General features: G+C 47.0%; 4 protein-coding genes across 5 annotated transcripts in view; 3 read left to right on the plus strand and 1 right to left on the minus strand.

Annotated features, from left to right (window-relative positions):
* Positions 1–12,222, plus strand: part of ACCSL (1-aminocyclopropane-1-carboxylate synthase homolog (inactive) like) — a 13,569-nt gene extending 1,347 nt beyond the window's left edge. The window contains exons 2-14 of the mRNA XM_049780705.1: positions 764–823; positions 1,267–1,337; positions 1,846–1,915; positions 2,153–2,219; positions 3,470–3,567; positions 4,196–4,273; positions 4,558–4,658; positions 6,561–6,650; positions 8,305–8,350; positions 8,449–8,590; positions 11,087–11,229; positions 11,318–11,471; positions 12,140–12,222. Of these exons, the coding sequence (XP_049636662.1) occupies positions 764–823; positions 1,267–1,337; positions 1,846–1,915; positions 2,153–2,219; positions 3,470–3,567; positions 4,196–4,273; positions 4,558–4,658; positions 6,561–6,650; positions 8,305–8,350; positions 8,449–8,590; positions 11,087–11,229; positions 11,318–11,471; positions 12,140–12,222 (1,203 nt within the window). The remainder of the gene's footprint in view (positions 1–763; positions 824–1,266; positions 1,338–1,845; positions 1,916–2,152; positions 2,220–3,469; positions 3,568–4,195; positions 4,274–4,557; positions 4,659–6,560; positions 6,651–8,304; positions 8,351–8,448; positions 8,591–11,086; positions 11,230–11,317; positions 11,472–12,139) is intronic.
* A 12,920-nt stretch (positions 12,223–25,142) lies between these two features.
* Positions 25,143–64,639, plus strand: ACCS (1-aminocyclopropane-1-carboxylate synthase homolog (inactive)). The gene is made up of 18 exons (XM_049780707.1): positions 25,143–25,340; positions 28,573–28,632; positions 29,885–29,955; positions 31,379–31,448; positions 32,808–32,874; positions 33,595–33,692; positions 34,007–34,084; positions 36,037–36,137; positions 36,931–37,020; positions 39,133–39,178; positions 39,275–39,416; positions 40,808–40,950; positions 41,068–41,221; positions 41,733–41,825; positions 42,072–42,132; positions 42,793–42,844; positions 62,190–62,374; positions 64,507–64,639. The coding sequence occupies exons 1-18, from the start codon at positions 25,143–25,145 to the stop codon at positions 64,637–64,639; spliced, it is 1,842 nt and encodes a 613-aa protein (XP_049636664.1).
* On the plus strand, positions 62,155–182,086 carry EXT2 (exostosin glycosyltransferase 2). 2 transcript variants are annotated; one of them, XM_049779614.1, is made up of 15 exons: positions 62,155–62,303; positions 64,599–64,712; positions 68,606–69,171; positions 72,596–72,685; positions 73,414–73,530; positions 78,624–78,819; positions 81,388–81,527; positions 83,920–84,013; positions 112,088–112,219; positions 134,317–134,506; positions 142,926–143,092; positions 168,119–168,262; positions 171,471–171,599; positions 174,220–174,302; positions 181,409–182,086. In XM_049779614.1, exons 2-15 carry the CDS (start codon positions 64,710–64,712, stop codon positions 181,545–181,547), a joined length of 2,190 nt encoding a protein of 729 aa, XP_049635571.1. In that variant the 5' UTR covers positions 62,155–62,303; positions 64,599–64,709; the 3' UTR covers positions 181,548–182,086. The 2 variants fall into 2 exon arrangements, with proteins under 2 accessions (XP_049635571.1, XP_049635572.1); XM_049779615.1 differs by lacking the exon at positions 64,599–64,712.
* A 19,539-nt stretch (positions 182,087–201,625) lies between these two features.
* Positions 201,626–246,636, minus strand: ALX4 (ALX homeobox 4). The gene is made up of 4 exons (XM_049779714.1): positions 246,117–246,636; positions 212,863–213,173; positions 203,781–203,909; positions 201,626–201,955 (listed from the first exon to the last, which is right to left on the minus strand). Exons 1-4 carry the CDS (start codon positions 246,634–246,636, stop codon positions 201,626–201,628), a joined length of 1,290 nt encoding a protein of 429 aa, XP_049635671.1.
* Positions 246,637–286,226: the final 39,590 nt, after the last annotated feature.

Here is a 286,226-nt window from a genome sequence, read left to right on the forward strand (position 1 = left end):
AGGCTGCCTCCAGTCATACCTAAGCCTAAGTGTGTGTGAACACAACAAAATGATATGTGACAACAAAACAATGTGGCCACACCACAGTCAGGTGTATGACTCTTCAGCAAGTACATGTATGATAACTCAACTATTGAGTACAAGTTTGGTAAGTGGGCACACCAGTGCCACAGTTGAAGGAGTGCAGAACTTCTGCCAAACAGTGTGGCCAAGGGGACATCCCTAGCACCACAGCTAAATGCACTAGCAGTATGCCCAGCCATTGGCCATTGCAGGATCCAGAGAGGGAAGGGAGGGGGCATGAGAAATGCATCTGGGCATGAGGCAGGACCTATGTGGGTTAAACTGAGGTTCTGGGTCAAGCAAGGGATGTTCTGCCCATGACTTCCTGTTCTGCTCAGGAAGGTCTCAGAGTTCACAGGCTATTCCAACTTTTATAATTTTGCTTCTTTCCACTAGGGTTCATTATGGAATTTGTTTTATTGGGGGTTGAGAAAATCAGGGCAAATCGAATGTAAGAGCTGATATAGTGTCTGGGGTATATGTACTCTGTGACTTAGCTGGCATGTAATTTAAGTAGCTTTTGAGGGGGACACTTGCAGGCTTTATCTATATGAAGGTTTGTTGGAGGTTTCTGATTCCGGGATGTCAAATTGATTGCCTTGGGGAACTGAGCATCTGCTTTTTTGACTCTTGTTAACATGACATGCCCATATTGAAGGATTTAGCTGGAGGATTAACCTTGTATCCTTTTTATTTCCAGGGTTTTATTAACCTGGGAATCAGTGAGAACACGCTCTGCTCTCATCTGGTGACTGAAAGAGTAAGCCAAACTCTGAACTAGGTTGCCTCCTGTGCTGGCCCAAGTCCTCCCTGGAATATTCTTTAGCTTGCGGTAGAGCTAGGAGTGGGCTGCTGGAAGTCTGGGGAAAGAAATGAGAAAGCAGCTTCTCTATGTCCAGAATCACCTCTGGACCAGGAATTGGCTGGTAGGTGGCCACAAGAATCTCTGGCCCACAAAAGGGCTGAGGAGGTTATTTGACATTGCCAGTGAGTTCTGGAATCTAGACAGCCCATGAAATGAAGCCTAGGGCCATCATTCCTGAAGAGGGACCCTCCAATGGAGAAATTACTCATGGAAAGTCACATAGATACCCAGTCCCCTTCTAGAAGATGCTGTATTGGAGAGAAAACACTGCAAATGTGTACCCTCAGAGCAGAAAGGGACCCCCAAATGGCTGTCTCACTCATGTTCTTTGTCAACAGATGAGCCAGAAAGGCATTACTGGTACTGAGGATGTTTTGATGGAAAACTCTGACCAGAGAAAGATCCTGCCGTGAGTACTCATCCCTATGGTCTCCTGGACTTCATGCTCCTGGCTTCATCTAGGCATTAGACCCAAGCACCAAATTGTTAGCTGCCTTCTTATTTCTGATTAGAGTTTTTTATATGATGGGAGCTTGGATCACATCTACTGTGATCATGGGTAACTTAGTGCAGTCTTGGGAGGTGGGCGGGGAGAACCATATGTGGTCCTGGGATCAAAAATGGGTTGATCATATGCTTGGCATTTGCCTTGCCCATTGTACTCTCCAACTCTAGCTCTTCCCTATTTGACTTACAACTTCTAGAAATCCCCCAGAACAAACTATCCTCAGGATGTAGCCTGGCATAGCATAAATGGTGCTGCCCATCATTTAAATGCTCATCAGGGCATAGTGAGCCATAGTCTTGTGACTTGGAGTTAGAAGACTTGTGTCCTCCAGAGCAGATCTGAGAGTCTAGATCCTGCTTGGGGAAAGGGCAATCTGCCAGGGATTCACTTTTTCTGGTTCTGTTTACAGGCTGAGGGAAGCGATAGCCCAGTTCTTGACTCACTATTGCAAGGCTCCTACCGAGCTGGACCAGAAAAATGTGAGTCCCAGGTCATCTTAGTGAAGGGCTGCCTTCCAGAGGGATGGGAAGACACTATTTTCTAAAACATCCAGGAGATACCCAGAGCCAGGCCAGGGTAGAGGCCACTGGGCTTCAGCTGAAGAGTTCCAGTCTATGTCTCCCATTCTAGGTGGGGAGGGATGTGGATATACTCCAGCCTCACCCACTGTATCCAGGGTCATGGGATTTTAACTTCCGCCTCTGTGTGATCTGCAGGTGGTGGTTCTGAATGGCTGCTGTGCTGTCTTCTCTGCGCTGGCCATGGTTCTCTGTGACCCAGGCGGTGAGTCCAAGGGTCTGGGGAGCTTGGAGGCAGGGGAGGCCTGGGCAGGGGAGAAAAAGCTTTTCCATGCCAGGACTGTCTACAAGAGTCCAGATTCCCATACACACAAGGATGTTCTTCACCTATTGCTGTTGGGAGATGGGATCTAAATCTACCTTTGAACAAGGACAAAATCGTATGACAGGCACCAATAGGTGATGTAGGTGATGATGGCAGCTAAGTGGTTATTATTTGGGCTTTAGGATTCTACCCCAGAAAACTGGTTTCCCCCTGTTTCTCAACTGGGAGGTCATACAATTACTCCCACATATTCCAAAGGGCCATAGATGAAAACTTCCTAAGTGGAGGGCACAGCATGAGACTATGGGGGTCCTGATGGAATGGAACACGAGAAGGAAATAAGTTTCAAAGACGGAAGAGATGGAAGAGATACTGATGGGGGTGCTATAAATTACTATATCCCACTTCATCTTCCCAAAAGTGAATTAGTTCTAGACCACATAAGGCTGAGACATCAGTTCTCAGTCTCCTATTTTGGTGGGCATCTTTCATAGGGTGCTCAGGAGTTCTGGAAAGGCATCAGGAATTCGGGGCCCTCAGATCACATAAGGACTCAAAAATGCAGTGCCAGGGATTGTCAGAGTCACCCCTGCCATGTTGGTGGCCTCTAAGGCTGCATACAGCTATGTTCAAGGGGATCTGTGTTGTGGGATGGAACTCAGATCTGGTGCTTTCAATCATGTACCATACATAAGTGCTGTCCTGTCTCCCAGCCTCTCAGTCTCACCTTCACCTGCATCCACATAAGTGTCTCAGAGCAAGTGGTGATTCAGAGCTCTGGTTGGGGGAAACGGTGATTATTGGGGTTGCTTGTCTAAGGTATGGGGTTTTGGTCAACCTACTTGAATTGCAAGGACATCAAGGAGTTCATGAACACCTCAGGATATTGGGGCCCAGTAAAACAATAACCCTCTCTGTGACCTTAAGGGGGTGCTCTGCCAGCTAACAAGTCAGATGTGATACATATCTTAGATTTCAGACCTCACCATAGCCTTCTTCCTAGTGTATCCCCCCAAAATCCCATGCATAATGGGTATTTTCTAGAATGTCTGAGCCCAAAAACATCCTTACTCTTTGAAGTAGGAGAGAATGGGGTTATTTAGCTCTGCTGCTAGAGAGGGGTTGGGGGAGGCTGGCAGGTTATGTCTCAACACCCTGCACTGATGATTTTTATCTTCTGGCCCCTCCAGATGCCATTCTGATCCCCACACCTTCCTATGGCGCTTTCACCTTGGCGGCCAAACTGTATACCCGAATAGAGTTGATCTTTGTTCACCTGAGCAGTGAGGTTAGTATGGGGCTATCCTGCTCAGCCCATTGGGGCAAAAGAATGTTTTTTGGTGGGACCCTTGCTCTTGCCTCTCTGCATGATGGTAGGATAAGGATGGGGAGAACAGGCTAGGAGGACTTGGTGTCCTGGGGTGTGAAAAGGGCTGTTCAGGGCTTATGCGAATGAGGAATTGAAGCTTTATAATGTTGGGTGGGAGCCAGAGAGATAGCACAGCAGTAGGGCTTTTGCCTTGCATGCAGCTTACTTGGGACAGACCCAGGTTCAGTTCCTGGCATCCTATATAGTCCCCCGAGCCTGCCAGGAGTTATTTCTGAGTGCAAAGCCAGGAGTAACCCCTGAGCACTACTAGGTGTGACCAAAATGATGATGATGATGGTGATGATGATGGTGATGATGATGATGATGATGATGATAATAATAATAATTTGGGTGAATTTTTTCTTTTTCTTTTTTGGTTTTTGGAATTGCTAAGGGATTACTCTTCATTTTGCACTCTGGAATTATTACTGGAGGTGCTCAGAGATGCCAGAGATAGAACCTGGATCAACCACATGTGCAAGGCAAGCACCCTTCCTGCTGTGCTCCAGTCCCTAGCAAGGTGATTTTCACAGTATTTGTCTTGCAGGTCAGCGAAGAGAACCCAGTTCCATTCCAGCTTACTGTGAACAAGCTGGAAGAAGCCCTGCTTGAAGCTCGGCTGAAGGTAAGGAGGGGCCCAGTCTTCAGGAAGGGTGAGGTGCACACAGGCCCACCAGACCCCACAGATTGCTTGAGCAAAGGCAGTGACTATGCGCGTGATAGTGGCTATTGAGCCCTATGCTCCAGCCTCTATACCAATCAGTTCCTTCCTTTAGCTCAGGCAGTTGCTTTGCTCTTTCTCTTGGCCTTGAGTTCTGTTTTCTACTGGGGTTCACTCCCAAAATGAACTCAACAGCATTTGAAATGGAAGTGATTTGTGTACATTCTGTAATGTCGGATTCTTTTTAGGGGAAAAAGGTCAAAGGCTTTGTGCTTATCAACCCCCAATACCCGCTGGGTAATGTCTACTCCCAAGAGTCAATGGAGGCATACCTGGAATTTGCTAAGAGGTAAGATTTCTTTCCCCAGAGACTGTCATCCCTTAAAAAGTGTGAGGGAGAGAGAGAAAGGGAGGGAGAGAAAGGAAGTGAGAAGGTTGGGAGGATTTCCATGTCCTGTAGTCATTGGGTCAGGATCAGAAATTACTGACCTAAAATAATCTTACTCATCTGATGTTCCACAGGGTTAGGTAGAGGAGTACAGGAGTTAGGTAGAGGTTATGTACAGGAGTAGAAATGTGTCCACTTCAGTCTTTCCTGTCCTTTTCTTCCTCTATTACCCCAAAACACCCTATTCCAAATACCCTATTGTGACTTATTACAGTTTTATTAGTTTTAAAGGTGTCTGGGTGTTCAGGTCTTACTTCTGACTCTGTACTTGGGAGACCATATGGGCTACCAGAGAGCAAACCCAGGTCAGCCACATGCAAGGCCAGTACCCTACCCATCATACTATCACTCCAGTGCTGAAAGTTATGCAAGATTTCCTTAATTAGCACAAGCACCTCCATCCTGTAGCCTTGGCCTAGAGTGTTGAGGGAGACAGACTCTCAAGGTTTGTAGGGTGAAGATGTCCCCGTGAACTTTCATGTCCTAGTTGTATGAACACATCAGCATATTATTTCTGTATTCCTAGATCAGTGGTCTTAGGGTAAACAAGCTTCTCGATCCTAAAAGAAACAAGCTTCAGAAGTAATGCAGTCTGATGAATGGCAAAGCATGAGAAGAAGAGAGAATGTTGGGAGTTGTGGGCCAACATTGGTCCAACCCAATTTCAACTCCCAGCAGTAGAACCTGCTAATATAGGGAATTCACTTTCTATATCTCAGCTGGGGGCCAACCCTGAGTGAAGCAGGGGCACCATGAAGATGAAAAAAAAAAAAAAAAGACAGATATAAGAGAAAAAGCATGGAGTTGGGGGCGTTCACAGCCTCTTGGAATGAGAGTCCTGACTGTCCATCACATATATTTATTGTTTGGAAACAGTAAACACAGATATAAAGGCAAGCAAAAGACTATCTATGCTAATCTAACTTGGGTAGGTCTTTACATATCAAAGGGGCTTAGAGCAGGGAAAGCAAAGTTTCTGGATTGTCTTTTGGGAGAGGGGCCAAATTAGAGTAAATACAGGACCTCTACGAAGAGGGCATTCCCTAAGGGTGCTGACATTCTGGTTACTAGTAATAAAGGGTCCTTAAATCACCTTTTCAGCCCCTCTGCTCAGACTATCATCTTTCTAGCAAAGCATAGTTATTTTCTGGATATCCAACATATCTCAAATTTAGTGTCTTTCTCTGCAAAACAGGGATAAGAGCATACAATTTCAGGGATCAGAGAGATAGTACAGTGGGTAAAAAGGAATTATGACTTACATACAGCTGATCCTGGATTTCATCCCATGCACTACATGTGGTCCTCAGAGTCTTGCCAGAAGTAATCCCTGAGCACCCAGCCCCAGTAAGCCCCAAGCACAACAGAGGGTGGACCCCTTCTGACACCAACACACACATACAAAGTATTTCAGAGGCTGTTGGAATAGTAAAACAAATGTGTAGAAATTCTCAGTTCACTAAACCCACTATAGATTGAGACTGTGGGTGAATAAGAGCACCTTATATACCAGACCAAAACTCTGGAATGCTCCATTCCTTCTACCATTGGCCTACTCTTGCTAGTGGAGGAGTTAGGTAAGAGATTGTCACTTGTTCTTTGTGATTCCATTCCTTCCTAATTTATATCCACCCCCAAGTCAGGTCTCTGGGTGTATTCAGTTTGTCAGCCCCTTCTAGCTTTCCTTGCCCATGGAAGGAATGGATGAATTCCGGGGACAGTAGTAGTGTTTGATGTCTATTCAGAAGACCATGGACCTTAATGGTGGGGGAGGACCTGGCTGTTCTTTTGCTCCACCTGCAGGAACAAGCTCCATGTGATAGTGGATGAGCGTAACATGCTGTCTGTGTTCGATAAGTCCATTAAATTCCACAGTATTCTGAGCTTCAGACGGTGAGTAGGCTCCTTGTGGAGGGAAATGGGTGCCATGTGGTCACAGCCTCTGCAGGCCTTGTTTGGGTGATTCAATTCTAACTGGCTAAAAACAGAGCTGATGTACCAGCATGGGTGTAATGACTAGCCCAAGCATGGTCTTTCCTTCCTAGAGACTTTTCCCTAGACTTTTTCCTAGTGCCCTTGTGAATGGGAGAGAACTAAAGGGCACAGTAGGACATGCACCTTCAGATATCAAGATAATGGCCTGCTCAAAATCAGGATCAGAAATATTTTGTGTGGGGATGGGTTTTTTTGCCTCCTTTTTTTTTTTTTTTTTTTTGCCACACCCAGTGGTGCTCAGGGACTATTCTTTTTTGTTTGTTTGTTTGTTTGTTTTTGGGCCACACCCAGTGGTCCTTAGAGGTTACTCCTGGCTGTCTGCTCAGAAATAGCTCCTGGCAGGCACGGGGGAACATAAGAGACACCGTGATTCGAACCAACCACCTTTGGTCCTGGATCGGCTGCTTGCAAGGCAAACGCCTCTGTGCTATCTCTCGGGGCCCTCAGGGACTATTCTTAGCTCTCTACATAGGGATTCAATCCTGTGTAGTACTCCAGGGGTCATGTAGAGTGGTGAGGTTCAAACCTGGGTCAGCCATATACAAGGCAAATACTCTACCCATCTCTGAAACCCAGGTGTTTTGTTTTTGAATTCCCAATAGGTGTTTGTGTGTGTGTGTGTGTGTGTGTGTGTGTGTGTGTGTGTGTGTGTGTGTGTGTGTGTGTGTGTGTGTGTTTTGGGCCACATTTAGCAGGGCTCAGGGGAGCCATGTGGGATACTGGGTATCACTCATGCTGTCCATATGCTAGGCAAGTGACAATCTCTCTAGCCCCTTTTCCAATAACTTTTTCTTTCCTGAGATATTGTGCTTTACAATACTGTGAGTGATAATTTCATGCATATGTCATTTTGTGGGATCAGAATTTCTTAATCAAAGGATTAAGAAATGTTTCCCTGGACAGGGAAACATTAGGGAAGAACTTTAAATGCTTGGTCCTGGATCACAATCTCAGGCACCTATTGGAAAGGCTTTCTGGGAAAAGAGCCATGGCAGCAATGATAAGGTATTAAAAAGTTGATAACTGTGTTTAGAAAGTGGGAAGCCTGTTTTGCAAAAAGCCAACAGCCAAGAAAGGTGTATTTGGACCTGCTGTCACAGAACTCACAAGCCACTCCACTAATTCCAGGCCCCTTGGACAGGATAGGTTTCCAGAGCAGTAGATGTACTTGGGGCTGTCCAGGAAGACCATGAAAACAGGGCAAGAGCAGGTAGAATGCTTGCTTTGCATGTGGGTGATTTGACTTTGGTCTCTGACACCCCCTGAGCACCTCCAAGAGTGGTCCCTGAGCACTGCCAGAGACTAGCTGTTCTCTTAACTCAGGCAATGTCCTCTGCCTTCCCTGAGTGGGCCACTGGGTGCTGCCCCATCTGCTGCTTCAAGGAGGTGCCCCATGTTGAGGACTTCTCTTAACTGGGCCCAAGATTCCTTGAGCATTAGAGGCTTTGTAGGTTCTTGGGAAGGATCTCAAATCTTCTTTCTCCTCCAAAAACTTGAGATTCCATCCTTCATATATTTCTCCCTAATCTTGATGGAACTGTTTCTTCTCCAGCTTACCTGACCCCTCAAGGACCCATGTGATCTGGAGCACTAGTAAGGTGGGTCCTCAGTCTTGATTCTTGGAGAGAAGAAATGATGCGGGGGTTGGAGTAGAAGAGAGACATAGCAGTCGGTCCCTCTTTGATTTCTCTGCTAGGAATTTGGCATCCCTGATTTATGCTTTGGAGCGCTATACACCCACAATCAGGACGTGGCTGCTGCTGTGGGCTCCTTGGCTTTCCTCCATGGCATCTCGAGCATTACCCAGAACAAACTGAGCCAACTGCTAATGGATAAAGGTACTGAGCACATCTCTTGGCTAGACTTTGGGGTCCTGGGGGAAGATCCTGACTTGCTTTGAACCTCTCATGTGTCTTTGCTTCAGTGAATCTTTCCAGGGCAGGAGGAATGAAGGGGACCATAGCTCAGATGTTGCAGTAAAGGGCATGGATAAAAAAAATAGAAGCATCTATTTATGTTATGCACCAGTATCTGCAGTGCATGATTGACGAGTTTCTGTGCTGCTTCTGGGAAGAGGACAGTCGATGGTGCTCTAAGGTCTGAAAGTGGGGACTTAGGAAAATCTATCCTTTGGGTAAAGATCTGTTTCCCCCCCCCCCAAAAAAAAAAAAACTCTACTAGCTCTGCTTGCTGCAGGCTAAGATTACAAAGAAATGCCCTAACTTGGGGTCAAAGGGATAGCACATTGGCAGGGCATTTGGCTTCCATGCAATGAACCCAGGTTGGACCTGGGTTTGATCTTTGGCATCCCATATGTTCCTCGAGCCTGCCAGGAGTGGTTTTTGAGTGCAGAGCCAGGAGTAACCCATGAGCAGTGCCAGGTGTGGCCCAAAAACAAAAACAAAAACCGAAATGCTCTAACTTCTCAAGTGAGACTTAAAGGTGACTTTCTTAAAATTGGGGCCAAAGGAGAGCTGTCCAATGTGGGCAAATTGGTGTGGCTGGGTCAGTGCCTGGCTTCGCTCAATTACTTGGTTTTTGATTGAACAAACACCAACTTCAGAGGCAAATAACTCCTTCCCTATGATGCCATGGCTCCAAATGTACATAAGACTCCTTAAATTTGCTCCAATAAAGCAGAAGCCAGGATAGAGGACTTGTTTCTGTTTTTATTTATGAGGGAGTTTTGGGGTTACATTGGCTGGGTACAGGACTTAATCTTGGCTCTGCTCAGGAGCAAATGACCACTGGCTATGCTTGAGGGGACCTTAGGTAGTTCTGGGAATCAAACCAGGGTTGGCTGCATGCAAGGCAAATGCTTTCCAGTGGTCCTCAAACTATGGCCTGTGGGCCACATATTGTATTTGTATCTGTTTTGTTTCTTCATTGCAAAATAAGATATATGCAGTGTGCATAAGAATTCGTTCATAGGGCCCAGAGAGATAGCACAGCGGTGTTTGCCTTGCAAGCAGCCGATCCAGGACCAAAGGTGGTTGGTTCGAATCCCGGTGTCCCATATGGTCCCCCCGCCCCCCGTGCCTGCCAGGAGCTATTTCTGAGCAGACAGTCAGGAGTAACCCCTGAGCACCGCCGGGTTTGGCCCAAAAACCAAAAAAAAAAAAAAGGAATTCGTTCATAATTTTTGTTTTTACTATAGTCAGACCCTCCAATGGTCTGAGGGACAGTGAACTGGCCCCCTGTTTAAAAAGTTTGAGGACCCCTGCTTTAGACCTTGTCCTATTTCTCCAGCCCAGGCTGGGAGAGTTAATAGAATGCTGGTGTGAAACAAAATGACTAATTAGATCCTCTAGTTCAGAAAACCAATTGTTTTTGGCTTTGGGTGGGGTTTTCTGAACTAGAGGATCTTTAATGGGCCCATAGGATGTTTGCTTCCTCAGTGCCAAGTTCTTTGATATCTGGCAAAAATCAGATGCTCAGATCCTCAACACTAGTTCTCAGCCTTAGATGTGCATGGCCATGATCTGGGGAGCTTAAACACTCAAATGTATGGACCACCCTTAAAGATTCTGACCGGCTGTTTGCACACAGAGCCTCCCTGCACACCCTGCCCAGGTGACTCTAAGGTACTGCAGAGAGACCCTTAGGGGTGACTCTTTGGCCAGATATTTAAATTGTACAGCTCCAGTGAGAAGCCAAGAAATGCTTATGTACCTGATTCATGTTCAGTTGACAACAACAGCAGAAGCCCCTCATTTAGGGGCTACCCAACTCCAGATGGAAATAATGGGTTGTTGAAGACCTTTTTATCTCTGTTTCATAGTTTTAGGGTAAGAAATGCATGTGTTGATTGGGGCCAGAGTGATAGCACAGTGAGTAGGGCATTTGCCTGGCATGCAGCCAACCTGGGCTCTATCCCCAGCATTTCATATGGTCCTCCAAGCTTGCCAAGAATAATCTGAATTCAGGAGTAAGCTCTGAGCACTGCTTAGTGTGGCTTCCTTAAAAAAAATCCCCCTTCCAAAAAAAATTTTAAAAAAAAGAGGAAAATGCATGTGTCGGGTTAATGCTTTCCACTCAAACTCATCATATATAGCTGGCACAATGCTTATATGTGGCACATTTGGTTAAGAACCAAATGGAAAGGTCAGAGAAAGTAGAGGTTAAGGTGTTTGCCTTGCATGTGGCTGAACCTGCTTTGACTCTCTGGCAGTGTATATGCCCCCGCCCCTCCAAACACTGCCAGGGGTCATTTCTGAACAGAGTTAGGAATAGCTCCTGAGCACTGGCACATGTGATCCCCAAATTTTCCAAAAGATAACCCCCTGGAAGATTTCCATGCCCAGACCCATGATACTTTTTACTTATCACTCCAGAATGGATCACCCAGGTGTACCTGCCCACCAGTCATGCCCAGTTGCAGACAGCTTACAAATACGCAATCACCACGCTCCGGAAACGAAATATCCCCTTCCTCTACTGTGGCTCTGGCTTCTCCATCTGGATCAACTTACAAAAGGCGAGCTCTGAAAATGATGATTGGGGCTCCAGGGTATGCCAGTTGGTTGGGTCCAGGGCTCACCATTGTCCCTCTATCTCCTACCCAGTACCTGGACCCATGCACGTTTAATCAAGAGCAGTGTCTCCATAACCGCTTCCTGGACCACAAAGTGCTGTTGTCCCAGGGCAAGGCCTGCCTGTCACCAAAGCCAGGCTGGTTCTGCCTCGTTTTTGCCAAGGAGCGACTTGAGCTCGAATTGGGTGAGTCAGGCTGACCTCCCATTCATGACTGCCTTCAGAGCTGCCTGTCAAATGTGTGTAGCCTCAGCCCTAGGGCTTCCAGTGTGGGCCTTTTTTAGCCTCTTTCTCCACCTGGACTTAATCCTTTGTTGTTATTTTCATATCTGGAGTGAGGCTGTTTTGTAAAAAGGAACTTATAAAATCCTTGAGACCCATTATCTCTTTGTGGGTATCTATTGGTTGGAACAGGCACTGGGGGCTTTGGGCTGATAGGAAGCGGTGATAGCTATCTAGTGGGAGATAGGCTGAGGAGTATGGGAATGCCTGAATGTTCCGTTTAGCATTCACATTCTCCTCTGAAAGTGCTGGAGAACACCATACTCCTTGCCATCTATTCTAGTGGAGCTGTGATTGCTTTTCACTGTACTGCAGAAATAGCTTTGGGGCATATGTGGAGGCTGAAGCAACAGGAGAGGCAGAGAGAGAAGATAAATGAGGCCATGGTCCTCTAGGCTGTAGGATTTGATAGACAGCAGGCAGACAGACACTTAGAACCCAACTTGCAGATAGATGTCATTGGAGAGGCAGGGAAATCCATCCCCATGGCGGCTGAAGCTCAGCATCTGGCCTGTATTAGGGCACCTACAAACTTGCTAAGTCTGTTCTCTATCCCTGTCTTGGACCCATAGGCCTGGATCGATTCATCAAGGCGCTAAACATACAACAGTATGAAAACATCAAGAGGCAGCTGGAGGATGCCATGATAGAGTGAACTCTGCTCTTCTTCCAGCTGACCAGGGAAGCCCTGACCCCAGTCTCCTTAGAGTCCAGACTGTCCATAAGGCTGGGACAAAGGTTTTCTGCCTAGGCAAGCTAGTAGTGGCAGCTCCTTCTGTCCCATCCTCTTCCACAGGCAGTGCCTGGTATTTTATAGAAATGTGACATTTTTCAGCCTTTACTCGTGTGTGTGTGTGTGAGTGAGTGAGTGAGTGAGTGAGTGAGTGAGTGAGTGAGTGAGTGAGTGAGTGAGTGAGAGAGAGAGAGAGAAATTTTTGTAGGGTTCAGGAAGGGAATGCCTAGAGCAATAATGGATGTGCTCTGTTTTTTTAGATGGGTTTATATTTTTATTTGCTTGTTAATAAAGTCTGTATTCTCTTAAATGCTTGGCCTGTCTTGTTTTAATTTTTGAGTCACACCCAGTACTTGGGTTACTCCTGAATCTATGTTCAGGAATTAGTCCTGGTGGGCTAAGGAGACCAAATGTGATGCCAGGAATAAAACCTAGGCCAGTCATGTGCAAGGCAAATGCCCTACCCACTATGTTATTATTCTGGCCCACCTGTTTTATTTCTTATTCCTACTTTTTATTATTTTGGGGAACTGGATGGTTTGGGGAGGTTTTTTTTTTTATATTTTGTGCAAGTTCTAATAGACAATTTTTTTGGTTTGTTTTTGGGCCACATCTGGTGATGCTCAGGGATTACTCCTGGCTATGTGCTCAGAAATCACTTCTGGCTTGGGGGACCATAGGGGACTCCGGGGGAATCAAACCACAGTCCTAGGTCAGCCGGGTGTAAGGCAAAGACTCTACCGCTGTGCCACTGCTCCGGTCCCTCTTTTTTTCCCAAGAGACATATCTCAACTATCCTGAATAGCAAACAGATCTGTCTTTGCACTGCCAGAAGTCACTAACACTCTCATCCAAGACTGTCTGCTAGAACTAAGGTCTGCTGCATCTTTGAAGACAGTGTGGAATAAGATAGGAACATGAGGGAGCTGGAGTCTCATATTCTAACAGTATCTTCTGAATAGAGACAACATGCACTTAAATGCTTTTCCTTTTTAATAGTTCTCATTTCTCTGTACTACCTGCATTGCTTAGAATCTCCAATGTATTCATGAATAAAGGGGGTAGAGAGGAGTTTACAGCCTTGTGCTCAACTTAGCAGGGTTGAGTTCAATCTATGTGTTGTTCTACTTTTCTCACTGTCCTTTACTAGGTCAAAATGTCTTCTTGAATGCTAGCTGGGTGCTGATCTTGAATGTGGGGTCCAATTGAGTTGTTTTTAATCCCAAACACATATGCTTCATCTTTTATATGGTAGATTACATGTTTTATAAAACACGGAAGCAACTGCATAGATGAGCAGCATGTCTCAGGTAGTTAGACTGCCGCATCATTTCAGGTATTATTGGTTTAATTCTATATTTTACTGAAAGTTTGCCTCTGATTTCAAGAAAGGTATTTTTAAAGAAAATGTTGTTTTGGCAACAGTTAGTAGTACTGGCATAGTTTATATCAAAAATATTTTTTTTGTTTGTTTTTGGGCCACATCTAGCTATGCTCACTCCTGTTGGACTTGGAGGCCATATATGGTGCCCAGGATCAAAACCTGGGTTAGTAATACAAACACTCTGCCCAGTAATATCTCTCTAGCCCCTCAAAAATAATTTTTTATCTTTATTTAAAATTTTGTTTTGGGGGCCACACCTGGTGACCCTCAGGGATTACTTCGAGTTTTGTGCTCAAGGGTTACTCCTGGCTCTGTGCTCAGAAAATTATTCCTGGAAGGCTTGGAGGAATATCTGGGATACCGGAGATAGAGTTGGAGATCGAATCTGGATCTGTCCTACCTCAGCTGTGTGCAAGGCAAATGCCCTACCGCTGTGCTATTGCTCTGGCCCTGATTTTTTGTTTGTTTTGGGTCACACTCGAAGGTGCTCAGGGGTTACTCCTGGCTCTGCACTCAGAAGTCACCCCTGGCAGGCTCAGGAGACCATAGGGGATGCCAGGATTCGAACCATCGTCCATCCGGGATCAGCAGCATGTAAGGAAAAATGCCCTACCACTGTGCTATCTCTCTGCCCCCCCTCCAGCTCTGATTTTTTAATCTTTAAATGTTTGGTAAAATTCATCTCAGTTTCTTGCCAACATCTATTTTCTCATTTTTATAATATATTAGCTAGTCTTTTAGTGTTTGAATATCTTTTCCAATTTTATTTTTAACTGTTTATGCTTTTATTGAAAGTGTCTCTTGGAAACATCATGTATTTGAATCATGCTGTTTTACCCAGCCTGAGAATTTTTTAATTGGCCCTACTCATTATATTTAACGTGGTTGTTATGATTGGGTCGAAGTCATCTCTCTTGCTATTTATTTGAGCCATATGTTCCTTGTTCATTTGTTTCCTTCTTTCTATCAGATGAATCAAGCATTAGTATCTTGTCTTAATTGCCTTTCTGAGTCTTAATTCTACCTCTTGATTAATTATACCCCTTGATTATTCCTCCTTTCTTATATATATTCAATGTTAAGGCTATAGCTCTTTAGCAATATCAGATATTTGTATATAAATTGTACCTCTAGCTTTTCTTACCCCCCCCCCCCCCGTGTTCCAGTGGTATCTCATTTGTTATAATGTTCCACACTGACTCTATCCTTCTAGATTGGCATCAACATTCCATTCTGCTCCCAACTCTCACCTTCATCATGAGCCCATAACTAGGACTCATCCTTTAGAACTCACCTGCCACTTCCTGAGTGTGGATGGCTTTCTTAATATTATGGAAGCTAGTGTAGTGGATTGGGAAGGAGGTATAACCTCATTGCCTGCTTCTGTTCTCAGCAGAGTGTGTCCCTGGGGAGATCAGGACTAAAAAGTCTGCAAGAAATTCTGCATTTCTGTGGACATTAAAATCCTGCCCTTCTCCCTATGGCAGATTGATCAAGTTGTACCTAAATCCCACTTGATTTATGTGGTGTAGGAACCAGGCCCTACTACCCAGAGTTTTATTTTTATTTACTTTTATTTTGGGGGGGGGTCTCACCCAGTGGCACTCAAGTTACTCCTGGCTCTGTGCTCAGAAATTGCTCCTGGCAGGCTCAGGGGAACCATATAGGATACCAAGAATTGAACCGGGATACTTCCTGGGTTGGCCTAGTGAAAGGCAAATGCCCTACCACTGTGCTTTCAATCCGGCCCCTACTTAGAGTTTTAGAAAAACCATGGTTCTTAGACTGAGGTGAGATGATGCTCTTCACCAGAAAACAAAAGTCATTGCCAGCCTCTACTGGGTTCCAGGTTTCTTGTCTTTTGTCGCAGAAAATAATTCTAGAAGACAAGGAAGCAAAATAGTTGAAATGGATAATAGTAATTCTTAGAAAAAAATGGAGTCCCCTCCAGAGAGGAGAATCCCAAAAGAAAAGGAAAGTTTTCACTCTTCAAGGCATAGCAAGCCCAGAACAGACAGACAACTAAAAGGGAGAAATTATACATCTTCAGTGTGAGGTGAACCCTGGATGCATGCCCTGAGCTGCCTTTTTTTGGGGGGTGTGATTTGTTTATTTGCTTGTTTTGAGGTCACACCTGGTGGTACTCAAGGCTAACTCCTGGCTTTGTGCTTACAAATCAGTCCTGGAGGGATTCAGGAGACCATATATGGTACTGAGGTTCAAAAAAGGTGAGCCACATGCAAGGCAAATGCCCTCTGCACTATATTTTTTTTGGCCCCTCTGAGCTGCTGTTGGAAGCTGATTAAATGTGTTTTTCTTCCAGACGGTCAAAGGTCTTAGCAAGATTTATCAAGGAAAAGGAATATTTGCTCTGGTGAGATTTTCCTTCTCTATCTTTCATAAGGTTGTAAAGTGGTTGGGTTATACCCAGCTGAACTTTCCTGGCCATGTGCTCAGGAGTAACCTCAGGCCATGTTCGGGGACCATAAATAGAGCCAGGAATGGAACCAGAAACTGACTGCTTACAAGGCAAGTGCTTTAACCCTTGTGTTATGGCTCTTGTTCAATTTCTCAGTCTTATTTGGACATCATTCCTCTTGTGACGGGCCTGACTGTTCCAAGATGGCCTCCGGATGGCTCCTTTTCAGGATATATATTACCTTTCCAAACAATTCTTGGAGAACCATTTAAGCATTTTATCTCTCTAAGCATTTCTTGATATTACTATTTTCTGAAATGAAGTCCAAAGGACTGCCTTCCCGATTGCCTTCCTCACTTCTCTGGTGCCCAGTGAACCTTCTAGTGGGATTTAGGCATCTGCCTCTCCTTTCAGACCACAGGCTGCTGTTGGCTCTGTCCATTTCTTCACCCCACCCCTTTGCAAGGCTAAACAGGCATTAAATCAGGTAGATGCCTGATCTTCATAAAATTAATAGACTGAGATGGAGAGAAATGGCTTGCCTTACAGATGAAGTGCTGAGGTCTACAACATTCATGAGAGCTGAGTAAAGCCCTCCATATTTGTTCATGGCAAGTCAAACAGGAGTATAGTCATGTCTTAGCAGTCATGCATGAGTTGAAGTAGCCTGCTTGTTTTGTGATCCAGAAGACTCAGAGTTGAAAAGAAGGAACTTATTAATATTATTATTTTTTTTGGATTTGGGGCCATATCCAGCTGTACTTGGGGTCACTCTGAGCAGTGCTGCTGGGCATTTTGAACCCAGGCTTCCAGCATGTAAATATGCATTTAATCTGCATTAAGTTCTATCCAGCTCCCCACACCCAAAAAGGGTTTGAGCCAAATGTAGTGGTACTTTGGGCTTATTCCTGATTTTATGCATAGGGATCACTCCTGACAGGGTTTGTGGAACTATATATGGTACCAGGGATTGAATCCAGGCTGGCTGTGTACAAAGCAAGCACTGTATCTCCTGTAATCTCTCTCTAGTCTCCAAAAGTGGATTTTTAAAGAAAAGCTAAAAAAATAGCTAAGCAACATAATTTAGAGCACAAACTTCAAAAATAGTAAGTTGGAGAATGTCCATTCTTCTGAGGCCTGTGCCAGGTCATAATGTCAATGTTCAGGGTGTAAGGTCCCATTGCACTACAAGATTTGTGTGTTCCTATCTCTATTAGACAAGAACTTATTTGTATGTATAGTATTTTCCATTTTAATGTGCCTGTGCAAACAAGGAATAATGCCACGTGGTGTTATCAGTGCATATGAGGGCCGCAAGAACAAGTCCAACAATCCCCGTGACTTGGTTCAAACATAATCATTAAACTGAGGGACTATTTCACCAAAATTCCTTATTGAACAGTTCACAAAGAGAAGAAAAGATAAAAAGTGGGGAAAATAAACAATCTAACTTAAGACAGTGGACACAATTGTCACCGTTTAAGGGGATATTCAATAATAGCTATAGCGGTTGAGAGAATATATCTACAATATTCAAAGGAGATATACATGTCTCTTCTGTCATTAGAAATAGTCAGGAGGAAGGAGCTAAATCCTGGACACCACTTTGGTCTGTGATTTAGCCTTCTGGAGTCTGCAAAATGACTCCCTGCAGCTCCACATAGGGAAATGCATTTGAGCGGGAACTAATCAGAAACCTAGTATGGTAGCAACCACAGTTACACAATGAAAGAAGGAAGAAGCCAAGAGGCCGCTGGAGTAAACAAGTAGGAAAAGAGTACTGGTCTCTTCCCAGCCTGAGAATCCACCCTCTCATTTTTATTTTGAATATATATGGTACGAGTGGGGGCATGTGTGCATGGAAATGTAAAATCTACTATGCCTTCAAGTTTAAGGAGTTACATACATAAATTTTATGGCTTTAGATTGCTTTGTGTACCGCTAAGAAATGTTATAATGTACTACAATCTGGGGTCTTGAGGGACAAAGTAATTGTACATGGGTTCTGTTTTATTTTTCTTAATGTTCTTTGTAATTTCAAAATTAAGGTGTTAGCAGGGGGATTTCTTCTGAGAACTCTGTTTTTAGGTGATTATCCTTCCACTGTAACTACCTTGTCCTCTTTCTTTGCATTATTGTTCACATAATTAAAAATAAAAAATAGAAATTGAAAAAAAAATCAGTTTTTTTTCACAAAATGGAGATTTTACTATTAAAAGGTATCTGCTTGCTGCTATTCCTTTCCATAATTTATTTTTGTCAAAATGTTGCTGAATTAAAATTAATTTTTTGGTCATACTTAGATACTTCCAAACCACCTAATAAATTCTGTGACGGTAAAGATTAAAAAAAAAAAGGTAAGTGGGGTCTTATTTTAGGTTGAGTCAATAGTGAGGCAATCATGTATGCATATTTAGGATTTTTTCATGAAAAATGTGAGCGGGGAGTGGTGGGTTAGCACAGGCAAGGAAGAGACAATGAACAAACACCTAAGGGAAAATGAAAATATATGGACATGGACACAAATGGACAGAAAAGAGCAGGATATAAATAAAGTGAGTGTGTTTTAGGAAGGTGATGGAGAGCAAGGAGGTGCTACAGGGAGAATCCTCACATAGTCCTCACTCACCCACACTGGCCTGCCAGGACTTCCCAGGTTCTTAGGATGACCCTATGCTAGGCTCTGTTTTAGACATAGAAATAGACTCTAACAATGCCTATATATGTTTCAAGGGGGCTTTGCCTATCCTCCAAAACTGCAAATATCAAAGTTTTATTCTTTTTGAGGAATGAATGATATATTTTTCTCACTTAATAAAAAGTGTTGGCACCATGTTTTACAAATGTAGCCACATAATAATTCCAAGTATACAAGATTCCAACACCAATTCTACTACCAAGGTCAACTTCCCTCTACCAATGTTCCCAGGCTTCTTCCCAAGCCTGCCTCTATATCAGACACATATTTTTCCTTTCTCTCTCTTTATTTCTTCTTTCTTCTTTCTTTCTTTCTTTCTCTCTTTTGTCTTTTTTCTTTCTTTCTTCTTTCTTTCTCTTTCTTTCTTTTCTTTCTTTCCTTCTTTCCTTCCTTCCTTCCTTCCTTCCTTCCTTCCTTCCTTCCTTCCTTCCTTCCTTCCTTCCTTCCTTCCTTCCTTCCTTCCTTCCTTCCTTCCTTCCTTCCTTTCCTCTTTCTTCTTTCTATAAAGAAATACCCTGAAAACTCCTGGTTTTGCATTCAAGAACCAATACTGGCAGGCTCAGAGGTCTATATGGGATATCAGGGATTAAACCCAAGTCAGCAGTATCCAAGGTAAATGCCCTACCCACTATACTATTGCCCCACTCCCTGTCAGACACATTTAAAAAAAAATCGGGACCAGAGAGATAGCATGGAGGTAAGGTGCTTGCCTTGCACCCAGAAGGTCGGTGGTCAAATCCCGGCATCTCGTATGGTCCCCCAAGCCTGTCAGGGGCAATTTCTGAGCATAGAGCCAGGAGTGACCCCTGAGCACTGCCGGGTGTGACCCCCCCCCAAAAATAAAAAAATCAAATCACTATGATTTATAACGTTATTCCTGATTAAGATTCAAGTGTACAATGTTCCAATAATAACCCCATCACCAGTGTCCACTTGCCCTTAACCAATGTCCCCAGTTCCTCTCTTGCCACCCAGCTTGCCTTTATGGCAGTTACTTTTTTTTTTTTTACTTCTTCTTGGTATTGTAGTTTATCATAGAATTCTATATTGATAGGATATGACATATATCATTTTTCCTCCTTTTAGTACTCAGTCCTCTCCAGAGTGGCTACTTCCCTCTGTCATTGTCGTAGTGTGGTCCTTTCCCTAACTGATCCCCAATCTTCATCCCCAGTGGCAAGCTTCCTACTAAGGACCAATCCACAGGCACAATTTTTTTGGTTTTTGAATCACATCCGGCAGTGCTCAGGGATTACTCCTAGCTCTGCATTTAGAAATTGCTCCTGGCAGGCATGGGGGACCATATTGGATGCTGGGATGGGAACCACAATCCGTTCTGAATCGGCTGCATGCAAGAAAATGACTTACTGCTGTGGTATCTCTCGGGCCCTCACAGGCATATATTTAAGCTTAATGATTATGGTTTGATTCCTAAACTGAAAGAACAATGGCTCTGTAGTTTAGTGTCCTAAACCCCTGCTCCTGACCCCCATTAGCTCCCATATTACCTGTCTTTCCTTTTTTCTTCTTCTCTGCCTTTCATTTCTATAGTCCAGGGCCAAGGGTTTGCCCAGCTTTGGTACTTTGCAGTCTCTTGTCATTTTGTTTTCCAGATCACAGATAAATGAGCCCATTCTGTATTTGTCCTTTGGCTGACTTACTTTTTCTTTTTTCTTCATTTTTGTTTTTGTTTTTGGGACATGCCTGGTGGTGGCACTCAGGGTTTACTCCTGGTTATCTGCTCAGAAATCGCTTCTGGCAGGCATGGGGGATCATATGGAACACAGAAATTCGAACTGCCTTTGGTCCTGGGTCAGCTGCTTGCAAAGCAAACGCCCTACTGCTGTGCTATCTCTCCAGCCCCATGACTTACTTTTCTTAACATTCTCCAGTTTCCTCCAATTTGTGGATTACATGATTTCATCAGTCCTCAGGGCCACACATATTCCACTTCACACTATGAATGTTGTATATACCACACCTTCTTTACTTATCTGCCATTGGACACTTGGGTTGAATCCATATTCTGGATGTTGGACCAAGTGCTGTCAGGAACAGTGGTGTGCATATGTCCTTTTAAATCAATGTTTATGTATCTTGGAGGGAAGATACCAGAAAGTAGAAATGTAGTTTTGCCTTTTTTTTTTTTAAAGGTTTTAGTTTGGGGCCATACCTGGTGATGCTCAGGGATATTGGGGATCAAACCTCTTGCAAGACAAGTGTCCTACCCACTGTACGCACTGTGTCCTCTTCAGCCTCCTGCGTGTTTTTCTTTCTTTTTTGTTTTTGGGCCACTCTGGGGAATGCTCAGAACTTACTCCTGGCCTGCATTCAGGAATTACTCCTGGAAAACTCAGGGGAACAGATGGGATGCTGGGGATCAAAACTCGATCCACCATGTGCAAGCAAATAAATGCCTTACCACTCTAATAAATGTGGTACCACTCTCCTGTTTTTCCTTTCTTTACACAAGAGAATTTATCTCAGTTTCCTTTCTTTGTGAACAGGGCCAGTGCATACATCTTGATTACTTGCTGACACTTTTCAGAGGAAAGGAGACATTTCTTACCTAAGGTGCCTCATCAGAGTCTAAGAATTGAGGGTAGTTCTGGAGCCAGCCTGGTCCAAGTCCTAGATTGCAAACTAGGAGTGAAATTCCACATACAAAAATGCTGGAGGAGGTGGTGGTGAAAACTTTGCAAATAAAATATTTGTATCACGTGAGAGCCCCCAAATCAATTCAGAATCAACGAGAATCTGCGATGCTTCTGGTAGCGCCCCTCTCATCACCCTTCCCCTCCAGCACTGTGTTACAGGGTGCCTGATACGCAGAAATTGTACCTGTGTAAAGTGAGAGCAAAATTCTACAGGAATGTGCAGAGGATGAACCAGGGCAAAGTGGAGAAAATGAAACACCCCACTTGATATGTTAAAGCCCTTTTTGTGGGATGTAGCCTGGACATGCAATTTGCCAAGATACCTGGGGGTGGGGTGGGGTCTGAAACTCAAAAAAGAAAAGAAAAGCAAGGAGACCAAGGAGGTGCCCGAGGAACCAGAAAGCAGACCTGGATTGCTCAGGCTCCTTAGAGGGAGGAGGTCTAGGCCAGGATTTTTCCCTCCTCCAACTCCCGGACCCATCATGGGCTACCAACGGGGATCACCCTACCTGGCCCCTTTCCCAGGCCCCATCAAGGGGTTCACCTGCCGCATGGGATGAGCCGGGTCTCCGCCAGCAGCGGGAAGGGGGCGTGTCCTGCAAAGGAAACTGACACGTCCACTGAGCGTCACGTCCGCGCCTGTCATTCGCCCTAGCTCTGCAGAGTGGGTGTGACCTCGGCTTTGCAAACTTGAGCGCTCTCAGGCCTTCGGAGTTGTTGGTGCATTTCCAGCCCTTGAATCTTGAGGGCTTTGGAGCCCAGGACACGTTTTTCAGGGGCGCCTCTGTTTCGATTTCTCACCCGCTGTAGCAGCAGCGCCGCCTGCGGGATTCCCGGGCCTGGCTGGGCGCGGGTGTCCCGGAGCAGGCCTCCCTCCAGCACAGCCTCCGGGGGACCGTTCTGCTCGGATCCCCGTACCCCAACCTCTGCTTTCATTGCTCATCCACTAGCCCCAGGCTGTCGGGAACACTGAGGTGAGAGCGTGCAGGAGATCCCTACTCTTTGAGGGAGGGAAAACTTCAGATAAGATTTCTTGGAGTGAGATTGATTGCTGGGGTTGTGGGTGCCTGGGGGTCAGGGCTGCCTGCTGCCCCACCCCCCCATCATCTGGTGTCTGGGTTTTATACCTGGGGATTTAGTAAACAAAAATCCACAGGTATTTAGTGCTAATCGAGTGCTAGGAGCAGTCTCAGGGCTACAGCTTCAAGGTTCCTGGGCCTTACCTAGTGGCTATAGGCATCACAGGAACTGGCTTACAAAGCAGGAGATTGAGGCCGAGTGAGGGGGAGAAATGGGGCAACCCCTAAAAATCTTTTATTTATTTATTTATTTATTTATTTATTTATTTATTTATTTAGGAAAACCCAGCTACAGACATGTTTATAATCACAGTGCTTAAAGAAAAGAAATTAAAAATAAATCTTCAGTCCATTTTCCTTCTTTTCTTCTTTCTCATATTCTTTCCCTCCTCTTCTTCCTCTTTTTCTTTTTCCTCCTCTTCTAATTCTTTTTTATTTCTCCTCTTCATTTTCTCCTTCCTCTTTTTCTTCCCTTCTTTTCCTTCCTCTTTTTCCTCTTCTTCCGCTTTTTATTCTTTCTCTTCTGCTTCTTCTCCTCCTCTTCTTTTTTCCTTTTCTCTTCTTCCTTTTTTCTTTTTTTATTATTCTTCCCCTTCTCCTTCTTCCTCCTCTTCCTCTTCTCACACTTTCTCCAACTCTTCTTAATATTCTTTTCCTGAGTTTCTGGGACTCCAATAATTCCTATGTTTTTTCTGTTGAGTTTACCAAAGATTTCTATTTTCCTCTGTTCACATTTTTGAGTAGTTTATTCATTGTCTGATCATTTGCTTTAAGGCTCTTTTCTAATCTCTTCTGCTGTATGGAGTTCTGCATCTCATTCTCTGGCTCACTGACCCCGTCCTCAACTGCTGTTACTTCCTTGGAAAGGCTTTCCATTGAGGTTTTCATTTTATCTACTGAGTTTTTTAGACCTGTTGTTTCAGTTTGGAGTTTTCTGAGTTCTATCATTGTGATCTGTTCATCTGGATCTATGCTTGCTTTGAGTTCTTTGAGCATCCTCCATATTAATACTCTAAACTCCTTATCTGAGAGGCTTTTCAGGTCATCCTCATTCTCTATGCGTGGTATTGTCATGCATTGTTTTCCCCATTGCAACACTTGTATAGTAGTTTTTACTATGTGCTGTGCTGGGGTTCGTGCGTCTGGCTCCACCTTATTGGGTAGGGCCCTTACCGGGTTTGGGGCCTGGAGATTGTGTTCGGTGACATCTTCTTGGCTGTCTTGTGCAGAAAAGCAGCCCCCCTAAGAATCTTATCCTACCTTTGACCACTAATTATTTATATCACCCCGTATCACCATCTATTCCTTTCTCCAAACTCCAGGATCTTTCTAGAGTTTTTTCTTCTTGTTTTTTTGTTTGTTTAATTTGGTTTGGTTTGGGTCATACTTTGTGATGCTCAGAGGTTACTCAAGGCTCTGTACTCAGAAATCGCTTCTGGCAGGCTCAGGGGACCATATGGGATGCCAGGGATAGAACCTGGCTCTGTCCAGGAATCGGCTGCATGCAAGGCAAACGCCCTATTGTTGTGTTATTGCTCTATCCCTCAGGATTCCTCTGTTTTAAGTGAGATTAAAAAAATAAAAAGGATTGGGGCCAGAGTGATAGCATAATGATAAGGCTTTTGTCTTGCACATAGCCGATTCAGAATGGACAGTGGTTTGAATCCTGGTGTCCCATATGATCCCCCAAGCCATGCTCAGCAATTTTGGAGCACAGAGCCAGGAGTAAAGCCTGAGCATCACCAGGTGTGGCCCAAAAACAAAAGAAAAAAGAGATTAAGGATCAGAGAGATAATACATGGGATAGGGCTATTACCTTGCACATGGCTAACTTGGGTTTAATGTCTGATATCCCATATGATCCCAGTGTCTGCCAGGAGTGAGTGCAGAGCCAGGAAGTAAGATCTGAGCACCACAGGGTGTGATTCTCCACAAACAAATACAATAAGGTAAAAAAAAAATTAAAGTTGACTTCAGTAAGAATGTAAAAAGAGAGCCAGAGGTTAAGGTCTTTGTCATGTCTACCCCATCTGTACTGGTTCCAGTCCCCTGCGCCACACATGGTTCTCCCAAGCACCACCAGGGTCCCTCCGAAGCCCAGAGCCAGGAATAATCCCTGAGCACTCAAGGCAAAATAAAAAAAAAAAAAAAAAAAAAAGAATAGAAAGATCGTTGGTGATCTTTTAGACTGCAGAAGGGAAACTTTTCCTCAAAGTAAAAGCAGCTAAAATGGCTTTTTTTGTTAGTCACATATATCAGTAAGAGGCAGAGAGGAGGCTAGAAAGAGCTTCAGCAGAAAGAACTTGTAAGAGCCAGAGCGATAGCACAGCAGGTAGGGCTTTTGCCTTGCATATGGCTGACCCGGGTTTGATCCCAGCATCCCATATGATCCCCCGAGCCAGAGCCCTGCCAGGAATAACCCCTGAGCACCGCTGGTGTGCCCCCCACAAAGAAATAACTTTTAGATACAATTTCCACATATTAGGACCCACAAGGGATGCAACATTTTTTTTTTCCACAGGTGTTTGCCCTCCACCAAAAAGAATCCGGGTTTCCTGCTTCTTGTGCAGGTACCCAGACCCTGGACAGTGAAGGCTGTAAGGGTATGGACAAAACACAATTTGAAAGACCAGTGGAGCCACTGCTGGAGCTGTGCAGACAGCATGGTCCCCCCACCACAGCCTCGGCCCAGGACTCCCCACTGTCCTCCCGAGGAAGGACCATTAAGTGGTTTTGGGACTCTGCCGAGGAGGGCTACAAGACCTACCACATGGATGAGTATGATGAAGAGAAGAATCCTGGGGTGAGCAGCACTTTTCTTCTTCGGCTGAGACCCAAGAGGAAACTGGGGTGGGGGGAGGTGCCTTCCTTGTACCAGGCAGACCACCCCCACATTACACTCGCCAAGTTAGCCAAGGGGCCTCTGAAGGTCCCAGTTTTTTCTTGGATGGGAAAATGGCCTATTTATGATGAAAGGGTACAGTGAAGGGGAACCCAAGACCATGGGATGCTCTTCTAGTTGTCCTGGCCTAGCACCCTTTTACTCTCTGTTATGGAGTTGGGGCATGGACATTATTCAGCCCCTCATCACCTGGGCTTCTTCACACCCATGTCAGGATATGGTAGCTGGTTTTGCCCAAGACAAGTGATCCAAGAGCTTTTGGGAGAGAACAGGGGTCAAGATGGAAGCCAGAGGCTCTGGGTAACTTGACCTTGGAAGTGATACCCTTTCTGCACCATTTGTTAGGAGCAATTTGCTTGATTTAGCCCCTCCAGAGGAAAGGCTAACTCAGGGTGTGTGACCACCAGGAATCACCCGAGAGAGTCCTCATCATAGACTGTCTGATGATATTAAGGGAACAGCAAAGTGAATAAATAGCCAATGCTGGGAGGGGGGTGATAAAAAAATAGTCAAAGATAAAGTCTTAGACGTGCTCAGTGATCTCAAGGTATAGCAGAGAGGCCTCCAGTGCTGGAGTGGAGCAAAAACAGGCAGGAGATGTAGTCAGAAAGGTCATGTCATGGAACATGGAAGACCTCATGGGCCATGTCCGCTTGAGTTTGGTTTTAGACCAAGTAGAACTGAAAGAGTTCAAAAGAGGAGAAATATCATCTGATTTGTTTTAAGATGATTTTGGAGGGGTGTTGAAGAGATAGTACAAAGGTTTAGTTTCTTTTTTGTTGTTGTTTTTTGTTTTTGTTTTTGTTTTTTGTTGTTGTTTTTTTTGTTTTTGGGTCACACCCGGTGGTGCTCAGGGGTTACTCCTGGCTGTCTGCTCAGAAATAGCTCCTGGCAGGCACGGGGGACCATATGGGACACCGGGATTCGAACCAACCACCTTAGGTCCTGGATTGGCTGCTTGCAAGGCAAACGCCGCTGTGCTATCTCTCCGGGCTCAAAGGTTTAGTTTTTTACCTTAAACAGTTAGCTCTATTTTAATCCCCGGTCACCTGTATGGATTTTTGAGCATCACCATGAAGTGATCTCTGAGCATAGAGCCAGGAACAAACTCCTTGCACAGCCAGGTGAAGCTACCAAATTGAACAACAGCAATAAATGACTGAGTGTGGCTGTCTGGAGATCAGAGCTGGGGTGTTTGGGAATGGGCAAGGAAGGAAGGAAGGGGGAAAGCTATTGCAAGGACGTAGGCAGATTATCGAAGCTTCCACCAAGTCTTAGTAGTGGGGCTATAGACGTGTGTGGACTCTGCACGTATTTTGAAGGTAGAAGTGACAGTGCTTGCAGATGGGTGGGCTGTGGGTGGAGGAGCCTCACCTTTCATTTACCATAGTCTCAGCATCTCCAAGCTCTTCTAATTTTTCTACCTGCCTCCTCATCCCTGCAGTGTTTAAGGTTATCCTGCATGAGTCCTCTTCCAAGAACTTTAGAGAAGAGGCTGGACCCCTGTGCCTCTTTTTTTTTTTTTTTTGGTTTTGGGGTCACACCTGGTGGCACTCAGGGGTTACTCCTGGCTATGTGCTCAGAAATTGCTTCTGGCAGGCACGGGGGACCATATGGGATGCCGGGTTTCAAATCATCATTCATCCTGAATTGGCTGCCTGCAAAGCAAATGCCCTACAACTGTGTTATCTTTCTAGCCCAGCTGTGCCTCTTCTTGATGTGAATGATTTCTGTGGTGTGGAATAAAATGATACTTTGGTCTCCTGAGGGAGCATTTGCACCAATCACTTTTGAGGGTTGTGTGTGTGTGTGTGTGTGTGTGTGTGTGTGTGTGTGTGTGTGTGTGTTTGAATCACACCTAGCAGCGCTCAGGGGTTACTCCTGGCTCTATATTCAGAAATCACTCCTGGCAGGCTCGGGAGACTATATGAGATGCAGGGATTCGAACCTCCTTCCTTCTGCATGCAAGGCCTTACCTCCATGCCATCTCTCCAGCCCCTTGAGTTGATTCTTATTCTGTCCTTGCCTGAGACCTGATTTACCTTGTTTGTTTTTTTGTTTTTGTTTTTGTTTTTGGGCCACACCCGGTAACACTCAGGGGTTACTCCTGGCTATGTGCTCAGAAGTTGCTCCTGGCTTGGGGGATCGAACCACGGTCCGTCCAAGGCTAGCGCAGGCAAGGCAGGCACCTTACCTTTAGCGCCACCGCCCGGCCCGAGACCTGATTTACCTTGTATCCATTTTTTCTTTGTTTGGTTTGGGTTCTGCTCATGGCTTCCTATTTGCTCTGTACTCAGGGATCACTCCTAGTGAGGCTCAGATACCATATGGAGTGTTAGGTTGGTTGCCTGCAAGGCAAGTGCCCTGCCTGCTGTCTTATCGTGTCAGCCTTCTGTGTTTCCTTTCATCCTGCAAACATGGATTATCTTATTGAGTTCCTTGCAAGGTACAAGTGGAGTCTCAGGCAGCAGTGGATCTTCAACAGGGAGAGAAATTGCATAGTATGGGGGCAGTATGACAGGGGTCTAAAAGGAGATAGACACAGAGCTTCAAAAGAAGGAAAAAAAAACCCTTCTGACTGGAGTTTTAGGGAAGCCTTCTTGGAAGAGGGGGCATTTGGATAGAGGTTTAGAAATATGGAAGACAGGGGCCGGAGAGATAGCATGGAGGTAAGGCGTTCGCCTTTCATGCAGAAGGTCCTTGGTTCAAATCCCGGCATCCCATATGGTCCCCCAAGCCTGCCAGGAGCGATTTCTGAGTGTGGAACCAGAAGTAACCCCTGAGTGCTGCCGGGTGTGACCCCCCCCCAAAAAAAAAGAAATATGGAAGATAGGATCTGTGCTCTGAGTTGAGGGAGGGACAGGGTTACTATGAGCTCCTGCTTGGCTCATGGTGCTCTCCAGCATTTCTGTTTTAAAAATGTACTTATTTTTTGAGTCACATCCAGTGATACTTAATGGTTACTGCTAGCGCTGCATTCAAAAATCACTCCTGGTAGGCTTGATGGACTATATGGGAACCTGGGAGTGTGCAAAGCAAGTGCCCTATTCACTGCCCTATCCCTTTAGCTCTGCCCCCAACATCTCTTTAGTCCCCTCTGCCAGACTCACCTGCCTGTAACTCTTGTCTCCAGGGCATCATTAACTTGGGTACCAGTGAGAACAAACTCTGCTTTGACCTCTTATCCAGACGGGTGAGTCCTGGGGAACCTCTGGCTTGGGGGGGCATCTTTAGCTCAAAGGGGTGAGTTTCTCTTGGTCTTGCCCCACCACAAAAGCTGCCTGCTCATCTCAGCTACCCAGACCTGAGAGTCAGGAAATGCCAGTTGCAGAGTTGCCATGGAGACCAATTTTGGGGGCAGGTCACTGCTCTAACCTGCTCCTTCATCTCCCACATTTCCTCTTTCCCAGTCCCTCCTACTTCTGTTTTGTTGTTGTTGTTGTTCTGATGGTCAGAACAGTGGTGGATGGTCAGTATATCACAATGTCATAGCCTGTGGCCCACCAGGGACCCCGACCAGCGGGTAAAGCTGGGGACCACGTCAGTAATTCGCAGTTCTCGAAGAAGAATCCGGCCTGAAATAGAAGAGGGACTGGGAAGTAAAGAGACTCAGGGGTTCCAATCAGGAGTCCATTTAATAAAGGAAAAAATAGACCTTTTATAGACAATGCAAAACAAAGAGAGTAGGGGCAAGGAGCAATAGGAGTGGCTGTAACTTTCCACGGGAACATCTTGATTTTCCAAGGTTAATAAGATTATCATCAGTCAAGAGATTCACATTATCTTTGAGCAACAAAATACAAAATCTAATCTCAGCTTGGGCCTTTTGACCCCTGTCTTTACAAGGACATCTTGGAGCCTAGTGACTCCCTAGCTCTAGGCTATTTCTATTTCTTTGGGTCCAAGGACAAAAAGGCCACATCTAAGCACTTTGGCTCAGACTTTCAGAGACTCCATTTTGATTAGTGAGAGGGCTTTTTAATTATTCCAAACAGTCCCCAACAATAGCCTTTCCCAAGACAATAACTTCTGACTTCCTTAGTGCAAATACTCCCACCACAGTTGATTTCATACTTGTGAGGTGGCATTCTAGTCCTTAGCTCAGGAGCACAGCTGTGGAGTAACTACTCAGAAATGATAATAAACATAAGTGATTGTTGTGTGGGGACACTGGATTTAGAGTCCATAGCACCCGATTTGTTCTTGACTCTGGGGTTTTTTCAGAATCCCCTCCCATGGGAAGAGCCTCAGATTCATGATCTGCAAAATGGGCTTGAGAATGCCACCCCATGCTGCCTGTCTCTCCATTTCTGAGGAGCAGTCCAGGCCAGATCTTAGAGACCCTGATGCTGTAGCAGTTGTAAGGAGCGGGGAAAAACTTCCCGCTGTCCCCATCACTGTGGGTATGCAGATGGCCTCAGCCCAGCTTCCCTTTCTATCCCCAGATGAGTCAGAGTGATATGCATCGAGTAGAGCCATCACTGCTGCAGTATCCAGACTGGCGAGGGCATCTCTTGTAAGTAGCTGCCACAGGCCAGTTCTCAACCCAGAACATTTGGGTTGTCTTAGAGGCAGAAGGAGGGGATGGTAGTTAACAGGTGGAGATGGGGGTGTACCTAAAAAGCTCATGGTACCTGGGAGAGCCTCCCTGTCACCATCACAAAGCAGGATCAGACCTAGATATGAATAGTGGCTGGAGGTGGACCTGGGGATCCTGCACTGCAGGATCTGGTGAGTGTGGGGTCTCCTGGGGCATATGCAGAAACTGCAAGTCCACTCTCTGCTGGGAGGCTGGGAGCTTTTAGATGAGGGGTAACTTTTTTGGGGGGTCACACCCAGTGATGCTCAGGGGTTACTCCAGGCTCTGCACTCAGAAATCACTCCTGGCTTGGGGGACAATACGGGACGCCTGGGGATCGAACTGTGGTTCGTCCTAGGTTAGCGCATGCAAGGCAAATGCCCTACCTCTTGAGCCACCACTCTGGCCTTGATGAGGGTTAACTAGAGAGGAGCTGGATGCAATTGGTATGGCTACTCTCCTGGAAGTGGGGAAGATGGGAGGTGATGAATGAGAGGAAGGAGAGTGTGAACTCACCAACCATTCACTGGGTCCTGATACTGCTCTCAAGCTGAGAGTCGCTGGGTTCCCAAACACTTCCTGTGAGTACTGAGTACAGCAGATCCTTGGGCAAGATCTCTGGGCTTAAGGGTATTCACTAGCATTTTTATTTTCGTACCACACCCAGAGAAGTTCAGCTCTTTTTTTGGCTCTGCACTCAGGAATTACTCTTGGTGGTGCTCAGGGAACATACGGAATGTCAGGAAGTGAACCCAGATTGGCTGTGTGCTAGGCAAGCACCCGACCTGCTGTACTATCTCTCTGGCTCCTTAGCAAGTTCTTATAGCCTCCCTCCATGCCTCAGTTTCTTGCTCTGTAAGAGTATCTGCAGCAGTGGCACCACAGCACTGTGTGAGAAATGGAGTGAGGAGATTCTCACCAGTACCTGTGTGATATCTGTGCACAATAAACATCAGCTCAACAATATTTGATAGACATACCTCCCAAAGGCTGGAGTATAATATTCACTTAAAGGAACTATTTTCTAAGGGGCAGAATGGTAGCACAGCCAGTTGGGCACAATGGTCAGCACTGTGGTAAAGACCACAGCTCATCTTTCTGGAACCTATGACCTATGATGTTGGTTTCTGATGTGATTCAGGGCAAGTGTTCTGGAGGTATGAGGGTGAAGGTTTGGATGGGTGGAGGTGTTGGTGTCTTGGGGTGTTGGTCCAGCTGAGAAACATCTCTCTACATCCCTCAAGTGAGGACACGTACTGGGATGGTGGTGGGCTGAAATATTCCCAGAGAATACTGGGTAGGCTGTAGGTCGAGGCACCCCTGACCAGCACTGTCTGTCTGTCTGTCTATCTGTCTGTAGCCTCCGGGAGGAAGTGGCCAGTTTCTTGTCTTTCTACTGCAAGAGTCCAAATCCTCTTAAAGCAGAGAACGTGAGTAGCACCCCTTCTACTCCGCCCACTCTTGCTTGTGCCTGAGTTGTGGTGGGCAACTTTCCAGGATTTTTTAATCTGTTTCAAAGTCAAATGGGGACCATCCCCTCCGTGCATCCTTTTTACTCTAGTTATTGAGAGTTGGGGGTTATTCCCACCCTCTTTTCTTTTCTTTCCCTTTCTACCTCCCTCCCTCCCTTCTCCCCTCCCTTCCTTCCTTCTTTCCTTCTTTCTCCCTCCCTTACTCCCTCTTTCCCTTCCTTCATTCTCCCTCCCTCACTCCCTCTTTCCCTCCCTCCCTCCTTCCTTTCCTTCCTTCCTTTCCTTCCTTCCTTCCCTCCTTCCTTCCTTCCTTCCCTCCCTCTTTCCCTCCCTCCCTCTTTCCCTCCCTCCCTCCTTCTCTCCCTCCCTTCTTTCTTCCCTCCTTCCTTCTTTCCTCCTTCCCTCCCTCCTTCCTTCCTTCCTTCCCCCTTCCCTCCTTCCTTCCCTCCTTCCCTCCTTCCTTCCCTCCTTCTCTCCCTCCCTCCTTTTCTCCCTCCCTCTTTCCCTTCCTCCCTCCTTCTCTCCCTCCCTTCTTTCTTCCCCCCTTCCTTCTTTCCTCCTTCCCTCCCTCCTTCCTTCCTTCCCCCTTCCCTCCTTCCTTCCCTCCTTCCCTCCTTCCTTCCCTCCTTCTCTCCCTCCCTCCTTTTCTCCCTCCCTCTTTCCCTTCCTCCCTCCTTCTCTCCCTCCCTTCTTTCTTCCCCCCTTCCTTCTTTCCTCCTTCCCTCCCTCCTTTCTTCCTTCCTTTCTTCCTTCCTTCCTTTCTTCCCCCATTCCTCCCCTCCCTCCTCCCTCCCTCCCTCCCCTCCCTCCCTCCCCTCCCTCCTTCCTCCCTCCCTCCCCTCCCTCCCTCCCCTCCCTCCTTCCCTTCTTCCCTCCCTCCCTCCCTCCCTCCCTCCTTCCTTCCTTCCTTCCTTCCTTCCTTCCTTCCTTCCTTCCTTCCTTCCTTCCTTCCTTCCTTCCTTCCTTCTTCTTCCTTCCTTCCTTGCCATACCCTGCAGTACTCAAGTCTAAGGCATTATCCCTAGTGGGCTTGAGGTAATTGGAATCAAACCCGAGTTGGTCATGTGTAAGCCAAACACCTTACACACTGTACTATCACTTTGGTCCACCTGCCCCTCTGTTCCATGGCCCCTCTCTGCCTCCTCACATTCTGGCAGATTCTCTGAGTGAGAATCAGAATAGGGGTCCCACACAGGAGCTTGTAGTGGGAGGCTTCTGCCCATATAATGCAGTGAGTGGGCCAGAGAGAAGCCACACTAGATATAGAAGCTCTCTTGGGACTAGTTCATCTGTGTCCCCTGAATGTGTCACTCTCAGGTGGTGGTTCTGAACGGCTGTGCATCTCTCTTCTCTGCTCTGGCCACGGTACTGTGTGAGGTTGGGGGTAAGTATAGGAGGGGGGACAGGGAGGGTGCTTATAGCCTCTAAAACCCTGAAAATGGCTCTGAACTTCTGAACTACAGGGAATGACCTTGAAGACACTTCTGTACTTTTGCTTGGGCCTCACTTGGGTTAATCCAGTGATGCTGGGACCTCCAGGGCCTCACCCCACAGTGACCAGGAGACTGTGTGGTACCTGGACTCTGACCTGAACTTCTGGACTGTCTCTCAGTCCCTCCAGCATCTCTGAATTCTGCTTTAGTGATCTAGATGCAAATAACTCCAGGATGTGTGCAAGCAGTGTTGCTTGTTAAAGTGGTAGTGGTTGATCCCAGATCATCATGCCCCTCTCCTCAATTTGTCTCTCTCGATCTGTGTCCTCAGAGTCACCCTATGTGTGGAGGATATCAGAGGGGCTCTCGGGAAAGTTAGGGTGATGGTGGTTCCTGCTTCCAGTGTGATGCTAAGGGTCAGAGGAGGGAAAGACAGATGGAATGTTGAGTATTATTCCCAGAAATGACAGCACTCAATAAAGTGAGTTGTTAGCAAGGAGAATGGAGCTGGTTATCTAAGTCTGAGCAAGATTCCGGGGTTCTAGGTGGGAGTGCGTGCCCTACATGTGTCCTCTAGGATATTGATTCCCTAGACCTGTTGTGGACCAGTGGGCAGGGATCTGAGCCTTCCAGAAGGAGGGAGACAGGCTGTGTCCCCCTTGTGTCTCTAGAAGCCTTCCTTATCCCAGCCCCTTACTATGGGGCCATCACACAGCATGTCTCTCTCTATGGCAATGTCCGGCTGGTTTGTGTCTACCTGCACTGTGAGGTAAGATGATGTCCCTTTCTGTGTTTGAATGTGACTGGGGGACATGCCAAGAGCAGCCCCAGGGAGACTTTGAACTAGCTGGGTGAGGGTGGGGCAGATGGATCTCCATACTAAGACCTCTGGGCCTCTTCCCGAAATCAGGGGCTGGTGGGGTTCACTGTGTGATGGACCAGGGGTCACTATGGGATATGATAGGAGAGGGGTTTGGGTCTGTTTTCAGGCACAGAATATAACAATGGGTAGGCCTTGCAAAGGTGGGTTTGGGGTATCCTTCAACTTGGCTGTGGGGATGAGTTGTTGGGATTGTTTTTTAGGTTACCGGGCTGGACTCTCACCCCTTCCAGCTCACCGTGGAGAAGCTAGAAAAGGCCCTGCAAGAAGCTGTCTCTGAGGTCTGGGGTTTGGGGCACACTTGAAGCTGGGAGGGTCTGTGCAGTGAGGCACCCTTCTCCTATGTCTGGTCTCTTCTCAACCCCAGGAAGTATGGGCATGGGCATGAAGTGGTGGTGGGGATAAAGTGGTCTTAGAGGAATTTCTAGAGTAAGTGAAGAGATGAGATACCCAAACTTAGCCTCTGGGGGTCTTGTTGGAGAGATCTCAGCATCCACAGGATCACTTGGAACTTGATTAAAAATTTCAACATGGGGGCCCGGAGAGATAGCACAGCGGCGTTTGCCTTGCAAGCAGCCGATCCAGGACCAAAGGTGGTTGGTTCGAATCCCAGTGTCCCATATGGTCCCTGTGCCTGCCAGGAGCTATTTCTGAGCAGACAGCCAGGAGTAACTAACCCCTGAGCACCGCCGGGTGTGACCCAAAATCAAAAAAAAAAAAAAAATTTCAACATGGGGACCAGAGTAATAGTATATCAATAAGGTGTTTGCCTTGCACAAAGTTGGTCCAGGTTCAATCTCTGGCATCCCATATGGTCCCTGAGCATATCCAGGGGTGATTGCTGAGTGCAGAGCTAGGACTAACCCCTGAGCACTACTGGGTATGGTCTCAAAAGAAAAAAATACTCCAACATGGGTTCCTGGGAGATAAAATAGAGGTTTAAATACTGGTTCAATTGCCGGCACTACATATGGTCCCTGAATACTGCCAGGAGTGAGCCCTGATCACAACTGGGTGTGATGTCCCCTTCCCACCCCCCAAAGAAAAATACCAAACCCTTGGGTCCAGGGAAATTATAAAGGAATTGAGCACCGGTTTTATTCCTGGCAACTAAACTTGGCCCCCTGAACACCCTCAGGTGTTCTACCCCTACCTAAAAATACTAAAATACCTGGGCCCAGGTCACAGTGGTGGTGCTAAAGGTAAGGCATCTGCCTTGCAAGTGTTAGCCTAGGACAGACTGTGGTTAGATTCCCCCAGCTTCCCATATAGTCCCTCCAAGTCAGGAGTGATTTCTGGGTGCATAGCCAGGAGTAGCCCCTGAGTGTCAAATGGGTGTGGCCCCCCAAAACAAAACAAAATAAAATAAATACTTGGGCCAGGGAGAGAGCCTAGGGGTGAAGGCATTGGCCTTGCCTGAGCTAACCTCAGTTTAATCAGAACCACAGGCACTGACAAGTACAACCCCTGTTGGTCCTCAGGATATACCAAGATACCCAGAATATACCACATCCTTGCTCTGAACCACTAGAATTGGCCTCTGGATATCTCTGAGCATTGCCTGGAGCCCCCCTCCCTTCTTTCAGCAAAAATAGCCTGCTGTTTTTACTGTTTTACTGTTTTACTCCTGGCCTGCTTCTCATTCAGATTTTATACAGGTAACTTTGAGGCCTGTGATCAGATTGGGAATCTTCCTGGAAGTCTGTGGAGCTGGTCCTACCTCAATTTAGTCAGAGGGAGGGACTCAGGCCTCCTAAAGGATGAGACCAAGAGTGAGAGTAGAAGGATGTTTGCCTTGCATGCACCTGGCCTGGAATAAATCCTTGGTATCCCCTTTGCTCCCCGAGGACTTTCAGAAGTGATTCCTGAGCACAATGCCAGGAGTGGACCGTGAGGTCTGCTGGGTATGATATCACCACCCCTCAAAAAATATAAGACCAGTGGTTCTCCAGTCTAGTGAACTGGGTGGTTCACTGCTAGGGCTCCCCATGGTGAGAATTGAGAGTGAACCCCTCATCCACAACTCTGCTGACAAAGGCAGGCTCTGCAAGCCACTGGCATCTGCGACTTCTGGAGTTGACACTCCACTGCTGTGATGTAATTCTCTGCACTGCGGGTAGCATGTTGAGTTGTAAGGGGTCCTCATTCCTATCTTCTGGGAGCCCCACCTAGGGGCCTGTCCATCTTCTCCTTCAGGAAGAACTGAGAATGTCCTGTTCTCTGCTGGTTTCAGGGTGTGAGGGTCAGAGGCCTCATCCTCATCCACCCCCAGAACCCCTTGGGTGATGTCTATACCCCTGAAGAGCTGTACAAGTTCCTGGAGTTTGCCAAGAGGTGAGCTTGGCAAAATGCTGGGATGGATCCAGTAGGTGTAATGTTCTTCCCCCCAACTCTAGATTCTGGGTTCTCAGATGTGGCCTCTCTGTGCAATGTGTCACTGGCTGGTAGGGATGCGAGAGGGTGTGTACCCTTCTAGGCCCTGTCCCACTGTACAGTGCTCCATCATTGGACAGGCTTCCAGTAATCCTCTTGGACCAGATCCTGTCCTTCTCCTCAGTTCCCCCAAATCCTCAGGGTGTGGGAAAAAAAGTCCTTACACACTGTATTTCCAACTCTGGGTGAATGAGTCTGAAACCAGATAGCACAGGAATTAATAAACCAAGCCAGTTGGGAGAGAATCCTGGAGTTAGATTGGCTTCTTGCCTAGTGGTCTCACTTCGGGCACCAAACCAAACTCGGCACCACTCTTTGTTCTACCAGTACAAATTCGACCTGGAAGGGGAAAGGTCAAGTGAGAGACAAAAGCACATATTCAGGTGGATCTTACAAGTCAAAGGGCTTGGTGAAAAGAAAAAGGAAGTTGGGGGACTGCCTTTGCTTGATCTAAAAGGCTGGGCTCAAGCTCATACCTGGGTCTGCTGGACTGAGCTCTGGCAGTGCCTCAGGCCCCTCAGTTGCTTCCAAAGCCCTGGTGTCTGTGTCCAATGTGCCGCTTCCTGTTTTCTTGGAAAAATAGACCAAAGAAGGATATTTTTGCAAAGTTTAGTAATCTGGGATTTCTGATCCCTCTGCTACTCTCTGAGGTTGCAGTTGCACAGCCCAGCTTCCCTCCCCCTACCTCCCCCAGGCATGAGCTGCACGTGATGGTGGATGAGGTCTACATGCTGTCTGTGTTCCAGGATCCGAGGAATTACTGCAGTGTGCTGGGCCTAGAGAGGTGAGGCCGCCCCGTCCCCTGCACAGACCCTGGGGCTTCAGGGTGTATGTAGCCTGGCTCAGTCCCATTGTCCTCAGAATTCTTCTCCAGAGGATGGCAGAACTGTTGCTTTCACACTGTTCCGGAGAGTCTGAACATTCCCAAGGAGGTCCTAGGCATTCTGGGAGGGAGAGCAGGATGGGAAACAGGAAATGGTCTCCCATGCTGGTTGCTTCATCTATTGCTTAGCCCAGGTTTTATTCACTCATTCACCCAGTCATTCAATCACAGATTCACTCAGTAAGTCATTCACTCATTCACTCAGTCGGTCATTCACTCAGTAGGTCATTCATTCACTTAATAACTCACTCATGCAGCCATTTATTCATTCATTCACTCATTCATTTACTCAGTCATTCATTCACTCATTATTTACTCAGTTATTTACAAAATTGCCCATTCACATACTCAATATTAATTTAATAATCGTTGATTTACTTATTTACTATTCGCTTTTTTATTCCCTCCCTTACTCATTACTGACTCACATTCATTCACTCTTATTCACCCACTCATTCACCCATTTGTGCACTCATTTATGCTTTCAGCAAGTTTTATGGAACCCCTTGCCTTAGCTCAGCACCCTAGTGATTTCAATAATGGTTGCTCTCCATGCTTTTAGTTTAAATTAAAGATCTGTGGCCAAAATATCCTTAGGAAACACTTGGGCCAAGCTCCTCTGTCTAGTCTGTAGGTGCAATATTCAAGGAGCCAGCTAGTTCTTGCATTGGCTCAGACTCCCCAAAGCCCTTCTTCTCACTCCTTTCCCTGCTCCCTTCTGCTTGTCCCCATCTAGCCAAGTCAGAGAGATGAAATGTGGGTGGTTGTTGCCCGCCCTTTGTGGCGTGGGGAGTGCAGCACTGAGGAAGCCATGATTCGGGCCTGCCCTGTGCCTCAGAGCTCTATGCGGGGTGTGTGGCAAGGAATGGGTTTCAGCTCTTTATTGGAAAAGAGGCATTTTTAGGGGGAATAACAGTCAGCAGCTTATAGCACAGATAGATGGTAGACTGGCATTTCAGCTGAGAAATGTGTGGGCAGGGCAGGATATGACAGGGGACCCAACTCTCCATTTCCTGGGTGTGGCAGGAAGTTCATTGAGGAAAGGACACATGAGCACTATCACTTTAGAGAAGGTGTTGTGGACAGTAGGCAAGCAAGAGGGGCACTGTGTTACCCAGAAACTTCATTAGAGAAGCAGGGGCTCCGACAGTGGTTCCTTGGCTTAAAGCATTTGCCCAGCAGGCACCAGGCCATGAGTTCAAACCCTTTCCAGCAAGAAAGGCCCCCAAAGGGAGTCCTGACTGGAACCTGTAGGATGGAAGAAATTAAAAACAAACAAATAAATGAAAGATGGGGCCAGAGAGATTGTAGATCTGATAAGGTGCTTTGCTTGCATGTGGTGGACACAAGTTCAATCCTTGACACTGTCAGATCCAATCTGCCGAAGATTGGCCCATGCTGCTGGAATCCATAAGGCCTGCAGGCAAGACTCTGACAAATATTTATTAATATTAGTCTTATTTATTAGAGAAACCCAGGGACCTATGACAAACTCCTAGGCCAGAAGAGAGATAAAGAGGGAGAGAGAGCTGAGTTTGGGACCATCCAACTGTCTCTTCCAACTACCAACAAACCCTCTTCTTATTCCTCCAACTCTCTCTTCCAACTGCCAGTGGACTCTCTCTACTGTCTCTCCCAACTGCCAACCCTGGGGAAGGTTTTATTATAGACTCAGCAGCTGATTACAAATAGGGTTTTATTTAAAGGGGCAGAACCCTCTTATGGCTGGCTGGCTCTAAACTGTATGACTAGACGGAACTTCTAGGGTTCTCTATGCATGCCAGGACTAAGCCCTGAGCACTGCTGGGTGTGCCTCCAAAATAAACAAAAGACAGAATTTCTAAGCAGGCAGGCCAGCTCAGCTTGCAGAAGATGGTTCCAGAGAATATGAAGGCACCTATGCATTAAATAGCAGTAACTTTTCTAGACTCATCTGCTTATCTCCTCTATTCAATCCTTGATGCATTCCGGTGGCACAGAGTCACCTTGGTTCCCACACTATGCCCTCCACAGGCTGCCTGACCCTCAGAGGACACATGTGATGTGGGCAGCCAGCAAGGTGGGTTGCTGGTTGACCTCAAGGGTGTGTGGGAGGTGAGTCAAGGAGGTGAGTGGAACTGGCTCACCCACTATGGGGGTTGCTTCCCTCCCACAGGATTTTGGGATGTCTGGGCTCCGCTTTGGCACGTTGTACACGGAAAACCGAGACGTGGCCACAGCCGTGGCTTCCCTTTGTCGCTACCACGGCCTCAGCGGCCTGCTCCAGTACCAGATGGCTCAGCTGCTCCACGACCGTGGTGACTGTCTGGGTACCTGTGAAAGGGTGGGAAAGACGGGTGTCTTTCTGTCCATTCAGGCAGGGCCTGGCTCGAGTGGGCTTCTTTCAGAAATGGAAGGGACAGATCCTGGCCCAGACTGGAGGTCCTCTTTGGTCCTTTCCTTGCTGGGACACAGGCTCTGCCTCTTTGAGCCTGGTCTCCTTGTTGGTAAAATATGAATTGTCAGAGCATCTGTCTGGGAGAGTTTAAGTGTGACTCAGTGTTTGGTTAGAATCATTCTTGGTTAGGGGCTGGAGAGAAAGTACAGTGGGTAGGCTTGCATACAGCTAAACCAGATTTGATCCCTAACATCCCATATGGTCCCCTGAATCCTGTCAGAAGTGAACCCTGACTACTAAGCCAGGAGTAAGCCTTGAGATAGCTTGTATGACCTCAAAACCAAAAAATAAATAAATAGGAATAATAAGATAATAATAAAATAAGAATAATAAATAAGAATTTTCAGCACAATAGAGGCTTTTGATAAAGGTGAGGTCATAGGTTATAGGTCATGCTGGGTAGCCATGACCCCTGGATAGGAGGGAGCAAAGGCATATGGGGAGATGTCCAGGATGGAAGCTACTCTGAGCACTATTCCCAGCATCCAAGAGTGACCTATGTGTACCTGCAGGGATACCAGATCTCCTTTGATCCCTGGATCCTAGCAGACAGGTTCTCTGGTCTCTTTGATATTTGACTAAAGAAAGGAAGGAAGGAAAGGAAAACCAGACACCGCACATTTACTCTAACAGCTGTAGTCAGGAAAAAGTGTCCAATGGTGGCAAGGATATGGAGTGGCTTGAAGTCACTGCCTCCACTACTGAGAGCATGGAGGGTTTAGCAGAAGCTCAGGAGGTCAGACATGGCAGACATAGTCACACCAAATACCCAGTAACCCCATTCCTGAATCCCTTCCAGTACTGCTGTGGCCTCTCGTCTCCATATGTGGACTAGAAGGACCAGATGATGTGTGAGGGTGTGTGTGTGAGAGAATCAGTATGTATAAGAGTGTGAGAAAGTATGTAAGAGAATGATTGTGTGAGAATGTGTGCGTGTGGACAAGTGTATATGAGAATGGGTGAAAGCCTGAATGTGAAGTAGGGTTTGTGTGATTGTAAGTTTCTGTATGCGACTGTGTGAGAGGGTGAGTGGGTGAGAGCTTGTGTGACTGTGATAGTGTGTGTTACCAAGTGTGTGTCTGTGTGAGTGTGAGAGAGTGTGGGTAATACTATGCGAGACTGTAACTGTGAGAGTGTGTGACTATGTAGGGGTGTGCGTATGAGCGTGTGACACTGTGTGAGTTTGCAATAGTGTGTCTGTATGTTTGTGTTGCTGGCTGTGTGATTCTTGGGTCTCTTTTCCCCTCCCAGATTGGATTGACCAAGTGTATCTGCCAGAAAACCACGCCCGCCTCAAGGCTGCCCACGCCTTTGTCTCGGCAGAGCTGAGGGCTCTGGGGGTCCCCTTCCTGAAGCGAGGAGCTGGCTTCTTCATCTGGGTTGATTTGAGGAAGGTGAGTCAGGCTGGGGATACAGCATCGGGCCTGCCTTCAAGCGAGCAAGGCCCAGGGAGTGGTCTTGGGTGCCCCTGATCCCTTCCACATGCCTTGATAACCACCCCCCCACTCCAGTACCTGTCTGAGGGCACCTTTGAGGAGGAAGCACAGCTTTGGCGTCACTTCTTGGAACACAAGGTCCTACTGTCTCCCGGCAAGACCTTTGAGTGCCTGGAGCCTGGCTGGTTTCGTGTGATCTTCTCAGACCAGGCCCACCGACTTCGCTTGGGTGAGCAGTACCCTCTGCACTACCTCCTTCATTCCTTCATTCTGCTCCTTCCTCTAAGTCCCAGAATCCTCAGCTGGTCAATGCTCCTGCCTCACCCCCATCTGTGCTCATGTTAGGGAAGGTCCAATTAATGAGATGTAGCCCACAGTGGGGGGCAGAGAAAGGCATATTGGCGGGGACAGAGAGTTCAGGTAGCCCTGCTGACCTCAGCCCTGAACAAAGGGCCCACTCCATTATTTTGGTGTCCAAATGCACAAGTAAGCAAATGGTTTTAACACAAGCTAAATTGCAGTTAAGGCTGATGTGATTTTAAAGAACATTGCACAGAACTAACTAGCAGTTGGTTTTTCTTCAGTTTCTATACACTGATGATTCAGACCTTTCTTGTGTTAGAAATTCTTTCCCACCTTCCTTTACTCCCCTTACACCATAAAACCCTCCCAGGTTCCCTCATATTTTTAGATTGCCATCACTTTCCCTCACACACAGGGGCCCTCTTTCTACTTCATAGGCATGCAGCGATTTCGGCGGGTACTGGAGGACATAGCTCTAAGGCAGAAGGATCTGCCTGCCTGCCAGGCCCTGGAGTTGAGTGGTCAGCATGGTGAGCCAGTCACTGCCTGCCCAGGTCCTGTTGGAGCTGTGAAGACTGACTCTGGGTGATCCATGTGCCAGGAAGATGCCTGATCTAACTTGACCCTGGGAAGATCCTGGCCAGCCTCTCTGAAGGCAGTTTCTGAAAGCAGGGGTTCCTTTCCTTCCTTCTGGTCAAGAAAACCATGAGAGGCCCGTGGGAGAAACTTCCCGAACAGGTCATGGGCATCTACCTGCTCCTCAGTGTGCCCCTCAGTGCCTCCGAAGATGGGGGCAGGAAGCCTGGACCTTCATTGTGATGCCCACCTTCTGCTTCTGTAAGGCCAGGGAGACAGGTTAAGGCCTGTCAGGAAAATAAAAGCAGCCATTGTTTTCTTTCTTTCTTCCCTTCCCTTCCCTTCCCTCCCCTTCCCTTCCCTTCCCCTTTCTTTCTTTCTTTCTTTCTTTCTTTCTTTCTTTCTTTCTTCTTTCTTTCTTTCTTTCTTTCTTTCTTTCTTTCTTTCTTTCTTTCTTTCTTTCTTTCTTCCTTCCTTCCTTCCTTCCTTCCTTCCTTCCTTCCTTCCTTCCTTCCTTCCTTCCTTTCCTTCCTTCCTTCCTTCCTTCCTTCCTTCCTTCCTTCCTTCCTTCCTTCCTTCCTTCCTTCCTTTCTTTCTTTTCTTTTCTTTCTTTCTTTTTTTTTTTGGTTTTTGGGCCACATCCAGTGGTGCTCAGGGCTTACTCCTGGCAGTCTGCTCAGAAATAGCTCCTGGCAGGCACGGGGGACCATATGGGACACCGAGATTCAAACCAACCACCTTATCCTGGATAGGCTGCTTGCAAGGCAAACACCGCTGTGCTGTCTCTCTGGGCCGCAGCCATTGTTTTCAACTGAAAGGAGAGAGGAGTTCATTCCTGGGGCCTGGTGGAGGCTGCCCTGGATTATGGGTCAGTGAGTAGGGCCTGGAGGTGGGTGCCTGAGGGACTCTTCTGCCTCTCAGGAAAGCCCAGGCTCCATTGCTGGGCCCAAGCTACTGGTTGGCCATCGCTGAAGTAGGTGATGAGTGCTATTGTATATGAAAATATTTCCATAAGATTATTCTTTGCCTGCTGTCCCACCTTGACCTTCCAGATGGAGGCACTGTTGAGAGCCAAATAAATAGTTTGGGAGTGAGGTGTTGGGGGTCTTTTACCAGAGTTTGCGGGCTGGCTCAAGGTGTGTTTTGGAGCTAGCAGCAGGCTGACAAAGGACTCTCTTCATCCAACCTTTTACCCCTTAACCCTCCTGTCTGTGTGGATTATTTGCTGCAGATAAATATTACCAAGATCTCCCCCCCAAAAGGGGACAAAGGGATGGGAATCAATTTCTCATTCTGGGAGCTCTTTGAGGATACACAAACAACCAACAAAGGAGTAAATGGGACCCCACAAATGGGGCAACAAGTGCCTGTACCTGAGCAGTGACTGTTGTACTGTTGTTCTGTAGACCTAGGCTGACTCTCTACCACAAACATATGAAGGATCTTGCCTCCATTTTCAGGGCTCTTAACTTTCAAACCCAGCATTTTCTGAGATAACTCAGCTCTGTTTGCTGAGGGTCCTTTCCTGTTTTTGTTTGTTTGTTTGTTTTTGCTACGTCTTTCTAAGCGTGGTGATGAAATCAGGGTTTCCTTGCCAATGACCATGCTGATTGGTCCAGGTCTGCTTTTCCTTTCCTTTCCTTTCCTTTTTCCTTTCCTTTCCTTTTTCCTTTCCTTTCCTTTTTCCTTTCCTTTCCTTTTTCCTTCCCTTCCCTTCCCTCCCCTCCCCCCTCCTTCCTTCCTTCCTCCCTTCCTCCTTCCCTCCCTCCCTCCCTTCCTTCCTTCTTCCCTCCTTCCTTCCCCTGTTATTTATCCATTCTTCCCGTCTTTTCTTCAACACCTTTGAGGAGATGTTGAATGAGTTCATTTCCATGTGTGGTTGAGCATCCTGGCTCATCCCTGGCAAGTGGACATTATTACTCTGCCCTGCCATTGAAAATGGGCAAACTTAGTTTTAATTTACTCAAATGAAGGCTTCAAAGCCAGAGGGCTAGAAAAGTTCAGAGACTGTTGTGTGGGTTCAGTAATCAATGCTCTTCTGGAGAGATGGGCCAGGGATTAAAACACTTGCCTATGATTGACCCTGTAAAGGAAAAGTTTCCCCTGGGTTTGCTAACTGCCCTGATCACCTACCCCCCTTCACAATTCTGGGAACTTAAGTTTCCCCTGAGTTTCCTAACTGCCCTAATCACTCACTCCCCTTCACAATTGTGGGAACTTGTAGACCCAGTTATAGTTTAACTTTCTTTCTGTTCCTACATGGTTTTAACCTGGTCATGTTAACCCTGTAAGCTTGCACCTGCACCTTGCAAAAATGTGATTGAGCAAATGCCAGATGTCATGTACTTCCTAAAGCAAATCAATCTACTGTGCCTTTCTATTGTTTGAAATACTATATACAGCTTGTAAGCTCATGGCTCAGGGCTGGCAGTTTCTGGCTAATGCTGGATTCTAGCGCAGCCCCTGCATGCTTGTAAGAAAATAAACCCCCTGTTTTTGCATGAGACTGTGGTCTTGGTGTCTTTGAACGGCGCATCATCCTCCTGGACTTAACATTGGAGGCCCCAGCGAGATATTCACGCCTGTTCAGGGACATCAACGCTTCACCTCGGGGTTTTGAGAACATCGGCGCCTAGGAGGTAAAATGTGCACTTGGTGTGGACAGTGTGACTGCCGTACGAGCCCGTGAGGGTTCTCGGTGGCGGCTGACAGACGTGTCTAGAGGGCCGCAGGTCACAGATCTGAGGGATGCCTCAGTGAGGTTTGGGGATCCCGAGGACGCTCGGGAGCCCTTCTGTATGTATGACCCTTAGTGGGGTATACATTGGTAAACTGCCCAAGTATCGGGACCTAGGTCAGATTCTGTTTGTCTGTCTACTGTTTTGTGTGAGTTGTTTCTCCTTGTCTTGTGTGACTTGTTTTATTAAGGAGCCCTAGGGAGAAGTGGCCAGAGAGGCCCTTCTCATCAGGGAGGAGGTCGGGCGAGGCCTCCTCAGCAGGGAACAGAAATCTTGGCTCCAAACGTAGGAGACTCCACGGAGCTCCAAGGATCAGTGCAAGTCCGGGCCGGGCTTTCCAAATTGGGCATGAGCCCTTCGCAGATCCTTCAGGTTGGTTTGATTTCATTTTGATCTCATTTTTTAGTTTTGGTTTTATTTTTTGGCTTTCCACTTCTCTGGTTCATTTTCTCCTGTCTCTCTCTTCAAAAACTGGAAGTTACTCAGTGAGGGAAAAATCCCTCCCAGTCCTGGAGAGGTGTGGAGTTATTGGGCATGGCCCAGAGAGCAAAAGAAATTTGTAAAAGTTTAAAGTGAGAGTGAAGACCGGTCAGTGTGAGTGGTGAAGTGCTTGGCAGAATGTGTGGGGAATTTGTGTGATAACTGATTTCTTGACTGTTATTATCTATTGCCTTTTCTCAGTCAACCATGAAGCAGGCTCAGACTGCTCAGTCCAAGGTCTCTTGCTGGCGAACTTCCCAGAGGTGCAAAAATTGGTGTTAAGTGGCAATTTCTATACTTCCTTGTTATTTTCTGTTTCGTTGTGTTTTTGTATTTCAAGACAGGCTCTGTTAGGGACAGGGCAAGGTGGTGGTCGCAAACTCTGCCTCTTTGCTGGCCAGCAGGACTTAAATTTGTCCTGAGGGGCTGGACTTTGTGACTAAACACCTCAGCCAAAAAGGTAAAAATCAGAAAAATCTTGAGAGCTGCCGTCTTGTTGCTTCTGGCTGGGAAGCTAAAAAAATTAGTCAGTTAAAAAAATTCTTTACTGGAGCTTATCCAAGAAAGGAAAACTTACCAAACTCCCTCCCCCCCCCCTGGTTTACATATCGAAGAAGAAATTGGGAGTGGCTGGGAGTCCAGAAGAAAAAAAAAATTGGGTCTTTAAAATCTCTTTGAAAAATTCCTCTGACTTAAAGGTTTCTTAGAATAAATAATTTGGTGGGAAATGTTGCAAATTATTGTAATTAACTTTTCTGATGAAACTGAGTTCTAATACAGACTGGAAAATGCCACCTGCCATAAGGAATTTCACCCACTCTAAGAAATTATCAATCGGTTCAGAAACAGGTTCCAACAGCATTGTAATGTGGAAATAATACAAATTTTTATATTTCTATTTCTGTTAAAAATAATATTAATTTTAAGAGGCCAAAACTGTGTAAAAAATGTTGTGGTTAGCATTTTGATAATATTGTTAATCTTGTGAACGCTTAAATATTGTTGAAATAACTAAATCTAGATAACAATATAAAATTTAATGTGGTTTTAAGGTCTTAATGTAAAAATGCCTAGATTGTCTTTACTAAGTGTAACAAAAAAAACTTGGTCCTGTCAGATAAAAGTAATTCTAGCAATTTGTTTTCTAATTGGGAAAAATAAAAGAAATAAAAGTTTTAGGTATTTGTATAAAGTGCAGACCTTTTAAAATTGAAGTAAAATTAGTCATTTTTAATATCTCTAAGGTTTTTATAACTTAAGTTATACTGTAGTGCTTGGATGGTTACAATACCTACCTCTCATTTGCTGAAGTTGCATATTGTAAAGCCTAAGTAACTTGGTAACTGAAATTTAAGAGATAATATGTTCTGGACACTGTCATAAATTTGGCATTCTAATCAATAAACAAGGTATATTTGCAGTAAACTCATTTGGACCTATGATAAGTTATAAAGCAGTAAGAAATTGTAAAATAAATTTTTAGAAACTGCAAAATGCTATGTTTGAAATAGTTAAAGACAAAGGACCATTTTGGATAATGTACTAAGTTGTTCAGAAAAGTAAAGTAATTAAAATTGAGTAAAAAAAAAAAATCAAACTTTAAGAACTATAACTCCTCTAGATTGTAAATTTGAAATACTTTTAAAAAAAATTTATGTTTTGCTTTGGTCTAAAAATTTTGTCAAATCTGGTATATAGGAATTTTAACATGAAATACATATGAAAGCATAGCTTTTAAAAATTTGTTTAATGTTTTAATTAAAAGTCTTATCAAATATTATTTATGTAGGAAAATATGTGGTTATGCAAAATAAAAAGATATAAATTTAATACTGAAAAAAAAATAAAACTCTAAAAAAGAGCAGCCAGTTGGTAAAACTAAAGGAAATTTGTAAAGTGAATTTAGAAAGAAAAAAAATTTAAAAATGTGTAAAAGAAACTAAGAAGGTGTACTAAAAAAGAAACTATCAGATTAAGTCGGATTATTATTATTATTATTATTATTATTATTATTATTATTATTATTAAAATGCCTCTAACTCAGGAATTAGCCAATGTTTTGTGCAAAAAATTTTGAATGTTTTAAACCATGTTATAGTGTTCATATGTTGTTGGGTAAAAATGAAATAATAATGAAGTATTATAAACACCTAAAATATATATATATATAAAGGATTTAAAAGGAAATAATCAAGAATTTAAAATATTGAAGTTCAGTTTAAAGGTGTTTAAAAAATAGTAATTGTTAATTGTAAATTTTTTTAAAAGTCTAAAGTCTGCCAGAAAATTTTGTAAAATATAAATTGCTGGTGTCTAATATGTTTTCTGCTTTAAGCTAAGTCCAGAAGAATAAGCAAACTTCTACTCTCTGTATGTCAATTTATTTTCTGCCAAGAATATTAATAAGTGTATCACAAGGAACTTTGTGAATATGAACATGGTTTAAAGAATTAAAAATATGGAAAATCTTATTGTAAAAGCCTCTAGACAATAATCAGGTTTAGAATTTTCTGTGCAAAATTAAGTAACATTTGTTTTTTTTCTCTCCTCCTTAGCACTTTTAGTTCCATATTTATGTCATGACATCAGTTTGCTTTGCATAAAATACAAACAAATAAATTTCCTCTCTGCATGAGGAGTAATCCCCATGCAAACAGGGAATCTTAAAATCAGTAAGGGGACCCCAAAGCCCTCTTTTGGGAAAATAATCAGGCTTGAGGTGGTGTGACGAGCAGGCACCTTTAGGCATCTGGCTAACAAAACCAGAAAGACATCAAGATGAATGGCCTGAAAAAGGAAATGGAAGATTTCTGAACCTGCACTAACTGGCCACAGCCACTCTCACCCTCACCCTCAGTCTCAAGAAAGGACTTGAGGTCAGAGTCTCTTCCAAGCCTGAAGAGGAGTGGAACAGGCTACCTCTAGGAAAATCCTGCAGTGGGTGAGAAGACAACAGCCATCCTCGAACCAACTCGTTCTTACATCAGCCTAGCCTATGTAATTGTGACGTGACAAACCTGCTGTGTCCCCACCCTATCCTCAAAAATTCTCTGTGAGTATTGGGGGTGCCCCAAATGGATATTTCTCCAGTAGTATTGTATTTATGCAAAGGAAAGAGCCAAAATTTTTTCAAATATCTGGTAAGGTGCAGGGTGGAGGTGGAGAGAAAAATAATTTTTATAATTAAAGTAAAGTAACCTATGTGTAAAAGCATTCTCATTAATTGTACTGAAACAAATCATAAATCATAAATGCAAGCATAAGTCTAACTAAAAATAATTTAAAGCTGTTTGTTAATAATGCTATAATGCCTTTAATTTCTGTTGTTTAACTTGTGTTATCATTAATTGTTACACGTCAGGTGTAAAAGACAGTTCTCTTAGATACAGAACAAGTGAGAAACCTCCGGGAACCTCTTCATAAGTCTTTTTCAGATACTTCTCAGAAGCCCACAGCTTGGGTGGTCAGTGGCCTGGACAGACTATCTGGTAACCTCAAAGGACCCCCCCTGCATATCCATCTGACTCAACTTCCTGGACCGGGGCAAAATGAAGATCACCTACTGTACCAGATAACAGCATGGGACTGTGAAACCACTGATCAGGCATACTGGAAGCTCCCTTCCAGTTGGGACTGGATCGTGATAACCAGATTTGTAGTGAATCACACTTTTTGAAGAGCAGCTGGGGAAAGGGGCATCAAAAGAAATGCCTTGCATTGCCCTTGAAGTTTTTAATCTGGCTTCCCATTATTGTGTGCTAATTCAGAAACTGCCCAAAGTGCTATATTATAATTCTGATTTCTTTAAGGCAAGGTTTAGTAGCTGCTCTACCCTCGAAAACTGGTTTCCCTCACCCTGGCAGTCATCCTAGGGATGGGGTTAGCTGCTGAAATTAAAACAGGAACAACTGTGCTCTTAAGGGGGGCTGATCAAATCAGTAAGCTTGAAACAGCCGTCAGGCAAGACCTAAGAAAAAAAAAAAAGCCTCAGTTCAAGCTTTCAAAGACTTGCTAACTTCCCTGTCAGAAGTTGTGCTCCAGAATAAAAGGGGGTTAAATCTCCTCTTTGAACAGGAAAGTGGGCTATGCATGGCCCTCAAAAACACTGGGGTCGTACAGGCATCTATGGACAGACTTAAAAAGAGGCTAGACGAAAGAAAACAAAAATCCCGGGTTCAAAACAATTGGTTTCAGTCCTGGTTCAAGCAGTCCCCCTGGCTAACAACTCTAATATCTGCCATTACAGGCCCACTTGTGCTCCTGCTGCTATTACTGACTATTGGGCCTTGCATCATTAATCATCTAGTTACTTTCATTCAAGAACAAGTGGGGGCGGTAAAATTAATAATTATTAGGCAGCAGTATGAGGCAATCAATCAAACAACCCAAGATCTCTAGGATTAGAGATCAAACAAAAGAAAAGGGGGGGATGTAAAGGAAAAGTTTCCCCTGGGTTTGCTAACTGCCCTGATCACCTACCCCCCTTCACAATTGTGGGAACTTAAGTTTCCCCTGAGTTTCCTGACTGCCCTGATCACTCACTCCCCTTCACAATTGTGGGAAATTGTAGACCCAGTTATAGTTTAACTTTCTTTCTGTTCCTACATGGTTTTAACCTGGTCATGTTAACCCTGTAAGCTTGCACCTGCACCTTGCAAAAATGTGATTGAGCAAATGCCAGATGTCATGTACTTCCTAAAGCAAATCAATCTACTGTGCCTTTCTATTGTTTGAAATACTATATACAGCTTGTAAGCTCATGGCTCAGGGCTGGCAGTTTCTGGCTAATGCTGGATTCTAGCGCAGCCCCTGCATGCTTGTAAGAAAATAAACCCCCTGTTTTTGCATGAGACTGTGGTCTTGGTGTCTTTGAACGGCGCATCATCCTCCTGGACTTAACAACCCGGGTTCAATTCCTGGTACCACATATGGTACCTAAAACCCACTAGGAGTGCTCCCTAAACACTGCTGGGAGTGACCCTTCCTCCATAGACTTTTGCTTACAAATTATGTTAAATAGGTAATTTAAGATTAAGATAAGTATGGGGCCAGAGAGATAGTACAGCGGTGTTTGCCTTGCAAGCAGGGGATCCAGGACCTAAGGTGCTTGGTTCGAATCCAGTGTCCCATATGGTCCCTCCATATGGTCCCACGTGCCTGCCAGGAGCTATTTTTGAGCAGATAGCCAGGAATAACCCCTGAACACCGCTGGGTGTGGCCCAAAAACCAAAGGGGGAAAAAAAGATTAAGATAAGTACCAGCCCCCAAAGTGAGAGTGGGCTGTAGGGCTATGGAAGGATTTTGCAAAACAATACTCTTAGAGGAGGAAGGTGTTTTCATGGGTAAACATAATGTGCTCTGGTTCTGTGCTCTTTTTTCTTGTTTCCTCTCTTAGCTCTATTTTCTGACACACTCCATGGTGGTGGTGAGTTACTCATGCAAGTGCAAGTCCCATCTGTGATCCTGCAGGAAGAAGGAAGGATGCATGGTCTTCAGCATCCTTTTCTCTTGTCCCATTGCAAGTTAGCTTCCTTTACTCCAGCCCTCACCTCTGAATAGGAATCTGATGAGGGTTTCTCCTGTTACTTGTAACAAGATGGCTCCAATTTCATATGATTTGGTAGGTTGCTGTCTCCAATTTGCAGGAAAAAGGACTGAGTTTTCTCAGGAAATGCTGGCCCACCAACCCAATAGTTTACCCAATCATAGCAAATTAAAAAGTTTTACTTTTGTATAATGGGGAAAACTTGTGGTTGAAACTCAAGTCCATCATCTGTCTACTCCAGTGGTTCTCAAACTATGGCCCGTGAGTCACATGCGGCCCTCTAAGATATTTATCTAGCCCACCTGGTGTTTTGTTTTGTTGTTTTTTTTTTGTTTGTTTTTTGCCATTGCTGCCTGTCCTGCTTAGTAACCAACTTGTCCCCGGCCTGCAGTGCATATGTGTGGGATGTCTTCAATCTCTGACTCCCCTTGTTCTTTCTGTCTCTCAACTTCTCCTCAGTCTCTGGCAGGGATCCTCAAACAATGTCCCCCCAAAAGTGGGGCCCATCGTTTCCATTAAAATACTGGTAAATTTGTTGATTTGTTTTTGTTTTTTGTTTGTTTTTGGGCCACACCCAGTGGAGCTCAGGGGTTACTCCTGGCTATGTGCTCAGAAATGGCTTCTGGCTTTGGGGGACCATATGGGATGCTAGGCATCAAAACCAGGTCCTTCCTGGGTCAGCCACATACAAGGCAAATGCCCTACTATTCTGCTATTGCTCTGACCACTTGTTCTTCATCTTAAATATTGTATTCATTCCCTTTTTTTTTGTTTTTGTTTTTGGGTCATACCCGGCAGCACTCAGGGGTGACTCCTGGCTCTATGCTCAGAAGTTGCCCCTGGCAGGCATAGGGGATCATATGGAATGCTGGGATTCGAACCACCATCCTTCTGCATGAAAGGCAAACACCTTACCCCCATGCTATTTCTCCGGCCCCAATTCCCATTTTTTTTTAAATTTCAAAATAAGGCGTGTGCAGTGTGCATAGGAACTTGTTCATAGTTTTATTTTAAACTATAGTCCAGCCCAAAGGTCTGAGGGACAGCGAACTTGCCCCCTGTTTGAAAGGTTTGAGGACCCCCGGCTACTTTTTCAGATTAAAGTATTGACCGTTTCCCTCACAAGAATTTTTTCTCGTGATCTCAGTATGGCTACAAAGGTGTCAGATATCACCTTCTTGCCAACAAACCTCCAGAGTCAGAAAAGAGAATGTTGCCTTTTTTCCCCTTAATGCTGCCTTTTAATTTAATTTCACTCATGTATCCACTTACTCATTTAGCAAATATTTGTTAAACTTATTGTCAGGGTCTAGTCTAAATATTTTTTTGCTTATTTGTTTGTGGCTAACACAAGTGGTGCCCAAGACTTACTACTGACTCTGTGCTCAGGAATCATGCCTGGCAGAACTCAGGGGACCCTATAGGATACTGGGGGTCAAATCAGGATTGGCCTATGACCAGAGCAACAGCACAGTGATAGGGTGTTGTCTTGCATGTGACCAACTCCCACGGACCTCAGATTCCTGTCAACCCATATGGTCTCCCGAGTTTGCCGGCAGATTTCTGAGCACAGAGCCAGGAACCCCTGAGCTCCACTGGGTACAGACAAGTACAGACAAAATGAACAGAAACCTTGCCTCTAAGGGGCATTCTGCTGAGGGGGTTATACAGAGGACTCAGAGATGGAGGCTGAGCCACTGGAACTTGGAATGCATCATTGTTCAGTGCTTCTGCCCAGTAGGAGATGGGGCTGATGTGATAGCACAGCTGGGAAGTCTTTTGCATTTCACACAGCTGACCCAGTCTGATCCTCAGCATCCCATATGGTCCCTCAAGCACTGCCAGGAGTGATTCCTGAGTGAAGAGCCAGAAATAATCCCAAGCACTGCCAGGGGTGACCCCCAATAAAACAAACAAAAAAAAAAAGAGGAATGGTTTCAGGGTGGTTGGTTAATTGGATTTAGTGTGGAGTCAGATGAGAGACAAGACATCTTTGAAGGGCATGAGTAAGGAAATTTACACAATTGTGGACAAAACTGGGAAACAAAAGCCTGGATGATGGTGGTTGAAGTTGCAGAGATCAGTGAGCTGTGATGATGTTGGGAAAGGGCTAATGAAGGCTCTAGAAGCCTGTTGCCTCTGTGTCCAGGGTCCAGACAGAACCCTTCTGAGGCTTGTGCTCACCAGAATATCATTCCTAACCCCTCACTTAGGCACTGAGTGTTTAGTCTATTAAATTTTTTAAAATATAAATTAGTGCCCCAGGCTAGCTTTTGGGTCTGGTTGTATTAGAAAACTTCTCTGAGTTCCCTCGAGGAGAGTGGGTGACATGAACGGTGAAATATGAAGAAAATGAGAGACCACAAAAATTTATGTTGAAGAAATAGTGTTCTAAACTTTAACAGTTTATATGAGGTAAATTTAAATTTAAATTTTAAATATGAGGTAAAATTTTAATCACAGATATGTGAAGAATATTTACAACAAAGCACAGATTAACAGTAAAACAATTCACCTGGCTAGGGGAATATGCAGACTTGATGATAAGATCTATATTAAGTAAGAGTCTTGAGTTACAAAGGAGGAGATTAATTTTAACATCTCAAAGCAGTTCCTGGAAGGCTAGCCTCAGTTGTAAAATAGGGGATCAGTAAGGAGCGGAGTTTCTCTATCAAGTTCCTATTTCTAAAGGGAGAGGTTTCATTGTTTAAAGGTCAAAATGAAGGAGGCAAGCTATATCTAAAAATGATGTAATTTTTTCCTGGTAAATGTTAAACAGTTCAAATCTACATTCTGGCCAAACCCTTTTGATGTAAATTCTGAGGTGACAGAAAAAAATTGTTTCTATGTGTCTTTAATTTGGTGCTGAAGTATTTCAGGTAAAGGGAAATTTAATCAAGGCTATATTTGCCCATAATACACAGCAGAAATGAGAAAGACCAATAAGATGTTAGTTGTGAAGGAAGCATAATGTCAATACCCTAACATGGATTTCAAAAATATTTACTTTTTTTTTTGTTTGTTTTTTGGGTCACACCCGGTGGTGCTCAGGGGTTACTCCTGGCTATCTGCTCAGAAATAGCTCCTGGCAGGCACAGGGGACCATATGGGATGCTGGGATTCGAACCAACCACCTTAGGTCCTGGATCAGCTGCTTGCAAGGCAAACACCACTGTGCTATCTCTCCAGCCCCTTAAAAACATTTCTTAAGAAATTGTCTAGTCATCCAACCAGTGAGGAGGCTTCCCAGAAGGCCTTCTGGTGAAATATTCCTTGGGAGTAATGAAAACAGCAATCTGCACTAAAAATATGGTATCTTAGCAGGCCTTGTCACTTTTCCTCTAGAAATATAGAAATTTCTATTTATGGCATGACAAATTTCTTTATTTATGGACCATGTAATACATAGTTGATCCTAATACATTTGTTTCCAGGCAAGTGGGAGTAAAATTAATAAAAAAAAAAGTAGAGTCCAGCAATTAGAAAATTTGTGAAAATTATCATATCTAGCGATGAGGTCATGAGGTCAATGAGGTCGTTGTCAGAAGGTTTACCAAACTCTTGTTATTAGTTGATCATTCTATTACTGCTTTTGTTTCTGAACACTGGGTGATTTTAGATATACACTGAGGTCTAAATTGTACCTGTGGGGTTACAATAGTAAGAAATTGGAGTTGTTGGGGGGGGAGGCACATTTGCAGCCACATGGTCCAGAAATTCTAAGCACTCTTTCTGATACAATGGCTTTTGTGTGGCATTTTTTGGCTTTCAAGGCTTCTGGAAGTATAAGAAGGCAATGGTAGGTTGCCTGCACTCACTCATAGAAGTCCTGTAGATGTGAGTTCAAATACTGGTGTACAAGTTTTGTTAATATTAGTATCTTTCAATACAAAAATGCCTTCTGCATATTTATATTCATTTCAGTGCTATTTACAATATCTAGAATCTGGAAACAGACAAGATGCCCGATAACAAATGAGTAGCTAAACAAACTGTGGTATGTATACACAATGAATACTATGAAGGACGGGCTCATGATATGAAGCTTACCAGAGTGGCAAGTGTAGTTAGAGAAATAACTACACTAGCAATTATCATGACAATGGTAATGAGTGAGAGAAATAAAATGCCTTTCTCAAAGACCGGCAGGGGTTTTGGGAGGAGGGAAATGGGGGGCATTGGTGGTGGGAATGTTGCATTGGTGAAGGGGGTGTTCTTTTTTTTATAACTGAAACCCAATTACAAACATGTTTATAATCATGGTGCTTAAATTAAGATATTATTTTAAAAATTAGTGTCTTTGCAGAGAAACATTGATAAGTGGCTAAGCAGGGCTATTAGGGAACTGGTAATTGTAGGTGATGAGTATAGTTGGCATGACTTTAGCAGGACAGGGACTTACCCCACCCTCTCCTCCTGAGATTGCCAGCTTTCACTGCTTAGCCAGTTTACCCAGAATTTTTTTTACAGCTTTGTTTACATCTTTTTTAGGTAGAGAGTGAATCTATGGAGCCAGCTGAATGAGACATATTCTATTTTATTTTATTTGGGGGGGGCTCACACCCAGCAGTGTTCAAGGATAACTCCTGGCTCTGTTCAGGAATTACTCCTTGCAGGTTCAGGGAACCTTATGAGATGTTGGAGATTGAACCCAGGTTGGCCACATGCAAAGCAAGCACCCTACCTGCTGTATTATTGCTCTGGTCTGCACTTTTTTTTTTTTTTTTTTTTTTTTTTGGTTTTTGGGCCACACCCTGTGACGCTCAGGGGTTACTCCTGGCTATGCGCTCAGAAGTTGCTCCTGGCTTCTTGGGGGACCATATGGGACGCCGGGGGATCGAACCGCGGTCCGTCCTAGGCTAGCGCAGGCAAGGCAGGCACCTTACCTCCAGCGCCACCGCCCGGCCCCTGGTCTGCACTTTTTAAATTTTATTTTATCTTAAAAAATTTGGGGTCACATCTGCCAGTGCTCAGGGTTATTCCTAGCTCTGTGCTCAGAAATCAATCCTGGAGAATCTGGAGACTATACAATGTGCCCGGGATTAAACCCGGGTTGGTCATGTGCAAAGCAAACGATTTACCTACAGTATTACTGCTCTGGCCCAGGCACTGAGTATTTAATTTTGAAATTTATTTTAAAAGTTAGCATGTTCTGTTTGTTTTTGGATCACCAGTGGTTTCTCAGGAGTTGCTCCTGACTCTGCACCAAGAATTGCTCCTGGCAATGCTTGGAGGGCCATATGGGATGCCCCAGATTAAACCCAGGTCAGCCAGGTACTAGGCAAGTACTTTACTCCCTATACCATTGCTCCAGCCCCTAGCATATGTTTTTTTATCTGTCTGGTCTTTTCTTTTTGATTTTGGGGTCACACCTAATCTGCATTCAGGAATTACTCCTGGCAGGCTTGAAGGAATATATGGGATGCTGGAGATGGAACCCAGGTCAGCCATGTGCAAGGCAAATGACCAACCCACTGTACTATCTCTCAGGCCCCATTTGAAAAAGGATTTTTATTTCTTTCTTAGATTTTTAGTTCCATATTAGTCTGTAAGCATCAAAAATAGACTTACCCATTTCTCAAAATTCAGTTCTTGGGATGCTACCTTTATGTATAGTTTCTGTTAAGTGGTTAATTTACCACAAGCTTTTCCCTTTTGTTCTATTTTGTTTTAGGCAGTACAGCTGTCTGGGCTCAGTCTACTCTCAGCCTGGTGCTAGGGGTCTGGTGTTCACTCTCTGGTTATCAAAGGCCCTGAGTTCTGGGACACAGCTATCTGTTTGAGCTCTCTCTCTCTCTCTCTCTCTCTCTCTCTCTCTCTCTCTCTCTCTCTCTCTCTCTCTCTCTCTCTCTCTCTTTCTCTCTCTCATCTTTCCCATGTGCTTTGTAATTGTGGACTGTGGATCTACATCTACCAGCATTTTATCTATCACAAGCCTGTATACCAAGTGGTTATGATATTTTACCACTTAGTTTCATTTTTTTTTTTATTTTGGGGCTATGCCAGCCTGTGCTCAGACCTACTCCTATGAGACTCGTGCGCACCATCTGGAGTGGTGGGGATTGAAATTGGGTTGGGTACATGTAAGGCAAATACCCTGTCCTCTATAATCTCCAATCCAAGTTTTACTTTTTTTTTTTTGGTTGGTGGTTTTTTGGGGAGTGGGGGTGGAGGTGGGGAGCTATACCCTGCAGTGTTCCTACTTCTGTACTCATGTATCACTCTTGGCAGGCTCAGGGGGAACATACAGGGTTTTGGGGATAGAACCTGGGTTGGTGCTTGCAAGGTAAGCATCCTACTAGCTGTAGAATTACTCCAACCTCTACTTTGGTCCTTGTCTTCCCTTCTTTTCCAATTGAGTTTAGATATCAATTTGATGTGTCTTAAGTGTATTTCAGCTCTTTGACACACATTTCTATCCTATCAGGCACTATCATGGTTGTTTACAGCTGAGGTTCAACTCTGCTGATACCTTCAACTCACAGGAAGCAAAAGTAACTCATAGGTCTTTTTCTTGAGAGCCCTGTCCTTTGGAAATCCAATGTTCCTTCTCCTAAGTCTGGGTCTGCTGGTACCATATTTCACCATGTAACCAAGAACCATAGGTTATATGATATTTATTTTTTGGCAACAAAGTGGGTGTGACCACTATATGATTAAAAAATACATCTGGGAGCCAAAGATAGCACAGGGGTTAAAGGGCATGTGATGCACTCAGCCCATTTTGTTCTGACCCTGGTACTACTTATGGTTCCCCAAGTACCTCCAGGAATTAGAGGTGATCCCAGAATGCAGAGCAAGAATAGACACCTGAATACAGACCTAAATATAGCCTCACCCCCCAATTTTGTTGGTATTACTTAAAAATCACTTTTTTACTGAATTGTCTTTGATGCCAATCAGGATGCACAGAATACTAGTCAATACATATTAAAATGGAATTATGTGGTATTTGAGCACTAGTATTGCAGGTAGGGTGCATGCCTTGCACACATCAGACCTGGATTCTATCCTCAGTAACCCATATAGACCTCCAAATTTTACTAGGAGTGAACTGGGAGTTGAGCTCTGAACTGGGAGTAATCCCTGTGTACCCCCAAGGCATGACCCCCAAGCAAACCCCCAAATTAAACAATTAAAATCAATGTGTATCATTTTCTTTGAAATTGTTTAGGGAATATTTTTGGATTCTAAAGTTTTTTTTTATCTTCTGAGGGCCCAAGATATGCACTTGCTTTGCATGCAACAGTTATGGCTTTGATCCTTCACACCACATATGGTTCTCTGAACACAGAACCAGGATTGAGTCCTGAGCACAATTAGAGTTGTTCTCCTCCCCAACCCCAAAATCTAACTTGTGTATGAAGACTATGCATCTCTGCCATTGGTTTTATCTCAGAGGTACTGTCCTCAGCATCTTTTGCATAAGATGTGTTGCTCTGACACAGTAAATTACCTTCAAGTCCAATGGAAGTCCCCATTTTCTTGACTTTTATTTTTGTGGGGAAGGAGTGGTACCAGTGCAGGGCTGATTTATAGTACAAATCAAGACTTTATAATTTTTTTTTTGGTTTTTGGGTCACACTGGGCAGCGCTCAGGGGTTACTACTGGCTATGCACTCAGAAATCACCCCTGGCAGGCTCGGGGGACCATTTGGGATGCGGGATTCGAACCACCATTTGTCTGCATGCAAGTCAAATGCCCTTCCGCTGTGCTATCTCTCCAGTCCCAAGACTTCATAATTTTTTTATCACTAAGTAGTATCCCTCATGAACATGATTTACTCCACAATTATTCAAATAAGCATCTCTATGTGCCAAATATTTTTTAAAAGGCAAAGTCCTTCAATGTTGTGCTCAGATGAGTCTTTTTTTGGGGGGGGGGTTTCGGGCCACACCCGTTTGATGCTCAGAGGTTATTCCTGGCTACGCGCTCAGAAATTGCCCCTGGCTTGGGGGGACCATATGGAACGCCGGGGGATCGAACCATGGTCCTTTCCTTGGCTAGCGCTTGCAAGGCAAACACCTTACCTTTACCGCCACCTCGCCAGCCTCTCAGATGAGTCTTTAACATAGAAAGTTTTCACTTAATGAGAGACTAGATGATTCACTGTAAACACCTTTAGGGAGGTGGGGAGAAGATAGCAGTTAGGGTACATGCTACGCATGAGCCAACCTAGGTTCAACCTTCTGAATCACATGGTCCTTGGAGCAATCCTGGATGCAGCTCTGGAGGTTACTTTGCATTGCAGGGTGGTCTAGGTAATAGAGCTGGGATAGCAGGGGTCAAGAAGGACCACATCTTGTGACCCCATTGAGCTGGTTGGTTGAGAATCTCCAAGTGGAGCCCCTGAGCACCACTTGGAAGATCTCAACAACCCAACCCTCCACAAACTAAACCAAGTCCAACCAAACAAACCTCACTTTTTCATTACAGGGTAAAGAGGGAAGCGAGAGTCCATCAACCCCATTTTTAAATGGGGTCTTAAATTAGGAGATGCAGTTTTGGAAGGCGAAAAAACATCTAGAAAATGTGAAAGCAGGGGCTCGAGATACAGTACAGCGGGTAGGGCACTTGCCTTGCATGTGACGGACCCAGGTTTGACCCTCAGTATTCCATAAGATCCCCTGAGCCAGGCAGGAATGATTCCTGAGAACAAAGCCAGAAAGAAGTTCTGATCATCACTAGGTGTTCCCTCCCCTCCAAAAAGATGATATAAAATAAAATGGTGAAGCAGAATGTGGATTCTCATCTCCGACATGCTCTAGTTTCAATATCCTCAAATCTATGGCTAGCTGGCATTGAGTCCAAGGATTATTTCCGGTTTATGAGGATACAGGAAGTCTCTGAGTAGTTGAGCTGTAAGCGAGTACTTCCACCAGATGGAGCTAGAGCTTAGCTGGGAACAGAATGGATTTGGTTTTAGGAGTGTTTTTTCCCCTTTCTTTTCTTTTCTTTTCTTTTCTTTTCTTTTCTTTTCTTTTCTTTTCTTTTCTTTTCTTTTCTTTTCTTTTCTTTTCTTTTCTTTTCTTTTCTTTTCCTTTCCATTTCTTTCTTTTCTTTTCTCTCTTCCTTCTTTCTTTCTTTCTTTCTTTCTTTCTTTCTTTCTTTCTTTCTTTCTTTCTTTCTTTCTTTCTTTCTTTCTTTCTTTCTTTCTTTCTTCTTTCTTCCTTCTTTCTTTTTCTTTAAAAATAATTTTTATTATAACACTGTGATTTACCAAGTTGTTCATAATACAGTTGTCTCAGGCACTAACTGTTCCAACACCAATCCCACCACTACTATGAACTTTCTTCCACCCAACACCCCAACCTGACCCCATGCAGGCACAAACAAATTTACTCCATATTGTTTGTTATAACACAAAGTCAAATGGAATTATCAAAACTGGGATAAATAAAAGTCAATTTGTAATCACAGTTATTATATCTCACAATGGTGTTACTAAAGTCATTGTCTGAGGATTTACCAGGCTGGTTGGTACCTGTTGAGCGTTTGTGCTATAATTTAGGCTCATTGAATCTGGTGTTCTACACAACTTTCCCATCAGATTTGCTGTGATCTTCTGGGGCTGACATACTAAAATTTAGAGATGCTGCATATGTGACTGTATGATCCAAGAGCCACGAAGCTGGAAGATTTGGTGGTTTGGTAGTTTGATGAGGTTCAGTTGTGGAGTTAACTTTGTGTTTTCATATCAGAGTGTATCGGGTGTGTCTTTGGGGTGTTGTGCCTTTAGGAAAAATTTCCCACCTCTATTCTAGAAGACTCCAGAGTTATCAGCCTGGACCAGTCTACCTGGAAGGATTCAGTGGCATCATGCTCTTTTTGAGAATACTTCAAGCAGAGTCATTTCATGAGACTTCAAAGAATATCATTCTGAATTCTGAAAATGCTAGGTTCCATTGACTGTCATCTGAAAGGGGTTCTATTAGGCATTAGAACGTTAGATCGTGTAAATAATATAGAAACAAAATGAAAATCAATCTTCCTCCTCTTATCTTCCTTCTTAATTATTCTCCCCTCAAACTATAAATTGTTGCTTAAATTCCTTTTATAAAAAAGATACATGCATGGGGGCCGGAGAGATAGCATGGAGGTAAGGCGTTTGCCTTTCATGCAGGAGGTCATCGGTTCGAATCCCGGCGTCCCATATGGTTCCCCGTGCCTGCCAGGAGCAATTTCTGAGCCTGGAGCCAGGAATAACCCCTGAGCACTGCCGGGTGTGACCCAAAAAACCAAAAAAAAAAAAAAAAAAAAAAAAAAAAAGATACATGCTTGACTATAAGCATCTAAGTTACGTATGTCATCTCTCTTCTCTAGTTGCATATATTTTAGTTTACATAAAAGTAATCGCTCTTGCTTCATGGTTTTATTTATTTATTTGTTTGTTCAGTGCTGAGGACTGAACCCAATACCCACTTAAGCACTTAAGCTTAGAGTCTCTCCCTAATAACATGTTCACATAAACCCATTTAGGCAATAAGTCCATACACTGTTCCTATACTAACAATTTATTCGGTTGGTCTCCAAGTTTTCCAGTTTTATTAGAAGCAATACTATTCCATGCCATGCAAAAATCCACCCCTCTGTACTGCTGTGCCAGCCCCTCTCCTTTGTCCCTTCTCCCTAGCACCCCCTCATCGATATGTCTATTCTTCACCTATTCTTCCCATTCCCCTCATCCCTTCTCTCCTTTTCCATCCCCTCTTCCCCTGCCCTCTATATGCCATTTCTCTCACCCTGTTCCCTTGGCCCTACATCTATCTCCCCATGTTCCATCTCCGTGATCCCTGTGAACCTCCACTTGGTCAGCCCTAGCTGTTTTCTCCTCTGAAAAAAGAAAAAAGAAAAAAAAAAGACGCAATACTGTTATGAATACTTTTGACAACCATTGTTTAAAACCCATCAGATGTCTCTCTCTCTCTCTCTCTCTCTCTCTCTCTCTCTCTCTCTCTCTCTCTCTCTCTCTCTCTCTCTCTCTTTTTCTCTTGTTTTTGGGCCACATAGGACCGTGCTCAGGAGTTACTCCTAACTCTGTGCTCAGAAGTTGCTCCTGGCATGCTCCGGGGACCATATGGGTTGCTGGGAATCAAACCCAGGTTTTCTGGGATCGGTTGCGTGCAAGGCAAAGACACTGCTGCTCTGCGCTTTCTCTCTGGCCCTTCTCCTCTCTTTTTTTCCTCTCTCTTAAAAATAAAATAAAATAAAATAAAATAAAATAAAATAAAATAAAATAAAATAAAATAAAATAAAATAAAAACCCATCAGATGAAACCTCTCACGCCCAAAACTCTTGGGCCAAGAGTGATAGCGTCAGATTGCTCCGCAGGAGTCTTGCACGCCTAGCCCAAAGATTGTCCACACCTTCCACATGTCCACGTGTTGTGGGGGGCTCATTCTAAAAGTCACATTTTGGGGTCCATTCTAAAAAGGGTTTGAGCGTCTCTGGAATTTCTGGGAGAAGGAAGAGGCGCCCTGACTCCTCCTGTCCAGCAGGGGCCGCGCGTCCCCCTGTCACGCAGTGCGACGGGTGTCAGACGGCCGAGCCTAGGAGCCGACCCGGATCCCTCAAGTTTGCTCGCCCGCCCGGGCGGCGGCGACCCATGTCCCGCGGCATGAGCCGGTGATCGCACGCGGGGCCGAGCGGGAGGCAGCCGTGGCCGAGGTAAGCATTTACCGAGCCGGCTTCGGGGTGCGGACCTGGGGCCTCCTCGCCGAGGCCGAATCCAGGCCGGGGTGGCCTGGAGGCCCGAGAGCTGCAAGAGGGGAGTTTTTTGGGGGGAGCCACTTTCTGCTTTTGGACTCCTGGATTTCTGCACCCTCTGGGCCGCCCTGCACCTTGCAGCCCACCTGCAACTTAGCCTTCCCCTGGCTCCTTGGCATACAAGCTTTCCTTCCCACCCTATCTCCCCGAACTCCAGTTTCTTTCCTGCCCAACCCCTTGGGTCTCCACCCCTGTACCTCCAGAGTACACGCTCATGATGCTTCCATGCACGGGTTACCTGCGATCCTGGACCCCGAGCTGCCCCAGGCTGAATTTGTTCCTCCTGCAAGACAGGACTAGGGGCAGTCGATTAGTGGCATTTGGCTCCTGGCGGTGGGAACCAGCCAAACCTCTGCACGCAGTTTTGAGACACTCCCCCTCCACCCCCCAAACAATTGCTGGGTGTATTTGGGTGTGTGGACATAGTCATTCCAGGACCCTCGAATTGATTCGAGGTCTTGATCCAAGCCTGCACCTTGGCATCGCCTTGAGTCGGTGCTGAGGGTGCACTGGGCTTGGTCTGTGCCTTCCTGCCTGCCAAGGCTGTCCCTTTGCTGTCCTTGCTCACATCCGCTGTGGATTTCAGCCTCCTGCTTTGCTTCCACACCTAAGGGCTGGTGTGACCCTGATAGGTTCCTTTTCTCAGCCGCAGGCTTTGCTCATTGGAGAGTGAAAGGAAACTCTCCAATCCGGTTTCAAGGTAACCTGGGAGAAAGCTGTTTTCCAGATGCCTGCCTCTGTCTACCCAGGGCATGTTTCTGCCTGTGTGGCTGAAGAGGGAAAATATCTAAGCCTGGCTGATGGATTTTCTCCTCCATTCTAAAAATTCTGTCATGTGACAGGTTGGGAAAGTTGTTGGGAAGGGAGACAGTACCATAGACATATCAGCCTAGATTCTATCTTGGAAAATTAGCACACAGGAAATCCTGGGTAAATCTAGTTACTGACTACTTGGTGATATATATTGTATTCATTACTGTGTCGTTCTTCCAGCCAAGGGGACACTGTTACTTTAAAGTTGGAAACCCGGGGACGGGCGGTGGCGCTAGAGGTAAGGTGCCTGCCTTGCCTGCGCTAGCCTTGGATGGACCTCGGTTCGATCCCCCGGTGTCCCATATGGTCCCCCAAGCCAGGAGCGACTTCTGAGCGCATAGCCAGGAGTAACCCCTGAGCATCACCGGGTGTGGCCCAAAAACAAACAAAAAAAAAAAGTTGGAAACCCATTTTTTAGGGGGTGGTTAGCTATCCTTAACTAATCATAAAGAATCTTAACCTGGTAAGGGAATGAACAAGTGACAAGATTTCCCTGTCCTGGTTAATATTGTGTTCTCAGGCACAATTGGGTTAACTACCAGTGTGGGTGGCCCCATGTGCTTAGTGGCACACACATCATTTTTATTTTTGACCACACCCATGAGAGCTCAGGTTCTACTCCTGGCTCTGTGCTCAGGGATCACTCCTCACAGTGCATTGGGAATTGAACCAGGTTGACCATACACAAGGCAAGTATCTTACCTGCTGTCCTCTCTCTGGCTGTGACTCAAAGCTTAGCACCTAATGGACTGACCTGAGAAGGTTATGCTGAAAGTCAGAGGAATCAGTCATTGCAGATTTAAGAGTTGCTTTGTCTCAGACAGGGGTGATGATCTCAGAGGTTCTCCCAGTGACTCAGTGGGTGCATTCCTGAATTTCACAGCCACAGGCCGACATGTTTGCAGGGAAGATGAAAGTTGGAGGGTTCAGCTGGGCTGGCAACTTTGCAATTCACTGCTGCTCATAGCATTCTACTTGCCTTGGTGGCAAATGACCCTTAGCTTCCTCTACAAGGATACGAGTGTGATAGAGGCATCTTTGCCAATGGAGGGACTGTAGTTTGCTTCCTGGATTGCCAGCTCTGCTCACTTACCTTCTCTCTGGGCAGTGTGCACAAATTTTGAGTTCCTAGTTTTGGGAATAGACTTAGGAGCCATAAGACCGGAGCTTCAGAGGGATTCTCCTGAGCTGCTTTCCTCAGACAGATTCTCTGACAGGTTCCTGAGCCCCCTGGCCTGGATCACGAGGGTCACCAGCTCACTTACGCAGCCCTGTGGCTTCCTGTCTCTAGCTGCCTCCTCTCTCTTCCTCCCCCACACTCCCCTCACTACGTGTTTTCTCCCGAGTTTGGCAGAATAGAAAACGAGGCCTCGGTGTTTGCAGGGTCCCTAGAGGCCAGCCCAGCTCGGGGAATAGTGGTGTGAGACCGGACGCACCCACCCTCCTATGTAACATGGACCTTTGCTGGCGCAGCTGAGCTGTGGCTGGACCCCAATGGTAAGCCTCTCTTGGGGGGACGGGTGGGATGAGAGCGATGCTCTAGATGGGGAAGCCGCAGCTGTAGCTCTGGCCTTCATAAGTGTACCATATAGTGAACTGGCCAGCTCAGGAGACTTTCCTTTCATGGCCTTAGTAGAGTCTGTATCTCAGGACACACTGTTGGGACTCAAGCCCAGAACAGAATTATGATTGTGGCAGATACTGCCCAGAGGGTCAAATGCACTGCCTTGATTTGGTGGCCTTGGTTTAAGTCAGGGCACTGATAGGAGGTAACTGGCCCTTCTGGTCAGGGTTGAAGATATTAGGGTGGGGGATGTCCTCAGAACTTTGACCCCACTTCCTTAGCTCTATCCAAGGCCAGTGGTGGTCCCTTCCTTTCTTCCAGATGCTGACAAGACTCCTGGAGGTTGTATCCCGGCAGCTTGGGACTTGTCCTCCAGCACTGCCTTGTCCCCATCGCTTCCAGCACAGTGTTGGGAAGAATTGACTCTGTGCCGAGTGGGGGACATGGTCGAGGGGTCTTGTAGAGCTGACATGTCAGAGGTGACATGTCAGGCTGGAAGTGATGCTGTCATGGGCACCTTCCCCCAAATGCTTCCTCCTGGCTTCCTAGCTGAACCAGTCCATGGACATGCCCATGACCAGTCTGGCTGTGTGGAGGCAACAGGACCCAGCTCAGTGGCTCAGTGTGAGGGAGTGTTTGGCCATATCTGGGCATAGCTTGAGTTGTTCCAACTGGGGTAGGTTCCCTGGATATCTCTTGAGCTGAATCCAGGGAAGCTGCTGAGCTCTGGACACTGCCCCACCAAGCTGCACACCAACAGGATAGCCAGGGTAGCCAGGCCTTGGATGGCAGTAGGGTGGTGTGGGAGGAAACTCCGGCCTGCCTGGTGGGGGGTGCTCAGGATGAATCTGAAGGCTCAGGTGGGATGTGGGGATATATTTCTAGGGAACTGATGTAGCTCAGCCTTCTATGAGTACTTTTGGCCTGAGGATTTGCAGCCACAGGTCTGGGGTCCACGTGTCAGAGAGGTCGAGAGGATTCAGAAAGGGCAGGTTTGGTGATGATGCTGCCCTGGAGAGGTGGGCAGACATTGGTGCCCATAGGACCTGAGTGTGGGAGATCACAAGAGCGGGGCAGATAGCAGGCAGTGGCCAATCAAGTCCCTGCATGGCTCTAGTGACCAGAAACTACCACAGCAAGGACTGGGAGAACAGCAGCTTGGGGCAGTTACTGTCGCCATGTCTGCTCAGAACCTGTGGCTGGAGGGGAGGTGCCATCTCTGATTTTTCTGAGCTAGAATAGACCCTATGTGCTAATGGGAAGATCATGTGGAGGGCTGAGCCAATAGCATCACCTGCCTGCAATTTTCTGCAGGTGCTGCAGATAATCCACAGCCCCAGGAGCCCAAATGGCCCAAGGCAGTGAGGGGTGGCATTGTACTCCCCTGCCACCCTTGCTGCCAATTCAGCCTTCCTTTGCTTGTTTGTTTTTGGGCCCACACCCAACTGTGATGGTGCTCAGGGATTACTCCTGGCTCTGCATTCAGAAATCACTCATGGCAGGCTCAGGGGACCATATGGGATAGCCGCATACAAGGGAAATGCCCTACCCTCTGTGCTGTCACTCTGGCCCCCAATTCAGCCTTCTGAGATCAGTTCCCGGGGATGCCAGCAACCCAAAGCTTTGTCCTCTCTCCGCTCCTTTTTTTTCAGGGTGGGAACCTCAAACTGTGATGGGTAGGAGGCATAGGGTACAAAGCCAGCCTTACTATCACTTGGAGCCTGGATTGCAACATGATATGGAGAACCTGCAGCTCCTGGGATTGCCAGCAGGGGGCGACGTGGCTCCCCTTCCCCAAGCTGTTGCCTATTCTAATCTCTACTCTCAACTCCTCAAATGTTTATTATATTCTTGGTTTCCTCTGTTTTTCTTTTTCTTTTCTTTTTTCTCTTTTTTGACTAGTTTTTGTTCGTTTTGGAGGGGGTATGTGTGTATTAGTCTGGTTCCCCCCCCTTATTCTGTTGGGGTTCTTGGCCATTGACTGTTCCTCCAGTGCTGTTTCAAGCTTCTTTTGGTTTTTGTGTCTTGCCAGGAGTTAAGTATTCTTCCAGGGTCACAAATGACATTATTTTAGAGTTTGAACTTTCTCTGGTCTCTCTGCTGAAGGTCATTCTCCATCATGCCCACAATCTTTTCATAGTTCTATGTTACATGCCATCATGTAACTGTGCTCTGGCACAGCAAACTGGCTGACTTTCGAGACCTCCAGGGCAGCAGCCACAGGGCGGTCTGTTTGTCTGTCTGTCTTCTGGATTCACACTTTAGCCTTTGCTCTTGGGCTATGCAAACAGATGGTACTTACATGCACATGTTTTCAGCGAGGTGCTTCCTAAGCTTGCACATTATATTAGGATACTCAGTGTAGTTTTCATTCATTGAATTGTGGTGCCTATCCATGTGCTTGCTGGGTGTGTGTGTGTGCGTGTTGCTGGCCATACAAGTTATGGTCATGCTCACTGGGACAGAGTTGCAGACTCTCCCTGTGCCCATGCTATTTTTTTTTTTTCTATTTTGGCTTGTTTTTGTAGCCACATCCAATGGTGCTGAGTGTTAATTCCTGGCTCTGTGCTCAGGAGCCACTCCTAATGGACTCTGGAGACCATATGGGATGCCAGAATTAAACCCAGGCCTTTCATGTGCAAGGCAAGCTCATACCCTCTGTACTTTCTCTAACTTCCCTGCTATTTTTCTGAGTCTAGAACTTCTCTTAAGGGTTCAGCTCAAAGAGCTGCAGGATTTCCCCTTTGCCACTTTCTCTTGGTCAAAGTAGCAGATCATAAAGGGGGACTTAGACTCAGAGAAATAGAAAGAAACTTTTGGCTTTGGAGAATGAGTATACCTGTTCTTCACAGCCTTGTCAGGGTCATGGTCTAATGGAATGGGTCCATCTGGTTGGGTCCATCTGTGGGTGCTTCTGGTCCCTCCTTCTACCTGACAGTGCCTGCCTCCCCCTTCTTGTGAAACACTTTCCTTTAAAAGACTGGGGTGTGGGTAGTCTCTGGTAGCCCTAGGCACTATCTTCTCCTTCCCAGCAGCCTCACCCTTAGGTTTTGCAACTAGTTACAGTTCCTGTCATCTTTCCTCACAAGTATATGTATTTCCTGAGGGCAGGGTGGGTCTACTTTCCATTTTTGTTTCCTCCCCAACTCTGTTAGAGACTCTCTCTCTGGACCAGATAGGCAAGGCACCGGTTTCAAAGGAATGAAAAGAGAAGAGATTTTTCTGGAAAGCTCTAGAAGGATGAGCCCTTGGAAAGACAACTACAGTCTTGGGCTCTTCCATCTTCCTTCTCCCTTTCTTTCTTGATGGCCCCCTACACTTTTTTATTCTGGCCCCTAGTCTTTGTTTCCAGTGATTAGATATTCTTAGATAATGCAGTTGTTTTCCCAGAAAATAGGTCTTGTTTCATTTTGTTTTGGGTCACATCCAGAGGCACCCAGGGATTACTCCTGGCTCTGCACTCAGAAATCACTACTGGTTTGGAGGACCATATGGGATACTCGGGATCAAACCCTCATCCTTACTGGGTCAGCCGTGTACAAGGCAAACACCGTACCACTGTGCTGCTGCTCTGGCCCCTAAATATGTCATTTTTGAATGGACGGGGTGGTGGTGGTGATGGTGGTGGTGGTGGTGGAGGAGAGATAGCTTTCCAATTATGCTACCAAGAGCCATCATATGCCCCCTCTCACCTCCTTACTGATCAGAGCATTGTCTGGGGAGCAGCGTGTCTTTGCTCTAATTTTCAATTAATAACGTGACAACTCTCTCTCTCTCTCTCTCCCACCCTCTCTCCTCTTCCCCTCCACATCCATCCCGATGCCAGGAGTGGCAGGAGGAGGTCGTATGTGCCACTATGTGTGCCTCGGTCAAGTCCGGCATTCGGGGTCCCGCCCTCATCCCCAGGATGAAGACCAAGCACCGTGTCTACTACATCACGCTCTTCTCCGTGGTGCTGCTGGGCCTCATCGCCACGGGCATGTTCCAGTTCTGGCCCCATTCCATCGAGTCGGCGGCCGACTGGGGCACCGACAAGCGCAGCGTGCGGGACGTGCCCTTGGTGCGGCTGCCAGCCGACAGCCCTGTTCCGGAGCGTGGTGACCTGAGCTGCAGGATGCACACCTGCTTCGACGTGTACCGCTGCGGCTTCAGCCCCAAGCACAAGATCAAGGTTTACATCTATGCTCTCAGGAAGTACGTGGATGCGGCAGGGGAGCCTGTGAGCCACACCATCTCCCGTGAGTACAACGAGCTGCTGGCTGCCATCGCCGACAGCGACTACTACACCGATGACATCGGCCGCGCCTGCCTCTTTGTGCCCTCCATCGACGTGCTCAACCAAGGCACCCTCCACATCCGAGAGACGGCACAGGCTCTGGCCCAGCTCGCCAGGTAGGTCAGGGTGCAGCTTCACCTGCACCGGAGGTCCCCCACTGGATGTGCCCTGGACTTCCCTGACAAAGGTGGTGGTAGTGGTGGTGATCATGGGACTGGGGGACCCACTGGTCACCCCAGTATTGGGACCATGCTGATGAAAAGCAGTTGGTCCTTCTCTGTACTGTTCTGGGTCTCCTCCTCCTCCTCCTCCTCCTCCTCCTCCTCCTCCTCCTCCTCCTCCTCCTCCTCCTCCTCCTCCTCCTCTTCTTCTTCTTCTTCTTCTTCTTCTTCTTCTTCTTCTTCTTCTTCTTCTTCTTCTCCTTCTCCTTCTCCTTCTCCTTCTTTATCCTCCTCCTCCTCCTTCACTTCCTCCTTCTCTTTTTCTTTTTTCTTTTTAGTTTTTCAGCCATACCCGGTCAGGGGTTACTTCTGGTGAGACGGCACAGGCTGGCCTAGCTTGCCAGGTCAGGGTGCAACTTGGCCCCTGGAGGTCCCCTATTGGATGTGTCCTTCTGGACTTCCCCGACAAAGGTGGTGGTGGTGATGGGACTGGGGGGAACCCACTGGTCACCCCAGTGTTGGGAACTGTGCTGATGAAAAGCAGTTGGCCCTTTTCTGTAGTGTTCTGGGTCTCCTCCTTTTCTTCCCCCTCTTTTCCTTCTCTTCCTCTTCCTCCTCTTTTTCTTTGTTTTCTTTTATTTATTTATTTATTTATTTATTTATTTATTTATTTATTTATTTATTGGCATACCTGCTGGTGCTCAGGGGTTACTCCTGGCTCTGTACTCAGAAATAACTCCTGGCAGGCTCAGGGGACCATATGGGATGCTGGAGTCCAAACCCCTCTTTATCTCTGGTCTGCTCATGCAGGCAAACACCCTATTGCTGTGCTATCACTCCAGCTTCTTCTTTTTCTTTTTTTTCTTCTTCTGCTCTTCCTCCTCCTCTTCTTCCTTCTCTTCTTTCTTCTCTCCTCCTTTCTCTCTTTTGGTGTTTGGGCCATACCTGGCAGTGCTCAGCAGTTACTGCCTACTTCTGGCAGGCTCCAGGGACCATATGGAATGTTGAGGATTGAACACAGACCAACTGTGTGCAAAGCAAATGCCCTACCCACTGTGCTATCACTCTGCCCACCCCTTCCTCCCATCTCTTTCTTCCTCTCTCAAATATTTGCTGTGCCTTTTAGGCAGTCTGTGGTACAATTTCACTCCAAGGTCACTTAATTTTTTTTTTTTTTTAAATGAAGGCACTAGGATTTACAGTTATTTGTAGTTGAATTTCTGCCAGATCCCTCCCAGCAGCTCAGATGACATTATGTGGTGCTGGGGATCAAACCCATGTTGGTCGTGTGCCCAGTGCTATTATCTATCTGGCCCTATCTTTGCTTATTTAATTGATTTGGGAGCCCATGCCTTGTTGGGCCTTAGAACCTTCTCTGGCTTGAGGCTGGAGATCCCAGGGGTTCAGCTGGACTCTAGCATGCAGAGCATATACTCCAGCCCCTGGGGCTATCTCCATATTCTCTTCCTTCCCTTTTACATGTAAGTCCCCCTCCCCAAACTTTTTGTTTCTTCATTTCGCCCTGTTCATTACTATAACAAGTATGAAAATAGAGGTCAGCAAAGGATGGTTGGAAGGTCAATCCCAGCCCTTTCAGGGGTGTGGGAGATGCTCCATATGTCAGAAGTTTGGGTTCACTGCCCTGGGTCACCACACAGCCCTCTGAGCACCATAAGGCATGACCCTGGAAGCCCTTGAGCATCACTGGGGTGACCAGGCATTTTTTCCCATCTTACTTCCCATCACACCTCTGCCCCGGTGGCTCTGTGTCACCAGGCCTGAACATTGAACTGTACATCTGGATTGGCAGAGTGTTGGTGAGAAAAGTCCCTGAGCACCCCTCCAGCCCCAATTATGTCTTTTAGACATGATCACTTTTTTTTTTTTTTTTTAATTTTTTATTTGTAATTATGAGAACAAGGATGCAAAGAAAGAGGACAAGGTAAAGTTACAGTGGAAGGACAATACATAACATAATTCTCAGAAGTCCCCTTGCTGATATCCCAACTTTGAAATTTCATCCAAAGAACATTAAGATTGTAACACACTATAATATTTCTTAACAGCACACAAGGCAATCTAAAGCCATAAAACTTACATAACTCCTTAAACATTACAGGCATAGCATTTTTTTTTACATTTCCATATTCATGCATATTAGCTTAAGTTGACCTCAAATCTTAACTGGGTTCTTTTTAAGGATTAGAGTCAAGGGAGCACAGCAAAAATGGTGTTAGAGTGGCAATTGTTGTTTGCATAGGCCCACCAAAATATGAGGGACATGGAAAGAAATAATCTTGGCCTAAATACAAAAAGACCCGACCCCTGAAGGTTCCTGGCACAAGACCAACTCTAGGCTCCAGGCAAGCTAGATCGTCCAATCCAAGACATTGTCTGTAGTGCCAACACACTTATATTTTTCACACAGTCTCTGTTGTTGGTATCAAGCTTCTGTATTTAAGATCCTGGAATCTGTATATCCAACATTGAAGTCAGGATGTGGAGCATCCTCTGGTTTCACCTTACAATCAAAGGGCAATGCAGGGAGCCCTGTCCTGTAAGCAAATCGTTGTTGTTGTTAAGTCTTCTCAGTGTTAATGGAAGTCTCTTTTGAGCTGGACAATGTCTGAGCAGTGTAGAGTCTTCCTTGGTAGAGGATTGCTTCCAGGTGATGCTATAGACCAGCCTGGATGTTTTGTGGATGGCTTCCCTGGTTCAGGGGAATGCCCTTTCTTCTGAGGTCTGTGCCAGGTCGTTATAGACATGATCACTTTTAATATTTTGATGTTATTTTTTAACTTTTACTTTGTTTGTTTGTCCTGGGGTCACTCCTGGCAGTGTTCAGGACTTACTCCTGGCTCTGCACTCAGGGATCACTCCTGGTAGGGTAGGGTTTGGGGAACCAGATGGGATGCCAAAGCTCAAACTTGGATTGGCTTTTGTGCAAGGCAAGCACCTTCCTGCTGTACTATATTTTAGATTCCTCACCTTTTTCCTTTTATGAATAAATTTCCCCAATCCATGTATACCATGTCATTCCAAGAGTTCCACACAGTTTTTTTTTGTTTTTGTTTTTGTTTTGCCTTGCAAACACAAGATAATACAAATGTAATCATCACTGGCCTTTTCTGTTTGATTTCTCTTTTGCTTCTTTAACCTCATGGTGGGCGCCCAGGTCATTTCCAGGTTTTTGGAGCCATCAGTGGTTTTGGATGAAAGATGTTTACCATCTTCCCCAATCAGGTTCCCTCTTTGCTGGTATGTTACTGGGCTTTCAAGTACTCTGTCCACCTGTGCGAGACAAGACCCAGCTCTGGGTTGTGGATACTCGCTGCCTGCCTGGCATATGACCTCTTGTTCCTGCTTCATTTCTCTGTAGGTGGGACCGGGGTACCAATCACCTGCTGTTCAACATGCTGCCCGGTGGCCCACCAGATTATAACACGGCTTTGGACGTCCCAAGAGATAGGTAAGTGTATGGGGTTACACCTGGGCTGAGTTTATGAGGATGGACTGAAGTCCAGTTAGTTTTACTTCTGTGAGCTCTGGGTTCCCCAGTCCACTGGGCCCCACTTTGTGAGAAATGTTCTGATGCAAACTAGCCTCAGTCTTTTCCGCCCTCAGATACAAATGCATGATGAGACCTGCTCAGATCTGTGGGGGACAAAGCTCCCTTTCTGTCTGGTGTCTTCTCATCTGTTTCTGGGGTTCTACCTAAGCTACTCTCTGGGGCCCCAGCCAATCTCTGACCTTCTTGGCCAACCAGCAGCCATTGAGGGAGTCCCTGGCAGAATCTGGGGGTGTGCAGGGCATGCATGAGGTGTGACTCTTGGCAGTTCCAGTGGTTTTTCTGAGTCTGTGAGCTCCAGAGAGTCTAGTCAGGGCCAGGTAAGGGATCTCCCCAATACCAGCCTGTTAGCACCCCTGTTCCCAGGGATTCCCTGCTCCTGAGAGTAGCACACGGAGACAGGGCAGAGCCAAGACTGCAGACAGGCTAGAAAGATGTCTACAGACCAGTCAGGGTTAGGACCCTGACCAGGCAGGGAGGTGGAGTGGGACGTTGTGGAGCAGTTTCTGGAGCAGAGATGCTGCGCATGGAGGGAGGGTGGGGTGCCCTTCCCACCATGCCCCTGCTTTGACCCCTAGCTGCTCAAATCTATCCAGTCTATCACTGCCTTCACTATTCTCTGCTCTCAGGGCCCTGTTGGCTGGTGGCGGCTTTTCCACATGGACTTACCGGCAAGGCTATGATGTCAGCATTCCAGTCTACAGCCCACTGTCCGCTGAGGTGCAGCTTCCAGAGAAAGGACCCGGGTAAGCGTGTGGGGGGGCGGGGGCTCAGGGGTAGTGCTGCGCATGTGTCCTATCACCCTTAGTGCTCTGGATGCCTTTTCAGGTCTCTGCTCCACTGCGACTCCCCATACCAGGCACCCATCAGTTCTCCCCAAGACCACCTAGTTGCTAGTTTTTTGTATCTGCACCCAAACCTTCTGTATCCTGGCTGCCTACATACCTCCATCCCATGTTAGTGCCACACAGTCTGTAGGGGGAGGCCCCCTTCTGTCTCCTTCCTCAATTGTCTCTCCCTCATAGGTCTTAGAAAAAACTTCACGCGATATCCTCCTGGGCTATAAACTCTTGTTGCCTGGAAATCTCTTCCCTTGAACCCGACTCTTTAGTGACCTGATGGTCCTTCCAGGTTCAAGTTGCTTGCCACCGGCTCAAAGAGGCTCTTTCTTGGAGTCTAAAATAAGTCCTCTTGCAGCACTGCCAGAAACACTCCTCATCCCTCAGCCCCGCACTCCCTCATCCCTTGCTCAGTCCCACCATGTGCATGCTCAGAGTCAGTCACTCTACTCGACATATAAGTGTCGTGCCACCCTGTGGAATGCCATGACCATGCCTGGGTCAGGTTCCTGTGGGCTCCCTGGAATTTATGGTCAGGGCTGGCAGCTGTGGCATGCAGGGCATCTTTTTCTCCCTTCTCCTTTCATCATCTGCTGACAGTGGTGCTATGACACTGATGATGAGGAGGATGAAATTCTTGTGTGGCCTTTGCTCACTGGTGAGGGCAACTGGTGTGTGTGTGTGTGTGTGTGTGTGTGTGTGTGGTCCCATGAGAAATGCTGCAGTAGGTGAGGTTTTAAAAAAGTCCAAAGAAACCTCCCACAAAAAAACCAAACAAAATCCACACATGGCATCTGGTCAGTGGCGTCTGGGAGTGTCCAGGAATCAGTTTGGTTCCGGAACATCTGAGCTGCCCAGACATCTAAGCTGTCCCGACTTCCCCATGGAGTCCTCCTGGGTTCTCTGGGCCAGAAGACTTTTTCCAAAGACAAAAGCATCATAATTCTGTGTCTGTTTTCTAGCCTGTCGCACTCTGAAAGGTCCTAAATGCAGCACATTTTGTTATGTGGATCATGTATAAAGCCTATCAAGCAGCTCTGAATATTGTTGTAACATTTTTTTATAACATTTATTATTTAGAATGTTGTTTGTCAGTTTGGGGGCTACACCTGATGGTGCTCAGGTCTTCCTCCTGGCTCTGTGTTTAAGGGTCATTCCTGGCATGTGTCAGGAGTACTGTGTTCTGCCATGTGCACAGCAGGTGCCTTACCTCTGTGTAGTCTCTCAGGCCTCTTATATGTGCCTTTTTCTTTCACTTGGCTTCACATCATTAAGACCATTCTGTTTTTTGTAGCCATGTCCAATCTTTGTTTCTTTTCTGGCTGAATGATATTTTATCATGTAGGTAGATCATATATGGTTTTTGGTTCACCCTTTCACTTGATGGACATTGCAGTTATCTTTTCTTTTCCTTTTTCTCTTTTAGCTATTGTGAATAATATTGCTATGGATGTTCATAGGTAGGTTTTTTTTTTTTGTCGAAATCTGCAGTTTCCCATTCTTGCTAAGATGTATGTAGAAGTGGAATTTCTGGCTCATGCCTGGCCTTTTGGGGAACTGCTGGACTGTTTTTCTTTTCTTTTGCTGGACTTTATTTTTTATTTTTTTTAAGTAACTGCCCCTGTTTTTCATTTCTGCTCAGTGTGTGAGGATTGGAGTTGCATCTTTAGAGAAATGACAGATTTGTTGCTCTCTGGGTGTTTCTTCCTTCCTTTCTTTTTCTTTTAGGATTTTGGCCATATAGGGAGTATACATTTCATCATGGTTTTCAAATTCATTCATTGTGAATGAATAATAATGCTGAATATCTTACCATAAGCATATTGTTAGTTATTGATAGAGCCTTGGGCTCTTTGAAGAAACATCTGTTATTTTATTTATTTATTTATTTATTTATTGGACCACACCCAGCAGTGCTCAGGTTTTACTCCTGGCTCTACACTCGGGAGTTTGGGGACAATCTGAAATTCTAGGCAATACAAGGCAAGAACTCTACTTTCTGTGTTATTGCTCCAGCACCTAATTTGTCTTTTTTTTTTTTTTTAAAAAGATGTTAGAAAAGTTTAATGAAAGGTAAAGGAGAGAGTAAAGGAACTACCCAGTATGTAACTCAGTATAGGACTAAGTTTTCATTTGTCCATTTTTCAGTTAGCTCATGTTTCTACTATTGAGTGGTGGTATAATGAGACTGAATGTAACACCTTTCACAGGCTCATGGACTTTCTATTTGCTGTAAAACTTTATAGACAAAGGTCCCTGGCAGGACACAGTAGGAGTGTGCTGTGGCCTGAACTGAGCCCTGCCCTCTGCTGGCCAGCGAAGGAATTTCCCCCACTCCTTGAACCTGGCTGGCTGAAAGTTCAGTTTGAATCCAACATGCGAACTCCTACCCTGTAAGAAAAAAGAAAGATCATCGCTCCCCTCACCCCCACATAAAAACAGATCCAATCTCCAGCCTCCTCCCCTCACCCTTTCTGCACTTGGAGAAAGCAAGACAGTGACCAGAAACTGGTGAGAGCCTCTGTTTCCGGGACTCCCCTGAGAAAGCACTTGGCCCTTGTTTCTGAATCTTTGGCTTCCTGGGAAGCCAAGATTATTGCTGATGACAATTCCTGCAGCTGTGTGTGCGGGCCTGGGCCACTGCCTAGTGCTTGTCATTTTTCTGTCTGGAACTAAGTCAGTTGTTTGCAGCTGGAGGAGAGAGCCTGCAGAGACTCTGTGGGACCGACTCTAGCTTCCCTGTCAGCTATAGCTGCTGTAGAGACATGTGGCAAGGGGCCCGGGCTTAATTTTTGCTCTGAAAAGAAAAACAAACTCATCACCAGTAGTCGTTGGTGGGGAAGCCCACCAAGTGGTGACTGCCAGGGTGGACGGCCCTGGGAGGGCATTTCTAGACTCAGGGTTACACATATATTTGTGCTAAATGGGGAGTGGTAGTGAAGTGGGGAGATGCCTAGGGTCCTGGTACAGTGGGGAGGGCTCTTGCTTTGCATTGTAGCTGACCTAGGTTCTATGCCTGGCATCCCAAATGGTTCCCTAAACTCCACTAGATGTGATCCCTGAATACAGAACCAGGAGCAGGCGCTGAGTAATACCAGGTTTGGACCCAAACCAAAAACAACAAAAATGACATTATTTGACAGAAATTTCTTCCAAGCGGCTCAAGGTTCTATCAATAACCAGCAATATGCCTGTGGAGATACTATTACAGCATTACTATACAGCATACTCTACAGTATTACTATTATTATTTGTTCACAATTGAAATCCATGATGAGATATATACTCCCTAGTCGCTAGATTGGCCAGATTTCAAAAGAACAAAACAAACAAAAACCAAAAGAGCAATAAATCCTTTATTTCTTAGGTGATAGAACTCAAATAATCAGCGAGTACTGTGCTCAGGGCCAAAGCTGTCATTGACAGAGCTGGCATTTTTGGGGGGTAGAGACCATACCCACTGTGCTCAGGGCTTACTCCTGGCTCTGCATTCAAGGTTCACTCCTGTGGGGTCTGGGGGCAATATACAGGATGCCAAGGATCCAACTTGGGTCAGCTGTGTGGAAGGTAGCACCTTCCTACTGTACATCGCTACAGTCCCTGGGCCTTGATTTTTTCTCTTCCCCCTGAGACAGGAACTGTTGGTCTGTGTAGGTTGGAGACCCTGTGTCCACATGGAGATTTTTGCCTTTCTGACTGGTCATCCCCCTTCTCTCCTCAGCCCAATGTCTTCCCTGCTGTGACTCAGGGTCTCCAGCTGCCACTCATCCAGGCCTCCTGCGCAGCTTCCCTCTCCGCCCCCATATCATGCTCCCGCCTCTGTCTTTCCCTCTCCCTTCATCTTCCCCTGCATACATGCCCTCCTTGGGATCCAGTGACACTGGTGCTGTGACTGTCCCGCAGAGACCCACACACACACCCTCCCAACTCACCTGCTGGATGTTTATCCTCCTCCCCCCATGCAACTTGGGCAGGAACCTCCATACATACATTGATAGGGGGGCTCTTGGACCCTGTCACTCCTGGCTTCACAAGGTTCCAACAGTCGATGTTGCCTTGCTCCTCTCTGTCCTCACCTGCCCAGATCTGTTTGTTCCTCATCAACAGAGCAGTGGTTTACACTACCACTCCTTGAATAGGTGCCTATCCATGGTGTGGAAAATAAGGTTGCAACTGAGAGTGGCTGATTGTGTGCTAGCAGTTCTGCTTAAACTGGATGGCTACAGGAATGTCAGGCAAAAGCACCATGTTTATCATGGAACTAGTGATGAGATATTTGAGAAACCTGTCAGGAATTGAGCCCTAACCTCTTGCAGGACTGGCTCCTTGTCATTTCTCCCCCATATCGCCCTTCTGCCCCTGGCATGAAAAGAAGACTTCATGCTCCCTGGGAAATGCCAGCGGATATGCCCAAATCATTTAAAACCCATTTGTAAATAAGTACAGATAGCTTTTTTTTCCCCTTCGGTATTTTTAGGACACACCCGGTGACACTCAGGGGTTACTCCTGGCTATACGCTCAGAAATCACTCCTGGCTTGGGGGACCTTATGGGATGCCGGGGGGGATCTAACTGTGATCACCAGTCTTTGGAATCCCTTTGTCACTTCATTTCCCTTCCCGTCCTGTTTGGGGCTTTAGAGAGCTTCTCCCCTTGTCTCCTCGGTGACTGAGTAGCTTTGGAGTAGAGGGTGGAGGGAACTTACTGGATCTTCTTTGAGTACCAGGATGTCTGTTATATAGCCGGAAGAGTCCCCTTTGCCTGTCACACACCCTCTTGTGTCCTCTGAGATTCCTCTGTCCCTAGTGAGCCTAGGGGGCTCAGATGCTGCTGTTCCCACAATGTGTGCTGGTGTACGGCACACTGTCTTCTGTACTCTGTGTGTAAGACTCTCCCTTGGAATGCTGGGAGCTTGTCTCCAGAGGTTTCTTGAAGCACTGCGATTTAACATGCCTGTGTTTATGCATGCATGTGTTTGATACCTGCTCTCTCCTCTTCAGCCCAAGGCAGTACTTCCTCCTGTCCTCCCAGACCGGCTTGCACTCCGAGTACAGGGATGAGCTGGAGGCGCTGCAGGCCAAGTATGGGGAGTCAGTCCTGGTGCTGGGAAAATGCACTAACCTCTCGGAGGGTGCCGTTGAGTCCCGAAAGCGCTGTCACAAGCACCAGGTCTTCGATTACCCGCAAGTGCTGCAGGTGAGTGCAGGGCTCAGGACTTCCCCAGGGCCTCTTCCCCACACCAGCATCCCCACAATAGCACAGGCATTGGAGAAGCACCCAAGGCCCCTCTGTGAACATGAAGCCTCTTGAAGTCTTTTCCATCCTGTTTATTAGGTCTCTGCAAGGTTGCCTGTGTGCCAGGCAGTTACTCTCTTCTGCATTAATCAGACCTGAAAGATGCAATTCTGGGGTTTTTTTCAAGGGGCCTCGTAGACAAAGCAGGTTGAAAGGATTTTGCTTTTTGTTTGGGGGCCATGCCCAGTGATCCTCATGGGTTATTCCTGGCTCTGTCCTCAGATCACTCCTAGTGGTGCTATAGAGGACCATAGAACAAGGTCTTCAAATGTTTTAAACAGAGGCCAGTTCACTATCCCTCAGACCACTGGAGGGCCATTTTTTTAAACATAAACAAAAAAAGATATGTATACTGCACATGTCTTATTTTAAAGTAAAAAAAGCAAAACGGTAGCAAATATAATATTTAAGATGAAGAACAAGTAAAGTTATATCAACAAACTTACCAGTATTTCACTGGGGACTATGAGCCTGCTTTTGGCAGGACATAGTTTGAGAACCCCTGCCCAAGACAGAGAGTGGGTGTCAAGAGACAAAGAGAAGGAGTTAAGTCAGAGAGTGCAGTACACATCCACACATACACACTGCAGGCTTGGGACAAGTCAGCTGCTAAGCAGGACAGGCAGCGGTGGCAAAACACCTGATGGACTACATAAATGTCCTTGATGGGCCACATGTGGCCTGCAGGCTGTTTGGGGACCCCCGCCAGAGAGGGTGCCAGAGATCAAACCCAGGTTGGCCTCATTCAAGGCAAGTGCCTCACTATCTTTCCAGCCCCCTTTCCCCTTTTTCTTAGTCTCCAAAGTGATCTGGCCCATACTCTCAATCAGTGCCACATCTCCCTCTAGAATGCCTGACTGATAATGCGTGGTGTGAGCAGGAATATTTATAGCAACCTTTGTCTAGACAGGAAGAGCCGTTATCAGCACCTATGGCCAAGTCAGGGGCTTGTCTATCCACCTGCTGCTCTGGGCGCCAGGCCGGCTGCCTCTCCTCATCTCCTCAGCTGCTTCTTGTTGGCCCCCAGTGCCTTTTGGTATATTGGGTTTCTCCTAAATTTCTCTTTTCTCCAGATTTGATGAATAATGCTTTCACATCTCTCTCTCTCTTCCCCCATTTTTGGGTCACACCTGGCAGTACTCAGGGTCTTTTCTCTCTCTCTCTCTCTCTCTCTCTCTCTCTCTCCCTCTCTCTCTCTCTCTCTCTCCATCTTTCTCTCTTTTTCTCCCTCCCTCACCCTTTGACACACCTGGCAGTGCTCAGGGCTTACTTCTGGCTCTGCACCCAGGAGTTATTCCTGGAGGAATAAGTATTCATGTTGGCCATGTGCAAGGCAAACACCCTACTCACTGTACTCACTGCACTGTACTGGACTCACTGTACTCACTGCAACCTCATTTTTTTGTCTTGAAGAGGCAAAAAACTGCAAAACCCATGTTTAGAACTGGGTCATTTTACATTTTGGGTTATTTATCACAGGCATTTGTTGTTGTTGTTGTTGTTGCCATCCCCAGCAGTTCTCAGAGGTCAATCCTGGCTCTGACTTAGAAATCATTCCTGTCAGGGCTTGAAATGACTGTATGGGATGCCGGAGATAGAACTTGGGTTGGCCATGTGCAAGGCAAGTGCCTTACCTGCTGTGCTATCTTCCTGGTCCTTACAGGCATTTTTTTTACCCTCTTGCCTGTTTCCCCTCTACCAACAAACACCACCTTGAGTGGGGTTGACAGAGTGAATGGGGAAAGAAATGTCTTGAAGTTTTTGCTTTTTGTCTGATGGATTGTTTGTAATCAGAAGCCTATTTGCTGAATACAGTGGAGAGTTGAAGATGAAGTAAGATTTAGTATTTCCTCTTTTTTAGTATTTAGTATTTCCTCTTTTTTATTTCAGGGAGAGTTGTGGGGCTACCTGTGTGAGACCACATTCACCAGAGCTCAGGGTTTATGCCTCTTCACTCTGGAATTACTCTTGGCAGTGCTTTGGGTGCCCATAGGTTGCTGAGGATCAAACCTGGGTTGGCTGCATGCAAGGGAAATGCCCTACCCATTGTACATTGTACCATCTCTCTGGGCCAGTGCTCTCCCTTTGGGGGTCTCTAGTAAGCCCTGTGTGTCCATTCTGTTCCTAGGGAGGCTGAGGTCTGTTCTCCAGATGCTGCTCGGCCATGGTGCCATGGTTTGTAGAGACACTGTGGACTGATGAAAGTCTGTTAATAGGGTGTAACTCTGCTGAGTGTATAGAGGAAGCTGGGGTCCTGGTTTTGAACAATTTCAGAGCACCCATTATGGAAGTACCCACATAGAAGTGGGAATCTAAATCTGAAGCCTCTGCAGTCTTCTCTGTGGTGCCAGGAGGCCTTGTCATTGCTCGTCATCTGCCTGGGAAGAAAAGGACATTTCTTTCCCCAGGAAGGGTGCTGGGTCAGGATGACAGGTTGGCAACCCTCTCCTCTGCTTGTGTCCCCCACAGGAGGCCACTTTCTGCGTGGTCCTTCGTGGAGCTCGGCTGGGCCAGGCGGTGCTGAGTGACGTGCTTCGAGCTGGCTGTGTCCCGGTCATCATGGCAGATTCCTACGTTCTGCCTTTCTCGGAGGTTCTCGACTGGAAGAGGTGGGTGTTGCCTTCCCATCCTGCTTGGCAATGAGGGTTTCTGCACACTTTCCTGTGACTGTCTTTGCAATGCGATACCCAGGTCAGTTGGGGAACCTCACACCTTGTGGCCCACTCAGGCCTGTTTTCCCATTAGGAGAGTTTGATGGCGCATAGCCATGGCTGGGAAACTGGAGGTATGGAGGGCTTGGAGGTTGAGATGGAGGTCAGGCCGGGAAGGTGGCGCTAGAGGTAAGGTGTCTGCCTTGCAAGCGCTAGCCAAGGAAGGACCCTGGTTCGATCCCCTGGTGTCCCATATGGTCCTCCCAAACCAAGGGCGATTTCTGAGCGCATAGCCAGGAGTAACCCCTGAGCATCAAATGGGTGTGGCCCAAAAACCAAAAAAAAAAAAATTCCAGAGATGGAGGTCAAATAAGGCAGGCTTAAGGATTTTATAAATAAAGATTTTGTTTGTTTGTTTGGCTTTTTTGGGTCAAAGTTTTTTTTGGAAGCCGGTTACTCCTGGCTCTGCACTCAGAAGTCGCTCCTGGCAGGCTCAGGGGACCGTATGGGATGCTGGGATTCGAACCTGGGTTCGTTCTGTGTTGTTACCGCTGTGCTATCACTCCAGCCCCCTGCTTGTTTGTTTTTGTCTTTGGCCTCACCCATTGGTGCTCAGGGATTACTCCTGGCTCTGTGCTCAGAACTTGCTCCTGTAGGCTCAGGGGACCATATGGGATGCTCGGGATTGAACCGGGTTGGCCACATGCAAGGCAAATTCCCTACCTGTTGTGCTATTTCTCTGGCCCCTGAATAAAGTTTTACTGAGGCAATCTCAGCTTCTCCTGTATACCATTGTCTGCCGCTGATCCTGTGCTGCTAACAGCAGAGTTAAGTAGTTGATGCAGAGTGTCTAGGCTCCATTGGTGCTCAACATATGGTCTGGCTCTCTGCAGAAACTCTTTACTACCTGTGGCCTTGAGCACTGGCTCTCGACTTTGCAGAGTAGACTCACCTAGAGAGTTTTATCTCTGGGGCCTAATCCTTTGGAAGGCTGACCTTTGCCTCCACAGGCTGTTATGGTTTGCAGCCACAATTGAGAACCACTGGCTCTGCTTCTGTGAAGTTTTCATTGAGTGGGGTAGAGGAGCCTCTTCTGGGACCTAAGGCCCAGGAACATTCTGAAGGAGAGAAGGATCCTGGAGTTTGACCGGCTATAGTGGTGGAATCAGTAGCTGCCAGAGTAGCTGTCTGGCCTGTGGCATGTCTGGCAAGATGGTGTAGTGAGAAGCTGGTTCTCCACAGGGACTAGTATGGGTGGTTGAGTTAACATTGGAGGGCCCTGGGCTGGGAATGATGAAGAATGGCTAGGAGTAGTGTAGTCCCTTTCTTCACAGGGATTTGTGGGGTGCTGACCATGCAGGGGTCAGAGTCTGGTGTGTTTTCTTCTTTGAGGTTCCAGCCTGATTGGGGGTGCCATGCCTTGATGAATGAACTCAAATTTCACTTCATCTATAGAGGGTCACCAGCCTCGAGCCCTCCTGGTCTCACCCGCTGGATCTGATCAGTACATACATTCTACCAGGCTCACTCCCCTTCAGGTCCCAGCTCTGGTGATATCTCCCCACACTGACCCTGCATCTGCCTGGTGTGCCCTAGCTCTACAGTGGGACTGTTCTGCTGGTACCCAGTGGCATTGCATGCTCTGCTTTGCTTGGCACCTCATGCCCCTGTGTCTCTGAGTAGAAGCCAGGGCCTTCTCAGGACCAACTGGGCCATGGCCCCCTGCTTTCTCTCTGTGAGCTAGGTTGGCTTTACCAGGTTCTAGCCCCACCAGTCCCTGGGCATGCTGGCAGGGGCTTCCTCAAGGCCCTTTGCCTGTTTGTCCTTTATGATACTGGTCTCTTCTCCGGTCTACTGGGGTCCACTCTGAGGAAGGAATGTGTGTGGACCTAAAGGAGTCAAGGGTTGATTCATGCTGCTCAGGGTGGGTTCTTCACAGAGACTTAGTGGGGCAGCTTAGTGCTCCCCTAAGGGAGCAGAGGAGAATGAGGTAGGGAGGAGGACGGGTAAGTTAGGCTGGTCCTGGGGGCAGAAAGGAGGTGGCAGGAAGGAATATGGTGGATGGCAGAAGAGTCACAGGGCTGACTGGACCCCCCCGGTCTGGGCATTGGGGGGAAGCATGGTGTAAGGTGTTTCTCATGTGTGAAGGTGGGGTGGGGAAGAGCACTGTGGGAGGGGCGCAAGAGGCTGCTTTGTGTGTGTATAGAGGAGCATTGTGTGAAGGAGCATCCCATGTCTATTTGTGTGTGTGTGTGTGTGTTGAAGAAGTGTTGTGTAACAGATGCCCCTTGTGTGTGTGTAGAGTAGCCCTGTGTGAGGATACTCTAATGTCTGCCTGCTCCTGCCCTAGAGCGTCGGTGGTGGTGCCCGAGGAGAAGATGTCGGAGGTATATAGCATCCTGCAGAGCATCCCCCAAAGACAGATTGAAGAGATGCAGAGACAGGTGAGCTCAGCACCCCAGGAATGGTGCCCCTGGGTCTCTGTCTTCTCACCCGCCAGCCCAGCTTCAGCCAGAGCCATGGTGCAGGGGTGGGTGACTGTCAGTATGCTGTCAGAGGGGACACCTTCTGTAAGTCAGGCAGACTTTGAGGGGAGCCCACCAGGATCATGCTGGGTATGGTTCAAAAACAAAATACGAAAAACTCTCTGTTGGGCCTGAGCCATTTGCCTTGCATGCAGACTACCCAGATTTGATCTGCAGATCCCCATATGGTTTCCTGAGCACACCAGGAGTAATTCCTGAGTGCAGAGCCAGGAGTAACCCCTGATCACCATTGGGTATGTCCCTCCCCACCAAAAAAGGAAGGTGATTTGCAGTGGGGGGTACTGAATGATTCTCTTTTCTAAAAAGGGGACAGTAGCCCAGGTACCCTGTTGGGAATCTCTGAGTTAGAAGGAACCTCAGAGGGAGTGGAGCAAAGGTCTGATTATGAATAGCTGAAAAGGCTGCAAGGGACAGTCGGTGCCAGCAGAGGGCCCCATTGACTTGGAAGTGACTCTTCACAAGTGTTGTGGCACTGGGTTCTTCAAGCTCAACTGTTTAGTGCTGCTGGAGGCATCCCTTGCCACGAGAAAGCAGCAGCTCAATCTGGGCTTTGGTACAGAGCCAGGAATTGGGAACCGGGCCTTGGAGATGTATGGTTGCAGGGTTTTTTTTGCCACTTTGCATTGTGCAGGTACCAAAAAGCTCTGATCTGTCAGATGGCTGCAGGAGGCAGTCCTGAGTATAACTCGGGAACAAGGACAGAGACCTATGTGGAGACACTTCCCTGAGCCAAGGGCAAGTGTTTCCCCTCTCCTGATCTGAGAGACCATGAACTACCGCACAGAGGGCTGGTGCCTAGAGTGAACTCAGCAGGAATGAGAGGCTCCCAGAATATTCCAACCGGAATATCCCTCTGAAGGCCAGCCAGCCTTGCACGGTATAGGTGGGTGAGTGGACATAGCCTCAGACAAGCACAGATTGTTTTGCGATGCTTTTGTGCACAAGGCAGCGTACAACGTATTCACTTAAGAGGACACTAGGTGACAGTGTCAGAACATTTTAGCAAGTGGCCTCTTACCGCTCTAGGAGCCCAACCAACTGGTTCATTGAAGGAACCTTAATTAGCTACCTTTTTCTTTCCTCTTCTTTTGATGGTGGGACATGAAACCTGTTCTCTCTCTCACTAGCCCCGGCAAGGCTCTTAGTACTGCCTTGAGAGCACAAGAAAACTCAGGAGGAAGAAAACTCAGGAGGTAGAGCAGAATTTTCAAGTTTTCCAAAACCCTCTGAGGGGGCCTGAGGGTCTGAAATGGAAGAAAATCTCTAGGGAAGTATTTTTCCATAGTCTAGTGGAACATTTAATACCCTCAACCACACACACACATGCAAGCATGAACACACACGCCCTGCTCTGTTTCCCTGGAGCCACAGTCCGAGCAAAGCAATCCAGGACGTCAGAGAGCTGGAGAGAGCCCAGACAGGATGGTTGGGAATGTTTGTGTGGATAGGGGGGAAGATGTAAATGGATCCCCAGTTTATCTGTTCTGCAGAGTCTCCAAACATTCTTTTAGTGCTCAGTGGCTCCACCAGCCATGACCCCTCGCCCCGGCCACACTAGGAGGTGGAAGTTAGGAGCCTGCCTCGCCTTTGAACTCCCCCTTTGTGTTCGCTGACTCCGGGCCTTTGAGGCGGGCAGCATCTCGCATCTTCTTTCTGCCAGTGCCTGCTCGTTAAGAGGGTCCCATCCCTGGTGTCTCTTAATGCTAGCACTACTATGGGCCTGCGTTTCCCCCTTAAAGCTCTCCGAAGGAATGTGCAGAGGAGGAAGAAGAGACACAAGGGGTAATGGACTGATAGGGCGAAAATACATCACTTGTATTTTGTTGTTGTTGTTGTTATTTTGGGGCTACACACTGCAGTGTTATGGGGTCAGTCCTGACTCTGCTCAAGAATCACTCTTGGCTATGCTTGGAGGAACCATATGGTTTGCTGGGGGTCGAACTCAGGTTGGCTCTTTGCAAGGCAAGTGTCCTACCCTCTGTGCCATCTCTTGGGCTCTATGACAGAAACTTGTGTTTTGAACAGCAGAGCACCAGGAGTATCCTGACTTATCATGACCTCCAGACCGTGCCTGTGTATGTACAGAGCAGCACACGTGCTCCTGGTTCATAAATGAACCCTGTTATGGAGGCGCCTGCTGGAGCTTGTCCACAGCTTAGGCCAGTCCAGTGATGGAGGGATGCAGGTGGTGCATGTGGGGGGCCCCTGAGTGAGCACAGTTGTTAGGCTGGCAGGTGGAGAGGAGGTAGAGGAGCCCTTTGGAAGCCAAGACTCTTAGGGCCAGGGAGAAAGCATAGGTGTTGGAGTCTGGTTCTATCCGCAGCACTGCATGGCCCTCTCCTCTACCATTCCCAGCACTGCCGGGTGCAGCCCTGGAGGCCCTTGAGCACCCCTGGATGTGGTCCTGATTCTCCACAGGATGCTGGAGGCATCCCTTGCCACGAGAAAGCAGCAGCTCAATCTGGGCTTTGGTACAGAGCCAGGAATTGGGAACCGGGCCTTGGAGATGTATGGTTGCAGTTTATTTTTGCCACTTTGCATCGTGCAGGTACCAAAAAGTTCTGATCTGTCAGATGGCTGCAGGAGGCAGTCCTGAGTATAACTCGGGAACAAGGACAGAGACCTATGTGGAGACACTTCCCTGAGCCTGGGGAATTCCCAACATCGAAGGGCCCAAACAGCATCGCCTTGGACCCTGAGTCTTGCACTATCCGGCATGGTTAGTTAGGAGTCCTCAGTAGTGACCCCAGGGTCCCGCCTTTGCCCCACTCTCCCTCAAAATGGTGTATCTCTCTTAGCATCAAGATTCTTAGCAGACCAGAGCAGGAGAATTCCCTGGCAGTACTCCCTGGTATAGGAGTGTACAAGGGCAGCCTCAGCCAGGCAGGGCAGGGCAGGACATAGGGGCTTGTTTCTCTGTGTTGGATGCTGACAGCTGAGTGCAGCTCAGCATCGCCCACTCAGAGCATGGATTGGACTTTCTGATACTTTACACTCACCAAGTTGTTATGGGGACCTATCTGCTAGAATGGAGGAAAAGACAGATTTTGTTCTTGGTGATATCAAAATTCCATTTTGTTTAGCTGTTTTATATATATATATATATATATATATATATATATATACATATATGTGTATATATATAATAGATATGTGACCATTTCATTTAGCAGATACATAGTTTCAAATGTTGGCTCTTGCATAGTTTATTTTTTGTTAAGAATTAAAACTATATTTTATTTTGTAAAGATTTCTGTTTAAAGTGTTTCTTCCTTCCTTCCTTCCTTCCTTCCTTCCTTCCTTCCTTCCTTCCTTCCTTCCTTCCTTCCTTCCTTCCTTCCTTCCTTCCTTCCTTCCTTCCTTCCTTCCATCCTTCCTTTCTTCCTTCCTGTTTTTGAGCCACATCTGTGGTACTCAGGCATTACTGCTGATGGGGTTCAGAGGATCATAGACAGTGCTGGGGATCTAACGGAGGCTGGTTATGTGTAAGGTACCATTTATGCTGTAGGGCCAGTCCTTTAGTTCTTATTTACATAAAGTAATTTATGATTTGCTGGAGAGTGAAGCCCCCTTGGTGGGTACCTGCTGTGTCCATGGCAGTTAGAGAGTGGCATGGGTCCATCATGCTCTAACACCCCCATCCCAAGTTTACAGCATATTAGCTGTAATACATACAGCAATTTTACAGCATAGTTGTTTGTTTTTTTTTGCAGCATATTAGTGAGATCGATAGTAAGAAGTTTAAGTTGGGGCCGGGCGGTGGCGCTAAAGGTAAGGTGCCTGCCTTGCCTGTGCTAGCCTTGGATGGACCGCGGTTCGATCCCCCGGTGTCCCATATGGTCCCCCAAGCCAGGAGCAACTTCTGAGCACATAGCCAGGAGTAACCCCTGAGCATTACCGGGTGTGGCCCAAAAAAAAATTAAAAAAAAAAAAAAAGAAGTTTAAGTTATTCCAGAAAAATTATCTGATATTCTTTGAGGGGAGGGCCACACCTCCTGACTCTCTACTCAGAGATCACTCCTAGTAGGCTCTGGGATCACATAGGATGTTAAGGATCAGACTTGAGTTGGCCTCCTGCAAGACAAACACCCTACCTGCTGTAGTATCCTGCCCCTGCTTTATTTTGGCTGGGCCACACCCAGCAGTGCTCAGGGGTTACTCCTGGCTCTGCACTCAGAAATCACTCCTGGCAGTCTCAGGGGACCATATAGGATGCCAGGGATTGAACCTGGGTCAATCCCAGGTCATCTGCGTGCAAGGCAAATGCCCTACTGCTGTGCTATCACTCTGGCCCCCTGCCTTTTTTTTTTTTTTTTTTTAATAAAACAAGATAATTTAGGATAAAGTAATCTATCCAGGATAGTATGGTGGGATGTGTGTGGGGGTGGGTAGTTCTCTTTTTTTTGCTGCCTGGATTTTTGTTTGTGTATTTGAAACCCACAGAGCCTGGAGTGAGTCTGAAGCTCTGGGTAAATCTCCTGGTAGTTGCAGCTACATGCTTATTGGATTGTTGTCCTGGAAAAAAGGGGGATTTGCATGAAACCCTTAAAACAGGCCTCATCCCTGGAAATCTGGCCTAAGGAATGTGGAACAGGCTTTACTTCTAATTTCCAGGATTCATTCTGGCAAGTCTGTCATCCTTACCTCCTCCAAAATAAGGAACATTATTATACCTAAAAACTGAACTTGTAGGGATTAAAAAAAATGTCAACCACTAGGGGCTGGAGTTATAATGTAGAGGGTAGAGCATTTGCCTTGGGTTTGATCCCTTGCACTGCATATGGTTTCCTTGAACCCTGCTAGGAGTGATCCCTGAGCACAGAGCTAAGTGTAAACCCTGAGCACCTCTGGGTGTGGCTCCTCAAACAAACAAGAACAAATTTAAAAAACTGACTACTCTGTTTTCCCCTACTCTCAGTCTCCAAATGCCACTGCTTTCCTACTTTTTTGTTTGTTTGTTTTGTTTTTTGTTTTTGGATCATAGCTGGCAGCGCTCAGGGGTTACTCCTGGTTCTATGCTCAGAAATTGCTCCTGGCAGGCTAGGGGGGCCACGTGGGATGCCGGGATTCGAACCACTGACCTTCTGCATGCAAGGCAAATGCCTTATCTCCCTGCTATCTCTCCGGCCCCTGCTTTCCTACTTGTCATAAAAAATTTCCCCATCATGAATCCCTGAACAGAACCATACCTGGTCCCTGGAGTTCTGCCCATGACACAAGCAGCCATGCTCTGGACAGCCAGACTTATTGGCCGGGGAGAGTCTTAGGATGGCGTAAAGTACTCTGTAGGCCACTTTAAATGTTATGATGCTTCCTTAGTTCAATAGTGCCGAACCCTCCCTGGACTGGACTATTTCTAAATGGATCCTTCTGTTGTGTGAAGATCTGTTCAACTCCGAGTCAGTGTCATACAAGATAAAATAAGGGCCAAGGCGGTTCACTTTTTTTTTTCTTCCTATTTTCAACGTTAGTATTAAGAACCTTATTGGAAAAAAAAAAATAAAGGACTTTTTTGGACCTAGTATCTGATGGTAAGCCAAGAAAAGCATTTTAATAGAACTGTCCCAGATTTATAGTCCACTAGGGCCCGCAGATAAATTTCCCCGTCTCTCAGATTGGGGCTGATTTGCAGTTCTTCTGGATGGCTTCTGAGATTTAAATCCTTCCAGTCCAGATGGAGGGACCATAAAGTTGCTTTCCTTGGCAGCCTGGCTGTACCTGGCCGCGGGCAGAGGTGAGTCCATGGTGGGTGCAGCGTAGTCAGAGAGCACTTGCTCTATCACGATGCCAGGCTCTGTTGGTTTGAGGACTTTTCCGAGAACAGTCCACCTAAATATTCTCCACCTCGAGGAGAATTGGAATCTTTCCTTGCCTTGCACAGTACAAACTGGTCACGTAAATCTGGGTGTGCCCCTGTGCTGTTGCTGGAACTGAATGGGCGTGTGGAGGGAGGGCTTATAAGGGGTCAGGGCGGAACTTTTCAGTTTGTTTGCAAGTCCTTCTGCTGTCTGTCAGGACAGGGCTCACAGTTGTGTCCAAGTTAATGTTGATGCCAATGTGGCTCACGCTGAACTGTGGATTAGTGGACAGCAACTGTAGTTCTGGTGTCATGGTGTTACAAGGACAGAAGGTCTAGGCTCCAGAGAATGTGGGACAGGAGGTACACCAGCTGGCTGGCAAGAGAGGCTGCTTGGTGAGGGGCTTGGCTGTAACACAGGGCATGCTGGGGTAAGGCAGGCTTGGAAGGCATTGCACAGTCCCCTTGGCCACCTTAGAAAGGGGCCTTAGAAATCCTCTAGCTACTTCCTCCTGTCTCCTGGCCATAGTTCAACCCAGGCAGTCATTGACCTTTGGGATGAGAGGTTTGAGGGTGAATGGGTTTGGGCGGGGCTGCAACCCAGCTCTCCTGTCATCTTCCAGCCTTTTTCCTGGCTTCACCTTCTGTCTTATTTTCCAAACTGAAGGTCATTTTCCAAATTTTGGATCACTACGTCACAGCTGTGTATTTAACTAGTTTTATTTATTCATTCATTTATTTATTTATTTATTTATTTTTAAATGAAGTTGAGTAGATAGAACAAAATACCCTCTGCCTTGCCTCAGGGGTGTGTGAAGTGCATTGCTGTGTAGAAGTATCACTGTATTTACTCAGGGGTGGGGGTTGGTCTATGTCCCATAGCTTGAGAAAGGGAAGCAGTTTTGAAGCTCCTGGGCTGGGTTTAGACCTGAAGCCCTGCTGTCTGCCCATTCATCTGTCATTCCTTCCATCCATGCATCTGTCTGTTCATCCATCTGTCCATCCATATGCCTGTCCATTTATCTGCTTGTCCATCCATCCCTCCATCTATTTGTCCATCTATCCATCTGTTCATTCATTCATCTATTCATTCAACTATCTTTCCATTCATTGACTCTGTGACCATGGACCAGTTTGGCTTTCTCACCTCAGTCAGTCCTGGCCTATGGTACTATGGGGTACTATGGGGTACTATGGGCGAGAGAGCTGAGTAGTCAGCTGAAGCCTTGGAGTTCCATCTGTTTGTCTCCGCTGATGGCTGTCTGGCCTACCTGGGCACTGGGCTGCAATATTGGGGGAAGCCTCCAGCTAAGGAGCTCTGTCTAAAGGAACCACGGGGAGTGACCAATGCAGATGCAGTATTATGCATTTATTCCTGGGCTTGGAAACTGGAAGCAGACTTTAATCCTGTGGCTTTCACTTTTGTTTTACTCTGTGGAGCAGACAGACTCGTTTCTTTCAGCGGTTCTCTGGCATAAAGGTCTATCCCCTCATTTAAAAAAACCTCTATTTTATGCTGTCTTTCCCCCTCTTCTAATGTGTTCTCTGCCTAATCATACTTTTAGTTATTTATTTATATTCTGCATTGAGAAAGCAAAATCAACTCAGAAGAGTTAAAATCAGTTGACTTTGGAGTGGCAAACAGTTGAACATCTAGAGTTTCTTGGATATGAGCTAGAAATAAAGGCATGCATTTTAAAAGTCACTTTAAAATTTAAAACTTGGGGGAAAAAACAGTTATTTAGTTTTGTTTTTGAGGGCCTACCCCTAGCACTACTGACGCTCAAGGGCCACTGCTAATGATGCTGGGCCTGCTGGTGCTCAGGACCACCTGGGATCACTGGAATAGTGCTCAGAGGTCTACACTTACTGTTACCTTGGGTAGTATCGGAATGGAACCTGTAGCCATGTACACAGCTATTTTCTGCTGCCTGAGCTATCTCCCAGCTCTGAAAGGTATTTTTGTTGGGATTTTGTTTTTTTTTTTTTTTTTTTGGCCATACCCAGTGGGTACTCAGGGTTTATTCCTGGCTCTATGCTCAGGAATCACTCCTAGTGGGCTCCCGAGACCAAATGGGATGCCAGGGATTGAACCTGGGTCAGCTGCATGTAAGGCAAATGTCATCCCTGCTGTATTATCTCTCTGGCCCCAAGAGAGGCACTTTTCATGTGAATTTAAGAGGATTATCCTCAGCCTTTCAGTATTTTTTTTTTCAGTTGTTGTGAGCCGTGGCTGTGTATAGCTCTGTGGTAGCACACTTACCTGCCTACCACGTGGGCGGCTATAGATTCTGACCCCCTGCATCACTTCAGAAAGGATTAGCTATTGTTTGAATCCTTTTGAGAGACCATGCCATTTATTGAGAGGTGCTCCCTGCTTTTTCCCTCTGCCTCTTCTGCAGCTCCCATTCCTTCTTTGCCAGCTCTATCCCAGATTTAAATCCCTTAGGAGAGGAAAGAGCAGAGACAGCCAGTCCCCCATATCATCCGTGTCCCCTCCCCCCAACTCCTGCCCCCAGTGGTCTGGGCCAGGGGCAAAAGCGCCACCATAAATCTGTAGCTTGTTGTGGTGCCATGTTAAGAACCAAGGCTGGGCTGCTGGCCGTGGCCCCTGCCCTCTCACTTTATGGTCGGCTTTGGCTCTTCTTCATAAAGAGGCCCCGAGGAGTCGTTGGAAAGTTCTTATCAGTGTGCTGACAGCTATATGGGCCTCTCCGCCCTGTCCCTAGATGCAGGCAGGCGTGTGAAATGGGATCTGGACACTGACTAAGGAGAAATGCTGAGCGGAAGGGGTGGGGTGGGCTGGAGTGGTGGAGCTGCCATGGGGAGGCAAAGGGCCGACTAGACCGAGAGCATGAGTTTTTGCCCCAAGATTCTACTCTCAGGGGATTTATCAGGGGTGGCTGTGACAGGTCACCAGGAGAGGCTTTCCCTAGGGCTGTTTATTCCCAGAGTCAAAATGCCCTGTCCTGGCAACTTGGCTTTCATAATCTGAGCTTGGCCCCTCAGCAGGGTTAGGGGAGCCCCATTCTCTGTCCTTTCCCATAAACACATCATGTGCTGTCTCTGTGTTGGAGCAGTCCCAGTGACTGAGCATCAGGCTGTCTGGATCCTGCCCTGACTGCCGGCCTCATATACCCAGCGTGTGCAACTGGCCTTCCCCAGGTTCCTTAACCTGCCCTGTTCCCCAAAGTGGCCCAGAAGAAACTGCAATTGCTGGAAGCCGCCCCTCTGCCCTTCTTCCACTCCTGCTGCTGAAAAACAGAGGCTGCAGACAGCTGAGGGGAAGGAAAAACCATTTAGCTGGAGGCAGGCCAGCAGCCTGACGGGAGCTCAGCCATCTCTGGCATCTCCGGACGGAATGTTTTTCCAGGCATTTGCAAAAGCGCATCTTTGCGCCCTGTGCTCAGTTTGCCAGGGGTGCTGCCGGGGTGGGGGTGGCGGATGGTCTGCCAGGGGCACTGGGGACTTGGCTTTGCCCTCAGAGCACATACCGTACCTGCCCACCCCTCTCCTCCACATCAGAGCTGCCTCAGAAGGACACTGAGCAGGAGAGAGCTGAGGCTAGTGGCGAGCCCATGGGAGCCAGCTGCACCCTTTGGACTCAAGCAAGTGATTTCTCCTTTGCCATCTCAACTAGTTTTGGGCTCAAGAAAGTCTTTTTTTTTTTTTTTTGGCAGGAGAGAGAGGGCTGGTGGTGGGGGACCAAACTTAGGGCCTCACACACGCAAGGCTAGTGCTCTGCTGTTGAGTCATAACCCCAGCATAGGCCTGTTGGGTTTTAAATAGACATTTAATTTGAGGCAAAGAATTTTTGTAGTGATTTAGCCAAATTATACAGCTGGTATTCTAGGACTGATGATTTTCACTAAGCCAACAATAAAAAAAAAATAATTCTGGTTTGTTTTATTACTTGTGTAGTTCCTGTTGGGGGAGAAATTGAGTATAAAAATTAAATGAGAGGCTGGAGTGAAGGATGGCAGGTAGGGTGTTGGCCTTGTATGCAGTCATCCTGAGATCCATCCCTAGTGTCTCAGATAGTTTCTTGAGCCCTCTAAGTGTGATTCCTGAGTGCATAATCAGGATCATTGCTAAGTGTGACCCCAAAATAAAACAACAACAAAAAATGAGCAAGAAAACAAAATAAGGGGCCAGAGTGATAGTGCAGTTGTAGGGTGTTTGCCTTGCATGTGGCTGACCCAGGACAGACTGTGATTCGACTCCTCCAGCGTCCCATATCGTCCCCCAAGCCAGAAGTGATTTCTGAGTGCATAGCCAGCAGTAACCCTTGAGTGTGACTGAGTGTGACCCAAAAAAACAAAAACAAAATAAACAAAATAAACCAAAATAAAATTCCCACAAATGCCAAAGTGATATTCTCTCTCTCTCTCTCTCTTTCTCTCTCTCTCTCTCTCTCTCTCTCTCTCTCTCTCTCTCTCTCTCTCTCTCTCTCTCTCTCTCTCTCTCTCTCTCCCCCCCCCATTTCCCTATTCCTATAACTGGTCAAGTTTAAGGAATTAGATGCTATTACTTACAGTTCAGTTTTTGGTTTTGGTTTTGGTTTTTGAGTTACACCCGGCAGTGCTCAGGGGTTACTCCTAGCTCTATGCTCAGAAATCGCTCCTGGGATTCGAACCACCGACCTACTGCATACAAGGTAAACACCTTACCTCTATGCTATCTCTCCGGCCCCCAGTTTTTAACAAATGATTTCATTCTTTTGGACTGAGAATCTATAATTGTTTCTCATTTGGATCTGGGGGTCATACCTGGTGGCTGGCATTCAAGTACTGGTACTTGGGAGTATCATATCACTCCCTGCTGTATTAGAGACCAGACAGTTCCCTGGATGAACTCCAGACAAGGCTTACTGTACACAACACAGGCTCTCAACCTCTGGAGCCTTGTCCTAGGCCCTGGTAAATATCCAGTTGGGAACCATATTTGTTGCATGGCCTAGTCTGAGAGTTTCCTGGAGCTGGTAGGGTTATGGGCAATGGGAGAAACCAGACAAGGGTGTTGTTTCCCCATGGCGTTGTTGGGAGGACTCTCTAAAGTTAACGTGAGTCACCCTGCTGTGCGTCCCTGTTCCCAAGGACATTGTTTCAGAGTATGGCTTGCTCCCACAGTGTTGAGTTTTTCTCTGTATCTGGTGTTTGGAAACTTTTTGTGAGGAACTTCCAAGCCATTGTTACCCATGGCAGTAAGCACTGGAGTTCTGAGCCTATGATTTCCCTGTGAACTCTCCCAACATTACCTAAGTACAGAGCGGTTGGGCCAACACATGCTAGGAGTCGTGTCTCTTAATTCTTGAGAATTTAGACGCGGTCACCTGGATTTCTTTTCTGTGTTCTCACTCACAGACTTTTAGCACCAAGTCAGACCAGGTCTGATAAGACTGTTCTGTGCTGGAGCCCGGAGCTATAGTATAGTGGGTAGTGTATTTGCCTTGCATGAAACAGACCTGAGTTTGATCCCCGGCATACCATATGGTCTCCTGAGCCTACCCGAAGTGATTCCTGAACACAGAGCCATGAGTAACCCCTGAGTGCTGCTGGGTGCTGCCCTAAACAAACAAAAAGACCATTCAGTGTAAACAGTTCATGCAAGGCAGTTGGCACTGTCTCCAGTTGTGCAAAGAGTAATTTCTTTTATTCTTTTATTTTTTGGATCACACTAGGGCCTAGACAATACTCAGGGCTTCCTCCTGGCTTTGTACTTGGTATCACTCCTGGGGAGGTACAGGCCCATATTGTGGCATGGGAATCAAACTGGGTCTAGGTTCATGCTATACAAGTGACTACCCTGTGCTATCTCTCCACCTCTTAATTAAAAATTTTAAAAAAAATCTGGTTTAGGTAATTTGATGACAATTGTGTGTTTCACTTCCTCTTTTCCTGGTGGTGGAAAAAACTGCCCTGTGGCCTGATTATGTGCAGAGTTAGAATCCATGTCCTCCCATAGCTAGCCTGCTCAAAAGAATTTCCATGGCCTTCTCTGGAAGTGTTCCTATCGGGTAGAGAGTACAGAGGTGAACCCGTTCACCCAAACATGGCCTGGCATGGCCTTTGGGGCCCATACCTGGGGCCATCTTCAAGGAAGAGGGTTGTCAGGGGGGCCATATTGGGGTGAGGCTCATCTTCCATCTACCTTCTCTAGTAGGATGGATGTGGTGGGCCTGGCCACTACAGACTCCCCATCCCATGGGGATTTCTTTCCAATGAGTAGACCCTTCTTTTTATTGGGGCCACTCCTGGTGATGCTCAGGTGTTACTCCTGGCTATGCGCTGAGAAATCACTCCTGGCTTGGGGGACCATATGGGATGCCGGAATCGAACAGCTGTCCGTCCTAGGCTAGCACGGGCAAGGCAGATGCCTTACCGTTTGTGCCACCACTCCAGCCTCAAATAGCTTCTTCAAGCTGTGCTCTTATTTGTTTCTGATGACAGGGCTAGAAGAATCTATTTCCAGTGCCCTTTTCAGCTCTGCCCTGGGCCCAGCCAAAAGCTCGTCACTTAGACAGCCCCCCTTTTTGCCCCGACCCCCTTTGGGAATTCGAGGCCAGGATCACCCAGAGGACGGGACAGAAGCAGAAAGGAATCTCTGGTCTCTGTGCCAAGCAGGTTTGGCTAAACATGGTTTTATTGGTCAGTGGCTCCTGCTTGAGTAACCTCTCACCTTTCCAACCTTCGGAGGTGCTGGCCGCCGGCCGGCCTTGCCTTTGAACTCCTCATGGCTCCATCCACCTCAAAGGCTCCCCAGTACAGCTGTCTGTTTTCCTTGGGATGGCTCCTCACAGTGGGGTGGCCACGCTGGGGAAAGTTGATCCCCCCTGAGCACACTGACATATTTGAAGGTGAAGCCCCCGAGACTCCCAGCCTATGGCTTTCTATTTCAAGAGCTGTCTGTCAGCTGTCAGATGTGACTCGGGGCCGCCCCGCACCCCTCTCTCCAGCCCTCCCCACATCCCAGACGGCAGGAGATCATTAGCTGGGGCATTCCCTGCCTAGAGCCACCCCGTCCTGCTTTGCCCCCAGCACACCTATTCTCCTCAAGGAATATCTATTTTGAGGACTTCCACCAAAGTAAGTCCCTCTGACCAGAAAGTTTTCTTTTTTTTTTTCTTTTTTTTTGTGGTTTTTTGGGTCCACCCGGCAGTGCTCAGGGGTTATTCCTGGCTCCATGCTCAGAAATTGCTCCTGGCAGGCACAGGGGACCATATGGGACGCCGGGATTCGAACCGATGACCTTCTGCATGAAAGGCAAATGCCTTACCTCCATGCTATCTCTCCGGCCCCCAGAAAGTTTTCTTATTTTTTTTTTTAAATTATTATAGGGGCCGGAGAGATAGCACAGCGGTGTTTACCTTGCAAGCAGCCAATCCAGGACCTAAGGTGGTTGGTTCGAATCCTGGCGTCCCATATGGTCCCCCGTGCCAGGGGCTATTTCTGAGCAGATAGCCAGGAGTAACCCCTAAGCACAGCTGGTGTGGCTCCCCCAAAAAATTATTATAGTTTAGATCGGCAATAGGGTTAAAGTAGTGTTAACATCCTTCAGGGTGGAGTTTCTCCAGGAAGGATCTATAAGGATCTATATGTGGAGGGGGGGATTCCTGCCCATACCTACCTAGATCCCTGCCTGAGGGACAGGAGCAAGTGCTTTGATTTCTAAAGTCCAATCTATGGGCCCGTGAATATTTCAAACACTCCTTTTGTTGGAGACAAGAAGTCAGCTTTCTCCTACCAGGACTCTTCCAGGATTTTCTTCTTCCAGAGTTCAATTAACCTTTTTTTCACTCCTCCTGCCATAGCTTGAGAAAAGGGCAGATGCTTCTATCTCTCCTCATGGGTTCTTAGCTCCCCTCAGGCTTTAGGAGAATGTTGGGGGGCCCTGGAAGTGGTCAGAGGTGCTGGCAGGGTCTCATTTGAAGTAAAGGAGTTTTTGGCAAGTGTCCCGGGGTCAACCTTGCCAGGCCTTATCAAGTGACCATGAGTCCACTCCTGACACTTGACATGGGCTTATGTTTCCCAGTGGGGATGAGAAGGGTAGTGAGAGAGCTAATATGGACAGGAACCCGGTATGGGGTCCTGGGTCTGCTTTCTCAGGAAGCCTCGTGAAGTAGTTGCCTATCTCCCTCATCTGAGCAGAAAGCCAGGAGTAATCCCTGAGCACTGCCAGGTGTGACCTAAAAACCAAAACCAAAAAAACAAACAAAAAAACCCCACACATACACATACCATAAAACTTAATTTTAGAACAGGTTTTGTTGTTTTGTTTTGTTTTGTTTTGTTTTGGGGCCACATCTAGTGGCATTCAGGGGATACTTCTGACTGTGCACTCAAACTGGCTCGGACTACCATATGGGATGCTAGGGATCTAACCTGGGTTCATCCTGGGTAGGCTGCATGCAAGGCAAACGCCCTACAGCTCTGGACTCAAGAACAGTTTTAAATTTACAAAAAGATTGAACCAAAAGTAGGATGGGCGTCCCTGTTTCTGTTTCCATTTTGACTTTAGTCTGCATTGCTGCCACTATTCTGCACCAAAGTGGTATCTTTGTTATACTTGAATCAAGACTGACATAGCATTATACCATTGTGCCTCAGAACCAATATTTCATACTTATTTTGGTGATGGTGGTAAGGGGCTTACCACTTATGATAAGCTGATGATGCTTGCTGAGACCATGTGGTGCCTGAAATTGAATCCCAGATGCCAGTGTGCAAAACCTGTGCTCCAGTCTTTAGGCATCTTCATGGCCTGATTCCCTTTTGATACCGTATGTCCAATGGGTTTGGATGAATGTGCAGTGCACATAAGCCTCTGTTATACTATTAGAAAGGCAGAACCATTGCACCACCCTAAAAATAATGATGTTCTGGGCCCGGAGAGATAGCACAGCAGCGTTTGCCTTGCAAGCAGCCAATCCAGGACCAAAGGTGGTTGGTTTGAATCCCAGTGTCCCATATGGTCCCCCGTGCCTGCCAGGAGCTATTTCTGAGCAGACAGCCAGCTATTTCTGAGCAACGCTGGGTGTGGCCCAAAAAAACCAAAAAAAAAAAAAAAAAAAAAAAAAAAAAAAAAAGATGTTCTGCCTGCTTCTCTCCCTCTTCCTCTAGTCTCCAGCAACTTTGGTTTGATCTATTCATAGTTTTCATAGTTTTTCCTTTTTTCATTCATATCATAGAATTATGTCCTTTTCTTCTAATTAAACATTGTAATTGAGGTATTGTTGACTTTTGGCATAATGTCAGTGTCATGCATACAGCATAACGATTTTGTATGCATGGATGCTTTGAGTGGGTCGCCACCATAAGCCTGGTGAACCCGTCACCACACAGAGGTACAAATGATTCTGGTGATGAGTTGAATATGTGGCATTTTCAGTGGTCTTTTCAGATGTACTTTTGCCACTTGGTAGTAAGTATTCCAGACTGTTCCATGTCCTTTCTGTGGCTTGACAGAACCTTACTTGTTACTGGTGAGTAATAAATATCTCTTGGTTTGAGGGTGTGACCTGAACGGCATCTATGGATGCGTCAAGTTCCAGCAGTCCCCAGTTTGACTGTGCATAACTGTGTCCACTTCTTGTGTAGACGTAATTTTTTTATCTCCCTTGGATAAATATCAAGGAATGCCATTGCTGGAAGGCTTGTTCAGAGTTTATGTATTTAATTTTGTAGGAAACAGACAAACTGTCTTCAAAAGGTAGCTGCCCCACTTTGCATCCCCACCAGTCATGACTGACTGGCCCAAAGTTTTGCCAGCATGTGGGGTTGTTAATGTTTGGGTCAGTGTTTAATGAGTGTGTGAAGTACCCAGGTTTTTTGTTTGTTTGTTTGTTTGTTTGTTTTTTGTTTTTGGGTCACACCCGGCAGTGCTCAGGGGAAACTCCTGGCTCCATGCTCAGAAATTGCTCCTGGCAGGCACGGGGGACCATATGAGAAGCCGGATTCGAACTGATGACCTTCTGCATGAAAGGCAAATGCCTTACCTCCATGCTATCTCTCCAGCCCCAGGGGTTTTAACTGGCACTTCCCTAGTGGTACATGATGAACCTCTTTTCATGGACTGACTTGACATCTGTGTGTTTCTCAGGGACAGTTCTTCTATTCAGATCCCTCACTACAACCATAGACATACTTTCTTTTAAAAAATATCAAGTTCTGGGGCTGGAGTTCAGTACAGTGGGTCCAGGCATCCAATATGGTCCCCTGAGCATCACCAGAAGTAACTCCTGAATGCAGAGTAAGTAACAACCCCTGAGTACCACTGAGTCCAGCAACACAACATGAAAACACAAAACAAGATCCAAAAATAAAATCAAGGGTTTTTGGGTTTTGTTGTTGTTGTTTGGTTTTTGGATCACACCTGGCAACGGTTACTCCTGGCTCTATGCTCAGAAATTGCTTCTGGCAGGCTTGGGGGATGCCGGGATTTGAACCACTATCCTTCTGCATGCAAGGCAAATACTCTAACTCCATGCTATCTCTCCGGCCCCCTTTCTTACTTTGGGGGGGTGTTATGAGTTCTTTATCAGATGTATCTCTTGCAGATATTAACTCTGTTTCTTCTCATTTTCTTGACATTGTTTATTGCAGAATAGAATTTTTTTCCGGGTGGATCCCACCTGGGGGCTACTCCCAGTTCTCTTCTTAGGGGTCTGTTCTTAGGTGTTGGCAATGTTCTGGGAATGTGGTACTTGGGGGATTACAGGCTGCATGCAAGTGTTGTAATCTCATGTTATCGCTCTAGGCCAGGGGTCTCAAACTCAATTTACTTGGGGGCCGCAGGAGGCAAAGTCGGGGTGATCCTTGAGTGCAAAGTCAGTAGTAAACCTTGAGCATTGGGGGGTGACCCATACAACTAAAACAAAACAAAACAAAACAAAAAAAGATTCCTCTAGGGCAGGGCCACAAAATGTTGTAAGGAGGGCCACAAACGACCCGCAGGCCACGAGTTTGAGACCCCTGCAGTCTAGGCTCAGAATAGAATTTTTTGGATTTTGGTGAAGTCCAGTTTATCTGTGATCACTTTCTTAGTTCTCACTTCTGGGATTATGCCTGAGGAGTGATCCCTGTATCCAACTCCACTGAGGTTTCTCCCTGTGCTGGCTCCTAGAAAGTTTTAGTTTTGTCTTATGCATTTAGTTCTATAATTCATGTTTAGAAAATTCTTGTTAATGTATAAGATCTATGTGCAAATTTTTAATACTTTTACTATTGTATTTTTTAATACTTATATAAAAAACAGTTTACTGAACTTAAAAACAAATAACTGTAGAATGCCTGTCTCGAATACAGGTAGGGGATGGGAAGGGGGGAGATTGGGAGGGGGGCAATGTTACTCTGGTGAATTGGGATATTCTGTTTGTGACTGTAACCCAACTATAATCATGTTTATAATCGTGGTGCTTAAAAAATAAATAAAAATAAATAAATTTAAAAATAGTATCTTTATTTAAACACCGTGATTATAGACATGATTGTAGTTAGGTGTGTGCAGATTTTTTTTAAGTTGTTGCATGGATTGTCTGTTTTTCAGCACCATTTTTAAAAGACTCTGTTCTGGTTTAGTCCAATGATGCCTCCTCTTTCATTTCTGATATTCATCATTGTGTCTCCTCTTCTCTCTATTCCTTCCTTCCTTCCTTCCTTCCTTCCTTCCTTCCTTCCTTCCTTCCTTCCTTCCTTCCTTCCTTCCTTCCTTCCTTCCTTCCTTCCTTCCTTCCTTCCTTCCTTCCTTCCTTTCTTCCTTCCTTCCTTCTTTTGGTTTTGTTGGTTTTTATCTGTTAATAGCCTGTTAAAAATTCTATTGATTTTTATTTGTTTCTGTGCTCTGCACTTACTACTAGTTTTGCACTCAGGAATCACTCCTGGCATGGCTCAGGGACCATAGTGGATCTCCATGGGTGCTGGAGATCAAACCAGAATCAACTACATGCAAGTTAAGAGCCTCACATGCTATACTCTCTTTCCAGCCCCAAATTTTATTGATTTTTGGCCCTACTTTTTGTTATTTGTTTTCTTCTTTTTACTCTGGATTAAATTTGCTCTTTTCCTAGGTATGAATTTAATTATTTTTTTTCCTCCAGGCAGTAGGTGGTTTAAAAAATAAAACACCATAAACTTAAGAATTAGACAAAATGGTTTTGGATTAAACAAAAGGTTGGCTCTAGCATTTATAAAGTTGGTGACCATGGTAACCTTTGCTTTCTTTCTTATATGTAGATAAGATATAGGCAATGCACAAGGACCAAATGCCAAAGTAGGACTACATTTGATAGATTCTATGACCCACAGTATCTCAGCTTAAAATCTCTGCTGGCAGAATTCTGTTACAACTGCTAACATTTTAGCATTGTGCCATACCTTAATGGGAAACTTTTCTGTCTTATCATTACGTAGAATAATGATCTATTGGATAATTGTGCTGTCAGGCAGCTACCTCACATGAGTAAGATGCACGGAGCTTTAAAGATCATGATCATGTAAACCGAATCCAGCAGTAACTAAAAAGGGATAATATATCATGACTAAGTAGATTAGGAATGCCAAGTTGTTTTAAGGCTAAAAAAAAAAAATCTAATCAGTGAAAGTCACCACATTCATGAAATGGAAAGAGAAAACCCACCTGGCTATTTTAATAAATGTAGAAAATCGTTTTTTATAAAATTCAGCAGCCATTCTTAAAAAATGAGCCACAGTGAGTTGAGGGATAGAAAGGAGCCTGGCAATTTAATAAAAGGGCATTTGTGAAAAACCTGAGACTAATATTCTTAGTGGTTAAATATTGAATACTTTCCCATAAGATTGAGGTTCACTCTCAGCACTTGTATTTAATATTATACGGGAAATACTAAGCAGTGCAGAGCAAAAGGAAAAGACATGAAAGTCAAAAAAACTGGGAAAGAAAAGAAAAGCGATTTTCCATTGGAGATGACAGTGCGGTATATTCCGAAGAGCCAAAGGAAGCTGCAGACTCCTGAGCTCAGATATGAATCGAGCAAAATTGCAGGGTACAAATTGTTGGGCCTCTACAGATTATAAACTTTGCCCAGTGTTTTCTTGGCTTAAAAAATGTGGTGGTCTCGAGTGACCTTCTTAAGATCTTCTGCTCCAGTTGGAACTACACTGCTGTTTGGTTTGCTTGTTTTTATGGAGTTTTCTACCTCCTGGGAAACTGCCATTAGATGTTATGTGCGTCTCTTTAAGCTGATTCTCTGGAATCCTCCCATTACAAACTCTTGTCATTTGTTAGGGATGTTTTGGTGTTTTCAATGAAGATTATGTTATATAATGTCTTTGTATGAGAGGCGGTATTGTTAGGGTCCAAGCGGACCACCCAAGTCAGTGCTGAGAGTCAGAGACCACCTCCATTAATGCAAGATGCAAAAGGGAGTTTATTCGACTATTCGAGGTCCAAGTCTCATCCAACCAAGGGAGTCTTAACATGGACCCCAAGTTAAATCTTCAAGTAGTATATATAGAGCTTTCCAGGCTTCAACAACTCAAGCATTTCATGGGTTGCTACAATAATACAAGCATTTCATCCACTTGAACAGAAATCACATCAAAAATCACATCATGCTTAGGGTGGATGTCCCAAGTTATTGGTGAGTCAACTTTGTGTCAGGGGTTCCTTGTCTGGTGGAATATGTCCTTGTCTGGTGGAACATGTCCTTGTCTGGTGGAATATTTGGACCCACCTAGTTCTTCTATTTTAGCTGAACAAGAAGGGTCTTGCTCTTTCCAGAGTACATTTGGCAGGGTTTTGTTTTGTTTTGTTTTGCTTTATTGGTTTTTTTTTTTTTTTTAGGGGGACACATCCAGCAGTGCTAAGGAGTTACTTCTGGCTCTGTGCTCAGAAATTGGCCCTGGCAGGCTCAGGGACCATATGGGATGGGATGTCAGGATTTGAATCACGGTCCGCCATAGATCAGCTGAATGCAAGGCAATTGCCCTACTGCTGTGCTATCTCTCCGGCCCCACATTTTGCAGTTTTATCTTTAGCCTAACACACTCTGCCTGTAGGGAAATTATAGAGTGGAAAAATATTTTACAGTGGCTTTACTGGGGGCCTAGGACCACTGTAAAATATTTGGTTTTTACAGTATTTGAATTTGAATGCAAAATAATGCTCCATTAATTGGTATTGAAAGAAAAGGGTTCCTTGACTCCATGCAAAGAAATCCAGAAGTGGTGACCCAGGCAATAGTGACTCAGTGATGCTCTTGGAAAGGAAGATTTTCTTCATCTTTTCTGCCTGAGCCCCTCCAGCTTATTGGGGTTTTCTCTTTCACTTAATTCACCTCTAGACAGCTATTCCTGCCATCCAGGTCAGCAGAAGGGAAAAGAACAAGTAATGAACCAGAAATTTTTCTTGTGAAACTCACAAACCTAGGTGCTCCCCTTTGGCCAGTGCCCTTTAATGGGCTGTGATCAAGACTGGGAAAGGTCATGCTTTAACGTTACTTCTCTGGTCAAGATAAAGACAGGAGTGGCAGATGCCAGGAGACATGTTACATACCATCCGCTCTAAGGACTGAGAATGTTCGAGGCTGTGAGGAGTGATGCTCAGGGAGGGGCAAGCTTCATGCCAGGAATCCTGAGAGTGTGTCTTTGTGCCTGTGTGAATATGGAAAAGCTTACCTTGCTTTGCTGAAATTAGAGTTTTATTCATTGAGCTGCCATCTTATTTCTGATGGGATATTTTGTTGTTGCCCTTGTAGGGTTTTTCTTATTTTTTTTTAAATTATTTAATAGTTTACCTCACCCATTCCTTTGATTATTTTTGTTGTAAGTTTTGGGGGGGAGTCACAGTGCTTCCAGAGGTTGTGCCAGAGGTTGAACTTATTAAAGCTCTATAGAGCCCCTTGCAGTGCTGCATCTCATTGCAGGAGAAACTGGGCATCCATCTACCCACCCTCCAGACTTATGGGGGACCCCTGGGTCCCATTCCTGGATCCTTGCAGTGGGAAGAATCAACGTTGTGAGGCATATATGTGCCACTGAGCCACATCCCTGATTCCTCCCTTTAAGCCTTTCATCTTTTTTGTTTGTTTGTTTGGTTTTGGGCCACCCCTAGCAGTGCTTGGGGATGGTGCCCCCAGCTGTGCTCAGGGACCACCCAGTACCATGAATGGGAACTTTCACCTCACACACAGAAGTTCCAGCCCTTGTAGCATTGATTAATGAGGAAAAGAACAACAAAAAAGTTTTTCTATTCTATTTTATTTTCAGCCAACCTAAAGTCCTATAAGTTTAAGGCTTTTTTTAATAGATTGAAAATTGAGGCAAGAATATGATAATACTCTGGATATAGTTCTGTAAGTTTTTTAAAAAATATATATTGCAGCATCTACTAAGAATAGCGTGCTGAGTTCTTGGGCCCTCCTCCCTGCAGGAGGTGGGTCAGAAATGACTATGATAACCAAATGATAAACAATATAATATAGCTGGGCCAGGGGTTACCTGAAAGACATTGGCCTAGCTGTTTTTCCTGGAGTAATTAGGGGCCACCTCCTGGTAACATGCGTGGGAGAGGGCTCATCTCTGAGGGTACCCCCCCTAAATTCACAGCCTCAATCTAATCATGAGTAGTAACACATCAGTACAATCTAAGGACACTCTACAAAGCTTCTGATCCGTACTGACACGATTCAGTCAGTCTAGAAAGATGAGGAGGAGACCTAGAAACAGTCTTAGCTTGGAGAAGGCCCCAGAGACTGTCTTCAGAGAGCAGGCAGCATGCTATGAGCCCCAGGTCAGAGGAAGGGCCTTACCATGAAACAAGAGTCCATGTAGGAAGGCAGGAGTTGAGGAGGGAAGAACCAGAAAACACCCAACAGCTGGAAAATGGTGGGGGAGGTAAATTGTGGGAGGAGGTGATAGGGGGCTTTGAGGTTCAGGGGGGCTCTGGGAGGTCACCACAGAGCAGCACAGGGAGAAGATGAGCCTCTGATAACACATGCTTGGAAAGTCCCGAGAGTCTCCTTAGAAGTTTTCAGATTCATCTTCAAGCACAGCTTTGAAAAATTAATCCATGAGGCGTAGAAATGTTTTCCAGCCCTTCACCTGAAACGGATGATGGTGCCGTAGGCATTGGTGTGTTGGGAGAAAATTTCCTGTAGCTCAGATCTCTCCCTGCCTGCCTCCCCTGCAGCTGTTGGTTCCCTTACTTTCTTGCAAGGCAAGGTGAACGCTTTCATCTCGCCTGCTCCCTAGAGCCTGCTCCTGGCTGACACTCATTCATTTGGGCAAATTCGTAGCCATTGTTTCTTTGACTACATCTGCTCACCTGCCTCCTCATTTCCTTCCTGCAAACTCTGCTCTGCCCTTTGGGATTCCAACTTCCCTGGGATGCTTGATAGAACCTTCCACAGCATCCTTTCATTCTTATGTGCTCTGATCTCTTTTTCTCTCACTTTTTTCTTCCCCTTGTGTTTCAGTTGGGAGAATTTCTCCTGCCCTCTCTTCAGGTTCACTATTTCTTTCTTCTGCTCTACCTAGTGGATGAATAAGCCCCTCTGAGGAAAAATAAAGCTTCATATGATTTATAACATTTTTTCACTAGCCTTTCCTTTGGACTGTCTTTGTCATTTTCACTTCTCTATTGAAAGTGCTTGTAGGTCTGTACCACTTGCCCACCTGTTTTTTAGGCTTCTAGAATATATGAGTGAATGGAGGTTTTCTAAATGGCTCTTGCATCCCCAGTCACTTTGAGAATCAACTGCTTTCCACAGCATCTTGCTCCCAGCTTCTCTATGGCTCTCTGTGTGTGGTGAGCTTTGTGGGAGGATGGTGGGTCCTATATGAGGAATCAAAAAGATGGAGGTAAGTGGTGTGGGGGCCTAGCTTGAGGCTGTGAACCATAGTGTGGGGGTGCTGAAAAGTAGGAGGAGACTCACCCTCAGGATGCAAGGACTGCTATGTGATCTAAGCCTTGGGCGCAGCATTTTTGGATATCTCTGAAACTCTTGCTCCCCCTTTCTGTTCTCAGAAGGTTCTGTCACCCAGACACTCCATTTCCAGATTCTTGTCCTCTCCTTGGATGATTGTCATCAGGATTTGACTCTTCTGGCCCCAGGGCAAGCCTACTTTTTGGAACCCAAGAAGAGGCACTTTCAGGGCCGGAGTGGTGGTGCAAGTGGTAGGGTGTTTGCCTTGCAGACACTAACCTAGGATGGATCTCAGTTTGATCCCACACCATCCCATATGGTCCCTCAAGCCAGGAGTGATTTATGAGCACATAGCCAGGAGTAACCCCTGAGGGTCATCGGGTGTGGCCCAAAAAGCCAAAAGAAAGGAAAAGAAAAGAAGTGGCATTTTTCAGGCTTTTCTGTCCTGTCCTCTTTCTAACTTATATGGGATAGGAAAAAAAGGGGGGGGCATTTCCTGTCCCTTCTTAGAGGTGGCCAACCTCAGCCTTGTATGAAGGCATCTTCCTCACAGAGCTTTTCAGGGACATGGTTTCAAGCTGCTGCCAACCTGTATGGCATCTTTGTCCAGGATGGCAGCCACAGGGATGTCACTCCCTACTCTTAGCCATGAATAGCTCTGCCTGGTGTCCATTTGCCTGCAGAGCTTAGGGTTCCCCTCTTTGCTGGTTCATACCTGCCCCTGGGACATGGGCATGGCACTTGCTTCTTCCCATCTGTCCTGGCTTCTGAAACAAAAATAGGTCGATGGTAGAAGTATTAGAGGATGCTGAGAAAGAGTACAGTAGGGAGGGTGCTTGTCTTGCACCCAGCTGACCTGGGTTTGAACTTAGCTGCACATATGGCCCCCTCAGCCTTGCAAGGAGTGGTAATCCTTGAGCACAGAGCCAGGAGTAAGCTCTGAGAACAGAGCTTACCCTGCCACCCCCCCCCCCCCCGCAAAGCAAACTGGCTTTGGTCCCTGTGTATGGGTGTGCTCAGCCAAAGGGGCTCAGGAGGGAGCCCATGGGTCCATTCAGACTCACCCCCTGACACCGTCCTGTCATGCAGAAACTCAGGGTCTCAGGAGGTTGGGGTCTGGAACTTGCTTCTCTCTCCTCTCTGTGGTGAGACTGCACCCACCTCTGTCCACCTGCCATGCTCTCCCTGGTGGGGACCACCACTGCAGCTCTAAATTCCTTTGAAAGGGGTTCCTCCTAGCTCCTGTCTGAGCCCAGCACCGGTACTGTGGGCTCCCAGCTCAGCACAGTGGAAAAATGCAGCGGATATGTTCTCAGGGTGCTGATAGGTTCCAGAATTGTGTGGCTTTTCTGTATCCTGGAAAGCCAGTGGACCATTTGGGGCAAGGGACTCAGTATTCCCTATTGGGGTGGGGGGCTGACCATGTGCCCCTGATTTTGGCAGGAGCTTGGACAAGAGCAGAGCAAACCCAACCATTATTCTGAGAGCTGAGAAATAGCACAGCGGTAGGGCATTAACCTTGCACACAGCTGATTTAGGAACAACCGTGGTTTGTATCCTGGAATCCCATATAATCCCCCATGCCTGCCAGGAGTGATTTCTGAGTGTAGAGCAAGGAGTGACCTCTGAGCCCCTCTTGGTGTGACCCCCCCCCCCCAAAATCCCAACAGTTATTCTGTTTCATTTCTTGGATTCATTAGGCCTTTAACATGTGGTCATCTGGGGTCCTCAAACTTTTTAAACAGGGGGCCAGTTCACTGTCCCTCAGACCACTGGAGGGTCTGACTATAGTAAAAACAAAACTTATGAACGAATTCTTATGCACACTGCATATATCTTATTTTGCAATGAAGAAACAAAAACAGATACAAATACAATATGTGGCCCGCGGGCCATAGTTTGAGGACCACTGTAAGATGAATCTGCCAATTGGTTGGTTGGTCAGAAGACCTTGAGTGCAGCCAGCACTGCACTAGAGGGGAAATTGCCCCAGGACTTGCTTGGGGGGTCGTGGGGTTCCCACTACTAGATATGGATTTATTCTGCACGATTTTTATACACTCCAGGACAGAAGGAGGAGCCTATAATCTCACAGTACCTCTCCTTTCCCCCACTTCCCAACTCTCACCCAGAACATTCTTCATAAATCCTAAAGGCAGTGCCCAGGCCCACAGGTGATGGCCTAGGAAAGGGCAGTCACCTGCTGCTTGTTGGACCAAGGAGGGTGACTCCATGTAGTCTCCATGGTTCCCTTCCTCAGCGGGCACAGATTCCCAAAACTCAGAGAGCTTCAGAACCTTCGCCCTGCTGTGCACCGGCTGCCTTTCAACTTGCCCTGCAGCTAATCCTGCTGGCTTTTGGTGCCTGGAAATCAAAGGAATGGATCACGTTTAATGGAAGCAGAAACGGCAAACAATCGTTTCAAGTTGAAGTGCCCGCTCACTTGTGCTCAGTTTCAGTTGGTCCAACCCTTGCCCTGTCGGAGCTTTTAGAATTCTCTAATCTGAAAGTGTTTGGAGGCACTTTGGCATTTTTATGCTTCGGAAACTCCATGTTTTATGGACCCGGTGGCCTCTGTCTAATGGGAGAGATAGCCAGTGCTTTTGTTCCAGGTTTCAGGATATAAACAGTTCTTGACTTTATCCTTTAACTACGCTGCGTCTGTGGGTTGAAGTCGGGTGGGGAGGGGGTTCCTCCAGAACTTTTCTGTGCTGCATGCACAGATGGATAGGGAGATGGATAGGGAGAAATGTGTCTGGGTGGGGGACATAAGCAGATGTCACCCACACTTGCGTTTGCTCTTGAAAACAGTGTGTCTCCGTGTCTGGTGTCTCCATGTCTGGCCGGCATAGCTGGAAAGCCCTGTGCTCTCTACTAACGGGCGCCTGACACTTGGTGCTGCTGGGCCATAAATCATCTAAATTATCTGCCGTCTGGACGCTCCACAGTGGCAGGGGGTCCTACAGAAGCAGTTAAGCCCCTGGTGAAGTTCACAGCTCTCCAAGCTCTCTGGGCCTCTCGAACCATGCTGACTGGCCAAGCATGCACTGCAGTCTGGTACACAGGCAACGATAGCATGAGGTAGCTGTAAGGAGTTGCTCTGTTTGACAGTGTCTGGCATTCGGGCTGAGCATTCTCCCTGCCATCATTTCCCGTGAACCCTGAAAGCACTTCTCTCTCTGCTGTTGTGTTGGGAATGCTCAGGGTAGAGGCTGGTTCCATCGATGGCCGCCTACGGGGAGAAAGGGAGGTCTGTGTGCAGGGTATATGAGTTCCTGTCTGAGTTCGAGGCTTCTCAGGGAAGGCAAGGATGAATCAAAGTTGCCCTGGAGTAGGAAGAAAGGATAGAAAAATAAAGCAGAAAGTAGAGGGGAATAAAAGATTTTAAAAAAAAATCAACAAAATCTAAAGTTATTTAAATGAATAAAATTGTTGAAGTTCTTGTAATGCTATCAAGTTCAAAGAGAAACACACGTTATCAGTATCGGGAATGAAAAGAGGCAAACTGCTGCAGACATTTAGCAGATGTTAACATCCACTTTGCTTCTTTAAAAATAAATTAAATTGTTGTGAGTTAGAGTTCAAAGTTGTTGATGGTTGAGTTTCAGTCATACAATGTTCCAACACCCAGCCCTTCACCGCCATTAATTTCCCCAGTTACTCTTCTGTCATCCCACCTACCTCCTCAGCTGCCTCTAGGACAGACTCTCTCTCTCTCTCTCTCTCTCTCTCTCTCTCTCTCTCTCAGGCACTATAGTTTGCATTATTGTTACTGAAGGTGTATCATATATATCACTTTACCTCCTTTCAGCACCCAGTTCTTGTCCAGAGTGATCATTTCCAACTATCCTTGTCACAGTGGCCCCTTCTCTGTCCTAACTGCATTTCCCCACCCCCATCATTTCTATTGTTTTTGGGTGTTATTTTGCATACTAAGTATTTTTCTTTATATCCTACAAATAACATATACTTTCTATCCAATACACTTAATAATTTAGATGAAGCAGACATATTCTATGAAAAAAAAAAAAACTATTAACAAAACTGGTAAGAAACTTGGACCCGGAGAGATAGCACAGAGGCGTTTGCCTTGCAAGCAGCCGATCCAGGACCAAAGGTGGTTGGTTCGAATCCCGGTGTCCCATACGGTCCCCCGTGCCTGCCAGGAGCTATTTCTGAGCAGACAGCCAGGAGAAACCCCTGAGCACCGCCGGGTGTGACCCAAAAACCAAAAAAAAAAAAAAAAAAAAAAAAAAACCAAACAAAAAAACTATGCAAAGGCCTATGACTGATAGAAAGTGAATATATAATTTAAAATCTGTAACCTCCACATACCCCCATGTTTTTTCCCCAATCCCCAAAATGCAACAGTCAAATACCTAGACCAGATGTTTGTTTTTAAAAAATGAATTTTTCTACACCTTTCAAGAGATAAATAAGGCCAGTCTTGCTTACAATTTCTCAAGGTACTAATAAAGATGGGTGGGACACTTAGAATATTCTTGGTGAAGCCACCATAGCCTTGATACAAAAACTCCCAATTTATGAATCTTTACAAGTGTTGAACAAAAGAGCCAAAGAAGTTGAACCCAAAAGAGTAAAAATCTGGGGCCAGAGAGATAGCATGGAAGTAGGGTGTTCGCCTTAACATCCAGAAGGACGGTGATTCAAATCCTGGTATCCCATATGGTCCCCTGTGCCTGCCAGGGGCGATTTCTGAGTGCAGAGCCAGGAGTAACTACTGAACACTGCCAGAAATGACCCCCCCCAAAAAAAAGAGTAAAAATCTTGCTGTTTGATTTCACTTGTGTGAGATGCAGTGGCAGACGTGAAAGGATGAAAGGGGAGTGGTACCGACTCAGCGGCTCACTCAGTGGGGCATCTGGAATGTTCTATGTCTCTATCTAGCTCAGTATATGAGTCTGTACATACGTGAGAATTCATTGCGCTCTGTGGCAGAAGATTTGTGCCCCATTCATCGCGTGTTCAAAGACGGCAGCTGTCTCTGGTAGTGCAGTTAGTTGGCATGTTGATCTTTTCATCATACCCTAGTGTCTCTTGTATCTAAATTGAATCCAACGTTCACTTGCCTTGCTCCCACTCTGGCTTGACTTCATGTGATAAATGCATCCTTCTGGCAGGGCAGGCTGGCTAGAGTAGGAGGGAGCCGTGATGCCTTGCTCTTTCGGAATCCAGGCATTACCCAGACCCAGAGCATCTGACTTTTCCAAGCTCTTCTTCCTTTCACACATAACACTGGTTGCTTTTTTTCCAGGCACGATGGTTCTGGGAAGCATACTTTCAGTCCATCAAAGCCATCGCCCTGGCCACTCTGCAGATTATCAATGACCGGATCTACCCATATGCCGCCCTCTCCTATGAAGAATGGAATGATCCTCCCGCTGTGGTGAGTGAATTTCAGGGGTTGGTTATGTCTTGTGTAGTCCAGCTATTAGGCTGTTGGGGAGAGAGTGGTTCCCAAGTTGCTAAGGTTATTGAAATTCTAGCTTGCTTTCTCTCCCTCCCTCCCTCCCTCCCTTTCTTCCTTCCTCCTTTTTTCCCCTTTCATTCTTTTTCTCTATCATTCTCTTTTTTTTTTGCATTTTTTTTGTGGGGGGCACACCCTGTGATGCTCAGGAGTTACTCCTGGCTGTGCACTCAGAAATTGCTCCTGGCTCCGGTGACCATGTGGGATGCTGGGGATCAGACCAAGATCTGTCCTGGATTCGCCACATGCAAGGCAAATGCTCTACTGCTTCGCTATCACTCTGGCCCCTTATTCTCTCTTTTGCTTTTCTTTCTTTTTTTTTTCTTTCTTGCTCTTTCTTTCTATACTTGGCACCCATTTCACCACCACTTTTTTCCTCAATAAAGCCTGTTTAATTCTGAAATGATGACAAAAGTGAGAGCTTCAGGAGCAGCCGTTTGTTTTAAACGTGCTTGGGAAGACAGCGTGTTTATTTATTGCAGAGATAAATGGGGGAGGCCTGGGCCTTGTTGGAAATCAAAGACTTCCTGATGACTTTTGCAGTGCTTAGAGCTTAGAGCTCTTGAAAAGTTGCTGTGAACCACTGAATAATCAGAAATAGCATATATTTGGAGCACTTTCTCTTGTCTGAGACCTAGCCAAAGGCTTTACATTGATTGTTTCAATGAACAGCTCCAAGCCTGAAGAACAGAATTAGGCAAAGTAATCTTGAAACAGACACTTGCTCTAGGCCAGTGTTCTCAAATAGTGGGGCTAGTGCCCCACAGGGGCCACGAGGCTCCGTAAAGGAGGGAACGTTTGACCTCAGCAAACACTGTCATAACAAGCTAAGCCCCGTGTTTATGTCTCTGTATGTCTCTGGAACTGAGAGTTGCTGTGTCCTGCTTCCAACCCGCTTCGAAAAGCTATGCATTGCAAAACGTGCTCATTGTAGCTATTAATCCAGCCATCACCTCTGATTAAAAAATTAGCTCAAATTATTTTATATATTTTTGTTTTGCAGGTGAAAGTTTTTTTTAATAAATATACTATTTACAGTCGCATGGGGGGCGCAAAAATGTTTTCTTCTTCTTAGGGGGGCATGACAGAAAATAATTGAGAAGCACTGCTTTAGGCTGTGGCCTCTTTCTGGCTTCATTTGGAACCATCCAAATGACAGGGGGCAGGAATGTGTCTGTGGAAGAAGCTAATACTGTTTTAACCTGTTTAGGTGGAGCTTCCAATATTGATGGAGATTTAGATTGCTTTATTTTTTTCTCCCCTCCCTGTTTTCAAACAGTAACACAAAGGACACACTTTCTACATGTTTGCTCATAAGTGTGTGAGTTACTATATTTAGGATTCTAGATATATCTAAGAAATTGTTCAGAATGAATGCTGATGGGTTTGAACAAGTTGCTCTTTTATTTTATTTTTTTTATCTTTTATTTTTTTGGGGTTTGGGGGCTACATTCACTGATGCTCAGGGCTTACTCTTGACTGTGTGCTCAGAAATCGCCCCTGCCTTGGGGGACCATATGGGTTGTCGGAGGATTGAACTGCGGTTCGTCCTAGGTTAGCGCATGCAAGGCAAACGCCCTACCACCTGTGCCACCGATCTGGCTCCTAAAGTTTCTCTTTTAAAACACTGTACCCATTTCTAGTTTCACTAAAACATGTTAGGCATTTACTTCCCCATATGTCTCCTCAACCCTGAACCTGTAACATCTTCCTCATCAGCTAGATGATAAACGGTGTCCCACATATGACTCTTTCACATGGAAGATGGATGTTTCTGGCAGGTTCCCCTAAACACACCCTCTGCACGCTCTGTGCTCTCTCTTCTGTGTGTCTTGGCAATTCTGGGGCCCTTTCCCAGACTTTCCTCTATGCACCCTGGCCTCTAGCTGTCCACTTTCTGGCCCAGTTTCAGTGGCAGCTCATAGATTTTGTTTTGCCTTCATAAGGCTTTTCTCTGCCCACATCCCTAGCCCTAGCCATCATCTTTCCTTGTAATGCTTGTAACCAGAGCATATATGTCTGGCCCTTTCCTGTCCTTTATCATGTGTACAAGTATGATTTCCCTGTAAAATTGTAAGCATTTTATTGAAGGGAATATGCATTTTCTTGGTATCCTGCATACCAAGATTCAGGACAGCTTATCTTGGATGGAGGTCCTTGATCTATAAAGGAAGGTGGGAGGTGGGAGGCCAGGGCTGGAGCCTTCAGGCTCCCCTCATGACCTTTCCATCCTTCTTTTTCCTATTGGTTGAGGGGTACAGAGAGGTTTCTTCTCAATTTTTGAGACTTACCGTGTCTCATGATTGGTCTGGCTCCATGACAGGCATGCTGGGTACACCCATGCTAGGTACATGCAAGAATCACATGACCAAATGTAGACCATTGTGAAAAATTATAAAATATAAAATTATAAAATAGGTCTTGGGTCCAGAGCTGTGGCACAAGTGGTAAGGTGTCTGCCTTGCTCACTCTAGCCTAGGACAGACCAAGGTTCAATCCCCCGATGCCCCATATGCCCCCCCCCCAAGCCAGGAGCGATTTCTGAGTGTATAGCCAGGAGTAACCTTTGAGCATCACCAGGTGTGGCCCAAAAATCAAAAAGAAAAAAAATAGGTCTGTGACAGATTTCTCTGAATTATTATCAGCAAGTATTTGATTTTTTTTTCCCTGTTTGACCTGTATCTCCTGAGAGTGGCGTGAAAACTGTTCAGGTGAAAAGGGGTCATGAGTGGGGACAATTTAAGAAGCCCTGATGTAAATAAGCATGAAACTCAGGTCTTTTACCTACACATGACTTGACTTGTAGTGAAATAAGAAGAACCATTGAGCCATCACTGAGTTGATATCAGCATTTCAGAGCATAGGTACCAGGGGTTGGAGCAATAGGACAGCTGGTAGGGTGCTTGCCCTGGACACAGTCAACCTGGGTTTGATCCCGGGCATCACATAATGACTCCTGAGTGTAAGGAATAACTCTTGAGTGCAGAGTCAGAAGGCTGAGCACTGCCCAGTGTGGCCCCCAAATGAAAACAGACCATATGGTGCCACCTTGAGACCTTCCTGTTGGTTCCTCTGTGGAACTGTGGTGCTCATAGCAGGACTAGATTCTATACTTTCATCTTTGAGCTTGAAGAAAAGTTTAATTAGAATAATTAGTTAGCATTTTGATTCTGTTTTACGAAGATATAGCCTAGGAGAAGTTAGTACTAGGAGAGGTACTAGGTAGAAAGAGAAAGGTTTTAATTTTGGACAAAATGGCCAAAGTGTCAGCTCTTGTCAATTTGGGAAAGAGCATGAGTGTAACAAGAAAAAAATTGAGATGTAACTGAAAAATATATCTTGCATGTTGATTTTTTTTTGGGGAGGGGGGGCACACCCAGTGACCAGGGGTTACTCCTGGCTATATGCTCAGAAATTGCTCCTGGCTTAGGGGACCATATGGGACGCTGGGGGATCAAACCTCGGTCCTTCTTGGGTCAGCCTCATACAAGGCAAATGCCCTACCGTTGTACCATTGCTCCAGCCCCATGTTGTTTATGCTTTTCTGAGAGCTTATGTAACCAGATCCCCAATGGAAGGAAAGCTGCAGGGTGTGCGTTCCTGCCTCTGCTCCCCTGCACCAGACGCAGCCTGCAGGGCACTGATTGATTTACATTCAGCCCATCTCCCGTCAGAAACACTCCCCGCACACTCGGCCATCCTCATGCCAACCTGCAGGGGAGTCTCCCTTCTAGATTCCATCATTTTGACAGTATCAGATAGGAGGAGGGTTGGATCTGGTCCGTAAATCATGGGGTACTACTTTGCTTTCAGAGTCTCCAACTGTGCCCTGAGCTTGGGGAGGAAGGGTTGAGAAAAAATGTTCTGTTGGGGCCAGGAAAAATGTGTGTGTGTTCATGTGATATGTGTAGTGTATGCAATATATGCTAATGCATGTAATGTGCTCTGTAGTACCCATACATGTAGTACAGGTGTAGGTTTGTGCATGTTTGTGTATGCATCTATGTGATGTGATACCTGATGTGTGATATTTGTGAGTTCATGTACATACAATGTGTTTATGTTGTGGCAGCAGTGAAGAGTGGATTTGACCTTCAGAGAACCCCTTGCACACACACACATAGACACCTGTGTCATAAAGCTTTGCACCCCCTTCTAGCCTTTCCCCCATTTCTTGCCCAACTTTATTTTTCACAATATTTTGTGGTAGGAACTAGGTATGTGGCTCAGTAGTAGAACATTTACCTTGCATGTATAAGCCACCTGACTCCATCTCTGGCACCACAAATAAGCACACATGTGCCTATAATATTTTCCCCCTTCTTGTGTGCCCCTGTTGTTGTTTGAAGACTGACCTGGCTGGGTACAGTATATACCTTTGCAGGTTCCATGAAAATACAAATGTGATCCATTTACAACACTATCCATTGTTGTCACTGCTCCTATTACTCTCAGCAGGCCTCTACTGGTTCTGCCTCCCCTCCCTCATTCTCCTGCCTTGCCCAGCCACAGCTCCAGGGGTGAGCAAGGAGTGGGGGGTGATGGGGTAGGTGAGGGATGAGTTTATGGCCTGGCAGTGACACCCAAACCTTATCCTTCCAGGGAGGGCTTTGGTGGGGAGATGTCATTCTCTGGAGCAGGAGTCCTCAAACTTTTTAAACAGGGGGCCAGTTCACTGTCCTTCAGATTGTTGGAGGGCCAGATTATAGTAAAAACAAAAATTATGAACAAATTTTTTTTTTTTTTTGGTTTTTGGGCCACACCCGGCGGTGCTCAGGGGTTACTCCTGGCTGTCTGCTCAGAAATAGCTCCTGGCAGGCACGGGGGACCATATGGGACACCGGGATTCGAACCAACCACCTTTGGTCCTGGATCGGCTGCTTGCAAGGCAAACGCCGCTGTGCTATCTCTCCGGGCCCTTATGAACAAATTTCTATACACACCATATATCTTATTTAGAAGTGAAGAAACAAAATGGGAATAAATACAATATGTGGCCTGCGGGCCGTAGTTTGAGGACCATTGCTAGAGGGAGGCCCCCGAGCAGTAGTTTGCCCCTTTACTCCTCTCCTTTCCAGCACGTTCTGATTTAGGGCAGGCACCATATTTTTTTCCCTTTGGAATGAACTTATATCAACTGAGCTCATACCCCCAGAGATGTCTCTTTAGTGCCCTAGAACAGATAAAAAGATGTCTGTGGCCACTGACCAGAGTTGGTGAAATAAATGGGGAGGTGACATCACCTGGGCTCTACTATGCAACATGAGAATGAGTTTGAGGGGCCCGAGAGACAACACCAGGGTTAAGCAGCTTGCTTTCCATTCTGCTGACTCCTGTTTGAATCCCTGGTGCTGTGTATCATCCCCCTGAGCACTGCCAAGCAATAATCTATGAATGCAGAGCTAGGTAGATGCAAGACTTAAGCACTGCTGGACATGGCCCAAACATGCTCACCTCTAAATGAAGAATGAGATCGAAAAAAGAGCCAGGTCCCTAGAGGTTAGAGTGGCACATTAACTGCTATTAAGCTCAGATGTGAATTGTAAGCACCTTGGTCTGACTGTGAGAACAGACCCTCAGCCAAGGCTGCCTTGGAAACTAGAAACAGAAAAGGGACAGAGGAGCTCTGGGTGGGCACCGATTGCCCCTGGGAAGGTGGGGCCAGAGTGGTTGGGGAAATGTGGACAAGTGGCTGTTTCTACCAACTGCTTAGGGAAGCGGCATTCATGTCTCCTGGAAGACCTGTTGGTACACAGCTTACACACCCATCTTAGATCATATGGGTATGTGTGGGAAGTATGGAGTACTGAAAACTTGCATTTGTAGCCAGCCCATTGGGTGCAGGCGCCTCTGGGCTGGGAGCTCGTGGGATGTGGGGCTGATTCTCACTTTGCTCATGAGCTGCTGAGATATCGTCCCTCTCCCCATATTCTTTCTCCTCTTGATCCCTGGGGCTTGGGTCAGGCCACATGTGTTGCAGGGCCTTGGGACTGGGTGTCCAGAACAATAACCCTCACCCCCAAAGTCTACAGATGTCCCCACATAGTCACGCACTGCTGACCAGACCCTGGGCTGGAACAGTGCCAGGCCCGCTGCCTTCATTCCTCCCCTTATACCCTTCACCTTAGCCTGTGGAATGTTCCTCTGGAATTTCAGAGTCCACCCGGCCCCCCAGGAGGCCTTCTTGGCTTCTGCACCCCTTCTTCCTCTCACCGCCTAGATAGGACTGAAGTATGTATGGAATTCGGACATTTCAGCATGAATTGGAAGGTCCAGCTTTCTGAAGTCTTGTTTTCAGAGGCCACACGTGGCCAGGCTCACCCCATCTGCCAGCCCAACCTTTCCCCATTTGGCCCTTTTTGCCGACTCATGGAGCATCTGTGGCAGTACATGTATATTTTCATATGTACTTGCATGGTTATATTTCCATGGGGTTTTTCTTTCAGAGCCACTTAGAAATTGCAGATAGGATGCACAGAGCACTTCTTAATATTGAATCAGCTTTTCAAAATCATATGAATAACCACTGATATGATATTATTAGCTTAGTCTCATATTTAACTTATCTACATTGGGAAATCTCTAAGAGTTTCCCCCATTATTCTAATAATGGTAGATTATTATGATAGCGAAAGGAAATTTCTGACTGTGCATGTCATGCCGTCCTCCTTATCTCTTTGGCCTCCATTATCTAGAACAGTCTTAGTGTCTTTCTGGCAGTGGTACTTTGAAGTGAACAGATGCTTTTTTCTGTTTATTCTGTCAGATGCCCCTTGATTTGGATGTATCTAACACTTCAGCATCTGTGTTTGCACCCTGTTGTATTAATTATTAATTATAGAGTCCTAGAGGTGCATGGAGTCGACCTGGCACCTGTAGCCCCTACAGCCTGTTGGGTCTGTAGGTATCAGGATAAAGGTGAGGAAATGACTCACAGCAGTCATGAAGTTTTAGGAGTGATTCAGTTTTATTATAAGATAACCGCCATGTGCATATCTCACTTGGCTTCTTAACTAAGCAACCTCTCTGCACCCAACCTGTCTCTCTTATCTGTTCCGTCTCTGTTGTATCTGCCTCTCTCACCCCTAAGGCAACTCCTGTTACCTACGGACCACAGACCTCACCCAGAAGTGGAAGGGTCTCACTATCCAGGTAAAATAGGCAGGAAGTTGGGGGACGAGTAATAGCATCCAATTTCCTGTGGCTGGCATCCCAATAATGTGTCTGTGACAGCAGTATCTCTTTGGACGATGCCTGTCTGTCATTCACATGAATCCCATAAGTGGCAAGTTCTCAGTGGGTCATTCTGACAGTCCTCAGCCCTATTTCCTTCAGGAGATGAACTTAAGTCACTGGTTTCCACTGGATTCCTCCCTGTCAAGTTACTATTCCTTCCTTTAATGTGTCTTATGAGGAGATACTTGACGATTACATCGATATCCTGTTAGTTCTCATGCTTCTGTTTACTGGTTCTTGGCGACCTCCAATGATTTCTTGCCTGAATCAGTTGTTACAGTGGATGCCAAGTGGTGATTGTTTGTTTTTTTTTTTCCTGTCTAATATCTGTTTTTTTTTGTTTTTTTCCTGTCTAATATCTATTTTTTTTCTTTTTTTTGTTTTGTTTTGTTTTGTTTTTCGGCCACATCCATTTAATGCTCAGGGGTTACTCCTGGCTAAGGGCTTAGAAATTGCCCCTGGCTTGGGGGGACCATATGGGACACCGGAGGATCCAACCATGGTCCTTTCTTGGCTAACGCTTGCAAGGCAGACACCTCACCTCTAGCACCACCTCACCGGCCCCTAATATATATTTTTTCTCTCCTTTAGAAAATGATTTTTCTGGGGGCCAGAGAGATAGCACAGCTGTAGGGCATTTGCCTTACACTCAGCCCGATCCAGGATGGATGGTGGTTTGAACCCCCGCATCCCATATGATCACCCATGCCTGCCAAGAGTGATTTCTGAGCTCAGAGCCAGGAGTACCCCTGAGTACTGCTGGGTATGACCAAACCCCTCCCCCAAAAGACTTTTCTTCTCTAACCTGAGGGTTCATACCTTCATACCGTTAATTCATTAGAAGAATCCTCATCAGTTTTTTATTTTTCTCTCTTTCTCAGTGTGCCATTTCTTTTACAAGAGTCTTACCTTTTTAGAATTCTGGTTGTTCTGTGAGAATCCCATCTTGGATCTATATGTCAGACCTCTTTTTTCTGTTCTTGTGTCTCTACTTTGTTTCTTGTTCACGTTGTCCCTATTTAATTTCTGTTCTGCATGCTGGACAATTCCTCTTGTCTGATGGTTCCAGCTTCTAAGGATTCTGGCATGATGGAGCCCTCACTTCCAATGCTCAAGGCCATGTCTCTGCTTCAGTCTGGCTGTTCTGAGTGGAAGTAGAAAACAGAAGCATCGGTGCATCAAATACCAGTTCTTCCCTTCTATGGACACCAGGGCCAGCTTGGTGGCTTTTATGCTCTTTGTTTCCCTTTGCCCTTTTCTATTCAGATTAGTTCCTTGGGAGCTTCCCTCTTTACTACCTGTTGACATTTGGTCAGAGTCTATCCCTTCAGATACTGTACCTTGCAGTAAGAAGGTCTGGAAAGGGTAGACTATTTCACCTCTCAGAGATAGGTTAGAGTGTGTGTGTGTGTGTGTGTGTGTGTGTGTGTGTGTGTGTGTGTGTGTGTATCCCTTCAGATACTGTACCTTGCAGTAAGAAGGTCTGGAAAAGGTAGACAATTTCACCTCTCAGAGATAGGTTAGATTGTGTGTGTGTGTGTGTGTGTGTGTGTGTGAAGGGATGGTTTGCTCATACCTGTCAACACTTGTGTTTACTCCTGGCTTTGTGCTTAGGGATCATTCCTGGTGGGGCTTGGGGGACTGTGCATGGTGCTGAGGATTAAGCCATGCTGGCTAGATGTGTGCAAAGCAAGTGCTTATCTTACCTGCTGTACTCTCACTCTGGCCCAATGTTTTTAATTATCCACTGCTCTCCTTTCTTGCCTCTTATTTTTTGACAGTTCAAACCGAGCCCCACTTTTTTTTTTTTTTTGACTTTAGTAAAAAGAAGAGATAAAACAATTTACTATTGGGGCTGGAGAGATAGCACAGTGGTAGGGCATTTTCCTTACATGCAGCTGATTCAGGATGGATGGTGGTTTGAATTCTGGCATCCCAATGATTCCCTGTGCCTGCCAGAGGTGATTTCTGAGCACAAAGCCAGGAGTAACCCCTTGAGCACCACCAGGTGTGACCCAAAACCCCAAAACAAAACAAAATAAAATTGACCAAGCATAGCTTCTTATTGAAATTGTAGAAAAAAAATTTAAATTTGAAAGACAAGTCTCTACAATAGCAGTAGCTTTTTTTTTCCCTCTAAATCACCTTGATAGTGGGGAGGGTGTGTAGGAATTAAGCACCCATCAACTAGCATGGAGTATTGGTCATGATATTGTGGGAGCTTGGAGTTTGCATGCCAATCATTCCTAAGAGTTTGCTCCTTGGGGGTCTCTTGATATGTGACTCCCCACCCCTCCCCATCACCAACAGCCTCACCCAAGGTCGAACCTTTCCTGCCAGATGCTGGGGGAGGCAGGCTGTAAAATGGTGGATTTGTTTGATTTTTTGTTTTGTTTTGTTTTTGGGTCACCCCTGGCAGCACTCAGGGGTTACTCCTGGCTCTACACTCAGAAATCGCTCCTGGCAGGCTCGGAAGACTATCTGGGTTGCTGGGATTTAAACCACTGTCTTTCTGCATGCAAGGCAAACACCTTATCTCCATTCTATCTCTCCAGTCCCGTTTTATGAGACTTTTTAAGTCACCATTTATTAACAATCTGAAATGCTTTGTCTTTTGCATTCTAGATCAGCTTTCTATGTGTGGATTAACCGGGTTCCACCCTATTCAGTATATGCTTGTTATTCATTGGTGGCAAGCACCTTTGGTTGAAGGACCCTTTGGATTGGTGTCTTAGACCACGAGTTCTCCACTCCAGGGTGTGGACCCTAGGTCTCAGGAAAAAGCCTCTTTACAGCAGTGGTTTTCTGCCACTGAGCTATCTGCTTCTTAGGAGCAGAAGGCTTGCGTGTGGCATTCCTGAATCAGTTTTATCCCTTTAACCGTGTGTGGATTATTTCCTGCTTCGGTGTTTGCTTCTAGACCCGCATATCTCCAATGCTCCGGACTTGGGGCATGAAGCTTCCGCTTCATATGGGAACCCAAGTTAACAGATTTTTTTTCTTGAATCATTTCTTTTCATTTTTAGTAGTGTATTTAATAAGGAACAAATCTGGTGGCTAAAGATGCATTTGCAAACCAGATTCTAAGAATTCGCCAACTCTTTTGCTGCCCTCAACTGAGCAGTTTGTTTTTTTAACGTATCAGATTATGAGCCCATAAAATGAGTAGTGTGTGGGTTTGGCCCCTAGTTTATCATACGCGCCCATTTAATTGATTAGACAGTATGAAAGCCAGCTTGCCATCCATCTTTTCCGTGCGATTTATTACTTGCAGGCTGATATATATAACTCATGAATTATTTAAAGCACCAGTGTATGGGGCCTGCTCTTCCTTCATTCCAAATTCTTTTAATACAGCCTGCGTCGAGCCATTTAGCTGGCTCCTGTCCATCCCACGAGTGGAAGCTGCAGCCAGACAAGGCCTCTTTTCAATGATTGGCTTCCCCTCCAAGCAAGAGGAGGATGAAATGTCAACTTTTTCCTTTACTACCTGAAAAGCAATCAGTGGCAACCCCTCCTGTTCTTCTTGACAGTCGTTTGGCTTGGCTTTAGCCAAGAAGGGTGGGCAGGGAGCCAGATGGGAATTTCTATGCTAAATACAGAATTTAAGTAGCAAGAGCTCAGATAATAGCTGGAATTTGCCGAGAGGTGGTCAGATGGGTTTAACCTGTGAGTTTTCAGTTTAGAAAAGACGGTAGCTTCAAAATGCCTGCATTTACACCATTTCCATCCTTCTTTTCCTGGAGACGATCTGAGTGATTTATCAGATTCGTTTGTTCAACAATTTGCACATCCAATAAATAGTGTAACACTTAGTGACTAGTTACCAGTTACTACTATTCGGTCACTGAGCAGAACAATTTGGAAGGAAATCTAAGTACTGGACCATTTCAGAATTCAAACTTTATCTCTGAAATTTGATCCTATCTCCCAAATGGGAATGATACTTATTTCACAGGATTGTTATGATTTTAAAGACAGCATAGGTTTTGGGAACAATTGGTAAGTATTAGAGCATTATGATAAACTGTTGACAATAAAGGTCTAGTGTGAAGCTCTTAGCATATGGAATCATACAGTTTTGAACTGGATGGCACTCTGTCAATTTAATTCTGTACTATTATATCTTTCTATTAAATATAATTAAATTGACATTATAAATACTGAGAAACAGGGCTGGAGAGATAGCACAGTGGCAGGGTGTTTGCCTTAGATGCAGAAGGACGGTGGTTTGAATTCCGGCATCCCATACGGTCCCCTGAGACTGCCAAGAGCGATTTCTGAGCGTAGAGCCAGGAGTAACCCCTGAGCGCTGCCAGGTGTGATCCAAAAACCAAAATAAAAAAAAAATACTGAGAAACTTCTAACTCTTTAGCAGCTATGGAAAATCATTTTCCTAAGTGAACAATTAAACTACCAAAGGAAATTCTTTTTCCGAAGACTACTTTTTAATTATAGTTTAGGTAACATAGTTACGATAGCACTAATATGTTTAGTTCTGATGTTTTAAGTCACTGCATCCACCAAAGTGAGTACTGCTCAGCTAGTGTTCAGGGCTTATTTTTGGATCTGTGCTCAGGGATCACTCCTGAGGGGACTTGGGGGACCATATTAGGTGCCAGGGATTGACCCCAGTTCAAATGTGTATAAGACAAGAGCCTTGCCTACTGTCCATTTCTCTGGCTGACTGATTAAAGGCACTTTTTTGTTTAATTGTTTGTTTTGGAGCCACACCCAGCAATACGCAGGGGTTACTCCTTCTTTGCGCTCAGGAATTATTCCTGGTGGTGCTTGGGCTAGGGAATCTATGGGATATCAGGAATCTAACCTGGGCCTGCTGTGTGTAACGCAAATGCCCTACCTGCTGTGTTATTGCTCCAGCCCCAGTTTAACTCACTCTTTTTTTTTTTTTTTTTTTTTTTTTGCTTTTTGGGCCACACCTGGTGGTACTCAGGGGTTACTCTTGGTTATGTGCTGAGAAATTGCTCCTGGCTTGGGGGACCATATGGGATTCTGGGGGATCGAACCATGGTTTGTCCTAGGACCTAGGTTAACGCTTGCAAGGCAAACGCTCTATTGCTTATGCCATTGCTCCAGGCCCAGTTTAACTCATTTTTAATAGAAAAGGTTTCTGGGATGTAGCCCTGCATTCATGGTCACTAGCAAAAATGAGACACATAACTTTTCCCCTGAGAACTTTCCCCTCCATTCAAGCTTCTCATATAAATTTTACCAACTAAGTATCTTAAGGTTATGATAACTCATCATCCAAACCCCCAAACTGCAAGAAATTAAATAGTATCTTGAGTGACAACCAGCAGAAGCCATGACTCCAGTAGAGGAGGCAAGATTATTGCGTTCAATTAAGTTGTTGAGAATGGCAGTCTGAGGAGGAGAGAAGCACCAGGAACAAGGTGTGGAGTCACAGTTTTCTGAAAGAGAAGAGAATTTAGGATGGAGCACACCTGAACAGATGGTCATAGAACTTTCTAGAAGTGAGGCCAACATGTCTCAGCACCGAGAAGAGGAGGAGGCATACTGCAGGCAGGATCATCCTGATGGAATGGCCTTGTTTCACAGGAAAGAAGCAGGGCAGGGTGAGAGGAAGCTTTGGGTCTGCTGCTTTGACCCTGTCTTGGTTTCCATCTCTCAGTTTGTCTAGATCTCTGAGTCCTTGTGTCCACTTCCCAACTGTGATTAAACAGATTTCAACTCCACTTTACGAAAATCTGATGTATGTGCCAGTGACTGTAAATCATTTGTTGGAATCCTAAGCGGATGGTTGTTATCTTCTTAGTTGAGTCTGCACCACTCAAGAGATTTCTAGTCTTTGATTCTCCTCATCTCTCATGGACTGCATGGTGAGATTTGGCCACTAGCATTATTCTTGTGTTTGCTTTTTTGGTTTGAGTGTTGTCCTTGTTTATGTTTGTTTGTACTTTTGTTTGTTTTCAGAACAACCTTTATCTTTTGCAGGTGAATTAAAGACATAAAGCAGCTTCAGATTTTCCTTCAAATCTTTCCTTTGCATGGAAAGAAATTCCAGAAGGACCCCACCTCTGTATTTCTCCAGAGTGGGATGGGGTGGAGGTGGGGTGGGCTCCAAGTCTGAGCATGTCCAGTACAGTGCTTTCGGGATAGAGTTGGGATTGTCAGCACTTAATGGTTAAGGCAACATGGGCCACATTACTGATTGCCCCCTTTCAAATCTCTCAGTAACCATTAACATAAATATCATCTCACCCATTCAGGGCAGGGGACACCACCCTAGTAACCTGAGGCTAATGCTTAACCCTTTCGTTGCCAGAAGCCTCACCCCTGCGTACCCCAGGAGGGCAGCCTGTCCAGGCAGAAGGGCAGTGAATGGGTTAACTCTTCTCGAGTTTTGCCCTTTGACCACTTCAGGATGAGAGGCATGATGAAATACTTTTCAAAGTCTTCCGTGGAAACACATCATGCATAATTGGAGCAAAAAAGAATAAATCAAAGCTTTAAACTCCCCCCCACCCCCCATTTTTTTTTAAGTCTGGTAATTCGTAATTGAAACCACATTGAGGTAAGGGTTGATAACTTCAAAAACAACCAAAAAAAAAAAAAAAAAAAAAAAAAAAAACCTTGCCTTTCCTATCTAGGTAGAAATAGGTAGGCCCCTCCACCCCCACCGCCATTACCAGGCACAGAGGTCCAGCGCTTCCCTCTTCCTGCCTTCTTGGACTTCTCGCTTTTCTGCTTTTCTTCACGGACATCAAATCTGGGTCGACTCAAATATCTGCTTCGTTCGCCTCTTGTCACATGAAGTTACACAGAGTGACATTAAAAACAAAACAATGCAAAAATCAACCTCGGATCTGGTGGGCTGTAGGAATTATTGCCCGGCCTTGAGCTTGGTTTCTGGTGTCTGGAAAATCCTATTGGTTGAGGTTGAAAGAATCCTTTAGTCAGTGACAGAAATGTGGTTCATGATCCTTGTGTCGTGCCAGCCAGAACACTTCCGGGGTCATTAGGCAACTGTGGCTAACTTGGCTTCCATGAGGCTCTAGGAATATCATGAATTTCCCGCTGAAATTAAGAGAACAGTGTGACCAGAAGGGCTTCGAGGGCCTCATCTGTGTGGGTGTGACCCAAGATACCCCTGTGGCTCCATATCTGACTTTCCTCTTGTTGAAGCCCAGGACCTGAAGCTTAGCCTCCCCAGGCCTTTCTCAGGGCATCCTGGAATCTGAACCCCCAACAATTGCCCCTGCAGAGTCTGTCTGTGTGTCTGTGTGTGTGTGTGTCTCTCTGTCTCTCTCTCTGTCTCTCTCTCTGTCTCTCTCTGTCTCTCTGTCTCTGTCTCTCTCTGTCTCTCTCTGTCTCTCTCTCTCTGTCTCTCTGTCTCTCTGTCTCTCTCTGTCTCTCTCTCTCTCTCTGTCTCTCTCTCTCTCTCTCTCTCTCTCTCTCTCTCTCTCTCTCTCTCTCTCTCTCTCTCATCTTTTGGGCTCCTATCACCTCATAGACAAGGGTCTCTCCCCACAGCCATCACTGATTCCTTTCATGCCCTGCCTTTGAACTCTGCCGCTCTCTTCGGAAGCTTCCAGAATGAGTGAGTATCTGTCGTGGGAGTTGAGGGAAAGAGGTGAATGGATGGGCAGGAGGTGATGAGATCCTGTGCTTTGCCAGAATGATGGGCCATGCTCATATTTGGAGGTCGGTGGTGGGGGAGACCCCAGACTCTGCCTTCACAGCCTAGGCTGGTGCCGAGTGTCAGGCACTGTCCCGCCATGCCAGGGAGCAGCTTGAGCTGTAGCTAATTGTCCGCTCGACTTTGCTGTTCCCCCCGGCAGCACTCAGCTCTCGAGTAAATTATGGCGGTTGAAATTTGCTTGATTTCCTGCAGAAAGTGGGGTCAAGAGGTCCCAGACTGTAGACACTCTCTTTGGCCCGCTGGCAGGGGGTCGGTTCTGCACCGTATTTGCAGAGGTGCCTGAAGGCTGGGTTTGAAACGCCTTTTGACACTGGGGCTCAGTCTGCTGACCTTGACCTGGTGGTGGGCACGCCGAGCTCTTTTGAGGCCCAATTAAAGCTGCCTTTCTCCCCTGCTGTTTTCGTCTTGGTCACTGTGTTCTGAAAGGACTGGTGTTGCCCTTCAGAGCAGGGGGAAGGTGCTTGGCATTTCAGCCTCAGGCAGCCCAGTGTGTGGACTCAAAAGAGAACAGTGCCACTTTGCTAGGAAATAAAGTTTCCTGAGCCAGCCCTGCCCGTGGCTGTAGCTTGGCCCAGGTCCATGTGGCTCTGTGCTGGGGGTTGGAAAGGTTCCCTGACTCTGCTCACCTAGAGGTGCAATGTCAGTGGTCTTGGCCTTAAGTACTTAGCCATATCTGAGTCACTGGGACCTTTTTTTCTTACCAAATAATAAGTATTTTAGCCAGAAAGGCTTCTGTTGTCCTCGGCATCTTTAAGACTTACTCTTCTAGGTTCACCCTTTCTATATTGTTCAGGAGTTGCTGACACAAGGGGGTCCCGGGAACCACTTGCAGAGAAATGATGGGTGGCAGGGAAGATGCAGATTGGGGAGGACCAGCAGCCTTGGTATTTGAAATGGCTCTGGAGATCCTCCTCTTGGTGCTCATGGGCATGATCCCACTAAGATGACACTTTCCTTCCTCATTGGGGTTGGGACCTTTCCTGGGCCCTGTTTTATTGATGAGGAAAACAGATACATTACGAGGGTAGCACAAGGCAGGACCCAGATTTGCAGCTCCTAACTCAGCGGTCGTCAATCACCCATCTATGCAATGGTGCCATTTGGCAGGGGTAAAAGGTTGAAAACCACTGGTTCAAAGAAATATGGTAAGAAAAGAACAGTTCCCCAAAGGCAACAGAAATTGAGCACTGGAGGCTGGAGCCATAGTACAGCAGGTAAGGCATTGCCCTTATACACAGCTGACCCAGGTTTCAAGCCCAGAATCCCATATGGTTCCCTGAGAACCCCCCCGGGGTAATTCCTGAGTGTTAAGATAAACTAACCTCAGGGGGCCGGGCGGTGGCACTAAAGGTAAAGTGCCTGCCTTGCCTGCGCTAGCCTTGGACGGACCTCGGTTCCCAAGCCAGGAGCAACTTCTGAGCACATAGCCAGGAGTAACCCCTGAGCGTTACCGGGTGTGGCCCAAAAACCAAAAAAAAAAAAAAAAAAAAAAAAGATAGGACTAACCTCTGAGCACTGCTGGGTTTGTACCCCTACCTTCTTAGGGGGAAACATGAAAAAAAAAAAAAAAAAAGAACTGGCCTTTTTTTTTTTTTTTTTGGTTTTTGGCCACACCTGGCAGCGCTCAGGGGTTACTCCTGGCTCTACACTCAGAAATCACTCCTGGCCGGCTTGGGGGACCATATGGGATGCTGGGATTCGAACCACCGTCCTTCTGCATGAAAGGCAAACACCTTACCTCCATGCTATCTCTCCGGCCCCAGAACTGGCCTTTATGAGGAAGCATATCTTGTAGGGGAGAGGGAGGGATGGTCATAGGACATTGGGACAGTAGTGGGTAGTGTGATGTTGGGGTTTTTGATGTTTTTTGGTTTGTTTTTGTTTTTGTTTTTTTGGTTTTTTTTTTTTTGGTTTTTGGGTCACACCCGGCAGCACTCAGGGATCACTCCTGGCTCCATGTTGAGAAATCACTCCTGGCAGGCTCCGGGGACCATAAGGGATGCCAGGATTTGAACCACCATCCTGCTGCATGCAAGGCAAACACCCCACCTCCATACTATCTCTCCGGCACAAGGATTTTTGATGTTTGAAATTACCATTACCAATAGGGAAAATCATGGTGCATATGATGCATGAAATCATTTTTCTTTCCCAAGAAACCCACTGTTCTATGGCCTTGGTGATAATGTCGATCTGCGGGGTAGTGCATAAAGGGAGACCTTGACTGGCCTTTCAATCTGGTAGAGAGGAAGAAAAGTTCCATGGAGAATTTATGCTACTGGAAGATAGCTCTTGGTGGCGTGGTGGACTTCTTGCACCCCACTCTTGAGACATTTAGGCTTCTCTGGGCCCACAGCTCCACTCAGCTGGTCCGAGTCGGTGCCTGACACCTGTTCCCCATTGACTTTCATTACCCCTGAGGTGGCCAGGAAATCATGATTAAGAAATGGTCATGAGTAAGTCATCATGACATTCAAGTTCCGCGACCTAGAAACACAGTGTTATTAACACAGTTTTCTGGCTCTGAAAACGGAAGCGCGGCAGAGGTTAAGTGCTTTGCCCAGGCCACACGGGCAAAGAAACACGCAGAAGGGAACATGGACCTTGAGTGAACTGCTCCCAGATCTGCCTTGAAGCAGGCTGGGGCTGTCCTATGAAGCCAGCCATGCTTGCCCCATCTATTGGCTGCAGCTACCCTGACCTGCTCAGCCCTGCCTGGTGCTGTGTGGGGTGGTAGTTACCAGATTTGAATTCCTGCTTCTCTCCTCCAGCCTTCTCTGTGTCTATTGTTCAATCCTTACTTGTTTTATTTGTGTGTGTGTGTGTGTGTGTGTGTGTGTGTGTGTGTGTGTGTGTGTGATTTGAGTCACACCTAGCAATGCTCAGTGGTTATTCCTGGATCCACACTCAGGGAATGAATCACTCCTGGCAGTGTTTAGGGGAGTATATGACCCCATATACTCCCAGGAATCTAACCTCCTGAGTCTGCCACCCTCCAGCCCTGCCACATGCAAAGCAAGTTTTATGCTTCTTTATAATTGCTCCAGTCCCCAAAGCCCTTTTTGGAATGCAAGGGAGCTGGGTGGAAAAAGTGATCTCCAGAGAAGTGCCTATCTCCCACCCCTTCCCTGGCTGTCCACTTTCCACAGAGAGTTGGCAGCTCATTGGGGCCAGATCCATGGTCTTGCTAAGGGTGTTGCTTTCTTGTCCCTGTCTTGGAATCAGAGTCATGATACTTTTCAGGATGGTGACTCAGTCTGGGTTCCAAGGGTTCTGTTTTCTGAAACCGAGTCTTGTGTCTCTCAAGGAATTTTTCTCTTTTTTTTTGATGTCACAAAGGCAATTTAAGTATGTTGGCATTTCCCATTCTCCCCAAGAACAGAGCTGTCTTGTCATTTAAATTGTTATTCCTTCTATGTTAGATGTGTATTTACCTTAAAAATTTCTTACATGCTTGTTAGTGTCAGTGTTTCATAATGTCAGCGTTGCATATTTGAGGGCATACTTATAACTTATCCTCTGAAATTGTTCAGTTTGCTTCATGGACCAGATTTGATAGTCAGGAATAAGGAACTTGTAGCTTTTTTTTCCTTTTTTTCTTAGAAAAGATCCAAACGTAATGAATTCCAGAATGTCCCAAAGTGCCACAGTTCAAACTCTGTGTTCCAATATTGCTTTCCCTGGACTAGGAGGAGGAAGAGGGCCTGGGCACAGGCTGGGAACCACCACCATCCACTGTTTGGATGCTCTTGCCCAGATTATAGAATCTTGAACTCACTCTCTTTTTATTTTTATTTATTTATTTATTTTTTATTATTATTTCATTTGTTTTCTCCCTCTCTCTCCCTCCCTCCCTCCCTCCCTCCTTCCCTCCCTCCTTCCCCCTCCTTCCTTCCTTCCTTCCCCCTCCTTCCTTCCTTCCTTCCTTCTTTCCTTCCTTCCTTCCTTCCTTCCCTCCCTCCCTCCCTCCCTCCCTCCCTCCCTCCCTCCCTCCCTCCCTCCTCCTTCCTTCCTTCCTTCCTTCCTTCCTTCCTTCCTTCCTTCCCTCCCTCCCTCCCTCCCTCCCTCCCTCCCTCCCTCCCTCCCTCCCTCCCTCCTTCCTTCCTTCCTTCCTTCCTTCCTTCCTTCCTTCCTTCCTTCCTTCCTTCCTTCCTTCCTTCCTTCCTTCCTTCCTTCCATCCTTCTTTCCTTCTTTCCTTTCTTTCCACACTTTTACTCACTCTTTCTTTTTTTATTTGGTGTGTGTGGGTGTTGGGCCACACCTGATGTGGCTTGGGACTTCTAGCTTTGTGTTCAGGAGTCACTCCTGGCAGTGCTCAGAGATTGAACTAGAGTCAGCCATGAAATTGCTTTAATCCCTCTCTCTCTTTCTGTCTCTCTTTCTCTCTCTCCCTCTCTCTCATGCTCTCTTTCTGTTTCTAGTCATCTTCACCCCTGTAGCAATAATTGCCATTTTTCTTTGTTTATTTGCTTGCTTGGTGTTTTGGCCACAACAGTACTCAGGGGTTAATCCTGGCTTTGTACTAAGGAACCACTTCTATCTGTGTTCGAGGGACCACATGGTGCTGGGGAGCCAAATCCAGGATTTTGCATGCAAGGCAAGCATCTTACCTTTTGTACTATCTCCCTCAGCATCTCAATTACCTTTTCTTTTTTTTTTGTTTGTTTGTTTGTTTGTTTTGCTTTATTTTGGGGCCACACCTGGCAGAGCTCTGGGGTTACTCCTGGCTCTGCACTCAGAAATTACTCCTGACAGGCTCGGGAAACTATATGGGATGGCAGGGATTGAACCCGGGTCCATCCTGGGTAGGCCACTTACAAGACAAATGTCCTACTATTATGCCATTGCTCTGGCCCCCTCAATCACCGTTTCTAATCTTACAATTTCATTATTGATGAAATAAGAAGGGTTCTGTCTAGGGTCTTGGTAGTGTAAGATTTGTAATCAATCTGGACTTTCAAAATCATACTTTATTTTTTTATTATTTTTCCCTTAGGAAAATGGTAATATGATTTTTAAATAGAAAATTAAATAGAAATTACATAAAATCAAACAGAAATTACCTTATTTAAAAACCACCTATTACATAGTTACTCATTATGCATTTGTTTCAAGATCATATTTAGATCTTCTCAGATTCCTATCTCTTAAGATTTTATTGTCTGTTAAAAGGTGTCTTACAGGGTTGGAGCAATGGTACAGTGGGTAGGACATTTGCCTTGCACTCAGCCAAACTGGGTTTGAATTCTGGCATTCTATATCATCCCCTGAACTTGCCAGGACAAATTGCTGAAAACAGAGTCAGGAGTAGCCCCTGATCACTAAGTATGCCACCACCACTCCCCAAGTAAAAACCCCAAAAATAAAAGTATATTTCAGGCATTAGATTGTGCTGTATTGGGATTAGCTAGATGAGGGGACTGGAATGGTGACTGCAGAAAAAGTGAAAAGCTTGGGGGTTTGGGGAACCTAATAATGCAATTCCTTATTGCCACCAGTGTCCATAAGTCAGAAAGATGCCAAGACCAGGATTGGGGACACAAAACTCAAACCAGATGGATTTCTAAGTAGTCAGATCAGCATGGAACTCGAAGCACCTCCTAAGACTGTAGTGCCACATCCAGTGTCAGCTGTTGGCATGAGGGCCATGTCTTTCTTGGTGTCTAATTCTTCCTGTTGTGGACACACTGGCCTTAATATCCTGGTTCCCTTCCCAGGGACCCCATTCAGCTTCCATGAGTTCATTCCCACGTGTACTCCATGTGTTTGTGTACATTTCCTGTCCTACATGGTTACATCTGGCTAACAGCTGCTGTCCCCTACATGGTGGTGGGTGTCCATCAGTGATGGGATTGACGTTGAGGAGACTTGGGAGAGACACTTGGGAATCCCAAAAAGGGAAGAACTCTGGGGAAACATAAGGAAGACTATAAATGCCATTTCCTGGTCAGCCACCTCTGTGGGTACTGGCATTAGGCCTCAAACTTTGGACATTTTTTAACCATGTGAACATGGATGTTATTAGGGCCCCTGAGTTGTATGCTTGATGACAGGCCATATGGCATGTTTCACATTCAATAGGTGATGCCACTGTTTTCACAGTTTAATAGTACAAATACTCAAACCTTTTTATTCTTCAGATGAAAGATTGTATATCAGGGTTGGAAAAAATATAAAACAGGGCTCTTTGCAGCATGTAGACTGAAATCAAAGTGACCCAAAGATGGGTAGGATGCCAGTGCACTATAAACACACAACTTCATGACAGGCTCACTCAAAGCCGATGCCAGCTGAGTCTTGCCTGGCATCAGCACAGTATTTTTTGTTCACATTGCTGCTTTTAAAAGGTCTTCATGGAGCAAGGTACCTGGATTTCCTTCGTTACTTCCTAAACTTCATTTTGGAAGACCAGGTCCACCTTATACATATTTCTGGCTAGTTCTCTTGTTTCCAACTCTGTCCATCTCTCTCACCTCACATGGTACCCTCTAAACTGGGTTCTGGAGCACTCTTTCCTGGCTCCCCCTCTGTGGGTCTCCAACATCAAACTGCTCATACTTCTTTAGCCCCTCTCAGATCTTTCAGAAGCATATTAGGGGCCAGGGTGATGACTCAGGTTAGGAAGTATGTGTTGGGTTTGATTCAAACCTTGGCATTGCTGACCCCAAGCAGCACTACATTCTGGGCCTGAGCATTGCACATCTGACCCACTGGCTGAATAGACCCGAGACCCCTTGAGCACTGTTCTGGAGGCCCCCAATCTAAATTAAACCAACTCTTTCATATCATACTAGCCTGAACCAAACCAGCCAACCCAAACCAAACCAACCCAGACCAACCCAAGCCAAACCAACCCAACCCTATCCAAACCAACCTAACTCAAACCAACCCAAACCAACTTCTTGACTATAAAATGTCTTTATACCTTTCCTGTGGGAAGTTAGTGCCGAGGAGGGGAAAGCTTCAACCACTCTGGAGTTGGCCCTGGTCAAAGCCACCCAGGTCTCTCAGATGGGCTTATTAATGGACAGTGAACATGCAGGTGGCCCTGCAGTGACTCAATTCCTCTTTGACCACATCATCTGTTTCTTGCAGAAGTGGGCCAGCGTGAGCAACCCCCTCTTCCTTCCTCTGATCCCACCACAGTCTCAGGGCTTCACGGCCATCGTCCTCACCTACGATCGTGTGGAGAGCCTCTTCCGGGTGATCACAGAAGTATCCAAGGTGCCCAGTCTTTCCAAGCTGCTGGTCGTGTGGAACAACCAGAATAAAAACCCCCCTGAAGGTGAGGTGTAGGTGGTGTGTGTGTGTGTCTGTGTGTCTGTGTCTGTGTCTGTGTGTGTTTGTCTGTTTAGTGGTGGTGGTGGTGGTGGTGGTGGTGGTGGTGGTCCAGGACAGTCTTGGCGGGATGTGCCCCATTCAGCCAGCATGTTCTGGCTAAATGACTTGCATCCTTTGCATGTGGACAAGTCCAGTGCCCTAGACAAGTTCAATGGATTTCTTGCTTTGTCAACGTGAGTGCATTTTGGAGGCAGACAGACCCCCCCTCCTTATTTTTCTTAATAATCCCACCCTTGTTCTAGGGTAGCTCCTTTAACTGCAAAGCTCATGGCCTGTTCTGTAGCCACAATGGATGAGGGTTTAGGACTAGAGAGGATCAAAGGCTGACAACCTTGGGAAAACGGATCCTGGCTCCCTGCTATCCTCTCCTTTGACTTGTTTACATGGGAGCTCCCTTTAAGAGGCATTAGTTTTGTCCCTCTTATCTTGGCCCAGGATGCCCTGTGCGCCTTCAGAGAGGACAGTCTGGCTACTCTTGCCCCAGCTCAAGGCACCCAGCTCCCCATTAACTGCTCCTTCATCACTATGTGCCTCGCCCCAGCTGCCCCCTAACCTGCTGGGCCGGCAGCTTAGGTGGAGGACTATTTGATTAATTGGATTTGTTTTTAATTCAGGACCCACAGAGCATATTCCACCTGCATTGAGTTTCTCGTTGGGTCCTTCGATTAACTGATCTTAATCCGGGCACTTCAAAGGCCCCTGCCCTTTATAGGCTATTAAAGGCAGGAAGTTTCTGATGGATTAGAGCAAGGAATGAGTTTGAAGTTTGTAATGCGCACCACTATCACCGATAAGGCTGAGTTTATTGCCTGACAGTAGTATCTATGCTTGGCCTTTTCTTTTTTATGGCTATTCCCTCTTAATTGGTCATCCTGAAGTCAGGATGGGCAGCACTGGAAGCCGCCTGTGCTAGCTCCACAGCATGGGCCAGAGGAAGACCGTATTTCTGTCTGGTAGACAAGTCAGAAAAGTGCCTCAAGAAAACCCTTCTGTGTCGTTAAAAATCTTTCACTTAGAGGGATTTTTGTTCTCTGAAGGAATCATGGACTTCCTTTGTAGATTTATGGAGCCACCTCTGGGCCTCCCAGACAGCTCTTTAAAGTGAAGGTCCGACCTTATGAGCCCTGAAGTTCATGAGCCGCTTTTGGGGGATGGCCTGTCTTTCCTGGAGCTCTCTGTCAGGCCTGGATTTTCTCCACAAGGGAGAAATAAAGGGGTAAAAGGTAGAAGGTAGAGGAAGGTGTTGACCACTACTAAGAAGGAGGGAGAAAGTGATATGCGTAGACCAGGAAGGAAAGGTAGAGAGAGCAGAGAGTGAGCCTCATTGGCAGGAACTGGGGATCCTCCAGCCATTGCTGCTGCTCTCCAGAATGTAACCATGACAAAAGGGTTCATCCCTCTCTCTGGCACAAAGGACTGTCCAGAAAGTAGGTCTTGTGTACCATATGAAATCTGGGATTTGAGGTTGCCCATCAAGTCTCTCTGTATTCTTGCACTCACACATCCCCTGGCCCCTGTACAACAGGCCACAAAGCTCTGGGAGAACCACTCAGCTCCCCATCCAAATGGGCTGAGTTACTAAGGTTAGGAGTGGAGTCTCCTGTGAAGCCGGGCTTAGCTAGGCTCTTCAGGGTTCAGTGAAATGAGTTCCCTCTGGCAAAGTTGATTCTCCTTTTTTTGAGGCCACTGTTTCAGTAGGCTGTAAGAAGGGGACAGTCCTCATCTTGCCTCTTTGGCCCATGTCCCTCTGAGGACACAGCTCTGAGCTGGTGTAAACCTAGCGTTAGCTTGTTTGTTTGTGTTTTTTTTTTTTTTCTTCATCAGACCCACCTGAAATATAGTACTGACTGGCAGAACCAAGGTTTCACTTTGTACTTGAGATTTTTGGGCTTCTGGGAGGAACCAGGGGCCCTCAGTTTATTCCAACCTGTGTCAAGACCAGATCAGCTTTTCTCTGATGATACTTCCCAGGCCTGCGGATCTGGCACTGGCCTTGTTAGGGGAGCACATGAGCCATATTTCATCCCATGTGGGGTGTCTGTTCCCATGGTAAGAGGGGCTGTCAGCTCTGGTCCTCCTGCCAACATAATCGTCAGGGTTTGGGGTTTTTTCTCTTTTAGTCATTGCTCTCCATGTATGACATTAGTAACATATATATATTTTTTGAAAATATCAACTTCAAGACTTTGAAACATAAGAGGCCAGAGTGATGTTTTTCACTTTCTCTGCATTTACTAAAATAAATATTGCGGTGAGCGTGTCGGCGGCTCTGAGAATTAGTGTAGGCGCGAACCACAGTCCCCTTCCCCAACCCCCGCCTTTATTTTCACTTTCCAGCCCAACCAAATCCTCTTTTTTTTTTTTTTCGGTTCCATTGAAGTCTAAATTGCCGGGTTGGAAATTTAAGCAAATACTCCAAACAGGCAGTAGAAATTTCCAGCAAGCTTTCGTCACGTTGGTTTTGTGCTCTGTGGGAGAAATGGAGCCAACCTCCGCCTCGCTTCTCCCCAGTTCTTCAGCTCCCCAAATTTGACAGGCCAAAGGGGGTGACCAGACCTGGCCTCTGGCCTCTGACCTGGTTTGAAAGTCTTTACACTGGATGCTTCATGGAGATGTGCCTCTGCCTTCTGTGTTATTTCCATTATAAACTTGCACTGCTTCAAGAGCACCCACCCACCCAATCCCCCAGTTCAGATGTGGGGTTGTGCTAGGTGGGGGTGAGGGGACTCTTAGTTTTTCTCAGGCAGTATGGGATTGGCTGAACATGTCAGGAGAGTCAGCCAGGACTGTCAGCCAGGACTGGTGGATCAAATCTTGAAGCAGCAACCACCTTCCCCAAGAGCAGAATTCTGGCATTGACGGTCTGAGCCACTAGAACATTCCTGAAGGATGCACAGGGTCTACACAGGGCTCGTCTGAACTTTGATTTTGTCATCTGTGGGTATGTGTTGTAACAGTGATCCACAGATGGGTTTGGAGCTTTTTCCAGACAACTCAAACGATCTTGTAGTACCCTGGCCAAGTGTTGAGGAGAATTCTCCTTGCTCTCGTCAATCTTGGCATCCAATGTGGAGAAACCCATTCACCATAGCAGATTTTTGGAAAAAGCCCGTCATACACGGAGTTTGTTCTCCCTTCTGACGTTCAGGAACTCTGATGGTGCCAGGCCACCTGGCATAGCTGTGTATTTTTCATCACTTTGTCCATAGATTTGGAGGGAAAAAAATCTCCTTTTTTAGATGACCATGTGAGTACAAAGTGACTTTTTCTGCTTTACCTGCTGCAGGTATACAGAGGAGGCAGAAGACAGGGCTTGTTATTCTGTTTAGATTATTTTTCTTGGTTTTTGGTTTTGGGCCATACCAGGCAGTGCTCAGTACTCCTGCCTCTGCCCTCAGAAATCACTCCTAGTAGCGATCAGGGGACCCTATTGGGATGCTGGAAATCGAATCCAGATCTCCTAGGTGTAAGGCCAAGTGCCCTATGATGCTGGCCCCTTCATTCAGCATGTAAAGAATTAAGAAAGAAGGACCCTTGGGAAAAAAAAAGAAAGAAAGAAAGAAAGAAAGAAAGAAGGACCCCATTTGGCATTAGAAGGATCCCAACCAACAATGTCCTTAGAGCCTAGAGATTTCCACATAGGAATTCTCAAGAATCTTCTTGGGAGGAAGCTCTGTGGTGTAGACATAATACTGTATGATACAACACCATGGTGTTGATAGGTGTGCATATACCACAGGTAAATTATATGGCAGCCCTACAAAGAGGCTACTTACTGTCCATCCCATTGTAGCAAATCAAGAAAAATGAAACTCTGATTAGTTGAGTCATTTTTCTAAATCAGAAAGGCGAATCAGTGGCCAGGCCAGAAATAAGCACAAGAGGGGTAGGAGGAGCAGGGGAGAATTGGTCACACCTAGGGCTTATTCCTGGCTCTATATTCCAGGATCATGGGGCCTCTTCTTGTGGAACTTGCAGAGCAAACAGGCCGTCTGCTTTGGCTAACTATGAGCCTCTCTCCACCTTGGAGAAGGTCTAAACCTTCTCTTGGGGGCTATACACAGGCCTCCCCCTCTGCTCCAGCTTTCCACATGCTTCAACAGATGTTCACAAAATAGCTCTGGGGCTGGGGTTGAGTGTTGGCTCTGTATATAGGAGGCCTGGGTCTGTTCATTCACACCACATGATTCCCTCAAGCCCTGCCAGGGGACAACCCCTAAAAACCCTGAACTCAGAGCTGGGAGAGGCCCCTAAATAGGGTATGGCCCCGTTCACTGCCCCCCTCCACCCCACTCTACCAAAATTATTGAATACAATGTCCAGAGGACATTTCTGTTTTATCTCCTCACTTGTATGATATGCCAGATATGCTTGTCAGAAAGGAGAAGAACCAGGGAGATACCTGGGGTTGGGTGACTGTGAGAAAGGGTGATGATGGCTGGAAGTCTGTTAGGCAAGACTGGAAAAACTCTGAAAAGATGGTCATAAACAGAATGGAGAGCACCCCTTCCACAGCCCTGTGGGAGGGAGAGGATTGAATACAGTCCTTGGTGGCATTTTTGGATATGGAGTTCATGGGCAAAAGACCCAGACAGGCAGCAGGATACCAGCCACTGCCTGGAATGCCCACAGAGCCCATGGAGAAGCACCCAGGGGTTTCAGTCAGATTTGCTAGGAAGCTGGTCAGGGCTTCCATGGTGCCTCTGTGTGGGGAGGAGAATCTTTGCCAAGCTCTTGGCAGGACAGCTGTTGAGTGTGTCAAAGAGCCAGTGGGCATCTCTAGTACATGCTGAGGGTGAGTGGGCCAGTCTGCCTGCATGTATGCCAGGTGCTGAGGGAATGAGACAGAAGTTCCCTAGAACTAGGGCCAGGGAGATAATACAGTGGATTGGGGCTTGCCTTTCACACAGCTGACCTGGTTGGATCCCAAGCATCCCATATGGTCCCCCAAACAACCCTAGGAGTGATCTTTTAGTGCAGAGCTAAGTAACCCTTGAGCATTGCTGAGTGTGGCCCCAAAACAAACAAATGAACAACAACAACAACAAAAAAAAAGATAAAGACCATCCTTTACAGCCAGAAAGAAAAGTTCCTTCCTCTAAATATCCCACCAAAGCATCCCTCTCCTGACAAGGCTGAGGGCTGTGCCAGGGGGCAGAGGAGGAAGGCTCCATTCAATTGGGAGAACAAACGAGCTTCCAGAGTGAATATGTAACCCAAATCACTTGACAGCTGGCAGCAGCATTTCTTCTTTCTCAAGTTGTTCCATAGAAATCTCGATTCTTTCTGGGTTCTGCCCTAACCTCATCACAAGGGTTCTTTCTTCAGAGAGTGTTACCCTCAAAAAACATGCTGCATGATGCAGAGGTTCTCAGAGTGATCCAGGGACCCCTGGGACCCCCCCCAAGACCCCCTACAGGGAGCTTGTGAGGTGAGGTAGGAACTATTTCCTTAGTAACACTCAGCTGGCTTCCTACTTGCTCACTCCTTTCTGTTTCCACAAGGCACAAGACTTTTTTGATTTTTATTTGTTGTTGTTACCAATGATGGAAGGGCCTGGGAGGAGGAGAGGTGAGTTGGTTTCGTTTGTTTGCTGATTTTTGTTGTTGTTGCTGTTGCTGTTGTTTTGTTTTTTTCTTTTATAGGCTGTGTTAAGCCTTTTGTATTGGGGTTTGGAGTGGGAGAGGGTGTTTGGGCCCTATTTGATGGTGCACAGGGCTACCCCTGGCTCTGTGCTCAGGAGTGATGCCTGGCGGTGCTCAGGAGGCCTTATGTGGTTCCAGAGAGTTAAACTGGGCTTGAAGCCACTGGCAACCAAGTGCCAGGTACGTGCCTTAGCTTCTATCTTTTTTATTCAGTGGAGCTGGGGATCGAGCCCTGTGACTTCATACATCTATGGCTTCTGTTTCACTGAGATACAGCCTTAGTCCTTTAATTTCTTAAAATTAAGAAATTAAGCCCTTATTTTCTTTTTTTGGTTTTTGGTTTTTGGGCCACACCCAGCGGTGCTCAGGGGTTACTCCTGGCTGTCTGCTCAGAACTAGCTCCTGGCAGGCACGGGGGACCATATGAGACACCGGGATTCGAACCAACCACCTTTGGTCCTGGATCGGCTGCTTGCAAGGCAAATGCCACTGTGCTATCTCTCCGGGCCCAAGCCCTTATTTTCTTAATTTTGGGCCACACCTAGTATTACTCAGGCTCTGCACTCAGCAATTACTCTCAGCGTTGCTCAGGGAACCATTTGGGGAATGCCAGGAATCGAACCTGGGCCAGCCATATGCAAGGCAAACATCCTATATGCTACTTTATCACTCCAATCACTTTAATTTTAATTGCATTGAATCTGTGTCTCTTCCACACAGAAATAAAACTCTTCCGGAGTGGAGTGTGTGGGTGCGGGGATGTCCCTAGTTTTTAAGAGCAGAAAAAGTATCCTACTACCAGGTTTCAGAAGCCCTGATCAGGGCTGCCGCCGCCTTCCTTTGTGAGATGACCATGAATTTGTATCTTCGAGAGGATTTAGATGGGAGATTTATGGGCAGGAATTTTTATTTATTCAGAAGGAGAAGTGGAGAGCAAACTAGAATAAGGATGGCTGCTCGGCCAAATGATTGCACTTCATTGTTTCATTTCGTATCTGGAGAAAGCATGAGCTTTTTCAAAGTTGCTGTCTCCGTGATATGAGTCCTGTTTGGTCTTTGATCCTAGACAGATTTAGATTCGAATAACTTAGCCTTATCATTTATTGGCTCTTTAACCCTGGTCAAGTTACTTAACCTCCCGGAGCCTTGTAAATACCACTTTGTAAATAATTTCTGCCCGAGAGGAGGATCGGATGGCATTTCACTTCCAGACTGTCCGACATGCACCCGTTGCCGCTGTATAAAGACACACCCTTCCCCCCAACTCCTGTCTCTCCCTCTGTGCATGCTTATCCTGCGAAGAAGTTGCTTGCTTGCACCTCAGTGCATAGTGAAGAACTCAAGCCTCCAGCCTCCTAGTTCTGCACCCAGGCTTTTATTGCCCAAAACATTCACTGGGGATGGGGATTCCATGCCCGGAACGAAGCTGTCATCAGCATCGCTCGTTTACTGATTTAAAAGACAGAAGCCCATAGGATTATTTCTTTGGTCTTTTGGCCAGACAAGTTTCATTAGGAATTGAGTTAGCCTTTCGGCTCTGGACTGACTCTGGGTAAACCCCATCCCTCCTTCAAGCACACGGGGACTATTTCTTGGCCTTCCAGGCAGTGAGTGTTGTAGATGAAGAAGCCTCCTCACTCAGAAGGGAAACTGAGCAGTGGCCGCTGGCATTTGTGGGGTTGATAGACCCTCAAACACTAGATCCACCCACAACTATGTGATAGGCTCTCGAAAGAAAGCACTGTGGTGACTCTGGTCTTCTAGTTCTCACAGGACAGATGCCATGTCGAGAGCCCTGAGGTCTCTGGATGGTCCCTAAAGAAGGATCTATGCCATGCGGTGTTAACTGCCATATTTTAAAATCAGGAAACCAGGGTTGTTAACTTTATTTATTTCAAAGTAGCATAGGAAGAAAATATAAAGGCAAGGGGGGAGAGAGAGAGAGAGAGAGAGAAGGAATGAGAGAGAGAAGGAATGAGAGAGAGAGAGAGAGAGAGAGAGAGAAGGAATGAGAGAGAGAGTGTTTCTCCCAGGCACTAGAAAATTGCACATAATTGGGCCTAGGAATTGGAGATCTGCTTTGTAAACTGGCTATGAAAAACTAAATCCTATGAATTGGAGGAAAGGCTTGTTGAGGGAAACAGGTCCCAGAGGTGGTAATGGTTAGGTGGGATTGGTGATGGAGTCCTGAGGGTGGCTTGCATGTCTTAGCAAAGTTGCAGGCCCAGACTGTGCTGGTATGGACCTACTCAGAAGAATGCAGTGGAGGCCGTGGACCCCTGGCCTTCAATTGTGGACCCTAGAGTGACAAGTCTGAACTCGGTCCTTTCCAGAGTCATGTTTTTTTTTTTGCCCTTTGGCGTCTTTGCCTTCTCAGTTGTTGTGAGTCAAAGCAAAGCAGAATTGAGAATGAGCAGTATGGGAAGGACTGAGGATGAAAAAAAAAAAAAAGCATGGAGAATATAAAACATGATAAAAATGCCTCTGTCAGAAGTTCCCATTGCACAGTTGTCCATGTGGATTTAATGAGAAGCGGGGATGTAAGCTGATTCTTTCATCTCATTTGTGAGACGATGCTTTCATCACTTTACCTCCTCACAAAAGTTAGAGGAGTAATAAATTCCATGTTGTTGTTGGTATTATATATACACATATATATATTCGTGTGTTTATATATATATATATTATTATATATTATTATTATTATTTTCTTTCCAGAATCTCTTTGGCCCAAAATCCGAGTTCCACTAAAAGTGGTGAGGACTGCTGAAAATAAGCTGAGTAACCGTTTCTTCCCTTATGATGAAATCGAGACGGAAGCTGTTCTGGCCATCGATGACGACATCATCATGCTGACCTCGGACGAGCTGCAGTTTGGTTACGAGGTAAGAGGCCTGGCGCCGAGTCTGTGGCTCTTACGGTGCATCTTTAGCCTTGCCTAGCGTTTTGTTTCATGCTCTGATGTCAGAGCTGCTAAATTTTAGTAGGGACTCCACAAATGGGGTGGAGGAGGTAGGGGATGATGAAGCCCTTTTTCTCTAAGTTTCAGGATGGTATTGGGAGATGGGGAGCTCAGTTCTAGAAGGGATGTCACTGTCCCCCTCCTCCTCCAGCTGGGAACTCCCAAGGAGAGTCCCGCCGGCATGTGTCCCAAAGCGAGACTCTCTGGCATTTAACAAGCACTTAATCGCTGTCTCGTCCAAAGAGCGAGTGCTCCCCAGGCTCGAGCAGCTGGGCCCTGGGATAATAAAAACATCAGGCCGTGAAGAAGCCGGCGACACTGACAGACAGAAAGCAGAGGCGCACAGGGCCTCGCTGGAGCGCAGAGACGGCCCGACTGTCTTGAGGGAGCCACATTCCCTGTCGCCCGTCCATTCGCTGGGGCTGATGGATGAGGATGGGTTCAGGGGTTAAGTGTGGAGACCAGGAAAGGTCTTCCCCGGGGAAAGTGCCAGAGCCCAGCCTGGTGAAAAGTAGTTGGGAAGGATGAGCCCTGTCAGGGAGGCTGGCCATGAGGGGGCGTGGGGGTGGCGCTGCCACAGCAGCTTTGAGTCTGAGCACCACTAAGTGTCACAGCAGCCCCCAGGAAAGGGGTCACGTTTCTTTCCCAAAGTCACCTCACCTTTGGGAGAAGAGGGATTTTATCATTCCTGAGTGAGCTAAAGATCTGTTTGCCATGAAGCTTTTAAGAAATTACTCAAATGTTATAAATGAAGGCATATTTTTATAAAAGTGTTATTTAGGACAAATACATTTTCTTCTTTTTTTCATATTATTTTTTTTAAATTATAAACCATGATTTACCAGGTTGCTTCTCATATCTCCATTTCAGGCGTTATTAAATGTGCAAACATCAGTCCCACCACCAATGTGGACTTCTCTTCACCAGTGTCCCCAACTTCCACACACCACCCTAGCCTGCCTTAATGCTGGCACAAAATAATTTACTTCGTATTGTTTATTGTGACACAAAGGCAAATGGATTTATCCAAACATATCAATGAGGGTCAATTTGAATAATTGTTATATATCTCCATGGCATTACTAAAGTCAGTTTCTAAGAATTTACTGGGCTGTAGCTAGTGCTTTGATCCTTTGGGGTTACTGTTTAGGCTCATGGAGCTTGGTCTTCTATGTAACTTTCCCATCAGATTCCCTGTGATAGTACTGGGCTGATACCATTGTGAAATTTTCAGGTGTCATGGTCCAAGATCTGAAACAAAGCCAAATTCATTTTCTAATTTTTAAGTTAAAAGTAGATTTTAGGTGCCAGGGAGATATCACTGTGGTAAGGCATTTGCCTTGCACGTACCCAGCCTGGGATGGACCAGGTTTGATTCCCAGCATCCCATAAGGTCCCCCAAGCCTGTCAGGGGCAATTTCTGAGCGCAGAGCCAAGAGTAACCCCTGAGAGCCTCTGAGTGTGGCTTAAAAGCAAACAAACAAAAAATAATGTGGATTTTAAGGAGAAACAGGAATCTCATCATCAGCAACAAAAGTGAGAAGCTCCAATGAGTTTCCCAGATTTTTTTTTCAACTCCATGACTTCATTTCAGCATAAAAGAAATGCTGGGGTTAACTGACATGATGCTTTGGTTGAAATAGAAACTCTAGTGAGAGGTTTGGAAGTAGTTCATAGAAAGTGCATTTGTTGTTTTGGGTTTATTTGGATTTATAGATTCTCTTTGTACAGGATGACATGCGGGCTACTGGATGGCATCTAGTATAGTGCCATTCCCGTTTTCCAAAAAAACCACCAAAAAACTATTTCTGATATATTTCCTTGCTAAACTTTCTGGCTAAAAAGCAAATAAGCAAACAAACAAAAAACAGTGTTTTCAGTGTTCATTTCATATAATGGCTTCAAAAAGTGCCCATGAGTTTATGTTTGCATAAAAGAAAGTACGGTAAAGGGACATTTTATTTGAAGGGCCACACCAAAGCAGGCAGAATGGTTCCTCCTTAGACTCATAAGTGTGTGTCTCAGTGAAGTCCAGTGAGGACAATTCTGTTTTCCTTGAGCCTAGCCTGTAACATTCTGAATGTTGAAACTCGGCGACTCTTTATTCCCCCTTTTTAAAATTGAGTTATTACGAGATACAGTCAAATGTTGTTGATGAACAGACACTTTGACAAAAAAAGAAATACAAATGGCTAAAAGGCACATGAAAAAATGCTCCACATCACTAATCATCAGGGAGATGCAAATCAAAACAACTATGAGGTACCACCTCACACCACAGAGATTGGCACACATCACAAAGAATGAGAACAAACAGTGTTGGTGGGGATGTGGAGAGAAAGGAATTCTCATCCACTGCTGGTGGAAATGCCATCTAGTTCAACCTCTATGGAAAGCGATATGGAGATTCCTCCAAAAACTGGAAATCGAGCTCCCATACGATCCAGCTATACCACTCCTAGGAATATACCCTAGAAACACAAAAATACAATACAAAAATCCCTTCCTTACACCTATATTCATTGCAGCACTATTTACCGTAGCAAGACTCTGGAAACAACCAAGATGCCCTTCAACAGACAAATGGCTAAAGAAACTTTGGTACATATACACAATGGAATATTATGCAGCCATCAGAAGAGATGAAGTCATGAAATTTTCCTATACATGGATGTATATGGAATCTATTGTGTTGAGTGAAATAAGTCAGAGAGAGAGAGATAAACACAGAATGGTCTCACTCATCTATGGGTTTTGAGAAAAATAAAAGACATTTGTGTAATGATTCTCAGAAACAAAATAGAGGAGGACTGGAAGGTCCAGCTCACAACATGAAGCTCACCACAGAAAGTGATGGGTGCAGTCACAGAAATAATTACACTGAGAACCATCATAACAAAATGTGACTGAATGAGGGAAGTAGAAAGCCTATCTAGAGTACAGGCCGGTGTCAGGTGGGGAGGGGACACTTGGGACATCAGTGATGGGAATTTTTTTAAAAAACAAAACAAACGAACAAAAAATAGTTATTGATGGTTGATTTTACTTGAATATTCCAACACCTATCTCTTTACCAGTGTTCATTTCCTGCCACCAATGTGACCAGTTTTCCTCTTGTTCTCCCTTCCTCTAGTCTGCCTCTATGGCAGATACTTCTTATTCTTTCTGTCTTTCTCTCTGTCTGTTTCTCTCTGTTTCTCTGTTTCTCTCTTACTGTCTCTCTCTATCTCTCTCCCCCTTTTCTCCCACCTTCTCTCCCTTTTATTTTTTCCTTTTAGCTATTGTGGTTTGCTATTCTGTTACCAAGATGGTATCATGCATAGCATTTTAGCTCCTTTCAGCACCCACTTCTTATCCCACTTGGGACCTCTTTCAGCCTCAAGCTCCTTTCCAGCAACAAAGCAGATTGATGTAAGGGGTGTGCAGCACCATGAAGGGCTAGGCTGTGGGTCCTTTCCCCTCTTTTCTTCAATCCCCAAGGTATGATTTAGTGTTACTTATCCAGGGACACAGGACACTGGAAACACCTTGTTTCCCTCCAGTGGCATTTAGTTCAGAGAGGACAGATGAAGAGCATTTTTGACAGCCTTCTAATCACGGTATCTTCCAGCATCCTGGGATCTGTAGGTGTTCTCAGGACCTCTCCCCAGTCTTGCCTCACAGTTCATGTTTTGTCCTTTTTTTAAATCAGTTGCCATTACTGAACACAAGCACCATAGAACCTTTAGCCTACTAAAGGAAAAGTAGGGATTCAAACCCAGATTTTCTACCATCCTCTCTGCTCAGGATTTGATCTCTCTGGTTCTTAGTTTATTTTTACATAGAAAGGCATGAATGTTCCCTGATTCAGAGTGTGTCCTGCCATGGGATAACTGACCTGGAGAACTACCCCAGGGGAAGGTCTGGCTTAGAGAAGCTTCTGGAGCCCCCTGGCCAGATTATCTTCTGACATGCCTCTTTGCAAGCAAATGATGGTTTGTAAAGAGTGGTTTTTGTTACCCGTGTTTCTTTTGGAATGTCAGCTGTAGGGTTCCAGGGCTCACCTTCTGGTCTTTGTCTTTTGTGCCTGGCTCACTCAGTTTCTCTCTGTGCTTGCTCTGTTGTGTTGGATGATGATGGATATACCCTTATTACTAACAGGCATGAGAAACACAGGAAACCAGCAATCCTTACCTGGATGCCTTTATACTTCCCTTGGATCCAAAATCCATATTGAAGTTGGAAATGATCACTCTGGTTAAGAACAAGGTATTGAAAGGATATAAAGTGATATGTATGATGCCCCTTCAGTAAAACCACAGTGTCTAAGATGAAGATAGGGAGGTGGGGTAGAGGAAACTGAGGACATTGGTGGTGGGAATTATGCACTGGTGAAGGGTGTTGGAACATTGTATGACCGAAACTCAATTGTGAACAACTTTGTAACTGTATCGCAGGGCTATTAAAATTAACACATTTATTTGAAAAGCACAAAATCCACTGTGAGTCATTTTAGAGTTTAAATGCCTTGCTCTTCCAATGGAGATATGCATGCATATTTACACATAATTATCTGCACACTAATGTTCATAGCAGCCTTTCTTTAATAGTCAAAAACTGGAGTATAAAAAGGTCCCCAAAACAAAAACAAAAGAATCCACGGGATCCCATTAACATCAGCATACTTAAAAGGTACTTCTAAGAATAAGTCAAAGACTAATATTTTCAGAATGAAATATAATGTGGAATGAGTGACCCACATATATAGATAGAGAACTGTAACAAATCAGTAAGAAGGAAACAAACAAATAAACAAACAAAGATTTTAGCAGCTCTTAGACCAAGACATATAAGAGACACATACTAATTAAGAAGATCTCCTCGTAGAGGTTGAGTAATTTGGACAATTCTGTAATAAGCTACAAGTGACTACTAAAGAGATGCTCAAATGACTCAAAAAATGGGCAAATGACAGTGTCACATGTTGGTGGGGACATGGAGCAACTAGAACTCCCAGATAATCATGCAACTATCAAGCGAGGCAGCCAGAATGGAAAATAGTCTGACAGGTTCTCACAAAGCTGGAAGAAAAACTTTCCATACTACCCTGCTTCCCTCTCCAAAAACAACAACAACAACAAATAAAACCATATTTTTATAGCAAGCCTCAGACTCGACATCTTTATACTGTGTTATCAAGATCTAAGAACTAGAAACCAGAGACAACCAGAAGACAAAACTGTGGCATATCTATGCATTGAAAAATATTAGTTTAGCAATATAAATAGGAGCTGCTGATTGAGGGGAACGATATGGATGAATCTCAGAGATGTGTTGCTGGGTGAACAGAACCAGATGCAAAAAGGCTGTCAGTCCATATGTGTGGAATTTTAGAAGAAAATGCTTGTCAGGGGTTGGGGATGAGTTGACAAGGAAAACGTAAAAAGGTTTGCAGCTTCACATAACCCCAACCTCACCCCGTCTTTTCTATGTCCCTCCCATGTTGGGTGGGGTGGGGTGGGGGGTGCTGGGTGCCCTCAGCTGTAGCTTCTGGAACTCTCTGCATTCCTTTGTGCTCTGTGTGTGTGTGTGTGTGTGTGTGTGTGTGTCTGTGTGTCTGTGTGTGTGTGTGTGTATCCACTGACAGGAAGCCTTTGGGACATGAGTGCAGCGTGGTTAAGTCTCAGCCGCAGCATGGCTGAGATGGGTTCAGAAGGACCAAAGTGGCCAGTAGCACAGGGCTTCATGGCTGCCAGCAGCAGTCACCCTGGGGCTTCTCAGTGGCTATACACACCCCTGCACCTCCAGAGCTGCTATATTTAGGTCACCTGTCTTTGTTTCATGCAAAGGCCTCATGTCTGCACCCAACATCACTGTCTTCTCCATTTCCTGCTTGTTTCTCATTCCTCCTTGAATTCAGTCACATGGGTGCTTAAGCATCCTGCAACCCAGTGGCTAAGTTGTTCATTTGTGTCTTCAGTCATGTCCTCCCCTTGTGTTCCAGACAACTGGCCAGGCCTTAGTACTGGCCAACTCAGAACCCCCTGCAATGATGTGCCCCTCAGGTGCTCTTTCTCTTTCCTTTGTGCTTCAGTCCTCAGTGGGCTATTGGTTGTTGCTCAGCCAAGTAGAGTATTTGCCTCTGTGAAGTCCTGTGTTCCATCTCTGGTCCTACAAAAGAAAAAGAAAAGAAAAAGGAAGGAAAGTCACTTTGTCACAACAAGAAGAGAGGCTTCGTCCTGTAAATGGAACCCTTTGCTCCTTCACACCCACTCCAGGCAAATGCTAATATCATAGCTCTGGTCTAAACCAGCCAACTGTGGGAGCCAGGACCAAGTATTGCTAAATTTCCCTGTTCTGTATTAAGTGTCAGTGAAGAGGGACCTTGATGAGGGTGTGTTGGTGAAGGAGGCAATGGGGGAGCTGTATTTATCCTCCCCATCTGGCACCCCGCCACAGACACCAAGGAAGCATTACCTCATCCCTGCCTGACTAGAGTAAGAGGAAAAATTATGGTAATGGATTTATCCCTGTATCTGAAGGCCTGGGCCTTCGGCCCACCTCTCTCTCTCTCCCTCCCCTCTCCCCATTCAAAGCAGCTGGTGCAAGGGATCAGTAAAGTCAAAGGCAGATACTTCCTGTTAGAAGTTAGCGACAGTGGGGTCAGAGTGATAGCACAGCAGATAGGGTGTTTGCCTTCTGCATGGCCGACCCAGGTTCAATCCCCAGCATCCCATATGGTCCCTTGAGCTGGCCAGGAGTGATTTCTGAATGCAGAGCCAAGAGTAACCCCTGAGTGCTGCTGGGTGTGGCTCCAAAACAAACAAAAAAATTAAATCACCCAAGGTATAGGATGATGCCCATATTTCCAGTCAGCCTCTGAAAAACATACCAGCCTGGCAGACCAGAATAAACACTCAAAAGAATTTGAAATCTAAATTGATATTCCAGTTCACAGCCCACAAGAAATGGGCTAGGACGTGCCTTCTGACCCTGGACTGCCTGCTAAAATAGAACATGTCAAGGGACACAGCATCTTATGGGCAGGAAGGTTCAGGATAACCGTCCACAATCGCTCAGCACCTCTCAAGAACCAGGAAAATTGCAGCTTCTGTGAAAAAAGATAATCAACAGCTGTCAATGTCAAGATGACAGAGTTGGAATTAACTTGACAAGGATTTTAAGCCAGCCATCACCACCCCCCAAAAAAAAATCCCTTAAGCAATTATGAGCACTGTTCAAAGAAGTGGAAAACAAAAAGAAGTTGCAACAAAAACAAGTGACACATACAAAAAAACTCATATATCAAACAAACCAGAAGACATAAAGAAAAACCAAGTGGAAATTTGCAGAACTGAAAATTATAGTCAGTGAGATGAAAAGGAAGCATCCCTTGGGTTAGTTACTGGAACAACAGAGAGCAAGAGGGGGTATGTGAACTGGAAGATGAGTCAGTATGGATGATCCCATTGGAACCACCTAGAAAAAACAGAAAAGAAATCAAATATAATCCCAACCTCCAGGGCTGTGGCCCAGTACCACAGGCATAACCCAGCATGGAGTCCCAGAAAAAAAGTAAGGAGGTGGAAATATGAAAGAATGAGAAGAAATGGTAGCAGGAACTTCCACACAGGAGCCAGAGAACTTAACCTCCTAGACTTGGAAGGCAGAGGAGCAAAACTCCCATACCTGAAGAAGGCACCCAAAGATGTGAATTGTGTACATCTAATCTATTGTAGAGTGGAAGATGGGGAAGCAGACACCCGCCCTTTGTGGCTAAGCTGAGGAATCAAGTAATTCACTGAGCTGCTCACTTGGTTCACACCTGGCAGATGAGCTGAGACCCCCAGTTGGTCCCATGTTCTAGGCCATGCTCTGCTCCGCACCCCTTTGCTCTTGGCACCTTCGTTTCTGGTGGGACTCCTCTGTCATTTTAGGCTTTGCCATTCTTGTGCTACTTTTGCTCTGTGTGTGTGTGTGTGTGTGTGTGTTTTAGTTATGTAAAGATAATGCATCATATAGTTGACATAGTTCAGTGATGGCTAAACTTTTTGAGCCCAAGTGTCCAAACTGCCACACAATGCCCGGTCCTCCCAATGGCCAGTCCGGCCCTGTTGCCAAGTGAGCTGCAAAGCAGACACCAGCACACTTGCCTCCCGACGTAATACATATCTTAATTGCGAACCTTCCCACATGGGAGCTGCAAGGCCTTCGCATGCCACAGCTGGCATGCGTGCCATAGGTTCACCCTTGAGGACATAGTTGATCAAATACATTTGTTTCTCGATAAGTGAAAGTATGTTACTGAAAAAAATAGAAAGAAAATTAAAAAATAAAAAGTAAGAGAAAAAAGGAAGTTAAATAAAAGAAGGAAAAAGTGCAGTAGCAAGAATATTTGTGAAAAATTATTGTATCTCCAATGAAGTCAATACAATGGTGGGAGGTTTTTTAAACTCTTGTTAGCTGCCCATTCTGTTAAATTGTCCAGAGATTACTGGACAATGATTACTGATACTATGATTTTTAAGTGCATGTACTCAGCTGCCGGGCCTCCGGGAAGAAGGAAGATATGGGGGGTGGAGGGGTGGAGGGAAGGGTGCTCGCAGTTGTTCCAAAAAGCCCTGGTGACATCAGTCCAAAATTCCAGTGCATTTGGCTTTATCAGATTGGTGTTTCTGAAGAGAATTGTAGAGGGTCAGTGATGAGACAGGGCATTGGGAAAATGGTGACTCTGAGTGATAGAGGCAGCAGGTGTTTCTGCAAGCAGGGGTTTGGCCCCCTCTTTCCTCCCAAGATGTTCTGTGGGCATCTTTCATGGTTTATTTTACATAGCATCAGAGAAGAGTGAGTGTATGGATTTGGCCTGTTTAGAACATGGTTGTGTGTGTGTGTGTGTGTGTGTGTGTGTATGTTTGATGAATCTGTTCATTTAAAATTGTAAAATGTATTGTTTTGAAGTAATTGTATGTCCCCGGCAAGTACTACACAAGATTGTGTGACTCAGGTCCTTGCAGCAATAAACAGTAACAAGAAATTGAGGGTGGGGAGAAAAATCAGGCCAATATGATTTTGTCATAGAGACAACGGCCCACACCAAGGCCTGCTTGGGTAATGCTCTCTGTGCCCATGAAGGAGGCCATGCTTTTTCAGCCGCAGGTGTGAATATCTGACTCTGTCAGTTATTCAGGATTTAGTGAGTGACCCTGATGCTTGACAAAGGCCAGTGGAATCAAACCCTTCTCCTGCTTGTTCGTCTTGGAGACAGCTCTATTACCTTTCTTTTTCTTCTGTAGTTGTTCCAGTCTTGGCAGTAGTTTGATTCATTCTCCCCATGTAAATCAACACTGGTTTAAATGCAGGATTCACTCTGAAAATGGAGCAAGGAACCATGAGCGGGTTCTTATCCACTGTAGCTCTAGGGACTTTTCAGAGAAATTCTGGAAAGAACATTGTCTCCCCAACTTGGTGGGGTTATGTGAAATGAAATCAACCCTCCCCTAGTATACTATTGAGAATCTACTCTCCCTTAGTTCTGCCTGGGCACAGACAAGATCTCCCATCCCTACCCCCTGAATCCCAGAGATGATTCTAAGGTGGCAAGAGGTCAGCAGGCTCCTCAGGAGTGCTTTTGAGCTTGGAATGTGCAGGTTCTGTCGCTATCCCATGTGGCTCTGTGATTACAGGTGAGGCGAAAGAACAAGTAGAGATGGTGGCAGAGCAGATTTGACGCAGGTGGAGATGGCAGAACTGTTTACAGCTCACCACATCCTTATCCCCCACCTCCTCACCCCCCTCATGTAACCTTCATACCCTGTTTTTCCACTAATACCAACAGTTCTTTATTAAGCATTTCACATGGCACCTTTTGCCCACTCCCCTAAAAAAGACATAAAATCTGCAATTATGTGGTGAATTGTGGTATTTGGAGGTCCAGAACTGATGTGTGTGGATCAGAGTTCTGCAGAGGCCTCTGCAGTGTAGTTGCGGCCTGTTTTTTATGTACCACAAGGTCCTGCCCCTTACTCCATCCCACCCTGTTAAGCACTGCTTTGTTGGTTTTTTGTTTGTTTGTTTGAATTTGGTTTTTGGTTTTGGGCCACTCCCAGGGTGCTCAGTGGTTACTCCTGGCTCTTTGCTCTGGCAGGCTCATATGGGATGCCGGGGATAACATCCAGGTCCACTGCATGCAAAACAAACACCTTAACTGCTGTGTCATTTCTTTTTTTTTTTGGTTTTTGGGCCACACCCGTTTGACGCTCAGGGGTTACTCCTGGCTATGTGCTCAGAAATCGCCCCTGGCTTGGGGGGACCATATGGGACGCCGGGGGATCGAACCTCGGTCCTTCCTTGGCTAGCGCTTGCAAGGCAGACACCTTACCTCCAGCGCCACCTACCCGGCCCGACTGCTGTGTCATTTCTCCAGACCCATCAATAGCTTGTTTTTGTGAGCAAGGTGGAAGCATTGACATGCAGAGGCCCAATTGTGTGAAGGCAACAGTAGGCTCTGGCTAGCTGAGCGGGTGGGCAGGCAACTGCTGGGACTCTGTGAAGAATTGTGGCTCCTTCAGAATAGTGCACCTCAAGGTAGAGGGCCTGTTGGTCCATCAGCCGGTGGGCATGGGCAGCAGCTCTGGGATCCCCACCTAGAAGATGTGAGCCACAGCCATTGTCAAGGCAGAGCACAAATGGGCCACACTAGCTCCTCCTGCTGGGTGCACAGCATGAGAGGTCCACATGGCATTGCCACATTGTCAGTGGCAGTGTTCATACTCCCAGCTCCACATTAGGGAAGCTGCTCGAATAAACAGACTGCAGGAATTTGAATTCAGGGACTTTGGGATTTATCTTGTAACTGCCTATCATACAGCTGGCCAGATAGTGCAGTGGCTTTGCAGGGGGTGACTGTTGGCGAAATCAAGCATACCGTGAATATGGTCTTTAAGGTCCACCCTGGCAAATTCTCAGGCAGGTGAGACCGTATTGTGGGAAAGGCTGTTTTCTTACAGGAGGAAGACAGGAGTATTTGGATGCGAAGCCAAATACTGGGTCTGATTCTTTATTCAACAGGAAGTCACTGTGGGGGACCCTTGGCTGTTTGAGGGAGTCAGGGTCCCTGTTGAAGGCAAGAGGCTCTGGGAAGAGTCACATTCCCTCTCTAGCAAGCCCCCCACCAACTCCCCCCACAAGTCAGGAGCTCGAAACTGAGCTTCTGTGGCCCTGCGGCTTTCGACTTGTTGGACAAGCTGCTACCAGATGTGGAACCCCGTTTCAAGCCCGCCTGGGATAATTTATCTGTTTATGTATCTAACCGAGAAAGTATCTATTGAGTCCTTGATACTCATTTGCAGGGAGCTCCTGGGGGAACAGTAGCTGAGGATAGTGTTACTTGCGTGTTTGAGTTCGTCCCCTCACCACCACCGCCCCCCCCCCAAGTTTGTCGACTTCTTTTATTTCAGACCTGGGTAGCCAGGAAACCCACTGCTGCTGGCCCGCCACCCCGCCCCCAGCCCTGGGAGCAGTTTCACACATGTGGCGGGAAGTAGGCCCCGCAGGCTCTTGGCTGAAGGCACCAACCCGTGAATTTATTTTCCCTTTCCTACTTTGATCCTCATTTTTAGCCATAAAAATTATTAGTGGCCCTTAAGTGTCGAACATTTTTCACCTGACGAGCGCTGCCCTCTTGGCCGACAGCAATGGTTATAAAGTCTGTGGCACTTGCATGGGGATGGGATTGGGGTGTTCCAGGCACAGCTGCATGGTCCCCCCCCCCCAAAAAAAAAGCTTTGACTGTGTGGGAGATGGGGGAGGTGTTCTGGTGGTGTTGGTGGTGTTGGCAGAGGTCCTTCTGGCCCACTTTAGGGGTACAAATCCATTGTGAGAATTTTTTTCTTGAGAATTTATTTGTATTTATTTGTATTAACTCTATTGAATGCTTTCCAAGGTAAGGACCAATATATGGTCTACAAACATTTCTGGGAGACTGTGTAGTTTGACTTGTGTGGTTGTTGTGTGTGTTATTTTGGGGGGGGGTTGTTTTTTTGTTTTGTTTTGTTTTTGAGCCTGAAACCATCTTTGAGAGAAGCACTAAGAGAAAAGACTCTGGGAAAGGTAGGGATTGATGTGTGTAATGACATGGTGGTGCCCCAGGCAGGTTGCTGGCAGGGATTGGGGGCTTCTTGGGGTTCATAAAGAAGGTAGATTGGGGGGCCGGAGAGATAGCATGGAGGTAAGGCATTTGCCTTTCATGCAGGAGGTCATCGGTTCGAATCCTGGCGCCCCATATGGTCCCCTGTGCCTGCCAGGAGCAATTTCTGAGCCTGGAGCCAGGAATAACCCCTGAGCACTGCCAGGTGTGACCCAAAAACCAAAACAAAAAAAAAAAAAAGAAGGTAGATTGGTTTAGATAACATGCTACCAGGCAGGCGGGGTGAGGGACCTGATGGATGTTTGGGGAATCAGGAGGATAGGTGAGGCAGACAAGTGGTCAGAGCCAAAAATTTTCTGGACAAGCTGGTGACATTGGGCACACCAAAATGAGTGTCCATGAGGAAGCCACAGATCCAACCTACAGATGGACCAGAGCACCCCCAGAGAACAGCAGACAGGCCCACGCACAGCTTAGACTCTGCTGGAACTTGATATTGGGGTCGTTGGAGAAAGCCAGGTGCCGGCTCTCTGGAACAGTTACGTTTCTAGGTTATTTTATTTGGCTTCTTTTTTTTTTTTTTTTTTTTTTTTGGTGTTTTTGGGCTATACCCAGCAGTGCTCAAAGCTCTGTGCTCAAGGCTTACTCCTGGCTTTGTGCTCAGGGCTTACTGCTGACAAGGCTTAGAGGAACCATGTGTGACTCAGTGGATTGAACCCAGGTCAGCCACATGGAGGGCAAGCTCCCTACCTGCTGAACCTTCCCTGCATTTGAAGCAGCAATAGTAAATGTATTCTTCCAGGGAGTTTGGGGGCTCAGGCTCTGCATACGCCTCCCTCTCTTTCTCACTCACTCACAAGATCTTAGGCATGGAAGCTCCTCTCACAGAAAGAGCCAACTCTGGTTTTCCCAGAAAACTAGACGATAACCTAAAAAATGCTCTCTGGTCTTTTGTCCACCTCCCTTCCTGGAAGAGACTTCATCCTGCTCAGGTGCCACCAGCTGTAAAGCAAGTGAAGGAAAGAAGGTTCAAAGGGGCCTCAGGGCAGTTATGACCCTTCAGCCCAGGAACCAGCTGCCTTCCTCTCTGGAGGTACAAGCATCCCTGGAACCTAAACCTGTCAGTGGCTCAGGTATGGGGAAACCAGGGAAGGTCTTTTTCTGTGGCACACAGACTAGTCATGGTGTCTCAGGCAGCGTCTCCCACCACCACCACCCTAGCCTCTGTTTCTTCTCTGGCCCCAACTCATTAACAAAGAATGACTCAGGGGCCAGAGTGATGGCACAGCAGTAGGGCTACCTTGCATGCTATCGACCCAGGTGGACCCAAGTTTGATTCCCAGCATCCTATATGATCCCCCAAGCCCCCAGGAGTGATTTCTGACTGCGAGCCAGTAGTAAACCCTGAGCACCGCTAGGATGGCCCAAGAACCAAAAAAGAAAAAAACAAAAGTGTGATTCAAGCAGATGGCACTGCTGTAGAAGGGTCTTCCTGATGAAAGGGGGTATCTGTGCTTTCAGGAAGACCTGTACCCTCTTTTTCCCAGTCCTCTCCCTGATCCTCACAGGGTTCTGTGGGTGACTGAAGGGCTGCCCTCTGCCCAGAATCTCTATGGAGGCTGGTGACATCAGTTCTCTCTCAGGGCATCTTGTGGGAGGTGTGAAGATCAGTCGTGCCTGCTCCCCCTTTCTTGGACCATGCCATCCCAGGCTGTGTTGGGAAGGATGCCCATCCACTTCTGCCCACCCGACCCCCCTCTTCTACCTTCTGAAGTGAGCCACTTATGGCTGTCATGAAGACATGGTCCCCAGAAACAGAACAGGGGCCTTTTCTCTCCGAAATCAGGAAAGACCTGTGGGGGGTGGGGCTTACTTTATGAGCAACCCTCCACCCCTGTAGCTATCATTGCTATCATATCATTGCCACTTGGCTCCCTGTAGAACTGAGCCAACTTTCCAGCTTGCATTGATTTACACCCCCAAGACCCCTGAGTGCAAAAAGGAGGCATCTATGTGTTGTTGCCCCCCCCCAATCAGCACCACTGAAAGTGGATCCGAGGAGCAGCCCTCGAGCCCCTGGAGGTGCTGAGAGATGCTGCCATGAGGGTCGACCTTGCTGCGCCCGCCCAAGTGCCCGGGCCCCACTGGAGGACGAGTCAAACAAATATTAAGCGAAGGAAATGCAATCTGTGTGCTGAATGCTAACATAACATCAGAGCTTTTGAAAAAGCACCCAGTTGGGGATTACCAGCAGACCACACTTTGCTCTCCCCCCACTGAGCCCCATTAAAACCAGCAGTGCATGGGGCCCGAGAGATAGCACGGTGGTAGGGTATTTGCCTTGCACTCAGCCGATCAAGAACGTATGATGGTTCGAATCTCTGCATCCCATATGGTTCCCCATTTCTGCCGGAGTGAAGATTTCTGAGCGCAGAGCCAGGAGTAACCCCTGAGCACCACCGGGTGTGACCCAAAAACAAAAACAACAACAGCTCTTAACCCAGCTCTTAACACGGCATTGGACAGGGGACTGAGGGTGGGGGGACTCGGCCTCCCAAAGATTCGGGACCCAACTTCTTGCTGATGCCTGTCTCCATGCAGCCATGGAGTCAGCAGCCATATATCCATTGGATGGTGTGCAGGCAGATGGGTGGGAACTGTTGACCAATGTTCCATGCATTTGGGCATTTAATTTCTGTAGGGTTCTTTCAGTTAAGCCTTTGGAACTCTTAAGTTGAAAGATTGACTGCATGAAGGGCATGGATGGTGGTTCAATTCCCGGCATCCCATATGGTTCCCTGAGCCTGCCAGGGGCGATATTTGAGCACAGAGCCAGGAGTAACCCCTGAATGCCACCGAGTGTGACCCCCCATCCCAAGAAACAAAGAAAGATTGACCACATGTGATAGTCAGTGGGAGCGTTAGTGCCAAAGTGGATTTTCCTGTGCTGATGAGTTCTTGAGATATAATGAAAGATTTGCAAACAAAACTCAGAAAGCTAAGGACTTAGTTTAGGGCTGGAGCGATAGCAATAGCACAGAGGGTAGGGTGTTTGCCTTGCACACAACTGACCTGAGTTTGATTCCTGGCATTTCATATGGTCCTCTGAGCCTGCCAGGTATAATTCCTGAGTGCCAGGAGTAACCTCTGATCACTGCTTGATGTGGACCTCCCCCAAAAAAAGACAAGTTAGTTTATTGTACATTCAAGTAGATGGGTCTGGGTCTTCCCCAAATCTCTAGACCTCTCCCTTTACCCAAGGGAGACATTACTCATCCTGTCCCCTACCCTGTCCAATGCAGTCTCCTTACCTCCAAAATATGATGGCCAGGTACCATCCCTGTGCTATTTTCTATTACATGTATGCATCCCTGGTCTGAAATCATGTCCCTGGGTTTTTCCCGGACTATACCCAAACAGTACCCTGAAACCCTATCTCAGCTTTCCTAGTCTCCAGCCATGGTCAGCCATGGTGCACATTGGTGAGATGACTATGCTCAGCACCTTCTCACTGACTGGTTGTTCAAGTCCTGCCTGAACCCAAGTTTTATTGGTTGTCCAATTTCTATCTGAACCCAAGCTTTCCTTAGGTGTTTGAGCCTGATCCAAGAGGTGGGCTGCTCATTGGGCATGCAGAATTTAACTAAGCCACGAGAAGGTGTTGTGAGGAGGGAGAAACAGATACATGGTGTCTATGACAGCCCCACCATCTAGTGCCTGAACCTGAGCTTTCTTGGGCATCCAAACCCTGCCAGCACTTATCTGGGTACACAAGCCCTCCTTAATCCTGCAGTTCATCTGAGCATATGTGAAGAGAAAAGGAAGACAGAAGGGCTGAAGGCTCCCTTCTCTTACCTCAAGCTGTCTCTCTGGCTCCTAGAAGTGAATCTTGGATTTACATTTAAAGCATAAAGCAAGCAATTAGGAAAAAAGCTTAAGAAAAAAATATTCAGGGTTTTGTTTATTTTTTTTTTTTGTTTTTTTTTTTTTTTGTGGTGGTGGTTAAGGACCACACTTAATTTTTTGTTATTGTTGGTTAAGGGCCAACAATTAGCCTAGTGAATTGTGTTCAGGGGACTCCTGGCTGTGTTCAAGGGGACCATATGCAGTGTCAGGGATCAAGCCAAGTCCATTTTGCGCAAGGCAAAAACCTCCTACCCTCTATATTGTCTCCCCAACCTCAGAAAACGATTAGCTTTCAGAACTAGACAATGAATTCTTAGATTTGACCCAAAAAAAAAAAAGCATGATTCCTAGAAGGGTAAATGGATTCACTGGAAACATGTTGAAAATGTTGTCTCTCGGGGTGAGAGACCTCAGAAAAGAAAGAAAAAGACATGCCACAGACAAAATGTTTGCAGACCCCATACTCAGGCCTCTAGGCAGCATGAAGAATTCTGGGAACTCAGCTGCCTGAAACCAGCAATGCTGTGAGAGGAAGTGCAGAGTGCATGAACAGGGGTTCCATGGAAAGAGGGTCATAGATAACTGAGTGAGCACTCACAGGAGTGTGCAATACCATTAACCAGAATGGGAGTATAGACAAAGATGGCAGGTTTCAGACAAGCTTTGTCTGTGTGTCCGTCTGCTTAGCTAAAGTCTTTTTTTTTTTTTTTTTTTTTTTTTTGGTTTTTGGGCCACACCCGGTAACGCTCAGGGGTTACTCCTGGCTATGTGCTCAGAAGTTGCTCTTGGCTTGGGGACCATATGGGACGCCGGGGGATCGAACCACGGTCCATCCTATGCTAGCGCTTGCAAGGCAGACACCTTACCTCTAGCGCCACCTTCCCGGCCCCTCAGCTAAAGTCTTACAGCATGGCCATACTTCCAAACGCCCAGCAGTTGCCTCTCTCTGACATTACTGATAGAGAGGTGAATGGGCATCTCTCTAGGAGAAGCCACCCTGGAGCTTTCTTAGAAAACAAAACACCACCATACATGACCTAGCAGGCACACTGCTGGATAAGGTTTAGCTCAGTAACTTGAAACTGTCTGCCTGGGCAAAGTATACCTGAATATTGCCAGAAGCTTCATTTGCTTTTTTGCCAGGGCAAAGCTGCCCATATGCCGTTTGGTAGCTAAATAGTAAACCATTTGTATGTTCACATCCATAAGTACAGTTTTGCCTTGCATGTGGTCAACCCAGGTTCAGTCCCTGGCACTGCATATGGTCCTCCAAGTAAACAGCAAGAGCAATCCCCGAGGGGTGAGTGAGATAGTACTGTGGTAGGGACCTTGCCTTGCATTTGCATGCAGCCAACCCAGGTTCAATCCCTGGCATCTCTTATGGTCCCTTGAGCATCTCTAGAAGTTATTCCTGAGTGCAGACCAGGAGAAACTCCTGCTGTGCCCATCCCCCCTAAAGGCAGTGATCTCTGAATGCAGAGCCAGAAGTAAGTCCTGAACACAGCTGGATGTGGTCCCAAAACAAAACAAAACAATAGAAACAAGCACAGCAACTTGGACTGGTCTCCAGAACATCTTGCTTAGTGAGAAAAAAAGGCATTCCAGGACAGAGTGCTTTTATTTCTCTTTCCTTCTTGAAATTGCCACCTTGCAGAGATGAAGAACAAAGGTGGGGCTGGCAGCAAAGCAGGGGTTGATCTATGAAAGAGGAACAGAAGGGATTGGGGCTGGCAGGGTATCAAGTCTGAGCTGTGACTGTTTGCTGCAGGATCTTCTGCTGTGATTTCCCATCATGTGGTAAAATGCTACTATTGCAGGACACACAGGGATGAGAAACCGGGATGTCTCTGCCATGTCCTCACCCCTTCCCATAGAACCTCAGTTATCTCCAGATAATTGGGAGTTCCCAAGGCATCTGTGCCTCGAATGCACCCAAGAATATGAAATTAGGCACTCAGGTCTTGCTATTTCTGTGACCAGACTCTAGCCTTTTGAGGACTCACTGCTTGGGCCTCTCTGGGTTTCGTTGGCATTCGTTGTCCTCAGTGTTGCCGAGGACAAACTATTTTACACAGCTTGTACTTTATTCTTGTTTGGGCCTTTTAGGGTTAGCCCACATGAAACTGTTCAGTTTTGGGAGTGATGCCTTGCAGGTACTTAACCCAAGCCTAAACCCCAACATCTCAGAGAGTCCCCAGAGCCCCACTGGGAATGACCTCTGTGCATAGAGCCAGAAATAGTCCTTGAAAAGTGCTAGGACATGACTCAAACTCCCACCCTATCCCAAATTACAATGAATAAGTTAAAAGATACATAAATTTGAGAACACCCCATCCCTCAGCCACTGGATTTTTAGAGTCAGTGTTGGACTTAACTGCAGGGCATAATGATAAGTTAATTCCTTACCTAAGTTTGGAACTGCATCTGAGCCTGAAAGCTGTCCTGGTGTGTGAACTTGTGTGTAATATCACTTCTGTCCCTGAGGTGAGGAAAAAGCAGATGGGAGTGCTCATGTTGGGGGTCCCCTATCCCACTGAATAGGGCTTCCTATTCTCTAGAAAGGCCAGCCCTCCTAGAGGACCTGCACTAAAAAGCCATGTGTGCGTTTGAAGGTTCAGTTGTGGTTATTTATAATAAAAGCCAAAGTTTCTGTCTCTACTCTGGCAGGATTTATAGAAGCACCTCTCAGCACCAGGTCACTCTTCTTTTTTCTTTCTTTTCTTTTTTTTTTTTTTTTAATTATTCATTTTTCTGGCCCCATCCTCTGGGGACCAGTCTTGGGCCCAATGTGGTTCATCTCAGAGCTTAGGGTGACAGAAATAAAAATGACTTCATGTTCCTCAGCCCTTAAGGAGCACAGAATTAGAAAGCCTGTGGCCTGCTCCTGACCTCTCTCCCCCATACCCCCTCAGCCTCACGTCTTTCTCTCTTGGGCCCTTCTCTGCAATCTCATGAGATTCATGGCCTCTTGAAAACATGGTGCTCGAGTCTAATCTTTCCTTCAGCTGCTCTTTTCTTGTCTTCTCGGGCCACAGAGCCTCATGAATGACCAGGAAGCAGCCGGTCCATGAGGGCCTCACATGGGGGCGTCCCAGTTGGCTGTGCAGCTGACGATGATATTGGCAGCAGGCTGGGACCCGGTGTGGGTGCAACCTGCCTTGCTCAGTGGAAACCCCTCTCCTGAGGAGCCTTTGGCTTTTAGGAGATGGACAGATGGGAGTGAAAAGGTTTTTGTTGGCTCCTGGCTTGTCTCCCTCCATCCCTTTTCTTGTCCTGGGCCTGCCCTAGGGACTCACCCACTTGGCCCCCGGCCCACTATCAGGGACTCTGAGGGAAGGGGAGGGGTGGGAGGAGGTGAGGTAACTTCTAGAACCTGAGGCGTCTCCTAGGCAGGACACAGCTAAGGGTAGAAGCAGTAGCATGACCTGACAATACTTCCTCACCAATCCTAGACATGGTCCATCTTCTTCAGGGTAGCAGCTAGCACAGAGGTGGTGAACAAGTTCGACACAAAGAGCCAAAATTTTAAACTGTGAGAGTCAGAGAGCCACACCACGCAGTGACCTGCCAAAACAAACACTCACACAAAAGCATATAATGTTAACAATAATCTAGTAAACACATATTGCATTTTGCCATTTTGAGTGAGGGCAAAAATCCTGTAGTGATTTGAGTGAGGGTGTGCTTCGTCCTCCACACTAAGAACTAACGGCAAGATGTGACCCAACATGTGACACACGGGTCCCCCGCTCGCTGGCCCGTGCAGTTGTTTCCGAGGGATGGGAGACGGGATGCCGCAGCCTAGGGACAGGATTACGCGCTGGGAGATCTCTCCTCAGAGGTCCCTCCTCAGAAGCAGCATAACAAAATCCAAACTTGGCAAAGAGCCACAGTATACAAAATCATGATAAGAGGCAAAGAGCCGCATTCATTTTGGCAGAAGCCATGTGCTCATCACCCCTGAGCTAGCAGATAGCAGGACTGTGGCTCATGTCCCTGCCCACTGTGGCCAAGCACCCTCTGAGCTCCTCCCTGCCCCTAGCCTGAAGCAAGATGGGAAAGGAGGGCAGGAGAGACCTTGCAACAGGTAGAATGCTTGCCTTGCACAGAGCCAACTCGGGTTCATTCTCAGGCACCACATTGGTCCCTCGAGCACTATCAGGAGTGATCCCTGAGCGGAATCAAGAGTAAGCCCTGAGCATCGCCTCCAGACACTACTTATGGCTTCCAGAACAGCATTAGGAGAGATCCCTGAGCTCTGAGTTAGGAGAAAGCCCTGAGCATCACTGCCCCAAAACAAAGAAAGTTAAAGGAATGGCGCTCCTGTCTCCTTGCACCAATGCCTGTTTTAAGCCCTGTGACTGGTGGGATTGCTCCAAAGCCCCAGGAGCCTTCTGGGATATGGTTTTCCTGCTTTGCTTCCTCTAGGGCTGGAAAAGTCTCAGACCAATGAGTTCTCACAGGTTAACCTTAGCACTTAACAAGGCATCTCTTTGTGCTCATCAAACCCTGCAGCTCGGGAGCCCAGGTGATGACTATGGAACTCCCCTAGTTCTGGGCTGTCCAGAATTAACATATCGTTGTGTGGTGGGTGTGGGGGGAGGTGGATGAAGGCTATTTGCTTCTCCCACAATAACCCCTTGACAAAAACAGCCAAGGACCAGTCCAAGAAAAAACATTAAAAAAAAAAAAACACCATGAGCTAAAAAAGGGACCTGGACAAGCCCCCTCCCATCCCACTTCAGCTCAGGAAATTCCACATCTAAAAGGTGAGCTTTGTTCCAGAGGCCTGAGAGGGAATCCTGAGATTTGGCTCCTCTGTGCAAAACCGCAAGCTGCTGGCCCTGGGCCAGCCGCCCCTTTTCCATCTGGGACACGTGCTCGAGGCGCCTGCGGGGGAGAAGGGCCACTGGCTCAGCCCCCGCGGCGCCCACAGGGGTGCTCGGGGTCACTGGCTCCGCACTCCCACCGCTGGTGCATGGTCTAAGGTCGGCAAAGCCCCACATGGGGCTTTGTGCAAGGGGAGAGACGAAACCTGTGCTCTGCAGAATGCCCCTTGCAGCCCGTGCCTGCCAGCCCCCACACTGATGTGGACTCCATGGTTAGACATCTTGGTGGAATGGCTGGAGGACCCCCCAGCCATATAAAGCCTCACCCTGTACCAAGATTCCTCAGGGATCTCCGACTGTGGGGTAGCTCCCGGTACTCCATCAGAAGGTGCCTTTGCTTCCCAATCGATCAGCAAAGTCTCGGTCTCAGGCCTGAACATCCCAGATGGTTACCACCTGTTCTTACACCTTCCCCTGCTGCCCTCCAGCCCCGCCTCCCCACACTGCCTGTGGTTAGCACACTCCCAGAGCCAAAACTGGGCTCCCGAAACTGCTTGAGAACAGAATGTGTTATCCTCGTCTTGGGGACTTTTATGGTACCACCCCCTTTCTGCATGGTTGGCATTTCCAGCCATGTTAAACTGAGCCCAGGCCACATTAAAGATGCTACCCCTTGCCACTTATCACAGTTGAGGGCTTAGTTTACCTAAAATACCCGAATGAGGGCAGAGATGTCAGCCTTAAAAGACATTCAGAGGTCACCAAGGCCAGCCAGGACCCCAGAGACAAGCAGGGGTCACCCTGCACACCATCTCATGGCAGGGCTAGTTCTGAGTCCACTCTGGCCATGAGTCCCCCTGCAGGAACTCAGCCAGGGAGGCTTCTTTCACACTAAGTAGAAGATGTGTGTGAGTTCCAGTTGTCACGGGGAAGCCAAGGAGCATTAGGAAGCAGGGAAATTGGGGAAGGGCAGTGACTCCTCCACAAATAACCAATCATAGTCGGGAATCCAGCGTAGAGGCCTCTTCTAATCTGTATGAGGGCTGGTTGGGAGCAGAATGACAAAAATGACCATGGCTGGGGCAGTCAGAGCATGGTATGATGACTTGACAACCTCCCGGGCCCCAAATTAAGGACTGAGCAAATCACGGATGTGTCTCTCCGTCAGCTTAGTTCCTAACTGATGAGTTGGGCACTCATTTCTTTTTTTTAATTATAAATTAATAATAATAATAATAATAATAGTTTCTTTATTTAAGCACCCTGGTTTCATTTCTAACAGACCCGAACTTAGCTCTTGGGAGATGTGGGATTGAACTAGTGCAGAGCCAGATCCAAAGGGCTGGCAGTGCGGGCAGGCAGGGAGGACAGGTGGCTAGCTGGCAGACAGTGGGAGCCCTGTTACCCCAGCACCACAACTCAGGTTGGAGGAGTGTCTGTTGGTAATGACCCCAGGCTGCCCCAGTGTTTTCCCCGAAAGTAGAAAGAGAAAGCTGGTTTCTAGGGCTTAAAAGGAAGGGGTGACTTGAGAAAAGGGGAAGAATTATGTGGAGGGGGGGTGTCTTTGCTTAGCTGGCCAGAAAAAATGCTTCTCCGGATGCCTAATGGCCTGGATAGAGGGGAGCTGGGGCACAATTAGAGGCCCACCCCGTGCTGTGCCCCGCCGTTTTGATCCTGTAGTCAGCAGCAGTTATAGATGGGGTGACAGTGACGGTCTCTTGATTGTATCCAGCTGCATTGAAAAGAGGCTGGGCTGGAGGGTGGGGGGTGGAGTGGGGCCTGTTGGAAGTCGGGCACTCTGCAAAGGAACCTGACGCTCAGGACCCCTCGACCGCTCTAAACAGCTGTGGCCTCCCTCGTGCACTCCACTATCTGGAGAAGGGACCGAGATGTGACCCAAGTCACTGACAGGCAGAGGGGCTGAAGTCACATCATGAGCCAAGTTAGTAATAGAAGCTTGAACCCCATAAGCAATTCATAGGAAAGCAAGAAACTTTCTCAGTTGGGGAGCCCCAAGGAAATGGGGAGCAGTGTGGCAGAGGACCCTTCCTCCTACCCGCCACCTTGCCCATTTCTGGTATTGAGTGTGGTGTACCTGGAACCTTCCAGAACTCCCTTTTATTTCATCCCAGTGATGTGAAGTGGGAGAATTTGGAGGTGTCATTGTACCACCCCCTCCCCCCAATCAGATAGGTGCTTAGCACTGAAGGAAAGAAGTAGCCAGGGCTGCTGACTGGGAGTGCCCTGCCCCATTGGTAGAAGGGATGTTAGAATTCACTCCACACTGCTGCTTCGGGCACTTTAAAACCAGTCTCCCCAACTGTTTTTATCTGCTGGGGGACAGCCCCCAGAGTTCTAGCCATTCACTGAAGAGGGCAGTGCACCCAGTGGACACTGCCCTATCTCTCCAGCCCCCTTGACACTGCCTCCTTCCTCTAGGAATTCAAGGTCCAGGCCCAGGTGGTGCTGTAGCAGCAGCATGGAAGAAGCTTAAAACCCACACCCTCTCTGTGTTTCTGCTTATTCCCAGCCTCAGGGTTGAGATGCAGCTGGAACTGGGGAAAGTACCCGAAATGATACAGTCTCAGTCATCCAGGAGCACAATTCCCACAAGGAGGCAAGCAGTTGGTGAATCCAGAATGAGTTATTACCCTGAAAATGAGGTGAAGACAAGGCGGGGTGAGGTGGCTTGCAGGTTGCCCTTGGATGAGAAAGTCAGAAAAGGCCATTTTGAATGAAGCGAAGCATCTGACCTCAAGCTGGAGCTGAAAAGCAGGAATCAAGGTGGTGTGGGGGCCACGTCCTAGAAGAAAAGAGAGCAAGTGCTGGAGCTAGGTGGGCCCATTAATGGAAGTTAATAGAACCCCAGTTAGTGGAAGGTGGGGAAGAGATTGAGGAAAAGCACGGGAGTGGGGGATGTTGGAGTGAACGTAAGGGTAGGTGGGTGTGCATGTTTGCATGTCTGAAAAGAGTTCTCGAAGAGGAGAGGGAGGCGGGCAGGGAAGGTGAGAGGTCATGAGTACTGGAGCCAAAAGACCTGAGAGTAGATGGGAGTTGGGAAGAGGGAAGGAAAAGGCTGGTTTGCCCCTGGGCTTCGGGACTTGAGCATTTGGGGGACCAGACATTGAGATGGAGAAGCACTGAGAGAAGGACTTGGGCAGATTCAAGAGGCAGTGTAGGTTGGGTGCCTTGGGTTTGAGATGCCTGTTGTTAACCCAGGGGTAAATATGAAGGGTCTCATGGTGGGAGGTGTTGACAGTATTGAAAAGACAGTATTGAAAGCTACTGAAACAAGATGAGGTGACTTAGTGTAGGGAAAAGGGATGAGGAGTTCTTATACTGCAAAGTAGCACAGGAGACAGCTGGTAAACTGTCCGGATTTAATGGTGCCAACTTCCTGGCCTTGAGAAGTTAAACTGAATAATATAAAAACACATGGAGCAAAGGATGGGAAATACCTCTCTTTCTCATTCACTCTTTCTTTCCCATTTACACACACACACACACACACACACACACACACACACACACACACACACACACACACACAGAGTTATTCTATATTCTGCAAAACTGTGCCCACTCAGTACCATACTTCCTAAAAAAAAGGAAATTAAGATTTTGTTCTCAGTATATTACATTCTACAGATCCAGACAAATTTTCTCTGTCTCAGGTTTCCAAGTGGCTTCAAGAATGTCTGCATGCTGAGAAGACACTGATATTTTTTTTTCTCAAAAAATATTGTATAATTCACAGACAGGGAGATGTCAGAGCATGGCACCGCTAGGCTCCACCTGCTCTGCACTGTGCACTCATTAGGAAGGAACCATTTTATGTTATTGAATTGTGCCAAACTCAGCACATTCAGAATGAGTCCACCTGGCTTGAACTTTCCAAGCAAGTGAGCAGAGATTCTGGAGCTCAGAAAGAGCATGCTGAACTTGGACACTGACAAGTGCCTTTCAGTTGAGCATCTATAGAGTCTTCCTGTCCTCCACTGAGCCTGTGACCTTTTGAATCTTGGTTACCAGCTCTCTGCTCCAGAACTAGCTGAGTCCACTCTAATGACTACTGGATCTCTATCTGCAGGTCTGGAGGGAGTTTCCGGACCGGCTGGTAGGTTACCCGGGTCGTCTGCATCTCTGGGACCATGAGATGAACAAGTGGAAGTACGAGTCAGAGTGGACCAATGAAGTGTCCATGGTGCTTACAGGGGCAGCTTTTTACCACAAGGTATGGGGACATGTGGGGAGTATGGAGGGGTATATGGAGGGGAATATGGAGGGGGAAGGTGGGTGGTCTGAGTGTAATCTTGATACACGGGATAAATCTCTTTTTGTTGGTTGATTTAATTTTTGCTAAATTTGGAGAAATAGATCATGCAAAGAGCTTAGAAAAGTTGTAATATGAAAGAAAAAACAAATAAAAAAAGAAAAAACAAACAAAAAAAGAAGAGAAAAAAGATTAAAAAAAAAAAGAAAAGTTGTAATGTCTTATACTTAAAAATAGAATTAAAGGGGCCGGAGTGATAGCACAGTGGTAGGGTGTTTGCCTTGCACACAGCCAACCCAGGATGAACCTGGGTTCAATCCCGAGCATCTCATATGGTCCTCCGAGCTTGCCAGGAGTGACTTCTGGTTGTAGAGCCAGGATTAACCCCTGAGCACTGCCAGGTGTGCCCCCCCCCACCAAAAAAAAGAAAAGAATTAAAAACAGTTATTTTTCTAATTATAAAAATATCATACATATTTCCATAATAGAAGACAGATAGTCACAATATTTTATTTCATAAAAAGTAACCTGTCCCATCACTTGGAAATAATTGTTTTATTGTTTTGATGGGTATTTTTCCAGGTTTTTTATACATTTTTTGCTCACGCGCAGAGTTGTAAATGTTATCAGTCTGCTTTTTTGTGTAAGCTTTCTTATGTCATTGACATTTTTCATCCACAGTTGTTAACACAATTGTTAAGTTGCCACTGTAACGATAGTTCATAAATCCATTATAATCATTGTTGATAAAAATGTTAATGATATAAGAAAGCTTACACAAAAAAGTCTGTTTCTTTTTCAGTATTTGTCTGTTTGCATTCTTGTCAGCAAAATGTAAAACTATTTTCTTATATCCCCAGGAAGTGTGCATAAAAATAAGATATTTTTGATACATTTATATATGTAAATTGTTTTAAACTTTGATTTGATTACAAATAAGATAGAAATCCTTTTTGTATTTATTTTTAGTCTTTTGACTTTTTCTTTTTTATTGTAAGAATTTATTCAAGAGACAAAATTGATTAACATATTGAGGTGAACTAACATAACATAATATAGTAACATAACATAACATATAATATAATTAATATAATATAATATTACATGTAAGTCAAAGAACCTTTCTGATTAAAACACAAGTTTTTTATCGTAATGGCTTACATTATTAGAGGCATTTTTTTCACAAATCTTACACAGTGATATTTAAGGTACACAGTGACAATAAATGAGAGCCTTTCCACCACCAGTGTTGTCCTCCCTTCATCCCTGTTCCCAAGCATATATCCCTTATTTCCCTCCTTTATCCCCCAGAATGCTAGTGTAACTAAAAGCATATATGCAGTTCCAGATATTTTTACTAGTGGTTTCTTAAAGGTTTAGAGTCAAAGGAGCACTGTAAAAACAATGTTAGAGTGGCAATTATCATTTGCATGGGCCCACCAAAGTATGGGGGTCATGGAAAGGAAAAACTTTGGCCTAAGTACACGGAGACCTTACCCCTGAAGTTTCCTGACATAAGACCATTTCTAGGCTCCAGACAAACTAGTTTGTCCAATCCTGGTCATTATCTGTAGTGCCCATACAGTTATATTTTTCACAGTCTCTGTTGTTGGTATCATGTTTCTGTACTGAAGATCCTGGAATCTGTATATCCTACATTGAAGTCAGGATGGTACAGAGTGGCATCTAATTTTAACTCACAATTGAAGGGCAATGCAGAAAGCCCTGTCCAGTATGCAGGTCGTTGTTGTTTAAATCTTCTCAGTGTTAAGGGAAGACTCTTTTGAGTAAATCGATGTCAGAGCAGCAATAGGGTTTTCCCTGGTAAAGGATTGCTTCCAGGTGATGTCATAGACAACTTTGGATGTTTTGTAGATGGCTTCCCTGATTAAGGGGTGACTGGAAAATGCCCAAACCTCTGAGGCCTGTGCCAGGTCATCATGTCAATGTTCAGGGTGTAAGGTTCCATTGCACCACAAGATTGACTTTTTCTAAGAATTGTTTATTATTTTTATTGTTAGTACTTCAGAGAAATTAAAAGGTATGCATTAGGGTGTGAGTGATAGCACAATGGGTAGAATATTTTCCTTGCACATGGCCAATCTGAATTCAGTCACCAGCACCCCACATGGTCACAACTCCACCAGAAGTGATCCCTGAGCATAGAGCCAGAAGTAAGCCCTGAGCACTACCAAGTGTGCCCCCCCCCAAAAAAAAAGTAAAATAAGAGGTATTCATTGAACTTCAGAATATTTGATTTAATGGGACTGTGTTCCATGGGAATATCTGATATAATTAAATAGTAATCACTTGCCTTTTGGCAACAGCAAAATTTTTTCACAGCACCAATTAATATGACTTAATTCTATTAATAGTTCACTTGACTATTAATTGCTATATCTTAATATTTCCTTCCCATTTTTAGAATGATAGATCCAAAAATGGATTTATATTTTAAATTAATGAATAAATGAATAGACTTATATTTCTTGGATTTTATGACCATAAGTATATATACTTCTTTCTTTGACTATGAATTCCCATACTATCTCATAGCTGTAGGTTATGAAAGTTTTGCAATGATTTCATTAAGCTTCACATTTAAAAACAATAGCACAGATGATAGGGCATTTGCCTTGCACACGGCTGGCCTGGGTTCTATCTCCATGATCTCATACACTCCTCTAAGTCTATCAGGAGTAAGCCATAGCATACCTGGGCATGACCTTACCAATTCCCCAAAAGATTAAATAAAAAACTGCCTATGAGTTGGGGATGTAAACACAGCAGTAGAGCATATTCCTCACATGTGTGAGATCATTGGACTGATCCCCAGAAAAACATACACATACATACATACATACGCAGGCTATGGTGTGTCTGAACAGTGTCCATGATACATGCTCCACTCTCATCAGTCTACGCAATGCTTTCTGCAGCAGCTCCTGGCTGTACCTCTTCTCCCTACAACTGGTGGCAAGAGAACAACAGTGTTTCGGGTGCAGAGTCACTAGAACAGATATACTCCAGCTCACTGTGCTTTCTGCCCCGATGTGTGGGCATAGCCATGTGGTCAATCTTAGGAGGGACACTCATTCCCAGGCATGATGCAAGGGCCTTTTCTCAAAGGAAGTGCTTCCTCACGCTTTTTTATTTCCTCACCTGCCAGTATTTCAATTACCTGTACACCTATAAAATGCCCGGGGACATCAAGAACTGGGTGGATGCTCACATGAACTGTGAAGACATCGCCATGAACTTCCTGGTGGCCAACGTCACGGGGAAAGCTGTCATCAAGGTATGAGGTGTCCTGGCCCACCCCCCTATTTCTCTGCATCTGTAGCACTCTTGTTACTCTGGGGGAAGTATAGTATTAGGCAGACCTTATGCCCTAAACCTTTCAATTTGAAGAGCCTAAGGTTGATGCCTTAGATTACGAGGCTGTTATCCTTTAAACATAGCCTTTATGGGGCCCAAGAGATATCATAGGGCTTAAGGCACTTGCCTTGCATGTGGCTACCTTGATTCAGTCCCTGGCACCCCATATGGTCCCTCATGAAACACCAGCAGCTATCCCTGAGCACAGAGCCAGAATTAAGCCCTAAATAGAGTTGGGTGTGACTCTGAAAACAAAGATAAATAATGGAATAAATAAACATATCTTCCTTTATTACAGGTTTTTTTTTTCTTAAATTTTAAGTAGAAATCAAGCTTATAATGGCTCGTGGAAAAACTATGGTGGTTTTTTGTTTTGTTTTGTTTGGGGGTTGTTGTTTTGTTTTTAGGTGGGGGTTGTTGTTTTGTTTTGTTTTTGTTGTGTGTTTTTTTTTTTTTTTGCCATACCCAGTAGCTCTCAGAAGTTATTTCTGGATCTACATTCAGAAATTACTCCTGATGGGTTCAGAAGACCCTGTAGGATGCTAGAGTTTGTACTCTGGTCATCCACATGCAAGGCAAATGTCTGACCTGCTGTGCTATTATTGCTCTGGCCCCAGTTTTTTGTTATGGTGGTTATTTTTAATTTGAGTCTTATACTCAAGACTGTTATTGGAATCTTTCTTGGGTTTGGTCTGGTTTGCTTTGCCTTTCCTATTTTGTTTTGCTTTGTTATGCCAGGCATCAAATTAGGCATTCACACATACACATACAAGGCTTGTGCTTCATCCTTAAGCCATATCCCTAGACTGCAGCCAATATTTCTTAAAACAGTCAATATTTATTTGAGTCTTGGAGTCACACCCAGTGATGCTCCGGAGTTACTCTGGTTTTGCACTCAGGAATTACTTCTAGCAGTGCTCAAATGCTAGACATCAAACTTAGGTCGGCTACATGCAAGGCTAGTAACTTACCCGCTGTAGTATATCCCAACCTTTCAATCTAATAGGACACTTAGTGCAATAATAATTGTCATTGTACAAATATCATTTGAAAATACCATTAACTAATTTTTAAATATACCTTTCCAATCATATATCAGAAACCAGAAGTATATAACTGTTCATAGATATCTATTCTTGAAATGCACAGCTGGCACATGGTGACCCTGAGATATTTAATTTGGTTGGTTGTTTTTCTTGATTTGGGAGCCATACCCAACAGTGCTCAAGGTTTATTTCTAGCTCTTCCCTCAGGTAAACTCTGTGTGTGTGTGTGTGTGTGTGTGTGTGTGTGTGTGTGTGTGTGTGTTGAAGGAGATATTGGTACCTGTGTAAGGTGAGCTACTTACCCCCACCACATTCCTCCATCCCTAATCCCTCATATATTCTGGAAGCATCTACTTAACCTTACCCTCCCTAGGATGGGAATTCTGTCTATGCAAACAGGCAGTGATGCTAGGTCAGACTCTTGCTAGAATCTTCCTGGCCTGGGAACTTAGCTTGGGAACCTGACTCCCTGCTTGCGCCCATCAGAGATGAGCAAAGCCAGACTGGGAGAAAGGGACCAAGGAGCGAAGGACAGCCACTGTTTACTCACTGGACGTGTGACCTCGTCCTTACCCCACCCTAGCTCTAAATCACTCAGCAAGCCTCTGGCTCTGTGCATGGAAAACCAAAGAATATAAATCGAGAGATTAGTTTTAAAGGAGCCCTCCTTTCCCCACACCCCAGCTTTTTCATCTCCAAATTGGCTTTTTGACAGGCTTCAAGATGTTTCTGCACTGTGTCTGCTTCCTGCAAACAGCAATTCCCAGTGTCTTGGCCTTGCCTTAGCGGCTGTCTTCCTCCCCCAGCATGTGCTTCTCTTTACTAGGTTTGGGTAACAGACTTCCCCAAGCTCATTTGCAAGGAAACCATTCCAAGTTGAAGGTTTGGGAAGCTGGGATGGAGCAGCAGGATCCCCTAGGCTCTTGATCCTTTCCCCAATTCAAGGTGATTGCAAAAGAACCTGGCCCCTCCAAGAGATGGGGTGGTGCTCTGAGCATTTGCCATGAGCTCAGCAAACAGCAAGCACCCGTTTGGAAGGAAGGTTATGGTGAAAGTCATGGGAAGCTGCATTTCATCGCCCTCATGACTGCAAGAACAAATGGTGTTTATACAAGGACCTTGGCAGTGAGAAAACAGTCATTAAACAGGAATTAAGGAGCTTGTCATCACCATTTCTTTCCTGTTACAGACGGCAAAAGCCCTCCAAGCCTTTCTTTATTGAGCCCTGGTGAGTTCGGCCCTTGGCCGAGCCAGACAGGATTAAAGGGAGGAGTGTGAGGTGTGTGTTCATGTATGTATGGGCACACACATGCTTGTGAGCATGTGTCTGCGTGCAAACGCATGTGTGTATGTATATGTGTGCATATGTTTGCATGTGAAAGGCGCTATATCTCTGCTTACATTGCATGAGCATGTGAAGGAAGGGATGCTACCAATCTGATTTCACCGTCCTGGCCACTGACAATCTGGTATGTTTGTGTGCTGTTCCGGCAGGTAACACCACGCAAGAAATTCAAGTGTCCAGAGTGCACAGCCATTGATGGGCTCTCATTGGATCAGACACACATGGTGGAGCGGTGAGTGAGCCCACCCTCGCCTCAGAAGCCCCTTCCCTGCCTGGGCCCCGTTTATGAGACTCGGTTGGAGATAAAAGGACAGCAGCTGGTTGCCCTAGTCTACCACCGCCTCTTTGCAGTGTGGGAACTCGGGCTAGTTCAAGCCCAGGTCACCCAAGAATTAATTAGGAATGTTCCGCGCTCAATTTGTAATGGCTAGAAGGGTCTTAAAAATATAGCTGGCCTTAAGCCCCAGGGAGCCCCATGCTACATGCAGGCTCCCCAATGAGGCATCCTTCCACGGTCATGTGGGTGGTGCTAGTTAATTCTAAGAACACACTTGCTGGTTTTATAGGGCGCTATTCTCATGTTCTAGTAAAATTTGAATTCGATAAAACTAAACCAGACCTACCAGAGACAGGTTCCTTTGGTGGACATAAAAGAAGTGCCTCTTGGGAACAAAGCCCAGTCATAGTTCATGTATAGTGTCAGGAGAGGTACATCTCCCTTGGGATTTAGTTACTTTGTGGGTCACCTTGGGATGGATGGCATGGAGTGTTAGGATGACCAGGGAGGCTGTTGCAGTCTGGTTGTAAAATCTCATCAGTCTCACATCTCCCCAAAGTCTGTAAACTTCCAAGTTCCTGCATTCAATCTAGTTCTTCCAAAAAGCAGTTCTTTGCCCAAGACAGTAAACTTCTGACATCCGGTAGCATGATCGTCAAGGGACCAGAAAGCTGTCAGGGTGTGTTACAGGATCTTCTAGAATGAGACATCTCCTTCTGAGCTCCAACAGTCTCATCCACATCTGCTTATAGCCATTCATTTCTGAAAGCTGTCAGCAATGTTTATAATCCTTCAAGCATGGAGGGGTTTTTTAATTTTATTTATTTTGTACAGAAAGTTCATTTGGCCCGATTCTTCTATAAATGATTCATTCCTTTTTGTTTTGTCTCTTCTCATCTCTTCTCTCTTCCCCTCTCCTCCCCTCCCATCCCCTTCCTTCTCTTCTCCTCTCTTCTTCTTTCATTGCTGCTCTCTAACTGATCTCTATCCATATTTCTTACCCAAATTGTGTAAGAACAGTTGTAAACATTTACCAACTGTTACTATGAAGTAGTATATTGTGATTCTGAAAATGTCATCTACACTTGTAAGTGTATTACAGTCAACTTGATAATTCACTGCCTAGATCATGCGAAAAGACCTCAGTTATAGATCCAGTGGAGTACAGAAAATCACAAGTAATCCTGATGTCATTCTTTGGGTTTGGGGGTAAAATCATAGCACTAAGCAATAGGTTCTTGGGTCAACTTTATATGGTAGAGCTATATGGTTCGAGAAAAGGATCAGAAGGAGAAGTTGACCTGACAACGGTCTTGACATTTGGGCTGAGTGAAATAATTTTTCTTTAGCATCAGGAAGACAGTAACAAAAGTAAAAAGCCTTAACTCACAGTGAGAGAGATTTAATGGAATAGGATTATTCATAAATGCTGAAGAAAAGAGAGTTAGAACTTCCCTCATCTTTGAAAAGAGGGTTTTGGGGCCGGAGGGATAGCATGGAGGTAAAGCGTTTGCCTTTCATGCAGAAGGTCTGTGATTTAAATTCCAGCATACCATATGATCCCCTGAGCCTGCCAGGAGCGATTTCTGAGTGTAGAATCAGGAGTAACCCCTGAGCGCTTTTTTTGGGTTTTGTGACCCAAAAAACAAAAAAAAGAAAAGAAAAGAAAAGAAGGAAGGAAGGAAGGAAGGAAGGAAGGAAGGAAGGAAGGAAGGAAGGAAGGAAGGAAGGAAGGAAGGAAGGAAGGAAGGAAGGAAGGAAGGAAGGAAGGAGGATTTTGAGCATAAAACAGGCCACTGCTCAGATGGTCTTTGACTTGAATCAGATTATGCTTTGAGATGTAATTAACAGCAATAAGTAGTCATAATACTACATATCAAATATGATGTGGGTAGGTACTGGAGTATAATATAATAGAATTCTAGTAAATATGTACAACTTCACCCAAAGTGTTATCCTTGCTCAGAGGAAAGACCAGTGACTTTTGCTTAGTTAATAACTAGGAATAATCTTGGGAAAGAAAAGACTCTGACCATCAGCCTTCAGAGACCTCTCAGACTCTGTACAGTGAAGGTGGACAAGAGGAGGGGGTCTGTACTAGAGGTACGGGAGGCAAGCAGCCATCAGCGAGTTGCTGTGTATTTGACAAGTGGCTGGAAGCGCAGCTGGGCTGGGTCAGAAAATCCTGTCCTATTACAACCAGATTGCAGAAGGTCTTGGATACCCACTTCAGAAATCTGACCTTTATTTTATTTATTTAGGTTTTTTTGTTTTATTTTGAGGCCACACCCAGCAGTGCTTAGGCATTACTCTAGACTGTGCACTCAGGAATTACTCTTGGTAGGCTTAGAAAACCACATGGGATGCAGGGGATCAAACCTAGATCAGCCACACTTACAAAGCAAATAAATGCCCTCCCTACCTGCTGTGTTATCACTCTGGCCCTCCCTCAGAAACTTGGTCTTTCTATTGTGGACTCTGGTAAGCCATGAAGATTTTTCAGTAGAGGGACAACTGGATCTGAGTCTTGCTTGAGATTGATTTGGGAGTCATGCATAGGATAGAGCAGCACATAGGATAGAGTAGCATGTAGAACTTAGTAGTCTGTAGAACAGAGTAGAACGTAGGATTGCTGAATCAGAGAGAGAAGTTTGTTTGATCGAATAATGCAGAAGATGATGAAGATTGAAGAAAGAATAGTTAAAAGGTTCAAGTAAATTGGATGTGGAAAGAAAGTGTAGGATTGCATTGCTGGCTTTTCTTTTCTCCCCAAATTTTATTTTCAACTGGATGGACGTGAGGGGGTCATGAAAAATGAGTTGACAGAACTATCTTTCAGGTTTTGTGCCAAGCAGAACGTCAGCACCTCTCCCAGCATGACTGGGGTCACATGAGCTGGAGGAGCAGCAGTGACTGTCTATCCCTGAGACACCTTAGTTCCTAAGGACAGCAGGATGCTTGTTCCTCATGGGCAAAGTCGATGAGTCGGGCATCTTGCACTCTGTATGTGGAGTTGTAGATGCGGAACTAGAACTTTAGAAAGAAAATTGAAGCAAAGGTGTTTGAAAGATGTCTGGCCACCAGCAGTCACTGAATAAAAAAAATCAGGGGCAGAATTTTGAGAAATACAGACATTGAGGAGATAAAGAAGAGTTGACTATAGAGGAACAGCCCCTGGTGAGACCAGCTCCATCTGTGCTCACAAGCCTGGGAGGAGCTGGAGTGTGTGAAGTTGGAGAAGGGCCCTTAGTGAATGGTCACAGCTACGGGATGGTGGCGGCAGAGAGGATGGGCTAAGAGTGGGAAGAGAGCAAGTCTTTCCTCTTCTGTAAAAAAATCTGATAGAGAGTGGAAATATATTCTTTTTTTTTTTAATGTTTTTCTTGGTAGGACATGGATGTTGGGCCACAGTGGACTGCCCAGTATTTATTCCTGATTCTTTGCTTAGGGATTCCTGGCAATTTATTTTTTAAAGTAAAACCACATTTTATTCTGAGGTACTGAGTATGGGGAGGGAGAAGATAAGAAAGAACGAGAGTAACGTGCTCAAGAGAGAACATGAGCTTTTCCGAAGATGAAGAGAGCCCCGGTACACCACCCATCATGAAAGTAGTGTAAAGTGCACATCTCAAGAGGGGAGATGCTGTTGACATGAGCTTACTAGTATTTTGTACGTGGCTCAAGGAGCACATGAGAGCCTCACAACCAATCTTGACATCAATTAGAAACTAGAAGAAAGACTGTTTGGCTTAAAAGTTGAGTCACTGAAACATTCAATAAGAAGGACACTTAGACCAGAAGAGGGAGGATCTGATTACTAGAGATTAGGTATACCAACTGTGGAATTATTCCTTTATTTTTCAGTTGTCCCCTGTTTAGTTTTTACATGAAATAGCTTTTGCATGAAACAGTGAAGAGTTGACCACTTTTCACATTACAAGCTTATGTTGTTGAAATTTATGATTCAGTAAATTTATTTATTCTTAAATTAGGGACTCAAGATCTGTAATCTCAGTTGTGCGGAATAATTTTTACTGTCTGGCATGCAGTTCCAAGATTTAGTCTTAATTCTTTAAAGCCAAAAGAATTTGTAATTGGTCGCTCTGACCAGGACTTTGACCAAAACAGTGTGGTGGTTGAACTAAAAAACAAAGAGAGAGAGCACAGCGGTAGGGCATTTGCCTTGCATGCAGCCAATTCAGGACAGATGGTGGTTCGAATGCCAGCATCCCATATGTTCCCCTGAGCCTGCCAGGAACGAGTTATGAGCATAGAGCCAGGAGTAGCCTCTGAACGCTGCTGGGTGTGACTCAAAAAACAAAAAACAAACAAATAAAAAAAAAAAAGCTGTATTTTCATTCAAGGTAAATCTTCTTTCAAATGATGAATTTAACATTGGCTGGCAATCTGTTTTACTTTATCTGAACTTCAGATCTCTGCAACTCCTAAAGTTGGAACATTGCTGTTTACTGAGTTAGCAGGTATTAATAGGCTGTTAGTATCTGCCAACTTTGATTCCGCTCAGTGGTTTCACTAACCTTTATTGGACGCCAAATGCAGGGGAAGATGAAGTAATAGTATTTGAAAGGCTGTAGCATGTTTGTTTCCCCAGCGATGGCCCCAAAGGTTCCTGGTTCCAGGCAGTAATTGTGTAAGTGTGTCGCAGGAAAACAGGAGTTCACGTTGCATTTTCGCCTGACACTTTCAGCAGAGGAGAGACTAAACTGTGACGCTCTGAATGTTCCAGAAAACCACCCAGAGGAGTACAGAGGCTGAACCTGGCAACTATTTGTGGGGGGCCGCCAGCAGCCTGTCAAATAAATGCATTCTTCCATGGCCTGGTCCTCAATTCAGCTCCCCTCTGTGGCAAGGAAGCAGGAAGTGCCGTGGGGAATTGGCAGGACAGTCATGGACTAGACTGGTACCATGAGGCCAAGGGTGGGCCCGCCACTTATGTAGGGCGGCACTCGATAGAGTTGGGTCGGCCAGAGCCACTGTTTGTCTGTCCCTCCACTAGCTAAGCCTCAGGCAGCACACCAGCCAGAGAGAGGGGCCTGGGACCACTCTGCTCTGCCAGCGCCCAGAATTGTCCTCTGCGGGCACAATGGCTGGGATTGAGAAGCATCTTCATGTTTTCTGGCAGAACCACTGTCAGAAGTCAGGTCTTGGGAGAAATTGGACTTTGGCAAGGCCTTGATCCTGGGATTTAAGGAGAGGGGAGTTGTTGTCCAATACTTGCCCCACACCTTGATTTTGGCAGTGGGGTGGGGTCACTTTCCAACAGCCCCTGCCTCTGAAGCCCAGCAGCTAAGTCCTGCTTTGACAGATCTGATGGTGTCCATGCTTGTATCCCATGATGTTCTGCTGCTCTGGCTCATCAGTACAGGGAACCACTAACATACATGGGGTGCGAGGAGGTGGCTACTATGCAGTGCCAGGGCTTACATTTGAGGCTTGACCTATAAGACTTCTGCCCAACCCTCTCCATAATTTACTACAAGATTTCCTGAGGGCCCAGAAGGTGGTTCAGTGGGCTGAAGCTTTGCACACTGGAGCCCTGGGGTTTGAGCCCCAGCAACACATAATCCCCCAAGCACTGTCAGGAACAACCCCCCCCCCCCCCCAAGCACTGAGCTAAGGACAGCCCCTTTGGCCACACCCTGGGGACTCTCCCTCTCCCCACATCCCTTTGGATATTTGGATCATCCCCTTCCCAGCCTGCCAACCTGGGGCCTTTCTGTTTTCTAACTTGTCCTGGTGGAAGTTGGTGGAAGGGGCAGAAGCTCTGATCCTGGCTAGGAACCAGCTCTGAGTCCTGGGCTGGCGGGTCACAGAAACAGCTTGCTAAGCCCTGAGGCCTCAGCCCATAATATGGAACTACTGCAATCCCTTGGCATGGAGTGGGCCCATTCTGGAGAAAAATCAAGAGGATCATGCATGTAAATTATGGGGCAGGTAATGGATTTTGAACTACAACCCAAGAATTATCCTCTATGAATTGGTGTCACCTCATAATTAAGCCTTTAGCCTCAGGAGCCAGAATGCCTGCCTTTGGCTCCTTCCTCTCGCTAGTTCTTTGACTCAGAGACGTGCCTCTGGTATCTGTGGGTTCCGCTGGGAAGTGGAAGGTTTGCGGATAGGACGGTCCCCAGGGGCTAGTTAGGGGTTCAACTAAGAAGGGTTCTGGAGGGTGAAAGGCCCTTGAGAAAGGAGGACTATACAAACCAGAGAGACAGCCTATTCTGTCTCGGCCATGCCCCTTGTTCTCTGGCTTTAGTGACACAGCTCACAGGGACATCCAGAATGCGGTGGGGTTTTGGTACCTCAGCAAACCAAAAAGGAGACCCCACAATGACCAGCATCATCATCCATGTCTTCCTGCAGCCCCAAACTCTCTGACATAGACCCATGGATTGGGGTGATTTGATCCTGCCAGTTTGAGGGGGCGCTGCACTTGGCTGAGGAAGGGCAGCTTCTCTGAAATCCATCCTGGAGGTGGTCCCCTTGCTGCCTGAATTGGCCCAATGGTGGTCAGATCCCAAAGTATCCTTGGTGCATGCTGACTGGCCAGTCTTGAAGAAGTCAGTCCCTGGACTTTAGGAGGGTCAGCATTGAAGGGGGTTATCAGGAAAAGAATCCCATCCTCTTCAGAGCTTGGCTGTTTTATGCTGTCCACCACCTACTACGGCGGCCTTACAGCCTCTCAGGTTCAGCCCTGTCTTCCTTCCCACCCTTTGCTCGCCTCCAGATGGCAGGGATGGGGTTAAGGATTGTTGCTGCTAATCCACCTTGGTTTGAGGTCTGTGCTGAGCCCTGGAATGACTGGAATTTGAGGGGGAGGGAAGAAGCTGCACTGACCTCTGCAGTCCCAGGGTGCCCCCTTCCCTCCTTCCCACCGCAGGAAGAGTCTGGGCACCCCTGGATCCATCTGTGCCTCCCTCCCAGACCTCAGAGGGCAGGTTGGGCGAGTTGAGATGGGTTGAACAGGGTGGGGGGAGGCGGGTGAATGTCACCCCACATGCTGACACTGAGCCTTGGCTCTCCTCCTCCCCGGCCCACAGGTCTGAGTGCATCAACAAGTTTGCCTCGGTGTTCGGGACCATGCCCCTCAAGGTGGTGGAGCACCGGGCTGACCCCGTGCTGTACAAGGACGACTTTCCCGAGAAGCTCAAGAGTTTCCCCAACATCGGCAGCTTATGAAACGCACCTTCGGGGGAGCAGGACCTTGAGATGAGGACTCCTCTCTCTGCCTCCCCTGGCCAGAGACAATTAGGAGGACAAGGATGATGGAGGATCTCCGGGTGGACCAACCTGGACCCTGCTCAGCTTCCCAGCGTCAAAAGCCTAGAGGTGCCGTCCCTACGGTGCCCTGAGCTGGCAGGGTCCGGCCTAGTCCAGCGCCTGTCCCTCCTGTCCACCGATCAGCACTAGTGGAAGGTGTAGCAGAAAACCCGGACATGTGTGAAGATCAGCTCAGAAGAAGGGATACACCGCTGGGGAGAAAGCCTGGGGAACAGGGACCCTCTCAGCGTTTGGAGTCATTTCAAATCTGTGCTCAGAAAAAAAAAAACAGCCTGATGCTGCCATCCTTGTGGGGTTATAGGGCTTGCCTGGGAGGGAACCCCCAGGTCTGTGCAGTGACAACACCAAATGCCCCATCCAGAGCCACTGAGTTCTGTCAGTAGTTTCTATTGGTTGAGCTGTTTGATATGATTAAAATTATTTTTTAATTCCCTTTCTACTCTACCTCAAATATAATTATTGGTTTCAGAACTCTATCTATCTATCTATCTGTCTATCTATATATATATCTCTTCTCTCCCCCTCCCCCAGTGGCTGCCTGGAACTCAGCCTGCTGCCCCCCCCTATCTATCTATCTATCTGTCTATCTATATATATATCTCTTCTCTCCCCCTCCCCCAGTGGCTGCCTGGAACTCAGCCTGCTGCCCCCCCCCCCACACCCCTGGGAAGAATAGCTGGTGCCAGGAGAGGCACATCCCAACCCCCAAGTGGAGATTCCCAACCCTCCGCTGGCTTTTGCTAGGTGTTCTCTGTAGAGGATAAATCAGAGCCTTTGCTCCAAAAGTGGCCAGAGAGCAGCAGTGGGGATGCCCACTGGGTCTGCCTAAACTCCCCTATCTCAGGATAAAGATGAGGAGAGCCAGGGAGGGCCCCTCAAGTAGTCCCTGTCACCATGTTCACAGCTGACGGTGGCCTGGTGCACGTGTGTCTCCTCCGTCCCCAAGCCCCACTGATGAGCAAATCAGCTTCTGGCAACTGTTAGCGGCCATGGATCCAAAACAGATTTCTCTGGCTCTAATATTAAGATTAGCCACAGTTTGCGCTTTAGCCGTAACACATGTCCCCAGCACACAGAACACAGAACCATTTGCTCGGGATATGGATATTGTTAACCCAATGGAGTGATGGGCCCATCGGGCCAGCTAGTCACTGCTGCAGTTCCCTAAAAAACTGTTTTGTTTGACGAGGGCTACAGCAGAGAGCACCCAGTTCAGAACCATTGTCACCCTCGAGATGTCAAAGCTGGGAGTTCCCCCTTGCAGAGAGGCCTCATAGCCAGTGCTGCAGAAGCACCCACCTGCATTGGGTCAGTAGGGAACAGAAAGCTGGCAGCAGGAGTCTGGGACATACATGCATGGATGGTGGGTTCTTGATTTCACAGGTAGTGTGAGGGATATGGAAGAAAAGGATTTTTGCTGTCATTGATCCAGTTCCTGCAGAAACATGGCCACCTATCCCCTCTTTGGGGGTTTTCTAGCTGCAGTCCAAGACTAAGATGTGTAAGAATGGGGCATGCCCCCAGCCAAGCTACCACTGACACCTTGGCTCTATCTTTCATCACTGAATGTGCCCCCTCAGAGGCCACTTGTTGCTTCCAAAGGGGAAGAGGAATATTTACCCTGCAACCCTGGGAGCCATGTCAGAGTGACCCTCTCACACAAGCATTTGATTTGTTTGTTTTTTTGCTTTTGGGGCCACACCCAGTGGTGCTCAGGGCTTACTCCTGGCGCTGTACTCTGGAATACTCCTTGGTGGAGCTCAGGGGACCATATGGGGTGAAGAGGATCCTCGTTGGCCATATGCACAGTGTACAATTGCTCCAGTCCTGACCTGGACAATTATAAAGGTATCAGAACCCCATAAGAAAAAGCCAGAGAGATATACATCAAATAGGGCACTTGCCTTGGACATGGCTACCAAGGGTTCAATTCCCAGTATCCCATATGGTTCCCCATATGGTTTCACCAGGAATGAGTACAGAGCTAGGAGTAAGCCCTTGAGCATTGCAGGGTGTGGTTCCAACATCATCCCCATAAAAAATATTCTCCAAAGAAGACTTCTTCCCCCACCCCCTAAAAAAGATAGAGGTTGGGGATTCTGACAGGGCAACATAGTACAAAGGAACTTTTTAAATGATCATCCCATACTAAGCACCCTCAGTGAGCTTCAGGTCTCTTCCCAGGCACAGGTGACACACAAGGAGAAATTCAGGGCAGGCTTCTCCCATGCTAGGGTGGTTCAGGGATGCAGAAGGAGGTTGGCACTTCAGCATTCAGTGTATTTCAGAGTGGCTCACCACCACACTTTACCCATCAGCTTGGGTTGGGACCATCTGCTCTTAGGATGCCACAGAGCCTGGTTGCAGAAGCGGAACAATAATGCTAATTAAAATGGCCTGGCCTGGCCTACAGCAGACAGCAGCTGGCTTCAGATTAAGAAATCTTTTATTTTTTACATTTATTCATTTATTTATTTATTTATTTATTTATTTATTCAGAAACTGCATCCTACTGGCCTTTTCCTACAGATGGGGGGTGAGAAGGGAGTGCCATTGTGTGCTCTGGCTCTTGTCTCTGCCCCAGGGACTTAGGTGGACTTGGTCAAAGGAGAATGACAAGCTGGAAAGCCTCTGCTTACTAGTTAACCTGGGATGCTGTCAGGGCTGGAGGACATTGCGAGGGCTCTTGCCTTGCACGCAGCTGCCTGGATTTAATTCCCAGCATCTCATATGGTCCCCCAAGCCTACTAGAAGTGATCCCTGAGCACAGAGCCACGAGTAACTACCCAGCACCGCTGGGTGTGGCCCCCAAACAAACAAAAACAGGAGATGCTATCACTGTTCTTACATGTGTTTTACCATGCCTCCCATGAATTTCAGCAGAACTCTCCTTTTCTAGGAAAATTAAAGAGGGCTCTAGCAGCTCTCTTCCTAGAAAATCTGGTTCTTTCTTGCAGATGATGTTACAGTGTCTGACTCAGTGGCACAAGATGCAAAACTCTGGGTTCTCTGTCCAAACCTCTCAAGTTCCAAGCGAGCTTTCCAGTGGAGCTTTTGGGAGCTGTTTCTCCACTGCCCTGGGAGTGGGGGGAGTCACTCTGTGTGTGTGTGTGTGTGTGTGTGTGTGTGTGTGTGTGTGTGTGTGTGTGTTTGGGTTAAAGATGGATATAAGAAGAACAAAGGAAGGAAGAACATCTAAGAAAAAAACTGTGGGGTTATTTTACTTAAAAAAAAAAAAAAACACAAAAAAACAAAGGGGGCCGGAGAGATAGCATGGAGGTAAGCCATTTGCCTTTCATGCAGAAGGTCATTGGTTCGAATCCCGGCATCCCATATGGTCCCCCAAGCCTGCCAAGAGCAATTTCTGAGCCTGGAGCCAGGAGTAACTCCTGAGCACTGCCGGGTGTAACCCAAAGACCAAAAAAAAAAAAAAAAAAAAAAAAAACAGGGACCGGAGAGATAGCATGGAGGTAAGGCATTTGTCTTGCATGCAGAAGGACGGCGGTGGTTCGAATCCCGGCATCCCATATGGTCCCCTGAGCCTGCCAGAAGCGGTTTCTGAGCATAGAGCCAGGAGGAACCCCTGAGTGCTGCTGGGTGTGACCCAAAAAACAAACAAACAAACAAAAAAAAAACACAACGTTCTAGGACCAGAGACATAGCACAGGGCTTGCATGCAGTAGAACTCTGTTCAATCCCTGATACCACATATGGTCAATTGTGAGCACCGTGCCAGGAGTACATAGTCTTGAATGCAGCTGAGTCTGGTTCAAGCCCTGCCTCCTTTTCAAAAATAATCTAATAAAAAATACCTGACAGCTCCAGAAAACCTACTGTCAGGTAGTACAGCCTGTTCATTCTTGCTCTGAGCAAATCTGAGTGTCTATAGAGTAGGGTACAATTCTGGGACTTTCCTGCTCAATACAGTAGCTGCCTGGAAACTTGGGCTATTAATACGCTCAAGTGAGGCTCACCTGGAACCCAGGGGGCATCCTGCAGGGCCTGTGTGGGCAGAAATAAGAGCGGGAAGAAGCGAATGGCCTCATTCACCGAACCACCACTCATTACCTCAGTCCCCAGAAGGGTAGGTTACCCTGACTGTCCCTTTTCTGGCTAGGATCCAGAACCACCTCACCACCACATGCAGGCAGGTCCAGTTGGGGGTCCAGCAGCAATTCCTCATGATGTGGCTGCTGGGGTCTTTTTTTTTGGTTTTGGGGATCACATCCGTTTGATGCTCAGGGGTTACTCCTGGCTAAGTGCTCAGAAATTGCCCCTGGCTTAGGGAGACCATATGGGACGCCGAGGGATCGAACCACGGTCCTTTTGTGGCTAGCGCTTGCAAGGCAGACACCTTATGTCTAGCGCCACCTCGCTGGCCACGCTGCTGGGATCATTTTTAAGAGCCCTGGAGGGGAGAATCAAGTGAATACAGAGACCAAGTTTGGGCTGTGGATTGAATTCTGGGAATACAGTTACTAGTCTTGGTGTCAGGACACCCACAAGGAGCCAATTGGGAGGGTTCTAGGTGGGCTTCACTACTTTCCCCATGACTCCAGGTCCAGACTGTGTTTTCTGTGGTGGTAAAAGCAGCCTCTGTGACAGCAGTTCCCAGGGGTGCTCTGGCCCAGGGAGGCAGAGAGAGGGAGAAACTGAGTTGCCTGAGTATGTCCATCGGGAGAATCAGGACCTTAGGCTGACTCTTTGGCAGGAGGACTTTGGAACCCACTAGAACTTCCCGGTGTCTGTGTGGCTGGGGCCTTTCTGCAGCTCCTGTGCCAGTCCAGAGCTAGAGTCCCCACCATCCTCTTCCTCTCAAAAAATGCCCTGAGGGGCCACTGGCATTGGAAAGTGAGGCAGGAGGACCCCACTCACAAAGTTTTTTCTGGAGATTGGGGCTTCTGAGCTCACCCCACACCCTCTGTGGGTCTTGAATGGCCTCTGGGAGACTCCCTAATTCAGGGAGTTGCAGTCACACCCTAAGAGAGCGGCTGTGAATCCTTACAGGCAGCTGTACTTGGTGTTCGCTTCATTTCTGGCAAGACAGTGGGGGAGCCCTGGTCTTGCTCAGAGTTCAGGCTTCATTCTTTTCCCAGAAAAAATGGAATTATCAGCCTCTGGAATTATCAGGCTGGTGTCTCATTACGTACCACCCACATCCCATCTAATAGTATAGATAAAGCTCTTTTACAAAGGTTTTGTTTGGTTTGGGGTGCTCAGAACTTACTCTTTCTCTGTGCTCAGAGAATTACTCTCAGTGGGGTGGCAGGGATTGAACCTGGGTCACTCAGCCCTGTGCAAGTATCCTACCTGCTGACCTATTACTTTAGCCCTTAAGAAGTCTTCTTCTGCTCTCACTTCTTGAGCACATTTCTAGCCAGCTCTGCTTGTGGGGCATAAAGCTGGAAACAAAGAAGAGGAAGTCAAGAGGCCACTGAGTCTACTTAAAGGAGTCCTCAGATGGTTTCCTTTGTGACAGGCCTCTTAAGGAGCTGTGCAGGGATGTATAAATCATTACCCCCAGCATCAGGCCATCCCTGCTCACTGTCCAAGCCTTCTCTGTAGAATATATTCACGAGGCTGAAAGATATTACACTGGGTCAAGTGTTTGCTTCACACTCAGCTGACTCTGATCCAATCCTCGGCATCCCATGTGGTCCTACAGGCTCCACTGGGTGTAATTCCTGAGCATAGAGCCAGGAGTAACTTCTGAGCATCACCAGATATGGCCCCCCAGAAATGAATAAACAAAAGCAGAATACATTCATGTGGAACTGGAGCGATAAAAAAGTGTGTAGGGCATTCACCTTGCACATGACCAACCTGAATTTAATCCCCAGCATTCCATATGGTCTCCCAAGCTTGCCAGGACTAATTTCTGAGTGCAGAGCCAGGAGTAATCCCTGAGCACCACCGGGTGTGGTCCAAATAAACAAACCCAGAATTCATCTACGTGGCTTTTCATGATAGCCGCCAGCCTAGCTGTGTCCATGGAGAAACTTAAGAACTGGCTCATTTTCTGCTCAGCCCAGCAGGAGAGCCAACACCTCACCCCAGCTCTGTGTTAGGGAATGCAGATTTAGTTGTGTCTTTTCTCCTGCCATGAGCTCAGCCCAGGTCATAGGCCAGGACCAGGAAGTGGGATTGAATATGAGAGAGACCATTTGGCCTCTGGGCACTGACTACAGAGGGTGTCCCAGAGCCCTGTAAGATTGCATGAGTTCTTGGAACCTGAGATACAGAGAGGGGGCCCCAAACACCCCAAACACTCTCTTCTCCAGGACACATGCACCCTCAACTTGGCTTATACCTTAATTTTCTCCTCCAAAGTCCCAGGCCTGAATTTCCTCAACTAGGAACTGACATTTGGAGCAAGAGCATTTGGAGCCAGTGTGCTGTTGGGTGTATGAGATGGCAACCAGGACCTTTACCACAAGGGATCTGGTGATGCTGCCAGCCAGCCCCTTGGCCGCCCCTCTTTCTGCTTACCCTGTTACCAGAGAGCTTGGGGATCTGGATCCTATCTGGCCCCGTCAGGGTGAATTACCAAACACGCCATTCCCCTGCCCCAGTCCCTTTCCTGTGCTATCAATAAGCCCCATGTTTATTTTCTGACGTGATTGAAATGAGCACTTGGGATCTGGCCCCTGGATGAGTCCAGAGCGTGTCCCTCCGATGCCTGATCAGGGCTCTGCCTAGGCTGGCTGCTGCTTAACGGACTTGGTGGTGTCCCCACCCACCCCCTGCCTCCTGTGCTTGGATGTGACTCCATGTCAATTGTAAGGGCTGTATGCAGCCCTGTATCTGCTGATTTTCAGGTTTCAGCTTTCTGCCAGCCTCCCTGCTGGCTTAGAAGTCAAGTTGTGTTTCTCATTAAGGGGATAACAGGCACAATTGAGGTGATTAAGGAAGATTGTGCTCTGGTAGTAGCAGCTGTGATGGGGTTGCCAAGGGTCTTTCTCCCTGCCTCAAATTCATCTCCTGCCTACCTGCACCCAGTCTCCTGGTTTTCTGGTTCCTGTTCCAAGACTTTCCTTTGGGGCCTGAGTAATAGTAAAGTAGGTATAGCATCTTCTTTGCACTCAACTGACCTGGGTTTGATTCTTAATGTCCCAAATGGTCCCCTGAATACTGCCAGGGCTGATTCCTGAGTGCAGAGCCAGTAATAACCCCTGAGCACTATTGGATGTGACTCAAAAAAACAAACAAACAAAAACATTTTTTAATCCAAGTTTCCCTCCCAACTGTCTCATTCTCGTTCTCCAGTTGGGCTGGAGGTGTTGACAGCTGGGTGGAGACAGATCCTTGGCTCTGTCTTCTCCCAGGCCCAGAGGATGCCAGGATTTGATTTTTATCTTCCACTACCTTCCAGCTGCATTGGGACCCTTTGGAACTTCCACGGTTGAAAATTGGTTCATTGCAGATTGATGGACCTTGAATAGGCCCCACTAGGGAAGAGGTCCCGGAACTGTTCTGGGATGGAAAAGAAACATCTGTCTGCCCAGTGCCGGAATTCCGAGCTCCGTCTGCCTGGGGATTGGGAGATGCTCTGAACAAGGACTCAAGGGTGATGTCTGACTCCTTTTGATCTTGACATCTCCATGAGTGGCCCCTGCTGTGGGTCAGGGGGTGGCCATTGCACTGTCCTCTACTGAGGGGCTTAAGACTGGGATCTTCTTCCAGGCTGGATTTTCCTGTCAAATCATTAAGCAGAAAGATCTGCTGATGTGGCCTGATGGATGACATAAAGGAAAGGGAATGCATCTGACACTCAGCCTTACTTCCCTTTGACAAAAATGAACCAAGAGAAAATAAAATCTTGCTCATTTTGTTTTAAGGCTAAGTATGCTCCCCTCCCCACACCTTTTTTTTTTTTTTTTTTAGCTTTGGGTCTCAACCATTGGTGCTCAAGGATTACTCATGGTTCTGTCTCTACTCCAGGATCATTCCTGGAGGGGCCATATGGAATTATAGGTATTGAATCCTGGTCAGCCGTATGTAAGACAAATGCCCTATCTGTTGTGCTATCTCTTTGGCCCTGAATGCTTTCCTATTAAAATAAAATAAGGGGTTCCTCTTCAGTAAGCAACTTTAAGTAGTTCTGAGATGGTACACTGTTTACTTGACCCCTCTAACCTTACAAAATCATTCAAAGCACAAGGCTTGAACCTTGATGTTTATTTTGTGGACACCTGGGAAACTGCACAGGCCATCAAGGTCATGCATAGCCAAAAGCCACTGAATATCTGAAGGATGTCACACCACAGAAACCATCTGTGCCATTCTGGCATGATAGTGCTGGTGTTAGGAGGTGCGCCCAGACCAAGCAATAGGGCTAGACACAGGGTCGATGGCCCAGTCAGATTTCACTGACATGCTAACCTTGTATATGCAGAGAAACAAGATGAAGTGAAGGGTTTTGAGGGAGATTCTCTGATCATTGAACATATCTTAGTGAGCAAAGAGCCTAAGATGTGTCATAGACCTTCCAAGGATCCTGTGTGAGTTAATCACTCTATGAGCTCTCTAGTCACACTGAGATGACCCTTAGTTTTAACTTTGAATTCAAAGGAGCAAATTATTCCTAAAACCCAGAAAGGAGGGTGCAAAGACAAAAAAAGATATCAGAGAAGAAGCTGAAGATTAAATAAATGGAAGCTGAGGAGCTGGATCAATAGTAGAGTGAGTAAGGTTTTTCCCCTGGATTATTGGCTGATTCAGGTTCAATCAACAGAATCCCATATGGTCCTCTGAGTACCACCAGGCGTGATCCCTGAGTGCTGAGCCTAGAGTAGTCACTCCTGAGCACAGCCCATGTATCCCTAAGCAAAAACAAACAAACCAAAACACCCCGAAGCTGAAGAAGCTTATGCCCAAGAATAAAGTTAGGTATAAAATAAATAGTAATTCAAGCAAAAACAATAAAATATGAAAAAGGACTGAAGAGGGGCCGGAGAGATAGCATGGAGGTAAGGCATTTGCCTTTCATGCAGAAGGTTGGTGGTTCAAATCCCGGCATCCCATATGGTCCCCTGAGCCTGCCAGGAGCGATTTCTGAGCATAGAGCCAGGAGTAACCCCTGAGCACTGCCAGGTGTGACCCAAAAACAAACAAACAAACAAAAACAAAAAAGGACTGAAGAGATAGTACAAAGTACAGGGTACTTGCCAGTGTTTTAACTGCAGTCCAACCTTATTCCACAAATGGTCTCTCCACATCACTGGTCCAGTTGGCTAAAAATTGCCAAAGGGGCTACTGGGCCTCCTGTATACCAGTTGGGAGTCTTCACTTCTTCCCCATCCCCCCAAAAAAGTCTCAAAAGGGCCAGAAAGGGCTGAACATATGCTTTGTATGAAGATGTCCCAGTTCAACCCCTTGTAGTGCACGGTCTCCTGACCAATCGCAAAACCCCCAAGAACAAGCTGAGAGTAGCCCCTGAGTGGCAGAGGTGACACCAAACAAAAAGCCAACAATTGGGCCCAGAGAGATAGCACAGCGGTGTTTGCCTTGCAAGCAGCCGATCCAGGACCAAAGGTGGTTGGTTCGAATCCTGGTGTCCCATATGGTCCCCCGTGCCTGCCAGGAGCTATTTCTGAGCAGACAGCCAGGAATCACCCCTGAGCACCGCTGGGTGTGACCCAAGAAAACAAACAAAAAAAAAGCCAACAATTGTTGAAACAAAAAGTATGACCACAATGGACTCTATATAGGGATATCCTAAGTCATAGGCACAAAGTACATTAGAGAGAGAAATAAGGATGAAGAAAGCAGAGACAGAATGTGTTACAATGTGTGGGGTCAAGCTTGAAGTGTTCATCATAGAAAACTAAAACCAGTGATCTGAACCTTATATTTAAAAGGCTAGAAAAAAACCCCACAAACTGAATTCAAAGACCACAAAAAGAAAGAAAATTTGAGTGTAAATGAATTGAAAATGGACCAACAATGGAGAAAAGTCCATTAAGTTAAAACTGGCTTTTGGGGGAAGATGAGTAAGTGCTCTAGATTGTTCAAGGGAAGAAAAGAAAGTGACAAGTTTCCAGTAACATTGATATAAATTCTAGAAATACAGAGAGTATGTGTGTGTAAATAACCATACAGTAAAACCATACAGTGATTAATTGTCCAGTGTGGGTGAATGGAAGAAAGACATCCTTAAAAGACAAACTGGCAGAATGCCCCAAAATAGAAAATTCTTCTGTGACTATTCAATCAACTAAATCCATAATTCAATCGTTCTGCCAAGAACCATCAAAGTCTGTAATTTTAGGTGGAAAATTCTATCAACTAAAGAAGAAGCACCTGGCAATCATTGCAAGACTAGTGGCTGTACTATCAGTATATGAATATTATATAGATATATTTGTATAAAGGCTATTAAAATCCCTCCTTCACTTAATATTGGTGCATTTTGTGTCATGCAGGTTATACTTAACTAAAGGTGGTTTCTAAGTGAGAGTTTAAAACTCATTTTTCTTTGCATTTTTCTCTGGAGAAGCCCATGTTCTCTCTTGAACATTCTCTCACTCTCTCTCCCCTAACATCTCTCTACATTTCTTTCAATTAAAACTATTTGTGTCTCACACACACATATACAGAAATTAAAAAAATAAAAACACGGGGCCCGGAGAGATAGCACAGCGGTGTTTGCCTTGCAAGCAGCCGATCCAGGACCAAAGGTGGTTGGTTCGAATCCTGGTGTCTCATATGGTCCCCCGTGCCTGCCAGGAGCTATTTCTGAGCAGACAGCCAGGAATAACCCTTGAGCACCGTCGGGTGTGACCCAAAAACCAAAAAATAAATAAATAAATAAAATAAAATAAAAACACTATCCTTTTTTACTTTTTTTTTGTTTGTTTGCTTTTTGGTCACACCCGGCAGCGCTCAGGGGTTACTCCTGACTCTACACTCAGAAATTGCCCCTGGCAGCCACGGGGGACCATATGGGATGCCGGGATTCGAACAACCATCCTTCTGCATGCAAGGCAAATGCCTTACCTCCATGCTATCTCTCAGGCCCCACTTTTTCTTTTTTATGTTCATACCTAGAAGTGATCAGGACTTACACCTGGCTCTATGCTCAGGGATCACTCCTGACAGTGCTAGGGGACCATATGGAGTGCCAAGGTGAGCTACATGCAAAACAAGTGCTTTACCCCTGTACTATCTCTCTGGCTCCAATTCCCCAAAGCCTGAATGTTGGCTTTGGGCCTTGGGAGCTTGGCTGTTCTCCCATTCTAAGGCCTTATTTTAGAATCAAATGTGGACTCACCAGCCATGCAGCTGACATTTCTCCAATGGTTACTGTGGGAGTGTCCTGGGCACTATTACAGATCAACAGGTGAAGGCAACACTAGGTTCTCTTTCAGGGCTTTTAAATGGAATCAGTACATGCCAGAGATAAGCCAGTGTCACTGCTGTCTGTTGCATAGGGCAGGGCCTGGCAAGTGAATTGCACTCACTTTTCCATGGAAGAAGTGTGAGTCATCTGGGTGAAGGGAACAGGCTTGGGTGGAAGTTAGAGGGAGCAGGTAAGGGTGTGCTGTGAGGTTGGGTTACACATGTACATTGGCTTCAAAGCAATGGAAAGAAAAAAAGACATGGGAAGTACAGAAGTTAAGGCACATGCCCTGAACTCAGCCATATCCCCAGCACAGCATAGGGTCCCCTGAGTATCACCCAGGAGTGATCTCTGAGCACAGAGGCAGGAGTCAACAAGTACAAATCCCCCAACTTATCCCACCCCAAAGAAAGAAGACCAAAGATACTATGAATAACCCATATTTGCAGAGCATGGTAGGAAATTGGGAGATATGAAACTAGCCAAGACAAGGGATCAAAGCAATGGTGTGTCTGTAGCTTGGCAATTTGAATATCTTTTCCGGCCAAAACTTATCACCATGACATCAATGTTCGTGGAAGGAGTGATGCTGAGGTGAGCCCTTATCTCAGGAGAAAGTGACAAGGCTCTGAACTGAGTGGGAACTTGTTGGCATGAGCTGAGACCCTTTGGATTGAGGGATGGAGAGATGGGGAGCAGCCTCTTTCTGTGCCCTCCCCTCCCCCATGGTCACCAACCTCACTCTCACTGCAGGCCCGTGTGTACCCACTACAGCATCCATCTGCAGAAACCCTACCCCACTGCATGAGTAGATTTGGACAGCAATCCTTTAAGGAAGTAATTCAGGTTCTGGGGGGTGGGGAGGGTCAAAGGAATGGCACTGCCTTCATTCAGCAGGGCCTCTGAGCTCCTGCAAAGATGAGGGGACCCCAGAGTTTGCTCTGGATGAGCCCAGAAGAAAGGCCACCTGAGGACGCAGGGAAGAAGCAGCTGTCGACAAGCCAGGAGGAAAGGCCTCCCCAGACATGGGATCTGCCAGCACCTTGATGGGGGGGCTCTGCCTCAGGAGCTTGAGAACATAGCTGTCTGCTGCTTGGGCCTCCCAGAGTGAGGAATGTGTGGCAGACAGCCTCATGGCTCACCACCAAATCCCACCCCACCCACGACTTTGCCCAGCCCACAAATGCAAGCTGGGGGCTTAGGGTTTTGGGGGGGGTGTAGCTCAGTGCCTCAGGGGTTGGTGACAGCTTTGGAGGAGTTGCATCCTGGCCCCTGCCCTCAGCCTCTTCCCATCCTCAAGGCTCCTGACTCCCCAATCTTTAGGACTCTTAAGGCACAACTTGCAAATATTGACCTCTCACCAGTGTGAACCCTAATATCCCATGGCACTCCAAGCATGAGGTGTGACTCACATACTCCCTAAGCCCAAAGACCTTCATAATTATTTACAATTAGAAATATAGCTTAGTAGATAAGCATTTGCCTTGCATGTATGAAAGGCTCCAGGTTCATAAAATTTTCAGCACTAAAGAAAAAGGTAAATATTCACAACTTTTGGACGTAAGAACCTCCATGTGAGAGTGCAGGGAGGTCTTATTCCTCTAATAGATGAAGAGTTAAGGAAGGAAAGTGGTTCTATGCCTGTTTGCATGGGTCCACGCTTCCCCTCTCTCTCACGGTAGAGTGGGTTGACAGAGACGTCTGTCCAAACCCACCCAGCATGGAGAATGGGTGCGTCATTATGTTTCAGCGTCATCCTTGTCTTATACCCTTTGCCACATGCACACAGATGCATATACAGAACACATACATCTATTATTCCATTCCCTCCATAGTCTAACTTGACCTTCTTATCAGAGCCACCCTAGGGAGCCTGAAAACAAAGAGATGATGCCCATTGTGAAGGAAGAGCAAGAAGCACAGTGTGTGGGAGGTGTTTTTGAGAAACCCCCCTCCCCAGAAAGAACAGCAGAGAACACTGGAGCGCCCGAATGTCTGCAGACTTAGGGGGTGGCATGACGGAGGGGTGGTGCGCCCGCAGCCATGCCCGCCCCACCTTCACACATGGCGCCCACCTGGCCCTGCGCCGGTCCTCGTTGGCGGAAGTTGCCTTTCCTCCAGCCTGTGGGTCTGTGGTCTGCATGGAGCTAAAAAAAAATCTGTTTGGAATCATAATTCCTGGGAAAATGTCAGCTCTCACACCCATTGTCTCCGGCTCTGGCACGCATCTTCTCATGTCTGAGTGGTTTGCTGGGAGCCCTATTTTGGGGAACAGGCTGTTTGTGGAGGGCCTATTGTTCCCGAGCTGCTGAGCAGGCAAGTGTGGGTCTGTGTGAGGAGAGGGACCACCACCGATGCACCCCCACCCCCACCTCGCCACTCCCCCAGTCCCTAGTGAGCCCAGTCCAACAGATTCAGGATGCCCAGTGTAGGAATTGCTTTTCACAGCCAGACCTAGGAAAGCATGTCTGTTGAAGGGCAAAAGCAGCTTCCTTGGGAACTGGCCAGGCCAGGCTGCAGGTGGGGCTGGTGTGGGATGAGGCTATTCTGGAGATGAGGAGAATGGGTGAGTTCAGAGCTCTGAGATGAGGCTTTGGGACTAAGAATTTGCAGGCATCTTGGAGAACTGGTCTCTTGCAGCCTGGTCCAGAGGAAGATGGTGTCAGGGCCCAAGGATGCTCCCAGCCCTGGAACTTAGTCCTCTGAGCCTCCATTGGCCTCAGACCACTTGAGGCAGCGTCTGGCTCTAACATTGAGCTCGGGGTTCCCCTATTCCCTGGCCTTCCACTTCCCATTTTGAACCCGATAGAGGGTTTTCTCATGCCCATCTCCCCTCCTTCAATCAGACTCTTGCCCAGCTTCCCTGCCATGTCTAGATGCAAACAGAACCAGCCTGTCTCCCTTTAGAGTCCTTTAGGCCAGAGGGTAAGAGGCCCTGGGACAGACAAAGAAGTACTAGATAGGGTATTAGTTTTAGGTTTGGGGTTTTCCTTTTTTTTTTTTTTTTTGAGGGGTGAGCCACACCTGGCTGTGCTCAGGGTTCACTCCTGACTCTACATTCAGGGACCACTCCTGGGACTTGGGATGCTGGGGATCGAACCTGGGTCAGCTGCATCAAACAAAGCAAGTACCCTACCCACTGTACTATATCTCTGGCCTCCTAGATAAGGAAACAGGAGTCTTCAGAATTTCACAATCTGATGGGAACATAGAGAGATAGAGATCAACCTTAGATGTTGGGATAAGGGGAATAGAACACCACTGGGGGTGGCCAAAAAAAAACCCCCCAAAACCTCAAACAAACAAAAGAGAAAAGTTGGGGGTGAACAAATATCATTTAGAAGAACCACAAAGAAGGGGCCGGATTTTTCAGATAAAGAGATTGGAAAGGAAAGGGACTGCCCAGAAGAACTGGGATGCATGTAGCATTGGGATGAGTTATATCCCCACAGAATAGGCCCTCATAAATGACCCTGGATGGCCAGAGAGGGAAAGGCTGAACCATGGTGAAGGTGCCAGTATGTCTGTGGCTATTGTCAGGAAGAGGTGCTCTGAGAGGTCTCAGAGGTGTCAGTGCCCCTCTTTTTGAGGGTAGCAGCATCTACACCTCATACCAAGGAAGTGCCCAGCCGCAACAGAACAGCCAAGGTGCCAGTATTCTCTTAGCTTCAGTGGCTCCCTCTCTCTGCCCTGGGTTTCCTGAAGGATTTTGGGGTGGGGATACCCAACATCATTGTGATCTTAGATGACAACTACTATTTTTTTTCTCAAAGCCAGTCCTGCCAACCCACCAAAGTAGTGCAAACTCCTAAGGATCCAGATACCAGAAGGAAAGTAGTGAGGCCAAGGAAAGAGGACATGGAGGAGCTACTTCCTTATGGTCCTTGGTGCCAGTGACCCTAGGCTCACATAAGCACATTGCTTAGCCAACTCCTCCCCATCCTGTTGTGGGTAGTCTCAGCACCTCTAGCCCCCCATTCTTCCCACCAGAGAATTGAGAAAAGCCTGTGCCTTGTTCTGCTTAAGGTAAGTTCTTCCATCGGGGAGGGCTCCATCTCTTCCAAGAGTCACTTTCATGTAGGAAAGCAGGGTCAGACTGATTACAGCAGAACCTGGCCCCCTCTCTGTAGTGAGTTCTATCCCCAGCATTGCATTCAAATCCTCTGCCCAGACCTTTTGCAGGCTCCTCCAGCAGGCAGCAAGAACACTGACCAACCTCTCCTGGAGCCAGTCCTGAGCTCTTTGCCAAGAAGGCTGTTGCCTGCTCTGTCCTCTTATCATCCTGGCCGCCCCTTATACCTCTAGCACCCATCAGCACAGCACTTGGTGACATCCAGGGTCCGTCCAGCCTTGACAACTGTGTGGACTCTAAGATAGGGGCAGGGCTGAGGGTCCCCAAGGAGATGGCGGGGTGCTGAGAAGGGGCCTTCCGGTCACTCGCCTGCCTCCCTCCCTCTCAACTTGCCTGCTCTGCAGACAGGGCCTCTGGGACAGAGGGGGCACCCCAGACCCCAGACCCTTGCAGGCCACCCCTTTTTGTGCAGGAGCCCTGGCCGGCCACCTGTTGTTAATCTAGCCTTGGTAATCCATTCTGTACTGTCAGCAGTTCAAAAGGGCACTGTTAGTATTTTTTGCCGACTTCAATTAACGTGAGATTTCAGAGGCCCCTCTGATCACATTTCATCTGTCACAGTGGGGAAAAAACAGACAGGGCCGGGTTGAGAGGAGGAAGGAGAAGGAGTTTATTGCCAACAACAACCAAACAGATTGGGGCGTCCGGCCTTGGGTGCTCTGGGAGCTGCCTGGGGCTTCTTCGTTTTTCTGGCCCAGGGGCTGGGACCCAAGAACCCCTTTCCCCTCTCCCTCCCATCCCCCAAAGATTTCCGTGCAATAACTTACTTTAAAAAGGCAAGAATGTTTCTTTTAATATTTTGCTATAATGTCATTACATGATGGTATAGGCAGTAAAATTTTATGGAACCGACCTCATCTTTTTTTTTTTCTGGGTACTCTTTTTTTTCTGAAATTTTCATGTATTTTTTATAATATATATATATATATTTTAATATTCCACCCCAGGCCATTAAGCTAAAGGAAGAGTTGCATCGATACAGGGTTAAACTATCTTACAATGACAACAGTTAGTATTGGTTTGAGGTTCATGTCTGTCTGCTCCACTCTCAGCCTACCACTGCACGCCCCGCCCCAAATAGGTCACCAGACACGGGGAAACTGTCCTTCAAAATCAGTAGTATAAAGGCCTAGCTGTGTGTGTAGGTGAGGGGGAGAAGTGGGAAGGGACACCATAAGTGTTCCTCCCATGCCTTCCTGGATTGGGATTAGGGGATACTCAGGCCAGGTCCTGGATCCACTCCTCTCCACCTTCCTGTGCACACATTAGGAAGGAGGGGTGGTCTCCTTTCAAGGGGCGCTGACCCTCAGCCATCAGATCCTCAGAAAATCTTTAAGACATTCCCTACCCCACCCCCACATACACACACACTTAACCCCACAGTCTAACTAAGAGAGACCTTGTACCCAAGCATAAAGCCCAAAAGTCTTTATGGAAAAAAATTCCTCTTGTCTACTGGGCTGGAATGAGGACAGGTGGAACCACAGGGTGATCTCAGGCTACCCCCATATTCCTGGCAGTGTCTTTGCACAAACCTGGCTACCAGAGGCCTGGGCGTGAGAACTGAGAATCAAGTATGGTTGAAAGGAGTCGAAGGGTACAAAGCCAATGGCCAACACATGTTATGGAAACTCTGGAACACGCCCTTTCTGGAACCTCCCGCCTCTCAGCCCCAGGGGCAGTGATGGCACTAAGAGGGTAGCAGCACCGGCCAGACACTTGTCCCCTGCACTCGGAGCTCTCCATGTGACCCATTAGAAACCCATCTCTTCGCTGCCAAATAGCAGCCTCTGGGGTGAGACCACAGACACGGCACCTCCAGTATAGCTTATTTGCTCAGCGGGCCCCACAGGGGTGCTGCCAGCTTTCTTTGGGAGGGGAGTCACTGGTGTGGGATGCCTCCTACCCTAGTAGTCAGGAGGCCTAGTTTGACCAGTTGGGGGAAAAAGAAATGAGGGAGGCTGGGTGGAGGGAGAGGTTGGTCAATCCGAGAGGGCTGAGTTACCAGCTGCCTCTGTGGAGCCAAGAGGGGGTGTTAGCTAAAGCACCTTTGTCCCCCCTCTTCCTGACTTACAGCAGGTCAGACATGGCTCACGTTGTCCCTCAGCTTCTAGTCTCTGTGGGGAAGTGAATTGGCCTAACTAGAGGGGTTTTAAGCTTGTTTCTAGTCTGGGGGTCATCCAAGAGTGAGGCAGGTCCAAGAGGGCTGGGCTGGGATTGAAGAGGGAGAGTCTAACTGGGGGGCAGCCTCCTCCACATTTTAACCTGAAATGCTTGACTGGGCAGGGCAGTGGGCAGGTAACCGGGATTACCAGGATGTTTTCTTCCCAAATTTTTGGGTTCAAGCCTGTCTGACACAGATCTGGGTGAGCCCAACAACAACTTCCCTTCTCCCATAAAGGGACTGAGCACCAGGGTCTGGTCCAGAACATTCCACCTGAAGTCCTTACTCTCCCTAACCTCTTCACTGGATTGTCCTAGTTCTCTTTAGACAGATCCTGCTGAGGGCCAAGGGGCTAGGACTGGGGGAATTACAGACCTTGTGAGATTCTCTTGTCCTTACAGAACCCTCAATACCAGGAGCTGTTTTTAGGCTAAGGCATCTTTCTCTTTGCCCTTCCCAAATTTGTGTGTGTTAGGGGGAGAGGGTTGTCAGTGAACCTCAGCAACTCCAAAAGGCTTCTATGAATCATTCCAAGATCCTCAACTATATGAAACCCTTATAAGCCAAGCCTTCCAGAACATTCCGTTCAGCATCCAAGCCCATTTTTCACTTCCCTGAGGCCAATGGAAGGGCTACGGTTCAAGAACTCTTACTAAGGGAAACCAGAGCAGTGACACCACCCCTCACACCCCCTCACAGAGCCTAGTTTCCAGAGCAGATGAGGACAGGAGGTGGGGGGGGCGATTGGGGTCCCCAGAAACCAGGAGCTACTCAGGACAGAGTCTCTCACACCTCTCCTGCAGCCCAGGTCCCTGTAGGACACTGTCCTTCCATTAGTGTGGGTCAAGGTCAAGGTCTAGGTCACAGGAGGAAGAAGAAAGAATCAGAGAGGCAGTGGGCATGAACCAAATGTACTGTACTGGAGCTGGCTTTGTTCCAAGTACATCTACCCCAAATCTCCATTCCCCAAACTCAAGGGGAAGGATACCTGTGCTGTTCCCCAGGAGGGGCCTCCTGGGGTTATGTAAAGCCTACTTTAGCGCATTGCTTAGGTGCCAGGGCAGACCTGGTCCCCAAACTCCTACAGTAGACAGGTCAGGTAGATACGGAACCCTGCCCTCCCTTCCCCCAAATGGGACCCCATCCTTTCTTCTTGAAACCTGCCCCCACATCTGGAATGGGGCAAGTGATCCCCATCAGCAGAGCCTACCAGTCCCTGTGGAGAAGGGCAGAGACCTGGCTAGGAAGAGTCTCTGGGCTCAGTGTTCTCCACTCACCTGCAGGGTCCAGGCAGGGTTGTTGAGGATGGAAGGGTAAAGGGAGGCAGGACAGCTCTGGTTGGACATGAGTGCTCTGTCTTTAGCAAATCCTGTCTCTGCTCCTATTTCTCTGCTTGTAAAGGCAGAAGTTGCTTCATGTCAGGAAGCCCCATTGAGTGGCCCAGATTGGGGTGGCATGCAGGGACAGGGCTGAAACACCCAGGGGGAGCTCCCTGACTACAGGTGGAATGAGCCTGAGACCTGAAGAGTATGTCCATCCTTCACCCCACCAGAACCCATTGCCCTTCCTCTCCCTAGAAGCACAGTTTTTTCCTTCTGGCAGGTGCCCCCCCCAACCCCCAGCACCTTCAGTGTCCACCCAGATCCAGAGTTCTTGGGTAGGAAGAGGTGGCAACAGATGGGTTGGAGGTGGACCATGAACAGCAGAATTCTTCAGTTGCAGCTTCTCGCACAAGAAACTGGGTCTGGCTGGGACCCAGATTCAACTCAGGCTGGGTCTGGAGGTTGTATTCAGGTGGTGGTGGTGGTGGTGGTGGCTTTTAGGAAGAGAAAGTGGGGAACGGAAGGGCAGGAGTCTGAATCTAGGTACAGCCTTGCAAGCTGAGGGAATCACACAGCGGAAGCAAGGTGCTAGTGCTGGGTCCCAACAGGTCACTTAACCTTGATTCAGGATCTGGCGGCCTTGGGGGACCAAGAAAGAAAGGGTCTTCAGCTTAAAGTGGAGGCCAAACTGCCAAGTGGGTTCCCTGCCTCTCTGCACTGCCTCTGGCCAGGAGCAGGGCGTGGGGTGAAGGGCTGGTGGAGGGGGCTGGCCCCTAGTCCAGCTGAAAGTGCTGAGGAGGGTCAGGCCCTGGTTCCCGCCAGGTTCCCCAAAGGCAAGTCGAATGGGAGGCGGGGCCTGGGAAGCGTGGGCGTGGCCAGAGCCAACTGGGGGTGTGGTCATAGCCATGATTGGGCATGGCTGGGCATGGCCAGCACCCCGGGGCGGGACCTGGGCGGGGTTGTCGCCCTATGGGGCGGGGCAGGGGCGGGGCAAGGCAGGAAGGGGCGGGGCGACTGTCAGGTGGCCCAAGAGATGGCCGCGCTGTGCTCCTTGGCCTTCATGCGCAGCGCTGCGATGCTTGATGTCTTGCGGTCCGGCTCGCCGTTGAGGTCGTAGCCATTGAGGCCTGGGCTGAGCCCCGCGGCTCCGAACAGGCTGCCCATGTGCGTCTGGCTCACATGACCGCCAGCACCTGAGACACTCAGGAAGTCGGTGACTCCACTGGCCCCAGAGCCAGGAGGGTGGGCATGAGGAGACATGCAGGCCGGTACCGGGTCACAGGGCACCACACAGGCTGGCACTGGGGAGGCAGCCCCGTTGTTGCCGATCCAGGATGGGTTCTGAATCTAGGGAGAGGAGAGAGGGAGAGAAAGGTCACTGGGGTGCTGGGGGAGGAGGAGGACACACAGGTGTTTGGTCCCTCTCCATGGCCTATCTCTTACAGCTAGGCCTTACCGCCATACCTACTCCCATGGCCAACTCTGATCCTTGAGTCACAGGGATCTGACCTGGACTCGGAACCCCAGGTGCTGATCACCTGAGCTCCAGGCATAAAGCTCTCACATATGATGGGCAGGGCTCTCCTGGATGGTGAGAGCCCATGAGCACCAGGATGGAACTAAGTTGGACCCTCACCCCCTCACTAGCCTTGGGTAGAGATGGGAGAAAATCAGACCACAAACAGGGGTGCATGAGAGATCTTCTCTCCTCTCCCTGCCACCAAACTCCTCCAGTTCCCACTTCTTAACCCTGTCTTTCCTCTAAGCATCTATGGGGCTGGGAGATCAGGGTGCAGAGAGTGATAAAACTGAGATCCCACCTTTTTGGGGCCATGAGTCTCACATTCATGTGGCCTTTAAATAAATCTGAGCTCCCTGTCCTATCTAACCCTCTCTGCTGTGCTTGTGGTGCCTTCAGGCAGGAATTTAAAAGCAGAGTGAGAAGACTAAACAATGGTTTAGTACGTAGGATGCTTGCCTTGTAGGAAGCTGGCCCAGGTTCAATTCCTAGCACTCTGTATGGTCCCATGAACACCAGATGTGATGCCTAAGTGCAGAGCCAGGAGCAGAGCCTAAGTGCATGAGCACTGCTGGATGCATCCCAAAAGCCAAAATAATAATAAATAAAAGCAGAATAAGGGTCACTATACCCCCAAATCCATGTTTGCAGGTGTATCCTGCCACATTCCCTCTCTACTCTGCAGCTGAAGTGATGGGAATGCATAAGCTGGAGTATGTGAGAAGCAGGAGACTAGGATGAACTAGTTTCCTTAGGGTCCATGAGCTCAGAGAGATCAAGGCTGGGAGTCAGATGGAGGCATCTCTGGGGTGGGCTCAGAGCAGAGATGCCAGTCATGGTGCAGGGAGAAGGAGACAGTCACCTCCACTAGCCATGCTCAGGGGCATCGGGGGTGCATTGGGCCCAACACCCCTCTCTTATGCATCACAAGGACTTCACATCACTCAGCCTTTCTTTGAAATGCCACTGGCATGGGAATAGACTGGCAGGGCCTGGAAGGTGATGGACTCAGATATTGGTAGGACAGGGAAGAGAGGCATGTGGGTACAATGGAGAACTTGGACCTCACAGAAGCTGACAGCAGAGAGAGGGCAGGATCCATGGTTCTATAGGGGAGCTGGTATTTGTCTGTGGTGAGAAAGATCTGGAGCTGGTTTGACAATAGAACTCTTGAGACTCAGAACTCTGATCTCCCCACCCCTGCCATAAGCTGTCTGCAGTTCAGGACTCCCAGGGATACAGGGGATTCCTGATGGCCCTGGTGTGTGTGTGTGTGTGTGTGTGTGTGTGTGTGTGTGTGTGTGTGTGTGTGTGTATGTATGTGTGTGTGTGTGTGTGTGTGTGTGAGAGAGAGAGAGAGAGAGAGAGAGAGAGAGAGAGAGAGAGAGAGAGAGAGAGAGAGAGAGCGCCCTATTTGCCTCTATATGTCTAGTAAAAATGGCTGAAAGCACAGAGGAAGGGTTTCTCCCTCCCCTAAAGTCCAGCCAGGCCAGGACATTTCCTCTGGGTGAACAGAGCTGAAACCACTCTATGATCTAAGCAGGCACATACCTAGTGTGGGCCTGATAGGTGAAGGGGAGCCCCGAGCATGGACTCTTTCCAGGAAGAGTCCGGTGCCAAACCCCTGAGCCTGGATGTGATGGTGGGATTTACCTGGGCATAGTTCTCAGCGCGGGTGAGGAGGGGCAGCTCGTAGGCCGTGGAGAAGTGAGTCCGAACCTGCTGCATCTGCCCAAAACGCTCCCTCTTCCGCCACTTTGCTCTCCTGTTCTGGAACCAGACCTGCAGGACAAAGCACCGGTGATGAGGATCAAGCCAAGCTGGAGACATGGCCCGAGGGAAGCACCAGCCCTGCCACTGACCCTTCGCCCAGGCTATAGCATTAAAGTGTCCATCTGTGTCTTCATCATTAAGAACCTGCTATTGGGGCTTTAGTATTAGTGTAACATGTAGGGTGCTTACCCTGCACAAGGCTGACCCAGGTTCAATCCCTGGCATCTCATATGTTCCTAAGTGCAGGCCCAGGAGTAATTCCTGAGTATCCCTGAGTGTGGTCTCCAAATCAACCAAACAATAGCAACTTGCCATCCTCAGCGCTGAGTAGGGAAGGGAAGGCAGTTGACTCTGGACACCTATGGGTGTTCTATTGGGCCTAACAGTTCAATTTTTGGGAAGGGTTGTGTGTGTCTGGGATAGGGGGAGAGAAAAAGGGCGGAGATGGGTTCCACCCTAAAGTTCTCAGAGAATGTTCCTGGCTTTGTGCTCATTAGTGACCCCTGGTGGTGCTTGGGAGACCATAGATGCTGCTGGGCTTGAACAGGGGTCTATGGAAGGCAGGTCAAGTGCTTTCTTTCATATGACCCTGTATTCTCACTCCAGTCCAAGTTAGGTTGCGAAACTTCAGAAATTAGGCCAAAATTAGGCCTCTCCTCTGCCCTCTCTGTTCTCTCTTCTTCTCTCTCCTTTCTTTCTTTCTTTCTTCTTTCTTTCTTCTTCTTTCTTTCTTTCTTTCTTTCTTTCTTTCTTTCTTCTTTCTTTCTTTCTTTCTTTCTTTCTTTCTTTCTTTTCTTCTTCTTCTTTTCTTTCTTTTTTTTCTCTTCTTTCTTTCTTCTTCTTTTCTTCTTTTCTTTCTTTTCTTCTTTCTTTTCTCTCTCTTTCTTCTTCTTCTTCTTCTCTTCTTCTTCTTCTTCTTCTTCTTCTTCTTCTTCTTCTTCTTCTTCTTCTCTTCTCTCTTCTCTCTTTCCTCTTTCTCTTCTTTCCTCTCTCTTTCTCATCTCTCTTTATCTCTCTCTTTCCTCCCTCCCTCAAAACGGCAGTGTCTGACCCTCTGGAGACCCCCACAGCTGTGGCAAAGAACCTACCAAAAGCTGCACACATTTTCAGAAACGTCTCAGAAACCTCACACTTTCCTAAAATGGTCCTGACTTCCTGCAATTTTGAAGGCGCAGAGTCAGATACAGCTGGAAGAGTCCCAAGCATCTCTTAGCCCTGGGACCTCCATGCCACAGCTCCCACCCTGAGTCTTCCCTGCGGCACTCCAGTCGTCAGCAGTCTCCCAGCTAAGCAGCCCTGTGTGGGTGAGGACATCATCTGGGGAGGGGGCAATCAGAGCAGGGGTGGCCCCTAGTGAGTATTGGGGGGCGGTCTGATGGGAGCTTGGCTCCTGAGTTAGTGGGGTGGGGGTGGGCTGACTCCTTTTTCTTGGCAGCAGCATTCCTAACCAGAACTTTCATCCAAGCTCACTTGAGGGCCCCCCAGCCCTGCTTGGGATTGAGAAGAGGGGTTAGCAGGGATGCCCAAGGGCTAGGTCGATGAAGCAGGGTGAGGTCGAACCTGGCAGGTTTCCAGCAGGCTCAGCTTCCTCTTAGGGAGGGGTCCTGCTCAATGCGCAGAGACTCTTTTCATTCATCAGAAACTGCACTGCTGTAGAGTTCCAGAAATATCTCTGAACTGAGAGCACAGAGCAGGCCCAAAGTATGGACAGGAGACTCAGGGGCCAATTGGGCCAGAACAATGGTCTTGGTTTCTCCAACTGCAAAACAGGGCAAGTGCTTGAGCCTGTTGGACAGGGGTCCAGGGGTAAAGGTAGATGAACAACACAGTCAGAGCTTTTGGGGTGCCTAACCTTGTTTATATAGAGCTCCTGTTTTTTCTTTATTTTTTCCTTTTATTATTATTTTTTTCCTTTTATTACTTTTTTTTATTATTTTTGATTCATACTTGGCAATACTCGGGGCTCACTCCTGGCTCTGCACTCAGGAATCACTCCTGGTGCTGCTTGGGATACCATATGGTATGCTGGGAGTCAAACCTGATTGGCCACATGCACGGGAAGCACCCCAACTGCTACACTATCACTCTGTCCCCTCCTGACCTTTCTTGTCATCTAGAGGAGTATTAAAGTAGGTTTATTTTCTTGTATTTATTTTGCTTTGGGGGGGTCAGACTCAGAGGTGCCCAGAGATTACACTGTGAAAAGGGCTCACTTCTAAAGGGCTTGAAAGACCATATGGGATGCCAGGAATTAAACCCAGGTCAGCCACATGCAAGGTAAGCACCTTATTGCTGATCTCTCCCTCTAACATGTGAGGCTGTCCCTCACTTTCCCTCCCCAATTCCAAGCATACACCACATGAGTTCACATACAATCATGTGTTTACACATGCAAACAGGCATGCACATGCCCGATTTTTTCCTTCTCTTCCATTTTTCTTGCTCTTTCTTTTTTTTTTTGGGGGGGTGTGAGCACACCCAGTGGCACTCAGGAGTTACTCCTGGCTCTGCACTAAGAAATCACTCCTGGCAGGCTCAGGGGACCATATGGAATGCTGGGGATTGAACCCGGGTTCGTCCTGGTCTGCTATGTGCAAAGCAAATGCCCTACCGCTGAGCTATCACTCCAGCTCCCTCTCCTGCTCTTTCTTAACTTAGGTGGAAGGAAAAGAACCTCTTTTTCCTGTCTTGTCCCAAGAGAAAGGCCCTCTCCTGGGCTTGGTAGCTCAGCACCTTCTCTGGGGGTTCCCAAGGTCCAAGCCCGGTCCTTCTGCTGGGAAGCTCTCAGCACTGCTGAAAAGGGATCCCCTTTCATAGGTGGCCTGGAATGGGGGCTGGGGGCAGGATGAGAGCATGAATCAGAGGAACATGTTTTCATTTCATGTTTAATTTCCTGCAGGCTTAGTTCAGTCTTTGGCTGCTTCCTCCACCTCCCTGGGTTTTTTTTTTTTTTTGGGGGGGGGGGCATTGGGGAGGTTAGCTATGGGCAGAAGGAACCCAATAGAGGCATCAAGAAAGGCATTGTAGGTGCCTTTTCCCTTAAGGGTGAGGAGAAGTAAGGAAAGGTGTATACTGTGTCCTGAATGGGGCTCCTAGTCTCTGGTCTGGGGGCCTGGAGGTGCTGTGCAGATGGAGTGTTCAGTGTAGAAGCCTGTGAGAGTAAGGAGAGAAGACCTGGGTGGTCTGGGAACATAGAGAGCCCATGGGGAAGGAATGAGAAGCAGTGGAGATAGCAAGGCTGGTGGGAGGGAAAGGAAGGAGGGTGGAGTTATTTATTGAAAATTAGAGATGAAGGTTTGTGGGAGCAGAGCTGCAGTTCTTTCTCCCTCCTCTTTCTTTCTTCTTCCTTCCCTCCTCACTGCTTCCTCCTCCTCGATTCTTTCTTTCATTCCTTCTTCCTCCTTCTCTCCTCCTCAGCCTTCTGTTGCCTTCCATTTTCCTACCATCTTCCTCACACCTATTTCTATCTCTTCCTTCCCCTCCTTTTCTTTCCCCTTCATCTCTTCTTTCCCTTTTTGTTTTTCCTTTGTCCTCCCCCCCCACCATCTCCTATTTTATTTTGTTTGTTTGTTTATTCATTTGTTTTTGCCATATCCCATGGTGCTCAGAGTTTTCTCATCTTTGTTGTTGTTGTTGTTGTTTGTTTTGGGGTCACACCCGGCAGTGCTCAGGGGTTACTCCTGGCTCTATGCTCAGAAATTGGTCCTGGCAGGCTCAGGAGACCATATGGGATGCTGAAATTTGAACCATCTTCTGCATGCAAGGCAAACGCCTGACCTCCATGCTATCTTCTTCTTTTCATCTTTTAAATCTTCACCTCTGCTCTCAGTCTCTTCATGCCAGGCTCGGGACATAACCCTCCATAAGGACTGAGTCCTCTGCAGAGATCTGATGCTTATCCTCAGGCTGGGGTTTTATCTCCTCAGTCACACACTGGGTGCAGAGGGTCCTCACTCACTTACACATTAAGTGCAGGGGGGTACACAGACCTGGTGGGGCACATTTCTCACCTCTCTTACTCCTATCCAAACCTGAGGTCAGAATCATTCTTGTTGGGCTGCTCCAGTTATGCTGTGCCCCCCTACCCCATCCCTCAGGTCAGGCTCACCAGGTGGACTGTACCCTTGGAAGTGAGGTCCTAGCCTCCTCTCTCATACCTGGGATACCTCCGGACTCCTCTCTGGTCTGCTCAGCACAGGCGATTCCCAAGGAGCCACTGTTTTGGTGTGGCTGCTGCTAACCGCAGCCCATCTGGGGTGGGGTGGGGAGGCCTCCAGCTCATTGTCCTCACACACCAGCTGTGGAAACTGGAGTTCCAGACAGCAGGGAGGCTCCTATTCTCCTGGAGTGGGGCCAAGCCCAGCTCTTCCCAGAAAAGGTCTGGGGAGGTGGGTACAGCCCCTGCTAGTCCCTTTCTTAAGCCCAGGGTCACCCAGTAACTGCAGGTACAGAAGCAAAGACAGTGGAGGTGAGATGGGAGTGAAGGCACCCCAAGGGCACTACTGGGCTTGGGGCACAAATAGTAGCTCTGACACAGGAAGACCCTACCTACTACTGCCTTGTACCAAGGGCACCTCTGGAGCAGTTTAGGCAGAACAGTGCCCAAGGACCCCATCTTCAGCAATACCACTGAAGCCATATCCACTTAGAGAGGCATTGGCTGCCTCCCATCCTTCTGCAACAGTATGCTCAGTTCTCTGAATCTCCCTTGGAGGCCAGACAGCTGTACTCGAAGATTCCCCTCACTGCCCTCACTAGGGAGGTAAAGGCTCTGGGACTTATGCCCTCTGCCCCAAGATCCATGGGCTTGATTTTGAGTGCCATGTCTGTGTTCTTAGCCGAAGAGAAGCCACTCCTGTGTCTCTGTTTTGGAAGCAGGTACATGCATGTATGTGTACCTGTATGTGTGTAAGTATGCATGGTTGTTTATAGAATGCATACACATATGTATTCATGCATGCCTATGTGCTTATATGTACGTGTGCTGCCTTATATGTATATATATATGCATACTTTTATTCCTGCATTTTGTGTGAATATTTATGCACATGTGTGCTCATGCATAGGTGCAGAGACACTCTACTTGATCTGTGGGGCTGTGACTTCAGTTCCATGGTCTGTCCCAGAAGGTTCTCACCTTCCTTCAGTTCAAAGTGAATTCTGCTCTGGGCTACTCCCATCCATGTGTCAAGAAAGAACATATGTGCAATACACTCCTACATGTGTGTCCTGCCACGCACACACATGTGCCTGCAAATAGACATGGAACAAAATAAATCAGTTCATCCCACAGGAACATCCAGGAGCAGCTCACTGGCCACTCCATCACCTCCAGGGACCCTCTCCTGAATTGACAGGCTAGAACTGTGGCTGAATTCTGAGCTTCCTGTGCAGACTCTGATGTGCCTGAAGCTTAGCTGAGCCCCTGATAACAGTGAAGAGAGGGCATAGCATCTGGGACACCTCTGATTACCCTCCTGGAGTTCTCAGACAGAGAGCATGAATGAAACAGGGATTGTCTCGTCTCTTATGCACCAGAAGTTTCTGTTTGCTGGAAACTGCCCATCCTTTTCTCTATAGCCACTGGAAATTAAAAAGCTTCTGGATGTTTCACACATCCCTAAGTAGAGCACTTGAGAGACTGGTCACCCTTGGATTTTTAACAGGGCCATCCAGACAGAGATCAGGCTTACCAGCCATGGCTATACCTGACAGAGCTGGCAAGGGGCAGGGAATATGAAGCTGAGGATCACACTCAGGGTCTTTTGTATCTCAGGAGTATACTTAAACCTGAGGATCTTTGGTCCCTAGAGCTACTTTAGGTGAACTCAGAGGACAGCAAAGACCTGTAAGTGAAGGATTGTCCTCTGTCCTGCAGAGAAGGACTTGGCCACCCGCTGCATCAAACACTCCTAATTCCCTGAATTCTTGGGGCATGGAGAAAAGGAGGCGCTACCCAGATGCAGACACAGAGGCACCAGCTGGAGAAAGATGCACCCCTTCCCTACACCTCAGAAAAGGAGAAGACACAGGACTGTCTAAAGGTGCTGATGGGAATAGAAAAGGATCCTCAGGAGCTCAGGCTTTCCCCTTGTGTCAACACCTAGATGGATATTGCTGTGTTCAGGGGACTCCAGACCAAGGCTGTTTGGGAGAAGCTTTGCAATAAAATCAACTTTGTGCATACATGCAGGTTGCATTCTTCACCCTGAAGAACTGGCCCAAATCTCAGTCTGAGATACGGAAGTGTGAATTCTCAGCATCTCTCTCTCTATTTCTCTCTCACTCTCCTGTTTTAAGTACATCTTTTCTCTCTCCCATCACATTTCTCCAAGAAAATTTTATTTAAATAAACCTATTTTATGTCACAAAAATTACAAAAAAATTTTTTTAAATGCCTATTAGGGAGCTAGAAGATAATACAGAGTTAAAGCACTTCCCAGGAATTTAGACAGCCCTGGTTTGATCCCTAACCCCACATGCACCTCTGCACAGTAACCCTGGACTATAAAAGAGTAGTATGTCACACCTATTAGGTATAGCCCCAAATCTCCCATCCCAACAAAACACTTCTTTTTAAAGTTGTGATATATATTGGGGCTGGAGTGATAGCACAGTGGTAGGGCATTTGCTTGCATGCTGCCAACCCAGGACAAACCCGGATTCAATTCCTGGTATCCTATATGGTCCCCCAAGCCTTCCAGGAGTGATTTATGAGCACAGAGCCAGGAGTAACCCCTGAGTGCTGCTGGATGTGGCCCCCAAACCATATATGTGTGTATGCAATGGGATACTGTGCAGCTATAAATACAACTTGGATGGAACTGGAGGGCATCATGTTAAGCAAAATAGGTCAGCAGGAAAAGAGGAAATGCCAGATGACCCCACTCATCTGTGGCACAAAGAGAGACAGTATTCTGAAAAGAGGTCTCTGATTGCAGAACTGAGATTACCAAGCAGGAATGGAAGGGTTGAGAAGGAGAATGAAAGGGTATGAGGTGACATAAGGGACAGTGGTAGGAGGTTTGGGCACTTTAGCAGTAACAAAGATGCAGTTATACTGAGCGTCAAAACCATAAATGTTAACATTATCATAAATCATGCTATCTCAACTCAACAAAAAATTTTTAAATTTTGAAAAAATAGTTTCCTCTTTGCCCTCCAACTATTGTTTTTTTGGAGCAGGGGTGAGACCATGTCAAACCAACACCACATTTGCTGTTTCTAACAAGCTTGGGGGTGAAAGGGAAGGCTGAGCATATTTATGTCTCAGGAAGCTGAAGCTTGATTTTTAGCATATACATCCTGTCACTTGTGAATTATAAACTCAAAAGTCTTTGATTCTTTTCCAGAGAAGGGAAAATACTTTTTCTAGACAAAGGAGAGTGTTCACCCCAGAAAGTTTTACTTTTGACTTTAAGTTCAGTTGTGTCTAACTGGTAGAATAGTGATGAACAACCAAGCAGGACTTGCCCTCAGGATGTCATACTGTAATAGGGTCAAAGAGATAAAAAATTTTATCCAGTCCTATAAAGAAGGAAAAACAGGACAATGAAGTAAAGATGAGCTGGTTTGGCTGTGTTGTCTGGATTGAATTGTGTTAAATTGTATTTGGTTGAATTGTATTTGAGTTGAATTGGTTTATGTTGGGTTCTATTCTACTAGTTTGTGTTCTATTGTGTTGAATTGCATGGTGTTGTGATGGTTTGAATTGTATTTAGTTCTAGTCATATTTGTGTGGATTATGTCTGAGTGTGTAGAGCTATATTATGTTCTGATAAGTTGTGCAGATTGGGTTGTGTTGTCTGGGCTGAGTTGTGTTGTGTTGAATTAAACGGTGTTGGGTTTTGTTTTGAGTTGGTCTCTGTTGGGTTCTGTAAGGTTGTATTCTGATGTGTTGAATTGTGTTGCTGTGGTTTGAGTTGTATTTGGGTTGGATTGTGTCAGATTGTAAAGTTTTATGATGTTGGATTGAGTTGTGTTGATTGGGGTTGTGTTGTCTGGATTGAATGTGTATTTTATTTTATTGAACTATGTTCAGGTTGGTTGTGTTGATTTGACCTTTGTTGGATTCTATTAAGTTTTGAATTGTGTTGTGATGGTTTGAGTTGTATTTGGTTTGGATTATGTCAGATTGTGCAGAGTTGTATTACGTTGGCTTGAGTTATAGTGACTGGAGTTATGTTGAGTAGGTTGAATTGTGTTGGGTTCTATTGTATTGAACTGTATTGCATTACTTTGAACTGTACTGAGTACTATTATGTCTTGTATTGGTTTAGGGTGTATCATGTTGTGAGATACTGTGTGCTATGTTGTACTGGCTGAACTGTGTTGATTTGAGTTGTGTCAGCTTTGGTTTTTGTGGGCTGAATTAAGATGTGTTGTGTTGGGTTGAACATTTTGGTGGTTGAGTGGTTTGGCCCTCATGGGCAGGAAAACTTTTCAGAGGAAGAAAGTTGAGTTGGGACCTGAAAGATCTGGCAAAGAAGGCAGCCTTCTTGCCCTTGGGCAAGAAACAAGAGCTGGATTGTTCTGCTTGGTCTACTAAAATGTTGTGCATATTTTTTAAGTCAATTTTGTTTCTCAAAAATGACTTTCAAGGCCTAAGGGATAACTCAATGGGCTGGAGGGCATGCTTTACATGTAGGGATTTTATTCCTGATATCACAGTCTTCCAAAGCACCACATGCCAGGAAAGAACTCTCTGCATTGAGTGGGGTGTACCCTCACCAAAAAATAAAAACAAATGGGTTTTCTAGAATAGAGCCAAATCACCCTCCTACCAGAAAGGTCTTCTCTGGGATGGGCAGAGAAAGCTGTCTATGTCTAATCTGTGGGCCTTGCTTTCAACTTCCCTGAGATGGAAGCCTGAGAGAAAAGTGGAGGAGAGCAGGCTCTGGATGGAGCAGGGGTGTTCTGGAGGCTTAGGCCAAGTGCGCTATTTTGGCCATAGTCCACTAACCTGTACACGGGCCTCAGTGAGGTCTGTCCTCATGGCCAGCTGCTCCCGCGCATACACATCAGGGTAGTGAGTCTTCTGGAAGACTTTCTCCAGCTCCTCTAGCTGGTAGCTGGTGAAGGTAGTGCGGTTCCGCCGCTTCTTTCCCTTGTTGTTCTCTGAGTCGGCCTTCTCCAGTGGGCTGGGCAGGTCAGCACTGGCCCTGTCCTGGGGCCCCTTGACGCCAGCCTCCTTCACTCCGAGGTAGGTGCTCTCCATTCCCACTGTTTCTGAGTCGGGCGGTAACTCAGGATCCCCCAGGGAGCTCTCTTTGGCTGAGGGAGGAAAGGCCAGAAACTAGTGACTGAACCAAGTAAAAGAAGCAAGAAGTCAGGGAAAGCATCCCCTAACCCCAGGAGTTTGGTCCCACTCATAGAGGCATTGGGTTTGAAACCAATAGGCCCTCCTTCTTAGGCTGCAGAGACAGGGGCTAAGGTAAAATACTTGCTTTGTATGCTAATGACCCTGGTTTAATCCCCAGTACCATAAATGGTCCTCCCCTGAATGTGGCAAGGGGTCATTCCTGAATATAGAGCCAGGAATAGTGCCTGAGCAACTACCTCTAGGTACGGTCCAGAAACCAAAGAGAAAAAGAAAATAGACATACCCTCATCCTAATGTTGGCTTGTCATTCTCATGTTATGTGACCATGGCAAATCCTTTTTCTTCTCTGAGCCTCTTTACTATCCTTTCCAAATGTGCCTCCTTTGGCCCCAGTGCACAGTGACTCAGGATCATTCGACCTAACCTTGATGATCTCTATGCTCTCCTGATATTACCTTCTTGGGCCAAATTTTCTCTTTCAGTCCTCAGATTCCAGTGCCCAGAGCTTGCAGCACAGCGCCCTATCTAGCTGCAAGGGACTCGGGGTCAGGAGGGAAGTGCAGGTAGAACTTGTGCCTTTTTCTAGGTCTAGTCCTGTCTGGTGTTCAGCAAGAGCAGTGGAGGCTGCCCCCAAGAATCCAGCATGAATGTTTTTAATCTCCACCCGCTGCTACCTGCATCTCAGCAACTGGTCATGCAGCATCCGTCCCCTTTAGGTGAGACCGCTTGGTAAAGGACTCTGGATGGTCCCCCTCTGGATGCTGGGCTATGGGTACTGAGAAATGTGTGCACCACACTTTGTTTCTAACAGAATGGGTTTTTAGAAAGCTTCTGTCTGGAAAGGTCCAGAGAAGGGGACACTAGAGAAGGTTGAGGACCCTCACAGCTAATTTGCTTTCTGGTTGTTCACTTGCCTAAGGGAAGAGGCAGGGTTGGTTTTGAGGCAACTCTCTCCAGTTGTATGCTTTGTGCCTCAGTTTGCCCCCCCCTTGTAAAATGGTTGTGAAGAGACCCAGAGGGGATCACCTTCCAGGCAGTTGTGAGCAGGGAATGCTGCTTCTATGGCAGAGCACATACCTAAATCATATACTGAAGCTCTGAACCCTGGTGGCCCTTGCAATTCCACTGAAAATGTTTTCTCTACCCATCCAAATAGAGAACATGACCACCATGGGAATTCAAAAGACCGATAGGCCAGACATGCTGATGACTTCAATCTCCTGGGCCTGCTCTAGGCTTGCAGATAGGTGGCAAAGGGCTCTGACCTGGGGAGGCCCCTGGGAGTGGGTGTGAATGCTGCAGAGCATTCTGAAGACTGGGGCATGGGTGCTCCTAGCCTTTTCTATGACTCAGGAATCAGTGTTGGTACAGGATCGAAAGGACATGAGAGCAGCAACGGCTCCTGCCTGCAGATGCTTGTGTGCCCTGAGCCCCAACCCTCCAGGAGCCACCCCAGCCCTGTCTCCCTGTGCCTCAGCATTCCATATACATCTCCATACTCTGAGATGGAAACCTGGAGAGATGATGGTCTTAATCTTTTCAAGTCGCCACAGAGAAGAGATGGAAGGTAGTGAAGGGACCTGGAGTCATTCCTGAGAATTTCAGGGGTCATTCCTGAGAGCCATCAGTGTTTGGGAGCTCTCACAAGATCTCCCTGTGAACCAGGCTTACCCCAGCCTTAGGGACCATATTTATACACCTCTGCTGGCCTGACCAGCCAAGCACTTTTAGCAAAGATATTTATCTTTCTGGCAGACATATCAGTTTTATGTTTGGGGTTGGGGTTTTCTCTTTGGTTTTGTTTTGTTTTTGAAGGAATTCCACCCAGCCTTTCCAAAACTAAACACTTCTGTTATGCAACTTCCTGGAGGCCAGAGTGGGGGGCAGCTCTGCCCTCCTGCCCTGCCTGGACTCCTGCCCCATCCCATGACCCCAAGACCTATACTATGTCTTCTGATCTCCGTCCAATCTGCCAGATCAGGTCTGCCCTGCTCGGCATTAGGGTTGCCTAGGCACAACCCAAGATCCTTTTGAGGGCAGAAATCAGAGTGGTGTGCATTGATCTGCCACAGAAGCGTCTTCACACCTCCAGGCTTGAGTGGGGTCTCCTCATACCTCCCAAGAAAAACGGAATCCAGAGGGTTCACATCCTTAATGAGTCCTGACCAGTTCATCCTGGGGGAAGGCAGGGGAAATTGGGAGCAAGTATGGCAGTGCAAAGGCCAAAAGACACAAGTCTTTTGCTCCAAGTCATACCCTGGGCCAGTCATTCTCCTCCAGTTCTCCCTGACCCGAGTTATACAAGCAGGCATGGGCCAGTGCTCTGCCTGGGGCAGGCTGAGTGTGCTTGGTTCACAATAGTTATCAGCCAGAACTACCTCCCTTTGCCCCATGCCTGAATCAAGGGGAACTGGGAGACACATGGGAGATGCTGAAACGAATTCTGGATGTTTCTGGCCCTTTGAAGAGGGAAAAAAAGTTATTTTATAGCAAATATCCACTGTTTCTATCTGAGCCTGGGGCCGTGGTGCAGACAAACCAATACAGGCTGAATTTATTTGTCAGTAAAGGATAGCATTAACCTCCTTGGTCCCCCTCACCTCCCAGGCCACCAGGAGTTTCTGTTAATTAGCTGATCTCCAAGCTCACATACCACCTCTTTTGGGAAATCCTCTCAGAGTGCAAGAGCCCTACTTAGCTTTCAGCTGCTTCCTTCAACAGCCATCTGCATTTCTGATACCATCAAGTCCTGAATGTCCACTCTTACAGAACTCATATATGTCCCAGGGGCATGGGACATCATGACAATTTTGCCTCATGGGCCCAGGCTTAGTATTTCATGAAGCAGACCTGCAATCAGAGACTACAGAAGAAACTAGGAATGTCTAACCAACACCAAGGGCCCTCACACTCTAGGCACTTCTGGGGGCCTCCTGAGGACCCTGGCTATATGATGAGCTCTATGAACTGGAAGGAGGAACTGATTCATTTTGCCAGGTAAGAGTTGGGTGGGAGGCCAATAGGTGAGAGTTGGGTGAGAGTTGGGTGGGATGCCAACCTCACTGAGCTGCTGACAGCTGGAGTCAGAGGAGGGAAGATGCCCTGATAGTGAGATGGGGGATGTGGGTATATGTAAGGGTGTGTGAGTCTAGAGGAGATGGGATGAGCAGAGAGGCAGAGTTATAATGAACTTCATTTGTGGGGTTCTGGAATCCAAAGGCCCAGAATTTGCCAGAAACCAGCCTCACACCCACGGTGCTGCTGCTTTGGGTGGGAAGAGACTAGGGGGCATGAATCAACCTTTTTTAGTGGTCACAGAGCTTCCAGCTGGAAGATCTGGCTCCCATGCCCCACCCTCATTCCCAGGTAGAGTCCAAAGGGACTCTGTGTAGACCCTGCTCCCAGAGTGTGAAGCAAAGTCCCAGACTGTGGGGCTACCATTCATCCTGCCTTCTGCTTCCCCTCAGAAAGTCTTGAGCTAGTGCAAAAATCTGGGTGCACAGGGAGCCCAAGAACCCCAACCCCCCAGGGCCCGGAGAGATAGCACAGTGGCGTTTGCCTTGCAAGCAGCCGATCCAGAACCAAAGGTGGTTGGTTTGAATCCCAGTGTCCCATATGGTCCCCCGTGCCTGCCAGGAGCTATTTCTGAGCAGACAGCCAGGAGTAACCCCTGAGTATTGCCGGGTGTGGCCCAAAAACCAAAAAAAAAAAAAAAAAAAGAAAGAAAAAGAAAAAGAACCCCAACCCCGGGAGGCCTAATCATATAAGATACCCTTGTGGCTGTCACAGTCCCCAGCAGTTACAGAGATTTGCACCCTCCGCCCCTAATTCTGATAACAAAATGATGGGGTCAAGGAGACTCTCTTAGATTATTGATTTGGTCTGGGACCCAGCCCCAGATATTCTGGGGAAGTGGTGGTTGTAGGGGGAAGACTAGTATCACCTCTATACTGGGTGGGGTTCTATTCTTGCTTGTGCTCAGCGGAACGGTACAGGGGAGAAACTCAAAGAATGTACTCTACCCATTGAACCATCTCTCTAGCCCCCAACGGGGTACTTGTAAGTCAAAAGTCACAGAAAGCTCTTTGATTCCCAGGAAGAAGGCCTGCCCCTCTCTGGAAGCCTCTAGGGCCACCAGCTTGTAGCCATGACTGCTGGTTTTCCAGAAAGGAGAGAAACAGAGGTTTTCTTTCCTTCCCTTCACCTGTGTCCTGTGTCCTGGCAGCACTAATCCCACCCCACCTTTCCATTTCCTCTTGACAGGAAAGCCTTGGCCATGTCCTCATAGATAGCTATAATCTCACTGCATCTTATATGACTTCAGGGGATGCCTCCCAAGTGGTGTCCAAGATGCTGGTGATTCTTGGATCTTGGGCCAGTGGTGTAAAGCAAGGCCTGAGGATGCAGTGCTGTTCGAGTTCTGCTGTACCAGGCACTATGGGACCACTCTCGTGATTTTGGGGGGTCTCTAGGGCTGCATCCAGCAGTGATCTGAGAACCAGATCAGGGTTGGTGTATGCATGCAAGGCACCCACTTTACCCCTGGGCTATCTCCAGTCCCAAATGTTTTAAGCTTGTATGTGATTGACCTTGGCATCCTGTGTGTTCCCCTGGGTCCCCTCAGGAATTATTCCTGAGCATAGAGCCAGGAGTAAGCCCTGAGCACCATCAGGTGTGTCCCCCATCAAAATAACTCACAAAGGGGGCCAAAGAGATAATAAAGTGAGTGGCTAGGACACTTGCCTTGTAGGCAGCTGACCCAGGTTCAATCCCTGGCATCCCATATGGCCCTTTTAGTACTACCAGGAGTGATTCCTGAGTGCAGAGCCCTGTTTACCAGTGGATGTGGCCCAAAAATTAATTTAAAAAAAACACATAAAGCAAACTATGTTTTAATAATCCTAAGTTTTAGTTTGGACTTCCCAATAGTGCCCAGAAGCTGGACCCTTTTCCTGAAGATACTTGGCCATTGATCAAGTGACAGATTCAGTGCCAGAGTCTGGCCACCAGGGCTGCCCCCTGTGGGTTCTGGACAGAGGAATGGAGTGTTCAGTGCTGATTCTGGGGGTTGAAGTTGACTCCCCCTCATTCCAACTCTTGAAGTCACCACCCTTATCCCATGCCATTTTTTTGTTTTGTTTTTTAGTAACTAAGATTTGGGGAGAGGAGCGTCTGCATTATGTGTTGAGAGAAAGTGCTGGAGGCTTCTTTCACGGCCACCTCTCTGAGCAGGCAGGGCTGGGCACCCGGGGACATGTGGTGCAAGGCTGTGGGGGGACTGGGGTAAGGTCCAGATGTGTTGCAGCCTGCAGATGGGTCTAGAGAGCATGGATGCTGCTGGTGTGAGATGCCCCCCAGACTCACCAGCAGGGCATGTGAGGGTCCAAGTGTAAGCAGGCCCAAAAACACAGACACACATGTGCAGTGTGTGCATGTGATTGCGTGTGTATGTGTGCATGCACATGGGTATGGCCCAAGCATGTGCCGTGGGTGCTAAGAGGGCTGACTAATTGTCTCCTCCGTGGTTTGGATTCCATCAATGTTCCCTCCGAACATCTGCTTTGTGGGGGACACGCTCTCTATGCCTGTGGCCCTGCACGCCGATGCAATCTCCTGAAACAAAACAGGCCACGAAAGGCCCTTTCTTTCATGCCACACTGGCTAAACCCATTGCTGTCCAAACAGTGGGGGGGTGGGGGGAATGTCCTCAGTCCTTAAGCCACCTCATCTATTACCCCTTCACACACACACACACACACACACACACACACACACACACACACACACCCCTCTCAGAGTCCCATAAGTCATATTCAGGGGCAGCAGAAACAGGAGCTATACACCAGCAAAGGCAACCGGGACACATCTGGGCAACTGGGAAACACATACCGGCCCTGCCCCTCAAAGTTCACAGGGGAGATGGGTCTGCAGGAAGAAGCTCATGCCAGCCCCGCTGTGCTGCCACACGCATTCAGAAGAGCCCTGGAGACTCTGCAGAGCCCCCCAACAAGGCTGAGACCATGGGGGCCCGGAGAGATAGCACAGCGGTGTTTGCCTTGCAAGCAGCCGATCCAGGACCAAAGGTGGTTGGATCGAATCCCGGTGTCCCATATGGTCCCCCGTGCCTGCCAGGAGCTATTTCTGAGCAGACAGCCAGGAGTAGCCCCTGAGCATCGCCGGGTGTGGCCCAAAAACAAAAACAAAACAAAACAAAAATGCTGAGACCATGGAAGGACTCAGTAGAAAGGGGTTGTTAGGCTGCAGGTGGGGGCCTTGTCCAGCACAAAGCTGTTAGAAAAGTAATGAGTAGGGGCCGGGTAGGTGGCGCTGGAGGTAAGGTGTCTGCCTTGCAAGCGCTAGCTAAGGAAGGACCGCGGTTCGATCCCCCGGCGTCCCATATGGTCCCCCCAAGCCAGGGGCGACTTCTGAGCACATAGCCAGGAGTAACCCCTGAGCGTCAAACGAGTGTGGCCCAAAAACCAAAAAAAAAAAAAAGAAAAAAAAAGAAAAGTAATGAGTAAGAGCGTGAGGTTAACAGTGATGCTTTTTGGAGCCAAACCTGGCAGTGTTCAGGGTTATTCTTGGCTCTGCACTCAGGGATCATTCTTGGTGTGGCTCAGATGACATGCAGCGGATCAAATTTAGGTTGGCCACATGCAAGGCAAGTCTCCTACCTGCTGGTGCTCTGGGCACCAATGTGTTGGGTGAAGGGAGGCAGGAAATTCCTGAGACACCTTCTCAATCTCCACCAATGTTGTTCTCCCCCAAAGGGCACAAACTAGAAGGGGATGCTTTTGCAATGCAAACAAAGTAATTACCAATGCCCAAGATCCCTGAGGACATGGAGCAACTGGAACCTGGCTACCAGGCAAGTCAGTGGGAAACACCCTCACTGGGCATTCCCTGATCCCAGCACATCTGAGCACGAGTAGGCTAGAATCAAAAACTCACATGTCATAGCATGGTCCTTACGTGAACAAAAGAAACGAAAGCTTAAACCAGAGGCTAGGACATGGGTTAAGGCACTTGCCTTGCAGATAACAGACCCTTAGTTTGATCCCTGATGCCCTCACACCACATAAAATCCTGAGGCACCCTCAGATATGGCCCGACTCCTTTGTCACCTCCAAATAAAAAAAAAAAAATGGAAGTGTTGATTTAGGAAGGCAGAAATCTATACTATAGGCCAATGCCAAATGTTTGTAACAATTTGATCCTTGTTTGCCGCTGTGTCTTTCAAAAGGGACAGAGAAGCAGCCGGGAATGGTGTGTTGAAGGGACAACAGCATAAAACGGTGCAGGCAGATGAATACAAAGGAAGGAGTGTGGAATCTGGGCCAGCTGCCACACATGGTGATGGAAGCTTTCTGGATTGGGGGGAGGAGCAGGAAGGAGGCCCCCACTGGCTATGGAGCTGGAACAGAGCTGGCTTGTCCCTAAAGTGCTGCCTGTATGCCTTGTAGTCAGGACCACATGGTTTGTACCCACCACATTAACACTCTCACAACTGTTTACCTGACCCTCGATTGCACTCTCTAGCATGGGATTTTCTTGTAACTAATGAGCAGAGGTGGTGGTGGGATATCAGAGTATGGTCTATAGCATTCTACTATAGTTCCAGCCCCTAGCATATAATTTAACAAGAATGCTCAGGGGTCCCAGGCACCACTTCAAATGAGAGCCAGTCAATTGTACCCTCTTGATCAACGCTGGGATAACATGCAGCAGTATTAGAGATCCAAGTAAGGTTCCTGAGCCCTTAGCTAGCTCTCTGACCTCACCACCCCATGTTTTCTTTTTATCTGATCTGTTTTTAACTTAATTATTATTTTTTAGCCTGTACTTAGTCACTTTGAGTTATAAACTTATTTATTCATGATTGGGTTTCAGGGATTCGATGTTCCAACACCAATTCCTTCACCAGGGTCCACTTCTCTTCATCGGTGTCCCAAATTCCTTTCCTCCCACCCACTAGCCTGCCTCGATGGCAGGCATTTCTATGAATTTCAGGCACTGCAGTTTAGGACTGTTACAGATGGGGTTCAAGCATAACACTTTACCACATTTCAGCACTCACCACATGATTTTAAAAGTAAAAGAGATATGAACTGCAGAGAATGTATAAGGTTATGTTTCAACATTAGCAAAGGAACTCGAAGGCAATAAAAAGTTTGGCATCCCCTAGAAATTCCACTTAAAAGAAATTTTAAAGAAAGAATTACAAGCGCGGGACCAGAGTGGTGGCCCAGCAGTAGGGCGTTTGCCTTGCACACGGCTGACCTAGGATGGACTGTGGTTCCATTCCCGGCATCCCATATGGTCCCCTGAGCCAGGACCGGTTTCTGAGCGCATAGCCAGGAGTAACCCCTGAGCATCACCAGGTGTGGCTCAAAATTAAAAAAAGAAAAGAATTACAGGTGGGCACAATGAAGTAGCTAGAGAGAAAAATCATCAGAGTGTTATGGGATAAGAAAATAGAAAATCACCCACTGTACTATCACTCTGGCCCTAGAAGTCCCACTTTTTAAACTCAACAATTCCAAGGGCAAATCTACAAAAGCAGGTAGGGTATTTGTCTTACATGAGGCCAACTTGGATTCAATCCCCAGCATCCCATATGGACCCTTGAGCCTGTCAGGAACGATCCCTGAGCACAGAGCCAAGGGTAAATGAAGTCCTGAGTACAGCTGGGTAGGGGCCCAAACAAACAAACAAAAAAAAGACACAAAAATAAAGTCCACAGTTGCAGGCTACATAATAGAAATCTGATCTGAGAAATGGGTCTCAGCAATTTCTTCCTAGGAGCCTGACTATGGGGACCTGGGATGCGGTAGAGCAGGGGTTTCAAACTCGAGGCCCGCAGGCCGTTTGCGGCCCTCCGTACAACATTTTGTGGCCCGCAGCCGGCTTTCAAATATCGCAGTATTCGAGATTATTCGCTTACCAAATAATCGCAATAAAAATCACACTAGTAAGAAAAAAATCGCATTAAACATTCGCATACCCCGAGCAGTTCCGTGCGATTTTTTTTCTTACTAATGCAATTTTTTATTGCGAATATTCGGTAAGCAAAATCCCTTATGCGGCCCTGCCTCACCCCGACTTTGCCTCCTGCAGCCAACAGGTAAATTGAGTTTGAGACCCCTGTGGTAGAGCCTCCATAGGTCCCCTGCTACTGTTTACCTGCTGCTTCCCCTCACCTGAGCACACACATAATCTGACATTGGACATTGTCACTGTTTCTGCTAAACTGCAGCTCTCTGTTGCTTTGATGAGAACACTCAAGTGTTACCAGGAAGGATGGTGCTGCCCAACAGAGACACCTTTGACCTCCCAGCCTCCACATCAACCCAAATGGGCCACCTGGTTCCTGGCCTTATCTTGGTTTCATCTGGTCCCTGGGCCCCACATAGCATCCCACCACCACCACCATCTTCCCTCTTTGTGTCATGGGTTTATCAAGATTCTATGTAGGATTTTAAGAACAGGAAGACAAGAAAAGAGAAAACATCTATGCACATACTCAATGGTAAACACATTTTTGTAAGCATTTTTCATCTCCCCAAACCTTAACCCATAACTTTCCCTGCTGTTCTAGATTCTTTTGCCATGCTTTAATTTTTTTTCTTTTTTGGTATTTGAACCATACTTGGTTGTTTTTAGGAAGCCTCTAGTGCACTTGGGGATCCAGTGTACAAAGTCTTCACTCACCTATTGATGGGGGTATTTTGGGTCACACTTGGCTTTGCTCAGGACTTACTATGGGCTCTATGCTCAAAGATTCAACCAGGGCTGGCTGCAGGCAAGGCAAGGGCCTGACCCCTGTACTGTCTTCAGTGTGACTATGTTGTTCTGGTTGTTTTGTCTGTTTTTCAGAGCCACACTTGGCAATAATCAAGACTTATGTTTGGCTCTGCACTCCTGGTTTAGTCCTGGTGGGCTCAGGGGACCATGTGGGGTGCTAGGGATCAAACCCAGGTCAGACACATACAAGGCAAGTACCTTACCCACTGTACTATCATTCCACACCCACCACCCAGCTGCATCATTTTAAGTTTAAACTGCATTGTAGGTGATCATGTGTCCTAGTGCCACTGTGTCCAATACCCCCCTAGTGCTAGGCACAGTTTTGGATCTTGGCATGCGAAAGTCTGTGATAATCCTGGTCATTAGATGCTTCTGTTTAATCTGGCTGCCTCAGAAGAAGAGCCAGGAACCAGAGATACTACCCTAAATCATACACAGTCCTTCCCTTCGTGGCTCTGATAGCCATAGTCAAACTGTTATCTAGAAACTCTCCATTTCCTCTGCCACCAGCATGGTGCCCGCCTGCCTCCGGCCTCACCCTGTCATTATCACCCAAGGGTTTGGTTTGGTATGGGGGCCACACCCAGCAGTGCTCAGGGACTATTTCTGGCTCTGAGCTAAGGAGTGACCTCTGGATATGCCCAGGGGCCTATAAATGGTGCAGAGGATCAAACCAGTGTTAGTCAGAATAGCAACAAGCACCTTATCTCTTGTACTATCTCTCCAGCCCATTATCATAGTTTTAAATAGATGAGAGGGAGCCAATATATTATTGGTTTTATGCTCATACCAGGCAGTGCTCAGGGATCACCCCTGGCAGAGCTTGGGGGACCATATGTGGTATTAAGGATTGAAGTTGGGTTGTCTACATTCAAGTCCTTACCCATTGTACTATCTCTCCAACCCTAAGTCATACATGTTTTAATTTTTTGGGGTTGTTTATTTTGGAGCCATACTCAACAATGTCCAGTCATTATTCTTGACTCTGCACTCAAGATTCATTTATGGTAGGCTCAAGGGATCGAACCTGAGTTGGCCACATGTGAGGCAAATGTTCTACCTGCTGTGCCAGCGCTCCAACTGCAGCTCATACGTATTTTAAATCGAGACATAACCCAGTGGTGCTGGGACCTCTGGGGACCTGGCAGTCTTCAGGCCTCCAGTGGTTCAGGCTCTTGGGGGCCACGTGGAGGGGCTGGAACCACAGCCTTGCCACTTTGAGCTTGTGCCCCACCCCTTCAAATCATCTCCAGTTCCTGTTCATAGCCAATAGTTAGTGGTGGAAAGACAGCCCAGGGTAGGTTGCCCTCTCCAGCGTGGATTCTGTGCGCCTGCCCTTTCTAGTAGGGTCTTCAGAAGCAGATCCATGCTGCTGAGAGGGTGACAAGGGCCAGGGAAGAAGCCTGGGTCAGAGATTGCAGAAAACTCTTTTACCAGGGAAGTGGAAACTGGGAGTGGGGAGAAAAAGAGGCTATGGAGGGGGTATGTACCCTGAGGGAAGCCAAGACAGAAAGGGTCCCCATTCCAGGACTTATTGTTCAGCCCAGAGAAGGCACCCAGCCCAGGCCCATATGCCCCATCTTCTAGCAGGCCCCATCAAAGGTGAAGCTGCTCATAGTGGCCACCAGGAGGCACTGCCATAAAGGTTTCTAGGACAGAGGAGGGCACCCTAGGGCCCAAGTAGTGGGGAGTGGGATTGAAACCAAGGCTCAAGGAGAAGGGACCCATGGGTGTCACCTGTAATTGGGTGACAGCCTGCCCAGAGCTCTTAGTTCCTAGTTTTTTTTTGTTTTGGTATGTGCTCAGGGATTTCTCCTGGTGGTGCTCCGGGTACCATATGGAATATCAGGATCAAAACTGGATCAACCTTGTGCAAAGCCCTACATACTAGATATCTCTCCAGCTCTATGAATCTTTCACAATTCTATCTTTTTGTGGGAGCCACCACATTCAGAAGTGTTCAGGGGTTATTTCTGTTTCAGAAATTATTGTTGGCAAGCTCAGTGAGCTATATGAGATTCTGGGGATTGAACTCCGGTCAGCTATATGCAAAGTAAATGTCCTTCCCACTATATTATCTCTTCAGCCTTCTTGCTCCCTAGATTGCCTTCAATCATGGATGCCCAGATCTGCAGTTTGGCAGCAAAGGAGGCAACTGATCTCAAATAGTACAGTGCGTAAGGCCTTGCACACAGCCCACCCAAGGTCAATCCCCAGTAGCACACATGGGTCCCAAAAAAAAGTCCTGAGGGACCAGAGCAATAATATAGTAGTTTGTCTTGCATGCTGGGGTTCAATCCCTGGCACCCCATGTGGTCATCTGAGAACTGCCAGGAGTAATTTCTGAGTAGAGAGCCTGAAGGCCACCAGGTGTGACCCAGAAACAAACAACAAAACATCACTAGGTGTGGCCCAAGAGCTGATAAATTATAGTAAAGGAGATGAATGTATAGAATGGGAAAGAGCAATTTTACCCAGAACCCCCTCCCCTTTGAACCCAGGATTGATGCCCTTTGAGTAGGACTGGGTTTGGCCACAGTCCCCCACCCCACCCCCAGTCCCTCCAACATGATCCATGGCCCCTACAAATGGGTTTTGCAGTCTATGATCCAGATTCCAAGGACAATGGAACCTTCCCACCTGGTCCTCTGGAAACCCTTTGCAGAGGATAGTGACACTGACACTGACCCCAGGCTTGCTAAGGGTTGGGTGTCATCCTCTTGTCAGCTGAGGCCAAACCAACTTTGGAATTTATTTATTATTTATGGATGGGGCCACACTCAACAGTGCTCAGGGCTTACTCCTGGCTCAATGCTTAAGGATCATTCCTGGTGGGACTCTAGAGTCTAGGGATTCTATGAGGTGCCAGTTGCCAAATGGGTCAGCTGATGTGCCAGACAAACACTTAATTCCTGTACCATCTCCCCAGCACCACTTTTGAATTTATTTTTTAAACTTTATTGATTGATTGATTGGTTTTTGGGACACACCCAACTGTGCTCAGGGGTTACTCATGGCTCTGTGCTCAGAAATCACCCCCTAGGGGAGGGGGTCAAAAAAAAAAAAAGAAAAGAAATCACCCCCTGGTAGGCTACGGGACCATATGGGATACCAGGAGTCGAACCAGGTCCCTCCTGGATTGGCCACATGCAAGGCAAAGACCCTACTGTTCTGCTCTCTCTGACCCCACCTTTGAATTTAAATGAAAATAGTCTTCACCATAAGATTATTGTCTGTCACCTATCCCACACTGAGTCAAAGTGAACAATAACAGACCAAGAGCAAAGGTACTTCCTACCATCAACAGTACTGCAAACCCTGGTGCCTAAAAGAAAATACAATTAAAAAAAAAAAAGGATGGAGCAATAATAGAGCAAGTTGGGCATTTGCCTGGCACTTGGTTGACCTGGATTTGATCCCCAGCATCTATACAGTCTTCCAAGAACTGCCAGGAGTAACTCCTGAGTGCAGAGCCAGAAATAACTCCAGAGTATCACCGGATGTGGCCCAACCACACCCTCCAAATAGAAAGAAAAATATTTGTAGTATTATAAAAATGAGTTGCACTAATCTGGAAAAACAAATGGACTCATTTTTTCCTATCTATGATATTTCCTACTTGTGAGAAGAACATGGGAGATTTCTCCACAAAGTCAGGCTAGAACTCCCCCAGGAGCCAGCAATACTACTTCTTGGCATCTCACTCTGAAACATAAAATCATTCATTCTCTAGCACATAAGCACACTTGCACTCATTCCAGCTCTTAGGACAATAGCCAAGATATGGAAAGAACCCAAATGCTCAACTACTGATGATGAGATCAAGAGACTGTGGTCAAAACACACAATAACATACTATGCAGCTCTAAGAAAGGGCAAAAATCATGTGATTTGCCATAGCTTGGGTGGCACTAGAAGGTCTCATGGTGGGTGAGGTCAGTTGGAAGGAAAGAGACAGATACAAAAGGATCTCTCATATGTGAGGGTCAAAGACACAGATGGGAGGTACAAACAGCTAAAGGCAACGGAAGTAGAGAATTGGTTCACAGAACTGAGCTTGTGTATATGTGTATATGTGTGTGGTGGTAGAAAGGGAATGGGGGCTTTGGCACCTTGGTGGAGGGAAGCAAATACTCTGGTGATGGATATGGTATTGGAATTAGGTATGCATGAAACCAGAAATAAAAGGATTGCAAATCACAATAAAGTACAATAAAGATTCCCTCCAAAAGTAAATACATATATGTGTATGTATGTGTGTGTATGTAAGGATTCTTATAGGAGCTAAAGCAGGAAGTAGTCCAATGGCCCCCACAGTAAAGCAACATAAGGCCCACCACTGAGGGGTTGCTTCAGTCTTAAAGGGAAAGTGGGCTGGCCCTGGCTTCAGTGATGATACAGACAAACAGGACACCAGGGCAAGGTGGGGTCACATTAGAGGTGAGCCTGGCCTTCTCCCCTGCCCATAACTGCATGAAATGACTCCAAAGCTATATTTCCTTTGATGGGTTTTTGGCCACAATTGAAACCTACAGGGGAAACACCCCACAAATCAGTGTCCTTCCTTCAGCTCCCATGGCCCATTCCAATTCATCCCAAATGCTTTTTTGCAGCCCTCTCCCACACCCAACTCTTGGCCTTTTTATGCTCTTTCAAGAGTCATAGCTGGATTCTCTTCCCAAATTTCCCAGTATCCATGGGAATGTGGAAGGGATGAGAAAGAAAGTTGCATATGTGACTGTGGCAAGTGGACAGGAGGGCGCGGGGACAGGCGATGGCATAGGCATATGAGTTGTTCTGGATGAATAGTCTGGGAGATTTTGGGGGCAACCACTAGGGTATTGGGCATTGAGAACCATAGAGGAAAACAAGGTGGTTTGGAACAGGGTACCCCAAATATCAGGGGCAGGACTGAGATGGGACCTCCCAGCCCAATAAGGACAACACAGCCCCTCTGGACTCATCTGATCCTAGGGATTCATACCCAACTTTATGGTTGGAGAAATTGAGGCACAGATATCTCACCTGGCTTTTTCACAGTCACATGATAGGAATAGCAGTGCTAGGACTGGAAGCCTGGCAGTCCCATTCTGGGTCCCCTGTGCTCCTGCAGTCTTGGGCTAGACAGGCTCAGCAGGAGCCAAGGGGGTCAGATCTGTACCATTAGACTGTCTCCTGCCTGGAAGGACTAAGTCAACTGAGCTTTAGGGTCCCACAACACCCCCCACCATAGGATTTAATAGGAAGCTCAGCTCAGGGCCTTTCCAGGGATGGGCTGGTGCCTCCTCTTCCAAGACCTTAGTCTTCATGGCTGGGACACTGCTGATGGTCTGTGGTACAGAGAAAGCTCCCTCCTCAGTGCCACCAATGGAAGGAGAAAAGAAACATGAGTCTCTGGATAGGTGGGTGTGGTGAGGGCTCTTGTTTCTGCCCCCACTCATTCATTCATTCATTCATTCACTCACTCACTCACTCACTAGCTCACTCACTCATTCACTTTCTCATCCATTCACTCACTCACTCACTCATCATTCATCTACTGAATCTTTCACTTATTCACTCACTAGCTCACTCACTCACTCATTCATTCACTTATTTATTTATCCACTTATTCATTAACTCAATCTTTCATTCATTCATTCATTCACTTACTCATTTATTTATTTAGCCATCTAATCACTCATTTACTTACTCACTCAGTGACTCTGGAACTCTACCTGTGTGTCAGCAAGGTCCTGAGAAGTGGGAATATACCCCCTCCCCCACAAAACAAAGCCTCTTTTCCTCCCAAGCTCACCTTCATGGACAAAGCAGCAGAGAAACAGAGTGGAAACACCTGGGCTAAACTTGGGGACTTTGGGGGGGGGCGTGTCATACCTGGCAGCGCTCAAGGGTTACTCCTGGCTCTGCACACAGAAGTCGCTCCTGGCAGGCTCTGGAGACCATATGGGATGCCAGGATTCAAATCACTGTCCATCCTGGGTAGGCTGCATGCAAGGCAAATGCCCTACCGCTGTGCTATTTCTCCAGACCCTGTTTTTGTTTTTTTGTTTTGTTTTGTTTTGTTTTATTGTTTTAGGGCTTTCCATCCACCCTTCGGGCTTTGTGCACGAGTCAGCATTGGAGGGGTGGAGAAAGGATTTCTCTAGAACATTCTGTATGAAGAGAAAATAGAACTTTTCCCAACAAAAACATGGAAAGAGAATGATTAGTAGAGGGTTCCTAGGATGGCTCCCATATCCCTATCTGTGCCTGCAGAGTCATCTTGTAGAAGGCCTGATCTCTATGTGCCTCATTTTCCTCATCTGTAAGTGAGTCTGAGAAGATCCATATCCTTAGACCAAAGAGAGCACAGCAGGTGGGGTGTTTGTCGTGCATGCAGCCAACCCAGGTTCAATCCTCGGCATCCATGTGGCTGACAAACATTGCCAGAAGTGGTTTTGGAGTGCAGAACCAGATGTAAGCCCTGATCATCACAAGGTTTGTCCAATACCCCCTCAAACAAAAAATAAAGGCCCACATGCCCAAAGAGTATTCTCAGACACTTCTTAGTAACACAGTGAGAGTCCAGGCCAGGTAAGTGCACAAGGAAACTGAATCCTGTGCATGCCAATGTCTCATGCCCTACCACCCCTCCTGCTCTTATTGCACCCCCCAATACCTCAGCTTCCCCAACTCCAGTGACTTGAGAAATTTTTACAAATTTCTCTCTGACCCTTAGGGTGTTCCTCCCAGTCAGGGCCAGTTTCCCACAGAAACCAAAACCTGTGTATCTGGCACTGCCTTAAACCAGGATGCTGAATGGATGGATGGTACATACAGTTATACTCTTCTGGTCTAAGGCTTCAACTGGAAAGAGAAACACTGGCAAAATGCAGGTGACTGAAGTTTAGGTTATGACTTAAACCTAAAGGAAGGAAGAATTGTCATTTTATTCATAGCATGGAAGACAGAGTCACTCACAGAACCAGGTGGACCAAACTCCAGTCAGTGATGAGTAAACCTGATATACCTTCTGCTTTCCCCCTCTCTCTTATCTCCATCTTCCCTCTCCCCCTTCCTTTCCTCCCATTCTTCCTTCCTTTTTCCCTCCCTTCTCCCTCCCTCTCTCCTTCCCTCCCTTCCTCCCTCCCTCTCTTTTTCTCCCTCCCTTCCTCCCTTCTCTCATCCATCTTTTCCTTCCTCCCTCTCTTCCTTCTCACTTCCTCTCTTTCTTCTCTCCCTCTCACACCTAAAGATGCTCAGGGCTACTTTTGTATCCTTACTGGCAGCTCCTGATGATACTCAGGGGACAACCCACAGTCTTTGGCTGTGTATTGGTCTCTTGAGCTTTCTCCTTGGCTTCCTCTTTTCTGGGTATCCTAAGCAGTGCATGGAGCCCCTGGAGGCTATCTGATGATCCAGCCCTGTGGGACTGGAGCTGACAAAGACTATTCCAGTGGTGACTAAGGGCTCCAGGACACCCCACTGGTACTTGGAAGCAGCATTTTTCCAGTAGCCAGTGGAGAGAGGGCATGTGAGCTGGGCTCAGCATAGGCGCAGGGTGCTCAGGAGGCCATGGATAGAAGTCAGCTTCACCATGCTAGGATGGTTCCATTGCCTTCACATTTGGGCAACCTCCCAAATGCTAAGGAATTTTGGAGACTATCCCTGATACTCTCCATGCATCACACATCTTAAAAAGTCATGGTGAGCAGCAAGAGCTACTTATTGGTACACAAATGTGCCCCTATGATGATTGTCACATCATCATTAAAATAAGCTCATGTTGAGTCACCCAAACTCTAATCTAGAATCACCTTCTCTCAGTGGTCCCTCCTCAGTGGTCCTCACCCTCCTGCCGTGTGAACTTGATTACTATACAAGAACAACTTAAAGTCCCCATGCAAAGACCATGCCTCGTGGAGAAAGTGACAACTAACCCACATCACTAGCCCAAGCCTGGCTCAACTTGATTAGTTTTGTTCAGTAATGAAGTATATTGTCTTTTGGAATTAAAATGAGCAGATTATTTGAAATTATTTGATCTTGGCTTTAAAAACTTCTGTCCTGAGCTGCAGCAATAATACAATGGGCAGAATTGCATGATGCTAACCCTACATTTAACCTCTCCAACCAGTGATCTCTGATCACAGAGCCAAGAATAAGCCCTGAGCACTTCCTGGTGTGCCCCCTACCAGATCTATCATCAAGTGGTTCAACAGTCAAAATGTTGAGGGTGTAGTGAGAGCAGATTTAGGTCTCATACTTTGCATGCAGCCTAGCCAGGTTCAATCTGGCATCAAATAGACCTTGAAGCATTAGTGTATATAACAGCCCTGGAAGCCCCTGCTATGCCCAGCACTACAAGGTCTGAACAGATCTTATCCTCAGACCATCACACTGAGCCCCCAGTTCAATAAGCTGAGAACTTTCTACAGGGGTCCCAGGGCTTCCTGAGTACTGATTGGGATATTCCTCCCCATCAAAGTCAAAATTTCGAGAACATAATTATATCTAAGGTTAATTTGTTAGAGCATCTATCTAAATGGCTGGGATTTGGAGCAAGTGAATGCTAAGTGTTTGCCCATCACCTTGAACAAAGAATAGTGCACCATAGGATAATATTTACAATGACTGTGTTTGGTACAAATGGTTCTTTGTTTTTTAATTTCTATTTATTATTAAACAAAATGGGAGAGACTCCCAGGGATTAAGCCTCACTGCCATATGTTTTAACTGTCACTTTCTTGCACCTCAGTATCCCCCCTGACCCCAGGAGATGGTCTCACCCTTTCTCTCCCCCAACACTGCAACAACTTTGACTGAGAATAGGAGCTTAGTTGTGTTGTTTCTTTCCAATCACAGTCCACCTAGGGTGAGACTCTGTCTTCACTTCCTGGTTACTTCATTTTGTATCATCACTTCAAGCTCTATCTCATGTCCACAAAGGGCTTGATTTCTTCGTTTTTACAATGATAATTAATTTTGCTTTTATTGGAGGGGGCACACTCAACAGTGCTCAGAGTTTATTCCTGGCTCTTTGCTCAGGGATTGCTCCTGGTGGTGCTCAGAGGACCATAGAGGGAATTAGAAATTCAAATTGAAGTGAGTCCATGTGCAAGGCAAGTGTCTAAACCCCTGTTCTCTCTAGCTCCTAAAGAAAAAAAGTTTGGGCCCGGAGAGATAGCACAGCGGTGTTTGCCTTGCAAGCAGCCGATCCAGGACCAAAGGTGGTTGGTTCGAATCCCGGTGTCCCATATGGTCCCCCGTGCCTGCCAGGAGCTATTTCTGAGCAGACAGCCAGGAGTAACCCCTAAGCACCGCCGGGTGTGACCCAAAAACCAAAAAAAAAAAAAAAAAAAAAAAAGGTTTTTTTTAAAGATATATATATGTATATATTTCTCTTTTTATGGGTATACAAATTTAAAACTTAAACAGTATGAATAATTTTATGCTAATACTCTTAAATAAATATAAATGGATAAATCTTACAAGTGTACAATTTTGTAAGAGAGAAGAGAGAAAAAGTATGAAAGATTTTTAATTGAAAAATCCAAATAGGCCTATAAGCTTATGAAAGTGTTTTATGAAAAAGTATAAGAGTATGGGAGCTGGAGTGAGAGCACAGCGGTAGGGTGTTTGCCTTGCATGCGACCAACTCGGGAAGGACCTGGGCTCAATCCCTGGCATTTCATATGGTCCCCCAAACCTGCCAGGAACAATTTCTGAGCATAGACCCAGGAGTAACCCCTGAGCGCCATCGAGTGTAGCCCCCCCCAAAAAAAACCCCAAAGTATAAGAGTATAAGTGTTTTATCCTAAAATGGTTTATCCTAATACTGGTTTCATGTTAGAAAATATTATGTTGTTAATATATAATTATATAGTTATAGCTCAGAGCCAGGGGTAAGCCCTGAGCATGACTGAATGTGGCCCAAAAAACAAAAACAGAAAACAAAAACCCTTCTGCGGCAGCTACTTTTGGCTGAACTGCTGGATTAGAGATGAGTGTTTCAGTAACCACATCCCTGCGGTAAGCTTGACAGCATCCCTCGCGCTGCGGGGAGTGGCGCCACGCAGGAGCACCAGGGACTAGGAAGGGAGAAGTGAGCTGGAGAGATAGGACAGAGAGAAAGGTGCGCATCTTGCACACAACTGACCCAGGTTCCAAACTTCAGCACTGCCAGGAGTGATCCCTGAACACAGGGCACCATGAACACTGAGCCCCATGGGAGTGGCCCTTATAAATAATAAATAGAATAATGCATAGGTAGGGTTCAGGCATATGCATTATAATCCAACATCCAAATACACTACTTTGGGTTCCACACCCCCTCAGCCTGAACTACGGTAAAGCAGAGGCTATTTGGAATGTTCTTTTAATACCCACATGAGCTGAAGTCAATGAAAGATCTTTTTGATCTGCTCAAAAGCACTCACTAAAAAGGAAAGGAGCATTCCTGGTGTGCCAAGTATCTAGAAATAAATGGAAGGAGGAGCCAGAGTGTTAGGACAGGACGTAGGGCGCTTGCCTTGTTCACATCCAACCAAGGTTCGATTCTCAGCACCCATATGGTCCCCTGAGGCAACCAGGGGTGATCCCTGAGTATAGAGGCAGAGTAAGCACTGCTGGTTGTAGCCCCCCAAATTTTTTAAAAGGAACTAAAATAAAGAAAGACACCCCCCCCCCGGGGCCCGGAGAGATAGCACAGCGGTGTTTGCCTTGCAAGCAGCCGATCCAGGACCAAAGGTGGTTGGTTCGAATCCCGGTGTCCCATATGGTCCCCCGTGCCTACCAGGAGCTATTTCTGAGCAGACAGCCAGGAGTAACCCCTGAGCACCGCCGGGTGTGGCCCAAAAACCAAAAAAAAAAGAAAGAAAGACCCCCTCCAGCACCACCCCTGTTGTGTGGAAGACAGAAAACATTTGCTTGAGGGGACCCTGCACCCCTGTGATTGCAGAATCTCAATTCTCAAAAGAAAGACACAGACGCCAGTTCAGGACCTGGAGGCAGCTGATGATTTAAGAAAACGTGTCTGGGGCTTAAGGGAACCAACTGTGCTTCAGTGGCTTTAAAATTAACATAAGCTCAACTTTAAAAATAAAAATACTATTGTTCTTAGGCCAGAGCAATAGTACAACAGGTAGGGCATTTGCTTGCACATGGCTGACCTGAGTTCTAGCCCGGCACAGCATATAGTTCCTTGAGCATCTCTAGGAATGATTCCTGAATACAGGGTCAGGAGTAACCCCTGAGCATTGTCAGATGTGGCCCCAAAATAAACAAACATAAATACTGACTTGTATGCACTGCAAATATGAAAATTATTGCTAAATTATCTCAAAGTTCCCAATGCATGCAGACAAGTTTAAATAGCAGCAGGGCAGAGCCTTGTCTCGAATGACGTCAGATCCTCTGAGCTCTCACCAGGAAAAATCATTCCCCTCTTTCCCTTTCTTCTTTCTTTCCTTTTCACTGTCCCTATATGGAAAGACAATTATTAGCTGGGCCTGTTTTGTTTAGCACTTCATCATATGTATAAATCAAACCATGACAAGTACAGCTTTAACTTACACAGCGACACATAGAGCAATTATTTAATTATGTCTTAATAAAACCAGAGCAGGGGTGAGGGGGGGAGATAATAAAAAATCCGAGCTTGCTAAAAGGTTTTACACTTTTCTAATAAAGATTTAAGGTTTCATGTATATTGCTTGTGCTACGTCTGTTCAGTTGATTTTATTACATCGATAGAGATCTTTATTGTAAGCTATTACATAAGCACCAAATAAATACTAAATATAAATATTAAATCAGCACTAAATTAAACAATATTAAATATATAATAAGAATAGTATCATATTATTGATAACATAAGGAATCTGAGTAGAGGTATCACTTCTAGCATGCTCAAAAGACCATATGGAAAGTTAGGGATCAAGTCCAGGTGGACCATATGCAAGGCAAGTGCCCTCCCTGGGGTACCATCTCTCTGGTCTCCCGCAGAAGGAAAAGCCACCATCATCTCTGTGCAGGAAAGCTTGACCCCCTCATGTCAGGACCCAATTCCCATCCTTTCCCTCTAGCTACTAGCACCTTCTTGAGGTCTCTCAGCATTCATCAGAACTTTATATTCTGCACCCAAACTTTACAGATAAGGACCTGAAGACACAGCTGAGCAGGCTAGACTCTAAGCCCTGAATCTGGGTACTCCCACTCTCAGAAAATATAGCCTCTGAAATTTCAGGGACCCCCATCCTTGAAGCCCATGTGGGGGTTGGTCAAATATAGTTTTTTACAAGAGACCATCATCACTAGTCTTTTAGCACTGGCTGAGAGGCCCTTAGGCACAAAATCAAGTTGCATGATCTGCCCCTACCACCAATCAAGGTTGGAAAATTAGAAGGCCCTCACTGCACAGCAGACCTTTGGGGCTCCCTCTACCCTGCAACAGGACAAGGTTCCTGCAAACATTCCCTTCCCTCTGATCACCTCCTTGGGGCCACAGAATCCATCTAGCTGATAGCATTCCCCGATGGGGCTGATGGGGCTGGCAGTAAGGAGGACACATTGGGCTCACTGATGGTAGGGAGAGGTACGCTTCCAGGATTCAGGAACAATATATGGACCCTGAGAGCCCAGGAGAATTCCCCCAACCTTTATCCTACAAATACAGCTGGTGAAACCTGATGAAAGGACATGAGATTCTCAAACATCCTGGGTTCAGATGAGACTGAAGTCATGCCTTAGATATCAGTCAGTAGCTCTGCTCTCTCACCAACTCTGGTTCCACAAAAATTAATGTGTCCCCAAATAGAGAGGTGCTCAAAGAGCTAAAACACAGGCTCAGCATGCAGGGGACCCTGGCTTAATTTTCCAGTAGTGCATGGTCCCCCCACCCCCAGCATCAGAGGGAGTGACCTTTGTACACTCAACCAAGAGTAGTTTCTCAGAGTACTGCTGAGTGTAGGGCCCTAAATAAGCAACAGCAAACAACAGTGTCCCTCAGCTGACCCTCTGGTCTGAACACCAGGACAGATAATACCACTTCCTTATATCTGAGTATTCTGGGGTCCATTAAAGCAGACCAGGCCAGGGACATATGGACAGACTCACAGATAACAAAAAAAGCCTAAGAAGTCAACTATTACAAAGCAGTTGGTTTGTCTTAATGCCAAGACCTTTCAGTGGGGAGGAAGGATGGTCTTTTCATTTTTATTTTTTAATTTTTTTGTTTTTTGTTTCTTTGGGGCCACACCCATTTGATGCTCAGGGGTTACTCCTGGCTAAGCACTCAGAAATCACCCCTGGCTTGGGGGGACCATATGGGACACCGGGGGATGGAACCACAGTCCTTCCTTGGCTAGCACTTACAAGGCTTACCTTACATTTAGCGCCACCTCGCTGGCCCCTTATTTTTTTTAATTTTTTAATTTTAATTTTTTTATTTTTACTTTTTGGAGCCACACCTGACTCTGCTCGGGGTTTTCTCCTGTCCCCTCAGTGTTGCCCTTCTGAGCATGTCACTCATTCACTGCTAGGCTGCTTTAGCCAGGCAAGGGATGACAGATACAGTGAAGTCCCCAGTGATGTCCTTTCATTCAAGTTTATATGCTTGATTTTTAGAAAAGCTGCCTTTAGCATTGTTGGAGAAGCTGTTTGTCTAACAAAAGCTGGTCTGCTTTCTTTTGGTGAGCAGGATAGAATCTCTTAAGCAGTGCTCAGCAGACATGGATGGACAGGGCCCTCCTTTCTAATTCTTGAACAAGTGGTAAGTAGGTGAATGGAAATCTGAGGCTGCAGGCCAGGGATCACCCAGGCCACTGGGTGGTGCTCAGGGTCCTCCCTGTCTGCACCCAGAAACAGAGGACCAGGCAGTTTTCAGGATGGAACCAGGGTCGGCAGCAAGCTCAAGATGTGTCTCATATCCTGTACTTTCTGTCCCCAATGCTGTTTCTCTTCAGAACTCTGCTTCTGGGTCCCATGGATAGATCCTCAATAAGGTACTTCCTGTACCCTTCACCTGAACTGTGAGGGGAACCCAGGAAGAGCCACAATATTCTTTGTGAGAGGAGTATGAGCAACTGGTGATACAGCAGGGAACTATCTCCCTATTAACTCTCTCACCGCATTTGATCTCCCTTCATTATCGCCCATGCCCTGCAGATGGGAAAACTGAGGAATAGAGCCAGGTAAGACAGGCTAGATTCTTCCCCTTTGGGAGGCTGGGCCAGCTGTCTACTTCCCAGGGATGTGGCCCCAGAAAAATGGGGGTTGGAGGAAAGGCACAGAACCCCAAGATTTCAGAGATCACATCCCTAGATTGGGGTTTCAAGGCAGAAGCTTTGCTCACTAAAATTCTGTGTCCCTTAGCAGTTTCCCCTTCTCCATCTCTCATCTGAACCCTAAGCCCTTGTGTTTGAATGTGCTGTGGATGCGGGACAGCTACAAATGGGGCCTAAGGAAACCCTTGAACATTGCAAAGGCTCATGCACCTCAAGCAGTGCCCCCCGTAGTCTCCATCCCTGCTCTGACATGGATCCAAAGGTTCCCACCATTGTCTGCCATACCCTAGTTCCCTACTCAGATGGATTATTTGGGGTGGAGTTGTGAGCCTCTTCCAACTCCTATTCTTCCTCATGGGCATAATGGTTCCTACAGCTAGAGAAGAGAGCAAATGATTTGCCAAAGAAGAGAGCAAATGGAATCAGAGACAGAACTATACTGAAGGTCCATGGAGGAATCCTGGAGGACACCAGACTTGAGCCACGATCACTGACAAGCACACAAGGTACAAAGGGAGAAAGTAGCCAAGAGGGCCAAGAAGAGAGCTCAGTAGGATAGAGCACTTGCTTTGCATGAAGAAGATCTGGGTTTCTGTGGCCTCCTCCAGCATTACTGGGAGAAAGCTTTTAGTACAGAACCAGGAGTAGCTTCTGAGCACCGCTGCTTGTGGCCCCAAACCAAAAAAGCAGTAGCAGCAGCTGTAGTAGCGGTGGCAGAGGCGATCAAGCTGGTATGTTGTATTGCACTCGACACCCCAGGTTCCTCAACCTCTCCCAGTCATGCCTTTACTATATAAGAACCACCTACAGGAAGTGGGTGGGCTTGTTAAATGGTACCACCTACCGGAAGTAGGGATGTGCTTGGATGATGATTCTTGGCTCCCATGCAGAGCTGGTCTCCCTATGTGGCACCACTTGGTTTCCTGGTATGTCTGCTCTGGGACCTCAGGGCAGAGGCTGGGAGTAGTGTTCTAAGAATCCCCCCAAGTTCTGGCACAAAGACAGGCCAAGCTAAGGGAACGATGAGTCAGTGGAATCAGGCATGTACCTCGCCTGTCTGCAAAACTGAGCAGCCTCCCCAACACTGGGGAGACCTGCCCCACACCATGACTTTGTGGAGAGCTGAGAGAATTCAGGCTCTTGGGATGCCACTGAGGGCCCGAGCCTGGCATACCACCCCAGTTGACTCCAGTTAAGCCCAGCCAGCATGCCCTGATGCTCTGGCTCCAGGCTCTTCTGGAAGAAAGCCTGATTGAGGGAGCCACAAACAATGGGATCCCAGAAAGGGCTGCTCCTACATAGTATTCTGCAATTCCAGTGTGCAGTCCTGCTGCCGACTTGCCCCCATGAATCTTGGAGTAGCGTCCACTTTGATCTGCAGAACTGAGAATGCAAGCATCTGCCCTTTAGGACAGACGATATCACTGGGTACTTCACAGTGGCAGATAAGCTAGGAGTGGGGGCTGGCAATGAAGAGAGAGGGTGAACGCTTTCCTCTCCTGACCCTGAAAGTAGGTCCTCCTTCCTGTTCAGCTGCCTGAGACCCCATGTCCCCCTGAACCTCAGTTTGCTCATCCACTAAATAGGTTCTACAGCGTGCATGATGATGGTGCTGCCCAGGTTTACTCTTTGCTGCTGTGAGCCACGGGGGCAGGTGCACTCAGGAGCTGGGGGTGGAGTCAGGGGTAGACCTGGCCATGGAGGGGCTTTGTGGGTGGGCTGGGTGGACCCTATGAAAAATCTGTCTGCCTCTGTGTGAGTCAGCCTCCTTGGGGACTGTGACCAGAGGGGAGGGAAGGCCACAGGCTTTGACACATGGGGACTTAGTCACCACCATGGCTCTGTGAACCATTCTGGGGGCAGTGGCTGTACCAGTGGGCCCAGAGATTAAGGAGTATTGGGGCTATGCACAGGTGGTGGCCCTCCCATGGGGCAGCTGGGCTACATCAAGCACCCGGACACCAGCATGGGCATGGGCATGGGGTGAGGGGCATCCATCTTTTTCACACAAGCTCATATGTGGATCAGAACATAGCATCACACCCTCAAAGGCCCAGAGGATGGACATCATGTGGGTGCCCACAGACCTGCGGGACTCCTTCCACCAGCTAAAGAGCTGGGATCTCTCAAACCCTGTTAGCCTTGCTCTGGACTGTTGCTCAGAGGAGACATGGATTCTTCACTCGCCCTTCAGCCATGAAACAGTTGTTGTGTCCAAATGTTTATGCCGGAAGGGACCAAAGGATATGCTAGTGTGCAGTGACTAAATCTGTTCTTTAAGGAGAAGAAATCCCAGGCGTGGGATGTCCAGTGCAAAGAGTGGGGAGCACAGCACTGGAAAGGTCAGAAACCCCCAGTCCTGAAATTGAGGCTGGTTATTTCAGCTCAGCTCTTTTCATAGTTACACACTATCTTGGAGCTGAGAAGCTGCAGGAAGGCTGTGAATTCAATTTCTCCTCGGATCACTGTCTACATCTCCCTGGCACAGCCCAGAAGATCTTCTAGATCAGTAGGACTTTCAGGGAAGCCTGTTCTAGCCCTCTTTTTCCCCAATTTCTCTGAGCAAATGAAAAACTGTTAGGGTGGAGAGGGCAAAGATTGATACCCACTACAGAAAATCCCCATAGGGTGTTTGTAAAAATGCCCGAATCTTCCAGCACTTCTCAGAGCTCAAATTCAGACCTCAATAGGAAGGAATTTCTTCAAATCCCTATAGATCTCTGCCTGATCAATCACTCAGGTGCATGAGTGTGTGTGTGTGTGTGTGTGTGTGTGTGTGTGTGTGTGTGTGTGTGTGTGTGCCAGGCAGGACATCAATATTGGGGTCTTTTCTTCTTCTTCTTCTTCTTCACTTGACCCCAAATTCTGACTTAACCTAGGTTGTCCATTCTCTCCCTGAGCTGTCAGATGCTGGGAAGTCACTACACACACCTCAACTCCTGAACCAATGCTGGAAGTTTGTTGGAAGAAAAGGAGACTCAATCACAAATATCAGTAGGGTGGAGGGCTAGAGAGATAATATAGTGGTTGGGTTCAATTCTTAGTACCACACAGGGTCCCCTGAACCCTGTCAGGAATAATTCCTGAGTTGAACATCAACCAATGTGGCACTCACATGTAAATCTACACAAGGCTCCCTTTTCCCTGTCACAGTGCTGCTTCCATCCAAATAGGACTCAAGTAGGAGCTTCAGAGTGTGGAGGGTAGAAGGAGGAGCAAGGTCTCCTGGGAAGGGAGTACACAGTGGGAGGAAGCATCACCCTTTTTTCAATTCCCGCTCGCCAATTCCCAGCACCCCCCCCCCCAAATCTGGAGTACTGCTGGCATACTGCAGGGGACCCTTCTAGCAGTCTCTAAAACCATTATGAATCTTCCCATTGCCCCGTTCTCATTCCTCTGTGTCTCTTCTTTGTGACTTCCTCTCTGTTCCCTTTCCACTCATCCTTCTTCTATCCCAGCTGGCTGTGCCCCCGATGGCAAATAGCAAAAAGGTCTTTGATAACACTACAGAATGAGCTTGGGTGCAGGTGAGTGGTCCAGTGCGATGAGTCCCCAACACTTCCCTAGACTCATCAAAGCCAGCCTAGCTAGAGGAACCTGCTTCTAGGCAGCACTGGCATCTCTGCCTGTCTGACTCCCCTAGAGTGGGGGAGAAGGGTACATTGGGACAAGAGGACTGAGGTAATGGAGTATTTTCTCCTCTACACACATCTATAAAGGAGAGAAGCTGCATTTCTGAAGAGGAGAGGGAGGTATGCCAGTAACTCTGGTGTCCAGGAGCACCCGGGAATGGCTAGGAGGGCTTCTTGGAGAAGAGCCACTACTCCCCACCCCATGACATAGTTGAAAAAAAAAAAAGGCTCTCTTTCCCATGGTCCACAGGGTCACTCATATCCAGGGTCCATGAGCAAGAGACAGCTTCCACCCTGGAAGTTCCCATAGTAGCCACCCAGGGGTCTTGGGCTGTCTACATCCTGTTCCCCTAAGCTGATAACCTTCCTGGTAACCTCAGAGACTGCCCAGACACCAATGGCCTGAGCATTTGGCAAGGTGGTGCCTGCAGCAGTGGCTGACTCTGTGAACCCTCTCATTACCCCAGCCTTAATGATTCTGGATCAGAAGCAAGGATGCTAGGATTTGACGAGGGCATCTGGTGCATCCCTAAACTGTCCCTAGCACCTGCAAATTCCAACTTCCCTTTGTACAGAATGGAGACCTCACAGTTTTCTTTCTACTTTGACAAAATGATGATGGGGGACTCTGAGCAGTTAACCCCCCATTCCTTCCCGTCTATTCCCACTATTTCAGGCACCCAGTTCCCATTTGTTAGCCCAAAGCTCAAGCCTTTGGAACCATTGGGCTCCCTTTTCTGTTGCTAGCCCTCCACTTCTGTAAAACGGATAATTTGGAACCAGAGCTGGTAGGGAAGGTAGGGTGCCAGCCTTTCTGGGTATAGACCTGGGTTCAAACCACAGCACCTCATATAGTCCTCTGAGCACTGCCAGGAGTGATTCCCCAAGAGAAGACCCTAGACCTGAACACTGCCATGTCAGGTGTGCCCCATTCCCAAAGAGTAATATCTTCTTTGTTTATTTATTTTCAGTTTGCCACCAAGACTACGAAGAGCTGTGGGGATGTGGCAAGAGGCAAGAGAATAAGGACAAGAAAACATCACGTCCCAGGCGGAGACGCACATTGGCCCTGAAACAGAACATGGGTCCTGGGGCCAGCCTTTTGCCCAGGTGATCTCTCAGAAATCTCTGTCTGTACTTAGACTTGCTTTTCTTCCATGGTTCAGATCCCACACAGCACAATGTACCCGCCTCCTGCACATGCACCACCAGGACCCTCTGAGGAAGACTGCTCCCAAGGTCCCACACAGGAGAAAGAAAAGAAAAAAACAAAACAAAACAAAACAAAAGCCTCCGCGGTGGAATGCAAGACACAAGCGGATACCCTGCTTTCCCAAGTCTCTTTTGCAATTTCTTAAATCCATTTACAAAATTTGGGGGCTGGAGCGACAGTCCTGCGGGTAAGACACTAGTCTTGCACTCAGTCCACTAGATCCCTTAAATCCTATATAGTCCCTGAATGATTCCCGAGAGCGGAGCCAGGAGTAAGCACAGGTAGGTGTAGCTACAAAACAAACCAACGAAAACATTAACCAAAAATAAAATCTCCCTCTCTCCTGAAAATTTCAATCACTTAGTCCAGGCAAAATTTAGATAACAGTTATTCAGATTTGCCTTTTAGCTGTGCACCAAAAATCTCAAGAAAGAAAGAACACTGTACGAACAAATCGATTGATGTAAAATAAGCTTTAACCTTAAATTCGGCCTTCTGCAGCTGGAATCAGTGGCTGGGGCTACGGAAACTGGTGTAAAATATTTAAAGCTCCTTCATGACTATCTGCTCAGTAAGGCTTTCATTTTTCTATCTCTCCACCTTCCTTCAATCATTCCCTTAGCTCTTTCTGCCTCTGTTTCGATGCCTATTTGGGGTCTCATTCTTACAAAAACACACCCGCTTCTTAGGCTAATAAAGTTGAATAGCCAAGTAGGAATTTACACATTATATGGTGTGCGGAGAGTGTGGATGCAGAGAGACCCCCAAAAATCCCTGCTGTGCAAAGAAAAGCGGCAACTAATTCCCCAAACCATCCCGCCCCATCCCATCCCACCACTCGCGCCCCAGGGGTCTCGGGCTGATCCGCCCCTGCCCAGCTGTAGGGCGGTGGTGGTAGGCATTTTGACAGAAACAAAACAAAACTAAAGCAAACCCAAAAACCCCCAAACAAACAAAAACCCTTCCTGCACCGAATCGAAAGTGAAAGAGGAGATGAGATAGCAGGGAGCTGTTCCCCAAATTTCTCCGGGATGCACCACTGGGGCCCGGGCTTGATCCCAGCGAGCGAGAAGTCGGCCGAAGTTTGAGGTATCGGCGTCTCAAAATTGGTAGCAAAGAGGATCTGAAAAAAGAGGGGATTCCCCCACCTAGCATGTACCCAGTGATGCAGACACCCAAAAGCCAGGCTGGCTGGGCTAGGACTGGAGAAGGACACAGTGACCGCTCAGCCACCAAAAGGCTCTGGCTCCTTCGTAAGAGCGCCGAAGTCTGCGCGCCTGGAGCGAAAGCGCAATCTGTGTTTCCCTCTCCTTCCCATCAACGGGAAACAGAGGAGTGGAAAGCGGCTGTAAGGGCTGGAGTAAGCCTAGAGGACTTTAAACCACCCATACGGGCAACTCTCGGAGAGGGCTCCAGGCACTGTTTTTGGAAAAAACCCGGAACCCTCGCATTGCACCGTGAATACCCACCTAAATAAGAGGCGCTGCCTTTGGATGAAGAGACCTGTTCAGCGGACAGTCTGTGCAACTCTTTTGCTCAAGTTCCTGGGAAAGTAGCCATTGAGTGTCGTCGTCGTCGTCGTCCCCCCCCCCCCCCACACACACACAGACTACATTTTCCTTCTTTGGAATGGAAGCGAGGCGAGAGAGAACCCTGTGGGTTCTCCCTAGGAAACTAGGTTCCCCTGTTTTGCTGGTTTGCTGGCAGTAAAGAGAGCCAGTTCCAGCCCTTGTCCCCAGCTGCCTCCGTAAAGGAGTGATCTTGATTCTGTTCTCTTGGGCCAAAAGAGCCTAATGTCTTTGGTGTGAAGGTCAAGGTGCGTGGCTGCTCCTGGCCTGGGAAATTCAGGGAAGTGGAAAGTCAAACAGAATGGCTTGTTGTTTGCGACTGTGCGAACTCTCAGCCTCCATTTTGGGCAGCCGGTCCAAGCGGGATGGGGTGAATTCCAGCCTGGCTTTTTGTCCCAATTAGCTTCTGATATGTGCCCAAAGAGAAATTCAGGGAGCCCACTGTGTCCTCAAGAACTGGGTATTGGCTCATAAGTTCCCAGGGACACAGAGGCCAATGCTGATGGGAATGTACTGAGGGCCCAGCCTTTCTCATGAGGCAGCAGGTAGGGGCAGTCAAATTTTACTTTGATCGCCCAAAATGCAAAGGAAGAAGTGGGCTTACTTGAGAGGAGCTATGCTGTGGGTTGGAGCAGTCAAGAATTCACTGGACCTTTTAGCTAAAAGGCCATGAAAATAGAAGAAGGGTCAGGCTGGCAGATTGGGGTGGAGGTCCCCGGCAGGGCTGCTCAGAGGACTCAACTCTTTCGCTGATGGAACCTGATGGAACATTCTTAGTAGGAGGTGGGAAGTCACTTGCCCCGCTCCTCTTTTTAATTGTTCCGCTTCCTCAGAAATCTCTCAGGAGTCTCCCTAAAACAGGGCAAGGCAAAGAAATGGAGTAGAAAACAGAGGGTGTCCTGGAACTAGCACAGCGCACCTTCCCAGAGGACTTCTTCAGTTGCTTGTTCTTATCGAATGGGTTCAGATGATTCACTCTTGGGGGTAGTTGTACCTGTCTTATGGAGCACCTGTGCACCCATCAGAAGGCCATATCTCCAGAAAGGTGGCAAGGGAAGATGGAAGGAGCAGAGAGGCCAACGCAGCTTCCTACACCAGCTCTCCTGCCAGTCCCTAGCTTTAGGAGTCTCAGAGAAACAGGAGAGTGAAAAGGGTGGTTGATGGGCAAGATCTCTGGCTCACAAAGAAGAGATTTGTGTGTGTGTGTGTGTGTGTGTGTGCCTGTGTGTGTTGTGTGTGTGTGTGTGTGTGTAGATCGCAGGTGTAGATAAATGTATAGTTGGTTGTGTGATGGTTTTATGCTTGCCAACAACAGGTCCTATGAGCTTCTGTGGGGCCCATGGGAGATACCTGGGAAGGTGTGAAAGTGTTTTCTGAGGTTTCCCACCACCCCAATTATTCTTACCGCCCAGGCCAGGCTAAGCCACCAGATCCAGGCCTCTGAGCTCAGGCTGGACCAGCGCTGCCAAAGACAAATCAGTCCCCGTTTTCTCCTGTTCCTGGAGGACTCAGTCCCTAGATTCCCAGTCCAGAGTATAGTACTTCTGCCTTCATAGGAGATCCTGTGTTATTATTGAAGGGTCACACTTGGGGAAAGGAGAAGAAGCTCATCTCACCTAACACGGAGGGCCTGGGCTTATGTCTGCAGCCTGGTCAAGGGGGAATGGAGGTCATTTAGGCCTCAGGTTCCTAGTAAGTAGGTCCGAATCAATTCCCAAAACGGCGCAGTACGGCGGCCCTCCGCTCCAGCCGGTGTCCTGCCTTGCTTCGGAATGGATCCTAAATTTTTGTTCCAAGGCCTGCGACCCAGCCGAAGAAATGCTAGGAACCGCGGGGCGCGCGGGGCAGACTCTGCCTCTTTAGCAGCGGGAGTTGCTCTCAGGGCTCCGGGGCCTCGAGTTTCCCCGCGGCCGGCCCGTGTAGTCTCTGCAGCGGCACAGAACTGCACCCCAATCTCCTTGGCATCCCAGAGCGAGCGCTCGCTCTGCAGAATGCGCATCGGGGCTCCCTGCCTGGTTTGGCACCTGTAATGCTGCCCGTGGAGCACCCACAGAGGCGGGGAGCGAGGCTTTAGCGGCCCCGGGGTCTCCGGTTAAGCTTGCCACAAGCCTAGAATTCATGCGAAGCGTCCCCTTTGGACGCCGGCGCCTTCGGCAGTGCAAAGAGAGTGGGTTAGAAGAGTCGCCAGGAAAAGGGGAGAAACAAAGTCAGCCGGAGGGTCCGAGAGAACCCCCGAAGAGTCCCCCTTTTTTTTGGAACCAGAGTCCCAAACTCACCGTTCGCATCCCCTTACTCCCGTCCGAGCCTCCTTGGCGCGCCAACTCTGCGGCCCGCCAGTCGAATAGATTTTGGGGAGGGTCTCGAAACCACGGTGCCCGGAATCTCCGGACCCCGCACGCGCACTTACCGTAGCAGGGGACCTGCAGGGCCGCGTTGTGGCCGCCGCTGCCCTCCTGGAGCTTGAGGCCGGCGTCTGGGGGTGTCTTGCAGGCGCCTCGCTGCAAGTAGAGATGCGATTGCGGGGCCGGAGGCTGCGGCTGCGGAGGCTGGGGTTGCGCCTGCGGTGGTGGCGGCGGCGGCGGCGGCTGCGCCTGGGGTTGCGGAGCGGGCGGCTGGGGTGGCGGCTGGAACTTGTTAAAGGAGCCTCGAGCCCCGGGGCCCCCCTCGAGAGGCGCCCCCAGGTCCTGCTGCCCCGCGCCGCCGCCGCCTCCGCCGCTGCCGCCAGCGCCGTAGCGCGCCCGGCTTTTGGCGTCGCCAAAGCCCGGCCCTTTGGCTGCGGCCGCGAGGAAAGCGGCGCCGAACTTATCGCCACCCGGGTACGCCCGGAAAGGCGACGAGCCGTCGCGGCTCTGCGACACGGGGCTGTAGTAGGCATCCATGGCAGCGGCCGCGGAGTCGCAGTAGGACACGCAAGTCTCGGCGTTCATAGGCGCGGGGACCCGGGCGCCACGGTGCGTGCGCCCTGGCCGCGAGTTTGGAGAGGCCGCGAGTTTTGGAGAGTTTTTGCGCTCCTGGCCGGCCTGCAGTGCACTGCCGCCCGCTAGCCCTCTACCACCGCTCTGGGGCTCTGGGTCCCCGGTGCTCGGGCTCTCTGTCTTCGTCTCGGTCTCTGCCGCCTCCCTCCCTCCTTCTCTTTCTCCCCCACCCCACCCCTGGCCCTCCCCGCAGCTGGCCGACGGGCCTGGAGAAAGAGCGCAGGGCGGTAAAAAGATTCAGATGTTTCGGAAAGTGGACCAGATCTCCCAAACCCTCTTAAGGGTTTGCAGCGGAAAGAGGAGAGCAAGATCCAGAGGAGAGAGAGGGAGAGAGAGAGAGAGAGGGAGGGCGAGAGAGAGGGAGGGCGAGAGAGAGGGAGGGAGAGAGAGAGAGAGAGAGAGAGAGAGAGAGAGAGAGAGAGAGAGAGAGAGAGAGAGAGAGAGAGAGAGAGAGAGAATTCCACCCCTCGCTCCTTCTCCCCTCCTCCTCCTTCTCCTCCTCCTCCTCCTCCTCCTCCTCCTCCTCCTCCTCCTCCTCCTCTCTCCCTCTCTCTCTCTCTTCCTCCCGCCCCTGCGCCTCCTTTCCTCGCGGTTCAGAAGATGCTACGAGCTCGCTGGCGCGGGCCGCATCCCGGAGGCGCCCCAGGGTTTTTTCGATTCGAGGCGGGGACCGCGGAGGTGTCAGTATCCCCCAAGGGCTCCTCGAGGCTCCGTGAAGAATTGGACAGCCCACGTTTTGGCGAGGGAAGAAGGGGGCAAGGCGAGGTGGGAGTGGGGAGGGGGAGTTCGTAAGAAAAGTTCCACGGAGTGATGGAAAAAAATGAAAACTAACAGGTTTTGACGTTTGGAGTCTCGACGACCCGCTCGCCTCCGGGCGCAGGCGAGTCCTGAAGATTTTTTCCGGGAGAATTTGGAGGCGCAGCTGCGGGCCTTCCCAGCGGCGCCTTTGCCTGCTGCGCGCCCGACTCACCCCCCCCCCCCCATTGGCCCATGCACAGGTCCCCCGGTGAAAAATCACGCGCGCTCGCGCGCACCGTCGGACCGAGCTCGGTCACTTTCACGTCGGGCTAAACTTTTACCTCGCCTAGATGGGCTCTCGGGGTAGTAGGGCAAGGGGGGGAACAGGTTGCCTTGGCGCTCAACCGCTCCCTTACCCTCGCCGGTTGGATCCCCAATATCGGTGCCCAGTTGGGTAGAGAGTAAGGATTTGGAGACCCGCCGCCAGATAACTAGGGGAGTTAGGGAATAACAGACTCTTCTTCTCTAGATGGGGCCGAGGCCGGCTCCTCTTAGTCAGAATTCACTCTTGGGCTGCTTTGGGTATTCGGAGGGTTGTGTGTAAATTTTCCTCATCTCCCTGCGCCTCAGTGTCCTGTGCGCCGGACACAGCAAGGGAAAAGTCATCGCTGGTATGTGGAGTTTCTGTTGTAACGGGACCTTTCAAGTCCTATGAACAGTAAAAACAGGAACCCGCTCTCAATTTCCCCCCCAAAACAAACCTAGGTTCAGAGAGGCATAGTCATCTAGATGAGGTCACACAGCTGGGAATCCTTGGGCTGCGGAAAGGCGAGTCCACCTTAGGCTGCTCTTTGCAGCCAGAGGAAGGGGAGGGAGCACAGAGAAGTGACCGGCCCTGGGAAGGATTCGTCGGGAAGGAGAGCAGTTATAGAGCAATTCGTTAGCTAAAAAGAACGGAAAGTCTGTGGATGGCAGACTGGCCTTCAGGGAGGCTGGGACTGGGGTGAGAGGTGAAGGGGCCAAGAGAGAAGACTCAGAGCCCCTGCTCTCCGCAATGGGGGTCAGGGTCACTCAGAAAGGAAGGTCTCCAAAAGAAAAAAATACACGAGGGGGGCCCCATCCCCAACCTCTTTGGGCTAATCCCCATTCCCTTGGTATCTCAGTTCCTTGCTTTGCCGCTGACTTTGCGATTGCACATCTGGTTCCCATCGCGGTTTACCTTGAAGTTCTTCTTAATAAAGATATTCCACAAACTTTGGTCAGGGGGCGTGCAGACCCAAACCCCACAGCCCCCCATCCCCATCGCCCATGGGGACTTGCGTCTTCCTGGCCCCAGGACCTAAACGTCTAGAGGGTCATAGGTATGTACTAAGTGCCAGCTGGCATCATCTAAAGGAATTTATCTACCCGCTACTCACTCCTAGCCACCTTTCACTACATGCCTTGTTCTGCCTGCCCATTCTTCAGGTTCCTGTACTCAAACTCAAACCAATTCTTCTCCTCACGTCAGAAAACTTCTGGGGCCACACTGCCAGCCTCCCCAAATGCATCCACCCGGCAGACATTTCCATTCTCAGACCCTGTCTGTGCACCGTAGCACCGAGTCCACCTTGATGTGAACCTTTCCAATGTTTCTGAAAAAGATATTAAAACTGGAGCTACTGTACACTGATTGCACTCCCTCTCCAGCCAAATGAAACAAACTCAGCCTGGTAAAGGTTTCTAACATCTTTGGTTTACTCTAGTGAAGTAAATTTGCTTACTTATTCCCTTTTACAGCAAATGACAAAAAGTAAGGGCTTTCCGGTCTCTCCTCCACATACAAATGTTCTCTGCCTGAGCAAAGCCCAGGCCTATCTTGTCTCCCCTACAGAGGTCGGCATTCTGTAGGTGCTCATAAAAATGTGTTAAATTTATGAATGAAATGCATGTGGTCCCGGATTTAGAAGCTGTTTTGCCAAGGAATTCAAGCTAAGTGAGCAGACAACATTCCAGACTGCAAGCAGCCAGATGGCGGAGACACTTTCTCTACTTCTCTCTTCCTCTGCAGCACCTGATTCAGATATAGAGGAAAGACAGTGAGGAAGGAGATTCGTGGGGTGGGTGGAGGAGGAACTACTTGTCCCAGCATAGGATTGGTTTCTGGGACATTAGTTTTGGGGAAGCATGTGCTGGGAACTCTCAATGCAGAAAATCCTACAAGACTACAGGAAGACTTCTTTGTAGCCAGACCCTCCTAACTATTTACTCCATGGTTTTATTAACTGCATAACCACGCCATTCAATTTCTTTCTCTAGTTTATCTAAGTATTCAACCTCTTCCTGGTCTTTTGAGGATTTCACAGCCTGAGAGCTGGGGTGAAGCATTGAATGCCTTGGATGGAAGCCCTCCTGGCATGCTGAGGTCCTATATCTCACCCACAAAACCAGTTTAGGAACCACTTGAGAGCATTCTGAGCATATCATCTATTTCCCTGCTTCCAGAAAAACTCTGGCAGCCTCTTATATAGCTTTCCTTTCCTTTCCTTTCCTTTCCTTTCCTTTCCTTTCCTTTCCTTTCCTTTCCTTTCCTTTCCTTTCCTTTCCTTTCCTTTCCTTTCCTTTCCTTTCCTTCCCTTCCCTTCCCTTCCCTTTCCTTTCCTTCCCTTCCCTTCCCTTCCCTTCCCTTCCCTTCCCTTCCCTTCCTTTCCCTTTCCTTTCCTTTCCTTTCCTTTCCTTTCCTTTCCTTTCCTTTCCTTTCCTTTCCTTTCCTTTCCTTCCTTTTCCTCTCCTCTCCTTTCCTTTCCTCTCCTTTCCTTTTTCCTTTCCTTTCCTTTCCTTTCTCCGTTCCTTTCCTTTTTCCTTTCCTTCTTTTCCTTTCCTTTCTTTCCTCCTTCCTTCCTTCTTTCCCTCCTTTTCCTTTCTTCCCTCCCTTCCTCTTTTCTCCCCATCCCTCTCTCCCTTCCTTTTTCCTTCCTTCCATCTTTCCAGTCATCCATTCAGCCATTGATGCACTCCATTAATTTTTCCTAGAAGTTACAGGGCAGTTGTGACTGTGGGTTCTCAGACAACTCAGAAGAACTGAAGCTGATTCTGCCCCCTTTTGCTCTCCAGGGGTGCTATTACTCCCCAAGTTAAGCCACCCCCTTGACTTGCTTTCTCCAGAGACACACTCCAGAGACCCACTCATTGTTGCAGTCTCCTCAGATCAAGCCACCACCTGCCAAATAGGGCTCAGCAGGGATCTCTGCTTCAAGTCTAGGACCTCCCAGTTTTGCTTCTTCCCCAGGAACCTTCTGAAAGCTTCTTCCTCTTTCTTCCCTAGGAGCTCAATCCACAGCCAGGGAAAGGAAATACTGTGGAGGGAACAGTGTGTCACCCCTTCTGACCTGCCTTCACTACCCTAGTGACTTTGTCATTTCTGCTCTACAGATTCTTTGATTTCACAAAATCTCCCCACTAGGTGATTTACTTGGTTTATTGCTTGTCTTCCCGATAGAATGAGGCTCTGAGGCTACTGTCTACCCTGGGAATGACAGTGCTTTTATGCAGCACCAATCCGGCAATGAGTGCCAGTGTATGAAAGGATGAATAGATGAGGAAGAGGGGTATCATTCAGATATGGGGAAAGTACAGCAAATGCTCCTTATTCTTTCCAAGGGGAAGCCTGATCTCAAATCACTCCTTTGTCTTCATCTCCTTCTCCTCATCTGCCTGTATAGCACATATAGGGGAGCTCAAGAGAGAACCACCCCATCCCAGCCACTCACCCAGTTCTGCACAGGGCAGTTTGACCTACTCTTTTCTTTCTGCTCTGGCTTCCACAAGTCCTGCCTAACAGCTGGAGTGAGCTGGGTTTTACTCCCATCTCTGAGAGTAGCCATAATTCTTGGTTCCAACTTACTGTATACTTTTTGTTTTTTGTTTGAATGAATGGAGGAGGGCCCATCTAACAGTGCTCAAAATTTGCTCCTGGCTCTATGCTTAGGGATTACTCCTGGCAGAGATCAGGGGATGATATAAAGTATTGAGGTTGGAACCCAGGTTTGCCCATGAAAGGCAAGCGCCTCCCCACCTACTATCTCTCTGGCCCCCAAGTTATCACCTTATATATCAGGAGACCACAAAGAATGCCTGACAATTTCCTTTCGGACACCTACAGAGGAAGTGAAAAGAAGGGAAAGAGGGAGTCTGGGGTTCCAGAATCTTAGAAATTTTATACAAACATTCCTGTTCTCTGCAAACCCGGCAGGACAAACCTCGCAGCTAGTTTGGTATTAGTTTTGGACAAGTACTGCCAGTGTTCCCTTGCACACGAAGATTTTGCTGTTCTCCCCATAGCCCTGTGATGGTATATTTTCCTCTTTTTACACTGATTTCGAAAGCCCAGTAAGGAAAACTCAAACAATAACTTCAAGTCGCGCAACAAAACAAAGGAACGGAACTCAAGGCGATCAGACCCAGGGCGCTCTATCTTAACAACTTCGTGCTCGCTGGGACCTCCACAAACGAAATCTCTGGTCTGAGGGGGGGGGGTCTCAAATGTCGGGGACCCGCTTGGGTAGGGCGGCTCGTGATGTCTGCTGGTCCGCAGAGAACCTTCCCAGGAGATTTCACATGCGGGCGGGCGCGATCGCCGAGAGGCCACCAGGGGAATCACCGCGCTGGGCAGCCCCCGCTGACCCTTCAAGTCTCTGGGCCGGGGTTCGAAAGATCCCTGGGTCCCGGAGCGCAAGGCAGCCCCAGTCTTCCGGGTATGCACATTTTTTCCGAGTTCAGCACCGTGCCCGTGTCGCCCTTGAGCTCGCAAAACCCTTTATACATCTCAGCAAAAACGGATCTGAACCCCCTCATAGATGGTCCCAACGCGCCCGGACGCCCAGGCACGGTCCGGCGAAAGAGCAGAGTATTTAAGCGCTTTGAGCGTGCTGGGGGATCCTGGGGGTGGGGTGGGGTATCAGGATGGAGGGGGACGCTTCTTTCCTCCTTAAGAAACATTTCTTACCCTGTCCAACCCAGGGTGCCTCTCCCTGGCCCTACCCAAAGCTCTGGGCGCTGGTCCTGGGCGCCTCCCGGAGAGTCCTCAAGGAAACACCACTTTAAATTTGTTTACTAAAGACGGGGAGCAAGATGGGTCAAGCAAAAGCCTACTTTGGAGGCATTGCTTTATTAAACGGGGAGCGATGATGAAGGTGAAGGGAGTTAAAAGAAATGACCAGCGCTGCCATCCTCCCCGCCCGCCTCAGATCACAGTCCTTCCCCCATAATCTATGTGCTTTGGGGGTCTGCCACCAGCTCCCTGAGCCTCGGGCTGGCGCCTAACATGGACGCACCCAATTGAGAGGAGCGAAGACTGTGGGGTGGGGGGTCTGACTCCCCCAAAGGCTGGGAAGACAGAGAATTCAGCTCTGCTGGGGTCCAACACCTTCATCTTTGACCCTTCCAATCCCAGAAATTTGTCAGAATAGTGGGTCTTGATCGGGGATACGAAAGCTGTGCACCCTTTTGCTTATGTACAGAAAAACAGACAAACTCTAAATCCAAATAGTTTTCTAAATCCACAGATGGTTCTCTAAATTTCTTTCAACCAAAAAGTCTGGTTTCTTCTCTCCATTCAGAGGGTCCTCTCCGAGGTCCACAGTGGCTGGAAGGTTAGAAAGATAGCTCAGAGTCCCCCCTAGACATGATGGGGTAAGGGAGAGATTCAGAGAGAGAACAGGGCTTGGGCGAAATGCAATGGATGGGCCACTCCCTGTTCTTGAAAAGTTGGCCTGAGCCATAGTCTAGGCGTGGGGAGCCTTGACCTCAGCAACACGCCATATTCTTGCTATGACACTGAGAGTCTGGAGTAACCATCCATCTCCCCCCTTCCAAGAGAGAGAGAGAGAGAGAGAGAGAGAGAGAGAGAGAGAGAGAGAGAGACAGACAGACAGACAGACAGACAGACAGACAGACAGACAGACAGACAGAGACAGAGAGATAGAGAGAGACCAAGAGACCAAGTGGGCAGAAATTAAACTAGAGAGATATAATACAATGGACAGGGTGCTTGTCTTGATCAAGGCTGGTTAGGTTTGATCTCTGTACTGTATATGACCCTTTCTTAGTCCCACCAGAAATGATCCTTGTGAACAGAGCCAGGAGTAAGCCCTGAGCACATCGAGGCTTGGCCCAAAAGCCAAAAGAAGAAACGAAACAGGGAGTCCATTTCTCACTAGAAGGGGAAGATTGCATGGACTTGGCCTTCATTCCAGAGAAGTCCATGGGAACTTTATACCCCTTCTCTTGGCAGGGAGGTGAGGGTCCTTCCTGGAGGAAAGGGGAGCTGACAGATAAGAACTCCTTCCCTTGGTTTGTTGGCGGGGTCAATCCCTGGGGGAGGGAAGATGCTCAAAATTTCCAGCAAATTCTCAGAGGTGTCCTGAGCTCCAGCAGGTCAGAGCCTGTAGGACTGGGGCTGGGCAGAGCTGGGCCCTGGGGACAAAATATGTCATGGTCCAGAAATGCCAGCGGAAGCCTTGGAGAGCTAACCCTAGGGGCAAGAGAGAGAGCTGAGGTCCCTAGTCCCTCCAGTCCCCAGAACCCTTGATTATGTTCCCCTCCCATCCTCCCACACCGTGGGGGCACTGCTAACAGTTCTGCTTTCTCTTCCCCCAACAACAGAGGGGTTCTTCTTCAAGAATCCTCAAGTTTAACTTGTTTTCTTGACCCTCTCCCAGACTCAAGATTTTGTGGGTATCTTTGTGGACTACAGTTCTCAAGCTCCACCTCATCCCTTCCCCCAAATGTGGTCTTCAGGGGTGATGGGGGCAATGCAACTTCTGGTTTTTCTCTGGGACAGAAAACCAGACCTTGGGGAGGTTTCTGGACCAGATCTAAGAAGATGATAATAATGCCAGGTTAGAGCAAAATGCAGAGCAGCCCAGCTAAATACTCAGGTTAGAATCCCCACGAACCACTTGGCTGTGCTGTTTGAAGAATTACTTTTACCCTGGCCTCTGTTTTCTCTTCTGTTAAAGGGTGCAGTAGTGGAAGCTCTTGTTTAGGAAGGATGGGCAACAGGAAAGCAAGAGCACATGTAAGGTATTTCCCTGGATAGTAACTGGATCAGCTCTTTCCATGGCGCTGTTCAGATTTTGCAGCCCAGCTTAAAAATGACCAATGGAGGGTCCCAATGGAGGGTCCTTGGGAAAAGAGACTCTCTCCCCTTCTTCTCTGACCACAACTGCTACCCAGGTCAGGGACCCCTTGAGTGAAGAAGCTAAAGAAACTCCAGGCTTTCATACTGGTGCAGGCAGGAGGGCTTGTGTGTGGTAGAAGGCAATTAGGGAACTAGAGGACACTGCTATCCCTCTTTTCCAGTTCTACCACCTTCCTAGATTCCATTTAAAAGGCCTGGCTGGGGCCGGGCGGTGGCGCTAAAGGTAAGGTGCCTTGCCTGCGCTAGCCTTGGACGGACCTCGGTTCGATCCCCCGGTGTCCCATATGGTCCCCCAAGCCAGGAGCAACTTCTGAGCACATAGCCAGGAGTAACCCCTGAGTGTTACCGGGTGTGGCCCAAAAACCAAAAAAAAAAAAAAAAGGTAGAAAAAGGCCTGGCTGGTGACACTTCAGTGCCAGCAGTACCCCATGCCCAATGTCATTTTGCAGGATATCAGGTTACTCTCAAGAACAGGGGTCGGGGCTCCCAGGCTGTTATTTTCAGTGGGGGAGAGGTGAAGGAGGGAGGTTGTTTGAGCAATCCTAGCCAGTACCCCTTCGTGATTCTCTCCTGGGGAGCACACTAGGGGGGAACCAAATAATCCCAGGGCAGGTGGGAGGGATCAGGGCTGAGGGAGAGGGGCCAGTAGGGTCAGGAGAGTACTACAAGGAAGGAGGGAGTCATTTTAGACCTAGGGGAGATAAGGAGGGGGGGATCCTTACTTCATTTAGGCAGCACATATACTAAAATTAGAAGGATCTAAAGAACATTAGCATGGTCCTTGTGCATGCTTCTGAAAAAGAGGGGACAAAGAACTTAGTTTTGGTCCTGGCCAGTCATAGGTGGTAGTGTTTAGAAGCCTGTATCCTCTAGCTGCCAGCCAGCCTCCTCTTCTCTTCCAGCCAGGGAGTTTGAGGACATTTGAGAACTCCTGACCTTGACCTTCTCCTTTCCTTCTGGAAGGTTCTCTGGAACCTATGGATATGCTGCAGCTGGCCTTACCACATACACTATGCCACCACCCTCACTCCAAGCATGCCAGGAACTGAGACTCCTGGACTCAGGACCCCTTTCTGGGATAGCCTTCTTGGCCCTGGAGCAGGAACTGATGATGGGGGTAGAAAAGAAGGGGTGGAGGTAGAGAGAAGCCCAAGACCAATGATTCACCTGAGATGTCCCTTCTGTCCCTTGAGCACCGCCAGGTATTGTTTCCAAACCTAAACCAAAATAAAATAAAATAAAATGTATCAATATAAAATATAACCAATAATTCCATGGCATTTAGTAACATTCAAAGTATATCTGCCACCTTTACAATAATTCTAGCCCCAAAGGACCTGTCTTTCTTTCTTTCTTTCTTTCTTTCTTTCTTTCTTTCTTTCTTTCTTTCTTTCTTTCTTTCTTTCTTTCTTTCTTTCTTTCTTTCTTTCTTTCTTTCTTTCTTTCTTTCTTTCTTTCTTTCTTTCTTTCTTTCTTTCTTTCTTTCTTTCTTTCTTTCTTTCTTTCTTTCTTTCTTTCTTTCTTTCTTTCTTTCTTTCTTTCTTTCTTTCTTTCTTTCTTTCTTTCTTTCTTTCTTTCTTTCTTTCTTTTCTTTCTTGAGCTTAGGGTTTACTTATGGCTGTGCTCAGGGATAATTCCTGTGTGTACTCAGGGGACCCTTTGCAGTGCCAGAGGGTCAATCCTGTGCAAGGCAAGTGCCTTAACTCCAGTGCAGTCTTCTTCCATTCTCAGTTCTGTCCCTAGAAAAGAATTGTGTGCAGGAGACAAGTTGAACATCAGGTTTCAGCTCCTCATTTTCAGTGTCTTCTAAATGGCCCCAGAGTATTGCTAGGAGTGACCTCCTCCAAGATATGCCAAACAAACAGAACAACAAAGCAACCCCAAACCAGAGTCCCTGGAAAAGGGCCAATAAAGAACAAGATGGGGATAGGAATCACAGGTAGCTGGAGTGCCAGGTTGAGCCTACACAAAGATTGGGGCAGAGACCCCAGGATAAAACACAGTTCTTTTAGGGGTTAGAGCAGTCAAACAATATGTAGGGCCTTTGCCTTGCAGCAAACTATCTGGGTTCCATCCCCAGCACCCCATAAGGTCTCCCAAGTGCTACCAGGAGTAATCCCTGAGCTCGGAGCCAGGAGTAAACCTGAGCATTACCAGATGTGGCCTGAAAACAAAACAAAAAACTCCACAAAAGCCAAAATGCCAAGAAAAATACCAGCATGCTACAGCAACGCTTTAAATCTTTGAGTGGGAAGTCACTTATTGCATCATCTGATGAAGCAAAAGTCCTTTAGCCAGGCAGGGTGCAGAGATTCTGTCCTCTGGGGTAATAAGTGACAACACCCAGGCCCCCTACCCTGTGACCTCAGGTGCCTTCACATAACCAAGTGGCAGTTATTTTTTGCCCCAAATAAGGTGTTATGACCAAGTACCAAGGGGTTAGGACTCAAGAAAGATATATATCTCTGGTGGAGTAGAGGGATGGGCAGGCTGTTCCTACCATTCTACACATAATCCTCAGGACCTTCTGAATTCATGTGCTGGCTGGGGATCTGGAAGTGAAGTTCCTGGAGGATTCGTGTGACATCCTTGCCAAGAAGTGCAGGGAGCATGGTCACAAGTGTTTCTAGGGGCTATTTTTTAAAAAGTATATTTACTAATTTTAAATCACCCTGAGATGCAGAGTTAACAATAGAGGCCGGAGATAGGGGCCGGAGAGATAGCATGGAGGTAAGGTGTTTGCCTAGCATGCAGAAGGATGGTGGTTCGAATCCCGGCATCCCATATGGTCCCCTGAATCTGCCAGGAGCGATTTATGAGCATAGAGCCAGGAATAACCCCTGAGCACAGTCAGGTGTGACCCCAAAACAAAACAAAAAAGCTGCTGATAGTTTCGACCATACAATGTTCTAACATCCAACCCTTCAACATTTATTTCTCATCATTTAGGCTCTCAGACAGGCATTGCCTAGGAGGTGATATTAAGCCTGGTCCCCTGCCCTTGGGATGTAAGATAACATCTACCTTTTAGAGTTTTGGTTTGTTTGTTTGCATTTTGGTCCACAGCCAGTGGTTGCTCAGGGATTACTGATGGCTCTGTGCTTAGAGATCACTCCTGGTAGAACTCAGGGAAACCACATGAGGTGCCAGGGATTGAAACTGGGTTGACCCTGTGCAAGATAAATGCTCTACTCCAGTGTTATTGCCCCAGGTCCCATCTACTCCCCCCCCATTTTTTAAAGAGTGACATTCTCCAGAATAAGTGGGACAAAAATTGAGTCAAAATTTTTTTTTTTTTTTTTTTTTGGTTTTTGGGCCACACCCAGTAACGCTCAGGGGTTACTCCTGGCTATGTGCTCAGAAGTTACTCCTGGCTTGGGGGACCATATGGGACACCGGGGGATCGAACCGCGGTCCGTCCAAGGTTAGCGCAGGCAAGGCAGGCACCTTACCTTTAGCGCTACCGCCCGGCCCCGAGTCAAAATTTTTTAATTTGGGCCAAAGAGATGGCATGGAGGTAAGGCATTTGCCTTGCATGCAGAAGGATGGTGGTTTGAATTCTGACATCCCATATGGTTCCCAGAGCCTGCCAGGAGTGATTTCTGAACATAGAGCCAAGAGTAACCCCTGAGCACTGCCAGGTATGACCCAAAAACCAAAAAAAATTTTTTTTAATTTATTGATTGACTTTTTAATTTTAGCACTGTGGTATACAATATGTGTAACCCTGCACCCAACTTCCTGTTTCCCTAACCTCTTCTTTTGAGATGTTAATCCCACCTGGAGGAACAGACCTTCAACTGGGCTGGGAAAGAGAGTCTGCCTGGGGGAAGGCAAGAAAGGAGGAGCAAAAGGCAGAGAGCCAGAAGAGTTGTAGTGAGAAGCTGCTCGGCAAAGAAAGCAGATAGCAGAAAGCTAAGCAAAGAAGCAGCAAGGGAGATAGAGCTCCTGAGAGAAAGACATGAGCTAGGCAGACATGGTGCAGAAACTCATGGTGGAGAAAAGCCATGAGGGAATAAAGCAAGTTGACTCTGATGAAACTTTAACTGACTGCTTGTGAATTATTTCTCCACTGCTACTACCCTTCTTCATCAGACCCGTTCACCTGAGGGCTTAGACACATGGTACCTGCGGTGGCCTTACCCAACATGTGGACTTTATACTATATATTTTATATTTTATTCAACAAATATTATTGAAAGTAGTCTTTTGTTCAGCACAGTCCAACCTCACATTTCCCCCCAAAGTAGACCCACTTCTTCCACCACTGCGTCAATGTCCCCCAGTTCTCCCCACTAAGGAATTGGTAAAAGTGAAGTTTACTTAAACTTTAACTTAAAGCTCTCACTGTTTTTTGCTTATTATTATTATTATTAATATATATATACATTAAATATACATATACTAAGACTTAAGAGCCTGAGACTTAAGATGGTGTAAATGGGGCCGGAGTGGTGGTGCTAGAGGTAAGGCGTCTGCCTTGCAAGCACTAGCCAAGGGTGGACCAAAGTTTGATCCCCCGGCATCCCATATGTTTCCCCCAAGCCAGGAGCGATTTCTGAGCCAGGAATAACCCCTATGTGTAAATGAGTGTGGCTCAAAAACAAACAAACAAAAAAAAGATGGTGCAAATGGATTGGCAGCACATTTAACCAGACCATCTTCAGAAAAGCCCTACAGGCCACAGGCCTCCAAGAGGGCTTTTAAGAGGATGTATCGAGCGGGAGGAGAGCCAGTTGGCACACAAGGGGCTGTCCCTGAGTTAAGGACACTTCCAAGATAGAAATGACAATTCCCTCAGCTGAGTCCCCAGGTCGCCACCTGTGTCCTGGTTACAGATGGGATTTATAGAGTGCAACATTTTAATAAAAAACACACCCACCTTCCCATTTGGGTGCATTAAGAGATTTCTAAGGAAACACAGTAATGTTGCTATAAATTTCTCTCCCAGCACCCTCACAAGCAATAACTCAGCTCTGGCATTTTGCATTTAATGTTTATTTGGATGGCTACATTCCAGCCTGGGTGGGGGTGGTCAGGGGACTGGGAGGGAAGGCCCCCAATGCCTTCTCTCTCCTAGCCATTAGTTGTGTGTTTTTAATAAAGTTCCCACAAATTGGGGAGCCAACGCCAGGAAAGGGAAAGCATGACACCTTATCAGGAAGTGCTAGTGGTCCCTGCTCTGGGAAGGAGCGGAGGCAAAGCTGGAGCTGTGACCTGCCAAGATGGATCCCAAGAGAGCTCTGGAATGTCTCCTTTGCCCATGTCATATGTTCAGCCTGAAATATCCTTCTCTCCGCTCCGGAGCTGCATCTGAGACACAGCTCAACTCTTATCTTCTGGAATTTCCCTCCTAACCATTCTTTTCCAGAGTTCTGGATTGAACAGTACACATTCCACTTACCTGTCACCTGCAATGTCATCTTGGACTAGCAGGGGTGGGCAGATAAATAAAGAAATGAACGAAGCTCTCCTGGCTGCAGAATTCTGCTTTGCCTGAATTATGAGCCCATAACTCCACCAAGGAAGTGATTTAAGCATCTAGGAGCCAGAGTGATAGTACTAGGATTAAGGTGCTTGCTGCTGACTTCAGTTCAAATCTCGGGCAGCATCTATGGTCTCCTAAGCATCTCCAGAAATCAACAGAGCCAGAAATAGCCCCTGAGCAATGTCAAGCATCCACCCTAGGTCTCCCAAGTACTACTGTTTTATTATTTTTAATTTTTTAAAAAATTTTATTGGTTTTTGAGCCACACCTGGTATGCTCAGGGGTTACTCCTGGCTCTGTGCTCAGAAATTGATCCTGTCAAGCTCAGGGGACCATTTGAGATGCCAGGATTCAAACGAGGTCTGTCCTGGGTCAGCTGCATGCAAAGCAAATGCCTTAAGGCTGTGCTATCTCTCCAGCCCAGTAGTACCATTTTAAACTGTATGGGGTTCAGGGGCCAAAGAGATAGTACAGCAGATAAGGAGCTTTCCTTGCATGCAGTCAACCAGGATTCAATCATGGTCATACCATATGGTTCCCAGACTCGCCACAAGTAATTCATGAGTGCAGAAACAGGAATAACCCCTGAATATCACAGAGGGTGGCCCAACACACACACACACACACACACACACACACACACACACACACAAAACCAACCAACAAAATACAATCAAAACACCAAAACCTCAAAACTGTATGGAGTTCTGTTCACAGCTAGATGAAGTGCCCCTGTTCAAGAACCAGTCAAGGTCCAAAGAGAGATAAGTAAGTTGGGTCTTCTAGGTTGTTTCTTTGCCTTTGGGTAGAAACCAAAAACGAATCAAAATGATTGGTGTGAGACCTCAATTTCTTCATCTGTAAACTAAGAATAACTTTAGTAGCTGGGTCCTGTAGAGGTGGGCATGAATTCTTTATGGGGCATGCTTGGGCATAATAAATACTCTTCTTTATATGTGTGGAATGAGAGAGGACCTGGCTTTGTACCCCTTGCCTTTCACTCTAGCTGGCTTGGTAGGAGGCTCCTTCCTTGACTCCATGTTCACCCCAAGCTCCTCCTTGTCCAGCAGAAGGAACAGCATCTTTCAAACTCTTTTGTTTGCCTTCTCTATGGATGAAATAATCTTCCATCAAGAGTGTACATTCTGTCCCTGTCATTTTTTCTGCCAGTCTAGTTTCATTGAGTTCCTTAACCTCTCTGGGGGCTCTGTTTTCATAATGGTTCAATGAGGTTGTCTGTGCTGGTCCTGGTGCATTACTGTAAAGACTGAAAATGAGGGAAGACCTGGCTCATAGTGCCCCTTGAGAAATGCTTTTTCTTTCTTATTCTTCTGGAATTCCTGGGGGGCTCCTATGGAACTGTTTCTCTCAGCCTAATGCCACTGCCGACCATACAATATCCATTTCCCCTTTCACAGGGCCCAGCCTGGCCCATGGCAGAGATAAACAGCTCCAGGGCAAAGCCAGGGATCAGGGCTGATTCTGGCACTTTCTAAAGTGTTTCTGATTCCTGAAGGCAGGATCCCAGCCCTTGCCACACAGCTCCTCTAGCTTTAATGGGTGCCAAGCACTTTACACCCTATGAAACCCTCAGCAAATGGGCCTGTTCTCTGATGTCCCTTTCAGGCAGGCAACAGGGTGCTGGCACTCAGCCTGGCTGGGGCTGCCCAAGGAAATGAGAGCCTGATGGGGGTTGGAGGAGGAGGTGGCAAGGGGGCTTCTAGAAGCAGCATGGAAGCAGGAGCCTGCTGGGTGGACTGTCCCGGAGAAGGGGTTTGCTTCCTCCCCAAATGTTGGTCCATCAGAACAGCTGAGATTTTTCTGACTTTTATTTTTTTGAGGGGGGGAATGGCACACCTAAGACTACTCCTGCTCAGAGGTTGTAGTGCTGAGATTGAAATCCGGGGCTCCAATTTGCAAAGCCTGTGCTCCAGACCATGGAGCCATCACTGCTAGATTTAGACATGTCTGAAATGTCGCCTGTCCTACAGGAAGAGTGATTAATTATTTAGTGAGTACCTTTTTATTTCTGAGCCAGACATGATTTTCCTTGCTTGCTCTGTGGATTCCAAAGCTGGCTACCTCCCCAGGGTATCCCCTGCCACTAATTTTTAATATTCAAAGCCATGAACCCCACCAATCAAGGTCTTACTTGCTTCCATCTGTTGGCTGCACCCAGGAAAATGAACCTCGTGTTCATTAATTTTCTATCTCCAGGGCCTGTAGAGGTGCTAGGCTCAGACCCAGATGCTCAGCCAGTACTAGGTTGTGTGGCTGATGGAGGAAAGAGATCATCTTGAGAGAGAACTTCTGTGAGGTTAATAGAATTCTGGATACAGACTTCCTAGAGGGCAGAACTGGGATTAGAGTCCTAGGATTGTGAATGGCATGTGGGCTGTTTTCCTAACCTGTCATGGTGACCATTGCATAGGGAGCCTTGCTGAAAACAGAAGCATATAACCTGTGTGTTTAAAGAAACTCCCAAGATTTGATTGGCTTGTCTGAAGTCACTGGAAGGACCAGGAGCCCCTTCCAACTCAATGCTCTGGGATTGCTCTTTGCAGCGGTGGGGAAATCCATGCAGTGCCAGGATCAAATCTGGAACCTTACAAGTGCAAGATAAATTCTATTGCACTGAGCCACATTGCTAGCACCCTCTTGGCCCTCAAATATTTGATTTTGTGATCTTTTTGTTTCTCTCAAGTTTTTATAGAAATCATGGGTCCAGAGCTATAGAACAGTGGTAGGATGTTTGCTTTGCATGTGGCCAACCCTGAACGAACCCTGGTTTGATCCCCAGTATCCCATATGGTCTCCTGAGCCTGCCCGAAGCAATTTCTGAGCTCAGAGTCAGGAGTAATCCCTGAGCGCCACCAGGTGTGACCCAAGCACACATCCAAAGAAAGAAATCTGTCAGATTATTATCATTAGAGGTCATTTGATAATGAATCACAGTTCAGAGAAGTCGAGATCTGTCCTGAAGACACACAGCAAGGAAGTTCCTTTCTAGCAGGGGGGTGTGGGCATTCCAGAGAATTTGAGGTTCCTCCTGGGTTCACATAGTCAGGAACTTAGTGAAGGAGAAAGGGACTCTTGACTCAGAATGCCCTACCAAGTGTTTTCCCCCAGCTAAGAGCTTCCACATAGAAGCCAGTGGAGAGAAGGAAGGTCCAGGCTGGGGAGAGGGTAGATTATTTCATGGAGACTGAGGATCTGTGCAAGGAGTGAGTGCAAGGTATCTGAGCACATGTGAGAGTGTCTGAATCACTGTGTCAGAGTGTGAGGGCATATGAGAGTGTGAGAGTATGTGTGACTGTGTGCAGGATTGCGTGAGAGAGTAAACATGTAGGAGTGTTTGAGTGTGTGTGAATGCGAGAGTTTGTGCGAGCGTATGAGCATGTCTGAGCATATGAGTGTGTCGATATCACACTTGATATTTCAGAGAGTGGTGTCGGGTTAAGGGCTCTGGTGAGTCTGAGATTTTAGGTCTTGCAAAGCTTCTTATTATCAACCTCCCAGATCTGGCCCTGCCCTGGTGTGTGAGAAAGTGGCCTCCTGGTTCTCAGCCTTCATCTCTTTATCTGTGGTCTGCTCACTGTGTAGGAGCAGCCGAACATTTCTAGGGATGAGGGGTGTCATTGTGACTGGGTCCAACCTGGTTCAGCTACCCAGGATGCACCCTGCTGGATGTATAGTGCTAGCAAGCCACTATCCCTTCTGGTGGCCAACTGAAAAGGAGGTCCCTATGGCCCCTCAGATTTTCTTGAGCCCAGGTCTGATCCTGCCCCAGGCCAGCCCTGGGACAGGGTAGAAACACCCTGACAGGGGATCCCCTCCTTTTTTTTTTTTTTTTTTTGAGTCATACCCGACAGTGCTCAGGGGTTGCTCCTGGCTCTACACTCAGAAATCACCCTTGGCAGGCACAGGGGACCATATGGGATGCCTGGATTTGAACCATCATCCTTCTGCATGCGAGGCAAATGCCTTACCTCCATGCTATCTCTCCGGCCCCAGGGGATCCTCTCTTAATGTTTGGGGATCACATGTACACTTGTTGCCACACACAGTAAATTATTAACACATCATAGTAAACACTTGTTTGTAAAATATTTCTCAAACTCTGCCAATAGAGGCAGCGCACTTCTGCTGAAGCCTGTCACATAGTGGTCGCATGGTCATATGTACATGCAGCCTCAGGGCCCTGGCAGGGCCATGACATTCCATCTCCACCTCTCTTTCCTGTCTTAGGTCCAGGCTGTCCCTCCTCTACTCTGTGCCAATCCTCCCCACTCCTCAGACCCCACCTCTTCCCACTACTCCCCCACAGACCTGTCTCTGGAGCCAGAGTCTTGGTCAGGATGAAAGTCCATGGCCAGGCCCATAAATCAGCCACAGACGCCCCTTAACCTTCCCCATTAACCTCTCACCCCGGCAGGCACGAGCTATACCCCCCGTCGCCATAAATGACTTGCCAGTGAATTTATGAGCATTTTCGAGTGTGCACCCCCTTCTGGCCTGTTTACCTGTCCTCCCCACTTTCTCTCAGATTCTTGCAGAGATCAACCCATCCTGTAGCTCCCAATCCTTGCCAGGACTCTGGTCCTGACACCCCCTTTTGGGGTTCTGCATCTGGCCTTCTCTGCAGTATCCGTTTCTGGGTTATGTACAAAGAAGGTAATTGAAATCCTGGATATCTCTGAGCCCTGTCCAGGGCATCTCTCCAGGGAGCCTCACACCATCTCAGTTCACTGTCTGGGATTTTGGAGCCCCCCACCCAGTGGGGAGGAATATCTCAGAGGAAGAAGTGAAGGCTCTATGTGCCTTTTTTCCAGACCATAGTCATGGAGGAAGCCCATCTCTCAAAGGAGTATGTGGGGAAACACCAGTACAGTCAGTGGGTGACATGACACCCTGCAGAACCACGTTCTTCCCTGGAAGTCACATGAGTTGGAATTTTTCCTTCTTCTGCCACTGCCTGTTCAGCATAGAGTCAGTTTATAGCTATAGGGATGACGGATGACAGCAGTGACCATCACGGGGATGACCAACACTAAAACTTGTCACTGGAAACCTGTTATTGTGCCAGACATTTGACTAGCATTATTATTTTTAACTCACTATTTTAATGTTAATTTTTTGGGAAATAGCCTGGCTCACAATAACCTTGATGTCGTTATTTGTAGTACTCAGGATGGAAGCCAGAGCTGCGTGTGTGTGTGTGTGTGTGTGTGTGTGTGTGTGTGTGTGTCTGCGCGCACACTGAGCGCACAAGGCCAGTACTCTACTGCTGAGTCACAGCCCTTTGTTTTATTTTTATTTATTTTTATTATTTATTTATTTTTAATTTTATTTTTGAGGTGCTCAAGAAGCCTGAAAATATGGACCTAGCAACATGGCCCTACGGGTCAGTGTTTAGGCCGAGGAGATCTTGCTACTTAGGTCCAGGAGTGCTCAGGGACACCAGGCTAGGGGGCAGGCACTGCTGGGGAGCCCTGCTCTATGTCTCATGCATGGGCATATCTAGGGCATAGTGCCAATACTGAGTCAGTGCTCCCAGCTCACCAGATACTATTCATGTAGAAACTTAGTATGAGGGTGTGGTTGTACCCATTTGGAGGGGGGAGAAAAAAGAGAGGCCTAGTTGTCTATAGGAGGTTGTCCCACTTGCAAGCCCCTGGGCAAGATCAACCACCTTCTAAAATACCTGACCTTCATCAGTAGCAGTGATTAAGTGACAACAGTGCTAATACCATGGACAATTAAAGTCCTACACTTGAATAGGCACCCCTGGGCCTAGAGGGGTGAGTGTGCTGCCACCTGTGGGCACAGGGCAGGAAAATCCTCTGGGGGTAGCTCAGAGGAGGAGCCAACCTGTATTCACCCTTGACCTCTCCTCCTTGACCTCTGAACTTCTGAAAGTCAAGGGTTTCCGCTTTCCTTCTTAAGAGTGGTCCTGGGGTGGGGAGCCAGGCCTGGCCCAGGGGAGGGACTGGATGGGGAGCGAGGGCAAAGAGGAAGATGTTTGCAGGTCGCTAGCAGAGACCAGGCAGGAATGCCTGCAGCAAGCTCTGCTCTGTTCCACCCCTTCCCCTGGTCTGCGCAAATGTCTTCTTCCAGGGTACATTTGGCCACACCTCCAGAGTGCTGATCTCAGATGATGTCAGCCTGGATCCAGGTGAGCTCTACACTAATGACCACATTCAAAGAAAGGGAACATTGGACATAAACATGAACAGGGGAATCTGGATCTGAGTCAGGCATACCTGCAAAATCAGGACAAGAAGGGATGACCTGCAAAACCTGAAATTCCAAGAGGCTAAGGAGAGGACTTTCTTGCATTCTTAGGAGCAAGACCCTGCTCACTGCTTGACCCTCTGATCTCCAGAGGTGGAGAAGAGGGTAAGTTTCTGAAGGTCTCAAGCCACCTAGTTTGGGCTCAGAAAGGAGCCCCATCATCTCTGAGCAAATGGCCTTGTACATGTTTCCAGTCTTGATTAAATCTATCTCCTGTGTATTTCAATATTATTCTGCAGAGAGGAACATGCCCCACTGCTAATGTGGGACCAATAGCTCCTTGTTATGCTTTTAATTTTATTATTATTATTATTATTATTATTATTACTTTGGGGATCACACCCAGTCAGTGCTCAGAGCTTACTCTTGGCCCTGTGCTCAGGTATACTCCTAACAGGATTTGGGGGATCCTATGTGATACTCAGAATCAAATAGAAGTAATGGTGTATCAAGCAAGTGCCCTTAATTTCTCTATCTCTTTGCAAACCCCACCACTACCATCCCACCTTTATTAAGCTTTATGGCTAATTCAGGAAGTTCCAAATTCACAAATAAGTGGACAACTGATCAGATGTACACAATCTCTGTTTAAAAGTATCTCAAATCATTCCCTATTTTGTAGGAAAAGAGTGGGACACAGTCATATTTGCACTCTGTGCCTGCGGAAAACAGGCTTGTAGTCATTGAGAAAACACACTTATTTTATAAGGGACGTCTCTTGACTCCTGATGTCAACCAGTAATAGAGTTATGTTACATATATACACTCATGCATCAGCCAAACTCTAGCTTTGTCAAAAAACCCAAACCATATGTATCTATATCTTCATGTATATTGGCTGCACATATATTCAAAACAGAGGCGTGCATATGAAGCTCTTCAGTCACTCTGGTCAGTAAATAATTATTTAGTGTCCACATGTGCCTGTATGTGAGGACTGAGAGAAGAAATATGAAGATGAAACTGAAGCCAAACAGATTCTAGATGTAGGGGTAGTGAAGGTGTTTTCTGCAAAGACAGTACAGAATCCAAAGTTTCTGTCTAAGAAGACCAGGGAAGACTGAAAGTGAATGTCAGCTCTAGGTGTGAGCACTGCTTTCCCTAGGGGGCTGTTGGGTCTTCTTGCCTGCCCTGCCCCAGAACCTAGCACAGAGCCTGCTCATAGAACCCCTCAAAAACATCCAGGGAACAAAATGGTGAAGGGCGGTTCATTGGCAGCCAAGCACTCCTGGGGATACCCTCTTTTAAAACACACAGGGCTGGAGAGATAGCATAGAGGTAGGGCATTTGTTTGCCTTGCATGAAGAAGGATGGTGGTTTGAATCTCGGCATCTCATATGGTCCCCTGAGCCTGCCAGGAGTGATTTCTGAGTGTAGAGCCAGGAGTAACCCCTGAGTACTCCTGAGTGTGACAAAAACAAAAACAAAAAAACCCACAAGCACAGCAGCTCCCAGCCCATCTGAGGGTGAGTAGGCATCCCCCCATCACACCACACACCCCCACCAGAATGTAGTGTGTGGGGTTACAACAAAAGTCCTGGTCTAGCTTAACACCAGATACACCTTAGAAACTAGACAGATTCTGAAAGAATAAAGCAAGGACCCAAGAGGCTGGATACAGAGCTCTGGATTTTAGAAATAATGAGAGCACTGAGGTAGAGTTTTGCCCCAAGTAAATCAGGAATTCTGCTTCTCATCCAAAGTCAGGGCAACAGTTGGTTTAATTTGGATGACTTAGGTGGACTAGGCTGGAAGTGGAGAGAGCACTTCCTATAAGAAACAAGTAAGTCAGGGCCAGCGAGGTGGTGCTAGAGGTAAGGTGTCTGCCTTACAAGCGTTAGCCAAGGAAGGACAGAGGTTCGATGGTCCCCGCAAGCCAGGGGCAATTTCTGAGTGCTTAGCCAGGAATAACTCCTGAGCATCAAACTGGTGTGGCCCGAAAAACCAAAAAGAAAAAAGAAAAAAGAAACAAGTAAGTCCAAAAGGCTTAGACTTAAATACAGTCATTGATTTCAGCAATAGGAGGCTGTGGAGTGTGATGGGGGTTTGAGGAAAGATCTTGAGAGTGCAGAGGGGAAGAAGGTGGATTACCTCATGCTGGAGCAAGAACACACATTATTTCCTTCTAGAAGCTGGAAGGTTCTCTGTACCCAGCGGAGACTAGAATTCAGAAGGGGCTTCCTAACCAGGCTGTGTTCTCTATCTACCAGGGCATGCACAACTGGTCACATTCTATGACTTGTTTGTCCTTTCCTTTAATTCTTTTTCAGCTAGGGTTTAATTATTCTTCAGAGCAATAAATAAACAAATCTAAAGAATTCATTTGAGCATTAGACTTTGGTTTTTTCTCATGGGGTCAATGACAATGTGACTTCAAGAAACAGTTCTGCTCTCCCCTCCCTTCTATCCCATTCCTTTGTCCTGCTAAAAAAATCTTTGAAATGGGCTGGTGGGCTCAAGTGACCTCTGAACCTTGGGTGAGCCTGGGTGTGCTGTATCAGTGAATGAAGAGGATCATCTATATGGCTGGGGACCAAACCATGCCTGTATAAGGAGGCTGAGGTGGTTGGAGCCTGTGCCAGTGGACTGGGACAGGAGGGTCTCTACCCCACCCCCTAGTTGACACTTGTGCCATCCAAATTAGTGGTGAAGAGTCTCAGCAAGCATCCCTCTTCAGCTATTATAGGATGTTCCCTTGACCAGAGCTCCATGGTCACAAGCCAATCCCATTAGACTCGGGGGGCTTAGAGATCTGGAGTAAGTAGCCAAGTGTCTGAGGTCATACTACTTCAGCTTTGTTGTCCTCACTTGCTCCCCTTGTTTAATTTTTATGTTTTGTTTTGTTTGGGGAGCACACTGGGTGGTGCTCAGAACTTACTCCTGGGTCTGTGTGCTCAAGAATTACTTCTGTGGGGGCTGGAGAGATAGCATGGATGTAAGGCATTTGCCTTGCATGCAGAAGGACAGTGGTTCGAACCCCGGCATCCCATATGGTCCCCTGAGCCTGCCAGGAGTGATTTCTGAGCTTAGAGCCAGGAGTAACCCCTGAGCGCTGTTGGGTGGGACCGAAAAATTAAAAAAAAAAAAAGAATTACTTCTGTGGCCAAATGCCACATACAGTGCAGGTTGATTGCATGCAAGGCAAGTGGCTGACCCATTATATTTTTATATATACCCATTATATTTTCCCTGACCAGGTTTTCTTTTTTTTTTTTCTTTTTTGGAGCAGGTTAGTCAGACCTGATGGTGCTCAGGACTTGCTCCTAGATCTATACTCAGGGATCACTTCGGATAGGGCTTGGGGACACTATGTTGTGCTGAGGATTGAACCCACATCAGCTGCATGCAAGGCAAGCACCCTACTATACTATCTCTCAAGTTTCTGTCTCTGTTAAACAAGGAGTACCAGCTTCCTATACGTTAGTGAAGATTTCCAGTGAGCACTTTGCAGAACCTAGTGGGGCAGATCTAAGCAGAGACCCTCTGTGACCACACATAGGTAGGAAAAGGCTGATGGGGAATGTGATTGTCAGTATGTGAAGTTGGGATTCATGCCTCTGCTTAGAGGTACAGGACACACCAAAGGCCAATAGTGGAGAAAGACACAGTTGCTTCCCTTGCTGAGTTCCCAGTCTTTGGGACAGGCTGCTTGTCTTTCCCTAGGCAAGGGCAAAGAAGAAGCCTAGTGCATACATGCGGAGAGGGGTGGGTACTGGATGACTTGAGCTCAGGCTTTTCTGAATGGGTCAAAGATTCTCTGTTCTGGACACAACCTGCTTGGGGTTGCAGCTGCTGGGGGAAGAGGCTGTGGGAGGGGGCGGAAGGACCTCCAGTGTCCTGGGTCCCAGGGCAGCACCTCAGAGAGGACTCGACCTCTAGTAACCCTCTTTGTCTTTCCAGCCGCTTTCTCCTGTTGGTCCCAGAAAATGAGTCAAGTCTTGGCGCTTCAGAAGGGTCCTGGCCCCCCTGGAGTTCAGTTCCTTCTGGTCAGGAGTGGGGTCAGGGGTTTCTGTCTTTTTGAGGATTCTCTTCCCCCGGCCATCCCCAGGGCAAGCTAAGTCTACCTTTCCCACACTCTCTTCTGCAAATCCCTTCTCACACCCTGTCCTTAAAGGGACTCTAAGAAGAACAAAAATTTTTTTTATGAACAGAACAATGCCCTATTAATCTTAGGAGGGATTTGAACTTGGCAACATTTCAGCCTTTGATTTAAATATCATTTTGGTAATGGGGGAAGAAAATCAAGAAAAAATGGGAAAAAAAAGGCAGAGTGTTAAGCAAGGCATTTTCCAATACCTTTGGAGCCTGGGATAATTTCAAATATAAAATTAAATCCAACTCCCTCCTCCCTCCTCTAACCCTTCCCTTTCACTCACAAAAGTTCCCTTCCCACATACTTCATGGGGATATTTCCAGTTAAAGTCTTGTTTACCTTATAGAAAAGTTAATTAGTTCCTTTTGATCTCCTAGGGAAAACCGCACAGGAAATTTTTCTTCAGAAACTGTACACACTTCAGCCTCATAACCAGAGATATTCATTAAAACAATTGGTTTCGATTTTTAATTGAAAGAAAATATTTGCCATTTTCCCCCATTTCTTATTAAGCAGCCAGCTGTCTCGGGGCAGCAGGAAAGGAGCCGGCCAGCCGCGGCGTCTTTCTATTCTGCTTGGACACAGGCAGGGTCGGGCAGTTTAGAAATATCCCAATTTGGTTTTCTGATTCTGGAGAACAAGAGCTTTTCTGCAGAAACGCAAACCTTTCAACATGCCAGATTCCCGTGGCCCCAAATATGAAAAACTCAGGGATTGGGAGCGCTTGACGGTATGGTTTAAATAAAGATATTTAAGTTCTGAAATATAAATATTGGCGATCTTGCAAAAACATATCATTGCATTAAAATCTGAAACAGGCAGAGAGAGCATCGAGGGGAGGATGTGTTTACTTTTTGAGGTTTATCTAATGAGAGATAATAAATAGGACATAAGCTCTTTTCTTTCAACCTCTAGAGAGGTGCCGTCAATATACCTGGATTTGTACAATAAGCAGCTTAGCCAATGGGGTGGGGAGGGAAAGGAGGGGGGGGGCTTGGATTTTCAAAATGCGATTTTTGATCTTAAGCACATTTTCCACATTTTGTATTGGGATGGGGTAAGGGCCGCCGAGGACGACGCCACAAATTGTGGAATTCATTTCCAGCACAGGCGGGCGGAGAAAGAAAGCTCTGAGTTTCTCGAGCTTGAAAGAACAAATGGAAAAGTATTGTAGTATTGCCATGGACCAAGCCAAAATGTGGCGCTCCCTGGGCTCCTGCAAGAAAAATCCGTGGTGGAGACCCCTGGAAGGAAGACACATTCTTACAAAAGCAAAACCACAAAAACAAAGCAGCTCTCAGGAGGCCTGTTGACATCCGTATATGATTTAGAAGATATTTTTAGGTGCAGATCCCTTTCCTGCCCCTGACACAAATATTTGGAGATTGGGACTGTCATTGTTGATAAAAAATTAAATTGATGCCACATACAAAAGATATATAAAAACCATGTTAACATATGGTGTGACTTTGATGATGTTCTGTACAGCAAACATATAAGAATCTGATGACATTTTATTGTTAGCAATTTGGGGTTATAATGGGCCCCAAACCCTGTCTTGAATAACAGAGCCCTTCACTTAGATGGTTTTATCTAACTTTTTCACCTCAAGATAAAATTTCGGATTGTCACAACCCTTCTGATCTGATTTTTTTTTTCCCTCCTGCCTTTTAGGTAGATGAGGAATGAATGTGTGTGACTGGCCATTTGTGAAGTGAGAAAAGAATGCGTGTTATTTCCAGGAGGGCTTTCTTTTCTAAATGCTGACTGGAGTCACATAGATTCTTGCAAACAGCCCAGCCTGGAAGAAATCTGTTATTAACGCACACTTTCCAACTTTCTGTTCAGATGCAGAGTCTGCAAACCTCTTAAAGCGTCCTTCAGGAACATAATTATTTTTCATGTGTTCCATAATATACATTCGCTATGTCTTCTAAAAAAAGTTCCTTGTGTTTTTAAGGGGGTAGAAATAGCCTCCTCTTATTTCTTGAGAAAAAAAATGGGGGGGGGATTTAATGTCAAGTTCAAGGGGAAGAAACAGCCTTTGACAAAACAGGATAAAAAACAGAAGCTTCTTATGGACGAAGAGCTGATTCCCTGTGCGGATTCTTTAAATAACAATGAAAAATCAAATATTTCCTTGAAACCATGGATGGGAGTTCTCCCAATAAACAAGCATCTATTTCTATTTTCACTAGAACAAATCATTCTCTCTGTGGCTGGGACTTGGAGATTCTGGGGGCCCTCCCTTCTCCAGTATGTTCTATCGGGAACCTGGAGATTTCATTAGAGGAAGAGAGAGATAAATACAAAATTTTCCTTTCTCTGCCTGGCCGCAAACTTGGCCGCCTTTCCCGGAGGGAGCCAGGGGTTGGGCTGGATTCGGGCCTCCTGGGTTGATGCTTCATTGACCTGAACGCAAGCGGCAAAGGGGTGAAAAGAGCCCAGAGCGATACACAGCTCCAAAGAAGAAAACCTTGGCAGCAGGAGAAAAAGCCCAAGACAAGTAAATATTTTTCTAGAGCTCCTCCAAGTCAAAACGTTCCTCCAGTTAAAGAAAGAAAGCAAGAAGAAAAAGAAGAAACAGGGAGGAGGGAAGAAAAACAATAACAAAATATGTCCCTACCTTTGTCAGATGAAAAAGTTATGGGGGCACTTGTTTCCAGAGTGGTTATGACCTACGCACAGCGCCTTACCTTAAATCTATACATTTGGAACCAAAACAGCTTGGAGCAATTCTCTCCAAACAGCCCCAAATGTTAACCATTCCATCTCAAGATCAGGTTTCTCTTTCTGCCCAGACCATGATATCAGTTGGGGCTTTCTTTCTCTTTCTTTCCTTTTTCTTTTTTTTTTTTTTTTAAGAAAATGTATTCTTATGTTTTCAATCCTCAAACATCCTTTTTTCATCTCTGTGAACAGTGGACGGTGGCTGAATGGGACGGAAGCCGTCAGGATCCTAGGCAGGACAATTAGCCTCCTGCGGGACCTCTGGATCCTTGGAAAATGACCTGATTTGTCGTGGCCCCTGAAAAGGGGGTGCTGACTCTTCTCCCCTCACTTTTCCTACTGTCACTGATACGTAAAGTTTAGTGCAGGCCATAAATATGTCGGGTTTGACCAGGGAGCTGGCTAATAGAAAACCTAAAGGTATTATTGATGGAAAGGGTAATGCTTTCAGTAAGACCTAAGGGGCTGGAGTCAGGATTGCACTTCCAGCAAAGCAGTGTGGAGATTGCAGGGCTGCCGGCCAGACCCGCCGCTATAAGCTTCTTCTTCCAGCCATGTTCATTTAGTAGGTGGCAAATAACTGTCTGGTTTTAAGAGTTCTGTCTTGTCTTTTTTTTTTTTTTCCTCTTTCCAATGACCTTCCTGACCCCGGGTGCTAGCTGAGCTTATCAGAGAATTCAGAGACTCTTTTGCCCACCCTGGGAAACCCTTTGAGTTTATGAGCTTACCCTGTGGATAGGAGGAAGCTATTATCCAACCTTACACATCTCCGGCTCCCTTGCTTAGGTTTAAAGACAACTTCTAGCTATAAAATCAACCTGATTTTTTCCCTCTGAGTCCCTTTGTGACTCTTCTGCTTCCACTGTCTTTCTCACCTCCCCCCACCAAAGACTTGGCCTCCCTCTTATTAGCACAACTACCCCTTAAATCTCCCTCATAGCCCCTCACCCTCAACTTTTCCTCCTAGCACCCCTTGACAATTTCATCTGGTGTTAATGTGGCTGTCACATGGGCTGGCCCTCAGAATTCCATGCTCATTTACCATTAATCAAATGCATCATTATGAATTGTCTATGCATTTTAGAACAGATCCAAGCTCCTGCTGGCTGCGGGAGAACCTTTTACATTCGAGTTTGGCCACAAAACTTCCATCTGTCAGGAAGCTGAATGGTCAGGTCCACGGCCAGGACCCTTGTGTTTGCGCAGCCCTGAAAACCACAGCTCGAATACATTGATGTTCAGGGAGTGTTAGATTTTTTTTTTTAATAGCGGATTCTTAAGATAATGCTGTGGCCAGAATGTGTGTCGATGATGAGAGTCTGAACAAAGGTCTCAGAGGGCCTCCCAGGAGTCCCAGTGCCTCTATTTGACTGGGGTGGGTTTTAGTCTTAAATTGCATTTCAGTGGAAGAGGGGATTTGCCATTTTAATTTGGAAGAATTCCAAGTATTTGCAGACTGAGGGGGGATGGGTAGTGGGGGCCCTGGAAACAGTGTCCTGTGCTTCCCTGGCACTTCTTTACCCATTAGCGCTCAGTGGCAATATTCTGGGTTCCAGAACCTTCTTTGGAGGAGGGCCCTACCTTTTCAGGGTGGATAGGAACCTAGAGTGACCTGGCAGCATTAAGAGGAATTTTACCAGGGCTTTCCAGGGAGCTGAGTCTTCCCTGTTTCAGGTAAAAGTCCTTCTTATGATTGTCACAAGTAGGTCCAGGAGTTGGGGGCTAGGACCCCAATCTTTTTTTTTTTTTTTTTGGTTTTTGGGCCACACCGGCGGTGCTCAGGGGTTACTCCTGGCTGTCTGCTCAGAAATAGCTCCTGGCAGGCACGGGAGGGACCATATGGGACACCGGAATTCGAACCAACCACCTTTGGTCCTGGATCGGCTGCTTGCAAGGCAAACACCACTGTGCTATCTCTTCAAGCCCCTAAAACCCCAGTCTTAATGCTTTTTTTTTCTCAGCCTTGCTGGGAAACTGATTGAAGCAGAGAGGTGCCTGGAAAGCACCCCTGACTTCTAACACAGATGCAGGATGGTCCCACAGGGCTGAAAGTTGGGGCCTTAGGCTGCCATGTCGGCTTATGTTGAGGGCCTTTTTACCCTCTAGCTGGACCTGGATTATGCCTTGGTGACCTGCTCCCTGGGACATCAGGACACAGACTGCTAGGTAAAGATCTGGAAGGCTGAACTGGGGGGAGTGGAGGGTTTTCTGGCTTTACAGGAAAGCAAACACTTTTAAATTTAAAATAAAATAATTTTTATATAAATATATATCATTTATATAAATAATCAATATTAAATAAAGTAATTTTATTTTATAAAATAAAAATAAATAAACCTCTTATTTATTTTTCTATTTTTTATTATACTAAAAACAGTGATTCACAAAGTTATCAATAGTTGGAATTTAGACATATAACGTTCCAGAACAAATCCCACCACCCAGTTTCAATTTCCCTCTCAGTTGTCCCAAGTTCCCTCTTGCCCTCTGAGCCTGCTGCCATCTTGACAGGCACATTTTAATTTTGTTTTGTTTTGTTTTGTTTTTGGGGGCCACACTCATTTGATGCTCAGGGGTTACTCCTGGCTAAGCACTCAGAAATTGTCCCTGGCTTGGAGGACCATATGGGATGCCGGGGGATCGAACCACAGTCCTTCCTTGGCTAGTGCTTGCAAGGCAGACACCTTATCTCTAGCACCACCTCTCTAGCCCCGACAGGCACATTTTAAAGTTTGATTGTTGTAGGGGCTGGAGAGATATAGGACAGTGAATAGGGTTGCCTTGAAAGAGGAAGAACAGAGTTGGATTCCTGGTACCCCCATATGATCTTTCAAGCACCACCAAAAGTGGTTCTTGAGAATAGAACAAGGAGTAAGCCCTGAGCACTGCTGGGTATACCCACCTCTCCAAAAAAAAAAAAAAAAAAAAAAAAAAGAAAGAAAAAGAAAAAGAAATTTTAGATCCTATCTCCTAATTTCAAAGTTGTTGACTCCATGGGCAAAAGTCCCTTTAGAATATTCCCAAATACAAACATGTTTGTAATCACAGTACTTACATAAAATATTTAAAAATAATAATAATAAAGAATATGATGGTATCTCCTGAGCATCAGGAAGGATCAGGTAAAGGGTTCCAGAAAGCTCCGGAGTCAGGAGAGACATGGGTCTCGGGGGCTGCAGTGCCGAGCGCTGACTTTCTTCTGCAGCCTCCAGACCTGTTTGGGGGAATCACTTCTTGCCTGGAAGTGTCAAAACTCCCTGGTACAGGGTGTATGTATGCAGGGGAGTGAATTTAGAGAACTCAGACCCCAGGTTTTATTTCTCAGCTCCAAACTCTTCTTTGCTCACAAGACTCTTCCTGGTCTGGGTCTGGGCTGGTGGTGGCAGTAGTGAAGCAGTGATCCCAGAGGTGGTGGCCCCCCTGCCTATGGACAGGAAGTGAAGGATAGTCTGCCCAGCAGTGGGAGCTGCCCAGACCCCAGGTCAACTAAGTCCCAGGTTCTGATTAGTGTCTGGTGGGGGTTTCTTTTTGAGGTTGACAATACTTGGGCGGAGCAAGGAAGGGGCAGCAGGAGGGTAACAGGGTGACCCCAGAGAGGAAGACAGGGAGGAGGGAACACTGCTTTCCTTCTCCACTTCAGGGGCTGGAACAAGGCAGCCTTGTCCAGGCACCTAAGGAGGATTCAGGAGACTGTGGAAAAGGCTTTTGGGGGTGCTGACTTCGTAGCCTTTGGCTATTCTAGCTGTCTGTCACTTAGTCACAGGGTAATATAAAAGACTGGGGGTTCCACTGGTTCTTCAGTTTTTTCAACCTTGCCCATGGGTCCTGGAAAGTCAGACTGGGAATCATGTTGCTGTGTGTGTGTGTGTGTGTGTGTGTGTGTGTGTGTGTGTGTGTGTTTGGGCCACATCCAGTGATGCTCAAGGCTTAATCTTGGCTATGCACTCAGAAATTGTTCCTGGCTTGGGGAACCATATGGGACACAGGGATTCGAACCACTGTCTGTCCTGAATTTGCTGCTTGCAAGGCAAACGCCCTACCACTGTGCTATATAACTCTGGCCCCGTATGTTGACTTTTTTTCAGGTTGTCCACAAACAGGATACTCAGATTGGACTAGGACTTGGAGCACACCGTCCTCTTCTTCAGGGACATTTTCTTGTGTCATCTCTAGCCTAACAAAGGTGCAGGGCCTGGGACCGCAAATGATCTTAGATCACCTCCAGCCCAATCAAGACAGAGGTTGATCTGAGTTTTCCAGGAAATGGCTTCATTTGTACAACCACATTATAGTGTTTATTTTTTTTAAATTGGGGCCAGAGAAATAGTCCAGTGGATAAAACAGACAGACATGCACAGACACACACAGACACACAGACACACACACACACACACACACACACACACACACACACACTTAACCCCGGTGTAAATGTGTTTCCCTGGCATCCCATATGGTCATCCTGAGCACTACCAGGTATGATCCCTGAGCACAGACCTAGGAGTAATAAGCCCTGAGTACCATCAGGTCTGGCCCCCAAAACAAAACATTAAAAAAATTGAAATTGGACCATTTGGGTTTGAGGTTCTGTACCTCTGTGTGGCTTGTCAGACTTCTTGTCTGCCATCTGGTTTGGATCGAGGTCAGAGATTTTCTGTTTATTTCTCTCAGCTTTGGCTCCCTCCCAGGGGAGTCCAACCCCCTGGCCTTCTCTGCCCCAGTCTGCACATTTAAACAGTCCTGGCTCCAGCGATGGGAAATGCAGGCATGGCTGGGGTGATTGATCAGCTGGTAAGGTTTGACAGGGAGCACCATCCATCATATTTAAACCATTTCTAAATTATTTCAAAGGTTATACAACCATAAGTCCTAAACACTCCCTCCTTCCGCCAAAGTCTTTCTAACATCAGTGAAATATGTTGGCCTTCATACGGGTACAATGCCTGGCACATCACCACCAGAAGAAAATGCTTCTTGAAGGAAATTCTGTGAAATTAGAAGTAACTTCTCCCACTTGGGGTCAATCATCTCCCTCTCCAGAAGCAACCAAATGAGTAATTTCTTACATATTTGTCCTGAAATGCTTTACTTATATAAATCAGAGGGCATATGCAATGATTTGACATTATAAAGCCATAAGAAGGGGAGACAACCAAACAGCTTTACACAGTATGATCCAACTTGTAAAACCAAGACAGAAAACATGAAGAGGCATTGAATTCATGTGGAAGTGGGCTGAGAAAATCATCCTTGTGGTTCTCTCTGGGAACCATGGGTTCATTTTTCTCTTGAGGTCTCCTATGGCTCACTCCTCCTATACTTCAGAAAGAGCATAGTGGGTTCTCAGGGTTGACACCGTTACGGGTATGAGTTCATGAGTTGGGTCCCTGGTGTTAACCAAATGGGCTGAGTACAGTCCTACCAGCTTAGATATTGGGGACTTTTCTCTCCCATCCTGCCCCTTACCTAGTGTGCTTTCTCTGATGCACTGCCATGTGTGTGCAAGGCTCTGTGACTCAACTGAGTGGCCTTCGCAAGAAGTGTGCCTCAGTGAACACTTGTATGAGAACCAGCCTCACACCCTTCACTATTGGCACCATAGATGAGATTGTGTGAGCCCCTAGGAGCTCTTGTGCCAACACAGCCAAAAAAGTGTCCCCCACCCCCACTCATCTGAGAGCATTAGGTCATTGAAACCACAATAGTCATTAAGGGAAGGGAAGGGCAGGAGGGGAACAAAAGAAAAGCAGATAAAAGCACAAATGAAAGAGGGGATGAAAACAAAAAAGCCCTCAAGGAAATGTATCAATAAGTGAGCTATGACAGTCTCTACTGGAGGTCAGGATGCCGGTTCCCCAGTGGACATAGGTCAGCCCATTTACTCCTGGCTGACCTGGGACTTTGCAGTGGATGGATCCTGGACCCAGATCTACCTGAACTCTCTCAGGTGTTCGGGACCCATACTCTACCAGGATCTAGTGTCCCTGCTGCCAACACAAGCTCCTCAGCTTGCTTGAATATGGTTTTGCTGCCTCTAATCCTCCTTCTGCTGTCCTAAACTGGCAGCTGCCCATTTGGGCCTGATCAAACTGGGAATGAGGAGAGGCACATTGGAAGTAAACAATCCACTTCTGCAAGTCCCCTGGCCTGGGCTCTTTGGAACCATTGCTCTGGGTGTGGTTTGAGAGGCCAGTGTCTCTCAATTGGCTGCTGGCCAATGCTTGAGAAGCAGGGTCCTGGGGTGGGGACAGGGTTCTAAGTTCCTGCTGACCACTCCTGACTCAGAAGGCAAAGGTGGAGTGTGAGGGGTCTGGTGCTGATTGTAAGCAAGTTCTGGTCCCCACCCACTGCTGCTCATCCAACCTGGAGCTGCCCACCCAACTTTTCTGAGTCTCTGCAGTGGCAAATACCAGTTTTTATTTTCGCCTGGAGAACCTACCTACTTTCTCAGCTCTGGGACTGGGTGCCAGCAGAGGGCATCAGAGGGGACACTTTTCCTGGCAAGAGAAGCTGGATGATCAGAACAGCCAAGAGTCAAGTCCCATCCGTCCTTCCCACTTGGCTAGTGACCCAGGGGAACAGCTTGTACTTTGGGCTGGAAAGTTACCCCCGAAAGCACTTTGCTCAGGAGAGACACTCTCCCAAACCTTCCCCATGATTGTCCGACACTATCTGCAGGGCAGAGAGGAACTAGGTTGCATTAGGGAGTTCGTAGAGTGGATCTCTTAAGCAAGTCTCATTTTACCTGTCAGCAGAATGGGTGGAAGTGCTGTGCTCACCTTACTGGTCCCAGGGAGCTTCCCAGATGTGCAGAATCCTTCTGCAGGGTGTGGCACACAGACAGTGTCTGTAGAGGCAGGGAATGACTGTCAGCCTTGCTAGGGGCATTTGGACTCAAGACAACTGCTCTGTTGCAAAGCCACACACTAGGCTTGGTGCATCTGGGGTGCATGTGAATTCTGAGGATTCTAAGAAATGTCATCCTTAGTGTGACTTTGGGCTCACCCAGTCTGGACTTCATGCACTGCCCTGTCTCCCACCTGCCACCCTGTCAGACCCCAACCCTGTCTTAGGAGCAGAAGGAGGGGGAAGTTATAAAGAAGGAAAAAGGGAGGTGTGGGCAGGCTGCATTAGGCATGGGAGCTCCTGAAGTTGTTTTCGGGTGACTGTATTTTCTGAGTGACAAGACTCAACCCAGCCACCCACCCCAGCTCTCTCCTTCCTCCTTCCCACACAGCCCTGACACTTCCCACATCCAGAAGGCAAAGAAGGATGGGGCTGCCTCTCCCTTCCTCCTCTCATCTATAAAATTGAGACATTACGGTTCCAGAATGGGCTTCGAGCCTGTAGAAATTAATCCCCTCTGGCAGGAGGTCTGCGGATAAACATATTGTTTCCATTGGTGTTGACATTTGGATTGTGAGAAGGTTTGAAAATGTAACTCTAGTTGGGCGTTTCCAGCTAGTACATGGCTTTTTCTGTAGGGAAGCGTCCTTTTTAAACCAGGGCTCGACTGTAGGTGATGGGTTTCTTACAGGTGGCAGCAGGTTAGTCCTTCTGGTCCTTCTGGGATGCTCACCACTCCAAGAGGGACCCCCCACATTTAGAAGGTCCCTCTGTGCCTACTTCCTTATCTTAAGACTAAGTCATGGATAAGAAGTTCACCACAGAGGCTGGAGTCACAAATAGCATAGCAGCTAAGTTTCTTGCCTTATACATGGCTGGCCTAGATTTGATCCTCAGCATCCCATATGGTCCGCTGAGCACTCAGGAATAATTCCTGAGCACAGAGCCAAGAATAACTCCCTGAGCCTTGCTGGGCATGGCCCTCAAACCAAAAAAATCCCAAACTAACAACAACAACAACAACAACAAACCCCTGTAAGTCCCTATTGTACAAGCTGTGCTATGGAGCTACAGGGAGGTTAAATAACTAGTCTCTAACACACAGCAGTTCAGAGAGGGTTTGCCTTTGGCCCACTCTTGTGTGGCCTACTCAATACCACCTTCTAGATGACTGGAATTTTCCGGAAGACACAGCATCAAGTGAAACACTGTCCCAGAGAAGGGACTAAGCTGGCCAGAGGTGACCTGAGTTGACAGTGTGGCCAGCTGCCAAGATGGCCAGCTTCATCCCTTTACTGGGACCTTGGAGAATAGATGGCCTCCTGGAACTTCTTGCCATTTGGAATTCCAGTACCAGAGAAGGAAGCTCCTTCTTGCCCGCTTTCCACTTCCTGTTCCACCTTTCCCTACACACCCACAGGGGGCAACCTGGGAAAGTTCCCTGTTCCCTCGCCCCTCCATCAGGGGCTGTGCATCCTCAGGCTTTTTTTTTTTCCACTCTCAGAATGCAGATGCCAGTCTTGGTGCACCCTGTCCCAATGTTTGCCTACACCCCTGCACCTGTTCATCCCACCCCAAAGTGTCCAGGAGACTCAACCTCTACCCAGGGCCCCTGCCCTCAACTGGTCCATACCTAGACCTTCTCTGGTGTTTCAAAGAACTTTTCTACACTCTTCTCACTTTTCCCTTCCCTCTCCTTCCTCCTCCCTTCTCCTCCTCAGAGGTGTGAACCTTATCTGGGTTTCAGGTTCTGGAAATCAGTCAAATTTGTGTACATTTCGAAATTTAGAAAAGTTCTGTGGTTTTGGGTCACGGTGCTCTGTGATTTGTGTGCTTGTCCGCAGCCCCAGCCAGAAGGAAATCCCACGAGGTTCTTGAAAAATCCCAGGGAGTCCCAGAGATTTGGAGAGGGGGTGTCCCCTGCGTGGGGCTAGGCTAGAGATCAAAGGAGGGGGCCTGGAAGGTGGCGCTAGAGGTAAGGTGTCTGCCTTGCAAGCGCTAGCATAGGATGGACCGCGGTTCGATCTCCCGGCGTCCCATATGGTCCCCCCAAGCCAGGGGTGATTTCTGAGCACATAGCCAGGAGTAACCCCTGAGCGTCAAACGGGTGTGGCCCAAAAACCAAAAAAAACCAAAAAAAAAAAAAAAAAAAAAAGAGATTAAAGGAGGAGCAGGTTTCTGGGGAAGTGGAGACAATTCTGACCTTAAAAGGACCCAAGAGTGTACCTGGATATGATTTTCCAAGATATGTGAGAGGTAGTTTGGGGAGAGCTGAACTTTAGTCAGGCCAGCTCCCACCACTGTCCATCCCCCCCCCTCCCACCCCAGGAGAGGCCAGACTGCTCCTTTGAATCCCAGTCTCTTCACTCCTCTTCTTCAGGCTGCTGAGAGGATGCCAGGGGCCCTGTGTACATTTTTTTCTTGAGGAGTGAGGGTTCCTTTCCACAAATTTCATAGAAACAGGGCCATGCTTTGTGCCTCCCGCCTGCCCAAGCCTGCACAATGCTCCACTCAGCTGCTCCTCCCTTTCCAGCCTGCTCCAAGATGGAGGAAAACCAGTGCCCTGAGTATTGCTATGAGTTTGGTTTTGATTTTGGGCCACATCCAAGGTGCTCAAGGGCTACTCCCTGCTTGGTGCCTGAGGGACCAGGTGATGACAGGGACAGAGTGCCTCCACCTCCACAATGCAAAGTCTATGTCCAGTCCATGGAGCCATTTCTGTGGGCCTCAGCCTTCATGGTTAGTCATAATGCCTGGCCCAATAGTCCTTATAGCCTTGAGCTATCTCTGGAGGGGAGCAGCCCTTCTCTCTGGGCATGGCCGCTGACACTTGCTCCTGCCAAAAGCTGTCTCCAGATTGACCAAGGCCTGCCCCCTCTTCCTACTGGGCCAACTGATTCCATTACCAGTTTCTGAGGCTGGGATGTGTGTGTGTGTGTGTGTGTGTGTGTGTGTGTGTGTGTGTGTGTGTGTTAGGGTGGGGTGAAACTGTCTCTCTTCCTCTGTCTCAAGAGCTTCCTGCCCTCTTTGGAGTTTACAATGCTCTAGCTTAGGACACCTTGATAGTTTGCCTCAGTTTTCAGTTGCTAAAAAATCTTCAGCACCATAGTCCTGCAAGGACCACCTGAGTATTTTTGGCATTGCTCTGTAAATAGTGACACTGTGGGAAGGGCGGGTCACTTGCCTTCGCATGGCAGATTCAGAGTCTATCCCCAGCACCCCAGGTGCTTCCTCAAGTAGCACCAGGAGTGCTCCCTGAGCTACAGACAGGCGATCCAGTAATATGATCCAGGTTCACAATGAGGCTTCCCCATGTGGTCAGCCTGGGGTTTGGCTGCAAATGTCCTGCATAGATAGGAAGGAAAGAAGAAAAAGAAGCTGGTGCCCAAAGGGCAAACCCCTGATTTGCTGCTGCCCCCTCATCTTTTGGGAGCCTGAGCCTCTGGAACAGGGAAGAAATGGCTGCTGCCATCTACCCAATCAACCCTGGCGATGGATGCCCTTGACAGCCCAGGAGAACTACCTGGGTTATGGAGGTCCACATCCCACAGGACGCACCCTTAAGGCTTCCTAGTCCCTGTCTGCTCTGCCACCCTGCCCTTGCCGGCCCCTCCCTCTCCTTCCCTGGCACAGAGGTGCCCAGGCACCATCAATGCCACAGTGTTTTCTGTACTCGGGGCTCCTTGAACCTCTTCAAAACGAAGTTGTTGCTGGTCCCGTGAGGACTTTAGGAGCCTGGGGAGATTGCTATGGTGGGAGCACAGAAGGTCCTTTGTAGGGTTCCTCCAAAAGCTCTGCCATTTTTGAGGCCAATAAATAACATGCAGAACTATGCTTGTGGGCAGAAGGGCAAGTCTGGGTGGATCAAGGACACATGGGTGGGCGGGAGGTGGGGAGAATGTTCCCTTCTCCAGTAGCACATCCCTTCAAAGGTCAGCCTCCTGCTCTCCACTTCCACTAAGCAAACAATACCCCTCACCTTGGCCATACAAGATACTCCACTAACCCTCTTCGCCTGCCTATATCTACATTCAGTGTCTGACTGTCCCTGAGGATGGCTTCCCTTGGCTCTGGACTCCTACATGACCCAATCAGAAAGGTGGTAGAAATCTCCCTTCTGGCCCCCATTCTCTGCTTATTGTTGGCTCCACCCCTTTGTACTTGAATTTGTTCCCATCCCCCATCCCATCTTGAATTTGAGTTTCTCCAAGGCTACCTCTGCCTAGCTTTTGTTTCCATATATTCAATGGCAGCCTCCACTTCCAACATTCCTCAACCCAGCCCTCTCCTTTCCTCCATCATTGCCCTTAGGTGAGAACTTTCTTCCTGTAGCTGAGGATGCTGATGGTCTTAGTCCCATACCTACGTAGATATTACCTATTCATTCCACCCACCCCATTCCCTCTTCTTTCTTTTCATCATGGTAGCCAAATGGTTGTGGCCATGACTTGGTTATGGTGCCAGGGATTCTAATGACAGTGCAACACTGCATATGGGGTGCTTCTGGGGATCAAACTCAAGACCTCACATTTGTTCATCAGACACTCTACTCTGAGCAATACCTTAGGGGCCCCTTAATTTTTGTAAAGGAAGTTCTTTGGCCAAAGCAATAGTATAGTGGGTAGGGTATATGCCTTGCACATGACCAACTTCTCTTTGGTCCCCAGCAACATATATGGCCCCTCAATCCTCCTGGGAATGATCTCTGAATGCAGAGCCAGGAGTAAGCCCTGAGCATAGTCAGGTGTGTCCCGTATTCAAAAATAATTAAAGTTTGGGATCCAAGAGATAGCACAGTGGGTAGGGCATTGGCCTTGCACATGGCCGACCCAGGACGAGCCCGGGTTCAATTCCTGGCATCCCATATGGTCTCCTGAGGCTGCCAGGAATAATTTCTGAGTGCAGAATCAGGAGTAACCCCTGAGTGCTGCCAGGTGTGGCCCCCCCAAACTTTCAACTTTTAACTTTCAACTATTTAGACTTCAGGTGCCACAAAAGTCTGCATCTGGCTGTTCCTACTTTTAATAGCATGTCTGTGTTTATTCCGTCTTCTTCCCTGCTTTTAAAACATATATTCCAGGAGGACAATAGTTTTGAATATGTTGTTGGAGTCATTTTATCTCTCGGAGCCAGAAGCGAAAAAGATTGTACCATGTGCATGTAGACCCTACTAGGCTCGAAGCTCACACATCTTTTCAGCACTTTACATTTCTCTTAGGACCAAGATCATCCCCCTCAACACCCTCCAAGAACTTATCCTTCTGCCTGTACCTACACATACTAAGATCCAGATTCAGAACTGGTACCATGTGGCTTCCTCTTTTGGCTCTTGTTCTCCTCTGGGTTTTGTTGTGTAATTAAGGAAACAATATTACAACAACAGGTTTTCTCTTCCTATGCCTCCCCAACAAGCTATTTATTTGTTTCCTTAATCACCCCCACCTGGAAGATCCAGGCGGGATGACAGGCAAAAACAATATTACAACAATTACACAACAGGTTTTCTCTTCCAATTCTCTGCAAAACAGTCTTGTCTCTGCCTTGATTCAGCCTGACCCTCAAAAACTGTTTCCACAGAATCTTGTAGTTCTCCTGGGCACCATCCAGGTTGCTGCTGGTGGTAGGCTCTGGACTCACGATGCATGTGGTAGACATCTTGCTGCCCGGTGCTTTTCACAGGTTCAGTAGAGAGCTGTGGAGAATACATGAGAAAAATAGAAAATTACCTACGAAAGACAGTAATCAGGCACAAATCAAAAGTATAGGATCCACAGCCTGTGGGTGCTGAGGGTAGGGAGAGAAAAGCTTTGTTGTTTGTTTGTGTTTAGATCACACCCAGTAAATACTTGGGGCTTCCTTCTAGCTCTGCACTCAAGAATCACTCCTAGTGGGCATCTGAAGACCACTTGAAATGCCAGGAATCAAAGCTGGGCCACACACACACATGTAAGGCAAATGTCCTACCTGCTATATTACCTCAGGAGACCATATATAGCACCAGGAATCAAGTATGATCAACCACATATAAGACAAGTTCCCTACCCATTATACTATCTCTCTCTGGACCCTGACAAATGATATCATTTTTTTGTCCACAATGCAACCTGTGCTCTCTGAGGGCTGGTGGAGGAGAGTGGGGTCCCTCTCCAGGGGTCAGCTACCTAAAGGTATAC

Source organism: Suncus etruscus, chromosome 9, assembly GCF_024139225.1.
Source record: "Suncus etruscus isolate mSunEtr1 chromosome 9, mSunEtr1.pri.cur, whole genome shotgun sequence".
NCBI lineage: Eukaryota > Metazoa > Chordata > Mammalia > Eulipotyphla > Soricidae > Suncus > Suncus etruscus.

Coding starts and splice junctions, on each gene's coding strand:
- ACCS (XM_049780707.1), top strand. CDS start 25,143: ATGGACAAAACACAATTTGAAAGACCAGTGGAGCCACTGCTGGAGCTG. Junction 42,133..42,792: donor GATGCCCACCTTCTGCTTCT/GTAAGGCCAGGG, acceptor TCTGCCTCTCAG/GAAAGCCCAGGCTCCATTGC. Junction 62,375..64,506: donor GAGGCCGAATCCAGGCCGGG/GTGGCCTGGAGG, acceptor TCCTGTCTCTAG/CTGCCTCCTCTCTCTTCCTC.
- ALX4 (XM_049779714.1), bottom strand. CDS start 246,636: ATGAACGCCGAGACTTGCGTGTCCTACTGCGACTCCGCGGCCGCTGCC. Junction 203,910..212,862: donor TCACTGAGGCCCGTGTACAG/GTTAGTGGACTA, acceptor TTTGTCCTGCAG/GTCTGGTTCCAGAACAGGAG. Junction 201,956..203,780: donor GCGCTGAGAACTATGCCCAG/GTAAATCCCACC, acceptor TCCTCTCCCTAG/ATTCAGAACCCATCCTGGAT.
- EXT2 (XM_049779614.1), top strand. Junction 72,686..73,413: donor TTGGACGTCCCAAGAGATAG/GTAAGTGTATGG, acceptor CTCTGCTCTCAG/GGCCCTGTTGGCTGGTGGCG. Junction 171,600..174,219: donor CGGGGAAAGCTGTCATCAAG/GTATGAGGTGTC, acceptor CTGTTCCGGCAG/GTAACACCACGCAAGAAATT.